The sequence below is a fragment of the Chiloscyllium punctatum genome, chromosome 39 (assembly GCF_047496795.1).
Source record: "Chiloscyllium punctatum isolate Juve2018m chromosome 39, sChiPun1.3, whole genome shotgun sequence".
NCBI classification, from domain to species: Eukaryota; Metazoa; Chordata; class Chondrichthyes; order Orectolobiformes; family Hemiscylliidae; genus Chiloscyllium; species Chiloscyllium punctatum.
The window spans coordinates 52,349,501-52,637,858 of NC_092777.1; the positions used below are offsets into that span (position 1 = coordinate 52,349,501).

The window sequence follows — 288,358 nt, forward strand, 5'->3', positions numbered from 1 at the left end:
GAGATGTGGAGAAACAGATTGGGAAACAGATTTTGGAAAGGTGCAGAAGCCACAGGGTCGTAGTCATGGGCGACTTCAACTTCCCAAATATTGATTGGAAGCTCTTTAGATCAAGTAGATTGGATGGGGCGGTGTTTGTGCAGTGTGTCCAGGAAGCTTTTCTAACGCAGTATGTAGAGTGTCCAACCAGAGGGGAGGCCATATTGGATTTGGTACTCGGTAATGAACCGGGACAAGTGGTGGGCTTGTTAGTGGGTGAACATTTTGGTGATGGTGACCACAATTCTGTGACTTTCACCTTGGTTATGGAGAGAGATAGGTGCGCACAACAAGGTAGATTTTACAATTGGGGGAAGGGAAATTACGATGCTGTAAGACAGGATTTGAGGAGCATACGTTGGGAGCATAGGCTGTCAGGGAAGGATGTGGTGGAAATGTGGAACTTTTTCAAGGAGCAGATACGACGTGTCCTTGATATGTATGTACCTATCAGGCAGGAAAGAAATGGTCGTGTGAGGGAGCCTTGGTTGACGAGGGAGGTTGAATGTCTTGTAAAGAGGAAGAAGGAGGCTTACATAAGGTTGAGGAAACAGGGTTCAGACAGAGCAGTGGAGGGATACACGATAGCCAGAAGGGACCTGAAGAAAGGGATTAGGAGAGCTAAGAGAGGGCATGAAAAATCCTTGGCGGATAGGATCAAGGATAACCCCAAGGCATTTTATGCGTATGTGAGAAACCTGAGAATGACGAGAACGAGGGTAGGTCCGATCAAGGACAGTAGTGGGAGACTGTGTATTGAGTCGGAAGAGATAGGAGAGGTCTTGAACAAGTACTTCTCTTCAGTATTTACGAACGAGAGGGACCGTATTGTTGAAGAGGAGAGTGTGAAACTGACTGTTAAGCTAGAAGAGATACCTTTTAGGAAGGAAGATGTGTTGGACATTTTGAACAACTTGAGGATAGACAAGTCCCCCGGGCCTGACGGGATATATCCTAGGATTATGTGGGAAGCAAGAGAGGAAATTGCAGTACAGTTGGCAATGATCTTCTCGTCTTCACTGGCAACGGGGGTGGTACCAGGGGACTGGAGAGTAGCGAATGTTGTGCCCCTGTTCAAAAAAGGGAATAGGGATAACCCCGGGAATTACAGGCCAGTTAGTCTTACTTCTGTGGTAGGCAAAGTAATGGAAAGGGTACTGAGGGATAGGATTTACGAGTATCTGGAAAGATACTGCTTGATTAGGGACAGCCAGCACGGATTTGTGAAGGGTAGGTCTTGCCTTACAAGTCTTATTGATTTCTTCGAGGAGGTGACCAAGCATGTGGATGAGGGTAGAGCAGTGGATGTAGTGTACATGGATTTTAGTAAGGCATTTGATAAGGTTCCCCATGGTAGGCTTATGCGGAAAGTCAGGAGGCATGGGATAGAGGGAAATTTGGCCAATTGGATAGAAAACTGGCTAACCGGTCGAAGGCAGAGAGTGGTGGTAGATGGTAAATATTCAGCCTGGAGCCCAGTTACAAGTGGAGTTCCGCAGGGTTCAGTTCTGGGTCCTTTGCTGTTTGTAATTTTTATTAATGACTTAGATGAGGGAGTCGAAGGGTGGGTCAGTAAATTTGCAGATGATACGAAGATAGGTGGAGTTGTGGACAGTGAGGAGGGCATTTGTCGTTTGCAAAGGGACTTAGATATGATGCAGAGCTAGGCTGAGGAGTGGCAGATGGAGTTCAACCCTGCCAAGTGTGAGGTTGTCCATTTTGGAAGAACAAATAAGAATGCGGAATACAGGGTTAATGGTAGGGTTCTTAGTCAGGTGGAAGAACAGAGGGATCTTGGGGTCTATGTACATAGATCTTTGAAGGTTGCCACTCAGGTGGATAGAGTTTGTAAGAAGGCCTATGGAGTATTATCGTTCATTAGCAGAGGGATTGAATTCAAGAGTCGTGAAGTGATGTTGCAGCTGTACAGGACTTTGGTTAGGCCACATTTGGAGTACTGTGTGCAGTTCTGGTCGCCTCACTTTAGGAAAGATGTGGAAGCTTTGGAGAGGGTGCAGAGAAGATTTACCAGGATGTTGCCTGGAATGGAGAGTAGGTCGTACGAGGATAGGTTGAGAGTTCTCGGCCTTTTCTCGTTGGAACGGCGAAGGATGAGGGGTGACTTGATAGAGGTTTATTAGATGATCAGAGGAATAGATAGAGTAGACAGTCAGAAACTTTTTCCCCGGGTACAACAGAGTGTTACAAGGGGACATAAATTTAAGGTGAAGGGTGGAAGGTATAGGGGAGATGTCAGGGGTGGGTTCTTTACCCAGAGAGTGGTGGGGGCATGGAATGCGCTGCCCATGGGAGTGGTAGAGTCAGAATCATTGGCGACTTTTAAGCGGCATTTGGATAGGTACATGGATGGGTGCTTAATCTAGGTTAGAAGTTCGGCACAACATCGTGGGCCGAAGGGCCTGTTCTGTGCTGTATTGTTCTATGTTCTATGTTCTATGTTCTATTGCTGTTATTTGATTTGATTTATTATTGTCACATGTGGGCGGCACGGTGGCACAGTGGTTAGCACTACTGCTTCACAGCGCCAGAGACCAGAGTTCAATTCCCGCCTTAGGCGACTGTCTGTGTGGAGTTTGCACATTCTCCCCGTGTCTGCGTGGGTTTCCTCCGGGTGCTCCGGTTTCCTCCTACTGTTCAAAAATGCGCAGGTTAGGTGAATTGGCCATGCTAAATTGCCTGTAGTGTTAGGTAAAGGGGTAAATGTAGGGGAATGGTTCTGGGTGGCGGGTCGGTTTGGACTTGTTGGGCCGAAGGGCCTGTTTCCACACTGTAAGTAATCTAATGTACCTTGGTACAGTGAAAGGTTTTGTTTTGCATGAAGTACTATAAGGTAATTGAACCGAGCAAGGAATACAAAGTTGCCGCTGCAGAGAAGGTGCAGAAAAAGCTAGATCAACATTAGATTTGAAATTTAAGTGGTCTCTTCAGAAGTCTAATAACAGCGAGGAAGAAATTGTTCTTGAACCTGCTGGTACATGCATTTAAGCTTTTGTGTTAATTTACATTATTCCTGTTTCTAAAAAACAGAACATTGATAACCCAGGTTCCCCTTGCTGACTGATGATGATCTACCAGTGAGATTTATAAAGAAACATGATCTACTTCCCCATTCAGAAAGTTTCAGGGAATTTTTGCCAAAATTGGAGGGGGCCTGATATAATCTTTGCCACAAGGAGGTGGAATTTTCCTCAAATAAATTAAATAGTTAAAGATAAACACTTTTTCAGCAGAAATGTTATGGTTAGTAATATAGATGGAGAGTTGCATCTATAATGGATGTCTTGAAACTTAGCATCAGTCCTAATTAGTGAAGACCTTAAAACAGATTGTAATCTAATCACTGGAATGAATTGATGGCATTCATCTCAGCATTTACTTGGTAGCAGAGTTCAGTTTTTTTTGGTCGAGATTATCAAAAAGACAAGCAATCCCAGTCAATACAAAGTATAGGAATGCTTTTCCCTTCAGTAACATTTCATTGTGGTCTCAGGTATCTTAACTGCTGGAAACTCTTTGACAACCTTTTATTTCTGTAACACAAGTACATTTTACATATTTTTCTAATTCCTGTGAAATTGTGCAGGAGCGTCTCAAAACTGAAATGCTGTGGATGTGGTGGAAAGGGGAAAGAGAGCAGATCAAAGGCAAGAAATAGCAGATGGTTCAAATCTGAATTACCATTACAACTATTTGGGGTAAATTATTTTGTTCTGCCTGGTTCTCTGTCAGGGCAATTCTTTGCAGTTCACACACTAACAAAAACCAGTTGTCAGAGTAGCTCATTACCATGTACAGCCTGTGAGTTCAAAACTGCAAACAATGGAGTCTAAGATATTATTTTCCTGACCTCCAATTCCGATTCCATGATTCCTGAGACAGAAGACCCTGTATACAACCCGGGTTCTGACTGCAGTTACTAATACCAATTGTTGCTGGTGGTTGGTTGATTAGAAAGTTTATACTACATTTCAAATTCAAATTATTGAGTAGAAATATTCCAACTCTGTAAAACTGTACACTCCCAGCCTGTGACTTGCTGCCCTTTGAAATTAATTGTTAAATATTCCCTTCTTTCACTAAAATGAAATTCTCAATATTGAAAATTTTCGACACAAAGTTTGAACAGTTAAGACCAGAATCTCGCTTGTAAAGAGCAAGAGGCCTATTTGCATATATTTGTTCTCATCTCACATAAGTACACTTTGCTATTCTCTCGTGTGGCAGAGAGAAACGAGGCAGCGAAAATTCCTGATTTCAGAGTCAAAGCAGGTTCCTGGTATCATGCTGTTTTGGTTCTCCAGGCCTCCATCATGACCAGCATGTCCCAATATCTCAGAGTATTCCCATGGGTAGTGCCCACTCTCAACATTCATCCATAAAGGTATCAGACATGTACCGGCCTCACCACATCTCTGACTCACTTGGAAAGTAGTTCTGTACTCCAGTGCTGCACAGTGTCAAATCTGTGCATTGCAATGCCACTGCCATGTCACTTTGTACACAGGAACAGGCCCCCATCTCAAACAATGAAGCAGGGTGCACTTCAGGGGTCTTTGGTAGTTCCCTTAGCCAAGATTGCATTTCCCGCCTGTGACACATGGTCTCAGTAGGATTGAGAATTTCATTTTGGTGAAGGAAGGGAATACTTAACAATTAATTTCAAAGGGTAGCAAGTCACAGGCTGCAAGTGTACAGTTTTACAGAGTTGGAATATTTCTACTCAATAGTTTGAATTCAAAAAGTAGGATAAACTTTCCACTCAACCAACCCACCAGCAACAATTGGTATTTGTAACTGCAGTCAGTAACAAATAAATAAACATACATGGCTTTTTCGAACAAGCTGACTGCTTCAAACTAATTTATCTTTCTTAAAGTAGTCAATAATTTATTCTTTTTAAAAATCTAAATATTTTTAAATTGTCCCAAATACAGAAATAAAACAAATTGGCCTTAACTTTCTTTTGGGTGGTGGGGGGTTGGGGGGGGGGGGGCAGGGGGGGAGGGGAGGAGATGGGGAGGTGGTGGTGTAGAATGTGGGGCAGCATGGTGGTTCAGTGGTTAGCACTGCTACCTCATTGCACCAGGGACCCAAGTTCAATTCCCGCCTCGGGTGACTGCCTGCCTGGAGTTTGCACATTCTCCCCGTGTCTGCGTGGGTTTCCTTCGGGTGCTCTGGTTTTGTCTATAATGTTAGTTGAAGATGGGAATGTGTCTGGGTGGGTTGCTCTTCAGAGGATCAGTGTGGACGAGTTGGACCAAAGGGTCTGTTTCCATGCTGTACATCTCTATGATTCTATGACTCTATCTTGCTTTCAGAAATCTCAGCAGTGTCCAGAAGCCAGTGAGAAAAAAATTATTCATCTATCTATACACTGAGAATTATGCATACTTTTAAGTTCTGCTTACACGGAAAATGTCACAGAAAAAGTGCAAAATATCTATCAACTCATTTCCCCAAAAATACTGGGAGGTACAAATACAGTAACTGCAGTGTAACAGCATGGTCTGAAGCGTTTAGGTCTGCTGTAATGTTCCCAAACAAATACAAATGTAACATGATTTAAATTTGGTCAGAGTTTGCTTCCTTCTGGTTATTTGTATTTACTAATCCCACTTTCTGAAATTCAGTATTAGTAATTTATGGAGAATTATTACTGAATATTAGTTAGAAAATATACGTATTTTGAAACCTACAACAATTTTTCAGCACCTGATAGGTTAAAAGAGTATGCAAATCTTTTTGAATAACATATTTTACATTTTCAAGAGGAAATGTTGCAATAGGCATTTATTCATCAATTTTACTTTCATATCAAGACGCGATTATTATATCATTGTGCTAACATTATCATTAGAATATTGGAACAAGTCACTATTGCACTGTCTCAAATATCTCTCTGGATTCACATTTGAAATAATGAACGTGACAAACAGTCCCTATAGAGCACAGCAAAGCTTAATGTAACAAATAAATTGTACATTTTGTGCCAGAATAAAATGTTCTGGCTGCACTCACCTGGTCTGCATTGAACATCCTAAACCTCTCATCACACTTTCCTCTGAAGATCACTTCAGGGTCATCACCAGCATTTACTTTGAATGGTTTATTTTATTCATGTCTCAGATAGTCAAGTGTCTTGATCCCTGTTTGTACAGCCCTGAAACTAGAACACAGCTGAGAAGCTGTTATGAGCTGGAGGTTCTGCACAGAGCACATTCTGCAAATCCAGTCATGTTTTTCCACGGTTGAATCAGGACAAAGTATAACCTGGTGTAATTTTACATTTAAACAGCACATTCTTTGGAAAGAAGTACTTTGTCTCAGAGGATGCACTTATACTAAAACTGCAGGGACTGTTCTAAAGTGTTACGGCATGCGTCGAATCTGCAGTCACATTGTGAACGGACGCTGAACCAGGGAAGTAAATCTCGTGCAGTTTTCTTTCAGGATCACTGAATATAATTTCCCTAAATAAAACTGAAACTGGCACATGTAAAAACCAAGCATTCAGCGTTGATGCACAAGCTTCCAAGCTTCTGGGAGATATTCTTGTAGATTTTTATCTCTATGCATATCAATGCCAAGGCCAGCACTTGTTGGTTATTTCTAGTCATGTTTTCACCTTTGAGAAAATTGTATTGAGCCACCTTCTTGAACCAGTGCGGTCCATGTGGTATAGGTTGGCTCTTTCCCCCAGTGCGGTTAGAGATGGAGGTTCCTTGTAGTTCCAAGTTGGAATGGCATGTGACTTGGAGGGGACTGTGCAGTTTTCTCCCTTGCATCTGGTTGCGGGTTTGGACGAGCTTCAGTAAGATGCTGCGGCACACCTTGTAAAAGTGCAGACACTGCTGCCACATTGATAAGCTTTTGCTTATGGAATCGGGGACTTAATTGCAGCCATTAGCAAGGTTACTCACTCACCCACCCATTCTCCTTCACTATTTCACAGGCATTGCTCAGAATTAGCATGCTCACATGAGCACATCACTGGTGGCATTCAATACCTACCACCTTGAACAAATACTCCCACCAAATAGACTGAGTAATGAAAGAAAAATCCTACAGGTGGTGGAAGGCTGTAATAAAGACAGAAAATGCTGGAGAAACTAAGCAGGGCTGGCAGCTTCAGTGGAGAGAGAAACAGAGTTAATATTTTAAGTTCAATATGACCGTTCTCCAGAACTAGTCATGTCAGACTTGAAATGTTAACTTTAGAGTGGGAAGAGATAGTGTCAAATATAAATGTTGGCATGGAGCAGTTAGGCCTGTTTCGGTGTTGTAAATTCTATTTAATTATACTTAAACAGGCAAGAGTGAGCAAGGGTGCCAGACTTTAATTCCATAAAATGTGAGCTAATATCCTGTGGACTACTAGCTGTTGCAGTCGGTGATGGAAGGCTGCATTAGTTTGTATGAACTTGCTCTCGACTCTGTCTTTCCTTAATCATGAAGACACTTTACAAATGCTCAAAAACGGCAATTTGAAAGAATTGCTTTTCCTGTTGCCTTTCCATATCCACTCCACACCCCTCCCCATGTCTCTCTTCTGTACAGTTAACCGTGGAACATGTTGTGGTACAAACACCACAATTTATTGTAGGTTAACCATGGTTTCAGAGTACAACTGCTTTGATGGAAAGAATGCAAGTGCCTACGTGAGCAAGGCCTCGCAAAACCTAGTTTATGTGCAAAGTAGCAAATTATTTTCAAAGCACTTTCTAATTTACCTGCATTTTTCAAATAGCCTTGCGGCCAATTATGCAATTGGGGCCACCACATTTGTTGTGCCAAATGCCTTAAACGGTCGTCAAATTAAAGTCTTCTGGTATTTGCCTTTTAAGAAGAAATGAAAACGGAGTAAAATCCAAAGCCCATGTGTGTGTGTGGGCCTCACAGACAACACGTGCAGTAGCTTGTCGACTGAGAAAATCAGCGCTTGGTTCAAATTGGACATTTTAGAAAAAGGACGTCCATTGGCTGTTTCGAGCTTACTGTTACAAAAGCTGCCTGAGATATAATCAGAATGCAGCGCCAAGTTTATTAATCTGATTAAACCAACCTACAATAACAGCTGAAACCTGCTGCCTGCCAACATTTTTGAAAGTTTTATCCTGGGCAAATACATGTGTTTATCTAGGTTCAGGACATCACAGCAGAGGACAATCAAACGTTTTCCACTTTGAGTTTAATTATAATGATTGTGTTTAACAATTCAGGATCCCTTCATGATGCCAAAGTTATTCACTGTAAATACAGTCCCACCTGCCTTTGCATTGCTGGTGCGCTCCTTCATCAATCTCTCCGCTGCACTCAAATTTGTGTGCAGCACCAGATTTTCAGACTGAATGGTTCAATGCAGAGTGCACTCTGTAAGCATTCGAAGAGCTCACCCAAGCAGGCGTTAGGCCCAAAGCGTCTGAGAATTGAAGGTCCAACCACCTAGTGTAGGCCCAATTCCATTACTGGATAGCGATGATGTGCACTGTGCACCAATCACACTGTGGTCAGTTTTCTCAGGTGAATGGCAGGCAAACCAACATGCTTTTAAGAGACTGCTACAGGAATGTCAGCGAGATTGGTAGGCCACAAAATTTTCACTCAACTCAACATGGAGCCAGGCCCTTTGCATCATTCCCACACCTCCTTCTCACATGCCACTGCCAGCATCCAAAAATGTATTGGGGGTTCAGTGGTGGCAACACTTCAGCAGGCTTCATCTACTTAGCAAAAAAAAACCCAAAGAACTTGGATGCTGGAAGTCAGAAACTAAAACAGAAATTGCTGGAGAAACTCAGCAGGTTAGGTAGCATCAATGGAGAGAATGCAGAGTTAACATTTTAGGTCCAGAAACCCTTCTTCAGAATGTCCTCAGTTCTAAAAATGGATTTCTGGACCCGAAATATTAATGCTGTATTCTCTGCACAGATGCTGCCAATCATAGGGTTATAGAGCTGTACAGCATTGAAATAGACCCTTCGGTCCAATTTGTCCATATTCTAAATCAATCTCGTCCCATTCGCTAGCATTTGGCCCACATCCCTCAAAACTTATCCCATTCGTACAGAATCCTGCTGAGTTTTTCCAGCAATATTGGTTTTTCGTTTCATCTACACAACTGTTACAATTAGCAGTCCCTCTCACCAATGGCTGCAATGTCCACTTGCTAATCAGATCCTCAGGGATTGCTGACACAGAATCCTCCCATAAATCAATTTCTAGACCTTTATCATTGAATACAGACTAAAAGTATTGAATCCCTTCTAATTGGTCTTTCAGCTTTGTGTAAAGTATCGAGCACAATGATTCTCCGAGATTTCAAGTTTCAATAAACTGCTTTGAGCTTCCTCTTTGTTTCTTCTGTATTGTGAATTGTAACAGTATTAATTGATTAAACTACACAGCCTGTGTGGGTCACAGAACAACTCTTCAAGAGGGTTCAAAACCAATTTCAGAAGAAATCCAGAACCATTTACGGAACTGTTAGCACAGAACAGGTCATTCAGAATCACAGGAACAGGGGTAAGCCATTCAGCTCATTGGGTCTACTCCATTATGATCATGGCTGATGCAACATTTCAATACCTTATATCCACAAAATCTCCAGAATCCTTTTATGAGGATTAGTGATCTATTCTTATCTATATGCTCCACACTAGCATCCTCTCGCCTTACTTCATTTTAGTCAAGCAGCATTTCCTTCTATTCCTTTCTCCAACATGTATTTACCGAGCTTCCCTCTAGCTACATAGAGAGTCATACAGCCTTAGACATGTACAGCACGGAAACAGATACATGCACCATCCTGTGTGTGAAAATGTTGCCCCTTAGGTCCCTTTTAAATTTTTCCCCCCCTCACCCTCTAGTTCTGGATGCCCCCACCCCAGGGACCTTGTTTATTTACCCTCTCCATGCCCCTCATGATTTTATAAATCTCTGTACGGTCACCTCTCAGCCTCCGACACTCCAGAGAACACAGCCCCAGCCTATTCAGCCTCTCCCCAAACCCTCCAACCACGGCAACACCCTTATAAATCTTTACTGAACCTTTCAAGTTTCACAACATCTTTCATACAGGAGGGAGACCAGAATTGCGCACATCCACAATGTATTCATTCAACAGCCCCACATGTGGCAAGTTGTACATTCGAACCACTGTCAGGGAAAGAATAATTCTTAAATAAGTCCATCTTTTTCTCTAACGTCTGTGTGCCTGGAAATTGATTGCCTGGATCCAGTTAATAATGTATTAATCAACTGAGCAGGCAGCGTATTGGTATCAAACACTGATTGGGAAAATCGGCCAAGTTTCTGCTGCAGAGTACTGGGCCACATAGAAGTAATGACCCAGATCTTCTGAAATGGATCAAAATCTCTATTTCTGATTCAAATCAAATAAGAAGTTGCCTTTTTCCTCAATTTTCTTGGGATGGACACCCAATGCAGGATTCTTCCCGAGAGACAACGTGCAGCCAACGACACAAATCAGATTGCAGTGAATCTGTGCCGATGACACCATCCACCTCCTCTCTATTTTTATGATTTGGAGATGCCGGTGTTGGACTGGGGTGTACAAAGTTAAAAATCACACAACACCAGGTTATAGTCCAACAGGTTTATTTGGAAGCACTGGCTTTTGGAGTGCTGCTCCTTCCTCAGATGGTTGTGGAGTAGAAGATCATAAGACACAGAATTTACAGCAAAAATTCACAGTGTGATATAACTGAAATTATATATTGGAAAGACCTGGATTGTTTGATAAGTCTCTCATCTTTTAGAATGACCACGTTAGTTTCAGTTCTTTCATATGTAAATCGCAAAATTTTATTTAAGAGTTACATTCTCAAGTGAACTTTAACAATGTCATATCGGCCCAGATAATGCATTGAAGGTGTGAGGTGCCCTGTGTGAGACTGTCTGTGCCACAATGGTCAGACTGATTCTAATCTAAAAAACGGATTTACAGAATCTTACATGGATTCATGCAGTTATTACGCAAAATAAAAATGTAATTCTGCGAGTACAACCACCTGATGAAGGAGCAGCGCTCCGAAAGCTAGTGCTTCCAAATAAACCCTTTGGACTATAACCTGGTGTTAGGTGATTTTTAACTCTCTATTTTTGTGACAAAAGATGCTAGATTACCATAAGGAAATGTAATGTGAAGGTTTCAAAGCCATTTAGACATACAACCAAGAGTTGGTAATTCCGTAACAGAAATGGGATAGAGTAGCAGATAGGTTTTTTTTGGGTGGGGAGGTTGGTGAAGGGTTTATTGTTCCAGGCAGGTCAGAGGCCTGCCTGGATAGGGGTGGATAGCCCAACTCAGAAAGGAATGTGAAGATGGTGGTGGTGATCCCATGGATATGCTGCCCTTTTCCTTCCAGGTAGTAGAGTTCACGGCTTCAGAAGGTGCTAGCAGAGGATGCTGGGTGAGTTCCTACCATCTTGTAGATGGTCAGACTGCTGCCACTGTACATCAGTTATGGAAGGAGTGATCGTTGAAGGTGGTGGACAGGGTACTAATCAACCAGCAGTCTTAACCGGGAGGTGTTGATGAACACTGTCACATCGCACTAATCCAGACAAGTGGAGACTATGCCCTGTGGGCAGTCTTTGAGGAGATAGGTGGGGAGTTGCTCACTGCAGAATGGTTAGCCTCTGACCTGCCCTTGTACCCATAGTATTCACATGGCTCATCCAGATGAATGTCTGGTTATTATATTCTCCAAGCTGTTGATGGTATGGGATTCAGCAATGGCAGTGCTATTGAACTCAAGGAGAGATGGTTAGATCTTTTCTTTTGGGAGATTGTGGCACACAAGGGCCAAGGACGATATTATTTGCCACTCGCCAGCTTAAGGTTGACAGTTGCCCAGGTCTTGTTCCAAGCTGCTTCAGTAACTGAGTCGTCGCAAATGTGCAATTATCAGCAAGCTTCCCAACTTCTGTAGTTACAATGGAGAGACAACCATTCATAAAGGCTGCTGAAGAGGAGGATCCTAGGAGCTCCTTAGGTAGTCTCCTACAGGGATGTCTTAGGATTAGGTTACATGAATTCCCAAAATAACCATCTTCCTTTGTGCTAGGCGGTAATCCAACGAGAGTCATAGGGTAGGATGATTGAAGGGGTTAGGGCACCAGGTGGGAGATCAGCGAGGGGTAGAGTGTAAGATAAAGGGATGAGGATTAGGGTGACGAGTGATGGAAAAACTGGGATTGAATTTGGGTAAGTACAGTGACAGGCAAGAGGGGAGGGTAAATCCGGTGTTCAGAAAGTCAGAGGTGGGGTGACGGGGAGGGGTGTTGTTTGGCTATCAAGGAAATGTGCTGAAAATGTGTTGCTGGAAAAGCGCAGCAGGTCAGACAGCATCCAAGGAACAGGAGAATCGACGTTTCGGGCATTAGCCCTTCTTCAGGAAATATTACATGTTCGGGAGGATTCCGTTTTGCAGTTACCCCTCTAATGTTTTATGGGCAACTATCCAGGTAATGGAAACCCACTGAAGACTCTCTGACTCTAACTCAATGTTGGAGAGTTTATCAAAGGGTCCCAGATGTGGTTTAAACATCCCTAGAATTACTGTTCATTCATGGCATTGTGATTTCTGATGGGTCTCGAATGCAGATCTTTCAGGATATACCTGGTCTCTGAATATTTGCAGCTCTGGTCGATTGTTAGTGGATTGAAAGGTTATGATTGTCATCACAAGCACATACAACGTTACTCAAATTAAAGTGTCAACCACTTTTCATTGTGCACTGACTGATTTTTCAAAAAGCTGAAAGCATGTACAAAATTCTTCAGTCTCTTCTCTGTTGTGATTTTTTTGCATGTGCCAAGAACTGCTAGAAATAAGACACTTCCCTAGCAAATGGCGTATGAAATCTTTCCATCCTGCGATCACAACATGGGATACTTGGGTACACATTCTGAGAAATAACTCCCACCTATATTTTTCGACAGAGATTTTAGCATGTTTATGTGAAAGATGTTGACATATCCACTAAAATGAACAGAAAATAATGTCAGGAACAATATGATGAGAACATAACTTTAAGATCAATATTTTAACTTGATGTAATAATCAATTCTTCTTCATGTAGATCAAGTGTCAATGCATTGTATTCATTCAGTTAATTACATTAAGAAATAAAAATCCAACATGATGGTGCATTGTGGAAAAATACCTCTTTATTGAGTTAAATCAGTATAATTGCACACAATTAGAATGAGCAACCTGAATATATATTTGTTTTCTAAAATCAGTAATAATTCTTTACAAACATCTTACAGCAACAGTAGGATATGATGAACAAACAGCCACTGAGCAGGGTCTTGGGCAGCTGCTCAAAGGTCAATGAGTAGAAACCTGCAGCATAGTGAGCCTGGGTAAAAGGTTAGAAACCAGCATCACATCAGGATGAGTAGACTAAGAGAAGGCTCTGTCGATTTTCAGATTGCAAGAAGTAATCATTTCATTGCCTATTTAAGTACTGGAAAGGTCACTGAGAAACGTACATCTGTGCTGATCTCAAAATTGACTTACAAAACACCAGAAAAATTATGACCTTTTAAAAGATCCTCAGTAATGGATTATTAACAGTCCTACCATCACTTTTAGGAAATTCCATTTCAAATAAGTCATCTTGAAGGGAAATTTCAGATCTTGTTTTTTTATTATTATTGAACAATAAGTTAAGCAGACTAATTTAATTTCTTGATACTATCTTTTGCTTTTATTAGTCTATTAAGTTTCTCAGAAGGCTTTTGGCTGACCATATAAAAACATATTTTATCAAATTGCCATTTATTTTACTGAAGGTCTTTGAAATTATTTTGTGCTGGTATTTTCACTGGTCATCGCTCCCAAACACAGAACGTCACAATTTCAGTCTGTGCTAGTGTATAAAGCAGGGTACAGAGGTTTACAAAAGGTATTTAGGAAAAGAACAGGTCTAATGAACTCCATGGACAACAATTTAACCGGCAAGACTCTTTTTGCTCTTGCAGCACCATCTTCTGGCAGTTTTGAAGCAGATTTTGTTTAGTGTTCATTACTTTTAGGTGATTTTGCAAATACTAGAGGGTCAAGATTCAGCTTTGGGAACAGATTGCACTGGCTGGCTTGCAGTTCATGTCTTTTCTGACATCTATTTGCATTTTCTCAAAGACAGTATCTTCTGTCAACCACAGCAATCAATTAGTCCAATAGAACAAAACAGACAACGTTTTCCAAAATTAGAAGAAACGTTGGTGAGAGGGTGATCTGGTCCACTTTTACAACGACAGCTGAAAAAAGGTTTACCAGAAAAATTATGAATTTTTCCACTGAGTTTTTAATCTTGAGTTGCCCAATTCACGTCACTAAAAATGACTAAACAAACTATACTGAACCATTTGCTAGTTTTGCTGGCATACACTGAATTTTTAATAAGTTAAATGCTATTAACATGCAAAACCATTCTGAAGAAAATTAGCTGAATTTAAGACTTTCTTTGAAATGCTTCAAATCGGCAAACATTCATTATCCTCGTTATTTCAGTCTAAGGACATAACTCAGTTTTGCAGGCAAGACCAACTTTGAGTCAATGTTAAGGATCATAGCAATTTAACTTATATTTGACATAACAAATGCTTTAAATTCCTCTATATTTTTGATTTAACCTGGGTTGTGTTGATTAAGTTAATGCAGGTTTTTGGGAAATACACTTCACTGTTGACACAGTTCTTGTTAATGCGTAATTCACTCACAGATTGCATCATAATGGCATGGAAATTTCCTGAATCACACCGATATGGAGATTCACACTTTTTTTGCTGGTTTCTGTTCCTACCTTGCTGATGGAATCTGATGCAAATTTCCTGCTGGGTTTGATCATCCAGGCAGCAATGCAAAAACCAGCAGGAACAAGTGCAAGGTAACAGCATTGGTGGGGGTAACAGCAAGTGGGAGCTGAATTCTGCCAGCAAGTGTCACTTTCCCAGCCTCCTGTCACAATTGCTCATGTTTTTGTATTATTAGACGTAAGACCATTCACAGTCCTCTGAAGACTTGGTGAAAAGTTAGGGCTTTCCAAACAATTTTGATACACTGAAACTGGAAGTATGTTGGTCAAATGTTGTCCATATCTCAGTAATTAATAGTTCAATAACAAAAGTGGAGAAAACCACAAAAAGCTGTGTCAGGTGACATACATTTTTTGCCTAGATTTGTGCTAACACATATGTTTTGGGAACTCATCTTTACTGACTTTTCGTATGGAAAGACGGGTTTTCTCATTGAGTTACAGCTTCTCTGGACAGATCTTAGGAGCATTGCTAGTGGTCGAGGAAATTTGCTGCACCACTACTCCAGCGTACAACTCATGGAAAACAATTGCACACAAATCTACTCAAGAAAAGTCATCACAATACTATTCTTATGTTACAGCGATGGGGAAACACTCCAGGAAAATTCGAGGTCAATGTGTCCTCTTGTTCAAACTGCTTGGAGTTAAGAGAACAGTCGGTCTAAACTTACAGATGAACTCAAGTGGTATTTTATCTTAACAATAGAAAAGCAATTCATCAGAAAACTACCGTACACTGTCTCTGGCAATATTTGTATAGGAAGTGCCTTTCTCTTTTCGAACTGAAACCAGAGGTGCTGCACTTGGTGAATGAAGTCAATGATCAGTTCGAATACCTTGCTACCACTTGGCACTATTCCTATTATTTAAGGAGGGTAAAAGATACATTAAATGTACCTTTAAAGATCTCTACCAAAAGCTAGGATGAGCACTGTAGCAAAGGTCTAGAAGATCTCTCACCTGGACAGACAGTTCAACATGTCCACAAGTTGGACTGTGAATCTACTATGTATGACCCATGGAAAAATCTGGTCAGCATTTCTCCCCTTTCACCTGTTGTCAACCTGAGGAAATCTCTAATTTCCTCTCCAGAATAAACCCCGATACAAAAGAGGGCAAACTGGATGCAAGGTTGTCTCAGACGACGTCTTCACAAACAGAATGCTGAATCTTAGCAAAAGGTTTGTACTCTGGCTCAGATATAAAGCAGCTAAGTGCTGTAGAAAAATATAGGAATTGCTGATTTTTATTTTTAAAATAGTACGCTTCCTGAGCATCTTTAATTTTAGTTTACTCTGAGGTGTGAGACGCCAAACTCTCTTTATAAAACATAAAAATTATTTTTTAATACCTTACATATTCAAGGGACACTTTTTAAAAAATAAATTGGACAACATGTTTTAATTGATTTGAATTGACTGCCAAAACAAAAGGGAATTTCATAAATCCAATTTGATCATTGTTTTCCTACACAGATGATGTGGGGAATTGTTAATGACGGACAAGGTATTGGTTCTGTTTTTGAAATTTCCAGCCATCTACATAAAACTTTGGGCTTTGGTTGATTAGCATCATGCAGAATTATGTGCCTGTTTTAACATAAAGAAATAGCTGAACATTGTAGGATGTGTCTTTGAAACTCCTTACCAGAAGTTCTATTTTGTTTATCATCACAAAAAGATTTCCTTTTGTCAATGTAAAACAAGATGGGACTGGGGACAGATGAGCTGGTTCATAGTTCACTATGCTGCAGTCCTTTCCAACATATCCTGCAAGTCACAGCAAGCCCATTGTACCTTCAAGTCATAAACAGGCACTCAAATGATATCTCATTTCAATATCAACTTCAAGCTAAAGTTATTTGCATACAAGTCCAAACAGTATATTCGCATATTGCATGCTCATCCCTTTGAGTATACAGAGGTAAATAGCACATCCAGAACACAGCTTAAACATTAACAATGTCTTAGACACCAGTAGAACATACTCGAAGGGGAATGCTCAAAAAAAAACCCATGGCTGCCTTTGTTTTTTGGTTTGCTTACATTTCAAGACTTGATCTTCACTTTTTAAAACATTCTGATATAGTACCTGATGACATGGTTGACAAGTGGTATTTCTATGGTGATCAACAAGGATTATACCCAATGCCAACAACTGTAAAGTTGACAAAATAGTTGAATACAAGTTTAAAAGTTAAATACAAAGTCAGGCTGAGGACTCAACCATGAGCAATCAATGACATTTTAGATCTACTGCCAAAAAAGACAGAGGACTGCAGAACTTCTTCATATTGTGGTAATGCAATTAGAAAGTTACTTTTGACTCAATGAATGAATTTGATTAGCCCTCCTGCATCAGGCAACTGCGCAATTTAAATATGCCCAGTTCTAGCGGCAAATTGTTCAAAACTGCAAAGAGCTGCCTATCGTTTGTATCACCAGACAGCAGAAGCTGTCAAATTAACCACATACACGGAAAGATCAGACTGACTGAAGAATAGTGGCACATTCAAGTAGCATATGACTAGTGTTCTCGTTGCAATTCAAAAATCAACAAGCACAAGGGCAATTATACAGAAAAAGCGTATCAGAAAATCCAACATACAATTAATCACTGCTGCATTGTACAGGAGTATGTATAAATGATAAAAGTACACTTCTCAAACCATAATCTGGGTTTGATGTGGAAAAGATTCAACAGTCAATTTCTCTCAACACTTGACTCAACACTAATCTGCCATGGGGAACAAGGCCATCAAAAGACGGGAATCTGTTCAAATTGTACAATTCAAATTCATGACTACTTTGTCCTTGTACATACTGACAGAGGTTATGTTTTCAATTGCATATTTTTGGCAGGAGTTGGGGGGGTGGTTGCAGTGAAGTTAGGCTGTAAAGAAAGCCACTGTTTACAAGAAAATCTCTTTATAAGTGGCCAAAATATTTCGCACAAAGAAGTAATAATTAAAGGGCCTGAAGTTAAAATGACACAGAGGTGCAGCGGAAAAAAAGACAAAGCAAGAAAATATTCACTTGTTGAACAAATATAAATTCAGTTTTTTTCCACATTTAAATTAATAGTGCAGGTTAAAAAAAAGGGGGCGGGGGGATGTCACCATTGGTCCTGAGGATCAAACAGCTGCTTACTCATTAGACATTGAGGCAGCTCATGTGAGTTTAATCTGAGAGTCACCACACCTCAGGATGAAAAGGTGGACCTTGATGGTCCCCTCAGCCAGTGCAGGCAATGAACCCGCACTGTTGGTATCACTCCACTTTGCAAACCAGCTGTCCAGCCAACTGAGCTAACTGACCTCCTACAGCAGTGCAGAGGATCACAGAATGAAAGGTTGATACATAGACACTAAAAGAAGTCATGAGCATCTATTACAGTGTAGCCTCTGTGAGCCCAAATTCTCAGCCTTGAACATGGGACGTAAGTTTTAACTCAAATAAATAGCCCATCAAATGCGGTGTTTCTCTTTGAAATATCAACTTCAACAGGTTAGTAATGATGGGTCTCACAACCCATGCAAGGCTCAAGAAATCTTTTCTTTGAAAAAAAATACAGCTTGATTGTTCCACGTATTAAAAGGTTGAATAAACAAAAATTTTTTGAGTGTTCCCCCATTAAAGCTGCAGTGTCTCTCTGTTTGTCTGCAGGGTACATTTCAAATGTTAATGAATATCAAACCTACACACACTTCATTTTAACATTCCTTAAGATACATACACAATGGAGTTTTTAAATTAGCATTAACACAGTGTTGCATCCACTTACTCAAACCACTGATAAAGGAGAAACATGATATGCACTGTTAAATTAACACTATTTATGCCAAGCTTATTAAACATCCAAGGTGACAAAATTGGCATTGGTTGTACAGTATAGGTTAGAATACATCATAAAAATAGAATAGAAATGAATGCTTGCCTTACAACTCAAATAGTTTCAGTTTCAACAAGGACTCTTAAATTTATATGTTGTAAAGGAGGCAATTGGCACACTATCTTTCAATGTGACTGACCAAAGCAGAGCATTACTGTGTAAGAGATCAGATTCAAAGAAACACATGGCTTCCCTCATTTATCATTCGGCAGATGGCTCTCTTGGCCACTAGCTCTAAGGTATTAATGTTCGAAGCTCTTGTGGTGTATTTGGTCTACAAGAAACGTGATCTCCCCATCTCTCAGGGACGGGGGTGTGGTGGTGGGAGGTTGAAAGCAGACAAACCCCTTCACAGAAAGTAACCACACTAAATAATAAACTGCTCTGAGCTGTACAGCTCCTCAAGACCTCATCAAGGAGTGACAATACCAGCGAAGACCTCCAGAGGAGAAAGCATCGTGACTACTATTATGCTATTACGGTGAGGAGGCAAGAATTATTCTGCTTTTATGTCTTGTGATCTTGTCAGGCCACAGCGTAGCTGATATTATCAGCTCGGGCCAAGCGAAAAATGAGGACTTCAATGAGAGATTGTATAAGAGTGGCTGGAGCCTTACGGAGTTGATCAACAGAGAGAAGCAGTAACAGTCAGTCCCCAATAAAAATAAATAATCAGTTTATTATAAATAACATTATATATCATTGCACTGCCCTTTACCATCAGACTCTGCTGCAAGTGGCAATTCAGTTTTCAAGAAGTGAGTAGATCCCTAGATTCCTCACATGGACCCCTCTAGGAAGTGAACTGCATTCCAAATGCTTGATCAGTGATTTAAAAAACAGATCTCAGCTCGGAGTCTGCTCTCGAATCACTTCAGATGTTAAAAGTATTACTTCCATCCTCTTGATCGCTTGTAAATAAATAGTTTTACAACCTTTTATTTACCTCCCCAGTGTAGTGCTCAGGAATAACCTCTCACAGAGGTCTACTATATTAAATGTTTCAGGCTGCTCTACAACGGTCACGGTCTTAAAGCCAATTCGTTCCCTTCTCCCCTCATGCTGCCCTCTCCCACCCTCATTGTGATTCTGGTGGGAGGTGGGAGGACAGGCGAGGAGAATGGTTCACCATTTCGATCACAGCAGCACGCATAATATGAAAGCTCAGTGAAAAGAAACATTCATATTCCTCTCTTCCGCTCCAAGGTAAGAGGCTTCTCCTGTTCTGGCTGACTGAGAAGGGGCAAAACAGCGAAAGAATCCCCTCACCCAACAAACTAACTGCAGGAGCAATTATCAACTAGCCTCTTGTGAGGGGCAGGGCAAAACAGAGCAGAAACAAAATTCAACCAGAAGTGGATATTTTCACATTGGAGCTTCACGTTCAGCAGAACCCAACTGTTCATTGGCTACCAATATCCCATAACTTAACAGTAAATGATAATAACTCCTTGGAAAGACAGGTCACCATTGGAAAGGAATAAAGCACCTTTACTTTCTCATTTCCACTTCCCCTGCTCAATGCACATCCTCCAGATGTCAAATAAATCAAGCTAAATTTTACACCAATGATAAATAAGTGAACTCAAACAAGTTGTGCAGTACATTTACCTACATGTACATTGAAAAGGACAAGCTTATTTAACACTATAAACATGCACACCCGCACACTCAAACCAAAATGTTTAGGAAACAAGATCCATAGAGGGCTGCTAAGTTCTGCCTGGTTTTCAACTCACTTGCAAATTGTAAAGCAGTTTAAGCATCTAGAACTGCTTTTCACCTTAATCATCCCAAACCCACATATTTAATAATAAATCTAAACTCATGAGGCTGATGAGATTAAAATGCAATCACAGTAACTAATGGCGTATGACTAAACATACCCCTTCAACAAACTGCAAAGCAAAGGGTCACTCAAAAGAGCTTGTACTATTAACGTGGTTAAACCTTAGATAGGTTTTAGCAGCACAGAGAAAGTTCTACCAACTTGCACAACATTGTCCAAACAAACACCTACAGGTTGAAAAAAAAATTAATGGCTCAATGACCCAGAGCTAAAGTTAGCACTGATTCGATGGTGCAAGAAGGCTGGAGACTGTGTGTGTGTGTGTGTGTGTGTGTGTGTGTGTTTGGGAGGGGGGTGGGGGGTGGGAAATGTGTTCAGCGTGATGTCCCAGTGACTGATACACTGTCACATTCTTCAATGCACTTACCCTTCCTGCAGTTTTGGATTCTTCAGCACATTTCTCATATCACAAATATAGTTTACAAACTCAACTTGCCCAGTGAACCAGTCACCTGGTTTGTAACTTAATTGATTTGATGAAGATCATAGGTCGATCATTGCTGACCTTCAATTTGAAAACATTAGCTCTCAAAGTCAAAGTATGAAACAAGACAGAAATACCACTTTAGGGTCTTTAAATCAACTCAACATTTAACTAGTTGTAATAGTTTCATTTACCATCACACATCCAACCACTAATATAGGGAAAAACACTGCACACTCTAGAAGATATCTTGAGAATGTCAACCAAGAACAAAAATATTAGCCACATCAGTTTTGGGATCTTCATGAGAAATTAGGGTGAGGTGGAAAAATTGGAGCAAAGAGATGATTGAACATCAGAAATAGCACCCCTGGATTCAAGAGAAATTTACTGATCCATGTGGTTAGTCAGCGGAGATTCAGGTTCTTTAGGAAATAAAGTGTGGATCATCCCACAATCTACACAAGCCACAGTTCATATATGTGCACGGTAGCCCAAGAGTAGACTGGTACTCTCATCTGTTTAGGCATGCAATCAATAGGGAACTTTACAATTTCAGGGAAATTTTGGAATCTGAGTGGAATGCAGAGTTTTTCTCTCTCTTTGAATTCAGTCAGGCGCAATAGATGTTCTTGTTTTGACTGAAGACATATAAATGAGATTAGACCTGAGGTGCAGAGCTAACCTGAATCAGCTGTATGAGCGTTCAGTTTTCTGCAAAGAATACAGAGCCCTATTTAAATATTAACTCTTACTATTCCTCTCTAGCAAATTTAGGCAAATGTAAAATGCCACTTAGACACTTGCTGTGGATGTAAGTTAACACACTCGGTTTAAAATTGCCAGCACCTAGCAAAATTTTAGCCCTGTTCCTTTGTCACTCTAATTAAAACAAAATGTCACATTAGTATGACATACACAAAGGCTGAAGTATAAGGAATAATGAAATGGTTAACCAACTCTTCAAAGGCACCAGGACTGAAGTGCACACCACAAGGTAGTTGAGGATTTTACTCTAGTTAGTCAAAGTGGGGCAAAATACCAAAGGGAAACTATTGAAAAGTGAAGCTACCTCTTCAAAAAAGAAGTTATATTTCTCCCACTGCCTCTCAAAATAAAATCCAAAGTTGCAGGAGGAGATGCAGCACCTTCAGAGGGCTTTTAAGGATTCCCCAAGACAAGAATATCTTCTGAGGTTAACATGTCTCCAAACTGTTCGGAGAACAGCAGCAAACAATTGGGGATTTTGGAATTTCAAGCTGCTCTATCCAAAACATTCAAGCGCTGCTGCATATTGCCATTTTCAAACTTAAACAGCTTTTGATGAACCGAATCAATGCAAGAGACAAATGCTCATATTTCTTGGGCACTAAAATATTCGATAAAACTGACACAAGAGCAGTTATGAGGGACTGTTAACATGGTTCAGAACAATATTTCCTTCCAGCTCCTGCATCAGGAAATAGTGGAACAGAAATGGCACCCAGAATTGCTCCAACAATGGACTTTGATTTCAAATGCAAAATCATTGAGATGCCATCTATATGTCACACAGCTAATTCTGTGCTTCCCAGTGTCAAGTGAGACTGCAACAGTTCTCCTTAGCGTCAATAACAAGGTTTCAATACAGGATTCATGATCAATAGCCTATTAGTGTTGGGATAACACCACTGCTAAAATGCACCCCATTCTGGTATGAAAAACCAAAAGTTAGAAAAATGAGCTTTGATAGCACCTCACAAAAGTGATGCACTCCACCTCAGCGGACGAGAAGTATTCCTGACTTACTAAAGGGTGGAAGACAGCAATCTGTGGACAACCTAGACAGTAAATACTGCCGTTTGACTGGTGAGAGTAACAGTGGTTGTGGAACCCCAGTTGAATTGATCGAGTGAGGATGGAAGAAAAATTAGTGACAAGGAACATAATCTTAGGAGAGGAGTTTAGAAGCTGTAATATTAGAATATTTGATTTTCCAATAAGGAGACACGTCAGGATCACAGTTACTTGAAACAAACATTCAGACTTGGAATTTCCCTATTGAATGTGTTCTACATGTCATACCATTCATTGGGAAGAACAGATCACTCTCTTATCACAAAGGATTGGCTACTATTGGCACGGATGGCAATACCCAAGTTAGCGGACGTCAGGAATTAATTGAGTAGTTGCTGACTAAAATATTTCTTTTCTACACAGTCCAAGACAGCTGCAAAGGCATTGACACCATTATAACCAGTAAAAGGAAGGGTAGCTGAGTTTTAAGGAACTAATCTTTCCTGTAAGGTTTGTACTATATGGGCCAGAAATTCACAACATTCAGTTTCTCACCCTTTCTCTTTAAAAGCAAAAGCAATTCAAAAATATCTTGATTTTCAAAATAACTAAATTATGGGTTTATTAAAATCTACTTCAGCCTTTAGGTGACCTGTACAAGTTTTATGTAAAAATACAATCTTCATCCTAACCACTTAATAAAATACTACTCGCAAAAATTAGTTGGATGTGCACACTATACAATATTAGGCTGGATAAACTAACATCTGAACTTTTCTTTTAAAAATAAATTACATTTTATAGGGATATCACTTTTTGTTAGTGCAGGATTTAGCACTGTTGGTGAAAATACAAAAAAGATTCAGATAGATGTTGACTGCATGGAACTAGTCTGTCCGGAGAACAATTCATGGGGGTGGATCATTACCTCTGTGTGTCCAGAGTTACTCTTATGGAAGTGAGCATATATTTACACATCACATTATTTATACACAAACAAAAGTCACACCATACGTAGGCAAAGGAAGGGGTAGACGTGTTAAGCCAAAAGCTGGCTCCACCATAGCACCTCCCATTTAAACTGGTTGCCTTCACCCCCATTGGTTTGCCTGCAATCACGCAATTTTCAGTGCACCTATTTAAAAATACACGCACACACACTTGCACACACAATGCAGCCTTGCATCAAAATTCTACAACTTCAGAAGCTAACGTGGCCTTTAAGAGACCAAAGTCTGAGGCAATGCAAGTCTTCATCACAGTCACACAGTGAAGGCTTTGCAGATAATTAATTATGAGTACATAACCCACTATTCACTTAAATTAAAAAAAAAACAAATTATTAAAAAAAAACCTACTCCCAATTATTGGTTTTTGCAAGTCAGTCGAAAATTATTGACAAAGGTTTTTCAAAGGACTCCACAGTACCACTCAGACATCGAGAGGAGCAGATACTGGGCTCTCTCTTTTCAGCTGCACAAGTTTACTAAAGATTTCCCCCCCACCCCGTTCTTGCCAATGGCCAGAGTTACTCTGAAAACTCTTGATATATTTTCCAAGATCAACACTGACAGAAAATATCCTGTGACTTCATCCCAAAGCAGAACGTGTAGATGGACCAATGGCAGAAGCAGTTGTATTGTACGGGAATCTTTCAATCTCCCAAAATAAGCTTCACAAACGATGCCACATCCGTGTCTTTGGATTCATGCAGTGTGAAGAAGGGATGTTGCTGGAGAGAACAAATAAACACAAGAGTTAGAGCTCAAAGAATGGCTTTGTTTTTATTTTTAATTATAAGTGTTCAAAGAAATGATTTTTACCTGAATTTATAGTTCCCAAAGACCTAAAGATGTCTGCTAATACATTCAGTCACGGCACTGAGCATAAAAGTTTAGTCTGACAATCCAACACACAGTACTGAGTGAGTGTTGCACTACTGGAGATTCTGTTTTCTGGATGAGATATTAAAAAGGGTACAGAAAAGTTGTACAAGAATGTTGCCAGGGTTGGAGGGTTTGAACTACAGGGAGTGTCTGAATAGGCTGGGGCTGTTTTCCCTGGAGTGTCAGAGTCTGAGGGGGGACCTTATAGAAGTTTATAAAATCATGAGAGGCATGGATAGGGTGAATATCAAAAGGTCTTTTTCACAGGATAGGGGAGTCTAAAACTAGAGGTCATAGGTTTAAGGTCAGAGAGGAAGGATATAAAAGGGACCTAAGCGGCAACCTTTTCACATAGAGGATGGTGCGTGTATGGAATGTTCTGCCAGAGGAAGTGGAAGAGGCTGGTACAATTACAACATTTAAAAGGCATCTGGATGGGTATATCAATAGGAAGGGTTTAGAGGGATATGGGCCAAATATTGGCAAATAGGACTGTATTAACTTAGGATATTTGGTCGGCATGGAAAAGTTGGACAGAAGGGTCTATTTCCATGCTATACAGCTCTATGACTCTATGATCAAAAGGTCTGTTGCTGTGCTGGACAACTTTATAACTCTATATTAAATCAGGACCAAGTCTGTCTCATCAGATGGTTTTAGAAGTTTACATGCCTGAAGAGCTGGAGAGTTATTCCTGGTGTCCCAGCCAACGTTTATCTCTCAATCAACATCAGTTAAATGGACCATCTGCTCAGTGTCACATAATTGTTTGTGTGGAATTGGTACACATAGGTCAGCTGTATTCTTTACAATAACAACAGCAATCACGCTTCTGAAGTACTTATTAGCTATAAAGTGCTTTAGACCCATCATGTGGCCAAAAAGATGTTACATAAATGCAAGTCACTCTTCTTAATAAGTGCTGTGCAATCAAATAAAAGACAAATGCTTTCACTTTGAATGGTGTTTTATACAAAAAGTATATCCTCTCTTTCAGGGCTAATATTCCTTCCTTCCAAGTACTTATCCAATTCACATACCAACATCTCAACTAACATGGGAGAATGTAACTTCTAGCTTGACAGCTGAACAAACATAACTTTTCCTTCGTTACCTCACTCCACCTGTGTAAGTGCTAACAGAATCTTTCTAACTCTCTCTAACAATCTAGCATGTCTGATTCTTGTTCCCTACTTACCCTTTCAAATCCTTTCACAATTATGATCTTTCAGTTGGTCCCTCATAACAAGCTATGTTAAAGAAAAAACAATTTTTAAGCCTTTCCTTCATAGATTTCCCTGGGTATCATTCAAGTGAGCTGTCACGATACTAACTGCACCACACACCTCAGCCCTGCACAAAATATTCCAAGCTGTACTGGGTGGAGAAAGTCAGTCAGAGAAAAGGGGGAACTAATAACTGACAGTAACTAGCATGGGAGTAAATTATTTATAGTGGAAACACGTCCTCTACAAAATAATCACTAAAGTTACACATGGACAAATGGAAAACCAAATATAATCTCAGCATGTTATAAAAGTTCATAGGACTCTCTTTGTAGCGAAACGAACAATGCAGCAGATTTTTGAAAATATCTGAAGAGTTGAGTGCCCAATAACTAACCATAGGCTATGCGTGGAGAAGTTGTAATGACAGAAAAGGAGGTATCGCCACAATATAGTGAATATCCAAATCACACTCTAACTGTCCAGACAGAAATGAACTGCAGAAAACTTCAATTGTGCAGTTTGTTTTGCGTCTACACACACAATATTTTGATTTTTGGGGTATTGTTGGAAGGATTAATAACGGATTGAACCTTGCTATGAACAATCCTTCGGTGGTCAACAGGAGTGGGACTTGAACTCAGCATGGCTATCTCAAAGCCAAAGACTGTATCTGCTGGGCTATAACATCTCCTACAACATGAACAATAGAAAGCCTGAGTAAATATATAGATGCCCTAGGACTGTACTTTCAAATGACTAGGTCTACAGCATCCGACAGCAAGCTGACCAATCTCACTACTGGTGGAGGAATGGTGTGAGACAATGGAACAGCAAGATACAATGATCTACTCAAATGGTAGAACAGCCTCATAGGGCTGAATGGCCTTCTCCAGTTTCAATAACTTACAAAATGGAATACAGTTTAAGCTAAAGAAACATTAATGAGATCCATGAAGCAGACAGACGCTTACCAATTTCCAATGCCCTCAATATCTGATCACTATTATCTGTTTAAAATCTGATGAGTTTTCAAAGCAATCTCATTGGATTTCACAAGATTTAAGCATGGCAGCAGATACATATCAACTGGCCCCTGTGCTATGTGTGCAAATTTTCCCATCTCTTTTCATCCAATCCTACTTTTCGGTTTCTTTTCCCACTTTATGTACCAACTTGCCTTAATCCAACACTTCACCCAAACTACCTTCAATTGGGTACAAGGTTCCGCATACTAACCAATTGAGGTAAAAGGCTTAAAAGGGCAGAATTACACGTTCAGGGCAATAATGCAATATCCCTGTAGACATCAGAGGTAGGCACAGCGAGTAAACATGAGCCGATTCATTCTACTGCATTCATCACATACCAGAAAACAAAGGCATTTCTATTAGAAAGAGTACATGAAAACTAAAAATCTTTCGAAAAATATTTCATCTGAAAGAAATTATTCCAGACCCTTCATTGCCATTTCAGAGACTGTGCTGTCGCATCAGTAACAATTCAATCAAACCCCATCTTCATACTCACACTTCCATTAAGGACAATGTTACTTTCTAACACTATTCTAATAATGTGTCATAAAACTAAGAATAGATGGTGCCATATTTGTGACTTCCTCAGACAAGCCACATCATTTCACAACGCTGTAATCTTAATACGTTGCGAAACCACATTTCAATGATTTATGTGGTTTGTGAACTACAAGTATCAGAGAGCCAATACTTCCCGTTTTGCTTATTTGAAAGCCAAGATCATTTTTTCCATGACTACTAACCTTCATAAATGTATAAAATACTATGAGCCAGTTTGTTTACATAACATCTTTACCGTAGGGCTTAGTCTGCACTGATGGGAAACGTGCTCAGACACCAGCAGGTGTGAATTCATTTTTCCATTTTAAAAGATTCCACAGCCGATCCTTAAATCACTGCTAATTATTTTTAATTAGACTGTTCAGCCATGTTGTGACATAGTGTTGCATTTTGGTACAACAAAAAAGGCTAGGGGTCATACAATTTATTGTAGAATAGAGGGATCTAAGGGTACAGATACATAATTCTTTGAGGTTTACAGCAGATGACGAGGGTGATGACAAAGGTGTTCAGCACACTTGCCTTCATTGCTCTGTCCTTTGAGTAGAGGAGTTAGGAGGTCATGTTGAGGTTGTACAGGTCACACCCAAGCGCCATGGCAAAGGCCTCCAAGCCCTCAGTTTCGTCCTCTTCCACCGACCCAACCAGTACCCTTCCAACAACACACTCATTCGATTAACTGAACTGATCTTCACCCTCTACAATTTCTCCTTCGAATCCTCTCACTTGCTTCAAACCAAAGGGGTAGCCATGGGCACCCGCATGAGCCCCAGCTATGCCTGCTCTTTGTCGGGTATGTGGAACAGTCCATCTTCAAAGCTCTACTGGCTCCATTCCACACCTTTTCCTCCGCTCCATCGAAGACTGTATCAGAGCCACCTCATGCTCCCATGAGGAGGTAAAACAGTCCATCAACTTCACGAGCACCTTCCACCCTGGCCTGAAGTTCACCAGGACTGCCTTGGACACCTCCCTCCCCTTCCTGGACCTCTCAATCTCCATTTCCGGCAACCAACTCAACACGGACATCTACTTCAAACCTACTGACTCCCATAGCAACCTGGACTACACCTCCTCCCACCCTCCTCCTGTACTCCTTACTCCTAAGTCCTCCACCTCCACTGCATCTGCTCCCAGGATGATCATTTCCATCATAGAACATCCCAGATGTCTTCCTTCTTCGAGGACCGCAATTTATCCACGTGGTCAGCAATGCCCTCCAGCACATTTCCTCCATTTCGCACACCTCTGCCCTTGAACCCCACCCTCCAATTGCAAAAAGGACAGAAACACCCTGGTCTTCACCTTCCACCCCAATAAACTCCAGATACAGCGCATTATTCTCTGTCACTTCCACCACCTACAGCCAGACCCCACCACCAGAGATATATTTCCCTACCCAGCCCTTTCAGCATTCTGCAGAGACCATTCCCTTCATGACTCCGATGTTTAGATCCACACCTCCCACCAACCCACCCTCCACTTCCGGCACCTTCCCTTACCACCGCAGGAAGTGTAAAACCTGCACCCACACCTCCCCCCCCCTCACTTCCATCCAAGGCCCCAAAGGAAGCTTCCACATCCAGCAGAGATTTTCCTGCACATCCAAACATCTCATCTACTGTGTCCATTGCTCTTGATGCAGTCTCCTCTACATTGGGGAGACAGGACGCTAACTCGCGGAACGTTTCAGGGAACATCTCTGGGACACGTGCACTAAACAACCCCACCGCACTGTGGCTGAACATTTTAACTCCCCCACCCACTCCATCAAGGACATGCAAGTTCTGGGCTGCCTCCTCCACCAAATTCTAGCCTCACGACGCCTGGAGGGAGAACACTTCATCTTCTGCCTTGGGAGCCTCCAACCAAGCGGGATGAATGTCGATTTCACCAGTTGCCTCATCTTCCCTCCCCCCACATTATCCCAGATCTAACTTTACAACTCAGCACCGCCCTTTTGAATTGTCCTACCTGAATTGAATTGAATTTATTGTTACGTGTATCGAGGCACAGTGAAAAGTTTTGTCTTGCGAGCGATACAGGCAGATCACAGAGTTAAGTAGCATAGATAGTAATAATAGGTCAACAGTGGCAAAACTAAAACACAGGTACAAGGGAATGTTAAGTGTTTGTGAGTCCATTCAGTATTGTAACAACAATAGGGTAGAAACTGTTGTGAAACAGGCTGCTGCGTGTGTTCAGGCTTCTGTACATTCTCCCCGATGGTAGTGGTTGGAGAAAAACATTGCCAGGGTGTGATGGATCTTTGAGAATGCTGGTGGCCTTTCTTTGATAGCGGGCCTGGTAGGTAGATTCTATAATGGGAGGTTGGTCTTTGTGATTGTCCGGGCTGAGTTCACCACTCTCTGTAACCGTCTCTGATCTTGAATGGTACAGTTGCCATACAGATAGTGATACATCCAGTCAGAATGCTCTCAATGGCGCACCTATAAACAATGGCAAGGGTATTCGGCATCATGCCAAATTTCCTCAGCTGCCTGAGGAAGAAACAACGTTGTTGGGCTTTTGTAACCAGTACGTCCACATGAAGAGTCCGAGAAAGCTTGTTGTGGATGACCTCTCCCAGGAGCTTGACACTCTCCACTCATTCCACCTCTGTGCTGTTAATGTGTCGGGGAGGCATGAGTAACACTCAGTCTAAAGTCAATAATGAGTTCCTCGGTTTAGCTGGCAATGAGATCTAGGTTGTTCTCAGTGCACAATTTTTCCAGGTCTTCCACCTCCCATCTGTAGCCTGATTCGTCGCCATCTGAGATTCATCCAACTATGGTGATGTCATTAGCAAACTTGTAAATGGCATTAGTCTGGTATTTGGCGACGCAGTCATGGGTATAGAGTGAGTACAGTAGGGGGCTGACTACACACCCCTAAGGGGCTCCAGTGCTGAGTGTTAGTGGGGATGAAATATTGTCCCCGATCTTCACTGATTGTGGCCTGTGGGCCAGGAAACTGAGGATCCAGTTGCAGGGAGTGAGGCTTAGTCTGAGATCACTAAGTTTAGTAATCAGTCTCGAGGGGCTAATAGTGTTGAAGGCTGAACTGTAGTCAATGAGTAGAATTCTTACGTAGCTGTTCTTGGTGTCAAGCTGTTCTAGGGAGGAGTGAAGGGCAAGTGATATGGCATCTGACGTGGATCTATTGGTCCAATAGGCAAATTGGAGTGGGTCAAGTATAGTTGGGAGGCTGGAGTTGATTAATGCCATGAGCAGCCTTTCAAAGCACTTCATGACCACTGAAGTTAGGGCCACTGGGTGGTAGTCATTGAGACTTAGGCACAGGGACGATGTTGGCCCTCTTGAAACAGGCAGCGACAGTGGCCTGCTGCAGGGAGAGGCTGAAGATCTCCCCAGTTAATCTGCCTATGCCCTGAGTGCACCGCCGGGTACTCCATTGCTTTCCTTGGATTCACACGAAGGAAAACTGATCTGACCTCTGATGCAGTGACTGTTGGGATACGTTCATCAGGACTTGTCTGAATAAGTGTTACCTCCCCACCGAAATTCTGCTCAAAGTGAGCACAGAAGGCGTGAGACGATCTGGGAGGGATAGGTCATCGTCTGCTATCCTGTACTGTGTCTTTTTAGAACCTGTGATGTCATTCAGTCCTTGCCATAGTCGCTGGGTGTCTGGGTCTCTAGTTTGGATCGGTATTGGTCCTTGGCTGTCTTAATGGCTCTGCGAAGGTCATACTTGGATTCCTTACATTTGAGTGGGTCTCCTGATATAAAGGCCTCACGCCTGGTTTTTAGCAGATTCTGTCCACCTACCTGTCTATCTTCCTTCCCACTTATCTGTTCCACCCTCCTCTCTGACCCATCACCATCACCCCCCACCTTCATCTATCTATCGCATTCCTAGCTACCTTCTCCCCAGTATCCCCCCTCCCATTTATCTCTCAGCCCCCTTGCCCTCACCACCCGCCTCCCACATTCCTGATGAAAAGCTTATGCTCAAAATGTCAATTCTCCTGCTCCACGGACGCTGTCTGACCTGCTGTGCTTTTCCAGCACTACACTTTTTGACTCTGACCTCCAGCATCTGAGCCCTCACTTTCTCCTACAACATTGGTGAGACCTCTTCTGGAATACTGTGTTCGGTTCCAGACACGCAGTTATAGGTGGGGAGGGTTCAGGACAGATTTACTAGGATGTTGCCGGTTTTGAAAGGTTTGAGTTGTAAAGGAAGGCTACATAGGTTGGGACTGTTTTTTCACTGCAGCATAGGAGGTTGACAGGCAGTCTGATAGAAGTTTATAAAATAACGAGGGGTATAGATGGGGTTAATGGTAGTTGTCTTTTCCCTAGGATGGGGGACTTCAAGTCTAGGGGCATACTTTTAAGATGAGAGGAGAGAGTTTTAAAAAAGACATAAAAGTCAATTTTTTTTTTACACAGAGGTTGGTTCGCGTGTGGAATGAACTTTCTGAAGAAATGATGGATGTGGGTACAATTACAATGTTTAAAAGACATTTGGATAGATACATGAATAAGAACAGTTTAGAGGGATATGGGCCAAGAGCAGGCAGGTGGGACTAGTTTAGTTTGGGATTATATTTGGCATGGACTTGTTGGACTGAAGAGTCTGTTTCCATGCTATATGACTCTATGACCTCTGGGATAGGTACATTTGAATGTGGACATTTTGAGTGAAAGATAGGGACACAGCCACTATACCACAAGATGGTCAAAGATGTTCCAATAAAGAAGGAATGCAGCATTGCTTTGCTGACTCAAATTATACCGTGATTCAACAAAACAATAACTTAGTAAGCGTATGAACCAGCATTGTTCTCAACAGGAACGGCACTGATGTTAATACTGAAATAAAAAGGTAAATTTGATGAGCCACTGCTCAACAGACATTAATTTTTGTACAGCAGCTTTAACCTACCGATGTATCCCTAGGTGTTTCACTAAACAAAATGCGACATTCAGCCAAATAAACTGACATTGGGATAGGTGCCCAAAAGCTTGGTCAAGGAGGCAGATATTAAACAGCATCTTAATGGAGGAGAAAACATGGGGGATGGGTGGAGGAAAACAGAAAAGAGAGGAACAGGAAAAAAAGAGAAATGGAAGATTGCAGAGATCTTAGAGGTTTACAGGGCTGGAGAAGTTTGCAAAGATAGACAGGGCGAAGGCTACAGATGGGTTTGAACACAAATATAAGAAATTAATATAGAGGCATTTTCAGACCTGTATCCATTACATATCTGTGCACCCAATGCGAGAAGTGAATGGTCAGCAGCTCTAAATCTCTCTCTATCATAAAGGCTTGTCTTCCTTTATAGCCTAAGTTAGAAATGACATACTTTGATTAGCCTCTCCTGTGATCTGTTCCACCTCAATGTTTAGGTCTTTGCCTTTCATGTGAATTTTGATGAAAAACAGACTCCTTTTCTACTGGACCAATTGTTGACTATGACTGGCTCAAGAAAGCTCGAGGCAGCGTGAGGGCATCCGGCACAGAGAGGGAGCAGTAAGCAGAGCTGTGAAAGCTTAATTCTTTGATTATCACACTCTGACATCTGAATATGTGAAATCAGTTCCCAAACTGAGACGGTGCAACCACCTGAATGCCATGTGTCTATTGCGAACAATAGCTATGGTCAGGGTTTCAGTTATTGTTGTAAGACTCAAGTAGAGTCATAGTCATAGAGTCGTACAGAACAGAAACAGACTCTGAAGTGAAACGTATTATGTAAAATGTTAACTTGAAGCTCATAGAAGTAAGCAGCATTAATAAGTAAAACGACATTGTAGCCCATTTCTGAAGAAAGGCTGCTATGAAGGTGAAGGCTTGCACTGTACCTTTAAGGGAAAGGTTTGCACTGAGAGCTTGCAGGCACCTGTCATGTGACTGACTAGCAGTCTCAGAGTGTACTGGAAATTTGAAAATACGTAACATTTGGCTGTGAATAAAATGCCTGAGTTTTAGTTGCAATTTTTATGCCAGTTTAAATTGAACCAGTTAATTATGATACTAAAACCTAATTGATTTTGAATTTATTGTTTTGCCAACATCAAACCAATGAGACGATCTGCTGCTAGGAATATAAAGAAGCAGACATTTTGACAGTTAGAGAGACCAACTTCCATTGACAGAGTAACTGTCAACAACACAGTCTGTAATAAAGATACCTTTTTCATATGAAGCATCTTTGCAGCAAAAGACTGAAGACGATCCAGGGAGAACTACAGAGGAAGACAGACATCGACGACGACAGCCGCTATGTGGTTTTGAAATTAAGTTGATGTAATTTTAATACAGGTTTTATCAGAACAGTATATTGTTATACAGTGGGTGGCAAATAACAAGCAGTTAAGAGAAAGGAGGGCTTGGAGTTGTGAATAGCTGTTGTTTAATGTTCACTTTTTGAGTTAAGACATAAACTGATGTCACTTTTCTTTACATAGCGGAATTTGGGAATTCTGTGTCACTCATACTTTAACAGATTACAAGGGGAGGTGAGCTTTTCTGGGTGTTACCCTTCTGCTAATTAACACATGGGTTCACTGCCATGCCGTAACAGTTTGTGAGCTCGTCCGGGATTTGGACAGGTTTAGACAGATGTAGTCTGAGATGTGAGCAGATTTGAATCTACTTGGGACACAAAAGATCCCAGCAGATTTAAACACTTGCCAATTAATGTCCGAGATCTTTAAATAAAATGTAGGTAAGATCATTTGTTAAGTTTGGTTACGTGTGGTTGGTTAAACAAAAAGTGAGAGAAATATAGCTCTTACGATTGCTAAAGAGGTTCTAGGGTTTGAAGATGATTCCCAAATTTGCCAAGAAAGTTAAGAAAGACAGAAGAAGGACTTTCTTTTAAAATTAGCACATAGATTAGAATTGGGTCTAACCAGGGACAAAAGAAAAGCTGAAGTTGTAAGGAAGTTAGTCAAGCACTTAGATATATCAGACAAATAGACAAAAAAACTGAAATTACAATTGAGGAAAATGGAGTTAGAAGATAAAGAAAGGGAAAGGGAAAGAGAGAGAGAAGAAAGACAAAAGAGAGAGACAGGAGAAAGAAAGAGACAGAAAGTTCTTAACTGAGCAAAGAGAGAGAAGAAAGTGCGAGGAAGAGAGAGAGAAAAGGAGAGAGAATTTGAACCTCAGAAGTTGGGACTTAGTCAGGAAAGTCAAGTTGACAGGATAGAGATAAAGAGATAAGATAGTTAAAACACTACCACATGTTCATGAGTAAGATGTCGAAGCCTTCTTTATTTCATCTGAAAAATTGGCTAGGCAGATTGAGTGGTCGGAGAACTTGTGGGTAATGCTACTTCAGACTAAGCTGGTAGGCAGAGCTCGTGAGGTATTTGCAACACTGTCAGATGCGGAGTCAAGAGATTATGTAAATGTCAAATAGGCTATTTTGAGTGCTTATAAATTGGTACCAGAAGCATACAGACAGCGGTTCAGAAACATAAAGTAGGAACCAGGCAGACTTCTGTTGAGTTTGAAAGAATTAAACACAGTAACTTTGATAGATGGGTGCAGTCCTTAAAAATAAATAAGACCACAAGGGTCTAAGAAAGATTATTCTGCTGGAGGAGTTTAGAAACTCATTTCCAGAGATGATAAGAATTCATGCGGATGAACAGAAAGTTCAAGAAGTGAGAAGATTGGCAAAGATGGTGGATAAATATGCATTGGTGCATAAGGCAAAGTTTAGCTTCCGGCAAGAATTTCATCGTGTGAGGGATAGAAATTGGCAGAGGGGAGATTCTACACTACAAAACAAAGAGTAGAGAACACTGGTAATTACTTACCACAGGTTAAAAAAGAAACCCAAGAGGGTGTTTTCACTGTAATGGAGTGGGACACAGAAAATTACAGTGCCGGTGGTTGAAGGAGGCCACTGGGAAAAGGTGTTTTCACTGCCAGAAGGTGGGATATGAAAAGACACAGTTCTGGTTGTTAAAGAAAGGCACTGTGGGAAAGGATGTGGTATAAGAAACTAAGCCAGTGGCATTAGTGAAAGTCATAAAGGAAACCCCAAGAAGAGCCGAGGAGCTGCAGTAGAGCGCACGGCCCAGGCCGGGGCTGGGTATGGAGTTCGTGCCTGATCTCTAGAAAGAATTCACCTCTGTGGGTAAAGTTTACTCAGAAGGAACAGGGAGACAAGGGAAAGAAGTTATAATTTTGAGAGATACAGGATCTAACCAATCTCTAATAGTAAGAAATGAACGTATTTGAATTCTTTCTGACCTGTTACCCGGGAGGGTGGTAGTTTGTGGGATAGATGGACAGAAATGTAGCATTCCCCTGTGTAAGTTCAGGTTGGAGTGCCAACTCAAGACTGGGGGAGTAACAGTGGGAGTGATTGACAGTGTCAGCTCCAGGAATACAGTGCATTCTTGGGAACGATTTAGCAGGATCCAAAGTGGGAGTGACATCCCTTGTTGTGGAGAAGCCAAAGGAAGACCAGGGAACTCAGGAGTTAAAAGAAAATTATCCTGGAATTTTTCCAGACTGTGTAGTAACAAGATCCCAATGTCATAACTCACAGCATAAAGCAAACATTAAAGAGAAAGATGTAGGGGTTGAGGTTCAGTTAGTAGACACCCAGTTTGACGTAATGGTGCAGGAACAACCTGAACAAGCAGAGGGTCAGGCAGACTTGCTTATTCCTGAAAGGCTAAGGGACTTACAACAAAAAGACGAGACAATAAAAGATATATTTGTGGATGCATACTCAGCAAAGGAGTTAGAGGATATTCCTGAAGGTTATTACCTTAAAAATAGAATCTTAAGACGAAAACGGAGACCACGGCAGGTTAGTGCAGAGGATACATGGGCAAAAGTGCACCAGATGGTGTTGCTGGGAGCATACAGACAGGAAGTGTTACGGGTAGCACTGAACTATCTGTAGGAGGTCACATAGGGGTACGAAAGACTCAGGCTAAGGCACAAAAGCATTACTATTGACCTGGAAAGGACAAGGATGTAGTTAACTTTTGCCGTACATGTCATACGTGCCAAAAGGTTGGGAAGCCTGGGGCAATAATAAAACTAGCACCTTTGTTGCCAATTCCCACATTTGAAGAACCGTTCCCAGGGGTTAAAACTGATTGTGTAGGTCCCCTCCATAAAACTAAAAGTGGGAACCAGTACTTGCTAACCATAATGGATTTGTCCACCAGATTTCCAGAGGCAATTCCATTATGGAGCATTAAAGCAATAAGGATGATAGAGGAGTTAGTAGTTTTCTTCACACGGTATGGGCTACCCAGAGAGATTCAGTCAGACCGAGAGTCTAATTTTACTGCCAGGCTGTTTAAGGAAGTCATGGATAGCTCAGGTATACAGCACTTTAAATCCAGTGCACATCATCCTGAATCCCAGGGAGATTTGGAAAGGTGGCATCAGACTCTGAAGACTATGTTGAGAGCATACTGCCAAGATTACCTGAATGATTGGGATAAAGGTACCCCATGTTTGTATTGTTTTCCATTAGAGATGCCCCAAACAAATCTACTCCGTTTACTCCCTTTGAGTTAATATTCGAATATTAACTCAGAGGCCCCTTGAAATCAATTAAAGAGAAATTGACAGGACCAAAGTCGGGGATATCACACTTAAATTATGTGTCAGAGGTGAGGGAGAGATTGAATCAGGTAGGTGAGTTAGTTAAACAACACATGAAGAGGGAACAGCAAAGTATGAAGCAGGTGACAGATAAAACCTGTGAGACTCGGATGTTTTCCCGTGGGGATGAAGTATTGTTACTAGTGGGAGAAGATCCCTTCAAAGCCAGGTTTAGTGGACCCTATCAAATTTAGTCAGGTAAACTATCTGGTAAAGATGCCGGATAGGAAAAAAACTGTATCTGGTATGTCATGTGAATATGTTGAAACCTTATTATAATAGAGAGAGGGAACTGGAGAAACAAGTGTTAGTTACTGCCCTGTAGAATGAGGAATCAAATACAGATGTCATGGAATTTGATGTGCCTCAAAATACATTAAATAATGAGGAAGTCCTTGAGGAGTGGGATAGGTTAGTAAACTATCTGTCAGGCACAAAGAACGCAGCTGAAAGCTTTGTTGCAGTAGTATGAGGACATATGCGGGAATAAGATGGGGACGACTAATGTTATTGTGCAGGAGATAGAAGTAGAACATAGAACATAGAACATAGAACAATACAGCGCAGTACAGGCCCTTCGGCCCTCGATGTTGCGCCGATCAAAGCCCACCTAACCTACACTAACCCACTATCCTCCATATACCTATCCAATGCCCGCTTAAATACCCATAAAGAGGGAGAGTCCATTACTGCTACTGGCAGGGCATTCCATGATCTTACGACTCGCTGAGTGAAGAACCTACCCCTAACATCAGTCCTATATCTACCCCCCCTTAATTTAAAGCTATGCCCCCTTGTAATAGCTGACTCCATACGTGGAAAAAGGTTCTCACTGTCAACCCTATCTAACCCCCTAATCATCTTGTACACCTCTATCAAATCACCCCTAAACCTTCTTTTCTCCAAAGAAAACAACCCCAAGTGCCTCAGCCTTTCCTCATAGGATCTTCCTACCATACCAGGCAACATCCTGGTAAACTTCCTCTGCACCCGTTCCAGTGCCTCCACATCCTTCCTATAGTATGGCGACCAAAACTGCACACAATATTCCAGAAGCGGCCGCACCAGAGTCTTATACAACTGCAGCATGACCTCAGGACTCCGGAACTCAATTCCTCTACCAATAAAAGCCAGTACGCCATATGCCTTCTTCACTGCACTATTTACCTGGGTGGCAACTTTCAGAGATCTGTGTACATGGACACCAAGATCCCTCTGCTCTTCCACACTACCAAGTAGTCTACCATTAGCCCAGTAATCCATCTTTTTATTACTCTTACCAAAGTGAATCACTTCACACTTAGCTACATTGAACTCCATTTGCCACCTTTCTGCCCAGCTCTGCAGCTTCTCTATATCCCGCTGTAACCTGCCATATCCTTCCTCACTGTCTACAACTCCTCCGACTTTCGTATCATCCGCAAACTTGCTCACCCAACCTTCTAACCCTTCCTCCAGGTCATTTATAAAAATGACAAACAGCAATGGTCCCAAAACAGATCCTTGCGGAACACCACTAGTGACGGCACTCCAAGATGAATCTTTGCCATCAACTACTACCCTCTGTCTTCTTCCAGAGAGCCAATTCCTAATCCAAACCTCCAACTCACCCTCAATGCCATATCTCTGTATTTTCTGCAGTAGCCTACCGTGGGGGACCTTATCAAACGCCTTACTAAAATCCATATATACCACATCTACCGCTTTCCCCTCATCTACCTCCTTCGTCACCTTCTCAAAGAATTCAATAAGGTTTGTGAGGCACGACCTGCCCTTCACAAAACCATGCTGACTATCCTTGATCACATCATTCTTATCCAGATGTGCATAAATCCTATCCCTTACAATTCTCTCTAAGACTTTGCCCACAACAGAAGTGAGACTCACTGGCCTATAGTTACTAGGATTATCCCTACTCCCCTTCTTGAACAAGGGAACCACGTTTGCTAGCCTCCAGTCCTCTGGCACTACTCCTGTAGACAAAGAGGACACAAAAATCAAGGCCAATGGCTCTGCAATCTCCTCCCTTGCTTCCCAGAGAATCCTAGGATAAATGCCATCAGGCCCAGGGGACTTATCTATTTTCACCCTTGCCAGAATTTCCAACACCTCTTCTCTACATATCTCAAAGCCATCCATTCTACTTATTCGTGCCTCAGTATTCATATCGACAACAATGTCCTGTTCCTGAGTGAATACTGACGAAAAGTATTCATTCAGCGCCTCCCCAATCTCTTCAGCCTCCACACGCAACTTCCCATTACTATCCTTGATTGGACCTATTCCTTCCCTAGTCATTCTTTTATTCCTAACATACCTATAGAAAGCCTTAGGGTTTTCCCTAATCCTACCAACTAAGGACCTTTCATGTCCCCTCCTTGCTGCTCTTAGCTCTCTCTTCAGGTCCTTCCGGGCTACCTTATAACTCTCAATCGCCCCTATTGAACCTTCACGCCTCATCTTTACAAAGGCCGCCCTCTTCCATTTAACAAGGGATTCCAACTCCTTATTAAACCACGGCTCCCTCACACGACCCTTTCCTCCCTGCCTGATAGGTACGTACTTATCAAGGACACTCAATAGTTGCTCCTTGAACAAGTTCCACATATCAATTACGCTCTTGCCTTGGAATCTACTTTTCCAATCCACACATCCTAAGTCATGCCTCAACGCATCATAATTTCCCTGCCCCCAGCTATAACTCTTGCCCTGTAGTACACACTTATCCCTCTCCATCACTAGAGTAAAAATCACCAAATTGTGGTCACTGTCCCCAAAGTGCTCACCTACCTCTAGTTCTAATACCTGGCCTGGTTCGTTACCCAGAACCAAATCCAGTATGGCCTCACCTCTTGTTGGCTTATCTACATATTGTGTCAGGAAACTCTCCTGCACACATTGCACAAACACTGACCCATCTAACGAACTTGAGCTATAGCTTTCCCAATCAATATCAGGAAAGTTAAAGTCTCCCATAACAATCACCCTATTACTGTCACTCTTCTCCTGAATCATCTTCGCAATCCTTTCTTCAACGATTCTAGGACTATTAGGAGGCCTGTAAAAGACTCCTAACAGGGTGACCTCACCTCTCCTATTCCTAACCTCAACCCAAACTACCTCAGATGGCAAATCTTCATCCATCTTCCTTTCCACCGCTGTAATACTATCTTTGACAAGCAAAGCCACACCCCCCCCTCTTTTACCCCCACCTCTGACCCTACTAAAACAAACCCCTATCAACTTAATCTTTTCAAAGCCAGACAGGTCCAGAAGGAAGTGGATGCGATGCTCAACAAAGGTATCATCCAAATGAGTCAGAGTAAGTGGAGTTCGCTGATTGTGTTAGTTCCCAAACCTGATGGGATTCAATGATTTTGTGTGGACTATTGGAACATCAGTGCCGTAAAAAGAAATCAGACTCAAACCCAATACCAAGATTGGAGGACTATGTAGAGAAAATTAGACAAGTCACTTACATCACAAAGCCGGACTTACTACGTGATTATTGGCAGATACCTTCATCAGAGAAAGCAAAAGAAACTTCTGTGTTTGAAACCCCAAATGGGCTATATCAATTTAAAGTGATATCCTTTGGAATGAAGAATGCACCAGCCATATTCCAAAGACTCAAACAGACTCAAAGCTGGGTTAACAAACTCTGCAGTCTATCTGGATGATGTAGCGATCTTTATTGAGTCCTGGAAAGATCACATGGTACAGTTGGTAGAGCTCTTTGAACAAATAAGAGAAGCAAAACCAGGAATAAAGAAAACAGAATCCGCGAAGGCAGAGATGTTCTTGGGACATAACATCGATCATGGGAGGTTGACCCCAAGGAATGCAAAGATGAAGGCTTTCGAGGAACGTCCACAACCAACCTCGAAGAAAAACGTGCTTCAATGTTTGGGACTAAGTGTAGTGGCACTGCTAATAGATTCATTGAAGAAGAATGCAAAATTTCATTGGACAGAACAATGCCAGAAGGCACTTGACAACTTAAGAACAGTATTAGCCACCATACCAGCTTTCACTCCACCAAATGTTTTGAAACCCTTCAACTTTGCAATTGATGCCAGTGACATAGGAGTTGCAGCTGCTCTGCTACAGGATGATAGTGATGGAATTGAATAGCCAGTTGGTTCCTTTTCAAAGAAACTCAACATCCACCAGGGAAAATACTAGACTATTGAAAAGAAATTCTAGAGGAACCTCCATTATCCAGATATCAATTATCCAAATTTTGGATTATCTGAACAAGATCTCAAGGTCATATAAAAACATTACCTCAAAAAGAGAAGTGAATTTGGTCTAGCTGTACGGAAGATGATGTGAAAGCACTGGCAAAAACAAAGAAACACAAGTACCTCAAGCAATAATGACTTTTGTTTTACATAGGAGTTAGTTACAAGGTCTTTTGCAAAAGTGCTTTATTCCTGTCACGGGCCGTTTATGCAAAAAATGGCAGAGAAAGTAAACATATGCATGAGGCAGTGTTTCTATCTTTCTATCGCAAAACTGAGTTCAACGGTAACTGACAAATGCTCTTATGGATTGTAGCAGCTGTTCGGTACCTTTTTTAATACTGGGATTTCATATATTTATGTGATTGTAAGGATTTAGTCATTCTCAGTTTATCCTGCAATTTGCAGAATGCAAAAATTAGTTTGTTTAAACAGCAGATTCATCAAAATTATAGATTTAAACAAACTCTCCGGTAGAGCACAGCGTTAGATCAGTATGGCTTTGCTTGTTTAAGGTCAAATCAATTATCCGAATAATCAACTATCCAAACAAAATATTGCCTGCCTAACTCGTTTGCATAATCGAGATTCCTCTGTGTTGAGTTTGGTACTGGCCTTAAAACATTTTACTGTTTATGTGACAAATAATGTGTCAGAGACAGTTGTGTACATGGATCACAATCCTCTTTCATTTGTGGAACAATTTAAAGACAGGAATATGAGACTATTTTGTTGGAGTCCTATGTTACAGACATTTAATTTACAAATTCTACACGTTGCGGATCGTAAGAATGTGATAGCAGATGTGTTATTGCGGATTTAACAGATAAAGTATACGTAAGGTGTGTGTGTGTGTGTGTGTGTGTGTGTGTGTACGCGCGCGCGCAGAAATTAATATGAATTAATGTCCTATTGTATTTCATTGTCGTGGGGTTAAGAATTAGAAAAAAAATGCAGCCATCTTTTCATTATGATGGTTCATTTTTTTCTTAAGGTAGGAGATCTTATGAAGGTGAAGGCATGTACTGCACCTTTAAGAGAGCGCGAAAGCTGTTTTGCACTGAAAGCTTGCAGGCATTTGTCATGGGACTGACTAGCAATCTCAGAGCGTACTGGAAATTTGAAAATATGTAACGTTTGGCTGTGAAACAAATACTTGAATCTTGGTTGCTATTTTCAAAACAATTCAAATTGAACCTGTTTAACTATGCCCCAGGATACTAAAAAGCGATTGATTTTGAAGTTATTGTTTTGTCAATATCAAACCAATGAAACAATCTGCTGCTGAGGGTATAAGGAAGCAGACATTTTGACAGTTAGACAGTTAGACCAACTGCCATTGCAGATTAACTGCCAGCAACACAGTGTCTATCAAAGATACCTTTTCCATAAAAAACATCTTTGCAGCAAAAGACCAGACATGACCCAGGAAGATCTACAACCAGAAGACGACAGACATCGACAACAACAGCTGCTATGTGGTTTTGAAATTAAGTTGATGTAATTTTAATACAGGTTTTATCAGAACAGTATATTGTTATAGTGTTGAAGATAGATAACAAAGAGTTAACAGAAAGGGGGGCTTAGAGTTATGAATAGCTGTTGTTTAATGTTCACTTTTAGAATTAAGGAATAAATTGATATTATTTTTCTTTACATAGAGGAATTTGGGAGTTCTCTGTCACACGTACTTTAACAGATTATGAGGTGAGGTGAGGTGAGCTTTTCTGGGTGTTTGGTTTAATTAACAGAAGGGTTCACTGCCATAGCATAACAAGGCTAAAACATGTCAATTTTCAGAAAGGTGATCCTACACACCAGAGAGATGCATGGTTCCAGATACAACTTTTTTAATGAATTGACTATTTCAGCTGACGAAGTCAATTGCTGCTGCAACTTTCAATTCAGGAATAGCTTCTGAAAGCACACTCTGCGTTTGTGTGTCCTATACGCTACTTGATCTGCTCAATATAGTTCACATAATGTGGTTCGGAAGCCACATCTTTGTACCTCCCACTGAATAACAATAGCAAATAGCCAGTCGTATCTCTATTCAATATAGGTGCCCATCTGGGATATGTTGCGATGGTTTAAGAGATGAGGATGGAACTGCAAATAATTATGCAGTTCCAGTTAAAGAACTTCCAGACTACTTGCTAAGAAATGTGGGTTAGAGGAATCCCACATTGCGAGATGAATTGCTCTGGTACTGTGTGTGGTAATTCTACCCTTCCTAAACAGCAGAGGGGACTCAGTGCACAAAAGAAATTTCAACGTGTGGAAATGATTTGTAGCAGCCCCCTTTATTCACTGGTTTAAAAACACAGACGCTAGACATTCCAAACCCATCACAACTATCAGCACTGATCCATCAGGGTTTGTGCAGGAACAGGATTGTGTTGTTCTATATCCCGCTCCACTGAAATAGAGGGAAAAAAAACCTACAGAACTGATTATTCTGAAATACCACAGATGGAAAAGTGTAATTGTCTAAACATTATGTTGTAGTTCCCAAATTGAAGTTCCCTTTTAAAATAACCAGTTATCTGGAAACACAATGTAGTCTTTGGGTTATTTCACATCTGGCTCCTTTGTAGGAAGCCCTTCCAACCTCTCAAGCTCGAATCCTGATCAACTGGCAGGTGAACAAGTTGGCAGCAAGGTCCAACATTACAGTGTTCCAACCCATGCTGGAGATCTCAGGCTGGCTGACCGCTGTACTTTCTCAATCCCTGCTGTAGCAAAGGGGGATAATGGCAAAAAAAAACCATGTGAAAGCAATTCCTTCAGATAAGAAGCTGCTTTCATTGACCACTCGCTAGGGGCTGGGCCCCTCATAACCTCAAAAGTTTCCAGAAATGTTTTCGCCGTTGCACTTCGAGATCACATGGCAACATATTTTGAAAACGATACACTTCCTCTGAGCACGGAGTGTTCTTTTTAAATAATAAAAGAAAGCATGCTTGTCATCACCTGGGACATCCACAACGATTTTTTTTATGGTTAAACGTCGATGCAGATTACAAACACGTGGAATGAAAAAAGCCACAGAACAACACCGCATTTAAAATGTAGCCTTCCTCTGCCATTTACCCCATGTCAATGTGGCTAGGATTTCCAAAATAAAAAGCAATAAAACCTGCTCTTGAAAGAGAAACTAATTAAGTGTTGAAGGTTAGGGAGTGATTGATGCTAATGGTGGAAATGATCAACACCCTCCAGACAGGCTCTTACAACTGCTACTTTAACCTGTTCATTTCAATACTCAGCCTGTTGCCTGGGATGTACTTTGCTGCTATCATTTCAACTCTAAAAGTGAGTAGCCTTTAAAAACACTATGCTGTAAACCACTCTGGGATGCCCGATATAAGCGCCAGCTCTTTCTATCCTAAACAATTTCTATTATTTGAAAACAAATTTATTAATAAGTTATCTAAGAGTTCAGACTCTAGTAAGGGGTCAATGTTACTAGAAACAGTAGCGTACAAAGTCTCATTTCCTCATAGTGTACAAGAAGCATTACTAAATATTCGGTGCGATCTTGGAAAAACCAGCAAGGACTTTAGTGTGGCAGAGTGAACATTTCTAAACTTGTGGGCTCAGTTCTAGTTCACCGATAGATAACAAGAACATTTGAGATTTAAATTTGTGAGAAACATCAGTTACAGGACAAATGTGAACTAGGAACACAGTACGCTGTGGAACAAACTGCATTTCTGTCATTCCCTCCTGACAAAGACAAATTATGATCGCTGCCTTGATTTGTTGTCTCTCTGTTTGGGACACTGAGTAAGTCCAGTGGCTGGGTTATTGAAGTTAGGAAACTGAAGACCCTCCTTTTCCAAATTCTCTCCTTTGAAAGAACAAAGTGAACAACATCAGACAAAGTTAAACTTCAAAAAGGCAATCAGCTGCCTAATATTGTGCAGGGTAAAGCATGGTCTACTGAGGAGGTGGCAAGTTGTTTAAGGTGTGAGTGATCACAGCAGAATGAGGGAAACCGAATATTTGAGAACCTAGAGGCTAAGCAATGGGATCTCTCTTCAACCAATGAGGTTTAAAGTTTCGGAAATTAATTGAGGAAAGAGGACGATTGAGGAGGAAGTTAATTCAATGTCAAATCAAACAATGAACCAGCAATGAGGAGAAGGAAAGATGGGGTTGCGTAAGAGAGATAAAAGGAGACAAAAAAGGAACCTTGGGGAAAAAAAAATTCAATATTTTTAAGTTAGAATGTTTCAGACTTGAACAAGCTTCCACACTTGTCATAATTCATTTTTAGTTACGAGGCAAGTGGCAGTTCTTACCACCCAGTTCTTAAAAGGGTATTTGTGTTTATAACAAACGGGCATAATTTTGAACTGAGTTTAATGGGCGAATGTAGTAAGTTCCTCAAAAATCAGAGTGCGTGTAGCTCCTAAGCTGCAATGGTATTTTTGTGGCAGTAAACGTAACTCAAAGCAATAACTTCTGGTCTTCATAGTTAACTGCAAATCAACACTCTACCCTGCTTGAGGTTGCTGTACAATTAACTCAAATAATACTGTCTCATTATTCTGATAGCAAATTCTGGCTCACAAAACTAAAAGTACTGGAAATATCCAATAAACTGCTTCTGTGGAATATAGAAGCTCTACAAAGTCCATGATGCTGAAAATGGCAAAACTGTAGTCACCTCACAAAGAGTTAATCCAGGCTGATTTGTAGACAGAGCAAAAGGAGCACTGTTGCAACCTTGCACAGAGGCTCCTGGCACTCAAAGGCAACTACTGATTTGTTATTGTCGCAAAATCGCTGTCACCTCATCTGCTTTATCACAACACCGTTGTCAATAGTTCATGTTCAAAGGAATAAAGATCAATGAGGCTCTCAAATTCCTCTTACTCACCCTCTTACCAATTCTGGGTACTGCCATTGCAATCAAATCATTGAGCTGTAGGCACAGCTGTCAAATTCAACCAAGCTTCAATTTAAGAAAGTGCTGCTTTTTAGTCAAAATCAAGCCTGAACCACTTTGTACAAACGACCCCAACAGGAACAAATCTTGTGAGGATGTGCTTTAAAAATACATACCTCTAACCAGCAACAGTATTCATGGCTTTGGTTTGCATTGCATATCTGGAATTGGTTTGGGATGGTACAGAAGGGAGGAAGCTATTTCATCCTTAATTGACAGAGCGCTACTGGTCACTACCAGAAATGAACCCAGGGCCCAGATGCAACAGGATGTAATAAACATTGCTATAGGCACATCAGAGAAAACTACAGGAAACATAATCACACTGTTGATGTTATCAAACCCATTCAACACCTTTTTTTATATACCATAGTTCAGACATCATTTTAACACAAATAGAGTATGGTACGGTGCAGTAGAGCACCAAAGAGCATGCCCCGGAGAGGACAGTCTATACCATGGTGATTAACAGGGTCTCTCTTTAGGGAGACTCAGGCTTATTGGCCAAGGACCCTGTCCATCAGGACAGTCAGTGTCCAAAGCAGCCAATCAGACATGTTGACCATTTCAATTGGCAGGCTCATCCAGGGGAGGTGATGGCCTAGTGATATTATCACCCAACTTAGTGATCCAGAGACCCAGGTAATGCTCTGGGAACACAGATTCGGATTCTGCCATGACAGACGGCGGACTTTGAATATAATAAAAGTCTGGAATTAAGAATTTAATGATGACCGTGAAACCAATGTCAATTGTCAGGAAAACCTCATCAGGTTCACTAACGAAACTGCTGTCCTTACCAGGTATGGGCTACATGTGACTCCAGACTCATAGTAATGTGGCTAGCTCTTAATTAGCCTTTTAGGGTTTGACAATAAATGCTGGACAGTGATGCCCTCATCACATGAATGAATTCCTTTAAAAAAAAATCAAATAATAGTGGCTATTGTTCTGAACTATAGCCATCACTGGCCAAGTAAGATGTGTCAGACCTCATGTCAGATTTTGAGATTGTTTGGTTGGACATGGCTAGAAGCTAACAGAGCACAAGGTGAGGTAATTGAAAGCATCAAGTACATCAGCTGTACCTTGGAAAAACCTTCTTGACCTGCTTGTTGTGTACAGTCTTGCTCTGAACCTATCTGACCTGACAGCCTGACCTCTGACCTCCCTCCTACTCTATGGTATCCCATGACAGCTGAGGTTTCCTTCACCTCCCCTGATCTTCTGGAATACCTACCTCTCAATGGTGTCTCAGGGATGATGGCGCCTTCATCCAGCTGCCTGCCCACCAACCCCAGCCCCACCTCCCAAACTAACCTTCTCCCTTTCACTTCCCAACAGTTCAAAGGTGGAACGAGTGGAGAGTGTGTCAAGCTCCTGGGAGTGGTCATCCACAACAAGCTTTCTTGGACTCTTCATGTGGACGCACTGGTTACAAAGGCTCAACAACGTCTCTCTTCCTCAGGTAGCTGAGAAAATTAGGCATGACGGTGATTACCCTTGCCAACTTTTATAGGTGCACCATCGTGAGCATTCTGTTTGATGTATTCCTACCTGCAATGGCAACTGTACCATTCAAGATCGGAGACGGTTACACAGAGTGGTGAACGTGACCTGGACAATCACAAAGGCCAACCTCCCATTTACAGAATCCATCAACCAGGCCTGCTGTCAAGGAAAAGCCGCCAGCATTCTCAGATCCACTCCACCCTGGCAATGCTTTTCTACAACCTCCACCATCGGGGAGAAGGTACAGAAGCCGGAATACATGCACCAGCCGGTTTCAAAACAGTTTCAACCCTGCTGTTGTTCGAATACAGAATGGACGCACAAACTCTTAGCATTTGCCTGTACCTGTGTTTTTATTTTGTTGCTGTTTACCTATTATTTATTAGTCTATGCTACTTAACTCTGTGATCTGCCTGTAGTGCACATAAGGCAAAGCTTTTCGCTGTGCACATGACAATAAGTTCAATTCCCAAACGATGCTTTCTGTGAGTGGCTGATGGCAAGTCTGAGAATGAAAGAGCACGAGTGAGTGGGGGTGGGGGGCATAAAGGGGGGAGGAATTCAGAGGGAAAGTGGAGGAAGGAGACAGATGGGGGAGGAGACAGGGGACAGTGACAGAGGTGGGCAAATAGACATAGTCGGGGGGAGTGGATGATGATGGACAGAAGAGGCTGAGAGTGAGATCGAGGGCAGACAACGATCTGTGGGTGTGGGAAGAGACCATGGAGGACGAGAAGAAACAGAGAGGGGAGTGTCAGGTGGGAGGAGGCATACGGAGGGAGAGACAGGAAGAACATGAAACAACATAGAGAGAGAGAGCAACAGACAGGGAAAAACACAAGCAGCCAGAAAGAGAAAGAGAGAGAGAGAGAGAGAGCGCAAGAGAACTTAGAGACAAACAAACAACACCCACCCACAGAGGTTGTTCACTGCCGATGTACAGACACACCCTACTCCTCTCTCCTCATAAATCAATCCATCTACAGTACTTTGTCATCCGACTGTATGTTCCATACTGGGCATTTGTAAGATTGTTTACTTTCAATTTAAAATCTGAAAATATTTGTCAATAAATGCAAAGTGCAATTTTAATGTTGACAAAGCAAAGACTTTTGGTTTTGATTTTAATGTCATGTGTACTCGAGTACAGGAACGCAGGAGTACAGTGCAAAGTATACGATGTTGCCACTCCCAATGCCATCTTAGATATAAAGGTACCCAGATACAAAATCTTAGGCACAAAGTAGAAAATTGCAGAAATATAACTAAAAATTTAACATTGCAGTCCTTAAGTGCTTAGCCATGCTGGGCTCACACTCCCCACAAGGATTTGATCTGCTCCATGTTGGGCTCAATCTCCACATGTTGGGCTTGATCACCATCACAATCTGGATATTGCTGTCCAGATACTGCACTGGGACACATTCAAAACTTGTATAGTTGTTTGTCTACAATGAACAACCAAGTTGCATGCATTTGTCAGACAAAGCAGTGGTTGTAAACTGTTTTGTATTGAAACCTGCAGTTTTGATGGGCTTTATAAATAATGGCACAGAGAACAAAATCCAAAATGTTTTGCTCAACACTTATAAAACAGTTTGACACAAAATGCCAATGGGTCTCAATTCTGTGCATTGAAGGATGTGAAGAGGGGGTGGCTTTAGAGGCTGGTGGAATAACAGGCTTGAAAATAGGTGAAACACCAGGGCACATGATTCCTCACCCCATAGCTGTCTCAATGCAAGTAAAATGGACTCCTGAAGTCAGTTTAGCATAGAATATTCTTCATTTCTGGAACAGTGTAGAACTGAATTAATTTTTCAATCATTAGTTTGGTTTAATTAAACGTTTAGTTAAAAGCAAAGTGTTAATACAGTCAATGAAAGACACTGGCGACACGGTCTTTTGTCTGTGAATACAAGTCTATGTATCATGTGGAGTGACACATCACTTCAGGTAAAAAAAAAACAAAGCTGGAGGCTTCCATTTGTATCAGGAGTCGCACACCAGGTTATAGTCCAACAGGCTTATTGAAATAACAAGCCACATGAATGCCACATGAAGGAGCAGTGCTCCGAAAACTTGTAACTTCAAATAAGCCTGTTGGACTATAAACTAGTATTATGTGACTTCTGACTTTGCCCACCCCAGTCAAACACCAGTATCCCCACACCATGGCTTTCATTTAGGACTCAAGCTAATAGAGTGCTGGAGAAAACTCATTTTACAATTGCTATAAACTGTAATGACCTTTGAAGTGAAACAGTTTTTTTTTTAGTTTGAAGGCATGGTTCCACGCTCCAAAATATCCAGTTAGCTTTGTCAAATGATTGATTTTAAAAAGAACTAGTAGCAGGCCTCTATATCAAAAATGTATGCACAAAACTTTGGAATTAGCTTCTGTAATTAGTGTTATAGTCACATAGTTATTTGACCTTTTATGTATATAAAATGAACTCCTGAACTCAGTTTAGCATAGAATATTCTCATTTCTGGAGTAGGGTAGGTCGGAGTTGATTTTTCAATTATTAGTTGAACATTGCTCGAATGCATCATGTGGTCTTACATGTGTATTTGTGTGACTTCAGTTTGAACACGCTGGTAGTCTCTACGCATTGATACTTATACAGACTCAACATAAAATTTTATGTCGGAACAGCTTGTACTCTTGCTATTTTTAGTTAACTCGATCCGGGCAGCATCAGTAAGTGCAGGCATTTCATTGCCAGCTTTAGGATTCTCAACTAACAGGGAAAAAAATAGAAAGAAAAGGATTTTGATTTTACATAAATGACATCCGAGAACCATTCTGTACACAGCAAGAAGTGATCTCGGGAGGATGACCATCAATCTTAAGAAACCAGATATAAAATGGATGTACAATGCCTCAGCAATGCAGGATTGACCATGTGCTCTACATGTGTTGGGAGATCAGAGTTCAGAAAGCCTCTGATCATGCTCAGGGTACTGGCTAGTCACCTTTGGTGGTTAAATGCACAGAAAGAAAAGACAGAAGAACAACAGAGCTTGAGACATGTCCAGTTAGCTAGCAGCCACAGGCTGGTGTTTCAATGTGAACCAAATGAACTACTGTCTTATTCTCATCATTCTTTTGTAATAAACTTAAATCTATTCAATAAAACTTGTGAAAACACACTTATAGCAGGAGTGGTTATGTAGCTAGTCAGCACCTTTAGATTGGCTCTTAAAATCTCAGTCTTAAATTGTAATTGACTTTGAGCTTACAATTAAAGTTACACTGAACACTCTAGAATCCAGTTCCAAAATGCCTTCAACTACTTTGATCCATACACCAGTTCCTTCAGACAAAAGACAGTGACGTTTTATAAACAGGAATACTTATTCTGTCTGTATGAACGTAGAAGCCTAAATGTTCGCCCATAATGCTCAATATTCAGGTGCAAATTGGCTCAAGGAACACCCAATATTGGGTCTCAGGCCTGATTCACATCAAACAGGTGTGCTGCTAAGATCCCAGACAGCTCATCAGTACAGAGGATCTTTGATTCCAGGTCCAATAGGTCTTGAGAGAGATGGTGGGGCCTGACCACTCCCTTCCCAACTCTACATCAAGGTTAACTATTATCAACAAACATTGCGGTGGCATCCATGAGCACCTTTAAGGCCAGTTCGAACATTTATTCCCAACAGATCAGCCAATTCAACGCGATAAAGGATTTCAGAACGTCTTACTATCATCAACCCAATTTGCTCACTAAATTCAAAACAATTCCCACATCACAACCAGTCTCTAGTTGGGAAATGCAATTTATGATTGATAAATTCGTCCTTACCATAAGTTCCGCATAGGTTGGTCTGTCTTTGGAATTTTTCTTTAAGCTGCAACAGATATACAAAAAGTCATCTTAGTCAAATATCATACGTATATCAAGTCCATTATTTGCTGTTCATGTGATTGGATTCTTCCAGGTTTACAGGGTATCAAATCATGACCAAATACAATGGGTGGCACTCAGGCTGCATGCTTCAGTGAGAACTTTCAGACCAGATGTTCATTTTAGGTAAAGATGCTGCTGATTTCTGCTCTTCATCACAGCTTTGGGTCAATACTTGGCAGGAGCAGTGACCACAGAGTCATGGGAGTATTACAGCACAGTCTGTGCTGGCTCTTTCAAAGGCAATCCAGTTAGTGTGACTCACCTGCCCTTTTCCCAAAAACCTCTGATCTTCTCTCTTAAGTATTTATTCTATTTCCTTTTGAAAGCTACAGTTAAAAGTGCTTCCATCACAGCCTATTAGGCAATGCACTCTGAATCCTAACCACTCAATGTGGTTGCCCTGGGTCTTTTGTCAATCATCTCAAATATGAACACTGTTGCCATCAGAAAGGGCTTCTCTTAATTTGCTCCATTTAAATTTACCCATGCATTTCTCCCCTTAATCTTCCTCGTTCCAAGGAAAAGAATTGTGGGTTCTCTAGTTTATTTAGGTACCTGTGATTGCTTATCCCTGGAACAATTCTAATAAGTTACCCCATACCTTTTTCCCAAAGCCTTCATTCTTTCCTAAATTGTAGTGCCCAGAATCAGACACAATATTGTACTACACTTGGAGCCAAAATGGTGCTTTACTTATGTTTAGCAAAACCACATGACTTCTGCACTCTATGACTTTATTTATAAATTCCAAAATGTTTTATTGAAAACCTTGTTAACCAGTCCTGTCAAAGATTTGATCAATACCAGCCCAAAAATTCTCTGTACGTTCATCCTTCTTAGAATTGTACCATTGATCTTCCAGTGGCTCTCCTCACAACTCTGAACAAAATATCTGTCATCTCATCTTTTTCTGTTTGAAGTTCACTTGCCCCATGTCAGCCCTCTCAGCAATCTGGTTATATCCTTTGCTCTTGTCTTCCAGACCATTTACTACCCTTTCCAGTGTAATGTCAACAGAGAAGATGAGATTCAATGTAGAACTCAGATGACACTGTTGACGTTGGAGGTGAACTACACTGACAATTGTCCTTCCCAGACTTGGGTATCCAGTCCCAAGACTTGGTATTCTCCACAGTACCTCATAACGAGGCTGTGAGTTTTAAACTGAATTCAGTAATTTTGTGTTTACAAAGTACAAGGCAGAATGACAATGGCACTGTAAATTACATTTCCGCTGTGTATGGGCTCAAATATGGCAAGTTAAACTCGTAAAGATATTCAATCTAAACTACAGAGCGGTGGAATGGACAAAGAAAGATTAAAGAAAAGAGACATGGGCGTTATACTCTTTTCACCGTACGTAGACAGTTTCAGGGAGAACTTTGTTTTATTCATTCATGGGAGGTAGGTGTCACTGGCTGGGCCGATACTATCCCTCACTGCCCTTGGGAAGGTGGTAGTGAACTGCTGCTGTAGGTAGATCCACAATGCCCTTAGGGAGGGAATTCCAGCATTTTGACCCACTGATAGTGAAGGAACAGCAATAGAAGGAACAGCAAGTCTGCATAGTGTGTGGTTCGGAAGGGGAATTTACAGATGATGGTGTTTCCGTGTACCTGCTGTCCTTGTCCTTCTGGATGGAAATAGTCATGGGTTTGAAAGGTGCTGTCTTGGTGAATTTCTGGAGAATGACAGCCAGACAGAACTGTACAAATAACGATAACAACCAGCACCATGGAATAATGCAAATAAAATATCTCATTTGAAGCACTTAAACAAAAGATTAGTCTGAGACTATGGTTATTTGGATGGAGGTTTCCTTTCTACCTCTGAGGACGATGGTTATGAAGTGTTCAACCAGCACAAGTCACTAAGAATGCAAACAAAATCTCCCTATTTCTTTTGCACCAATCACTCCTTCAGCAAGTACAATCTGTTCAATACAGGAATAATGGGAAGGGAAAATATTGCTTATGATCGTGTAAACAATGAAGAAAACACTTAAAAGGGAGAAATATTGAAAAATGATGTATTTGCAGTCAAGAGAAATGTTGCAAATCCACAAGGAAACTATATATTTATAATGTGAATAGCCTGGAAAGAAGGGGAATAGGACACGATAAAAGTTCTGTGAAATAGCTAAACTGTATTCCAACAAGAGAAAACTTAGTGATATTTTTTTCTCTGTCAGCTATTTGTGCACTCAGCAGTTATGCTGTTTTGCAGTAATACTGCCAACTGGACCAGAGTGAACGACAGAAGTTCACAAGTAATTAACTTTGGTTAGGATATTAATTTAGCTTAATCTGCCAGGCAGAAACTGATGGGATTGATTCACACCCTGCCCTATGTCATGCTTCATTGACTTTTGTCTGACTTCTGCCTGATAAAACTACAGAAGATTCTCATTAAACGGAGCAAAGTGGTAGGTTTGAAATTACAAATTATTATACTTGATGAAACCGATGCATTCCAATGCTGAACAACAGTTTCTCACCTCATCAGCCACATGGCACACTGCTTCGTGCATTGTCCTACATTTTATCACATTAATTGAGATTGCAACAGAGCACAGTAAATCCCAGGATACCTGTGAGTAATGTGTTGGCTCTGCAGTGGTTGAGTAGCTTTGAAGCAGACCTTCATTCACCAGAGAATTGTGATGTGCCAAGCAACAAAAATTGATTCCAATAGCAACAGCATCAGAAGGTCAATAACTGGTTCAGTGGCCCACAGACCCTGGCTGTGACTCAGGCCTGACAACAACACAAATAACCACTGGATAGCCGCTGAGAAAGCCAAATGCTGCAATCGATTGCATCTCCTCACGAAACAATCTACTTGGGCACATATTTCAAAGACATGATATAAGATACATTCAATGCCAAGAGTCGCTTTGAGTTACTGGAGAAATCTTAAGGCTCACAGCTCTGTAGTAAGTGGGTCATTGTATCTAAACTACAGCGAGTGCAACTTCCCTCTCTCTACACCTCCTGAAATGCACTCCCCCTGAACTCAAAGTGGATATCTATAATGGAACAAACTATAACTTGTGCGTCGGAACGCACGCAAATCACTGATTGATTACGTAGATGAGACGCATTCAGATAGTTACAATTCAATCCTCTTAAGGGCAGCCTACATTATGTCATTTGTGTTTGTCAAAGGTTATTCCTTCCAGAGAAGATATAAAAGGATTTAAGAAGTTATTTTGTACTGATTCTCTGAACTGCCTTTGAAATTGTGTTATCTTTTCTCCCCCAATTTGAATGTAAAATAAAACCCTCAAAACTTCTAAATGATGTTAGGTAAGAGCGTCACTGTGTTGGAACACCTGAAAGCCATTCTCAATCATTGCTGTCCAACAGCAGCCAACTAAATCAAGAGGACGTCTCATTTAATTGCAACTAGCAATCGCAGCAACCACTTATGGGTTTGTTATGGTGCATTTGTAGCATCCCAGTCTCCGAGCCAGGAGACCCAGGTTCAAGTCCCACTTGCTCCAGAGGTGTGTCACAACATCCCGGAACAGGTAATTTCAATAAATCGAGCTCACAGTAATCACTCCACACTGACAGAGCTGGAACCTATCTTTAATCCAGGAGTCTCTGATACTAAAGGCAATGAAGACGGCAACTCCATCATGGATCAGGGATTGAATATAGCATAGAAACAGAGGCACAAGTAAGCTAGTTAATGCCTTGAGTCTGTTCTGCTATTCCAAATTATGGCTGGTCATCCAAATCAATGCCATTTCCCTGTGTTAACCTAATACCCCTTGGTGTCATCATAATCTAAAAATCTCTCAATAGAAATTTATATCCTTTGATTCCTCGCTTCATTCCCAATTCCCTCTAAGCTGCCTGGCTACGCAGCTGCTCAGATGTACGTACTGGCATTCAGTTCCGGATGTCGCTTGCAGACAGTAGAGGTCTGCAAAGCAGCATGAAGGATTATGTGCAGCATAGCTCAACAACTGGGCTTCCTTAGCCCTCTGGGTTAGAGAATTCCAAAGATTCACCACCGTCTGAGTGAAAAAATCCCTCATCTCAGTCTGAATGGCCTGGACCTTATTCTGTGACTGTATACCCTAGGTGCAGGCCCCCACTTGCTCTATATCCTGGGGGAAGACATCCTTTCTGCATCTACCCTGTTGAAAGTTTTAAGAATGTTCTAAATTTCAGGGAATCACCTCTTATTTTTTAAGACAAGCTCAGTCACCTGAGTGCCGAATTTTGCTTGTTGTATTCTTTAGACCCAGTTTTTTTAAATAAAGGTTAGCTTTAGAGGGATGGCAGTGAAGGCAGTGCAATGTTCCTCCTGCAACATGTATGAGGTGAGGGATGCCATGGACATCCCTGCTGATTACACTTGCAGGAAGTGCACCCATCTCCAGCTCCTCCAAGACCGTGTTAGGGAACTGGAGCTGGAGTTGGATGAACTTCGGATCATTCGGGAGGCAGAGGGGGTCATAGATCGGAGCTATAGGGAAGTAGTAACTCCAAAGATGGCAGATAGATGGGTGACAGTGAGGGGGACTGGGAGGAAGCAGCCAGTGCAGGGACCCCCTGTGGTCGTTCCCCTCAAGAACAAGTATACCGTTTTGGATACTTGTGGGGGGGACGACTTACCAGGGGTAAGTAACGGGGCTCAGGCCTCTGGCACGGAGCCTGTCCCCGCTACTCAGAAGGGAAGGGTGGAGAAGAGCAGAGCAATAATAATTGGGGACTCGATAGTTCGGGGCACAGATAGGCGGTTTTGTGGGAACGAGAGAGACTCACGTTTGGTATGTTGCCTCCCAGGTGCAAGGGTACGTGATGTCTCTGATCGTGTTTTCCGGGTCCTTAAGGGGGAGGGGGAGCAGCCTGAAGTCGTGGTCCATATTGGCACCAATGACATAGGTAGGAGTGCTGAGGATGTTAGACAGGCTTTTAGGGAGCTAGGTTGGAAGCTCAGAGTTAGAACGAACAGAGTTGTTGTCTCTGGTTTGTTACCCGTGCCACGTGATAGAGAGTCGAGGAATAGGGAGAGAGAAGAGTTAAATGCGTGGCTACAGGGATGGTGCAGGAGGGAGGGATTTCGGTATTTGGATAACTGGGGTTCTTTCTGGGGAAGGTGGGACCTCTATAGACAGGATGGTCTGCACCTGAACCTGAGGGGCACCAGTATCCTTGGGGGGAGGTTTGCTAGTGCTCTTGGGGGGGGGTTTAAACTAACTCTGCAGGGGCATGGGAACCCAGACTGTAACTTTAGGGTGCAGGACCTGGAGTGTAGGGAGGGTAGGAATATGGTATCAATCTTAAAGGATCGTGCCTGTAAACAGAAGAGTGGCTTGAAGTGTGTATACTTTAATGCCAGAAGTATACGAAATAAGGTAGGTGAACTCGCAGCGTGGGTTGGTACCTGGGACTTCGATGTTGTGGCTATTACGGAGACATGGCTAGATCAGGGACAGGATTGGCTGTTGCAGGTTCCAGGGTTTAAATGTTTTAGTAGGGTCAGAGGTGGGGGTAAAAGAGGGGGGGGTGTGGCTTTGCTTGTCAAAGATAGTATTACAGCGGTGGAAAGGAAGATGGATGAAGATTTGCCATCTGAGGTAGTTTGGGTTGAGGTTAGGAATAGGAGAGGTGAGGTCACCCTGTTAGGAGTCTTTTACAGGCCTCCTAATAGTCCTAGAATCGTTGAAGAAAGGATTGCGAAGATGATTCAGGAGAAGAGTGACAGTAATAGGGTGATTGTTATGGGAGACTTTAACTTTCCTGATATTGATTGGGAAAGCTATAGCTCAAGTTCGTTAGATGGGTCAGTGTTTGTGCAATGTGTGCAGGAGAGTTTCCTGACACAATATGTAGATAAGCCAACAAGAGGTGAGGCCATACTGGATTTGGTTCTGGGTAACGAACCAGGCCAGGTATTAGAACTAGAGGTAGGTGAGCACTTTGGGGACAGTGACCACAATTCGGTGATTTTTACTCTCGTGATGGGGAGGGATAAGTGTGTACTACAGGGCAAGAGTTATAGCTGGGGGCAGGGAAATTATGATGCGTTGAGGCATGACTTAGGATGTGTGGATTGGAAAAGTAGATTCCAAGGCAAGAGCGTAATTGATATGTGGAACTTGTTCAAGGAGCAACTATTGAGTGTCCTTGATAAGTACGTACCTATCAGGCAGGGAGGAAAGGGTCGTGTGAAGGAGCCGTGGTTTAATAAGGAGTTGGAATCCCTTGTTAAATGGAAGAGGGCGGCCTTTGTAAAGATGAGGCGTGAAGGTTCAATAGGGGCGATTGAGAGTTATAAGGTAGCCCGGAAGGACCTGAAGAGAGAGCTAAGAGCAGCAAGGAGGGGACATGAAAGGTCCTTAGTTGGTAGGATTTGGGAAAACCCTAAGGCTTTCTATAGGTATGTTAGGAATAAAAGAATGACTAGGGAAGGAATAGGTCCAATCAAGGATAGTAATGGGAAGTTGCGTGTGGAGGCTGAAGAGATTGGGGAGGCGCTGAATGAATACTTTTCGTCAGTATTCACTCAGGAACAGGACATTGTTGTCGATATGAATACTGAGGCACGAATAAGTAGAATGGATGGCTTTGAGATATGTAGAGAAGAGGTGTTGGAAATTCTGGCAAGGGTGAAAATAGATAAGTCCCCTGGGCCTGATTGCATTTATCCTAGGATTCTCTGGGAAGCAAGGGAGGAGATTGCAGAGCCATTGGCCTTGATTTTTGTGTCCTCTTTGTCTACAGGAGTAGTGCCAGAGGACTGGAGGCTAGCAAACGTGGTTCCCTTGTTCAAGAAGGGGAGTAGGGATAATCCTAGTAACTATAGGCCAGTGAGTCTCACTTCTGTTGTGGGCAAAGTCTTAGAGAGAATTATAAGGGATAGGATTTATGCACATCTGGATAAGAATGATGTGATCAAGGATAGTCAGCATGGTTTTGTGAAGGGCAGGTCGTGCCTCACAAACCTTATTGAATTCTTTGAGAAGGTGACGAAGGAGGTAGATGAGGGGAAAGCGGTAGATGTAGTATATATGGATTTTAGTAAGGCGTTTGATAAGGTCCCCCATGGTAGGCTACTGCAGAAAATACAGAGATATGGCATTGAGGGTGAGTTGGAGGTTTGGATTAGGAATTGGCTCTCTGGAAGAAGACAGAGGGTAGTAGTTGATGGCAAAGATTCATCTTGGAGTGCCGTCACTAGTGGTGTTCCGCAAGGATCTGTTTTGGGACCATTGCTGTTTGTCATTTTTATAAATGACCTGGAGGAAGGGTTAGAAGGTTGGGTGAGCAAGTTTGCGGATGATACGAAAGTCGGAGGAGTTGTAGACAGTGAGGAAGGATATGGCAGGTTACAGCGGGATATAGAGAAGCTGCAGAGCTGGGCAGAAAGGTGGCAAATGGAGTTCAATGTAGCTAAGTGTGAAGTGATTCACTTTGGTAAGAGTAATAAAAAGATGGATTACTGGGCTAATGGTAGACTACTTGGTAGTGTGGAAGAGCAGAGGGATCTTGGTGTCCATGTACACAGATCTCTGAAAGTTGCCACCCAGGTAAATAGTGCAGTGAAGAAGGCATATGGCGTACTGGCTTTTATTGGTAGAGGAATTGAGTTCCGGAGTCCTGAGGTCATGCTGCAGTTGTATAAGACTCTGGTGCGGCCGCTTCTGGAATATTGTGTGCAGTTTTGGTCGCCATACTATAGGAAGGATGTGGAGGCACTGGAACGGGTGCAGAGGAAGTTTACCAGGATGTTGCCTGGTATGGTAGGAAGATCCTATGAGGAAAGGCTGAGGCACTTGGGGTTGTTTTCTTTGGAGAAAAGAAGGTTTAGGGGTGATTTGATAGAGGTGTACAAGATGATTAGGGGGTTAGATAGGGTTGACAGTGAGAACCTTTTTCCGCGTATGGAGTCAGCTATTACAAGGGGGCATAGCTTTAAATTAAGGGGGGGTAGATATAGGACTGATGTTAGGGGTAGGTTCTTCACTCAGCGAGTCGTAAGATCATGGAATGCCCTGCCAGTAGCAGTAGTGGACTCTCCCTCTTTATGGGTATTTAAGCGGGCATTGGATAGGTATATGGAGGATAGTGGGTTAGTGTAGGTTAGGTGGGCTTTGATCGGCGCAACATCGAGGGCCGAAGGGCCTGTACTGCGCTGTATTGTTCTATGTTCTATGTTCTATGTTCTATGTTCTATGTTCTATGTTCTCAATCTCTCCTCATGGAAATGTCCAGTCATCCCAAGAATTAGGCTGGCCAGCTTCCCTTGAGCCTTGACATGATCCATTTAGGAGCACAGAAACAGCAGGCCATTCAGCCCCTCCAGTCTAGCTGGAATTCAGTTAGACCTTGGCCAATCTGCATCTAAACACCATCTTATTTCCTGCCCAACTCTCAATATCGTTGACTGACATAATTGGGCTAACTTTTTTCGAAAATCTTTCATGAAGTGAAAAAGACAGTCCTGCTCGTTAGTGATAAGTGATAAAAGGGCTAAAAATCCAATGTACATTTACGTCCATGTTTGGACCTGACATTGAGCCTCTGAATTGAGTCCTAGCAGTGACCACAATCAGATTTGGGTCAGAGTCCATTATGTATCTGTTCAATTTACAGTCATGGAAGTTTTAAGACACTGGGTTCTCTTTTTGTTCACTTCCTCAAAGAAAGTTCCTCTGACAGCATTCGTAGTGAAAGCAAGACACTGAGGATGGCCTGAAACATTTTGGTAAGCACAGGATGTGCTTCACCACTGGAGGTATGATGAACAGCCGAAGGTTTGGAATTACTACTGCTCTGTAAGTAACAGCAAGTGAACAGAAAGCAAAATATTTCCTATGGACTTTCTAAACAGTAAAAACATATCCAAAAAGAGAAAAAAGTCAGAATGCAAGATTTCTTTAAAAAGTTAATCATCTTAAGCTCTAAAAGGGAATATTTGCTGAAGCCAATTTCCAGGATTTCTATGGGATGACTGTGACTGACTGACAGAGGAATGCTGAGATTCATACACAAAGATGCATGGACAGGCCTGCCATCCAGCCTGTGGCCAATCAAACAGCATACAAGAGACTGGTTCCAAGATCACAGATCCTAGCACAGAAATGGTGCAAATCTCCACACAGCCCTGAGGAACCACCAGGGAATGCTGCACTTGGTAGCCAATGACCTACCTTCCATCGGACAGCAGATGTACATGTATTCAGGCCTGCAGTGCAAGAGGTCAGGCAGGTTGTCAGCCAAGGTCATTGTGACTGCAGAGACCAGCCCAGAAAGGGGCCTGTCATAACAGTCCAGCCAACTGCTCTACAACTCAGTTAACTTGTAGAGGATTTGGCACAGCACCTTCAGAATAAATATTAAATGAGATCCGACACACTCTCTGATGAGTGCTGGTGGTTGTCTCCCAAAAAATCCATGTAACGGACCTATTACATCCCAAATCCAATGACTGGCTCCAATGCAGTCCTAGCTTCCGTACAGCTCTCATTATATCCACACTGTCCTCAAGTGTTAGGTAGCAGACATGAGTTATCAGTCAGGGGTACTATGGGCACTCAACATCCAGAAGCTACCCTCCTGGTCCTTTGTGAAGGTGCCAACAGATGGGTATAGCTGACTGCCGCACGAGGAATGTGTCCTGAATTCGCAGGATAGCAGGCATTCAACAAGAGTTTCTCCTAGTCATGGTCAAACTCCAAGTGCACGTTAAGGGAATGAAAGCCTTTTGTGTTAATGGAAATCCTGTTCACATGTAGGGCTCAAAGAATGACATATACACAGCAAAGTGGATCTGACACCATTGGAAATCCTGCCAGCCTGAAAATTCCCATACTGTCTCCTCCTGTGCTGTTCTGGTTAGTGAGGACATGAACAATGTCTCCTTTCCTTTCATGTAGAGCTCCTGTGGCTTCCCTAGTAAACTATGAGTCATTGCTGATGTTGTATTTTCCTGCATGCAATAATCCACTGATGTCAACTAAGGGTGAGAGTGACCATAACTACCTTTGAATCTCTGCCTGGGTTCAGCTGACAGGCTGCTTGCTAAATGTGTTGTAAGTGAGAACTTCATTACTGTTCCTTGCTAAAGTGAAGGGAGGAGAAGATCTGCCGAGGACACTGGATAGGTAGGACGATATCTTGATGACCATCTATGAACAACCCTCCTTGTCTTACCCTTGTATACTACTTCCCCCTTCTCAGTGAATACTCCATTTCCATTCCATTGAGCTCTGCACAACCTCAACGAGTAACAGTTCATTTTCAGACCAGATACTCTACAGCATCTGGATTCAACAACAAGTCCAACCATCATTAACTCTGCCTCCATTCAGTTTGGCTTTCCTTTGCTGGTTTACTTTCCCTTTCATTTCCTGTACTTTGCTTTCTATTGGCAGCCATTCAACATCCCACCATTCACACCCCCTCTACACTCACCTTTTGTTTTGTTATCTCATTACCACTCCCCTTGGCCTTGAGGCTGGTAACCTGTTGACATTTAGTCCCTCCACACAATCATGGCGCTTCCATTCTCATTCATTCCCTCCATCTTCCCTTTCACTTGCTCAAAACAATTACACTTTTGACCCTTCACAGTATAGCCAAGAGGTTATTGATCATGGAGCACTGGCCTGGATCTTTCTAGAAATTAGGGGAAAGTGAGATTGGCAGATTCTGGAGATCAGAATCGAGTGTGTGGTGCTGGAAAAGCACAGCAGGTCAGGCAGCATCCGAGGTGCAGGAGAATCAACATTTCGGGCATAAGCCCTTCATCAAGAATGAGGAAATCAGTCAAATGTCACCTTTCTAGAAATCAGCCAAACATCTGCTTTGCCAAGTTTAATGGGTTTTTTTAAATGTGCAAGGCTGAAAGAGATCGCCCACATCATCATCCCAAACTCACCTCATTGACTACGTACCAGCCCCTACACCGACCCACTCGCCAAATGCGAACTCATTTCTCCCATTTGTTGTAGGCGGCAATGCTGGCACATCCCAGGATTCCTGACACTGGCATCCTACTTAAAAGGTGTCGTGCACCTAGTCAAGCGCTGGCTTTTACTGCCCTGCGCAGTTTGCCCCAGACGTGGCAGGGAAGGGGAAGTTGGCTCCCTGCTTTATAGACATGGATCTGGAGGATGGGCTGGTTCAGAGAAAGGCCATTTGCTTCCCCCAGGACTGGCACTGGAAGCCACAGAAGCACTGCAGTGCAAGATGCCAGTGAACTCCAAAGTGCAGCATTGAATTGCAGATGTACATTCGAGGTGGATGGGAAATGTGGAGATGATGCAATGAGGCTGGATGTCAAGGTCCGTGGATGGAATATGGTCACTGCCCAGGGAGCATGCCCTGAGACACTGGCGTCTGGAATCCAAGATGGCGCTGGAGAGGGTGCAGAGGAGATTTTCTGAGATGTTACCTGGGCTGCAGAGTTTTACTTATGAAGAGAGATTGGACAGACTGGGACTGTTTTCTTTGGAGCAGAGGGAACGGAGGGGTGACATGACTGAAATGTATAAAGTATAAGAGGCATAATCATGGCGGACAAGAAGGAGCTTTACCCCTTGATGGATAGATGAACAAGCAGGAGCATTGATATAAGGGAAGGGGTAGGAGGTTTAGAGGGGATCAGAGACTTTATTTTCAGCCAGGTGATGGAAATTTGGAACGCACTTCCTGAAAAGATGGTAAAGGCAGAAACCCTCATAATATTGAAGTAGCATTTAATGTGCACTTGAGATGCCAAGATATTCAAGGGTATGGGCTGGAAAGTGGGATTAGAGTAATTAGGTGCTTGTTGTTGACCAGGACAAACGTGATGGTCCAAATAACCCTTTGTGCTTTAGACTTCTACAGCTCTAAGATGGAAGGCCAGTGGAGCCAGCAGCAAGTTGGGAGTTGCCAGGTAACCACACTGACTTTCCTGTTGGGAATTCACAGCACCTAGTTTCTAAGCGGCGATGGAAAAATGGGAATCTGCATATTAATGAGGGAAAGATTTAATAATGATGAGCAAAAATCTATGCAAATAGGCTTAGTTCTGCTCACTAACGGAAATTGGGACTTTTTAACTTTCAATGATGAGAAGGTCTTCACTGGACATCTCACCCAATTTCCCAAATTTCTCACCATGGCTTTCATTTCTTGCTCTGTAGATGCTGCCAGGTTTTGCTGGTCATTTCTGTCTGTATTTCAGCAGGTGCAGCATTTTGCTACCAATGTTAGGGGCTGGTTGATATTATGACCAATTGACAATTCATGTTTCTAATACACATGACACACCCATGCTAACGCCCTGGCAATCAGGACTTGCCACAATAGCAGTATCCAGTATTCATCATTCCCAGTCCAGGCCTGCCGTAAGCAATGTCATCCAACACTAAACTCCCAATTCCCTCCCTGGCCATGTCTTGTTTGCGTCATCTTGGCTTTTCTCTCAGCAGAGTGGGCCCATTTTCTCCTTTCACTCCTATCATTTACACTTATTTTACACCTCTATCACTCCTCCATCATCATTAGCATTTGCTTTGTCTTTTGCTGCTCGCCATCGGTTCCAACCTCTCCTCTTCCTCCCTATCCATTGTGTAAAAAGCAAAATTTTCCCTCTCCTTTCTATTCTGAAGAGTACATAGTATAGAGGAACCTCGATTATCCATTCAAGATGGGCAGGCAGTATTGCATTAGGATAATTGATATTCAGTAATCGAGGTTCCTCTATATTGAATTCAAAACACTAACTTTGCCACTCTCTACACAGATGCTGCCTGAATTGCTGGGTTTCTCCAGCACTATTTGTATTTCAGATTTCCAGCCTCCGCAATATTTTATTTTTATATAAATCTTTAGGCATTCTGCTGGCTCCAATTTACCGAGTTAAACAGACAAGCCATGATGGATTACCAATCTGGTACGTTCATTGGTCATAGCCCATCTCTGTAAAGATTTAAATGCCGTATGGATTTATAACGTTTCAGAGCCCACCTATAACACAGGCTGTCTGTCAAGACTTTCACCCTCAAACGGTCTTCAGAACACCCACCAGTGAAATGCATCTCTGACTCAGACCCACTCGTCGTTTGAGATTGCTGTGGAAAATGTGCTGCAAGAGGAATTTATTTTCAGAAACTATTTTTCCAGTCAAAGACGAAAGGATTATTTACTTTGAATTTGGTCCACTGGGAATAATCGAGGTTCACAATATCTTGATTTTTTTTTAAAAAGTTGTTAGATCAAATGAGCAGCTTGAAGCGCTGAAAGAATTTGGTTTTTATAACCTAATGACATTTTTTAAAAAAATATCAAAGCCTATTTTGGAATAGTTGATGAAGATTTGTTCATTTTGCGTACATGTTGCTCCATGTGATTAAACCATACACATGACCTTAGCTATTATGTGTAGGGGACTTTGAGCACTGCGGTTTGAAAGTGAGATAACGCTTTAAAAAAAAACATATTTTGCTTCCTCTTATTTATGGAGGGACATAAATCTCAGAAACATATCACTGCAGTCAGCTGAGCTCAAAAATGCAATTTTGAATTACTATCGAGTGTTGCTAGGCACCATCTCTTGTTGGCAGTCTGCTATCTAGCAAATCACGAGGTTTTACTTTGTTGCTCAACACAAGCTCTTCTTCTTCCAAGGATTTGAATGAATTTCCCAGTAGGTTAGTCAGGAGTTGATGAATAGCATGCAAGCAATGTCATTAGAGGTCACACTTTTATTTAATCGTTTAAGTCAGTCAATAAAGTGTCAGCAAAATTCCATGCACTGTTAAAACGCCAAAGCGGAAACTTTCAGAAAATGGTGCAGAAAATTGTCCATTCAGGTTTGAATATTCTCAACAGCTTCAAACATGGAGCAGGAAATTTTTTGTCACTCAATTCATGTCAGAATTAGGAGGGGCATAATACTGACAAAACCCAGGCTTTCCATTCTCGTCTGTTATGTTCAGCCAGGATATGGGTCTAATATCCTGATGCACCTGACTTCCTTTCAGAACATTGTATGCGAATTGCAAGCTGGACACTGGTATCCCCACTGCATCAGAACACCTTCTGGTTGAGTGTAAGCACACTGTAGGGGGGGGGAAAACACCCTGGCTATTCATCCTATCCATGCCTCTCATGATCTTGTAGAGATTTTAAAAAATCACCTTTCAACCTCTGATGCTCCAGGGAAAGAAGCCCCAGCCTATTTCCGATTTCTAGCATTTGCAGTGTTCATGTGCTGCATTTAATTATGAACGACTGACCCACCTCACCTTTGTGTGTTAAATATCAAAGCTAAGAAGGCTGAAAATCAATTTGTAATTGCTAACTTAGAGAGAAAAGGCATTATAAAATGTAACCAAAACATATTTACAGAAACCTGGAAACACTTCACCACGGAAGTCTATGACACCAATCTTGGTAAAAGGTCATCATTCTGAAATGTTAACTCAACTTCTCTTTACAGATGGATCCTAGCCAGTTAAACATTACCAACATTTTCTGTTTACATTACTACAGTTTCCAAGTCTCTGCAACCTGGCATTATCTGTGATCTATAGAAAGTGGGAGCATGAAAGGCTATTATGTCTCTAAGTGACAGCAAATGGAAGAGCTTATATATTGGGATGGGGAAGACTGAGTAAATAATAAAAACACCAAACTTTGAGTTTGCTACAATCATCAAGAAAAGTTCATTTCATTGAGTATGATAGGATTTTGGTTACATTTTATAATGCCTTTTCTCTCTAAGTTAGCAATTACAAATTGATTTTCAGCCTTCTTAGCTTTGATATTTAACACACAAAGGTGAGGTGGGTCAGTCGTTCATAATTAAATGCAGCATGTGAACACTGCAAATGCTAGAAATCGGAAATAGACTGGGGCTTCTTTCCCTGGAGCATCGGAGGTTGAAAGATGATTTTTTTAAACCTCTACAAGATCATGAGAGGCATGGATAGGATGAATAGCCAGGGTGTTCCCCCCCACAGTGTAGTGGAATCCAAATCTAGAAGGCGTAGGTTTAAGGTGAGAGGGAAAAGATTTAAAAGGGACCTGAGGGACAACATTTTCACACAAAGGGTGCTGCGTGTATGGAATGAACTGCCAGAGGAAATGGCAGAGGCTGGTACAATTACATTTAAAAGGCATCTGGATGGGTACAAGAATTGGAAGGGTTTAGAGGGACATGGGCCAAATACTGGCAAATGGGACTAGATTAGTTTAGCATATCTGGTCGGCATGGACGAGTTAAACCTCAGGTCTGTTTTCATGCTGTACATCTCTATGACTCAATAACACAAGATGCCTTCAGTTCGAGATCCTTTCTGCTATTCCTAGACCAGCATTAACCTATTGTATGAATTACTATCTCTGGGGAAATAGTGCAGGGTATAGTATCAAAGAAACACAATAAGTGCACACACACGACAATTCCAGTATGATTTCAAAGTCGTAAGAATTCTTTAAGATATATGTAGGGAGTCTGTTGACTCGAGTGCAGTGACAGACCAAATTTAGCAACACATCAGGGCTGCTTTTATGGTGAGCTTTCATTATCGTGGCTGCTTGTCTAAACATCTCTTTAGTTCCTCATCAGAAATTAGGGAGCAGTTTCTCAGAATCTATTTCTGCGAAAAAGCAGTTCATTCTTTTCAACACTGACGCCAAACTGAGGTTCTACTGCTACAACATCAGTTAAAAACTATGGACTAAATCTTATATTTTTTTGGTTAAGTAAAAATTGCGTCAAGTTTTTTTGACAGGATTTACATCACAAGACCAACAACAATCCTCGCTGTATATTACCAACTTGACTGATTAACCACTCATCTCATCAAGCCCCATCCCCAGGACAACCCGACCAGGATATCCTAAATTAACTGGATGCCCTTGGCACAGTTGCCAGCTTTAAAGAGTCAGTCTGGAATTACCCTGCATACTTTTGCCCCAGACATGGCCGACAGGGGAAAATTAGCACCATACTCCGAGGGCATTCGACCTCCTGGAAGGGATGAAGGGGAGGGAACTTTCTCTTTTTCCTCAGTGGAGGCACTGATACCAGGCTATGCCAGCCTGACCCAAGGTTCCTGTCCAGGTTAAAACAGTCTCAGCCAACTCCAACAAAAACAGAAATTTCTGGAGAATCTGGAGCATTTGTGAAACACGAACTCTGTTTTCCTTTCATAGATGCTGCCAGACCTGCTGCATTTCTCTAGTAATTTCTGGTTTTTCTTTCAGATTTCCAGCATCTTTGTTTTATTTCAATCATCTGGACTGCTGCCTCGTGAGGCATCAAGGAGGTCAATGTCCTTCCCTGCAGCACCAAGCTAAATGCCACCATCATCTCTGCAATTCTCATAGTCACTTATCTCTGCTACTGTACTGACCTCCCAAAAATACTCTCACTCTACCACTCCCATTGATGCCTGCAAAATCTACCCTCACTCGCTGTCACCAACCCCACCCAAATGGAGCGTGTCCTGACCTGTTGGCGCCCAGGGTCCAACAAGGAGATCTCTTGGTGCAAGTAGTGAACTGAAGCCACCAGGAATAGGAGGTGGCCATTTGGCCCCTCACACTTGCTGCATCATTCAATAGAATCATGGCTGATCCAATGTTCCTCACATCCACTTTCCTGCCATTTCCCTTGATATCCCTTCCTGATTGAGAATGTATCTCAGCCTTAAACACACACAAGGACTCTGCCCCAACAGCTCTCTGTGGCAAGGAGTTCCAAAGACACCCAATACTCAGAAGGAATTCCTCCTCAGCTCAATCTTAACTTGCCGCCTGTTTATTATGAGACGATACCCTCTATTCCTGGACTCCCCATGAAGGAAACATCCTCTCAGCATTATCCTGTCATGCCCTGTATGCTTCACTGAGATCACTTTTCATTCTTTTAAACTTGAGGGAGTAGAGTCACAAGCTGTTTAATCTTTGATCATGAACCAACCAGGGATCATCCAAGTAAACCTTTTCTGAATTGCCTCCAATGAAATATCTTTCATAAATAAGGGGACTGAAACTGCTCACAATATTCCAGACATGGTCTGACCAGCACTTTGTACAGATGCAAGTGACTTCCTTACTATTATACTCCAAACCCTTTGAAATAAAGGCCAACATTCCATTAGCCTTCATGATTACGTGCTGCAACTCTGTATTTTGTGTTTTTTGAGAACAAACACCCTCAAGTCCCTTTGTGCTGTAGTTTTCTGGAGCTTTTCTCCATTTAAGTAATATTCTGTTCTTTCATTCTCCAAGAGGAAAAGGGAAGCATACATAAGGTCTAGGCAGCTAAGAACAGAACGGGTCCTGGAGGAACATCAGAAGAGTAGGACAAGTCTTAAACGAAGAATCAAGTGGGCTAAAAGGGGTCATGAAACAGCTTAATTTCCTTAGAATTAAGAAGAATCCCAAAGCATTTTATTCTTATTTCAGAAGCAAGTGGGTAACTAGAGAAAGGATTGGTCCACTAAAGGATAATGAAGGAAGACTGTGTGTCAAACTTGAGAGAATGGGTGAGATTTTGAATGATTACTTTGCATCAGTGTTCACTGAGGAGAGGAACATGATGAATCTTGAGATTAGTGATAGAAGTTTGATTAGACTGGATCATGTTGATATAAGTAGGGAAGATGTGTTGGGTAAGCTAGAGGTTATTAAGATGGACAAATCCCCAGGTTGCTGAGGGAGGCGAGAGAGGAAATAGCTGGGGCCCTGACAGATATCTTTGTGGCATCCTTAAATACCGGTGAGGTACCAGAGGACTGGAAGGTTGCTCATGTTATCCCCCTGTATAAGAAGGGTAGTAGGGATATTTCGGGTAACTACAGACCAGTAGTTACGTCGGGGGTGGGAAAGTTGCTGGAGAGCGTTCAATTTATATTTCGAAAAGAATGGGATTATCAGTGATAGGCAACATCATTTTGTGCGGGGGAGATCGTACCTTCCCAACTTTATAAGTTCTTTGAGGAAGTGACCAAATTGATAGATGAAGGAAGGGCTGTTGATGTCATATACATTGACTTCAGTAAGGCATTTGATAAGGTTCCCCATGGTAGACTAATGGAGAAAGTGAAGTCACATGGTGTGCAGGATGTTCTAGCGAGGTGGATAAAGAACTGGTTGAGCAACAGGAGACAGACAGTAGTACTTGAAGGGAGTTTCTCGAAACGGAGAAAGGTGACCAGTGGTGGTCCACAGGGGTCAGTGTTGGGGCCACTGTTGTTCGTAATATACATAAATGATCTGGAAGAGGACACTGTTGGTATAATCAGCAAGTTTGCAAATGACACGAAAATTGGTGGAGAGGCAGAAAGCGTAAGGGATTGTCAGAGAATACAGGAGGATATAGATAGACCGGAGAATTGGGCGGAAAAGTGGCAGATAGATTTCAATCCAGTCAAATGTGAGGTGATGCATTTAGGCAAGACTAATTCTAGAGCGAATTATACAATGAACGGAAGAGCCTTGGGAAAAGTTGATGGGCAGAGAGATCTGGGAGTTCAGGTCCACTGTACCCTGAAGGTTGCTGCACAGGGGGATAGAGTGGTCAAGAAGGCATATCGTATGCTTGCCTTCACTGGACGGGGTATGGAGTATAAGAGCTGGCAAGTCATGTTAAAATTGTACAAGACATTGGTTCAGCTGCATTTAGAATACTGTGTACAGTTCTGGTCGCCACATTATTAAAAGGATGTGGACACTTTGGAGAGGGTGCTGAGAAGGGTTACGAGGATGTTGCCTGGTATGGAGGATGCTAGCTATGAAGAGAGGTTGAGTAGGTTAGGTTTATTTTCATTAGAAAAAAGAAGATTGAGGGGGGACCTGATTGAGGTTTACAAAATCATGAAGGGTATAGACAGGGTGGATAGACACAAGCTTTTTCCCAGGATGAAGGATTCAATAACGAGAGGTCATGCTTTCAAGGGTGAGAGGTGGAAACTTTAAGGGGGATACACGCGGCAAGTACTTCACACAGAGGGTGGTGGGCGTTTGGAACGTGTTGCCAGCAGAAGTGGTAGAGGCAGGCACAGTAGATTCATTTAAGATGCGTCTGGACAGATGCACGAGTAGGTGGGGAGCAGAGGGATACAGATGCTTCGGGATTGACTGACAGGTTTAGACAGTACATTTGGATTGGCTCAGGCTTCGAGGGCCGAAGGGCCTGTTCCTGGACTGTAAATTTTATTTGTTCTTTGTTTACAAAATGAACAATTTCACATTTCCTACTTGGGCTGGAAATGGTACTCCATTTGCCAACTTTTTGTCCACTTACTTAAGTTATCAATATCTTGACACAAAACTGTATGTGTCCCTCTTGCATCTTGCCTTTCATTTAATTTTATATTAAATCTGCAAATTTGGCTGCAGTACATTTGCTTCCTTCCTCCAAGTCATTAATACATTTGGTAAACAGTTGCAGTTCCAGCTCTGAACACAGTAGAATCCCACTAGTTACAGGTTACCAACCTGAAAAAGGTACCTTATCCCCATTTTCTGCTTCTTGCCTGTTAGCCAATCCTATATCAGGTCAAAATAGTCCCACCAAAGCCATGGGCTCTTATCTTACGACCTAACTTCCTTTGAGGTGCCTTGCTGAATGTCTGATTCCCATAATGAGCTTTCTCGAGATCTAGCCTGTTTGTTGAATTTGCTTTGATAAGAAGCAGAACATCTCTGGAGGTGAGTTGTGGCATTAATAAGGTATTTAACCATCAACAATGCCCCGTAATGAGCAACTCACCACTGCTTGGTGAGAAACTCACTGCACCACTTGTCAAAAGCATAAAGGATGGTCCTGATGGGTTTTGCCAGACTTTGCACCCAATTCTGACTCAAGATTCACCACAGTTCAATGTCACTCAAACCCCTGTAAGATTTTGCCCTACACCTCAAGTCATTCTCTCCCATTTTAAACGTCTACTCGAGAAAGGGTGTATTGGCACTTCAGGGGGTGCAGAGGAGTTTCACTAGGTTGATTCCAGAGTGGAGAGGGTTGTTTGAGGAGAAATTAAGCAGACTGGGACTATAATCATTGGAATTTGGAAGATTGGAAAGGGAGGATCTTACAAAAACATATAAAATTACAAGGGGAATAGATAGGATGGAAACACGGATGTTGTTTCCACTGGTGAGTGAAACTAGAAGGCGGGAGCTTTGCCTCAAAATGAGAAGCAGATTTAGGATTGAGTTGAGGAGGAACATCTTCACCTAAAGGGTTTGGAATCTGTAGAATTCCCTGCCCAGTGAAGCAGTTGAGGCTACTTCATTGAATGTTTTTAAAGCAACAATAGACAGACATTTGAACAGTAAAGAAGTTAAGGGTTATGGGGAACAGCCCAGTAAGTGGAGCAGAGTCCATGAAAAGATCAGCCATGATCTTACTGAATGGTGGAGCAGGTTCGAAGGGCCAGATGACCTACTCCTGCCCCTAGGTCTTCTGTCCTTATTAATTCCTCCCATGGTCATGATATTGAACATTGCTCTGACAATTTTGAATTCACAAAGGGCCATATTCATCCCTCTTTATCCTGCTTTCATTGGCTCAACAGGAAATATTTTGCTGGATGCTATTAAAGGTACTGGAAGGTTTATATTGGAAGGCCAATTGAGATAGAGTATTCCTACAATCCGATCAGGTCAGTCTCAGTACAGTTTCCTGGTATTTCCTGTGAACTGCGTGCTGTTCCGAAAATACAATTCGGTAAAAAGAAATGACATATGAAACCAAAACTAGTGACTAAGTTTACACAGGAAGCATTGCATCAATTCTTAAAAAGAAGCTCATGCAGGAATCTAGTGTCTAAAAACAGACAAACTTCCTGTTACTTCTGCCATTAAATCAAACCAGGACAGCTACTGATATGGTATTTTGAACTTTGTGTTGAGGAAGGATTTGGATTAGCAGAATTAGATATAGACAATCATGAATGAAAGGATTATACTTTCTGTTGCTAGCTTAAAAGGCACACTAAAAGTTGCTATTTTCAACTTTATACCAGAGATCAACTTGTCAAAATAGGCAGCTTGAATTTCATTAATGCATTATAACCCATACCTGAAATATACAAAATACATAATTCAATTAATCGTCAGAATGTCTCTGTGTCTTTCATATCTATATTTATATGCAAGTGTAAAGGGAGGTCTACAAAACAAATCCTCCTGAGAACTATGAGGTAACTTACCAAATTTGTTGCCCTTTTGGTAAAAATGAAAAATTCCATTAACCCCTCCGATATGAAAACAGCTACCTCCAACCACAACTGCAGAGAACACGTTACATTTTATATTATTAGGCTTCTCCCACGGGAAACAAGAATGCATCAGCACAGAATAAGGCCATTCAGTCCAACTAAGACTAACCCCAGTGCAATATATTTGCACCTACATCAAACCTTTACTCAGTTTTCCTTTAAAACATCCAACTGCTCTGCCAATACCAGCCAAACTCCTGGTCGTCAAGTAATTTCTCTTAAAAGCTTAAAGAGATTCAATACAAGCTGCTTGTCAGTCTATCTTACCCTGTGCTGAGCAGGTATGGTTTTAGAGGTACCATTTTTCCAGTCAGACATTAAACTGAGATGACATTGACCAACTGTGGTACCAAAGTGAATGCTAAATCCTCTCTGACGTCATTTGAAGGAGGAGCAAAGATTTATTTACTCCTGTTTCGGTCAATATTTCTTCCTGCATCAATTCTCAAACAGGAAGTAAGTGGCTACATTTGGCTATAATCAGTTCAAATGGGGGGCAATGGCATAGTGGAGTGTCATTGGACTAGTAATCCAGAACCTCAGGTTAATTTCCTGGGGACAACAGTTTGAATCCCAACCTGGGAACTGGTGGAATAGAATTCAATAAAAATCTGGGAATTAAATAAATGCTGATTTAGTGGCAACCATGTAGTCATTGTTACTGGTTGCGAAAAACCATCTAGTTCACTAATGTGCCTCAGGGAAGGAAGTCTGACATCCTTACCTGGTCTGGCCTACATTGACACACACAACACTGTGGGTGACTCCTAACTGGTCTTTGCCCAGTTAGGGAGCAATAGAAGGGGACTTGGCCAGTGACACTTACAGTCAATAAAATGCTTCATGGTGGAACAAAAGATAGGAAGCAAAGACAATCTCAGGGGTGCTGCAGAATGTTTTACAGTCAATTAAGTATTGTAATGCAGGAAACACGGCCGTAAATTTGGACAGAAAAAACAATGACTGCTAATGATTTATTTTTATGATGTTAGTTGAAAGGTTTCTTTGATTAGGATCCTGGGGAGAGCATGAGTGCCATTTCAAATAGTGCCGTCGGATTGTTTACATCCACTGTCATTTTGGATGGTTCCCCAGGATTAATGTTTCGTGCCACAACCATGGTGGACACAATACAAATCCAAGGTACTATAATCTGTAAACACTGGACCACTTCACAGAAGCTATGTATACCTCCCATGATAAGGTCAGAACAGGGTTGTTCACTGATGATCTGACAATGTTCAGTGCCATTCACAGCTCCTCAGATATTGAAGCAGCCTGTGTCTATATGGAGGAGGATATGAACAACATTCAGACTTATACTGATAATTGGCAATGTAGCATTCACATCACACAAGTGCCAGACAATGACCATCTCAAAACAGGAGAGAATCCAACAACATTACCATCACTGAAATTCCCACTGTCTGCATACGAAGTCTGCATTGGGTCTGCACTGACTCAAAACTGAACAGGACTAACTATTAAAATACTGTACCTACTGAGCAGGTCAGAGACTTGGAATTCTGAAACAAGTAACTTAGTTCCTGACTTCCCAAAGATGGTCTGTAAAGCGTAAATTAGGATGGAATACTCTCCACTTGCTTGAACGATGACAGCTCCAACAACACTCCAGAATAACGACACCAACACAGCAAAGCAGCCCAATGCACTTTGGAAGCAGCATCATCTACAAGGTGTGCCTCAACAACTCGCCAATGCTCCTTTGAAAATACCTTCCAAACCCACAACCTCTCCCACAGTGAAGGGCAAGGGCAAAAAAAGCAACAGAACACCATCACTTGCAACTTTCCCTCCAAATACACACTATCCCAGCTTGGTACTGCGTTACACAGTCTAAAGGCATCAGGATGGGTATGTGAATAGGAAGGGATAGAGGGAATTGGCCAAGTGTTGGCAAATGGGGACGAGATTTGGTTAAGTTATGTGGTCGAGCAAGGATGGGTTGGACCATTTTTCTCTTTCCTTGTTGTATATCTCTAATGACTCCATGCTATTCCTTCATGTTTGCAGGAGCAAATCCTGGAACTCCCTTGCTTCCAAACAATATGGTGAATGTCGCTACACCACATGGATGGCAACAGTTCAAAAAGCTGGCTCACCACAACCTTCTCAAGGGCAAAAAACGGCCAAGGCCACCAACAACATGTGGCAGGATAAAACCTTAATGGTTACTTCTGACGGTGAGTTAATTCTCATTTACTAGAATCTTGATGGCATTGCAAATGTATCTGCAATCAAATTGTTCCAACAGTTCTAAAATTGTAACGAACAATATACTGACTGTTTAGGTCTAAGACCAAAACAACTCTGTTTTTTAATGTCTAAAGAGTAGGAGCACCAAGAATTTCAAAACTCCAGGAATTTGAGAACAGAGGTGACATTTCCAGCTCACGAGTGTTCTTACCACTTGGCACTGAAGTCGACAAACTCTTTGGAGAATCTGTCAGTGGGAAGCTGGGGAGAAGGCTCTTCCACCACCTGTTTGAGCTGCTGGAAAGGGGTGCCCCATGAATCATACGGGAATCTCAAGATCGCCATCTCAATCTAAACAGAACACACATACGGGCAGCATTAATGTCCATGAGGAAAACTGGTGAGCACAAACGCCAATCTGCATGCTGCTATGGGCATTTTCAGGTAAAGTTACTCAGAAATAACAACATTTCAAGTGCTCGACAAACTAACAATATCTCAAGTACTAGACAGAGGGAAAGCGGTACTGTAATGAAAACATTCCTTACATGGTATTTCCACCACTAATTTTGCCGGGACAAAATCCTGAAGATCCCTACTTAACAACATTGTGGGGGCACCATCATTATGCTCAAGGAAGCAGCTCACCATTGCCTTGCTGAGACAAAGTAAGTGTGGGTGATAAATGACACCTTACCGAGTCACACAGAGCTGGCTGAAAATGTAGATTGCTTGCTCAACAGATCTGAACCAGTTTCTTGCTGAAATAGGTAGCGTGTTTGTGGATATTTTCATTGTATGCATGACCATGTTTTCAGTTAGTCAGTGGAGGTAGGTGTAAGGAAAGGCAAAGAGCTGGGTCTGCTGATTTCTGTCGTGCAAGGGTTTCAAACACCTTTCTGTCCACAAACATAAAACTCTTTCAGATATCGGTTTTAAATCAAATAGATTCCCAACAGAAAGTATGACTGGCTCATGTTCTTTCAAAAGGCGACTCCTCAAAGCCAATCCCCAAACATTTCCAAGCCCAGTTCAGTGACCCTTTGCAGATCGAAATCCATGGTATCTGTTGCCCATATACAACCAAGACCAGCAAGGGAGGTAGGCGTTACTAGGACACGGTGCACCCCATCAGAAGATTCTGAGCTTTAGACTGAGAGAAGACAGGAGTTACACTCTGTCTGTGCACTTTGAACAATCCCTTCAATGAACAGTACCTCAGGGGGTTTACATAAAAACAAAGCATTACAGATGCTGGACACATGAACTAAAAATAGAAAATGAGAGAGACTCAGCAGGTGTAGCAGCATCTGTGGAGAGAGAAAGGGAATTAATGTTTTGAGTCTGGGGTGACTCTTCGTCAAAACATATCTGACTCTAAACATTAACTCTGTTTCTCTCTTTACAGATTAGTCGAGTTTCTCCAGTTCTTGATTTTTTGATTTCTCAGGTTTACACAATTCTGTTAATTAACAGTTGCAGCATAAAGCACTCAAACATCAGAATTGTGAATAATCGACTATTTATCATCAGTTCCAAGCTAAATATTAGGAAATCATTACCAGGAAATTGCACCGAAAGTGCACATAATAAAATTGCTTGTTCAGTTACAGTTTCAACAGAATTCAATTGTATTATCTCGAGAGTAAACCCTTGAAGGAAACAACATAATTATGGTTTACACCGTCCAATTGTTCATGTCCTTTTCTTTACATAGAAAAAAAGTGATCCTTGATTTCTTCGAGTGGGAATGCATTGTTATTAATACGTCTAAAATGGTTTTATCATCAGTAAGAAATAACCTTATAAAGATGACCAATACACCAGAAAAGGTCTCGAAAAAAAAACATACTGAATCATTTCATGGCTTTGTTTATGTACACTTGTCACTTTCTTAATTCTACTTTTGGATCGGAGAAACCCTGCTCAAAATGCGAGTATTGTCTGTTTAAGAAAATAATTCAAAGGGCTAACTCAATCTTGCACAGTAGCAGAATCTTGTAATTCCAACTTGGGAATGTGGTCAGTTGAGTGGGTGAAAATTATTCAGACATCTTCACTGATGTGACAAATTGCAGAAAACAGGAACAAGGATTCTTTAGGAATAATTCATTTATTTTGAAATTTCACCGATTGTTTGCTGATAGAGCAGATTTGGCCAAATTGTGTTGACCTGTAACAGTACAGCAACTCCACACCCCAATGTTCTGTGTGGTCAATGGCCAGTGCCAGTTACCTCCACCAACACAGGCCGAAACAAAAAGGCTTTGAAAGCTCTGAAATGAAAAATACTTGCATTTTCTATTCTTTGATCTCGACAAAAAATGATGGAAAAGAAAGACTATGCAGCAATCCCCTATCAATGTCAAAATTATTAGAGAAAATGAACAATCTGAATAAGGCAGTTTTTTGAGTTTATGAAGAAGTGATGAAGAGGATTGATGAAGCAGTGGAGGATGGTGCTATCCGGACTTCAGTAAGGCGTTCAACATGGTTCCTCAAGGGAGACTGGTTAACAAAGTTATATCACTTGGAATACAGGAAGAACTAGCCATTTGGATACAGAACTGGCTCGAAGGTAGAAGACAGAGGGTGGTGGTGAAGGGTTGCTTTTCAGACTGGAGGCCTGTGACCAGCAGTGTGCCACAAGGATCAATGTTGGGTCCACTACCTTTTGTCATTTATATAAATGATTTGGATGTGAATATAGGAGGTGCAGTTAGTAAGTCTGCAGATGATACCAAAATTGGAGGTGTAGTGGACAACTAAGAAGGTTACCTCAGATTACCATAGGATCTTGATCAGACGGGTCAACGGACTGAGAAGTGGCAGATGGAGTTTAATTTAGATAAATGTGAGGTGCTGCATTTTGGGAAAGCAAACCTTAACAGGACTTATACACTTAATGGGACGGTCCTGGGGAGTGCTGCTGAACAAAGAGACCTTGGAGAGCTGGTTCATAGCTCCTTGAAAGTAGAGTTGCAGGTAGATAGGATAGTGAAGAAAGCATTGGCATGCTTGCCTTTATTGGTCAGGGCATTGATTTTAGGAGTTGGAAGGTCATGTTGTGGCTGCACAGGATAGTAGTTAGGTCACTTTTGGAATATTGCATGCAATTCTGGTATCCCTGCTATAAGAAGGATGTTGTGAAAATTGAAAGGGTTCAGAAAAGATTTACAAGGATGTTGCCAGGCTTGGAGGGTTTGAGATATTGAGAAAGGCTTGGGCTATTTTTCCCTGGAACATTGGAGGCTGAGGGGTGACCTTACAGAGGTTTATAAAATCATGAGGGGCCAAGGACTTTTTCCTGGGGTAGAGGAGTTCAGAACTACACAGCATAGGTTTAGGGGGAGAGGGAAAAGATTTCAAAGGGTCCTAAGGGGCAACCTTTTCACACAGAGGGTGGTGTGTGTATGGAATGAACTGCCAGAAGAAGTGGTGAAAGCTAGTTCAATTACAACATTTAGAAGGACTGCAAATTAATTTAGAAGGATATGGGCCAAATGCTGGCAAATGGAACTAGATCAGCGAGGATATCTGGTCAGCATGGACGAGTTGAACCAAAAGGACTGCTTCCATGTTGTACATCTCTATGACTCTATGGCAGCAAATAAATGTTCTTCAAACTGGCAACTCTAAATAAAATTTAAAAAACAATCCTTTTGGAGGATTCTGTAGTACTTGGCATTACTTCTCACTTCAGGTCATTGCACTGAGGTCAAACAATGCACGTTTCCATTTGTTTCTAAGGATGGCTTTATTTTAGCTGTTGGGAATTGCTCTCAATTTGGTCTCTTCTTTTGTAGGTCTGTACAGTATAGCTAAAAATAAACCAACAAGACAATAAATTCATATAGGTACTCAGACAATGACTTACTGTCACAGGATATAGTGATCAGTTGCACTCTTATTTAAATATCTAAAGAAACTACAAAACGTCAGTTCTGATGTTGAATCATTTCCAGGGTAAACACTTACCATGGTGATTCCCAGACTCCAGATGTCAGACTTGACACTGTAGCCCTTCTGATTCACCTCCGGGTTAATTCGCTCTGGCTGTAGGAGGAGGTAAGGTTTTACAGGTCAATAGTATAGTCACCTCCCAAAACTACAAGCAATATCCTGATCATAGAAGACAGAAATAACTGTCCGAGAACAAGTCTCCACACTATATCCTGTTATTAAAGAAAAAGGATGGTCGCATAGCCTAACGTCATTTCTTGGAAATCAGAAATCTCCTTATATCAAAGGGTTTCTATGAAATTCCATTATTGTTGTACAGATCAGAATTCCTGCAGGATTATATCAATACGTTCAGGTTTAAAAATAGAATTTTTAAAATAAAGAACTTTTTAAAAAATGCAATCGTCACTTCTGACAACTGGGAAACGTATTGCTCAAAGAAATTCCTTCCAAGCTTTTGGATGTCAGTTTCAGTGAGTAGAGCAGCTGGTATAGGTCAGGATCCCAACGATTTTGCCTCTGACGATGTGTCTCCTTTTGTAAGGGAAACAAAGCTCATGATAAGCTATTTAAATTTGAGTGTCCGGGCTGGAAACCCAGAGCTCTGCTCCTAATGACGAAGATCACGCACAAGTACGTATATTTGCAACTTTAAGAATGAACTGATATGAACTTTTGAAAATGTTGAGTGGCCACCACTCTAATATTCAGACAGCATCTCAGTGTGAGAGGCCTTAACACAAGCTGTAATTTGGAAACTAATGTAAATTCAGTGAGGTTTGGAAGGGACCTAAGGGGAATTTATTTTACCCGGAGGGTGGTGGTTATCAGGAACTTCCTGCCTGAAGAGGTTGGTAGATGCAAGAACCACTGTAAGATTTAAGATATATTTCAATGAATACCTCAAATGCCATAGTATACATGACCAGGAGCTGGGGAATGGGATTAAAGTAAACAGGTGCTTGAATACTGGCATAGACTCAATGGACCTGTATTGCATCACAGAATTGCTACACAGTGTGGAAGCCAGCCATTCAGCCCATTGTGTCCACACCAACCCTCTGAACAGCATCCCACAGAGACCCACCCCCCCTACCCTATTCCTGTAACCTTGCATTTCCCATGGCTAACCCACATAGCCTGGACATCTGAAGACATGGTGGGCAATTTAGCATGGCCAATCCACCTAACTTGCACATTTTTGGGCTGTGTGGGGGGGGTGACTGGAACATCAGGAAGAAACCCACGCAGACATGGGAAGAATGTTCAAAATCCACACAGACAGTCGGCTGAGGGTGAAATCGAACCTGGGTCCCTGGCGCTGTAAGATGGCAGTGCTAACCACTGAGCCACCATGTCACCCCATGGTGCTGGTAATGACTCCAAAACGGCCAGGCTTTACATTTCTGACTGAGGAAACACATTTTCCTACCGTCCCTGGACAGATCTGGTCCAGAGGGTTACTTGATTAAGTAACCAATCAGAATCACTCGGAAGGGTGTCCAACGACCTGGCTTAGAAAATTCACATGTGCAATGGCGAGCTATTGTAGCACAAGGTTTCATTTTAAAGGCTGGGATTTTAGATGGCTTCACCAATTGTGCTGGGAGGCCGGGCTGGGAGGGGGGAGATCCCTGGGCAGAGGAAAAGGTTGCTAGATTACAAAGGAATTTAAATAGCTAATTCTTACCATCAAAACAAATACATACGGTATGTCATGGACTACTCAACGGATAAATGGCCCACCTAGACTTCCCACATTTTTCAGAACAATGAGAACAAACAAGACCAATCCTTTGATCTCACAGTTTGGCACTCTGATCTGAACAAACATCCTTACGCTGATAATTATTAGAAGCACAAAGCATAGAAAGGTTATTTCAGCTTAGCCATATCATAAGCACAGGGACCATCAAATTCTTAAGGTAACTGACTACCTGAATCTTAGATGTTGCTAGGTTTATACAAATACATTGAAAACTTCAAATTCTGACATCAAACATACAAGCCAGCAGTTCACCCTCTCCCCAAAACAAACATTCCACCGGCCTATCCACACCGGACTACAGCTCTGAACCAAACTGGTCCCTGATTAGTTCTCTACATACCTCAAGTAAGGGGTTGTACTTACGGCCATGTATGGCTTGCAACCCGCATCCATGGTTTTAGCTACTGAATCTACGAGGTAGCCACTAATGCCAAAGTCACACATCTTAACCTGGCCTTGGACGTTAATCAGGACATTGGACGGCTTCACATCTGAAAGGAAATACAACCATTATGCAAATACCTTTGCCTGCTCAAACCAGACTGAGCCAGAGAGAAACACAAAGAGTTTCCAACAGAAATGGCCCCTTACTGAACCTCAAGCACAGTCTTCAGTGCAAACCTAAACGAGAGATATTTCAACAGCCTAATATTCACAGGTGAATTGCTTGCAACCTGCCAATAAGAACGGAATTTAAAACTGGATTGTTTAGGAACAAATCATAAACTGGTGTAAATCAGGTTGATTTTGCAGATGTGGGGTGTTGACTGAGAGGCCTCACCCATCAAGAGCACAAGTCAAAATTAAAAATGCTAGAGAAACTCAGGGGGTCTGGCAGCATCAGTGGCGAGAGAAACAGTGTTAACGTTTTAGATCTGAGATGATTCTTCTTTAGAAGCTCTCTCTCTCTTCACAGAGGAGAGGATATAGATTTTAAAGTAAGTAATAGAAGGATCAGACAGGAGATAAAGTAATTTCTTTCCACCCAGAGGTCTGGCATTTACAGCCAGAAAGGGTAGCAGAGGCAGAAACTCTCAACTCATTGACAAGTTGCTTGGATATGTACTTCAAGTGCTGGAAAGTGGGATTTGGTTGTGTGGCTCAGTTAACAGCCAGTGCAGACAAAGATGGGCAGAACGTCCTCCTACAGTGCTGTTTATTAGATTACTTGCAATTACTAGATTAGATTACTTAAAGTGTGGAAACAGGCCCTTCAGCCCAACAAGTCCACACCGACCCTCCGTAGATCAACCCACTCAGACTCATTCCCTTACATTTGCCACTTCATCTAACGCTACGGGCAATTTAGCATGGCCAACTCACCTAACCTGCACATTTTTGCACTGTGGGAGGAAACCGCAGCACCCGGAGGAAACCCATGCAGACACGGGGAGAATGTGCAAACTCCACACAGATTTCTCAGCCGGGAATTGAACCCGGGTCTCTGGCACTGTGAGGTAGCAGTGCTAAACACTGTGCCACCGTATCTGCCCACATTTTCAAAATATCTGAAGGTGAGGAATGGGCAGATTGTGGGGAAAGAGGGCGGGGGGGGTAGGATGTGAATTGTTTGCAACACTTGTATTAATCTTTACTGGAGAAAATTTAACACAAAATGCTTTGATGGTATAACGTGAAAGAAAAACACATTGGATTGGATGGCTGTGCGTTAAAAAGGCAATAAAGTTATATAACACCATGATTTGTAAAGAGCCAAAACTGGTACCCAGCTCTCCCAATGAAAGTGAAGCAACAGTAGCAATCACACTAAATCCTTTTAACTCCTCATCCACAAAGTTTAACTTGGACCCAATTTCCTTAAACTACTAGCACTTTGTTCTTGTGCTGTTACTTACTCAGGCAGAGTGTTCAGAGCAGTGCAATACTTAAAAGGATTATTATCTGGCACATACCCCTGTGAATCACAGACAGCTTGCTGTGAAGATGTTCCAAAGCCTTCACAATCTGCAAAACAAGCCCAGGACAAGTCAGTTACAAGAGAGATACGAGAATACCACTTATCTTTTGAACTGTGGAATACTGCTGATTGAATTCACTGTGCAGACAGAAGTAATTTATTACAAAGATGAAGGTGCCTGGAAGAATAAAATTAAGGTCAGTTTTACATTATTTACATTGGTGAAGAGAATGCTATATTGCCTCAGATTTAAATTCTAAGATGTACAGGATGCTAAAAGACATAATGTACTTACTCTATGAGAGCCGATTTATCAATGGTTCACTCTATAGTTTGCTGAAACTCAACATTTCGATCTTTACATATTAATTACTGAAATGTATCTGTGGGCACAAATGGAACGTGGCACAGAAGCTAACAATAGTAAAAACTAACTCACAGAAACTGCGATTTTTCCTAAGATATCTTCCGGGATAGTCATTCCTTTGTCGATCACTTGTTTATAGAACTTGTCCAGTGAAGTGTCCATTAGCTCCATGCAAATCCACACATCCCCCTGCAAGAGAAAGAAACAACGCTTCAAACGTTTCACACTAAGATTGTAGCAAACTAAAAGGAACTAAAATAAACAATACCGTCAATAAATTTTGGCATCTGCAAGATTGGAGTTAACCACAAATTAAACCTTAAGTGGAAGCTTGACTTTTTCAAGTCTTAACTGTTTCACATGGCTTTGCAATGGAAACTTGACTTTGTAAGGGTCTATCTTTGTATGGTAGAGGATGACGATCTGGCGATAGAATTCCTCCTCCACCCCATTTCTACAGGTTGCTTGACCATGGTATAACGCCACTCCCAGTTCAGTACAGCTTGTTTACATCATCCAACCTTAAAATGAGCCATTCAATGAAGAAAAGTCTTCATATAGCCTCAGAACAGAGTTACAAAGCAGAATTAGACCCCACTACAGTTAATCAATATGTTAGATTTGAAGGAGTGTCTCAAAGGAAGAAAGAGGGTCAGACAGTCAGTGTGATTATGGGAAGAAATTCCAGAGCTTAAGGGAAATTATTGAGCTGTAATCAAACCTGTTACGTGAGGATGACTACAATAAGTGTCTAAAAAACGCCCCAACAATAAAATGATTAATGATGGGGCATACAGTTGCAGTAAGTCTGAGAATTAACTAGGAGTCACTTGACTTAGGTTTTCAAGCACATGCCTAAAGTTTTAAAAAATCAAAAAACTTATTGGGGAATATGTAACTAATTTGGCATAAAAAATGGCAGAGGAGACTTCCCTGTTCATGTCCAAATAACGCAGAGCACAAGTCATCTTATCACTCGATTCGTCTGCTGCCAGGTTACATCAACAAACAGGACTACCAGGCTGGGCACCAACAATGGACATGTTTCAACAGTTCATCCTAAAAGACCCCAAGTCAGACACAGACAATGGATATGTGGTTAAGCAAAACTGTTCTTTCAGCAAACCAGTACAAAACTGGCCTCCACCAACACGGCAAATTTCTATGATTCTATGATACGAAGAAATATTAAAACTGCTGTCTTTGATTCTAGCTCAAGAACCAAGCAAGTATAAGTGAAATGAGAAGCTTAGGACTCAGGAGCTGTTGGAACTGAAAAGAATTAGAATATTCAGTGTTGTAAAATAAATACCTAGTGTAAGGTTCAAATAGAGGGAGGGAGATGGGTTGCTATTTAAACAGGCTCAAGCTTTGTGGCTTTCCCAATATTGCAACCGGAATTCAAGTTTCAACTGTGACTTCAACAGAGCTGATTCCGTTGCAATTATCAGGTTTCTATAACAGTCAGCACAGCGTTCAGCTGCAATTGTTATATTTCAGAGGAAATATTGTGTAAGTGCAATCCTTCAGCTTAGGTATTCATAAAACTGGAACCTCTCTCAATGACACCCAAACCCCTGGGGAGATGGTGATGCAGCAAGTCAGAGGCCCAATTTACTGCTCTAGCGACATGAGTTCAAATCCTACAGAATTATGGAAGAAATCTGGAATGATACAGTTTGTCTCAGTAATGGTGGTTATGACTACCACTATTGATTGTTGTCAATGCCCATCTGGTTTGTGGGCATGATTTAGGAAAGGAAATCTGACCTTACCTAGTCCAGCTTACACGTGATCCAGACCCACAGCAACGCAAGTCTGAATTGCCCTCTGAAATTGTTGAGTAAGCCATTCAGCTGAATCAGCTTCAGGTAACGATTACTGGTCACCAGCAATACCCGTATACCTTGACAAAACAAAATACAAATAACACAAGGCCAACAGAATTACCTCACGAAAAAGTGCTCCATAGAAGGTAACAGTGAAGGGACAGTCTACTGTACGCATCGAAATATCAAGGTCCATCAGCAACCGCTTCTGCTCTTGACTATTCACGGTGGCACGGATCCTCTGTAAAAGATATGATATTAGGGCATTACAAATTGGAGGGAAAATCTCAGGACTGTTAATTTTGGGATGGAATTGCAGTCGGTCAGAACCATCAGTCAAAGTCAATCAATCACAGAATTGTGCAGTGGCTCAGATGGTCAATTGAACGCTGCCATTGATTTTAAGACTGGATAGTTTCACACCAGCCACACAATCTATGCAAAAATAATTTAAGTCCTTCCTTCACATACATGTTTTCAGCAGTGAGCTGTATCCTCTACACCAGCTTGAAGTCTCTCTAGGGCAGCAAGTCTGATCCAACCAGACAATTACATTGAAGCCTCAAATTTCAGGGTGAGTGGAAAAAGCAGAAGAACGGGACAAATCATTACATCCTTCAGTGTCTCAGCACAGACATGACAGACTAATCAGCACTTTCTTAGACTCCATCATTCAAACATTTGGCTAAATTCACATTCACATTTAACATTTCATGCCAAAAGCCAGGGCACCATTCAATTGTCAATGGATTCAACCGCATAAACCAAGGGTGAAGTGTACTGACATAAACAGTTTTAAATAGATATGTAAAAACATACACGCACACACACAAAAGATATAATATCAACCATAAGATATAGAAACAGAATTAATCCACTTGGTTTAATGCTCCACCATTCCTTCATGGCTGATGTGTTTGTCAACCCCTTTCTCCTGCCTTCTCTCTGTATCCCTTGATCCACTTACCAATCAAGAATTTATCTATCCCTATCTTAATGACACTCTATTACATGATCTCAGAGTTCCACTGATTCACCATCCTCTGGCTGGTTCTTCCTTATCTCAGTTCTAAAAGGTCATCCCTTCACTCTGAGGCTGTGCCCTCGGGTCAGAGTCTCTCCTGTCAGTGGAAACATCTTCTCCACGTCCACATCTCAGTATTCTGTAAGTTTCAATCAGCTCCTCCTTCATCCTCCTAAACTCCACTGAGTACAGAGCCAGAGTCCTCAACCACTCCTTATACAAGAAGCCCTTCATCCCCAGCATGATTCTTATAAACCTCCTCTGGACCCCTTCCAATGCGAGTATGTCCTTGTTTAGATAAGGAGCCCAAAACTCTCTCAATATTCCAAAATCAGTCTGACTAGAGCCTTGTGCTGCAGAGGCTATATATCCCTGCTCTTGTTTTCTAGCCAATCTTGAAATGAATACTTACATTGCATTTGCCTTCCCAACTACCAACTGAACTTGCATATTCACTTTAAGAGAATCCCAAAGTAGGACTCTCAGGTCCCCTTTTGCTTTCAATTTCCAAAGTCTTTTCCCATTTAGAAAATAGCCTATGCCTAGTCTTACCACCTAAGTACATAACCTCACACTTTCCCACTTTGTATTCCATCTTCCATTTCTTTGCCCACTCTCCTAGTCTGTCCACTTCTTTCTGCAGCCTCCCCATTTCCTCAACACTACTTGTCCCTCTACCTATCTTTGTGTCATCTACAAACCTAGCAACAATGCCTTCACTTCCTCATCCAGATCATTAATGTATAACATGAATAATTGTGTTCCAACAGTGACCACTGTGGAACCCAAGTAGTCACTGGCTGCCATCCTGAAAAAGACCCCTTTATCCCCATTCTCTGCCTTCAGCCAATCCTCCATCTACACCACTACCTTGCCCATAACACCGTGCACTCTCATCTTCTTTAGCAGCCTCCTGTGCGGCATCTTTTCAAAGGCCTTCTGGAAATCCAAAGAAACCACATCGACTGGCTCTCCTTTGTCTAACTTAGTACTACTTCAAAGAATTTAACAGATTTGTCAGGCATGAGCTCTCCTTGACAACACTATGCTGACCCAGCTCTATTTTACCATGCACGTCCAAGAACTCCGCAATTTTATCCTTAATAATGGACTCTAAGATCTTACCAATGATTAATGTCAGGCTAACCAAAGTATAATTTCCTGTCTTCTACCTCCCTCCCTTCTTAAAACAGGAGTGTTAAATGAGTTATTTTCTAGTCCCGCGGGATCCTCACTGACTCTAGCGATTCCTGAAAGATCACCACCAATGACTCTACAATGTCCTCGGCTATCTCCTTTAGAATCCTGGGGTACAGCCCATCTGATCTGGGTGATTTATCCACCTCCAGACCTTTCAACTTCCCGACCACCTTCTCCTTTGACCCTTGACTCTCTTGCAGTTCTGATAAACTGTTGATGTGTTCCACTGTGAAAACAGATGCTAAGTACCTATTCAATTCCTCCGCCATTTCTTTCTTTCCCATTACTGTTTCTCCAGCCTCATTTTCCAGCAGTCCAATGTTCACTCTTGCCCCTCTCTCATCTTTCAGATATCTAAAAAAAAGTCTTTTAATCTTCTTTCATTTCTTTGGCTCACTTACTTTTGTCTTTCATCTTCGCCTCCAGCTTGTTTCTTTCACTTAATCTCTGCTGGTTTTTAAAGGCTTCCCAATCATACTCCCTCATTAGCCACGGTTACCTAATCCTCCCTTAGTATGTTTCTTCTTCCTTAGGATGAATTTCTGCTGTGGTTCTTGAATTACTTATAGAACCTTCAGCCAATGCTGCTGCTCCACCATCTTCCCTGCCAGGCTGCCCTTCCAATCAACTCCAACCAACTACTTCCTCATGTCTTTGTTCTTACTTTTACTCAATTGTAATACTGTTACATCTGATTCCAACTTCTCTCTCAAACTGCAGGGTGAATTCTATCATACAACTGTCACTGTCTCCTCGGGATTCCTTCACCTTCAAACTCCCTAATCAGGCCAGACCTCCAAATCCAGAATTTCCTGTTCCCTCATGGGCTCAACAATAAACTAATCCAAATAAAAACTACTTTGTAAACATGCCACAAATTCCTTTTCTTGAGATCCACTACCAACCAAATTTTCCCAGTTAATCTGCATAGTGAAGACCCCCGTGATTATTGTAACAGTGCCTTTCTTACGTGCTTTCTCTATCTCCTGATTTATTTTCTGCCCCACATCCTAACTACTGCAAGGAGCCCTGTACACCACTCCCATCAGGATCTTTTCTTCCTTTGAGGTTCCTCAATTCCACCCACACAGATTCTACACCTTCCGACTCTATATCACTTCTTGCCATCAGGTCAATTTCATTTCTTAATAACAAGGTAACCCAGCTGCCTGTCCTTTCAATAAGAATTGTATCCTTGTATTTTCATTCCCAACCCCGATCCCTTTGCAGCCACATCTCTGTAATACCGACAATATCACACCCATCAATTTCAATCGGTGCTCATTTACCTTGTTTTCTATACTGTGTGTATTTAAGTACAACCCTCTCAGTCCTGTGTTCACTGCCTCCCTTTTCATAGTTGTCCCGTTAGCTACTGCAGCTGAAGTTCGATCCTTGACCCGTTCAATACTCTGTCCCATTAAGTGTTCTGGAAACTTTAATAACCTCTCCTGAGCAACATCATCCCCCCCACCCCCTTTAAATGTTTCCATAATTTCCCATGCAAGTGAACCCACCCTCCTGTTATTTATTTTAAACCCCGAACTACAGCCCTAGTCATTCAATTAGCCAGAGCTATGGTCCTAGCATGATTCATCACCTGGCCCACTGGAACAGCTCCCTCCTTCCCCCAGTACTGGTGCCAATGTCCCATAAACTCGAACCCATTTACCCACACCAATCTCTCAGCTGTGCATTTATCTCTTTAATCTGGTTGACCTGTACCAATTTGCTCACCATTCGGAGATTACCACCTCTTTGGTTCTGCTTTTCAATTTAGCCATTAGCTGTTCATATTCCCTCAGTAAAACCTCTTTCCTTGTTCTGCCTACATCATTGCTACCTACACGGACCACGACAATGGGATCTTTACCTTCCCACTCCAAGTTCCTCTACAGCCCAGATGAGATATCCTGAGCCTTCAGGATTCTCAATTCCGTCCACAGAGAACAGGGTCTATTCCTCTTTTCCTCCCCCTCTTGAATGCCTCCCTGTACCATGGTGCTATGGTCAGTTTGCTCATCTTCTCTACAGCCCAAGCTCTTATCCCCACAGGGAGCACGGATTTCAAATCTGTCAGGCAAGGCCAAGGCCTGAGGTCCCTTCAGCTCTACTTCCTGAATCCATCTGCCTGCCCTTGCTCGTGGTCACACCCTCCTGCCCTTGACCACTGACTGAATTCAAAGTACTTAATCTCAGGGTACATAATCCATGTACTTAGTTTAAATATCATTTAAGACTATCAACGCATGTATGTCATATAAAAATACTTAATGCTTTTGACATTCAATCATGTCAAAATAGATTCCATTGTAAAAAGTGATATTTTTAAACAAATTTGTATTCAAGCTCAATATTCGATTAGAATCCCTACAGTGTGGAAACAGGCCCTTCAGCCCAACAAGTTCACACCGACCCTCCGAAAAGTAACCCACCCACACCCATTTCTCTCTGACTAATACACCTAACACTACGGGCAATTTAGCAATTCACCTGACCTCCACATCTTTGGACTGTGGGAGGAAACCAGAGTACCCGGAGGAAACCCACGCAGACACGGGGAGAATGTGCAAACTCCACACAGACAGTTGCCTGAGGCCGGAATCGGACCCGGATCCCTTGTGCTGTGAGGCAGCAGTGCCAACCACTGTGCCGCCCCTGTCTTTATAACTACACAGCTGATTCATTAACTCTGATGAATCCTACTTCATTCAGTAATTTATCAAGCCTCAAAATTATAAAAGTGAACGATGAATGTTTTCTTGCTGCGATTTCTCTTCATCCCCAATGCTGGAACCTAGTTACATATGTAAATAAGGCTGATGTTAGATTTGCCATTATCTGATTCATTAGTGAAGCAGATAGAAGGGCCCAAATGGTATCATGCGGTTTCTTTATTTTATCGCAAGGCCAGGTAATGGTGTGGCTCCTGGTGAGAGGGGAACATGGAGGGAGTGAGGGGTCACAGTGATAACTGCGACTTGGCTGATTGGAACAGTCACTGAAATAACTCACCAAGTCTCCCTTTATTTACATGTACATAATACATGACACTGACCCAGCGAGCCCAGAGCCAGCTCTCAGAGTGAACAGCACCCTGACACTCCTGTTTATATGTTTTTTTTTAATCCCTAAAGATATAAACATTTGTTCTCATAACCAGCTCCCAGTTAATGCCATATGGCAACTGTGTAACCACTCTGTGAATTTCCTCATCATTTAGAGGAATGAATGTGTTTTTGGCATAAGGCTATTTGAAAAATTAATGTGAACAGAAATAGTAAAAAGAATTTACCACAATCTCAGATTGTTCCAAAGTACTTTGTAATCAATGAGGAATTTTTTAAATGTATAGGCAATGTAAGAGATTTGGCAGCCACAACAATCTCCCACAAACAGCAATAATGACCAGATAATCTGTTTTTGAAATGTTAGTTGAGGGTTAAATGTTGTCAAGGACACTCCTGCTGCTTTATAATGGACAGTGAAATAACTGCCCAGAGTCCAATATCCCATCACCAAGGTTCCCCTTTATTTACACATGCACAGTACATGACACTGACCCAGCAAGCTCAAAGCCAGCTCTGAGTGAACAGAACCTCTGATACTCCTGTTTATATTGATCAGCCAGGACTACCTGATTGGGGCTGTTAACCTGGTCCAATCAGGGAACTCATTCTACAAGATCCACCTAGTTGACCTCACTCCAATCACTAGTCACCAGACTAATTGCTCTTATCTCCCTCATGTATGATCCACAGGTCCATGTGCTCAGCTAATAGCAATGGTAGCTACTTTCATTGCAATATGAAACTATACGGAACTGCAGGAAGGACATTTGAGGCATCCTCCTTACTTTCAGCTGATCGCTTCAGAATTCTTACTTCAGGAGTTATAAGGAGAGATTGTACAAATTAAGCCTGTTTTCTCTAGTATTTAGAAGACTATGGGAGTAATCTGACTGAAGTCTTCAACATGAAACATATTAACATGAAAAGACAGAGTTGATAAAGATACACTATTTTCACTGGTTGGGGATTCTAGAACGAGGGGTATAGTCTGAGAATTGAGGGTAGACTGTTCAGGAGCGATGGTTGGAAGCACCTCAATACAGAACGGGCAGTAGATGTTTGGAACTGTCTTCCACAAATGGTAGTTGATACTTGAGAGCTTTTTTTTTTGTTAAGCAAAAGAATTACGGGATATGGGCAGGTATATGGAGATAGGCCACAGATCAGCCATGGTCTTATTAAATGGCAAAACAGGCTTGAGGGGCAGAATGGCCAACTCCTGTTTCTATATTCCTACATCATTATATGGTGCTGAACTAGGAACAAATCGTCTATCAGCATGGGAACTGTACCTACTGCATTGTACATGCTGGTAACTCAGAATGATGATTTTTCTTTTATCAGCTTAATATTTGGTCTCTTTACAGTCAGATTATATGGTCCTGCTCCCCTGATATTAAACAAAATAGTATCTTATCCAGTCTTAGCATTATTCCAAAAATTAAAATCATATACCTTGTTTTATTGTAACGCTCTCTTTTGTCTTCACTCAATAATTCAATGACTGGCTATCAAACTCAAGTTTTATCCCAACTCAGTACATCTGTACCTTCCTAGAATCATCAAATCCCTACAGTGTGGAAACGGGCCATTTGAGTCCACACCGGACCTCCAAAGAGTATCCCACCCAGATCCACCTTATCCTCATAACTCTGCATTTCCCATGGCTAATCCACCGAGCCTGCACACAATTTAGCATGGTCAGTCCACCTAACCTGCACATCTTTGGACTGTGGGAGGAAATGGAAGCACCGAGAGGAAACCCACGGAGACACAGGGAGAATGTGCAAATTCCACACAGATAGACAGACAGTCATCAGAAGATGGAATCGAACCCGGACCCTGGTGCTGTGAGGCAGCAATGCTAACCACTCGGCCATCATGCCATATTTTGTTAACAACCCGCCAGCCTAAGACAGTCTCGATCAAAAAGCTGGATAGGGGAGGTGACACAACAAGCTGGGATTATTTTACCACTTGGTAAAAGACTACTGTGGAAAAATTTGATTAGTCTGACCCGGAGTCACTTTCAAGCTCACACACAAAGACATAGAAACATTCAGCCATTCCCATCTTTGCATTGAACTCCTGACCCCCAGTCAGTCATACCTGCAATGTGTCACATCACATTTTCTTCTGAGACAGCATGACTTTTTGGACTAAGAATCAGTTTTAAAGGCAATTGCAGCCCTTCATCAGCTTGCACTCCCAGAAGAATGTAGACATCAAGCATTGACATCGGGAGAAGCCAAGCTGAATGCTGTCAGGCAGTTTACTCTCTTAGTGGGTGTCACCTCGTTTAATGTCACCATTGATGAGGAAGTGGTTTTCAAAAGCAAATACAATAAAGCATTTGGCGGAGTCTGCAAATGAGTGTGGAACACCAACCAGGGTCAGTTGGCAAAGCGACAGACCTCACCAGCCTCTGCATGGCACTGAATCCTGGGTCGTGTACACTTTCTAGAGTGTCCACATCAGAGTTACCTCCACAGCAGTCTCAGGTTTCACTGATGGGACTGTATCACAAACACTGACATTGTGGACACACGCAATATCTTTTGAACAAAGCCAACCCTCCTGCAAAGCCATCTACACTGGGCAGATCACATTGTCCATGCCGATGGCCATCAACTAGCCAAGATTGTGTTGCACAGGGAATTAGTCATTGGCAAAACAGAAAGAGTACAAACATTTCCATACACTCCTGAAAGAACTGCCTCTCTCTGTGCCACATCAACCATCACCAGTGCCAGTGCCAACCATGTATCACAATGCCTGGAGATGCTGAGAGGAGAGGGCAGCAGGTACCTTTGAGACTGAGTGAAGCATAAAAGAGAAAAGGAGAGGGATGGATCCGATTGTCCCCAGCAGTGACTATGCCATCATCAGCAGCCACTGAGAAGCTGCCAATCATGAACAGGCCGAACTAGGCAGCAGCAGATCCGCACTCCACGTAAGCTTCCGGAAATCTTCATTCCAGAAGAGATGCCTAGTTGACGGATTGGCACTGGCTGCAGAAAAGCCAATCTCCACAGCAGAGGTCACTTCTCCAAGGTCAACCCACTGAACGCCTGTGACTATAATTAAACAATGTCTCTTACTAACTCTGATAAAAACATTGGTGTGTCTCTCAAACAAATCCAATTACAAACTAAGTTGGCAGAAAAATATGCTGAAATTTCTATGCGATGCGAGAATCCTTTGTTTCCACTTTTTCCAATTCAACACCTAGCATGTCATTCCCACCCACCAATACACAAACTATATTAATTCACCTCACTATGTAATATCATGAGGGACATAGATAATGTGAATAGCAAAGGTCTCTTCCCTAGGGTGGGGGAGTTCAAAACTGGGGGCCATATTTTTAAAGTGAGAGGAGAAAGATTTAAAAAGGGACCTGACGGGCAACATTTTCTTTTAAAAAAGAGGGTAGTACGTATGTGGAATAAAATGCCAGACTTAGTAGATGCAGGTACAGTTAGAATGTTTAAAAAGCATTTGGACAGGTGCATGAATAGGAAAGTTTAGAGGGATATGGGTCAAACACAGGAAAGTGGGGCTAGTTTAGTTTAAGAAATCTGGTCAGCATGGATGAGTTGGGCTGAAGGGTCTGTTTCCATGCTGTATGACTCTACCAGCAAATGTAACTGCCACTGTGAAAGGCTTTTGAAGTAACTTGTGTCGAAAACTTTAAATAATTTCTGAGCTGCACAAAGATGGCACTTTGCAAATTTAGCCTTCGTTGAAATCTCAGAGTATGTTGGTTGAACAGAGTGGTTAAACTAAAATTAAATGTTTTTAAAATATGAAAAAATATTGGATTACTACATAACATGGATTGAGATCCTCTGAGATATCAATTTAAAGGAACAAGATCAAGGATACCGATGACAGGTTGTATTAAACAGTTAAAAACCAACAACTTTAATGTGGTACAAATGGCATTATTTCGGCAAAGCATCAATAGTCCATTCTTAACGCTTGCCTCTGTCTTCATAAAAAAGTTCTCTGTTTTTGATTTGTTTTGCCTTTTATAAATCAGCTTTGAGCAGTTGGTTAGTTGTGAAATTCAGTTAATGTGGCCTCATGACTATGACAGTGACCAACTCAATTTGACAGAGGAATGCACAGTAAATATAGCTGGTGGAGAGGCCGAGGTTAGATCTCAGGCACAAGACTGAAAGCAGGAATCCTCACTGCTACACTTCACCTGCTTAGACTATTGCCACAACAGTGAAGTGGAGCAAGGTTAGAAAACATTGAGGTTTCATTAGAAACAGCCAACAAACGATCTTCTCCACATTTATTTTCACACATATCAGCACTGAAGTTGTTTGTACATCTGAATAAAATTAACCCAAGACTTCAGAGAAATTGTGCATAGTTTGCCTGCAGCATCAGCAGAGGTCTCCTCACTTCAATCAAAGCTTTTGAGTTTAAAGCTTTACAGACATTCTGTGTTGTATAGCCCTAGTTCTTTGGATGATTATCAACTATTTATCAAAATATAGAAATCATAAAGACCAAGATAAAACACATGAGTATTGTCCATATTAAAGGATGATTTCCTGAAGGACAAGAATTTGTTTCTAATTTGGAATTTAAATTCAGACTATTCAAACATTAAAATTATAATCACTGACTGTGCCCTTTAGTGCAGGTGAAGCTTCATGTACGCTTTCCCTGTGACCAACGAGAGTCCATCATCAGGGTCAAATGAGGGTCAGAAGCTCTTTACTTTAAAATATAAAGCAGCTGAATAAACCACATGTGGCTTTGGCGACAGCTAACCCCATCTGTCTGAAGCCAGTGAGAAAGTCCAGTGATGATGATAGATTGAAGAAGCTGGGGACTGTTCTCCTTGAGAAAGTGAGGACTGCAGACGATGGAGATCAGAATCAAAAAGTGTGGAGCTGGAAAAGCACAGCCGGTCAGGCAGCATCCGAGGAGCTGGAGAGTCGGTGTTTCGAGCATAAGCCCTTCATCAGGACGAGGTCCTACACCATAGTAATCCTGTGATTCGACGAATGCATCCTTCAGAGGATGGAGCAGAGTCAGCAAAGCAACATTCCTGACAAACAGCCTACGCTCAAAACATTGACTTGCCTGCTCCTCGGATGCGACCTGACAGGCCGAGCTTTTCCAGCACCACAACTTTTGAACTGTTCTCCTTGTACAGAGGAAGGCTGAGAGGAGATTTGATGGAGGTTTTCAAAATCAGGAGCCATCTGGGTGGAGTGGACAGGGAGAAACCATTCCTGCTCATTAAGGAAACAGGAAGAGGCATAGAGTTAAGGATGAGCAGGAGAAGGCGGTGTGAAGTGTGGAAGAACTTTTTCACACACAGAATGAGGGTATGAATGCATTGCCTGGATCTGTGATTATTTGGATAAAAATACCTACTCAGGGCATGGAGAAAAAAAGCAGGAGATGGGCACCAGGTACCGATGCCCATTTCAAGCACAGGTGTGATGGGCCAAATGGCCTCCTCCTACACCATAACAATTCCACGATTCTACGAATGCCTCCTTCAAAGGAATGGCCTGAGGATACCACTGAGTCAAAGCGACAGGAGAGTCAGGACGAGAATCTAGGAATCTGTCTACTGCCCCCACTGAGATATAAAAATTCAGCCACTTGGTTCGAAAAGCATGCAGATTCTGCAAAACGGACAAGTTTTGTGACAGCAGGACCAGCGGTGAGTCCTGTATAAGGAGATGACTCCATTTTCTTGAATTATGATGCAGTGTTCATTTTATAGCAATGATGTTTGATCAGATCCCATTGATACACCGCAGCTCGGCAGCACCAGATTTAGGTCCGAATTTAGGGAAGGCTTTTAAAGAAAATCAGACATTGCTGATCAAATTTTAATTTGATACATTCCTTTAATGTTTTTTTTTTCCATTCATAGGACATGGGCTTCACTGACTGGGCCAGCGTTTACTGCCGATTCACAATAGCCCTGGAGAAGGTCAGCTCCCCTCTTAAATGCCAGCAATGCTTGGTGGGTCAGGACACTTGGTGTCCTTAGGGAGGGAGTTGCTGGCTTCCACTTAATAATATTAGGACAGGGGCAGAGTAGGTAATGGAATGGGTTCCCCTTTGAGGCAAAGGCACCAACAATTCTCATAGGATTGGCCAGTCAGTGTTTGCTCAGGTGGAGCAGTAAAGTGTTGAATTGTGCTGGTGGAATAACACACCACAATAAAAGTAGGAGACATGAGGACAGCTGGTAAAAAGCTGAGCAAAGAGGCATTATTTTGAGGAACATCTTAAAAAGGAGGAAACAGACACAAAAGGATCTCTATTGGGGGCGGGCGGGTATGTGTTGGATTTTAAAAACTTGGAACCTCAGAAGATGGAAGTCACGGTCACCAAAGATGGAGACAAATTAAATGAGCGATGTGCCGAAAGCCAGGAGGAGGAGAAATGCAGCATTAGTGAAGGCTTATAGACCAGAGTTCCAGAGATACAGAGGGGCAGAGCCACAGAGGGATTCAAATTCACTGACAAACATTTTCAGTTGGCGGCATTGTTGGATCAAATACGTCAAGCTTTGACACACCCGGCAAATCAAAATTCAGGATAATCCTCATGTTTCTTTGCCCAAAAACTAACTAAGTGGTGGACTGGGCAGACAGCTAAATTAATATTCCACACGTCGGTGATCATTGTGTGAATCAAGCAAATTCACGCTGACTCCAGGTTAGACATACGGGTAAAAACCACAATCAAAACAAGCCATTCCAACCTGTATGTATGGTTAATGCTGGACCAAAGATAAAGGACATTAGAAAAACGACCATGTAACTGCATAACTTGCATAATTTCCACACAAACCAGCTGTCTTAAATTAGAAATGCAATCTCCAGCCTCCCTTCATTTGTAGTAAACTAATCACTTACCTTCGCCTTCTATAAATAATATTTTATGAGCTGCCTCTTGTAAGACAAAATTAAGGAATGGAATGTGAAAAATTGGTCTTGTGATTGCAACTACAGCAATAACATTTTACGAAAGGATACAGAGAAACAGAAAAGGGCACAAAAAAATCTCTGGAATGAAGTGTGGGGCTGATGAAAAACGAGATAGTAAATCAACTTCCCAATTAAAGAACAGAACTAGGTGTCAATTGGCATCTCGTGTAGCCACACCAATCAGTTCCACATCCTAAACAATGTTTGCATATGAGCAAATGTAACTGTAAAAATTACATTTAATGCTGCCATGTGTGCAAAGGATTGTTTACTGAATCAGATGAAAACAGCATTGTGCAAAAAGGTGTCACCTCAATTGTCTCGATCTCCACCCCCATGGAGAAGGCAGTGGATATTCCAATGTAGCTGGTTCACCTATCCACCTACATCTTCAACTGCCTGTAGTTACTATTGGACTTTTTCAGTTTAAATATGTGATAGGACAACACCATTGAATGGAAAATGATGGACCAACTGGCCCTTTCTCCCCCTTATTCCTTTCAGGAAGCACACAAAAGACTGTTTGTTCCATTAAAGTTTCAGCTGCTGGGAAACCATCAGTCTCTCCAACCTCCACTGCTCTTTCATATTCTACCTGGACCCTGACTGGGGGTACATTCTCGGTGTCACATGGGCCCCTATCCATGATGTTATTTACTCCATACCTCAAGAACCCGCTACACCAGCCAGTGACACAGACAGTACTCACCTCTATGGAGGGCACGGGAAAGTTGGCCATAACAAAAATGGCTGAACAGTTGCTGGAGCCCATGACATAGATAAGACTATCACACAGTGGTCCTAAGTTGCCTCCCTTCCTTTCAGTGAATGACTTGATACTTCCAGAGAGCTGGCTTTACCTTGACAGCCATTAGTGTACCACTGGGTGTGTGCCGCATCTTCTCGACGACCCCGTACGCACCGCGGCCCAGCTCCGATAACGGCTCCAGGTCATCGGCTTTCACTTCGAAATTCTACAGAAAATGGAGACAGGGTTTCATGGTCCGATTAAACCAAGCAGAGCAGGCAGAACAAACAGTGCACCCCATCGTCAACAAGTGACACTTTACTCAACGATATTTACCAGCGCATTATTCAGGCAGACAGAATTACCACCAATGAAGATTAGGAGATTAGAATCCCCACAGCGTAGAAACAGACCATTTGGCCCAACAAGTACACACTGACCTTCCAAAGAGTAACCAACCCAGACCCATTCCCCTACCTTCTTACTCTATATTTACCCCTGACTAATGCACCACACCTACGCATCCCTGAACACTATGGGCAATTTAGCATGGCCAATTCACCTGACCTGCACATCCTTTTAAAACTGTGGGAGGAAACCGGAAGAAATCCAGACAGACACGAGGAGAATGTGCAAACTCCACACAGACAGTCGCCAGAGGCTGGAATCAAACCCAAGTCCCTGGCACTGGGAGGCAGCAGTGCTAATCACTTGAGCCTCCGTGCCACCCCAGACGATAATGTATCACAGCAATTGTCATCGCCGGCAGAGGAGACCCCATCACTGTTTAAAGGACAGGACTAAAGGTAAAGTCACCACAGTCCAACTGGACTACAGGGCTGCTTTCCCATGAGGGAGAGGTGACTGCTGTAAATGGAGGGTTAATCCGGTGTTTCGATTGGAGCAATGTGTGAAGGTCAGAGCAGGTACCCAGTCATTACAGTTTGCTGCTCATTCCCCCAGACTGCCAGCATTTCAGGCCTGCACCAGGACATGGCTGCTCACATCCCAATTCCACAGGCCTTAGCATCTTAGACCTACCAGCCTCTACGGCACATCCACCTGGAGCACACTTCAGCAATCCAATGTTGTACTAAAGAGTGCACTGGCACCTCTCGTTACAGTGGTGCAAATCGGAGCAAGCAGCCAGTTCACAGACTAGACCAGAGTGTACCTCTAAGCTGTCTTTGTGTTCTCTCAGTTCACCCCTAACTAGATATAACACCATCACCTTGCTGTGCCTTTGTCCCCTCAACTGCTGAAGGCTGCCATTATTGCCAGGAATATGTTTTTTTTAACCCAGCACAGATAGCCTGGCAGCTCGTCATGACAGGCAACGGGCAGCAATTAGATTGGGCTCGTTTCTCTGCAGCACATTCCAGCCTCAATGTGAAACCACGTGCCAGCAGTTTACACAACAAACAGACTGCAAGTGTTACTGGGTGGCTCAGGGAAGTCCAGGGGAGCAGCCATTAGTCAGGACCTCAGCAAATAAGTCACAGGCAGCCTCCGATATCAGACCAGAGAGTAGGATATGGTCATTTGACTGCTAGGGGTGGGCTGTGGGATCAGCGTCAGGATCCCCACCTCGACGGGGGTGAGGTGCTGAATGTCAGGAAGCCCGCCACCCATCTTGGCTCTCTCTCTGTCCCATCTGGTCTGCTGTCTCCAGGAGTGAGAGAAGGGGAGGGATTGACTGAGGTGAAAGTGGTTGCCTCTGCAGTTAGTGCCAATGTAGGTGGCATGAGTGTCTTGAGGTGTGAATAGGCAGCATCGGGTTACGGAGGGTGGGTGAGTGGGGGAAGGTGAGCGAGGGCACGCCTTGCGGGGGATAATGACAGTGGTACAGCATGAGCAGTGGTGGGTGCAGTAGCAGTGACAAAGTGAGAGTGGGGCAGCAGAGATAGTGAGTGTGGGCAACAGAGAGAAGATCATGGCACTTTGTGGGCGGCACGGTGGCACAGTGGTTAGCACTGCTGTCTCACAGAGACCCGGGTTCAATTCCCGCCTCAGGCGACTGACGGTGTGGAGTTTGCACGTTCTCCCTGTGTCTGTGTGGGTTTCCTCCAGGTGCTCCGGTTTCCTCCCATAGTCCAAAGATGTGCAGGTTAGGTGAATTGGCCATGCTAAATTGCCCATAGTGTTAGGTAAAGGGTAAATGTAGGGGTAATGGTGGGTTGCACTTCGGCGGGTCGATGTGGACTTGTTGGGCCGAAGGGCCTGTTTCCACACTGTAAGGTAATGTAATGTAATCTAATCTAATCTAATTATCCTGGCAGGGTCCATACTGACCTGGGTACCAACCTTAGACCAGTCTAACAGGGTTTTGAAGAAGATTTCACAGCATTTTGATTTTATAAAGAAAGTAATGAGCTGTTTCCATTTCTTTATGGTAATTGGTCATTTTCTTTGCAATGGATTCACTCAAGATTATCCTTACCTGTCTGATAATTTCAGGAGAGCTGAGGCAAACTAAAACAAAACATTCCAGGTGACTTACTGAAGCCTCAGTTCCAACCAGCGAGAGTAATTGAGGTGTCTCTTTGCGGTAACAAAAGGGGTGTTGTTGTTTTTAATGAGAGGGTTTACCGGGACATCGAGGACGACAGTTAATTCACCTCCCCACAGGAGGCTAGATAACCAACACAAACAGATGGAACCAGTGACTGGATGTCTCTCTGCTGCGTGCCAATACACTGTGTGAAGGTGTTGTAATAAATCTTCCCAGCTGGAGTGAATGTTAGAAGCCTGGGAGGCAAGATTCCCAGAGAACCATTGGATAGAACGCCAGGCCGCCGCAAGGAGAATGTGGTTTTGGACTGTATCATCCAAGACAGTGTCAGGCAGCTCAGCTTTCCACACCTTCAGCTCATCTCCACGACATGTATTCAATGGTGACTCCATCGAGATCTCTCTCAGTGTCAGTAACCCAGCCACGCGTGGACATCCTCCTACTTTTCCAGCATGGGTTTCAGACAGTACCATGTAGCTTGTCCACTTGTTATTGTCTGAAACGGGGCCAAAGGCAAAAACATCTTCCTGAGGCTTCATTTGTTTTAAATGTCACCACAGGCCTGAATTTATTGCCCAAATACAACACAAACGTAATATTCCCATTCTTACCTTGAAGCTATTTAAGATTAAAAGAATTCCAACACTCAACTTCAGCAACTGCTTCCTAAGTACTGTATACAGAGGAACCTTGATTATCCGAGTACCAATAATCTGAATATCGGATTATCCGAAGGAGAGCTCGAGGTCCCCACAGAAACATTACATCAAAGACGTGTTTCCAACAGTGATCGCGTCTTTTGTTCACAGTGATTAAACAGGCACCGTCTCCAAATGACTAACCTCCCGCCCTCTCTCTTTCCTCACACTTTCCCTGGAGTTCTACACAGGGATGCACCCTAAATCCCTCCCTTCCGCAGATAATCTCTCCAACATTGTTCTGTACAGGGCAAAGGTGGAACCTGTCAAAAAAAGTTGCAGTAAAAAGTTGTGTGTGTGTGTGCGCACGAGCTATTTGGAGACTTACCCAAAAGGCATCAGCAGCAGTGTCATTGCTGGTGTCCAGTCGGGCTGCCCCAGAGAGGGGGGCAGAGTTGGACGGACGTTGGGGGTCGGGATTGGTGTTGGACAGGGTTAGAGGTGGGGGGGGAGCAGAGTTGGGGGGCCCGGGGGGGGTGGGGGAGGGGCAGTGTTGGTCTGGGTTGGGGGGGGCAGGGGTCCATGAGGCAGAGGTGGATAGGTTGGGGGGGCGGGGGACAGTGTTGGACGGGGTTGGTGGGTGGGTGGCGGAGTTGGGGGGGTTGGGGGACAGGGGGCGGAGTTGGATAGGTTGGGGGCAGAGTTGGATGGGGTTCGGGGGGGCAGAGGGAAGGGGCAGGGGCTTGCGCAATGTGCTGCTGCAGTGTCCTGAACCAGGAGCAGACGTTAAAAACTCCGAGCCCCTGAGGAAAGGCATTTAAATCGATTAACCATATAATCGATTATTTGAACGAAATAGTGCCCGCCAATCTCATTCGGATAATCGAGGTTCCCCTGTAATCAAAATATAATTTCAGGTTCACTGCTGAAGTGATGAGGAAACTACCTTTCAGATTCAGAGTCTGTTTACGGCTTTTATATTTATATACTGCTACTGCCCCCTAGAGGCCAGCACAACCTACTGACAGTGGAACATTACTGTAGATTATCACACACACACATAGCAGTAATAGCACAGTACCCTTTGCATGATGGTGGTCATGGCCCACATCAACTCCAGTCTCCCAGCCCTGCCTCGATCTCCTGTAATTTGCTTACCGATGGAACATCTGGACAACAAGCACACCTACATCTGACTCCTGTCACTGAGTACAGCTCCGCCTTCAAAACAATTATCCCATCCAGACTGATCTCAAAACTCCATGACCTTGGTCTCGGCTCCACCCTCGACAAGTGGATCCTCAGCTTTCTGACCCACAGACCACAATCAGCGAAGGTAGGTAATTGCACCTCCTCCACCATAACACAGCACTGGAGTCCTCCAAGGATGCGTCCATAGCCTCCTACTCTACTCCCTGCACACCCATGACTGTATTGCCAAATTCTAAGTGAATGCCATTAACAAGTTTGCTGATGACACCACCATAACAGGATGGATATCTAACAACGATGAGTCAAAATACAGAAGGGAGGTAGAGAGTTTGCAGCATGGTGCAATGAGGACAATCTCTTTCTCAACATGGGCAAAACTAAAGAACTGATCATTGAATTCAGGAAGAAAGGAGGAGGACATGCCTTCATCTACATCAACAGAGCAGTGTTTGAGAGGGTGGTGAGTGTCAACGTTCCTGGGTGTAACAATAACCAACGATCTGACCTGGATTTCCCATGTAGCTGCAATCGTGAAGAAGGCACAACAATATCTTTTCTTTCTCAGGTGGCTCAGGAAATTTGGCATGTTCATAAGAACCCTCACCAACTTCTATAGATGCACCATTGAAAGGATACTGTCCAGGTGCATAACAGTCTGGTGTAGCAACTGCTTTGTCCAGGAGCACAAGGAACTATAGAAGGTGGTGTGCACAGCCCCAGACCATCACAGAAATGAAACCTCCCATCCATGGACTCCATGTACATGGCTCGCTGCCTCAGAAAGGCTGCCAACATCATCAAAGACCCATCGCCCTGCTAATGCTCTCCTGCAATCTCTTCCATCAGGCAGAAAATACAGAAGCCAGAACATGTGCACCATCAGGTTCAGAAACAGCTTCCTCCCGGCTGTTATTGGACTAATGAATGGACTCTCCAGCCTCAAATAACACTGACCTTGCTAACAATGATCTCACCTTGCGCACGCCTGTTTACCTCTCAGTTATTTTACAACGTTCGATCTGTACATCTTTGATTACCATGACCTGCCAGTACTGCTCATTAAACAAAACTTTTCACTGTACTGCAGTACACATGAACATAAATCAATGTGTGAACAGTGCATTAATCTAGCATCAACTGTTAATTGCAAAAACAAAAATTTCCTAACCTCTACCATGTTTGAATGTCTCTGGATGTGTGATCTGAAGGCCATGGCTCATGCCTGTAACATCGCCTTCACTGTGAGGGATTATTCTGCCCATCATTACAGTGGGTTCCCTCTTTCTGTCACTGGTGTGAAACATACACAGCATATTCCTGAACTTAAAGCATCACGTGTGCTTTGTTTCCACATGCAAATTTAATTTTAAAAGTAATGGTAAATAGCATCTATTGGGCCAATAGATAAATGCTTTTGAAAAGCAGGAAGAGATGAATGGAGTGGTGCCTATTCTTTGCTGTCCGAGACAGGCATGTTTTACAATGGGAATATCATGCAGTGACGCAGCGCCCTCATGTGGGGAAAGCAAGCACAGCAATGAACGTACCCAAAGGAGGAATCAGACCAATTGCAGCATTGCTCCTTTATAGGTATTTCCAGAGGGCTGGATGTACCTTGCAGATTTTATAAAAATTAAAGAGAAAGCGTTGAGGAAACTCAAGCAAAAGATTAATGAGGCGTAGGTTCTGGTCAGGAATGGTCAAGCTCAGACCTCTACAAAACCAACTCCACCTTCAACAGGAAAACAGAAAGCACACCTTTTCCTTCGGAGGTAAACATGATAAAGGTACCTTCGCTCTAGGCCACAGAGAGTTGCTGTGCCTGGGACCAGGTTAAATCAGGAGAAAGTGAGGACTGCAGATGCTGGAGATCAGAGTCAAGAGTGTGGTGCTGGAAAAGCACAGCAGGTCAGGCAGCATCCGAGGAGCAGGAGAATCGACGTTTCGGGCAGAAGTCCTTCATCAGCAATGAGGTTTGTGGGCCGGGGGGGGGGGGTGCTGAGAGATAAATGGGAGGGGGGTGAGGTTTGGGGGAAGGTTGCTGAGAGTGCAATAGGTAAACAAAGGTGAGGGTGAAGGTGATAGGTCGGAGAGGAGGGTGGAGCGGAAAGGTGATGGACAGGTCAGGAGGGCAGTGCCGAGTTGGAGGCTTGGGATTGGATAATGTGGGGGGAGGGGAAATGAGGAAACTGGTGAAATCCACATTGATCCCGTGTGGTTGCAGGATCCCAAGGTGGAATATCAGCCACCCAGCTCCTGAAGGGAATGACTGGAACCCCAGCTTCTGCTGTAGTCTAACACTGAGTTTACAATGGCACTACACTGTGTCACCCTGCTGTTTTACACTGCTCATGTTTCAGTTTGCATGCTTCAGGTTTTTCATCGATTTTTAAAGTTTCCTCTGTGAAACTAGTGACATCAGTGCATTTGCAATCTGGAGACTTGAGACGGTCATTTCTGGTTTGCCTGGTGTAACGCTTATAGTTTCCTAACCAATCTGTTCGGAGATGTTATTACGCAACTCTGGAGCCAATGGGACTTCAACCTGGGCCTCTTGGCTCACAGGTGGGGACACTATCACCATACCACAAGAGCCTTTTCTCTGGGGATAAGTGAAGAATGTGGAGGAATTACCTCAAATGGTAGAACACTCATTTCACCTGAGGGGTAGTGGGGTTGATGCCCATATTCTCCACTTTGGTTTGGGAGTCAGTTAGCTCAGTTGACTGGGCAGCTTGTTTGTGATTCCAACAGAGTGAGTTTGATTCCTGCACTGGCTGAGGAGTGGTGACCCACAGGTTAACCCACCAACAATTGTGTATCTGTCTCTCTCTCTCTCTCTCTCTCTCTCTCTCTCTCTCTACCATGAGAGCAACACTCTGGGATTGCGGCAACTTTACCTTTAATTATTGATCATGCACAAGAAAATCTCAAGGCCACAATAATTTCAGATCCCTGGGTCTGGCTCCATTGGGTTCCAAGCAAGGTGTTCTCTTTTACCATCCTCTGTACGTAGCTATGTTCAATAAAGCCTACTGCTGTTCAGTCACAAGAGTATAGATCTTAACCATATCTGGCAATAATATCATCTTTCTTTACTTTAACCATGTGGTGAACAAGCATTGCAGCTAGAAAGAATTTTGCAAATGGACAATAACATTGCGATTAAATTGGAAGGAAGAGCAAATGTGCCTGCTCTTATTGGAAATACTGGATTTTGCAAGTTCGGGTAGAAAACCTGACAGGTGTTTGCCAGAATTTGACTTCTCAATATTTTGGATCATCTTGTTGAGACATATTAGAACACACATCTGGAGCAGGTGGGACTTGAACCTGCACCTTCTGGCCTGGAGGTGGAGACACCACCTCAAGACTTTCACAGCTTCTGGTGTTCATCCAATCATTTCTGAGATATTTTCTAGTGAACCTGTTCAGACATGATATGACACCCTTGTGGAGCAGGGGAGACTTGAACTAGGGCTGCCTGTCTCAAAAGGTAGGCACACTACCACTGTGCTGCAAGAGCCCTTTCAATCAAATGAAGACCTGAAAATACATAACAATCCCTTATTCTCAGACAATTAAGCAAGCACTTAAGAGCTTTTACTCTCAACAATTCTACCAACTCAAGGACAGAAGACTACAATATCAAAAATCAGCAGTGCCCTGTTAACTAAACAAGTCCAATCTGATAAAGTAGGGAGGAGGCTTGGATGCAGCATCAATACCTTTTAGACCGCTTAGGCTCTCTCATTGTAAAATTCCATGTTCTTTTATCTTTGTTGGAATAAACTAATCTTAAAAATTACATTTTGTCATGCGTGTCTCTTGTCTGAGTGTTTAAGCAAACATTTAACTTAGGGGCATCTGCCCTATGAGCCAGAGCATCTTGATGTCTACAAATTTACAGCTCTTTCATATGCTTCCTATAATGAATCATTACACAGCCTTGCACGAGAATGATCACAGACCAGATGACAAATGATGTCAAGTATACTGCTCATCTTAAATTTTATTTATGCTTTATTTGAAGCCAGAGTTTGAAATACAGTGAAGTGTCAGTGGAAGATTTTGGGAATGGGAGAAGACAATGAGTTTCAGATGGTGGACAGGAAACGGCAAGATGGGTTGCGTTGGTGAATGGGGGAATTGACAGGCCATCAGATTGCTCCTGCTAATTTTACTTGCATTTCATTGCTGAAACAGAAATTGCTTTTAACCAAATCACATTTAATGCTCCCCGTAAAAATAAATAACTTAGCCACTTTCATTTCACCAAGCAATGCAAACTGTTGGAATGCATCACCCCATGGCATTTTTTATTTGAAGGTAAAAGAAGCAGGGTAAGACAAGAACAGTGATGGAGTAAGACAGAGGAGGAGGATTTCAGAGAGATGGGGAGAGGGGATCAGAGAGGGGAAAGGAGTGAGAAAAGATACAGAAATGAGAGACAAAGAGCCCCCAAGAGTGTGCAGAAAAGAAAAAGAGGAGAAGAGAGATAAAACAGGCTGAGACAGCAGGATACTCCGGGGTGAAAGTCAAGTCATATCTGACCCCCATTTTCACATTAGTTCCACCAGCTCAGGGAGAGTTATCCAGCAGGGACTCAAGATCAGTTTTAGTTAAACCTAACTCCTTAGCTCAGCCCGTCACCACTCCATTCCCCAGTCATCGCTGATTGAGGCTGATCCTTTTTCTCTCTCTAGTTTTGCCTCTTAACCAAAAAACCTTTTTAATGAGCTTTGCTGCTGGGCATGTTTTAATGGTCATTTCTATTAATCACCCGTTTACACGATCAATGTATAGTTTTTGGGAACTGTTATGGGGACCCTTTCAGAAACTTGCTCACCAGACTTCCAAGGAAGAGAAAAATTGACATGTGCCTACGGCCCACCCATACCAAAGGGTTGGACAGCTCTGAATTAACTCATGACTTGACAATACTCCCACAGCGAGCTTCCAGATTGAAAAAAAACATTATTTTTCATAAAAAGGACTATTCGTTCACTTTGTACCTTTTTAAGGATTTGTTCTTTAAGCACTCCAACACAAAAAGGATGCTACAAAATTTGAGACAAAGCTTGGCTGTGAAACCACATCTCAAAATAATGGTTTCATGTCACATTCTTTCCACATGCTGTATTTCAATGCGAGGGAGTCATTAGGGGAGTAAATAGAATGACTCTTACCTTCTCACCTATAGCAATACAGGCCTTTGAATCCAGGTCTCTCGGTGGACTGCAGAGAGAAAACAGAGGGATTTCAGCTTACACAAGACTTCAGAGCAAACTCAGGAACTCATTACAACATGCGGGATACTGAGAAAACATGCTTCATATGGTTCAAGCCGCAAATGAAATGTCAAGCCAGATGGATTCCTCAGAGCCATAAAGGATCACCAGAGCCGAAACATTAACTCTGACTTCTCTTCACAGATGCTGCCAGACTTGCTGAGGTTTTCCAGCAGCTTCTGTTTTTGTTTCTGATTTCCAGCATCCGCAGTTCTTTCAATACAACATCAAGTCCACATTAAGGGTCCAGAAGAGATTCACAAAGAAGATCTTGCGAACAAGAGGCTGGATGAGAAAGCAGACTGGATAAGTTGAGATTCTTTTTGTTAGCATAAAATTGATGATCAGGGGAACGTACACTAAAGTATTCAGGATTTTAAGTTGTTAAGTTAACAAAAATCATTCCCATGGATTGGTAAGTCAATGCTGTGAGTATTTGAGTGAATTCTTGAATGCGTGATATTTTTGGAAAACACACCAAGGGGCTTCAGTGGAGCAGTGGGAGTGTTCCTATCGCTGAGGCAGGGGTTTTGGGTTTCAAATGTGTCATAACATCACTAAACAGATTGATTAGGAATACCTTAAAAACACACCATCACCCTGAGAAAGAATACAGAGGCTTGTGAAAATTTATCTTCCGTATGAGTTAAAACACAAAATGAACTTACAATAACAATGCTGAAAGCAGAGCCTGGATAGACTTAAAAAAGAAAAAAAAATTTGGAAAAGGGGCTGAGGCAGAGGCAAAGAGCGGGAGACCAAGACTAAGTGAATGAATACAGGAAGTTCTTCTATAACACGATGGGTGCGTTCTTGTACAATCCCGTGTTACAGAAAAATCGCGCTTTAGAAACAGCAATTAAAATGTTAGTGATGAAATTATTTTAAAAGTTCGTGCTTTAGAAACACTGTCCCCAATTCATCAATCGCATTACAGCTGATACACATTAACGAAACACGCGTTATACCAGAATGACCTGTATCTCTTTAAGATTCCTGACATCAACAGGATGGGCCAAATGGCCTACCCCTGCAATTCAAAGAAGTGATGCTATTTCTGCATTTGTTTGAAGAAGAAAAGTCTACAAATACAGTACATCGGCCATACGATAAATAGACAATAGACAATAGAAATAGATGCAGGAGTAGGCCATTCTGCCCTTCGAGCCTGCACCGCCATTCAATATGATCATGGCTGATCATTCCTAATCAGTATCCTGTTCCAGCCTTATCTCCATACCCCTTGACTCCACTATCTTTAAGAGCTCTATCCAATTCTTTCTTAAAAGAATCCAGAGACTGGGCCTCCACTGCCCTCTGGGGCAGAGCATTCCACACAGCCACCACTCTCTGGGTGAAGTAGTTTCTCCTCATCTCTGTCCTAAATGGTCTACCCCGTATTTTTAAGTTGTGTCCTCTGGTTCGGCACTCCCCCATCAACGGAAATATGTTCCCTCCTGCCAGAGTGTCCAGTCCTTTCATAAGCCTATACGTTTCAATCAGATCCCCTCTCAGTCTTCTAAACTGTGCATATTACAAATCTAAAGGCCAGGGCTAACCATTACTCGACAGGTCTGGCTGCGTAGCTACGTGTAATACTGACAATGCAACAGATTCCTGCTTTGGACTAACTGCACAACAGGACAAATCCTCAGCTAACAACTACATACCACTCCCACATCACTAGCAACTCCCCCGTCAACCTCCCACCCACTCCCCCATCCTCACCTCTCTTCCCCCTACCCCCCGCCCCCCTCGCCCCAGACAGCAGGGAAAACAAACTTCACCTTATATTCATGTACATAAACAATACGAAGCATATTTAAAACAGGAGCCTAGAATTGCTCTTTATTCCAGGAATATTTCTACACCCCATCCAAACAGATGTCAGTTTTCTGATTCACACCCCTCAGACAAAGCAAACACACAAGTCATTGTATTTCCACCTTATTTATCTCTGATTCGCCCCTTTAAAATCAGCTCCCAGCCCCCTGGCTGTGATTTGCATCCTGACCACAAAGCAAACACAAGAATAGCTCTGAAAGGAACATACATCAAAAGTTCTTGTGGTTGTCCTCTCCATGCACCTGACTGGAACTTTGATAATGTTCATGAATAATAACTTCTGTATCCTACAATACAACTTCTTACAAAATCAGAAAAATGCCTTTGGCCAGTGAAAGTTTGGAAATTTTTGTCCTAGGCCAGTGAGAACAAGGCACATTGACAGACGAGTATCACAATGCAGAAGGAGGTTCCAGAAATATCCCCACCTCAATAATGGGAGAAGATGCAGGTAATGGCCTAATGTTGTTATCACTGGATTATTAATTCATCAACCAGGGTTCAAAACTCCCCCTACGGCAGATGGTGGAATTTGAAATCAATAATAATCTGGAAAATAAGAGTTTAATGATGACAATGAAACTACTGAACAATTGTCAGGAAAAATCCATGTCCTTTAGGAAGGAAATCTGCCATCCTTATCCTGGTATGGAATACATGTGATTCCAGATCCATGGCAACGTGGTTGACTCTGAACATCCGCTTGGTAATTAGAGATAGGCAATAAATGTTGGGCCAGCTAGTGATGCACATATCCCATGAATGAATAAATAAAAGCTCAGCAGTACAAAAGACAAGGTTGAAGCATTTGCAACAATCTTCAGCCAGAAGTGCTGAGTGGACCATTCATCTCAGCCTCCTCTGAAGGTTCATAGCATCACAGATGTCAGTCTTCAGCCAATTCAATTTACCTGGAGAACAAATTCACCCAACGTGATACTAACAACTGGCTACAGGCCCTGGATGCTGCAAAGGCTATAGGCCCTGACAATGTTCAGTAATAGTAGTAGAGACTTGTGCTCTAAAACATGCCACACCTCACCCCAAGCCAAGCTGTTCCAGTACAGCTACAACAATGACATCTATCCGAAACTGTGGAACAATTTCTTGGGTGCATTCTGAGCATAAAAAAACATGATAAACACAAGCCAGCCAATTACCATCCAATAGCCTACTCCCAGTTGTTAAACTCAAGTGTTAAGCAGTGGTGCTGTGACTGGATTAATAATCTAGAATGCCAGACTGATGTTCTCAGAACATGGGTTCAATTTGCATCGTGGCAGATGGTAAAATTTATATTCAATGAAATTTGGATTTCAGAATCTAGCCTAATGGTGACCATGTAACCATTGTCATAAAACTCCAATAGGTTCACTAATTAGGGAAGGAAATCTGCTGTGCACACCTGGTCTAGCCGATGTGACTCCAGAGCTTAAAGGCCAAGCAACTGAAGATACGGATGCCATGATATTAAAAATCAAGAATTCCAGCATGAGAGGAATGAAGGAGATTACAGAGATATGGAAGGCCAAAGCCATGATAGGATTTGAAAATAAGGACGAGAATTTTGAAGTTGAGGCACTGTTTAAATGTAAGAAAACAAACACAGGCAACAGACAAATGGAACTTGGTGCAATACAAGATACCAAGGGTAATGTTGCTCGTAGCAAAGCCTGAAAGCAAGGTTAACAGAGCTACAAGAATCATATATTTACATACAACAGGATATCAGCTATTCCACTTGGCACAAAGTCACATTTAGCTCATGGAAATAAATTTTTAAACAATTGATCTCTCGATAATATCCATCTTTTAAAATGGTAAAATTTTCAAGGCATATTCCAATAAATGAAATATTATGTAATTATAATAAGAAAAAACAAAAATTAATTTCTAGTTAACTATGATGTTCATTCACACACATGTATCACACTGTACAGTATGTCCTTGCTTAAGGCTGTGGCTGTATTTCTGAACATCACAACTTGAAGTGAAACACTGTTTCCTATAGGAACCAATCTTACAATTGTAGTCCAATTCTGTTGGAATGTTCTTATAAAAGAGAAAAAATTAAAACATTGTTCACCCTTTAAGTAAATATTTTGCTTTGTTAAATTCCAAGTTATTAACTGAAATTTTTAAATCTTCTTTTAAAAGATAAGTGGCTCCTTCTCACCAGCAATCCTGCTTCCTGAGTATCCCACTTACGGATGCTCCTCGTCACTGCCAGCCCTATCCACTTCCTCACCCTCCGAGTTAGGCTGATCCCACCCTCCCCAACCTCACATTCCTCCCTTCTCCTGGACCTGCAATCCCATCAAGATCCAGAAGTTAGTAGTCTGTTGTTGTAAAAATGCAAGTCCCAATTTTTTCAAAGGTGTTGGGGTTTTGACAATCGCCCTTTTATTTAAAACAAGCTCCACCTTTGCCACTTCTCTGGACAGCAGCAGCAACTTTGAAAATCATTTCAGAAAAGGAACACCAATTGAAAAGACCTCGACCTTTCTGAACTCTGGAGACTCGCGCTTCCACGACTTCAGTTGGAATGGAATCTGGATCGTGAGTGGGAATGGGAGTCCAGGAAAGGGAAGCAACACCTGGGTGAATCACAGAGAAGGAAGAAGGTATGAGCCGAAGGTCAGGCAGGTAAGGACAGAGGCACCAGCCAAAGTCACCAGGACGCAGTGTTAGATCTCACAACAATCAACAGGAATACTTAACCAACTAACTTATCAGCATTAAAGTGAAACAATGTTCAATGGGTCAACTTTAAATGAAAACTTACTGAATTCTTTTGCAGAGTATCCACAGGAAATCAGAACACCTTTTGAGTGAATTTATTGAGTCTATTAATTGAATATCTTCAATAAGTACACTGTGGTTTCAGCAAATAAATGTTCACCTTATCTGGTACACCTCAAGTCACAGTTTCCCCTCCATTGAGAAGGTTAACACAGGATCAAGAGAACAGACTTGGGACAGAGACTGCGCATATCGTGAGTGAATGATAACTTTGATGGCTGCTTGCAGAGAGCACCTCTCAGTCATCTGAACTGCACTGAATGTAGCTTTGCTTGTTTTATCTTTTTAAAAGGAAGAACTTCATTGTTACAGGTTTCTAATTTTCAGTGAACCTCAGATAAATAGTAAACATCGTTTAGAATTATCTGGGTTTATTAATGTTTTTATGTTTCACACAGTCAAAGAGAATAAGCATTGTGCAACAGACTTCAAAGACTGAAACACACTGCCCTTTAATAGTGTATTTATCCATTCAGGACATCTCTTCAATCTCATCACTTGCAGATGAGACCAAAATTGGAGGTGAAGTGGACAGCAAAGAAGGTTACCTCACAGTATAACAGGATCTTTATCAAATGAGGCAATGGGCTGAGGAGTGGCAGATGGAGTTTAAATTAGATAAATGCAAGGTGCTGCATTTTGGGAAAACAAATCTTAGCAGGACATATACACTTAATGGTAAGGTCCGAGGGAGAGTTGCTGAACAAAGAGACCTTGGAGTGCAGGTTCATAGCTCCTTGAAAGTGGAGTTTCAGGTAGATAGGATAGTGAAGAAGGCGTTTGGTATGCTTTCCTCTATTGGTCAGGGCACTGAGTATAGGAGTTGGGAGGTCATTTGCAGCTGTACAGGATGTTGTTTCAGCTACTTTTGGAATTTTGTATACAATTCTGGTCTCCTTCCTATTGGAAGGATATTGTGAAACTTGCAAGGGTTCAGAAAAGATTTCGAAGGATGTTGCTAGAGTTGGAGAATTTGAATTATAGGGAGAGGCTGAATAGGCTGGGGCTATTTTCCCCGGAGTGTCAGAGGCTGAGGGGTGACCTCATAGAGGTTAATAAAATCATGCTGGGCATGGATAGGACAAATGGACAAAGTCTCTTCTCTGGTGTGGGGGAGTTCAGAACTAGAGGGCACAGGTTTATGGTGAGAAGGGAAAGATATAAAAAGGGACTTAAGGGGCAACATTTTCATGCAGAGGGTGGTATGTGTATGGAATGAGCTGCCAGAGGAAGTGGTGGAGGCTGGTACAATTGCAACATTTAAAAGGCATCTGGATGGGTACATGCATAGAAAGGGTTGAAAGGGATATGGGCTATGTGCTGGCAAATGGGACTAGATTAGGGTTAGGATGTCAGATCAGCATGGATGAGTTGGACCGAAGGGTCCGTTTCCGTGCTGTACACCTCAAAAGACTTCAGAAACAGCTCATGTGGCTTCCTTAAAAGGGAAACAAAGGATAATTTTCATTTATCACAGAATGTACTAAAATTGCTTTATATGCTTTGAAGTGGAATCACCTTTTCAGTTTAGTAACTTGATAATCAGCAAGAAATTAAAATAGTTCCATGGTCACTGAAGGGAAAGAGGAGATTGTGGGGAGAACAAGGAGGACCAGCTAAGGTTATAATAGGAGTAAACACAGCAGATGGAGATCCAATCAGATGAAAAGGGACGTGACAACACATTTGATCAAAGCAGTAAAGTAAGAATCTTAAAAACGGAGACAAGAGCACTGGGCTCAAAAATAAAACCAAAGTTCATTATGGGACACTGCGGCATGAAAAGAAAATGACATTTACTTTTAAAAGTCCTGCAAACTCTGTCACTGAGCAATTAAACATTCCCTTAAACAGCTGACAAGTACCAAAATACATTTGTAATCTGTAACTGAGAACAGACAGGTAATTCCATCAAACACAAATCTGCTCATAGAAGTAACAGCATCAAAGACAAGAAGAAGAAACCAAAATAGTTCAATTCTGAGAATGTTATATAATGTGAAAAATCAGACTTCCTGTCACTTCTTACGGTAGTGGTGTTTATGTGGTAATCAAAGCAAAAATACATATGCAGAACATTTGAAACTTGAAAGGGTTCAGAAAAGATTTACAAGGATGTTGCCAGGGTTGGAGGATTTGAGCTGTAGGGAGAGACTGAACAGGCTGGGGCTGTTTTCCCTGAAGCGTCGGAGGCTGAGGGGTGACATTATAGAGGTTTATAAACTCATGAGGGGCATGGAAAGGATAAATAGACAAAGTCTCTTCCCTGGGATGGGGGAGTCCAAAACTGGAGAGCATAGGTTTAGGGTGAGAGTGGAAAGATATAAAAAAGGACCTAAGGGGCAACTTTTTCCACGCAGAGGGTGATACAGGTATGGAATGAGCTGCCAGAGGAAATGGTGGAAGCTGAGACAATTACAACTTTTAAAAGGGATCTGGATGGGTATATGAATAAGAACGGTTTAGAGGGATATGGTCCAAGTGTTGGCAAATGGGACAAGATCAGATTAGGATATTTGGTCGGTATGGATGGATTGGACCGAAGGATCTGCTTCCGTGCTGTCCATCTCTATGACTGAAAGTAATACCCAACAGGATGTATGGATAATATTGTGTTGCTCTGAACAAACAGCGCATATCACACTGAACAATCCCACTATTCTAATTATTACAAAGTGGACTTTGAGGAGTTGGGTGGTCAGCATTTAGGAAGTGGCTATGGTTATTCCAAGATCATCATCAACAGGGTCTGCTGTACAGCCGTGAACTGGATCAAGGGTGAAGGTTCCATGACTGTCTCGACCCAGCAGGGGTACATGGTAACCAGGAGAGAGACAGTAAAACGCTAGTAGGATATCTCTTTCAAAAAAGGGAACTACAGAACCTCAGAAGCAGACAGTGCAGAAAAGCCCCTTCGGCCCATGAATGCTGCCCCGCCATCTGAGAAACACCTGATCTTCAACCTAATCCCAATTACTAGCACTTGGCCCATAGCCTTGAATGTTATGACGTGCCAAGTGCTCTTTATCTCATGCATTGCCAGTGACATCATCATCATTTAATCAAGTGTAACAAACAGATCTGTTTTTAAACACTCACAATCAACGTTCTGCAAAGTTAAAAGTTTGCATTCACCCTCGCCTTACCTTGTGCCACTATCATCTAGACAATAGCACCTCTCGTATCTTTTATTTAACAATAACAGATGAGACCCAAATCACAATTGCAATACAAATGCCCACTAGAGTTTGTGGAACTCAGATTCTTATGATCCTGTGAGTCATGTCTTTGTTTGTAAAATATTGTCCATGTTATTTCATACATTTTAAAGATATTTGTCATATCAAATCCTCATATGAACATCCCTTCAAATGCAGCAATGAAATTATTCTGGTATGATTCAGGTACTGAAATAGAAGCACGCAGTAATACAGGCAAAGCATTTCAACAAGAGGAGAAGGGAACGTAATTCACAACCTCAGCATCCTATTCAACTCCATGCTAAGGTTCTGTTTCAAACACTTTCCATTACAAATGCTTCCACCTGTTTAACATGACCTGTCTTTAGCCCAACAGCTTTCCATTGAAGTCTTCTGCCATTTGTCACCTTTAGCTTAATTTTCATAAACTTCAAATCCTCCAAAACCCTGCCTCTCTTGCCCTGTCTTTGCAGTACCATCCCAAGCCCCAGCACCATTTGTGTAAAATCCAAGTCCTTGTATTTAAATCCCTTCATAGCTGTGCACCTTCCTAACTCTTGCCTCCCTTGGTCCTCCCAGACTTGATCTACATTCCTGAAGGCCTTCATCTTGACTCTCAGCACTTCGTGATCTCCCCCATGTTACCCAAAACCCATCACTGAACCTGTGGCAGCTGCATATTCAGCTGCCTGGAACTCATACTCTGGAATTTCTTCCCTAAACAGCTCCAATTCTACAAATCTCTCCCCTTCTTCCAGACACTTCTTAAAAACCACCTCTTGAAGCAAGCCACCAGCCCGTTATTTCACATGTCCTTCTTTGTTTCAACATTAATACTTTTTTAAAAAATCTTCCCTCTTTGAACATATTATTCAATGTTAAAGATGTCAGATAACGTATCTGCCTTCAATCCCCAGGGACTTGAACCTTTGAATAGACTAGTCCTGTGGCTGTGCTGAGATTACTCCCTCATCAGCAAATACAAACCAAAACTCTCCTGTACGAGCAATAGCAACTCAATTCTACCTCATCTTCTCTCTCTCCACCCCTCCTCAAGGGCCTTTGTAATCAACCATCACCATCTCAACCCTAGCCCACACCCTACTGTTACCACAGGAAACGTTGATTCTGTGGAAGTTATTTCCTTCAGTTAGCAAATTGTTTTCTCAAAGAGAATGAAAAACAAGTTTTTCAGGGACAGTCAAATTTGCCAACATGTAATTGTTTTATTACATATATCATGCAACAATCCCAGCTCCAATTAATAAAGATAGCCATGGTTTCTCATTCTCATTCATACCACTAACAGTGAGCTGTCCTATTTCTGATCAAACTACCTTTTCAAAACATTATGCTAAACACTGGCCACCTGGCCAGCCCTTACACATGCTCTATGATTTTTAATGAAAAAAACTTCCACAATAATGGCTAGCATTGAATGATCCCAAGGTTCACAAAGTTGTGGCTACTTACGTGGGGCTGGCCTGCGGTTGCTCAAAAACTTCCTTCGATAACTTCAGTCCCCTGCTCTTTTTCTTACCTGTTAAAGGCATAAACCACAGAAAAAAGATGATGAACTGAGACCCAGTACCTTTCATAAGATTCAAACAGCTTCACAATATGCCATTGTGCCCTCCTGTTTTATGACTTTTACTCTGTGTTTTGCCGCAAAGAACGTGGTCATTCTGACCCACCGTGTCTGTGCCAACTCTTTGGAGGCCATATCCGATTACTCCCATTCCACTCCATCCATTCATTCATTTCCTAGAGCCTTACATTTCCTTTTTCTCTGGTTAACTATTTAGCTAGTTCTGTTTTGAAAGTTCCACCGCTCTTCATAAGACACAGTCTTGACATTAAAGACATCACAGCGATAGTCAAGGTCACAATGGTATTAGGGGAAATTAAGCATTTGGAATAAAATACATCAATGTCAACTGTAATGTAAGAATGACCTCCCAGTGATTAATCTTCAACAAATATTGAACAGAAATGACAACCGCCAATACGATGAAGGCAAAATACAGTGCATGTAGTCATGAACATAATTAACGCATTAGCAATTTTTAAGATTTGTAGCTCAGAATGATGATAAGTCTGTAGGTTAGCTCGCTGAACTGGAAGGTTTGTTTTCAGACGTTTTGTCACCATACTGGGTAACATCATCAGTGAGAGTCTCTGGTTGTAGTGCTGGTGGTATGTCCCGCCTCTCTATTTATAGGTCTTGGTTTCTTATGGTGAGTGATGCTGGAATAGGTATTAAAAGGAGCAGGTTTTATTACTACCTGTGGTTTTCTGATTAGCTGACATGTATGACACGCTGCCTTAGGAGGCAGCGATCATAATATGATAGAGTTCAGTCTGCAGTTTGAAAGAGAGAAGCCAAAATCGGATGTAATGGTGTTACAGTTAAATACAGGTAATTACAGGAGCATGAGAGACAAACTGACAAAAATCAACTGGAGTTAGAACCTCGCAGGAAAGATAATAGAGCAACAATGGGAGGAATTCTGGGTGCATTTGAAGACAGTACAGAGGTTCATCCCAAAGAAAGGAAAGATTATCTTGACTGGAGTGGGGGGGGACTTACTCAGCCATGGCTGACAAAGGAAGTCAGGAAATGTATCAAAGAAAAAGAGATAGCCTATAAAAAGTGACCAAGAACACTGGGAAATCAGAAGATTAGGAAAACTACAAAAACATACAGAGGATAAAAAGAAAGTAGTAAGGAAGAAGAGGATCAAATACGAAGGTAGACTAACCAGTAATTAGAATAACTAGTTATTCTAGTTAACTGGCTAACCAATATTAGAAATGATCGTAAATGTTTCTTTCAATACATAAGAAAGAAACGAGAGGTAAAAGCAGGCATTGGGCCGCTCCAAATTGACGCAGGAAGGGTAGTGCTGGGAGATAAGGAAAGAGCTGAAGAACTTATTAAATATTTTGTGTCAGTCTTCACAGGAGAAGACATGAGAAATAGAGTCATCGAGATGTACAGCACGGAAACAGACCCTTCAGTCTGACTCGTCCATGCTGACCAGATATCCCATACCAATCTAGTCCCACCTGCCTGCACCCGGCCCATATCCCTCCAAACCCTTCCTATTCATATACCCATCCAGATGCCTCTTAAATGTTGCAATTGTACCAGCCTCCATCACATCCTCTGGCAGCTCATTCCATTTACGTACCACCCTCTGCGTGAAAATGTTGCCCCTTAGGTCTCTTTTATATCATTCCCCTCTCACCCTAAACCTATGCCCTCTCGTTCTGGACTCCCCCACTCCAAGGAAAAGACTCGGTCTATTTATCTTATCCATGCCCCTCATCATTTTGTAAACCTCTATAAGGTCATCCTCAGTCTCCAACACTCTAGGGAAAACAGTCCTAGCCTACTCAGTCTCTCCCTATAGCTCAAATTCTCCAACCCTGGCAACATCCTTGTAAATCTTTTCTGAGTAATACCCCAACAATTAAGGAGAGTCAGGGGGCAGAGTGGAGTATGGTAGCCATTACAAAACAGAAAGTGCTAGGAAAGCTAAAAGGCCTAGAAGTTGATGAATCACCTGGCCTGATGGGTTTAATTCTAGAGTTCTGGGGAAATAGTGGAGGTGCTGACTGTGACCTTTCAAAAATCACTGGAGTCAGGGAACGTCCCGGATGATTGGATAAATCACTGTTGTAACCCCCTTGTTCAAGGAAGGATCAAGACAAAAGATGAAAAATTATAAGCCGATTAGCCTAGCTTCAGTTGTTGGTAAAATTCTAGAACCTGTCGCAAAGGATGAGATTTCAAAATTCTTGGAAGTGCAGGGTTGGATTAGAACAAGTCAGCATGGATGTAGTAAGGGGAGGTCATGCCTAACAAACCTGTTAGAATTCTTTGAAGAGGTAATAAGTAAGTTAGACCAGGAAAACGCAGTAGATGTTATCTACCTAGACTTTCAAAAGGCCATTGATAAGGTGCCTCAAGGGAGGTTGCTGAGTAAGGTGAGGGCCCATGATGTTCAAGATGAGCTACTGGCATGGATTGAGGATTGGCTGTCTGACAGAAGGCAGAGAGTTGGGATAACAAGTTCTTTTTTGGAATGGCAGCCGGTGACAAGTGGCGTCCCGCAGGGTTCAGTGTTGAGGCCGCAGCTGTTCACTTTATATAGTAATGACCTGAATGAAGGGATTGGGGGCATTCTGGTGAAGTTTGCCGATGATACGAGGTTAGGTGTACAGGTAGATAGTACTGAGGAGGTGGGGAGGCTACAGAAAGATTTAGACAGTTTATGAGAGTGGTCCAGGAAATGGCTGATGAAATTGTAACATGAGCAAGTGCGAGGTCTTTCACTTTGGAAAAAAGAACACAGGCATGACTATTTTCTAAACGGTGAGAAAATTAATATAGCCAAAGTCCAAAGGAATCTGGGAGTGCTAGTCCAGGATTCTCTAAAGGTTAACTTGCAGGTTGACTCCTTGATTAAGAGAGCGAATGTAATGTTGTCATTTATCTCAAGAGGGTTGGAATATAAAAGCAGTGATGTGCTTCTGAGACTTTAGTTGGGCCTCATTTAGAATACTATGTCCAATTTTGGGCCCCACACCTCAGGAAGGACATACTGGCACTGGAGCGTGTCCAGCAGAGATTCACACGGAGTGCAGATGAGGCCAGGACACTCAATGTCTTCAAGGCAGAGATTGATAAATTCTTGATCCCCCAAGGAATTAAGAACAATGGGGAGAGTGCAGGTAAGTGGAGTTGAAATGCCCATCAGCCATGATTAAATGGCATAATGAAGTTGATGGGCCAAAAGGCCTTCCACTCCCACGTCTTACGGTCTTAGAGTCTGGTAAAACTTAACGACATCTTTGTGTAGTCCAGGCCAGTAAAAATGTCTTTGTATTTTAGCCTGTGTTTTCCTCACCCCTAAATTACCTTCAAGTGGTAGCTCATGCGTCACTCACAGCACCTCCTTTCCATACCCTACTGGCAAGAACAATTTGATGACCCTCTGCCTATTTCTCATCTGCTTGAATGTGTGATGGTCTCCATTTCCTCATTAAGGCATCATTTGTTAAGTAATAACACACAAGAATGCATTCACTTTCCTTCTCTGCAATTGCTTTTTGATATAAATGTTTTAACTCCTCATCTTTCTACTGTAATTCAATCAGCTTAGCAGAGCTAAAGATTTTGCATGTTTACCTATTTGCTCCTTCTCTGTTCCACTGATCTGATCAAAGAGAGTTCCTGATAAAGCGATGTCAGCTTCCTTATCTGTGCCTTTTGATCTCTCCTGCTTCAACCTGTGCCTCTGTGATCTTGTGACCACACAATCAGGGAAAATTCTTGAATAAAGATTCATCATTTTTTCAGTGGCCCGCATTTCCACTAGAGTAGGCAGCACACCTACCGGTGAATCAGCTATATCATTTACAAGGACAAATTGTATTCCTGGAGCTGACAGTTTGTAAAGTACTCCCACCACAAATTCTCCACTCTTCTCTAGACTCTCTCGCCTCACTTTACATAATTGAGCACTTTTTGTCTCACCATGAATTCCTGTTACCAATACCTTTTCTGGCAATAGTCCCTCAGGAGTGCATATCTCCTCATCCTTCAGCATTACAGGCTGAGAGAATGCTGGTCCCTTAATATTGTAACCTCCTTACCTACGACTCCTGGCCTATGTGAATAAACTTTACCCTTGCATGTATTTTTTTTAAGCAGATCTGGCACTTCCTCCTTAATCAACCTCTGATCATCTTGTACATTCAGACAGTTGTCTAACTTCCCTTGTGCTTTTTGTTACTAGTCCAACAAAACTTCCAGGCTTGTCTGGTTTTCCTACATCTGGCTTTCTCCTAGCCCACCAACACTCAGATTTTGTGTGGCCCACTTTATTACAATGAAAACACTGGAGCTTTTTGACTTCTGTGTCCCCCTCAATGTTTCCTTTTTACCCTGTGATAAGTTATCCTTATGATCTTCACTGAGATCGATCTTTCCCTTTTCATGTGAGGATTTCTCTTTGCCCCAATTTCTATCCCTCATGGGCTGAAAGTGATTCTGGAAGCCAAACCGGAGTTTTATGGACCAGCTCATAATGATCAACGACTATAGATGCTAACCTTGCTGTTTTAACTCTTTGCTCTTCCACATGGTCTCAGTACTTCAGGCAGTGAATTTTTGAATTCCTCCAAAATAATTACCTCCCTAAGGGCATCATAGGTTTGCTCAATTTTTAAAGCTCTTAACCATCTATCAAAATTACTCTGATCCGTTAAAACTCAATGTAGGTTTGACCAGGATCCCTCCTTAGATTCCTGAAATGTTGCCAATAGCTTATACGCACTTAAAGTAGCTTTTTTCACCTCCTCATACTCCCCAGACACCACCTCTGATAGTGATGCAAATACCGCACTAGCCCTAACTGCAAATTTCGTTTGGATCAACCAAATCCACATTGCCACTGGCCACTGCATTTGTTTCGCCACCTTTTCAAATGAGATGAAAAAGGCTTCCACATCCTTCGCATCAAATTTAGGCAATGCTTGAACATACTTAAAACAGCTTCTCACTCGGCTTCTGACTACCAGGGGCTTGCTCGTTCTCAATCTCTTCCTCACTGAGCCTACCCTCAGCTGTTATCTCCAGCCTTTTAAGCTGACTTTCCTTTTTAAGTGTCAGTTTTTGAAGTTCAAAAGCTCTCTCTCTCTTTCTTTATCTCTGCTCTCTCTTTTTCCCTCTTCTCTGCTTTTAATCGTAACTCAAACTGTTTCATTTCTGCTGCCCTTTCCTTATCTCTCATCTCTAACTCACGCTGCTTCATTTGCAATTTAATTCTTGCCATCTCTATAGATTCTGATGGTTCCTCCAGCAAGTTTAAATGCTGACCTACTGCTGTAATTATCTCTCTTTTCCTCACAGAAGGAGGCAGTTCCAATTCTAGCTTCGCCGCTAATTCCTGCAACTTGGTCTTATACGTGTTTTGCAAAACTTCCAAAGTCACCGTATCCACTTCTAGAAAATGTTTGGTGACTGAAAGAGTCATTATCATCTCAAGTTTTGTCTACCTAACAAAACCAAACACCCAAAATAAAGACACTAGCACCTACTGTTTGCTGTTTAAAATCCCGCAAAGAGCCCCCAAACTGTTATGGACTAGGCCAGACCACTCAAAACATTCTTAAGCAGGCAGCACAGACCATAACTTTGCAATTTGTTTCGCTATGTGTACAGTGAAAATTATCTGGATTAAGCTAGCGAGGTTGTACACCACATTTAAAACTGACAAACGTTTACTCACAAAATTACACAATGAAACACAAAGAACAGAATAAAAAAACCCCTACAGAACTCAGGCTTCTTAAGTATGCTGTTCCAAATATACATAATAGTCCCAATAAGCAAACTCCTTCTAAACACCAGTATAAATGGAACACATGCTTATAGGTTGAAGTTGAAGGATAGAAAGAGAGAGCGCAAGTTTCCACAGAGTTCACTGTTGAACCCCAACCAGTTCAGGACTGAACTAAACTGCTCAGCTGTAGAGCTGACCACTCCCCTTTCATTATACAGGTCACTTCTAAAACATGACCAATTTGGCCTGAAGTCTTGTCTGTTTCCATATAAACAAAAGGCCTCTCAAAATCCTTTTCATCTCTGTACCGAATCAAATTGATCAGAGCCCGGCCTGGTGTATTACCCCTCTGAAAAAAGTCAAGGACCCAGAGTATCCTTGAGCCAAGGAGCAACTTTTGAAAAAAAAGGATGACTAGGACAGGCAAAACAAAGACATGCCTGAGAATTCTTAGAGGCATAACATTCTAACCAGAACTCCATCAGTAAACAGATCGACTTAGACTCCATCTACCTTCCTAGAAAAAAGGAACCAGAAATGACATCACCCACCTCAAGAAACCAAGATCAATAAATAGAGAGGTGGGACCAGAGCACCATCAGCTCTCACTTATGATGTTATGTAGTCATGGTGACGAAATGTCTGAAAACAAATCTTCCAGCTCAGCGAGCTAACTGACATACTTATAATTAGCATATCCAATCAATGCAGCAGCACATTAGCACCAATGCCCGCTTATGAATGGAAGTAACTGCACAGAGGTCAGTATCCCATCACCAAACCACCCTTTATTTACTTGTGCCCAGAACATTAGCTGTGGCGGGCCAGCTCGGAGTCAGTCCCATGAACTGAGGAAAATCTAAATCTGTTAGTATTGGATCAGGCAGTGCCTCCTGATTGACCCAGGTTAACAATCCCAATCAAGGATCTTGTCATCAACAAAGTCCACCTAGTTCCAATCACAAAGGTATATTTCAGGGGAAAGCAGGGATTGGGATAGGTTCTGCTAGCCATGCATTAACTAGGTAAAAACTATGACTGCAGATGCTGGAAACCAGATTCTAGATTAGAGTGGTGCTGGAAAAGCACAGCAGTTCAGGCAGCATCCGAGGAGCAGGAATAATGACGTTTCGGACGAAGGGCTTTCCCTACTCCTCGGATGCTGCCTGAACTGCTGTGCTTTTCCAGCACCACTCTAATCTAGCCATGCATTAAGAATGGCTAAATACCTGTTAATCAAGGCATACATCTGAAACTAGAGATCTTGTTGATTTTGGAGAAAATGAAAGGAGAACACGGTCTTTCTGTGAAGATAAATGATACAACTTGCCAGGGTGACTGCAGCAACAGCAATACAGGTAGACAATCCTTGATCCAAAAACTCTCAGGACCAGCTGTCTTTCGGATTTCAGAGTTTTTTGGATTTCAGAATTTCAGATTAAGGATTGCTTACCTGTACTTTGTGATCTGCAGTTCCAGCTGTTGTGTGTTGTCTCCAAATATTGACTTCATGCTTCAGTGAAAAAAAACTTTATACTTACCAAGTGATATATTTAAGATATCCAATATTTCAGAAAGTAAATTTAATTCTCCACATCACCTCACTTTACAATTCATGCTTTTATACAATTATGGACCAAACCAACAAAACATCATTAGCTCAGTCTTCAAGCTATTTCAAATTATTATTTTGACTTGAAGAAGTTATTAATGGTGCAACAGTGTTGCCTTAAAAAACACTCAATCGCTTAACCTTACAAACCAATTCATTTCCTTTCTTATTGTTTGTATGGCTTTGACCACACATCATAGTTTAAAGCAATAAGATAATGTGATTGAAACATTCTTGCATTTTTGCATCACAGTTGAAGCTCAAGAGCACTTCAAATAGTGCCTTTTTTAAAGAAATTAACTGCTGCCAGGCTCTCAAAATTATTTGAGAAAGTAGCAACCACCAACTGCTCGACTGTGACAGTTAAATAGAGTTGTTACAGTACAGAAGGAGGCCATTCAGCCCCTTGTGGCTGCACTGGCTCTCTGAGTGAGCATTATAGCTCAGTGCCATCTTCCTGCCTTTGACTTTAATTATTGAAATAATGTCCGCTTAAAAGCCTCAGGTGAACCTGCCTCCACCACATTTTCAGACTGTAACTCATCTGCAGAGTGAAAAAGAATATTCATTTGCTTCTTTCGCATTTTATCTTACAACCGTGCGCTCTTGTCCTTAATCCTTTTATGAAAGAGAATTGTTTCTCCACATCTACTCTGTCCAGCCCTGTCATGATTTTGAAAACTTCTATCAAATCTCCACTCCAAGGAAAAAAAAAAGAGTCCCATTGTCATAGAGTCATTAGGTTAGATTACTTACAGTGTGGAAACAGGCACTTCGGCCCAACAAGTCCACACCGACCCATTCCCCTACATTTACCCCTTAACCTATGGGCAATTTAGCATGGCCAATTCACCTAACCTGCACATTTTTGGACTGTAGGAGGAAACCAGAGCACCCGGAGGAAACCCACGCAGACACAGGGAGAATGTGCAAACTCCACACAGACAGTTGCCTAAGGTGGGAATTGAACCAGAGTCTCTGGCGCTGTGAGGCAGCAGTGCTAACCACTGTGAGATGTACAGGATGGAAACAGACCCTTCCGTCCAACTCGTCCATGTTGACCAGATATCCCAACCCAATCTATTCCCACCTGCCAGCACCCGGCCCATATCCCTCCAAACCTTTCCTATTCATATAGCCATCCAGATGCCTTTTAAATGTTGCAATTGTACTAGAATAGTTTTCTGCTGCATCCTGACCTCCATGATGAAGTCTCCTTTTCCCGTGAATCGAGGTTCTTCACTTCCTGACAGTGTGTGTGTATTTGTGCTGGCGCATGCAATATTTGGTGTGAGATAAGTATCGGCTTGCAGCACCATCATTGGTCAGTCTCCACTTTCTCCATTCAGCTTGCAGTAAGCTCACCCATTGTCGAGTAGGTTCAAAAGGAAGCCTCTTTACTATCAGGAGTTAGGACTTTGTTGTTTTTGACAGAAGAGGGATATCTGTTCTAGATCCTGTTATCTCTTATTATAGCAACAATATGTAAGAGTTATAAAAGAATCAACTAAATGAATTTAACTTTCCTGGATTACAAGCTAAACCACTGTAAACATAAGTTACTTGACACTAACTGTTTTTCTCTCTGCAGTATTTAAATATGAGGTTCAACAAACTAGCTTGATTCATTGGGACCATTTTCTACATTTTCCAGCATTTAAACTCCAATTACATCAGAGATACTTGAGTTTTAAGTGGTCTGTTAAGGAAGGGATAATCAAGGTTCCAGAGCTTTGTCTTATCCTAAATGCCTGTGAATACTGTCCAGCTTCATTCACAAGGACCGATCAGATGTTTAAGATACAAGCAGACAGGTAAATTGCATTCGCGTCTTCCAGTGAGCAATTTAAGAGGAAAAATGGTAGCGTGCAAACACTTCATATATCATTCAGCTTTCCCACCTTCAACACCGAGCCTGAGGAATAAGCTAGAGCAACCTCACTAACTTCATCACTTGGTCAAGCTATTAATTTAATACTCCAAGCTATCCTCATCACTGAAGACTTTCATTCTTGGAATCATTCTTGTAAATCTCTTCTACACGCTCCAATATGTTCACATCTTTCCTAAAGCACCTAGAACAGTACGGAATACTCTAACCGAGGTCAAATTAGTATCTTACACAAGTTCAGCAATAACTACGCACCTCTTGTATTCACTCTACTCTTGAACATCGGCTGGGAATGCATGCCTCTCGATGACTCGTTAAAATATCATTATCCCAGACCATATTCAGGTTTGTGAAATCCCCCATTAAAACGACTCCATGATATCTGCGTCTCTTTGTAACTTCTTTGGAGATTTGTTTCTCTGTATCTTTTCCATTAGTTGGTGGTCTACATTGACTCAATCACGTGGATACCAAACATAAGCTCATTTCTCCAGCCTGGAAGACCACCCACCCCATATCTCAAGGAATATCTGAAGTGATAGTTTGTTTGATTTCAAAACGATACTTTAATCTTTAAAAAGAAAAGCCTCATATACATATATTGTCACTAAAACACCTCGGTTTTACATATGGAAATCAAACAAACATTGGTGTTTGAATTTACTGATGGTTTCAGTAAACCCAAGCTATTTCTTACTTACATATCTTTGAGGCACCAGGAGGGTCCGATAATTGGACAGACCCTCATTGTACTTTGGCCGGTAGACCTTGGCTGGTGGTCTTTCCCACTGTGCGCCTTTGCTGCAGCTGTCCCAAGCTTTAGTACGTCCCTCAGCACTTGGAATGTACCAGTCTGCAACACTCAGTCAAAGCAAACTGTGTGCACTGGAAGACCAGCAAGTTTCAGGCTGACCAAGATAGCAGGTCAGCATGAACAGGTTGGACCGAAGGGTCTGTTTCCATGCTGTACACCTCTATGACTCTATAAGTGCCTGCAGACAGGTACCTTTACGACAGGTAGTACAGTGTTAACACACAGCACTGTGCTTTCTACATTTCACTTGTGCTTGCTCATAACCTCTGTGATTCTGTTTAGATACTGCAGAAGGAGCACAATTGGAGACTTTCCATGATTACAGCTTCACTAATATTATGCTCAAAAGGTTTAACTGGCTTCCACAATGACTTGCACAGATCTATGTGCATGTTTGAGAGAAATTATCCTAGATGGTAACAATCTTTGAGAAAAGTCTAATCTCAATCACAATTCTTAAATAATCCATTTGAGATTTAATGCTTCAGTATCCATACAATGAGCAGAAAAGGAATGGATCTGGAGGTATGTGCAAAGAGGAGGTATGTTCACAGTACACTCCATAGGTTCTTCATTGCTCATGTCTACAATGGTTTGAGCGATAGCCAGGAAGAATCCTCTATGTTCAATGGGAGTGGATTCCACCCTCGCTGCTCTTTACAAGGGATTCAATTAAGTCTGTACTCATTGAGGCTAGCTGGAATGTAGCTCAATCAATTTTACTTGACAAACAGACAAGAAGGCTGACACTACTTTAGTGATTCCATCTCACTTTCCAAGCATAGTTTGACAATCATTGCAGCTTTCCTCATCAAACAATTTGGAGAGGTCAAGAGATTTACTCAACGCTTCACATGTTGGAGACAGCAATGGTTCAAATGATAGCACTCCACCTCCAACGCAGAAACTTACAGGTTCAAACCCCACTTCTCAAAGTAGAACACAAAATCGAGACTAAAACTCCATTGCCATACCAAGGGAGTGCTGCACTGTTGGAGGTGCTATCTGTCAGAACAGAAATCAAAATGAGACCCTGTCTGCTATCTGTTTGTTGTGAAAGTTCCCTCGGCACTGTTTCAAGCAAGAGCAGAAAAGGTATTCCCATGTGCCCTTGCTTCTCAAACATGATGAGCATAAAAGGTAAAGTCACCATTGCCCGACTGAACCAAAGAGCTGCTCTCATTAGACAGAGAGAGCCAACTGGTGGTGTTTTAACTTGGAGGGTCACCATGGCTCAGGCAAAGGGAAGACATTGAGGAAAGTCCTTCATGATAACCTCAGCCAGTGCAGTAGCTGGCAGGATCGGTGAGGTCCAGCGAGGACAGATGGTGGTCACAGTATCAGTGGAGACGGGATGGCGTTGAAGAGTGGGCAACTTTCATTCCAGCAGCAGCAGTGTGGCAAACAGACCAGTGCCTGTCCGCCAGGCCCATGGTGGAGCACTTCACAAGAAGGATTGGAAAGTTGAAGAGTTTTTCTTTGTTTGTATATTTTGGTTTATTTCTCAATCTTTGACACTGACACCGGAGTGTGGTGACACTATACAACACATTCCACTATATTTTGCATCTAAGTAGACGTGACAGTAAAAATACATCAAGTACAGACCAACATTGGTCATCTCAGACACAAGATCACACACTGTCCTTTCCTGTAGCCACACACCCTCCAGAAACTGCTGGTCTCTGGTAACATCTTTGTTATGATTTAGATTTTGTTTTTACTCAGCCACGCAGACAGAGCAGCATTATGGATAGTGTGAAAAAGGATTATGAATGACTTTTAAATATAAATGAGATATTATTGCTTCTTCATGGTTAATACATAGCACAGTAGAACCAAATAGTCCCAGAGCTGAATGAGCACTAGCCTTTGCATTTGGGAAAGATCAATGCCAAATCATCACAAGGAAAAAGCTGATTAAAAAGGTGCAATATTGTACACTAATGAAAAAGCAGGCTACTGAAGCAGTCACTGACAATAAGGACACCTCGAGGATAGTTACTTTATATCCTCTGCATATTCACTTCTGCCTGGTTAAAACTTTCACCAATTTAATCATGAAATAAAATAAAATTGAGCTAATCAAAGTGGAGCACCACTGTATCACTAACCTCTAGGGGAAACAATCATTTTGTTTTAAAAGTGAGGCTTTGGGACTGTCGCAAAGCAGACAGATGTAACCAAATGCAGGGTAACTACCTTTTAAAATCTGTAGAAGAGGAGAGAATCTGTTTCAGTGTCACACAGAGTGGGTGGACTACTGTCTCAGTTAAGGAACAATACAATTCAAAAGAGTAAGAGACAGTTAAAAATCACACAACACCAGGTTATAGTCCAACAGGTAAATTTGGAAGCACTAGCTTTCAGAGCGCTGCTCCTTCGTCAGGTAGCTAGTGGTGCAGGATCATAAGACACAGAATTTATAGCACAAGATCATAGTGTCATGCAATTGATACGATATAATGAACAAACCTTGATCACTGTCAAGTCTTTCATCTTATAGAATGGGTTGCAGGTTTCGGTTCATGAATATGTAAATCCCAGAACTTCTTTCAAGTTTTTTATAAAACATTAAGTTATCTTAGGAATGTGACTTGAATGTTTTATAAAAAACCTGAAAGAAGTTCTGGGATTTACATATTCATGAACCGAAACCTGCAACCCATTCTATAAGATGAAAGACTTGACAGTGATCAAGGTTTGTTCATTATATCGTATCAGTTGCATGACACTAATGATCTTGTGCTATATATTCTGTGTCAAATGATCCTGCCTCACGAGCTACCTGACGAAGGAGCAGCGCTCTGAAAACTAGTGCTTCCAAATAAACCTGTTGGACTATAACCTGGTATTGTGTGATTTTTAAACTTTGTTCACCCCATGCCAACACTGGCAACTCTACATCACAGTGGAGATGCCAAAGTGAGAAAATTTGAAAGTATGCGCAAACTGACTTGTTCCCACACAACGTCTCAAAAGCCTGTCTTAGAATGCATCCAGAGGCCTGCAAAGAGTATCTGGTGAAACCAAACTCCACGAAAAGCTGCAATACAACAGAGAGAGAGAGAGAGATCAGCCAAGTTGTAGCAACACACCAAAAAGGAATACAGTGCCAAAATTAATCTGATCACGTGATCAAAAAGCTCCAAACACAGGTGAGAAATAGATAAGAGGAGGGAGAAAGGGACAGAATGAGACATGATTGAGATGGGACAAACTGAAGTGAAAGGAGATTGATGCAGTGCACGAACACTGGCACAGACCTGTTTGACTGTCTCTGTGCAATAAGACTGTACATAAATCTGAAAATAAACTCCAGCTCTCTGTAAGTGACGTTTCTATAAAACATACAGGGAGAGATCTCTGGCAGAATCTTAGAGTGGTCGGTGTGCCTGGGACTGTGGCAGATTCGGATGAGAAATGAAGGCTGTGTGCCAAGTGCTGAAAAACAGGATGAGGATAGTTAGATGGTTGTTTTTGACCAGGGCAGCTATGCTGAGCCAAAGAGCCATTTTTGTTGTTTAAGATCCCCATGACTCAAAGTCCATCGAAGCCAATCTCAAACAGACCCCACTGCATCTTTTATGTTGGACAGTGAAAGAGTTCAGAGGAAGTTTAACTCAACCCAAAATGTTAACTCTGATTTCTCTCCACAGATGCTGCCAAACCTGCTGGGCTTTTCCAGCAATTTCTGTTTTTGTTTCTGATTTTAGAATATGAAAGGATACTCTTCTATCCCTCAGAGGTGAGACCCAGAATGATCTTTAGAACCCTGCTGTAGACACCAACGAAAGATCACACAAACCGCTGAATCCCCTGCACCTAAAAGTGTAAACACTTGAAGAAATTTCCATTGCACCGTCACGATAACAACCATATCTGCGCTAACTGCTGTGATTCCAAGGACAGGAAGGGAACACACAAAGTCAGCCAACACTAAGTGAACAATTTGCTTTTATGTTCAACTTCATTCATTCACAGGTCAACCTGTTATTCAGCAATACTGACTGTAGTTTAGGGAACAATACACAGGACAGTATATGCAACTTTAGAACTGAAATCTGCATTTAGTAAAAAGGAATCCATTTAACAGCCAAAGCTCATGATACAGTGAACATGATGATTTCAAGAGAATGATTGGAGATCTCCAATATCCAAATTTAGTGGTGTTTCAGAGTAAAATTTATCTCAGTGGAGCACGTGGACTGTAATGGTTAAGTGAATAATGATAAGACTAGTTATCACGAGAAATCAAGAAATCTGTGGTGTGCCATGCTCTCCTCATTTGTTGTTCAATGACAAACAAAACCATAATTATAAGAAGCAGCAGTTGTTATCAGTGCTCCTAAGATTACACCAAGTAGTATTACAAACCTTTCAGCTGCTGTTTTGACATAATCACAACCCTTCCCCAAAAAAACCATTGATGAATTCAAAGAGTTATTTGCTCAAAAAGATTGTTAAATTCAAAATGTGTTCTGCGATGAAGAATCTGGTTCACGTAGTTCATAAAACTCGAGTGTAATAGTGATGTGAATGGATTTCCCTATTTGAAAACCGAAGTTCCGAATCAGCAACAAAAGCTTTCATGTTAAAAGCTTGGGACAGCCCATCCCAACCCACATCAATACGGCCCAAGCTGCTGTGCTGAGACAGCAGGTCCTAGACAGGTCAATACACGTGACAAAAGCTGCCTGCTCCTCTCAGAAGGATTACAGAAGTTGGGTCCCCATTCCTACCACCGAGAGAAGAGAATATTAGGAGAAAGGGTGGACCATTCAGCCTTTAAAGCCTGCTCCACTATTCTAAAGGCTTTAAGTGTTAACTATTACCTTATTTTTCTACTTATTCTATGAAGTAATGTTTAGCTTTTTAATTCCGTTTCTCTCACTACTTTGTACCTAAGTACCTTAGTACCTAAGATGGCACTTTTTGTGGCAACATTATACACTTTTCACTCTACTCCTGTACTCGAGTACACATGACAATAAAATCTAAATCTTTAATCTTTATAGGATTCTGCTAATTGTCCAAACTGTCCCCAGACCCTTTGATCCCTTTGCTCTGAAAAACGGTATCTATAACTTTCCTAAAAGCCTTCAATGTTTTTGCCTCAACAGTTTCCTGGGGAAGACAATTCCAGTGGCTCAACTCCCTGGATGGAGAAATTCCTCATCTCTATCCTAAAAAGCCTACCCCTAATCTTTAGGCTGTGACCCCCTAGTTCAGGACATCTAGCCTGCATCTGTGCTGTCTAATCCTGTTAGATTTTTAAAGGTTTTTATGCGATTCCCTCACATTGTTCTGAACACTCGCGAACATTGTCCCAACTGATCCAGCCTCTTCCTCTATGTCAAACCCACCATCCCAGGGTAAACCTGCACTCCCTCACTAGCTAGAAAACCCTCTCTCAGATAAGGAGGCCAAAACTGCACACAATACTCCAGCTGTGGTCTTTCCAATGCCTTGTACAATTGCAGCAAAGCATCCCTGCTCATGTACTTGAATCCCTGAAGGCCAATATTCCATTGGTCTTCTTCACCACCTTTACTTTCAGCGACGGGTGTCAATGTAAACCGAAGATTTTGTTGCACTACCCTCTTTCCCAATCTACTGCCATTCAGATAATAATCCGTCTGCGTGTTTTTGCTACCAATGTAGGTAACCTCATATTTATTCACATTAAAAAGGTAAAAACACTATAGTCCTGTCAGACCATGGACTGTTGTTTCATTACAGAGAGATAGTTAGTGATGCTTTAACCTGAGGGTCACCACACCTCAAGTGAGAGGAGAGGTTGGGAAGAAGAGTCCTTCATAGCATCCTCAGCCACTGTGAGAATTGAACCTACACTGTTGGCATCACTGTGCTTCACAAACCAGTGAACTAACTATACTACATCTGAGAGGTACTTGCCATTTTCTTAACTACCCCAAATTTCACTGAATGCTTCTCTGCATGTTCAGTGCAGCATACCCTCTCACCCATCTTTGTGCTATCTGCAAACTTGGAGAATGTGATGCTTCCAAAAACAGAAATAGGCTCGATCGTCATTTACGATCCAAGGATCAAGCTCAGCTCCAATGCTCTGTTGTAAATGGGTGTGGAAGGGTTAACATCGAAGACTGCCAGAAGCACCACCCACTATGATGATGCCAGATGGATTGAGCATCTCAAAGGCAGGAGACTTATCATGTGTGCCTCCTTAAAGTTATGGTAATAATATCCCTCCTTTCAATCTTTCTGCAGCAAGTTAGAAACATTCAGCAAACTATATTTGGCTGAATACAAGAGGCTCTTCTTTTTCATTCAGTCAACATAGCTTCGTGCGTGGGAAATCGTGTTTCACTAACTTAATCGGGTTTTTTCAGGGAGTAACAAAGAGGATCAATGAGGGTAGAGCAGTGGACATGATCGATATGGACTTTGGTAAGGTGTTCAACAAGGTTCCCCATGGGAAACTGGTTAGCAAGGTTAGACAGAGTCATAGTCACAGAGATGTACAACATGGAAACAGATCCTTCGGTCCAACCCGACAATGCAAACAAGATATCCTAACCCAATCTAGTCCCACCTGCCAGCACCTGGCCCATATCCCTCCAAACCCTTCCTATTCATATACCCATCCAATTGCCTTTTAAATGTTGCAATTGTACCAGCCTCCACCACTTCCTGTGGCAGTTCATTCCATACACGTACCACCCTCTGCATGAGAAGGTTGCCCCTTAGGTCTCTTTTATATCTTTCCCCTCTCACCCTAAACCTATCCCCTCTTGTTCTGGATTCCCCCACCCCAGAAAAAAAATATATTTTGTCTATTTATCCTATCCATGCCCCTCATAATTTTGTAAACCTCGAGAAGGTCACCCCTCAGCCTCTGACGCTCCAGGGAAAACAGCCCCAGCCTGTTCAGCCCCTCCCTTTAGCTCAAATCCTCCAACCCTGGCAACATCCTTTTACATCCTTTCTGAACCCTTTCAAGTTTCATAACATCTTTCTGATAGGAAGGAGACCAGAATTGCACACATGTTCCAACAGTGGCCTAACCAATGTCCCTTTTACAGCCGCAACATGATCTCCCAACTCCTGTACTCAATACTCTGGCCAATAAAAGAAAGCATACCAAATGCCTTCTTCACTATCCTATCTATCTGCGACTCCACTTTCAAGGAGCTGTGAACCTGCATTCCAAGGTCTCTTTGTCCAGCAACATTCCCTAGAACCTTACCATTAAATATATAAGTCCTGCTAAAACTTGCTTTCCCAAAATTAAACTCCATCTGCCACTTCTCAGCCCATTGGTCCATCTGGTCAAGATCCCATTGTAATCTGAGGTAACCTTCTTCACTGTCCACTACACCTCCAATTTTGGTGTCATCTGCAAACAGTAACCTCTTATGCTTGCATCTAAACCAATTATATAAATGACAAAAAGTAGAGCACCCAGCACTGATCCTTGTGGCACTCCACTGGTCACAGGCCTCCAGTCTGAAAAACAACCCTCCACCACCACCCTCTGTCTTCTACCTTTGAGCCAGTTCTGTATCCAAATGGCTAGTTCTCCCTGTATTCTGTGAGATCTAACCTTGCTAACCAGTCTCCCATGGGGAATCTTGTCGAACGCCTCACTAAAGTCCATAGAGATTTTATCTACTGCTCTGCCCTAATCAATCCTCTTTGTTACTTCTTCAAAAAACTCAATCAAGTTTGTGAGACATGACTTCCCACACACAAAGCCATATTGACTATCCTCAATCAGTCCTTGGCTTTCCAAATACATGTACATCCTGTCCTCAAGATTCCCACCAACAACTTGCCCACCACCAACGTCAGCTGAAAATGTGTTACTGGAAAAGCGCAGCAGGTCAGGCAGCATCCAAGGAGCGGGAGAATCGACGTTTCGGGAATGAGCCCTTCTTCGGACTCATGCCGGAAACGTCGATTCTCCTGCTCCTTGTATGCTGCCTGACCTGCTGCGCTTTTCCCACAACACATTTTCAGCTCTGATCTCCAGCACCTTCAGTCCTCACTTTCTCCACCAACGCCAGGCTCACTGGTCTATAGCTCCCTGGCTTGTCCTTACCATCCTTCTTAAACAGTGGTACCACGTCTAACAGAACAAACCATTTGGATACAGAACTGGCTCAAAGACAAAGGGTGGTGGAGGAGGGTTACTTTTCAGACTGGCGGGCTGTGACCAGTTGCATGCCACAAGGATCGATACTGGGTTCACTGCTTTATGTAATTTATATAAATGATTTGCATGTGAACATAAGAGGTATGATTAGTGGTTTGCAGATGACACCAAATTTAGAGGTAGAGTGGACAGTGAAGAAGGTTATCTCAGAGTACTATGGGACTTCAGTCAGATGGACCAATGGGTGGCAGATGGAGTTTAATTTAGATACGTGACATGCTGCATTTCAGAAAGGCAAACCAGGGCAGGACTTATACACTTAATGGTAAGGTTCTGGGGAGTGCTGCTGAAAAAAGAAACCTTGGAGTGCAGGTTCACAGCTCCTTGAAAATGGAGTCGCAGGTAGACAGGATAGTGAAGAAGGCATTTGGTATGCTTGCCATTATTGGTCAGTGCAGAGTATAGGAGTTGGGAGGTCATGTTATTGCTGTACAGGACATTGGTGAGGCCACTTTTGGAATATGGTGTGCAATTCTGGTCTCCCTGCTCTAGGGAAAACGTTGTGAAATTTGAAAGGGTTTAGGAAAGATTTCCAAGGATGTTGCCAGGGTTGGAGAATTTGAGCGATAGGGAGAGGCTGAAAAGGCTGGAGATGTTTTCCCTGGAACATCAGAGGCTGAAGGGTGACATTATAGAGGTTTACAAAATCATAAAGGATACGGATAGGGTGAATAGCCAAGATTTTTTTTCTGGGGTGAAGGAGGCCAGAATTAAAGAGCATAGGTTTAACGTGAGAGGGAAAAGATTTAAAATGGACCTTTCACACAGAGGGTGGTGCACGTGCCAGAGGAAGTGGTGGAGGCTGGTGCAATTACAGCATTTAAAAGGCATCTGGATGGGTTTGTGAATAGGAAGGGCTTAGAGGGATAAGGGCCATATGCTGGCAAATGGAGCTAGATTAATTTAGCATACCTGGTCAGCATGGATGAGTTGCACTGAAGGATCTGTTTCCATGCTGTACATCTCTATAACTCTAAACTGGAAGTGTGCTTTCTCTACCACAAAAGATCAAGTAAGTCCCATTGTTTCCTTCTCTTCAAAGGAGATGGTGGAAGCAGCCTTCATTCTGAGCAACAGCTCATAGAGCATAGTGAGTTGGCACACACATGCAACACTCTCCATGTTAACTATCTCTGAACTACCCAAACTCTGTGCCTAGGAATATTAACCAGACACATGTCAGCATGTTCAAGGGACAAGGGCTGGAAATAGGGAAACCATTGATTGGGCAAAATTTGAAAGTGAAAAAAACCTCATACTTACAGCAAAATAATATTACCCTCGCTTGGCTGTCTGCCGCCAGCTTTAGTATTGCTAAATTAGCTAACGATGCAAACTGTGGTTTAACACCTGTATATAGGCTTTGGAATATCTTGGAATATCATTCACTGGACACAATAGTCAGAAAATAGGGCCAGTTGTGTTGGAATTTAAAAATTCAGTTATTGCTTTTCTATGTCCTCTGGTGAGAGATTTCCACCACTGTTCATTCACTCTGGCAAAATCATGCATGATTTTGAAGACCTGACTTCCTCTTAATAGTCTCTACTTAACATTGTTGAAGACAACAAAGCTTTTGGAAGTTGTGTCTTTGACTATTTTTAAAAGCCTTGGGAGATAGGTTATTGCAAATAAAGGGGATGAAAGATATTTGTAAGCAGGGATGTGGATTTAGAGGTTACAATCAGATCTTAGTGAATGGTGGAGCACGTTCAAGGAGTCAAGTGGTCTAATCACATTTATTAAAAAACTCCACTTCATTTGGCCTCCAATTTACCTACTGTATCTTCATATTAACTTTTCAAGATTCATATCACTGGACACCCAGATGCCACTGTACCTCAGAGTTCTGTAATCTCTCTGCAATCTCTGAAAAGACTCTTGTAATACCATGGTGGCTCAGTGGTTAGCACTGCTGCCTCACAGTGCCAGGGACCCAGGTTCAATTCCTGTCTGTGTGGAGTTTGCACATTCTCCACTTGTCTGTGGGGGTTTCCTCCCACAATTCAAAGATGTGCAGGTCAGGTGAATTGGCCATGCTAAATTGCCCAGAGTGTTAAGTGCATTCTGGATTAGAGTGGTGCTGGAAGAGCACAGCAGTTCAGGCAGCATCCGAGGAGCAGTAAAATCGACATTTCGGGCAAAAGCCCTTCATCAGGAATACAGGCAGAGAGCCTGAAGGGTGGAGAGATAAATGAGAGGAAGGTGGGGGGGGGGGGAGAAAGTAGCATAGAGTACACTAAGTGAGTGGGGGAGGGGATGAAGGTGATAGGTCGGGGGCAGGAGCAGGGTGGAGTAGATAGGTGGAAAAGAAGATCGGCAAGTAGGACAAGTCATGGGGACAGTGCTGATCTGGAAGTTTGGAACTAGGGTGAGGTGGGGGAAGGGGAAATGAGGAAACTGTTGAAGTCCACATTGATGCCCTGGGGTTGAAGTGTTCTGAGGCGGAAGATGAGGCGTTCTTCCTCCAGGCATCTGGTGGTGAGGGAGCGGCGGTGGAGGCGGCCCAGGACTTCCATGTCCTCGGCAGAGTGGGAGGGGGAGTTGAAATGTTGGGCCACAGGGCGGTGTGGTTGATTGGTGCGGGTGTCCCGGAGATGTTCCCTAAAGCGCTCTGCTAGGACGCGCCCTGTCTCCCCAATGTAGAGGAGACCGCATCGGGAGCAACGGATACAATAAATGATATTAGTGGATGTGCAGGGAAAACTTTGATGGATGTGGAAGGCTCCGTGCATTGGTCAAGGGTAAATATAGGATACGGGGTGGATTACTCTTAGGGGGTCGGTCTGGACTTTTGGGCTGAAGGGCCTGTTTCCACAGTGTAGGGAATCTATCCATCTGACACCTGACAAAACATGCAGAACCTTGAAGTTCTATTTTATCAAGATGATCTACCAAGTTCATATCCACTTAACCACCAAGACAGCCAAATTCCACCTTGCAATATTTCCTATTTCCACTCTTGCCTTGGATCATTGGTTGTTAAAATCCACATCTGTGCCTTTTTTCTGTCTCTAGGATTGACTACAAAGCTTCTTTTTATTTGTAGTTCACAGACGATTTACTTATTTTGCCTTCTTTTTCATGCCAACATGCACATTAATATTAAAATCCCAGTGCAGTCTGTCAGGGAATCTTTCAGATTCCTGCATATCTGTGTGGCTGAGAGAGAATTTGGACTCCATTCTTGAAATCAGTCTTTAGTCTCCCATCTTGCACCCTTTGTATTCTTGAAGCTATCCAAAACTTTGATGCCTGCTGCCTGACTTGCACCAAAACTCAGTTACCAATCATCCTTATGCTCCTTAACTTATAGTGGCTCCCAGTGCAGCAGGATCTAAGTTTTGCAAACCTTATCTGGATTTTCAAATCCTTTTTCTCAACCCTATGTCGAAACTCCTCCAGCTATGCAACTACTTCTGCTCATTGAATTCAATTTTCATTCTCTGTTTTAAATGGCTTCATCATTGGAGATCGAGACTACAGTTAACTGTACCCAAGCTTTTGAATTTTTCACTGCACCACATTCTATGCCTCCCACCACAAGATGCTCCTCAAAACCTACGTCTTTCAATGCCCTAGTATCTCTATGTGGTTTTATGATGCTTTTGTAAAACACTATACGTTGAAAGGTGTGATATAAATTACTGACCCCAGGATAATTATTCAAACAGGTTTTTCTTTATCATCAAAACTTACCTTGTAATCTACAACAAAATGTTAGTTTTGTGTTTATCATCATGTTGTGTTTCACTATTGCTAATTTCTAGTTCAAGTTTCATGTATTTTTGAATATAAATTTCATTCTTGGAATATAACATCTGAGTTGTAGGAACAACAAAACATCAAATGAGCTTAAATTTACTAAACAGCGAGGAGCCATGATAGCTGGCCTACTTGGGGGAGCCGCATTCGACACAGATTTTGTTATTTTAGGACCTCGAACTAAATTATTTTAAAACCTTGGAATAAAACTCATTAACTCCACCAGATCAAAGAAGAAATTGTAAATGAGGAATAATTAACATAAAGATTGAGTCGAGAACAGCCCAGAGCTGGTTTGTCAACAAGAAGATGGTTGGAGATGAGGTAGGTTTCCTGGTTTCACTAAAGGTGGGCGCTGGAAAAAGTTTTAATTGCACTTTGGGGCTTGAATGGCTTGTGACACTTTGAGAGATGTTAGGCAACATGAATGACAGTTAGGCAGACCTGCACAGTAAAACATATACCCATTATTGATGATACATCAGGATTAAACTTAGCTTGATTCTTGTGAGGAGCAGAACCTGGAAGGTTGCCTTGCTTGAAACAAGTGAGACAATCCCCAATGGACCTCACCGCAAAGAAAAAAAACGAACTGAGTTGCATGGAAGCATTGGAAAAGTAACCAGCACAGGGGACTGATATCACCACAGTCAAGGGAGCATAAATGAAAGTTTTACCCCAGAGAATAGCTGGAACTCAGGAGACATTGTTAGGTAGCACGTCATTTCGCAGAGTTCTTGGGAGAAAGAAGAAGTAAAGCTGAGCACCTAACACACACAGTCTTAAACCATTTGTTAGATCCATACAGCTTGTTCTGTTAATTATTCCCTGTCCAAAAAGGTTTGTACTTTTCAAGTAACGAATCTTGTGGTGGTTGGTTGAAAGGAGATATTTGCATGTATTTTTAAACATTCATGGTCCTTCACTCAAATGTAACAATTTGTTTATTTATACATTAAGTGTTGCCTTGTGCATGAGCCATGAGTTAGATGGGAGTCACTACAGCTTTCTTCAATAAGTAAAAATATGAGTAACAGAAGTCTTTAAGCAGATGATCTAAACCAAACACTCATGCAGTATTTACGTCAGGAATTTGATGTTTAAGCTCATATTCTTAAAAATGAATTGCATATTTAGTGGTTTGATCATTGTGATTGCCTTATCTTCTTGTCTATGTTTAAACAAATATACAGATGTCCAGTACATTTATCTGTCAGTGCTCGTAAAGAGTTTTCAACTAAAACTGTGCTTGTGACTACCCCAGCATTCCCCTAGCCACACAGAGACTGGTCAGGAACTTCTGCTGGACAACATACATCAACAGCAATTACTTCAAATCAGCTAAAGCACAAAAATGTCACTCATGAATTTTTACAAACACATAGGATGTATGTAGTAAATCTGTAATGATGTAAACGTAAAGTCACCAGAGTCCCATTCCTTCATTATAGAAGACTTGTGGTGAGTTTGTGGGTCAGCAGGCCTCAGGTGAGGATTGGAACCTTCATGGTAGCCTCAGCTGCCGAGGGAATTGAACCCGTCTGTAGGCATCAGTCTGCACTGCAAACCAACCGTTCAACCAACTGAGCAAACCAACTTCAGTAAGCGAACATTTAATTATATATATAATTAATCACTTATAGGGATGGTGAGACAGAACATCTTCTGGAGCTGTACAGACACAATCCACAGTTCCAAGGAATCTGATGTGTCAGTTTGACATAACTTGATATGTAGTTAACCCTTTGGTCCACATCTACCAAGTTCTCTACAGCACCCTTTTTAACCATCAATATTTGGCGATAAATATTTAACTTTAGAGTCATAGTTACTCCCACTCCCCCAACTATCGGAAGTCTCTTGAGGTTCTAAACATTAATCTTGTTATGGACTAGGTCAGACATCCTCAAAACATTTTTAAGCAGGTAGCCCAGACCGTAACTTTGCTATTTGTTTTAGCTAAGTGCACAGTGGATGTTCTCTGAGTGAATTAGCTGGTTCGACAGCCAAGTTTTAAAACAAACAGAATTTCTTTACAAAATTATGCAATGAAACACAAAGAACAGAAAAGAGAATACCAGATAATTTATCTTAACTCGACTTTAATGATGCTGTTCCAACAATACTTGCAACAGTTCCAATACACACATCCCTTAGCACTAACAGTAATCATGACACAGCCAGCTTCCAGTTTGCAATGTCAGAGGGGCAAAAGGAGAGAGGAAGACCCCACTGCCTTTTCCAGACACTGCTGCCACTGAACTCACTTCAGTTCAGAACTTCATTAAAAAAAACTCTAATCAAAACGAAGGCTAGCTATACAGCTAGCTGGCCACTCCCCTTTAATTATACCAGTTTCTTTTAAGACATAGAAGTCTTAGGCTGAAGGTTATATCTGTTAAGGTAAACAAAAGGGCCAAGGTGAAACTTTCAAAACCAGCCTTTAACTTCTCTGAAAAAAACCTCAAGGGCATCATAACCTTGCAAAAAGAACCAGTATTGTGACAAACTGCAACAGCATTCCAAACATTATGGGAGGATACATAGGATATGTGTGTTTGCTTATTGTTGTCTGCAAAGAGGATGGAGTGGATAACAGTTTCTATTAAAGGGCAAACGTTTCCAAAACTTGATCAGAAATTACAAGTGCGTCATTGGTGACAAGGAAAGAGACCTCTGGACCTGGAACTGTAAGAAATTCCCACATTGTACTATGGTCTACAGGTTAGGCAGCAAATGGCTTACTGCTCGTTTTATTTATAAGTTTTTTTCAAGATTTCCATCATGAACAAGAGCTTGCTTCAACACAACTGTTCTATAAATTTAGACTAAAATTTCTGTTCCCTCTATCGAGTTTCTTTTCAAAGAGCATCACTTTTTAAGATGGTAGCAGAAAGTTTTCTTCAGCTAGTAGTTCAGAATATATTGGAGCTCCAACTGTTCTCATAAGAGGGAGACTGTCAATGTATCTTTTTGTTGTGTCAATGATGTAAGAACACTGATGTCCCTGCACAGGATTTCTTTTCTTAAAAGAGATCTTCAGCAATCTTCTCCTTTCACAGTTCGCAAGGTTGATTATACTTGTGACTGTCTTTAACTGGACTTATATGTCAGCAGTTTCACTGAAGGAATTAGAGTTTGAAATCTTGAACATTGATCTGTCTGAGCCTCTTTTGATCCTGAATTTTAAGCTTTGCAACAGCAGCCTGCATTTCTAGAAGCTCAATGGTTTGGCCCCCTAATTCTATGTCATCTTCTCTGGCTAGGTTTTTTTTTTAAATTCACTGCTTACCATTGTTGGAACTCACATTTTGTCCCCAAGAAGAACGTTGCTTTGCCTCAGTAGCATTTACTTGCCGAGAGGTGTTGACTGGAGTGGACTGTTTTAAAAATTTCCTTGTAGATTGAAAGTTCCTCTTGCTTCTTCAGCAAGCTATCTGCAAACCTGTGGTGCTAACCACTGAGACACTGTACCACCCTGTTTAGTTATGTTTAAAAAAGCCTGTTAGTCTTCACTTACAAGAGTGTACACACCAGTGATGGAAAATCTTGTGTTTTACCAAAGTCTTTAGACCATGGAGAAGATTTCAACCAGGCTACGTATTAGACTAACTGGTGCCAATGGTTTAACGGATAGCATGTTGCTTCAGGCCTTGACTGAAAAGCCAGATATGGATCAAGTTAGTGAATTGCTGTACACACAATCAATGCCATTCTAACCAGGTTATACACAACAGAAGAAACTGGAACATAAAGCAATGCAATGAAAGTCTTTGATTTACAATTCAGTTTAAAACAAAACCCAACTATAGACCAGACGAAGTTTAACATTCACAACTAGGAACCAGGAGATGATTTATACTATCCAGCAAATAATTGCCAGAATGGAACATGAAAGAAGAGATTATACAGGACTACTGTAGCGGGGTTACAGGGTGAAGCCCTATCAGAATGTTTGCAGTCTAAAGAAGAGCTTACATTACCACAAGCAGTGCAGCTCACCAGCCAGACTGAACTTTACTTGCAAAATACAGATCTTTCATTGGAGAGGAGAGATCATTTCCCCAGAGTCACGAATGGACTCTAATAGAAGGAGCCCAACACGTGTGGAAGACAGCAACCATAAGGGAATGAGGGTGCCACTCTTGTAGCTGGAAAGCTCCACATCAGAGCCAGCTTTGCTCAGCCATAGAGTACCACCACAGGTTTGCTGACACAGCAAGAGGAGCTTTCAAACCACAAGAAAAGTTTCAAAACAGTCCACTCCAGTCAGCAACTCTCCAAGAAGAAGATACTACTAAGATCAAAAGATCTCTTCTTGGGACAAAGTGGGAGTTCCAACAATAGCAAGCAGCAAATAAAAAGCTGGGCAGTGGGTCCTGACTTTCAGGGATCTCCTTTCTCTCGCAGTCTGTGAGAATGATATTCAATAATGGGCAGGATAATGCTCCCTTAAAGAAACAACACAAAACCAAAATCCACTACATGGGAAGAGCTAAAACCAGTCAAATTATGAGTCATTTCAAGGCAGCTGTTAGGCTCATTTTGCTTTGATGTTTCAGAAATCCTCTTAAAGTAATAACTAGGCATGATATGTCATGGCTAAATGAGAAAGTTTACGCTGAACTGAATGGAGAAGTGTGATGTACTCACAGCAAGAAAATAATGAATGTTCTGGAGTTGTAGTTCTGATTAACAATTTAAAATACGAGTGGCCTTCAAAAAAATAAGTCTCCCCAGACTGGACAAAGGAAAGAAAGTAGAGGCAGTCACCCATTTGTTATATACAAAAATGTCAAATTAATAATTCCAACAAAGAAAATATAAAGTATTTCTTTGAGTCTGTCTGTTCAAATTGCATTATCACGATTCCTTGCTTAAATGCAGAAATATTCTGACTTTATCCTATTATCACAAACAACATTACAAGTTTAAAAAGTAAACAGTAGTTCTTTTGGCTCCTAAAGAACATAATAGAAGTAGTAATACTATATTCAACGTACTAACACAATATATATTCTCGTCACGAATAGCTCTAAAACAATACAGATGACAACCTATCATAGTAACATACCAATTCAAAACTAGATCTAAATCCTACTCTTAGTACAACAAATCACAAGAAGTCATGTATTAAAAGTCATGGAACAACAAACTTGCTGAACTCTTAGGGTGTGAGTAATAACCATTGCGCTGCTAATCAGTTTCTGTTTATTTAGTGAAGGCTAATGCCCATTAAATGCCACACTTGGGAAGAGCTTTAACACAGTAAGTGTGTGAACATGCCACAATTTAAAAACCATTCTTCAAAATGAGCTAAACCATGTGATTTTGTTTTATTACATTTGTTTAATCTAAAATAGCAATTTTGTCAACTAACCACTACATCATATTTAAAATGAAACATGAAAAAGAGTGAGTTCATCATCTCAATTTCAACAATGCATACATGTTAAGAAATTTGAAGCCTTTTCCTCTCAAAGTAGATCCAGCAGGAAATGATGGGGCTTGTTACACAAAGATAATGACAATCCTGTCTGTCACAGACAGACTCAAAGAAATGCTGTTACTGAATGAACCAGCACAGCACTGGCCATATTTTGACAACAGATAAACATTATCAACAGAAAGTCATGCATTGATTGATAGCTATCCTAGCTTATAACTAGTTATTATGGTTTCTTTTGCTCCTTACATTTCAATTAATGTCCAATTACAGACTCCCTGCTATTCGTGGCTGATGGTGGCTACAGAGCGGATGCCTGTGAGAAATGCAGTTGGCAGATGAAAAAGGAACCACACTGCGGCCAGGATATATTTACAGTACATTGGGAAGAGAGCCTTCGATCTTACCTCTCACACATTTGCTATGACTTGATATCAGGAGGTGTGAATCACCAGTTATACATCTTACATAGTTGGCCTCCTGACAACCAACTGTTCACTCTCTGATTAGGAACCAGAGAACAATTCATTCAGCAGGATGTTTGCATTTTAGAACAGAAAACAGAACTTGAAAAAGTCCATCGCTGTCTAAAAACCCATCCCAGATACTGTTTATTCCTTACAAATTCAGAAGAAAATCAAAAGCAGAGATCAAAACAGATGCTGTTGCTGAAAAAGAAATCTGAAGACAGGAGAAAACAGAAGAGACAGAAAATCATTAACATGCCATCAGGCTCAATCTCAAGTCATCTGAACTTGTATTTGACAATTGACTCTGGGAGGCTTCATGTTTTGTGAGCACTTCACTGTATTAAGTTCCAGGATCAGAAAGGGCAAATGGGAAAGACCTGTGGTGTAGACAGGAATAAACAATAAAGGTGATATCAGGTTTTGCAGTCGTACAAGTACTCTTGGAAAAAGCTTAAATTATGAAAGCCCATACAATCACAGAGGATACGGAGCAATCATAAAAAATATTACCAGTGCTATTGTGATGTTTTCATTCTTTCAAAACTATTCAGCAAGAGACTACAAATGTAGCCTATGTATGCATATTCAATAAACACTAAGAAAGGCAACAAATGGGCAGTTCGTATCTCAGTTCACAGATGTACAAGAAACCTGGGGACAGGATGCCTTCTGGTGGCATTGTGGCCTTGAAAAGAAAATTGAGAACAAAAACAAAATCTGAAACATTTTGGGTTCAGTAATTGCTGGGTAATCTGAAACAAAGCTGCAATAAAATTTGCTAGCTTGCAGTAAACCAGTACGAACCATGTGGTCTAGACAACTGGAGACAGATCAGAATGGAATTGAATATCACTGTAATTTGACAAAATAAGCCACAGACATGGCTCCATCTGCCTACTACTATCCTGGTAGGTTTATGATTCATTCAATCTCTCTTTCCCACTTGCTCACGATGTTCTCAATTTCATTTTGCAACAATTGCAAACTCGGAAGTCTCAAAGCAAAGGCAGCAATTTTACTGAAATTCAATTCCTTATAAATGCCAAAACACAAATCTTTCTTGAAATCCACTTAAATTTTTAGCTACACATGACAGAATCTAGGGCTCCTTCAGTGAAATGTCATTTAAAAACAGAGAAAATGCAATCAGACTGTGAGAGCTCTTGTCTTGCAAAGCTTGTCATATCAGATCCCACTTCCAACATGAAATGGTCTCAGTGCTGCCCTCTAGCTGATGTAATGAAGGCTTGGCCCTTTGTGAGGATGATGTCTTGAAGTTCATTAACAACACTAATTATTTACATTAATCTAATTTCAGAGACTTATGCATGGTCTTTGTTCTATGCTTACTGATGTTACCTTACGTTACATATGCATAATGTCTGACTGAACACACTGACTCCATTGTACTGAGAACCCTACTCATGGTGAGGTGGGTACCTGAACACAGGAACATCATGTGTTGTGATGTCAAGTAACTGTCTTAAAAGGTACACTGCCCGTCTAATCTGGAATCTATGCACTACTCCCTCTGTGACTCCCTCGTCAGTCCACACCCCCCACCAACCCAACCTCCACTCCCGGCACCTTCCCCTGCAACTGCAAGAAATGCAAAACTTGCGCCCACACCTCCCCCCTTACCTCCCTCCAAGGCCCCAAGGGACACTTCCATATCCGCCACAAATTCACCTGCACCTCCACACACATCATCTATTGCATCCGCTGCACCCGATGTGGCCTCCTCTATATTGGGGAGACAGGCCGCCAACTTGCGGAACGTTTCAGAGAACACCTCTGGGACAGCCGGACCAACCAACCCAACCACCCCGTGGCTCAACACTTCAACTCCCCCTCCCACTCCACCACGGACATGCAGGTCCTTGGACTCCTCCATCGCCGCCTCATCTTCCGCCTGGGAACCCTCCAACCACAAGGGATGAACTCAGATTTCTCCAGTTTCCTCATTTCCCTTCCCCCCACCTTGTCTCAGTCAAATCCCTCAAACTCAGCACCGCCTTCCTAACCTGCAATCTTCTTCCTGACCTCTCCGCCTCCGCCCCCCCCCCTACTCTGGCCTATCACCCTCACCTTGACCTCCCTCCACCTATCGCATTCCCAACGCCCCTCCCCCAAGTCCCTCCTTCCTACCTTTTATCTTAGCCTGCTGGACACACTTTCCTCATTCCTGAAGAAGGGCTGATGCCCGAAACGTCGATTCTCCTGTTCCTTGGATGCTGCCTGACCTGCTGCGCTTTTCCAGCAACACATTTTCAGCTCTGATCTCCAGCATCTGCAGTCCTCACTTTCTCCTCAATCTATGCAATGTGACAACATATTCTCTTTTACCTTTAAAGGCAGAGGGATACTTTCCCTTTATCACATGCAAGGATGCACGTAGACACAAAGGCCTAGATCTTCCAATAGCCAAATGCCTGTTTCTGCAGAATGGATGGGAGTTGAGTGTGTAGATTCTGTGGAATCCCCAACAGAACAGACTCTGAGGGAATAACCCAGGAAATTGAAGATTCTACAGGGCAATTTCCCTAGCCCGGAAAATATCTTTTAAACAATTCACAGGGATCAGCTACAGTTAAGTAAACTCAGGAAACATTACAGACAAAAACAGAAATGGTTGGAAAAGCTCCACTGATCTGGAAATATCTGTGGAGAGAATTGAGTTAACGTTTCAGGTCAACTGACCCTTCCTCAGAATAATGTTTAACGTGATCCCCCAACCTACCATTAACACTCCCAGAGAGCCCAATACGCCAGACTCTGACCCAGCTGGGGCAGAAAATAAATCAGGAGATAGAAAAGGTGCATAAGAAAGGCACGATTACAATAATCATGGGGGAACCTCAATAATAGGCAGGTGGATTGGGAAACATCAGATTGGTAGCAGAGCCCAAGGGAAGGAATTCATGGAATGTCTACAAGACTTTTTTTTTGGAGCAGCTTGTGGTACAGCCCACTAGGGGCAATTCTGGACTTGGTGTGGAGCCAGACTTGACCTTCAAATGAAGGAAATCTTAGGGAGCAGTGTCCATAATATGACAGAATTCACCCTGCAGTTTGAGGAGAAGAAGCTGGAATCAGATTCAACGGCATTACTATTGAGTAATGATAACAACAAAGGCATGAGGAAGGAGCTAGCTGTAGTTGATTGGAAGGGCAGCCTGGCAGGGAAGATGGTGGAGCAGCATTGGCTGAAGGTTCGGGGGGTAATTCAAGAACCACAGCAGAAACGCATCCCAAGGAAGAAGAAACATACTAAGGGGAGGAGTAAGCAACCATGGCTAATGAGGAAATTCAGGGACAGCATTCAAGCAAAAGAAAAAGCATACAGTGTGGTTCAGATTAGTTGGAAGCCAAAGGATTGGAATCCTTTAAAAGCCAGCAGAGGATGAGCAAAAAAGTAATAAAGGGGGAAAAGATGAAATACGAGGGAGCTAGCTAGTAATCTAAAAGAAGATTGCAAGTGTTTTTTCTCGATATATATGAGGTAGGAGACAGGGAAGAGTGGGCCACTGGAAAATGAGGCGGGAGATGTCGGACAGGTTGCTCTGCCATACGAATGTTTCGTTAATGCAAATTTGCTGTAACACCATTAACAAACTGGGGACACTGTTTCTAAAGCGTGAACTTTGAAAATGCGTTGGCTGCAATGTGATTACAGTGCCAACACTTTAAACATGATCTCTAAGGCGTGACTTTTCTATAATGCAGGGTTGCACAAGAATGCGACCATCACATTACAGAAGAACTACCTGAAATGGGAAACAAAGAAATGGTGGAAGAATTAAATAGATACTTGGCATCAATCTTCACAATGGAAGACCCAGTAGCATACAGGACTTTATTTATTCACAGGTTGAGGCCATTACTGGCTAGGCCAACATTTGTTGCCCATCCCAGAGGGCAACATTTTTGGGATCACTATTGTGAACCTCCTCTGGATCTCCTCCAAGGGCAGCACATCCTTCCTTAAATACATGGCCCACAACTGCTCATAATATTCCAAATGCAATCTGATCAGAGCCTTATACAGTCTCAGCATTCCATCCCTGTTTTCGCACTCCAGCCCTCTTAAAATGAATGCTAACATTGTATTTGCCTTCCTAAATGCCAACTGAACCTGCATAAAAGAATCCTGAACTAGGACTCTTAAGTTGCTTTGAAAAATAGGAGGCTTTTGCCAGTGGATGTTATTCATGTAAAAAAAAAGAGCACTGGCAAGATTTTGTTTCCTTGGCAAGAATATAATGGAGAAATCTAAAAATGACCCAGAGAAAGCTCAGTAAAGTTCCTTGCCATTATCATTCAAGAAATTAGGTTTCAGTGAACCAGCAATTGGCATGACCAAGATAATGGACATAATCTGAACCATTCTATCATCCCAAACCTGGAAAGGACAGATTGCGTGGCAAACAATATGCGAATGCAGCACAACAGAAAGTAGTTAGCAATTCAAAAAACAAATCGCATGATCAAGATAAAACAAGGATTTCTGCAAAGGTCATTCTAATTTCCTCAAAGTCAGTGAAGTGTATGTGATGACAGCAATTCTATTCTTGATTAAAGCAATGACCAATTGTAATTAAACTCCTAATGAAGCAAGTTGCTAGATACTGACAGTGGTCTCAATGTAATCAGAGGTAGCCTTTGTTGATTGAATTAACAATCTAAAACTGAGGTCCGAGTAAGTTAGTTTATTTGATTTATTGTTGTCACATGTACTGAGATACAGTGAAAATTGTTGTTTTGCATGATATACAGACAGATCAGACCATATGAAGTGCATCAGGGTAGCAGAACAGAATGCATAATAGCGTGTGACAGTCACAGAGAAGATGAAAAATAGAGAGACAGAGAGATCAGCATTAACATTTGAGAGGTCCATTCAAAAGTCTGATAACAGCAGGGAAGAAGCTGTTCTTGAATCTATTCATACATGTATTCACACTTTTATATCATCTTGTACCCAATGGAAGATAGTAGAAGTGTGTATAACTAGGGTGGGAGGAGTCTTTGATTATATTGATTGCTTTCCTGAGGCACTGAGAAGTATAGATGGAGTCCATGGATGGAAGGCTGCTTTGTAGGATGAACCGGGCTGTGTTCGCAACTCTCTGTAGTTTCTTACAGTGTTGGGAAGAGCAGTTGCCATACCGCAGCATGATGCATCCAGACAGGATGCTTTCTATAAAAATTGATAGGAATCTTTGTGGAATTGCCAAATTTCCTTAGCCTACTGAGGAAGTAGAGGTATTGTTGTGCTTTCTTGACCATCGCATCAACGTGAGTGGACCGGGACAGATTGCTGGTGATCGCCACTCCCAGGAACCTGACCCTTTTTCAACCATCTCCACCTCAGCACCAATGATGGAGACAGGAGAATGCCCTCTACTCCGCTTCCTGAAGTCAATGACCAATTCCCTCGTTTTGCTGATGTTGAGGGACATTATTATCCTTACATCATGCCTCTAAGCACTCTTACCTGTATTTTGGCTCAGCATTGTTTGAGATCCAATTTACAACAGTGATATCATCAGCAAACTTGTAAGTGGAGATGGAGCTGAATTTAGCCACACAATTGAGAGTGTATAGAGTGCATAGTAGGGGGCTGAGTACACAGCTTTGTGAGGCACCGGTGTTGAGATGATCATGGAAGAGGTGTTGTCACCTGCTTTCACAGATTGTGGTGTACAGATCCTCAACTTTCTGACCCAGTTACAGAGGGGGTATGCCAAGACCTAGGTCTCGGAGTTTAGAGATGGGTTTGTTTGGAATCACGATGTGAGAGAAAGTGAGGACTGCAGATGCTGGAGATCAGACTCAAAACGTGTTGCGCTGGAAAAGCACAGCAGATCAGGCAACATCCGAGGAGCAGGAGAGTCAATGCTTCAGACACAAGCCCCACATTATGCCCTGAAACGTCGACTCTCCTGCTCCTTGGATGTTGCCTGACCTTCTGTGCTTTTCCAGCGCCACACTTTGAGCGGAATTATGGTGTTGAAGGTGAAGCAGTAGTCAAGACATAGGATTCTGACATAGGTATCCTTGTTATCCACATGTTCCAGGGATGAGTGCAGGGCCAGAAAGATGGTATTTGCTGTGGACCTGTTGCACTAGTAGACGAATTGCAAGGTGTCAAGTCAATCTGGGAGACTGGAGTTGATGAGAGCCATGGCTAACTTCTTAAAGAACTTCACAATTATGGAGATCAGAGTCAACAGTGTCATTGTTGGGCAGTAGTCATTCAGGCACGCTCATGTTCTTTCTTTGGCACTGGGATGATGGTGGTCTTTTTGAAGCCGGGACTTCAGATCATAGTAGGGAGAGGTTAAAATTGTAGACTGTTTGTACAGATGAAAGGAGTCATGAAAGGAGGAAGAATCGCTGTGAATATTCAGACAGACTTAATAGCTAAAATAGCCAAGAACAGCTTCCTCTGGAGAGTAATTGCACCGAGTATCATTGTCATTTTATGGCACACATTTTATGGGATCTTTTCAGTCTATTTATATTTTATTACAAAGATGTACTTTTTGACTAATGCATGACCCAATTTCTCTTTAAACTGAGTCTTGTAGTCAGAAGTCTGGCAGAGACAATTCCCTGGCTATGCCGAGTTAGCCTATGGGAGGGGGACTAATCGTTAGGGTGAAAATGGTAAAGCATGCAGCTCTACCTGTGGGCTTAGTGTCCCTGGGTTTGGAAAAGCCAAATTCCTGCTCCTATCTGTCCAGTCCCAGAGCTGAAAGCATGTCAGCAAGAACAGAATAGAACTCACTTTCCAGATTCACAGTGAAGGATGCTGTAACAGGTCACATGATCCAGCAGGAAACAAAGCTTTTAAAAACATTGATATAAGAAAAATATGAAGTACGGTTTGAGACAAAAAGCCAAGTATGATGGCAGTCACGTGACTTTAAATGAAAGATTATTATAATTCCATCTACCCCACCCCAACCTCCCCACATCAGTTGATGGCAATAATGGACATCAGATTCCAGTACGATTGTGGATCGCTAGATCATATGTTGAATCTTTGCTGCTGGTTACAGTGGCAGTTAATTCCTGAAATATATTCACACAAGGCTGAAAATGTTCTTTAACAACAGAACATAACATTACGACAAGTAAAAAGCTCTTATCATAAACATGAAAACAAAGTTTCAACCCATTTCCCAACAGCTCTGTAACAGAGATTTGATGCCAAAGAAATATCATTCTTAGATCAGATTTTTAATATCCTTACTTAATTGATGCTTTCCAATTTTCTTCCCCTTGCACTGTTGATTTTTTTTTATTTACAATTCTTTCTGCATCTGTTAGCATGAATATTTCACAGTTCTGAAGATCTAATATTTTCAATTCTAACTATTCGAAGATTTCTCGATAAACTCTCCAGGCTTGGAAGCTCCACAGACTAGAACACTCTTGGTGAGCTAGCCGGTTCCTCAGAACAGAACTAAGGGATAAAAAAGGTTAGGTGAAAGTGAGGCCTGCAGATGCTGGAGATCAGAGTCAGAGTCAAGGTTAGAGTGGTACTGGAAAAGCACAGCAGGTCAGGCAGCATCCGAGGAGCAGGAAAATCGATGAAGGGCTTTTGCCCGAAACATCAATTTTCCTGCTCCTCGGATGCTACCTGACCTGCTATGCTTTTCCAGCACCACTCTAATCTGGATAGAAAAGGTTGCTCACCCATTAAGAGAAAAACTGTTCTGTGAACTGAACTCCCAGTTTCTGAAATCAACACTTTAAACCTTCTAAAATCAAACTAAACTAACTGCCTTAATGTGCTCAGTCGATCTGCAAGAAACCCAATAGGAAAAACATTTTATCAATAGTTGGTTAAATAACACTATATTAACACTACAGGGTTCTCTCAGGCATTCTAATGCAACCACCTGTTTTCTGAACTATTCAGGTCACTGTTCCAAATCAACCTTCCATTATTTTAAAAAAAAAGGACTTCTCATAATCAACCTGAATCAGCCTCTATTTCAAAATCCAATGCAAAAATATGACATATAATTTACACTTTCTATCACAGGTTACATTGGACAAGTTCAAATGAGGACATTCAAGTTTCAGCTTTTTAACATTTTAGGCCTGCATGACTGGGAACAGTTACAATACCCAAAAAAAACCTGAAAATAGTAGTGTTACCTCAACATGAACCTAGAACCACCAACACACTTGGCTGATTTGGTAAGCATACAAATCGAGAAATAAATGAATGCACATATTATTAAACTCAATGTTATGAGCTTCCAAATATTTCACTGTTTAATATTCCAAATACTAGACACAGTGTTTAAATCAATTCAATAATGAGCATCAAGTGGGTGGTGGAGTGGTCATATCACTGGATTCATACTCCTGACCCACAGGCTAATGTCCAGGGGAACATAGCTTTGAATGTGAATTCAAGAAAAAAGATAAAATGAAAAGCTAGCCTAATGGAAACCACATAATGAGTCAAATGTTGTAGAAATCCATCTAGTTCATTAATGCCCTTCGAGAAGGAAATCTGCTATCCTGACACACATATAACTTCAAACCCACCACAATACCATTGTTTATCTCCAGATAAGAGTCAATGAACAATTCCGTTCAATTTTTGAAAATGTTACTCAAAATGTAAAGTTCATTTAACTTTACAAAGGATGAGTTCCAGATTTAATTCTGACACATTCAAATCTGTACTTTAAAAGTCAATCGCAAAAACTGATTTATATAGAAATTGTAATTGAACTGCTGTGATTAAGATGTTGTAGCATCAATTTATTGGACGTATTTCAGATTATTCAGGTTTCAAAGACACAGGTTCACATAATTTCACAAAAATTCAAGTTATTGTTTCAAATTGAGGGAGGGTGAAGAAAACAAAGTCAGGCAATGCTATTTTAGGATGAGGATGATAATCACACAGGTCACCTGAACCAGTGAGGCAGACAGACAAATACAACATGACTCAAAAAGGAACTACACAAATTTCTGTCAGCAAACAAAGTTCAGGATGGCTAGATTTTATACGAAACTGAATGAAAAGGCTGGCTGGGCTAATGGACTTTCTTTTTAATAATGGACGAAAAGTGTTACTGATTTGACGGTCAGAAAATGTTAGTATGAGATAATCTGGTCTCTAGTTTAAAACATGCTAAATGTTACAGTATTGTCACTGTGATTCTAATCAACACCATTACGTTTGTGATATTGTGCACATTGCCATCATTTCATTTCCACTTGTACAGGGAAACATTAGCCCACTTGTAATCATTTTATTTTAAATCTTAACAGTGTGCATTATACTTGTATTCAGTTTTAAATTGGACTGAACCAGTTGAAAAGTTTTGCTGTGTTGTCTTATAGTGTCAATTTTTAAACAAGTAGTAAGGCCCAAATTTTCTATTCAAAAATACAACCTGGACAGTACAGCACTTAGTAGGAATATTCTTTAAAATAAGACCACACAATCATTGCAGGACATTAGGAAAGAGAACAGCAACATTGTGGTGGGTCAGAGTGCTGCAATTATATAGTCTATGTATTCATTTTGCATTCTAAATATTCAATTTGACCACTTCTCCTTGCCTATGTTGAAGATATCTGCTTTTAAGTCATATGCAGGTGGTCTCCAGATTGCTAACGGGTTCCATCCATAAATACATTCCTAAGCCAACTTGTACGCAAGTGTAACACCATAAAATAAAATGATACATGTTTGCAGGTCAGATCATGAAAATTAAACTGAACACACCCCTGCATGGGAAGCTATGCTTTAAGGACAAGCGTTCATAACTCAGCTGCTTGTAAATCGGGGACCACCTGTACAGTGTTGATATTCTGGATGTAGGTTTGCTCGCTGAGCTGGAAGATTCATTTTCTGACGTTTCATCACCCTATAAGTAATATCTTCAGTGAGCCTCTGAATGAAGCACTGGTGGTGTATCCCACTTTCTATTTATATGTTTGAGTTTCCGAGAGTTGGTGATGTCATTTCCTATGGTGGCAGTTTCCTATTGTAATGTCATTTCCTGTTCTTTTCTCAGGGGTGGTAAATGGGATCCAAGTCAATGTGTTTGTTGATAGAGTTCCAGTTGGAATGCCATGCTTCTAGGAATTTTCGTGCGTCTCTCTGTTTGGCTTGTCCTAGAATGGATGTGTTGTCCCAGTCGAAGTGGTGTCCTTGCTCATCTGTATGTAAGGATACTAGTGAGAGTGTCCTGGTGGCTAGCTTTCTACTTGTTTGTCCAATGTAGTGTTTGTTATAGTTCTTGCAAGGTATTTTGTAAATGACATTAGTTTTGCTTGTAGTCTGTATAGGGTCTTTCAAATTTATTAGCTGCTGTTTTAGTGTGTTGGTAGGATTGTGGGCAACTACGCCAATGAACACAGTCCGCCCATTTCTGAGCAACAAACCCAACAATCAGACAAAACACGTCCAGAAACCTGGGCCACTCACTCCTACATCAAAGACATCCCGGAAATGACTGCCAGACTACTCAGACCCCATTGGATACAGAATTGGCTCAAAGGTAGAAGACAGAGGGTGGTGGTGGTGGAGGGTTGTTTTTCAGATTGGAGGCCTGTAACCAGTGGAGTGCCACAAGGATTGGTGCTGGGTCCTCTACTTTTCATAATTTATATTAATGATTTGGATGTGAGCATAACAGCTACAGTTAGCAAGTTTGCAGATGACACCAAAATTGGAGGTGCAGTGGACAGCGAAGAAGGTTACCTCAGATTACAACAGGATCTTGATCAGATAGGCCAATGGGCTGAGGAGTGGCAGATGGTATTTAATTTAGATAAATGTGAGGTGCTGCATATTAGGAAAGAAATCTTAGCAGGACTTATACACTTAATGGTAATGGTAAGGTCCCAGGGAGTGTTGCTGAACAAAGAGATCTTGGAGTGGAAATTCATAGCTCCTTGAAAGTAGAGTCGTAGGTAGATAGGATTTCGAAGAAGGCGTTTGGCATGCTTTCCTCTCTTGGTCAGAGCACTGAGTAAAATAGTTGGGAGGTCATGTTGCGGATGTACAAGACATTGGTTTGGCCACTTTTGGAATATTGTGTGCAATTCTGGTCTCCTTCCTATTGGAAAGATGTTGAGAAACTTGAAAGGGTTCAGAAAAGATTTACAAGGATATTGCCAGGGTTGGAGGATTTGAGAAGTTGAATAGGCTAGGGCTGTTTTCCCTGGAGCGTCGGAGGATGAGGGGTAACCTTATAGAGATTTATAAAATCATGAGGGACATAGATAGGGTAAATAGACGAAGTCTTTCTTCCCTGGGGTTGGGGAATCCAGAACTAAAGGGCATAAGTTTAGGTGAGAGGGGAAAGATATAAAAGAGACCTAAGGGGCAACTTTTTCACACAGAGGGTGGTACGTGTATGGAATGAGCTGCCAGAAGAAGTGGTTGCGGCTAGTACAATTGCAACATTTAAAAGGCATCTGGATGGGTATATGAATAGGAAGGGTTTGTAGGGATATGGGCCGGGTGCTGGCAGGTGGAACTAGATTGGATTGGGATATCTGGTCAGCATGGACGGGTTGGACCGAAGGGTCTGTTTCCATGCTGTACATCTCTATGAAAATGGTATCCTTGTTCACTGTCAATTGTATTCAGGCGTCATGCATCAGCCAAATAAACAGCAGCAGGAAATTAAACCAAAATAAACCAAAGAACTGTGTATGCTGAGAATCAAGAACAAAAATCAGAAATTGCTGGCGAAACTGAGCAGGTCAGGCAGCATCTGTGGAGAGAAAGTGGAGTTAACGTTTCAGGTCTACTGACTTTTCTCCAGCTCCAACCGGAAACGTTAACTCCACTTTCTCTCCACAGATGCTGCTTGACCTCCTCAGTTTCTCCAGCAATTTCTGATTTTGTGGCAGGAAATTAAAGCTTGGAGCTTCTGGAAGTATGAACCTAAACAAAGTATTTCTAAATGTTCTGAACGTAGAGGAACTAGAAAACATATCGACCACTAAATGGGATTGTTTCATGTATAATCCAAGAGTCTAAATATCAAAAGGTAAAAATGAACACCTCTAGTTTACTGAGAATTTGAAACTGAAACTTAAAAGAGATGTCCAAAAATAGTGGGATTTTCATTGGATTAATTTTGATTATATTAACTAGTTTGTGTTACCCAACATAGCAGACAGGACCGCCTGATTTTGAGCAAGCTCAGTTACTAACAAGTCTTAAAACTTTCTGGCTATTAGTCCAATGCTAAGCAATCTCAACTTTCCAAAGTCTTCATTATCATGACCACATGCACAGGCTTGATGCGACTTGATCGTTAAAAACTTACTTAATTTGTTTAAAAAGCCATGTTAAGACCTTCAAACATAAACCGGTGTTTAAATAAGAGGACTGAAAGGAGTACAGTACTAGCATCTGAAGGAGCTATAACATGATAACAGCTACAACCACCCACTGCCTGCACCATTAAGTTGCATGTTCCCTCACCATGGATACACACAACACGGCCTCTTATTGACAGCTCATTTCAATAAGATTTGCCTGAAGGATTTTAGTTCTCATCTCAACCTTTATAGAAATAAAGTCCAACTTATGAAATTTTCCAATATTTCAATCATTGTATTCAGTACAATTATAAATTATGAAACAAAAAATTTTACTGGGAGAATACTCCTTCAAGTGCTACTACAGAGGGCAGAAAAGAGCCAATGACCTAGAAGTACATGACAAATAGATTTCAGCTTTAGCTCTTTTTGGTGTAAAAATTGCCTCATATGCACAGAAAAGAAATTAAATAATCGTTTCCAGGAACTCATTATTAGGACCCCTTCAAATATAGTGTGACAAAAATTATAATTAACACAAGCTGTTTGTAGTTATTTTACATTAGATCTGAAGTACAAATATCCTCAGTGGTTTTACTAATTGAGAAAACCAAATTAGTGTCAATCATCACTTTCCTTAACTAAATATAATTTAATAAGCCATTCATTTTCCTAATGCTGCAGTCTTTGGCTAAAATATAAGGTTAATGTGGCATAGAAATAAAAATGTTATTCATGTTAATTGGAATTTTTAGTAAAACCTAGAATTATTCAACCATGTTTAAATGTATTCTGTTTCCTCACTATATTATGTTACAAACTCATTTCCATCAGCTACTTCACTGAAGTGCACAACACCTGGATCCATTTCCCACTGGGGGTACGCATCAGGCTCAAAGATGTCACTTAAATAAAGGAAAAATACAGTTGACGCTGAAAACCTGAAGAGTCAGACCAGACTTGAAACATGAACTCTGTGTCTGTGCGTGTCTCTTTCTCCCTCATAGATGCCACCAGACCTGCTGAGTTTCTCCAGCCTTTTCTATGTTTAGAGTCATAGAATTGTACAGCATGGAAACAGACCCTTCAGTCCAACTTATTCATGCCAACCAGATATCCGAATTTAGTCCCATTTATCAGCATTTGGCCCATATCCCGCTGAACCCTTCCTATTCACATACCCATCCAGATGCCTTTTAAATGTTGTAATTGTACCAGCCTCCACCACTACCTATGGCAGCTCATTCCATACACACACCATCCTCTGCATGAAAACGTTGCCCCTTAGGACTCTTTTAAATCTTTCCCTTCTCACCTTAAACCTATGTCCTCTAGGTTTGGACTCTCCCACCCCAGGGAAAAAAATCTTGACTATTCCCCTATCCATGCCCCTCATGATTGTATAAACCGCTATATGGTCACCCCTCAACCCCCGACAATCCTGGGAAAATATCCCCAGCCTATTCAGCCTCTCCCTACAGCTCACACCTTCCAATTCCTTTTGTGTCAATGATGTCACTACAAATTACATGATTGGAAAATGCAACCACCTAAATTGCCCAATTCAAACAAAACTATTAAAACTAAAAACTTACTCGTCAAATTTAATTCCTCAACCATGATCATCAAAACCAATTATCTGATCATTTATCCCGCTGTTGTCACAGGAACTTGCTGTGCAAAACTGGCTGAACTGTTTGCCTACCTGAACAACACTGACTACACTCCGGCATTGTCTAGTTGGCTGTGTCATGGATTAGGGTATCCTGTGGATGTGAAAAACACAGGTGCAAATAGATAGGACAGAGGTCGTGTTATAAATTTCACGATCGTTTTAATAAACAATTTAATATCTTAGATAGTTCTGAAAATGTTGTCATTCCTGATGATCATAAACATTTCCCAGTATTGATAATTCCGTCTTTAAGTCTAGGACATGGTGTTGAGTCTACTCCAATTGGGATAGGACTGCCTACTTCGAATGATCCAAAGTCATAGACTGTCAACACAATAGGCTCAGTCACGTAGTAATAAATGGAATCCAAAAGGGAATTGAAGTAAAAATAAAAAGAGGCGGGGGACATAATCCATACTAAAGTACGTAAAACAGTAACAAGGAAATATGTCGTCGTCATCATCCTTTCCATGGGTTCACATAATTCAATGGACTTGAAGCAAAAGTCCCATAAATGCCGAAGCTGATAAAATCTGGCACTGAACTTCAATTGAAAGATAATGCACAAGTTGCCAACGAAGACGATCAGACTATGACCGTCTGGACATGGGCTAAATACGACATTGCTTGTGTAAAAGGTGCTGTACCCCACCTCTCACTTGGACTTTTATGCGAACATTTCAAGTAAAAACAATAGAACCTTGTTCACTCCCCTCACTAACATCCTAAGCACAAATGAATAAAGAGGTGGTGGGATTTGTTTATGGATGCGGGTAATTATTCAAAGCGAGCGCTCCTTCCAAAGCTGACTTGTGGCTAAAAGGTTTCTTTTTTCCAAAATAAAAGAGTCACTGAAAGGTGTCCAGGGGCTGCGATTCTGAATGGGCCACCAACAGAGTTCCAGCGCTAGCCATGGAGGGGGGTTGTGTCATTGAATTGCTGGCGGCGACAGATGCCTCCAGCCTTTGTGAGTTGCAGGCGATAAATGGTCAATTCACACAGACATATGACAATTTTTCCATGTTTGAGAGAGCCGAACTCTAATATTAGAATCTTGTTTTTTTTTAATGTGATTGTTTCTCTACAACATCCATGCTAGAGTGTTGCAAGTGACGAATAATCACTAATATTAATGCAATCGATAAAGAGATACTTCTCGCCTAGTTTAGAATTCGATATGCAAATATATTATTGATAGCGTTATATATTTCAACTGAAACGTAAGTGTTGGTCGATATTTTTGCAAATTAGGAAATTACTTTAATTGCAATTTTGTGTTTGACTCATGCATTTCGACTTTTTGTTTCGACGGGCTGCATGTTTGTAAGAAGTTAATACATTTAAATCGTGTTTAAAAGAAACGCTTTCAATGCAAATTACAGTGGCGTGCAGTTTCTCATGGATTCAACGCATTTAAACGCTGACCCCCCTTTACGTAATATATTAGCACCTCGATCTGTTTGCAAAAAAGCACCCTGAGCTAAGTAATCGGAATGCAAATACGTCAGTGACCAGCTGAACAGCAAAACCCAGCCTTAGGATCCTCTGTCTGCAAAATGCAAATTCAGTGTGTTCAGCTAAAACAGGAAATGCAATCAGCTCTGCAAGCCTTGAAACTTAGCACTGACATTGCAAAGCTCAAGGTGCACCAATGCATTTTGCATTAAGCACAGGTCTTTTTGCATTCTACCCAAATATCTCTCCATATATCTGTGCAAACCTTACCTCCTTTTGACAGCGACATTTTTTTCTTTTTTTTCCCCCTGCTGGGAGGGGAGGGGGAGGGGATCACAAAAGACTTTGCCTTTTCAGCTTTGCAACAAAGATGCAAAAGCTTGCTGCTTCCCAATTTTCATCCACCTGGGAATCCTGAGCGATTTTTTTGCAGCTGCGAGCTATGCAGAGGGAATGGCCGTTTGCATAACTCGGAAGCAAGCTGCAAGCAGCGGAAGATTTGCAAATGCAAAAAGCTGTTCGGTAATTACGGAGCTGCAGCTACATGATCGGCCGGAGCTGAGTTCACCAGCTCCAAACTTCTCAGCGTGTCATCACGTTCTTCCTGCTGGAGAAGAAAGCATTGTGGGAATTGTAGTCTACGTTTTGAAGGAACTTTATTTCAAACCGGGGAAGAATCTTTCATGCAATATACTTGGAGCTGTTGCACGTTACTTTGCAAAATGTTCTTTAATTTAAAAAAATGCACCGGTTAACATTTCAATATAGTATTGTTGCCTGGGAATGCAGGAGATGCCAAACACAATCCAGTCCAGAGTTCAGACCTCAGCCCAGAGGCATAAGGAGTTCATAAATGTCAACTGTACTCATTTCAATTGCTATGTTATTTCAATCCCGTGCGTTTTGTTACTTTGCACAGACACTTGTGCAGGGTTTGGTTTCGTACCGTGCAGTTCGGGACAGGGTGCCCAGGCCGGTACATGTTGCTGTTTACTCGTTTATTATTTCAGTGGCAGTGTATCAGTACGTTGAATACTGTGTTTCTTTGTTGCACTGCTTAATATTGCATTTTACATGGAAAAGTGCATTTAAGAAAAATAAACAACCATTGCAAATTCTCCGATGTGGTGTCAGGGACTCTTGTTAAACAGAGCTTGACACAAGAAAACGCTTGATAGATCAATTTATTTTGCAAGATCTGAAGGGTGAGGCAGAAATGAGCCATTTTTCTGTGAATTTAATGTGCTATGTTATCTGGTCTGCTGGCGATGTAATTCCAATCCATTGCAAAAATGAATTTTTGGAATCATCCGTGCAGCAAGGGTTAAAATATGCGATTATTCTCATTTTGCTGTTGCGTGTTTGTTTTTCCAACATAGCTGAAAACCTGAAAACTGGTTGTAGCTAATATTCAGCCTGGCCAGCATGTTAGCTATTTGTCCCCATTTACAGATTGCATTTAAAAAGCAAAATTCCAAAGGACCAGTAAAGAAGAAAACAGCACAACCTAAGTTGTTGCCATGACAATGGTCTAGTTAAATCAAAGCCAATATTAGAGCTTTTACACACACTGCAGCTTTTCAACCACCAGAAGAGTGAAACTAAAATGATCTTCAATAAATCTCCAATATGGTGCTTGTGTAGTGACATAATAGCTGAATAATAACCACAATTAAACACATTCACTGACTTGCCTACTTTATAAGCAAAATTAAGATTGGAAAAGAACTCTTGTCATAGCATACCATTTTATTCCATTAAGATTTTTATTAAACTAGTCCACTTAGTGGTACAAATGTATTTTAATTATGTCATTAAGATAAAATTTTATTTGAGGGATTATTTGAGAGTTTTCCACTGATTGGTCTGATACACGAAGTTCTCAACAAATCTGTTCACGATTCTGAAATTAGAGGGTCTGTTCTGAATTTCACACGGCGTCCAGGAACCACGCTGGGAAACTGAGGTGTGAGAAAGAAGGGGAACCCTTTTGAACCAATATATTATTCTCACTAAATGTTTAATTACTGTAATTATTAAATGTGTTAGTAGTGTCAAATAATGGACAACGCTAGATCAATCTTCACTTGCATAATTTAGCAATTTATTTAATATGGGTAGGTACAGTAGCTCTGAAATATCCCCAGTTATTCATAGTCACAGTATTAGCAGACCTTGTACCTGACTCGAGGTGAGATTTATGCAGCATCTCAGAAAATCTTATTTTCCCAATTAAATTTAATACCGAAAACTGTACTAATGCTTACCTACACTGATTTATTATCATATTTCCATGCGCACAGGAAAATAAAGTTACAAGTGAATTGCTCCACTTCAATGCAACTACTTACTATCTAAAGAGGCTGTGAGCTATCACCACACAGTGGTGTCACACTGCTATAGCTGAGAAATAAAACAATTTTTCAACAAACCTCAGCAAAAAATTCTCTTGCAAGAGTATTCATTTTGGGAACGTTTACATAAGTACAGCCATTGCAAAGTAAAACACAATCACGCTACTAAACCTGGACTGCGGAAAATGAAAGGCTATTGAATTCTGTTCCCAGTTGAAATGTTATCTAAAAAAAATTAAAGTGCTGTCATTTAGTTGGATTTAATTCGATAGCTTTTTTTCCTGTATTCGAAATGTAATTCAACATGGGCAACTCGTGACAGTAACCACAAAAAATGTCGAAGGCTGTGTTTGCAGAAATATCCTCAGGAAATCACAATCTGAAAATGCCACATAGTCATTCAGAAATAAAAGGTCCACTCCCAGATTTACAAAGTGTGGTAACTTTTCATTTGTTTCTCCATTTGGCTATTTTTGAATGTTTTTCAGGACAGACCACTGGCAGTGTACTGTGTGACAGCATTGGGTGATGAGACTGCGGTCACATTTTTCACCCAGAAGGTAGTAGGGACCTGAGCCTGAGGCACATCAGCTCACCTCTGAGAGGGTTGGTAGAGGCAGAAACTCTCAAGAAATGTTTTGTAAAATACTCAGCAAATATGTGTGATATGCCTTTAAGGAACATGCTCACGATAAAACCAGTGTATCATGGGTCATGACCTAACAGTATAACGCACTGGGCCAGATTGAGAGATCTGCTGGGAGGCTGGGCTGCTGAAGACCTCTTGTCATGCATTGGTAGTGTTCCTACCTCTGAGGCAGAAGGTTTGAGTTCATCTCACCTGCTCCAGAGGTGTGTCGTAACATTTCTGAACAGGCTGATTTGAAAATATTGATGAGAAGATTTATACGGCCTTTGTCAGGATTTGGAACTGTTCTGTGGGCTCTTATGGTGCAGTGATAGTGTCCCTGGCTCTGGACAAAGAGGCCTAGCTTCAAGTCCCATTTGATCTAGAAATCTGAATTGATACTTTTGAACCGATTAATTAAAAATAACTATAATTCTCACAGTCTTGATCTTACTGAGCTCTGGACCCTTGCAGCATGACATGTTGAGGGAAGCATGCCACAGTACCTCCCAAGTTGCTTAGGTTGAGTTCAAACACACAAATATGTGTGATTGTGCTATACATATGCAAGTGCCAGCATCTGAAGTAAAAATGCATTGCGTTCCTCAGCACTGTATGACCAACATCTCATATTTATGACCTTGGAGCTAACATAAGTGTGATAGGCATAGATTAGCTGTCACTCCATAGACTCACATCATGGACATCTACTTGAAGAGCCATGACCTGCAAGGCTGAGTGTCTCATACAGGAAGATGGGAATCAGCTAGGTAGCTCTTGCCTGACCAGCACAAACATGATGGTCTAAATGGCCCTCTCCTGTGCCATGCGATTTTGGGAGTCCTTGTTGACTATGTGCCCCACACTTCTTCATCACTATAAACAGAGGCAAGTTCGGGAAAGGTGGAAAATGAAGGGCTTTTGCCCGAAACGTCAATTTCCTTCTCCTCGGATGCTGCCTGACCTGCTGTGCTTTTCCAGCACCACTCTAATCTTGACTCTGATCTCCAGCATCTGCAGTCCTCATTTTCGCCTTGGAAATTTAAGCAGGTGAGTCATGACCTTATTGAATAGTGCAGCCTGCTGATTAAGGCTACATAACTTACTCTGTATTGTCCTCCATTAACTCATATTGTAGACATAGAAGGCGGTCATTAGCTCAAAACACTGTTCTATCTGCAAGAAAGAAACGCAGCAAGTGCAGACATGAATTTTAGTTTAACACAATGCAGATAAAGCTGGATTTTGTTCTATTCAGTTTATTCTTTCAATGAGTAACTTAATATTTCTGATCTTGGATACTGTGGTTGACTGGTATGTGACTGTTCAGTAGGTTTGGGCCTGCATCAGAAAAGGTGGGGGAATGTGTAAGGATCAGGTCACAAAGTGGTAAAACCAAGAACAGCGTTTGGAGAACTGGCAGTGATTGTTTTTGTCAGCCCCTCACCTGCTGGGAATACTTCTCAAAAAACAGAAGGTCATGGGGACCAAAAGGGAACAGTAGCAACAGCATTGTTGCCAAGCAGCAGTATTGGCAACTTAAAATTTTTGCTGAAGAAATTTGTTTACAGTGAAGTAATAAAGAAGAACAACATTTTGCCTACTCAAAACAAACTGCATAGAAGAGAAACCAATACTGTCAAGCCACTCCATGTAAAACAGATGTGTTTAGGAAGGAAAACATATACCAGAGAAATATTAGCAAGTATAAATGAATAATTTTTTACTGTGAAGTAATTTAAGCAATAATGGGAAATAAAAGAACACAAAAATGGGAAATGGAATGAATAAATTGGTAAAGGCTGGTATAGAAGTACAGATAGAGTCATAGACATGTACAGCATGGAAGCATACCCTTCGGTCCAATCCGTCCATGCCGACCAGATATCCCAACCTAATGTAATCCCACCTGCCAGCACCTGGCCCATATCCCTCCAAACCCTTCCTATTCATATACCCATCCAAATGCCTCTTAAATGTTGCAATTGTACCAGCCTCCACTACTTCCTCTGGCAGCTCATTTCTTACACATACCACCCTCTGCGTGAAAAAGTTGCCCCTTAGGTCTCTTTTATATCTTTCCCCTCTCACCCTAAACCTATGCCCTTTAGTTCTGGACTCCCCCACCCCAGGGAAAAGACTTTGTCTATTTATCCTATCCATGCCCCTCATAATTTTGTAAACCTCTATAAGGTCACCCTTCAGCCTCCGACCCTCCAGGGAAAACAGCCTCAGCCTATTCAACCTCTCCCTATAGCTCAAATCCTCCAACCCTGGCAACATCCTTGTCAATTTTTTCTGAACCCTTTCAAGTTTCACAACATCTTTCCAATAGGAAGGAGACCAGAATTGCATGCAATATTCCAACAGTGGCCTAACCACTGTCCTGTACAGCCACAACATGACCTTCCAACTCCTGTACTCAATACTCTGACCAGTAAAGGAAAGCATACCAAACGCCTTCTTCACTATCCTATCTACCTGCGACTCCACTTTCAAGGAGCTATGAACCTGCACTCCAAGGTCTCTTTGTTCAGCAACATTCCCTAGGACCTTACCATTAAGTGTATAAGTCCTGCTAAGATTTGCTTTCCCGAAATGCAGTTCTTCAATTCAGTTCTGTTATATACATAAATATAGTACAATCACAAACACTTGTCTATCTGGACTCAAGCTACGTAACACAGATGTACTTCCCTCAACATGTCACGCTGCAAAAGAACAAAGCTCAGTAAGAGAGAGAGACCAAAATTATCTGACGAAGCTATAAACCAGATTTAATTCAAAGCAATGCCATTAAATAATCCTCTTTCATTGTCAAAACAACACATGATACGTTTGAGTAACCCAGAAAATGGTTTAAATAGAGACAGCACGATGGCTCAGTGATTAGTACTGCTGCCTCACAGGACCAGGAACCCAGGTTTGATTGCAGCCTTGAGTGACTATCTGTGTGGAGTTTGCACATTCTCCCTGTGTCTGCGTGGGTTTCCTCCAGCTGCTCTGGTTTCCTCCCGCAATCCAAAGACGTGCAGGTTAGGTGAATTGGCTGTGCTAAATTGCCCATAATGTTCAGGGATGTGTAGGCTAGGTGCATTAGTCAGGGGTAAATATCGGGTAGGGGGATGGATCTGGGTGGGTTACTCTTCAGAGGGTTGGTGTGGACTTGTTGGGCTGAAGGGCCTGATTCCACACTGTAGGGATTCTAATTCTAATTCTAATCCCACCATGGCAAATGATGAAATTTGAGTTGAATTAATCAATCTGGAATTGTAAGCTACTAAAATAGTGACCATACAATTGTGAAAATCCTAATGCCCTGTAGAAAAGAAACATCTGCCATTCTCATTGGTCTGGTCTGCTTGTGACTCCAGTCCCGCAGCAATGTGGTTGACTCTTAAGTGGTCTAGTCAGTCAATCAGTTGTATCTGATAGCTACCAAGTCTGACAAAAGGAATGAGACCAGACAGATCATCTGGCATTGACCAAGGCACCAGAATTGACAATGCCACACACCATATTGTCGACCCTTCAAAATCTTCTTCACCAAAATCTCGGGACTTGTGCCAAGATTGGGAGTGGTGTTTCACAAACTTGTCAAAAAAACAGTCTGACAGAGCCATTCTCATGGAATCATAGCTCACAGTATTCCAGTCATCACCATCACTGCAGCACAGGTGACAGCACAGAATTATATGGTCAGAAAGAGTTGCCCTGGGAGTCTTTGACATAGACTTTGGATAAAATGAAGTTGCATGGCATCAGGTCAAACATAGGCAAGGAAACTATTGATTGATTATCATGTACTATCCTCCCTCACTGATGACTCAATGTTCCTCCATGTTGAACACTGATGAGAAGAAACACTGAGGGTGGAAAAAGTACAGATGTACTCTGGATGAAGGACTTCAATGGCCACTAGTGCTGTTCTTGTTATGCCCTCCTGCACTGTTCAATGAACTAGGATTAATCCCCTGAAATGATGGTAAAGGCAAAGTGCAATATTCTGACCACTGCTGCTGACGAAGCAGGCTGAGTCCTCAAAGACATAGCTGCCACACTGAACCTGAAGGTGGTAAGGGGATAGACAAGAGAGAAAAATATACATGACCTCATCTTCTCCAGTCTAACTGTTGTTGATGCATTCATCCATGGCATAAGTTGCAGTGAGCACTGAACAGTCATTGTGAAGACAAAGTCCTACGATCATATTGAGGTTACACTTTATTGTATGGCCCTACCATTGTGCTGAATGGGAGAAATTTCAAACAGAGTTAACAACTCAAGACTGGCCATCCACGAGCCATAATGGACCATGAACAGCAGCACAATAATATTCAACCACCATCTGTAACCTCATGGCATATCCCCCACTTAACCATTACCATTAATTCAGAAGGTCAATCCTTATTAAATGAAGAATTGAGGGCATACAAGGAGCAGCACCAGGCATACCTAAAAATGAGACATCAACCCGGTAAAGCTACAATGCAGGACTACTTGCATACCAAGCAAAGCAAGCAGCAAGTCTAAGTGAACCCACAACAAAAAGATTTGATTTCATCTCTGCAGTCCTGCCACATCCAAATATGGTAGATAACTAATTCAATGTAGAAAGAGGCTCCATAATTATCCCCATCATCAGTAATGGGGGAAGACAAGCACATCAGTCCAAAAGATAAGCATGAAGCATCTACAAGCATCTTCTGCCAGCAATGACAAGTAGATAATCCATCTCCTGAAGATCCCAGCATTGTAGATGCAAGCCTTTGGCCAATTTGATTCATTCTACATATATTAACAAACAGCTGAAAGCATGAGATATTGCAAAGGCAACGGAACCAGATAACATTCTAATAACAGTTCTAAAGATTTGTGCTCCATTCCTAGCTATGTCCCGAGACAAATGTTCCAGTACAGTTAGAATATTTCCACCTACTCAGCAATGTGGAACATTGAATGTGATATACCTGGGCACAAAAAAAAGTAAATATCATTCAGCCAATTGTTGTAACATTGGTCTACTCTCAATCATCCACAACACAATGAAAGATTTGGTTAATGGCATTATCAAAGAACACTTCCTCAACAATAACCTGCTTACAAATTCTCAATTTGGGTTTCATGAGGCCCACTCAGCTTCTGACCTCATTACTTGGCCCAAACATGGAGAAAAGAGCAAAGCAGGAGGGGAAATGAGGATGCTTGCTTTTGATTTCAAGGTAGCATTTAACTAAGTGCACCATGAGGTGGACTTAACAAAATCAGAGTTGAGGGAATTGGGGGAGAAACCTCTCCATTGATTGGAGTTATTTCTAGCACAAGCAAAGATTGTTGGAGATCAGTCGTCTCAGCTCCTGGACACAACTAGAGGAGGAGTTCTTCAAGATAGAATCCTAGGCCCAGCCATCTTCAGCTGCTTTGTCAATGCCCATTCCCTCATCATAAGATCAGAGTTGGGGATGTTTTCTGATTGCATAATGTTCAGTTTCTCAAGATACTAAAACAGTCCATTCCCAAATAGACCAAGTCCTGAACAATATTCTGTACGAGATTGATAAATAGCAATAAACATTCACATCAATCAAGTTCCACGACTTGACCATCTCCAACAGGACAGAACCTAGCCATCACTGCTAGGCATTCAATGGTATTATCACCAATGAATTCCCCAACTATCAACATTTTGGAGTTTACCATTGACTAGCAACATAACTACTGTGGCTACAAGACAAATCAGAGGCTGGGAATTCTGTGACAAGTAAATCACCTCCATTAGGCAAGAACTTTCAAAAGCTGATTGAGGGCAGATGTTCGCAGGTAAAGGGACGGCTGGAAAATGGGAAACCTTCAGAAATGAGATGACGAGAATCGAGAGAAAGTATATTCTTGTTATGGTGAACGGAAAGGCTGGTAGGTATAGGGAATGCTGGATGACTAAAGAAATTGAGGGTTTGCTTAAGAAAAAGAAGGAAGCATATGTAAGGTATAGACAGGATAAATCGAGTGAATCCTTAGAAGAGTATAAAGGCAGTAGGAGTATACTTAAGAGGGAAATCAGGAGGGCAAAAAGGAGACATTAAATATCTTTGGCAAATAGAGTTAAGGAGAATCCAAAGGGTTTTTACAAATACGTTAAGGACAAAAGGATAACTAGGGACAGAATAGGGCCCCTCAAAGATCATCAAGGCGGCCTTTGTGTGGAGCCGCAGAAAATGGGGGAGATACTAAACGAGTATTTTGCATCAGTATTTACCATAGAAAAGGATATGGAAGATATAGACTGTAGAGAAATAGATGGTGTCATCTTGCAAAATGTCCATATTACAGAGGAGGGGGTGCTGGATGTCTTGAAATGCATAAAAGTGAATAAATTCCCAGGACCTGATCAGGTGTACCCGAGAATTCTGTGGGAAGCTAAAGAATTGATTGCTGGGCCTCTTGCTAAGATATTTGTATCATCGATAGTCACAGGTGAGGTGCCGGAAGACTGGAGGTTGGCTAATGTGGTGCCACTGTTTAAGAAGGGCGGTAAAGACAAGCCAGGGAACTATAGACCAGTGAGCCTGACGTCAGTTGTGGGCAAATTGTTGGAGGGAATCCTGAGGTTAAGGATGTATATGTATTTGGAAAGGCAGGGATTGATTAGGGACAGTCAACATGGCTTTGTGCATGGGAAATCATGTCTCACAAACTTGATTGAAGTTTTTGAAGAAGAGGATTGATGAGGGCCAAGCGGTAGATATGGACTTCAGTAAGGCATTCAACAAGGTTCCCCATGGGAGACTGATTAGCAAGGTTAGATTTCACAGAATACAGGGAGAACTAACCATTTTGATACAGAATTGGCTCAAAGGTAGAAGACAGAGGGTGGTGGTGGAGGGTTGTTTTTCAGACTGGAGGCCTGTGACCAGTGGAGTGCCACAAGGATCGGCACTGGGCCCTCTACTTTTTGTCATTCACATAAATGATTTGGATGCGAGCATAAGAGGTCCAGTTAGTAAGTTTGCAGATGACACCAAAATTGGAGGTGTAGTGGATAACGAAGAGGGTTACCTCAGATTACAACAGGATCTTGATCAGATGGGCCAATAGGCCGAGAATTGGCAGATGTAGTTTAATTCAGATAAATGCGAGGTGCTGCATTTTGGGAAAGCAAATCTTAGCAGGACTTATACACTTCATGATAAGGTCCTAGGGAATGTTGCTGAATGTTGGAATGCAGGTTCATAGCTCCTTGAAAGTGGAGTCGCAAGTAGATAGGAAAGTCAAGAAGGCATTTGGTATTCTTTCTTTTATTGGTCAGAGTATTGAGTACAGGAGTTGGGAGGTCATGTTGCAGCTGTGCAGGACACTGGTTAGGCCAATGTTGGAGTATTGCGTACAATTCTGGTCTCCTTCCTATCGGAAAGATGTTGTGAAACTTTAAAGGATTCAGAAAAGGTTTACAAGGATGTTGCCAGGATTGGAGGATTTGAGCTATAGGGAGAGGCTGAATAGGCTGGGGCTATTTTCCCTGGAGCGTCGGAGGCTAAGGGGTGACCTTATAGAGGATTACAAAATTATGAGGTGCATAGATAGGGTAAATAGACAAAGTCTTTTCCTTGGGGTGGAGGAGTCCAGAACGAGAGGGCATGGATTTAGGGTGAGAGGGGAAAGATATAAAAGGGACCTAAAGGGCAACATTTTCACGGAAGGTGGTATGTGTATGGAATGAGCTGCCAGAGGAAGTGGTGGAGGCTGGTACAATTGCAACATTTAAGAGGCATTTGGATGGTATATGAATAGGAAGTGTTTGGAGGGAACTGGGCCGGGTGCTGGCAGGTGGGACTAGATTGGGTTACGATATCTCGTCGGCATGGATGGGTTGGACCAAAGGGTTTGTTTCCATGCTGTACATCTCTCTGACTCTATGACTTCCAAAAGCTTATTCAACAACCAAAGTGCATCAGCCAGGACTGTGATGAAATACTATTCATTTGTCTGCATGAATACAGCTCTAACAGCACTCAAGAAGCTTGACACAATCCAGGAAATAACAGCCCATTTAATTGGCCCCTATCTACCACCTTCAACATTTATTCCCTCATCACTGACACAAAGTGGCAGTATATACCATCTCCAAGATACATTGCAGTAACTCACCCAACTCCTCGACAGTATCTTCCATCACAACCTGTGTGAGACTAATGGCACCTAGAAGGGTAAGGGTATCAGGTGCATGAGAGCCCCATCACCATTACAAGTTCCCCTCCAACCACATAACAGTTTGATTTGGAAATATATTGTTGTTCCTTCATTGTCACTAGCTCCTGGAATTTCCTTCCTGACAGGACTTTACACAGCACCCATTTTCTGCTCTTCACTACCTTCTCAAGGGCAATTAGGAATGGATAATAAATGCTGGTCCAGCCAGCAATGCCCACAATCCACGAATGAATTTAAAACATATTAAGGCAGTAATCTTGGGGGGGGGGGAAGATAAGAAAGGGGGAATCATGCACTATATTCAGAGAAGCACAAGAGGGAGACATTTTTCATTTTTGTACAGCAAGATTAACTTTATAAAGGCAAATGCTAGGTATTAGTTTGCATTGAGATGGCACCTGATGCAAATGTTAAAGAAGAGGCTTAAACTTCCTGCACGTGACAAATATAAATTTGAATTTTTTTTATAAATGGAAAACATTCTCGATTGATCAACTGAGAGATTTTTGGACATAGCAGCACCAGACTCAGAACATTAACTGTTTTTCGGTTTACAGATGCTGCCAGCCCTGATGAGTTTCTCCAGCACATTTTGCTTCAGATTTCAAGGATCTATGGCTCTTTGATTTTTTTGGAACTTGATTTGTTTTTCCTTCTCTTCATGTCACAACCAAGTGAGGAGGGGAAACGATCTCCCTTTTTAAAACCTTTCTTGAGTCACAATACATTTATTTTCGTACATGGCTTTGGTACCTCTATCGAACTGCAGTTAACGGAATTAAACCAAAGTGCCAATTCTAAGCATTGTTTTTGAGGGAGAGGATTTGTTACTGTAAATAAAAAAATTGAAGTGCAACATTCAACACACACCAACATGACAATAATGAATGCAAAATACTGCAAGTTTGGCAGGTCTGAAATAAAAACAGAAAGCTGAAGATTCTCAGATCTGGCAGTATCGGTGGAGAGCAGAGTTAATGTTTTGAGTCCCGTGACTCTTCTTCAGAACTGAACAGGGCTTCACAGCATTTGAGCAAGAGATTGACTACTTAGTGTATTGTCCGTACTATCATTGAGAAGGAGAAATGGAAAATGGAACCACAGAAATGGTGGAAGAGAAAGATTTTACTTAGATTTGCCGGCACAGTGAATGAAGAGGTAGGGGTAAGGAATAGTTAATAGATATACTCAGGGTTGCCAATGATAGAATCAGAGTGGAGAGTGCGGTGCTGGAAAAAGCATAGGAGGAAGGTCAGGTAGCATTCAAGGAGAAAGGAGAATCAACATTTCAGGCAAGAGCCTTTCATCAATAATGATAGTATCAGGATGAGAGGCGTATTGCTAGAAGCACATATGATAGGCAGGAAATCAGTGAATTAGTATGTCACAGGAAAGAGACAACATTATACCTAAGTGTACCTCATATTCTAAAGACAGTAAAGGAGATTAGTGATAGAAGGCATCAGAAAGTATGGGCGTTGATATGGGCTGCGATATTTTGAATGAATATTGATTCAGGGAAATATGCAAAGAATATATTCAAGAAATAAAGCCCCCAGAAGATGGTGAGGTTTTGTCATAAAGGGATAGGGACAAATAAGCCATCAACTTACAACAAACTTTAGTCAGTACCTTCGAAACCATGACCTCGACTACCTGGAAGATTCACCACCACCTGAAATTCCCCTCTAAGCAAGACCCGATCCTGACTTGATTGTAATTTTATTGCTTTCCTTCCTTATCAGAGTCAAAATCCTGGAAATCCCTCCCTCCCTCACAGAACCACAGAGGTATGTACACCACCATTCTCCCCCATAGGCTGCGGTGGTTCAAGGCAGCAACTCACTACCATCTTAAGGGCAACTAGGGACAGGCAATAAAAATTGGCTAATCCTGTGACTCCCATACCCTGTGGAAAATAAAGTGAAAATGTGATCTTAATAAGAGGTGCGCAATAAGAAAATGAAGTTTAAGTCGAATAGTCGTCCAAAATTCTTTGAGTGCCTTGCAATGCCAACTAGAAAGTGAAAGTCAGCAACAAGTAGATTTTATGTGGGATTCCAAAAGAATAAGTTGAGGTGTGCCTGGAGGGCATTTTCACTCATTTAGATCGGAACATCAGTTTAGCAGTTGAAGATTATAGCATTAACCTCTGGATTGATGAAAGAGGCAAGGAGATGAAGCTAGATATCATTAATATGTCAAAATACAAGCAACGCAACACTAATTTGGAACAGTTGACAAAGAATAGCTGTCGTACTTGTTGAAAGGACAGAAGTTCCAACTAATATGTAAAAAAGATGAAAGATTGCACAGTTTTTATTACAACAAATGATCAAAATTTACATAAAGGCTTTTATATTAATACTAAAGAAAGGAAGATTCCTTTTTGTACATATCACAAAATGCATTCTCTGTAGAATTACAGTCTTTCATAGATATGTCATAGTAACTTCCAATGAGTTCTTGCTTTCTTGTTTCACTGAGTTCTAACTTTGAGTGACTGTCTCCAGGCACTTCACTCAGTTTTTGGAGTTTCCCCAAATGCACTCAGTGGAAAAGCCCAGCCTGATTCTTCCACGCACACCAAGATACACGTTCCAGTCATCTTGACTAAAAGATGCCTTCCTCCCGGATCTAGCTTGGGCAGCTTGCAAAGAACCTGCAGGCTCTCTGTTGGAGCACACCATCTGCTTTTCCTTTCCTCTCTTTCTCACCTGGAGCCAGCAAATTTATTTACTGTTCGCACGACTGCATTTGCCTTTCGTTGCCAGTTGTGATAACGTCACGCCTTGGTCAGCAACAACCTTGACTTGGCCAAGCATGTTGTCAGGCTGGATTTGGAAGAGTCATTTGACTCCCTTAACTTTAACCTAAATTTAAAGAGATTAACCTCACAATTGCAACAGCAATTGAAGCTGATGAAGAGCTTATTAATAGATTTCTTGCAGAGCAATGCAATAACTGAGACCGTGGAGAAGCAGAATCAGTAATGGAAAGTTAAACAAGTTTATACACAACTTTGGCTGAATTTCCCTTTTTCAAATCTGTGGGTGAGGAATCACCTGATGTTGCCAAACCTTTGTAATTGGAACAACTAAGTCAATTTTTATTTCCTTTAGACTTGAGTTAGCATACTTTGTGAACAATCAACACATCTTCCTCAATTCAGAGCAATTGTATAATGTTTCATATCAATAATAAAATTTGAGAAAAATCACAAAATGTTAGCCTAATCCCAAGGATATTCATGTGATCACGAACAAATTTAGTAGTAATTCCTAGCCGAATGTGTCTTGAAATATAGATGATCTATTCTACAGATAGGGTTAACAGATCAAAGGTATTAGTGGATCATTCAAACTCAAAAACATGATGGTTCTCTCGATACAAGGTTCCAGCTGCTGATTACAAACCTCTCCTCTATTTCTTTAAAGGTGACAAAGAAAAGTCACAGTGTCATTAAAACAAATGTTTTAAACGAGTTGAATTCACACCTAGACAGCTGCTGTCACTACTCCCAGACTGTTAAGTGTTAACTGTCACACTCAGCAAACAGAAATTCAAACTGAGCTATTTTTAAAAATGTTAAGTTCAAAAATTAAAAACAATACTCCAAATGAACATAGACTCCTAAAAGTTAGTATTGTCAAAAATCTTTCAATGCTATTCCCAGCAGATGACATTAATCACAAGATCATGTTTTATTTGCTGATAATAACTGTATTACCCTTCCATCACTTGTGTTGGCATATTGCCTGACATCAATGTATTGATAAATTTGAATTTTCTCCAGTTGATCAATGGGAAAACTGTAGTCCCCTTTAAAGACCATGCTTATATTGGGCAGTTTGAGCAAATTTATTTTTGTTCCATAGAGAGCAGAGTGTTCCTGTCCAGATTTTCCATACTGTATTTCGAAGATGTTCTGTTCTTAATGAAAGATGTGTAATCAGGATCTCCATAAGAACACTAATGAATAAAGTTTACAAAATTGCTGTGCGTGCAGATTAAGTACCTTTCTGAATTTAATACGTTAGAGAATTTCAGACTAGCCCCAGGCTCCTGAGATGAGGCATGCATTGTGACCACACTCCCCCAAAGCTAGGTATAGACAAATTTCGGTATTTTCCAAGCAACCTGTTCACGGATGTTATCACTGACCTCTGGAGTAGTAGGACATGAACCTGGGCTTCCTGGCTCAAATGTTAAGATACTGTCACTGTACCAAGAGAGCCCTTAGAGACAAACATATACTATTCATGCTTCAAGTATCGCCCACGCTACTCCTTACCCATATCTGTTATTGTGCAAAAAGATAATAGATTGTCATTTAATAAGAAAGCCATATTTGATAATTATTGAGATCAAAACATAAATTTTTAATGGTACATTTTAATGACCATAATAAATAACAAAGGCTTTAGCTTCTGAGTGACAGCTTGATAGCACTATTTGAATTACTTCTGGCCAATAACACAGCTGTTCCCATACAGGGAAAAATTACAGACTGGTATTTGTTTAGGTTCAAACTAAAATCTCCACTGACTCAAGAAAATCAATTCTACATTTGAATTTAATGCCACTCAAGGTTCACATTTATCCAACAGACTCAGTTACCAGAAAAGGTCAAAAAGGTTACTTATGATCCAGAAACAAAATTTACCAAGGGCTGAAATGTGTTTTATTGGCTTTGTCTAAGTTGATTTTTTTTTTGAGAGGGATTTCCACCACAAAGAAAAGCAAGTTTTCTCACTAAGTTTTTACCTTGCCCTATTGCTACGGGTCTGCCCATATTGTATTCCTTGTGGTATATTGGACCAGAATTGTACAAGCTGTTCTCAGAACAACTCACCAGTATATCCAGAATTCACCAGCATGTTGTATACATGCTATCTTTAAAAGGCTGCTGTGCAACCAGATCTGCAGCATCAGTCTAGAACTACTCAGCTTGCTCAACCACTCTCATTAAGCAGCACCTTAAGCAAGATATTGCAGGCATTAATCATTCACTCAGGACACCTCTCCACCTGGACCCAGCTGTCACCCACTTTCATCCCCCGCTTCCAGTAAGGCAGAAAGAACCAAGGTTGGTGGTGGCTGCTCGACATTCAGATCCTCACCCTATGTGAAGAGAATCGTGACTGACTGCTGTGAGTGGCTAACTGACTATTTCCAAGCCCCTGAATTGGAATCAAAGGCTGCCCTTGACTTCGTGCACCAGAGTCTTCTGAATGAAGGTTATTCCCATTCGTTTGACTGAGGCTTGCTGACAGCTGTGTGCCGGCAAGACAGAAATGTTGTGTACAAAAGTAGGCCGAGTGACTAAACACTATGACAGTGAGCAAATATCCCAGAGGTGCAGCCTGGTCCAGTCTATGAGCTGGCAAATATGGACATGCTGCAATGAAGTGCGGAAGCATTCTGTGTAGATCAGAGATGTGCCAGGAGGGTCAGAGGCTGGCAGATATCAGATGCCAAAGTCATTAAATGGGGATGTGTGGCTACTGTCCATGGATCATGCCAGAGGATGGTGGTGTCTAATGTGGAGCCCCTTGAGAGAAAGCAACAAGCTGAATTTGCCAGGTACTTGCTCTGGTTTCCATGTCAAATGTTTTCAATGTCTAGTTTATCTGATAAGATAGAAAGCTGTACACTAATGAGGCAGATTGTGGTGTTAAAGAAGTGGTTAACAGACTTCAATCACCAATTGGCAAATGATCACTGCTTCCCATGAACCTTGCCACTCCATTTGTGAAAAGCAAAAAAGATGGGGCCACATGTTCCAGACAAGAAATATTCTTTGCTGGACTTCATCCGACTCCGCCACAAATCTCACCATACAGCACATCACACAGACCCACACAAGATTAGGCCAAGTTTCAGATATTTGAATAATGGCTGAAAATACACACACATGTTTGGTACCAAATGAGGAACACACATCAATAAGTACATTATCCCTGATTATATCTTGAGTTACATTTAATAATAGCTAAAAATCAAAGTTAGGAAAACTCCTCAATGTTACATATCTTAAAACTAAACATCGGTAGAATACACTAAAAGCTTCTATCTCAAAATACAGCAGATATCAATGTCAAACCTTAATGCCATAATCAGAAAAGGCTTTAGTACCACTGAAAGTAAATTATCTTTCAAACAAGATTTCAATTACAATTTTACAGCAAGTTCTTAAAAGGAAACATCTGGAACATTGGTCTGTCCATCAAAAAGGGACACTAACCTCAAGTGCTAAAATATTTGCAAATATGAAATACCAGTGAAACATAGGGATTAGGGAAAATTACTAACTGCTGCACTTGTACGTGCAACTTCACTTGGGAGACAGAGTGTTTTACCTCTTGCTCCGCTAACAATGTTGCTTTGAACATACTATTGTCAATAAAAATCATATAGAGCAATATTCTATCCATTTATAAAAGTGATAACAAAATAAACAATGCTTTGAACTAGCTGAAGGAACTAGTCAGCAAATATTAGTGTTGACTGCAATTTTCTATCATTTGTAAAGAAGGCAGTGTGTTTGAGTTTGGAATTAAGTTTTAAACTGGAACATTAAAAACGTCTCAAGATTTTGCAAAAAAGGAGAAAATCTTTCGCTGAGCTTCATTTTATTTGCAGCTATGCCTTATTAATGGAAGATGTAAACATTCAGAAATATCGTTCGCATTCAATCAAAATAGGACCACATACTCCGTAGTACTAATGACATAGATATTTGTTTTTTGACACTGACAAAAGTTGCACGTTGAAAGAGAGAATGGCTGCATGTATGAACAGCTGAAGAATTCATTCATTAAATGCTACTCCTATACTCCAGAGACATGCTCATATTACCAACCTGGTTAACCAATTCAATGTCATTATGAATTCATCCATATTTCATGTCAATAAAGATCCAAGTTAACATTCTGTGAGGCATATGATACTGATGTATTTTCTCCAAAAAAAATCCCAATAATGGCAACTGATGATAAGTTAAAGCAACTGTCCATGGTTAGAAATACATTAGTATTTCTGAAATACAAATAATATTTACATTAGATGGTAGATGAAATTTTTATATTTATTAATTTGTATCATCACATTTAGCGCATTACTTCTAGTTTTAATAACAGGCATCATCACTTTGTCATACTTGAAAGCCACCCTAGTTTAAAGAGGGATGATGAATACGTCGATGAGACATCATCATCTGGAAAAGCTGCCAATTGTCGGAATAAGGAGCCGGGCCCCTGACTTGCATCTTCTATGACAGACGAGGGAAGAATCTGTATCATAAAAGACAGAGGTTTCAGCAGTATAATCTTTACTGTTCAACATGCACATTATAGCAACATAGCAGAGCTGTTAGGTTATTTGCAGCTAAGCAACAATGTAGTTATAATAATTATACATTTATAAATCCATGAAGAACATCATGGTCTCCTTATCAAATCAAGTAGCTCAATTAGCAACTGCATGAATATTCAACCTTCCACCCTCACTCCTCAGTCGCCAAGAACCAAAGAAAATATTCAGCATTTTCAATGTACTCCCTTTCTACCCTTGCAGAAAGGATGCAGACTCATCTCAGAGCATGTTATCTGTAAACTACAAATGATTTGTTTCAAGTTCAAATGGCTTGTATGTTTCAAAACTCATTATCCTACGCACACTTCCCTTTGTGAATCAGAAGATTAAGTCATGTAATGTCACTAATTTGCAAATCAGAAGTTGATTTGTCACGATTCAGTACCATCATTTTTGGAGTAATATAAATCATGGAAATAAACAGATGACATCAATAAGACAGTTCCTTCTATTAATTGCAACAAAATGATATCATTTCCAGAACACGAGAGTGAAAGACTTCAAGTACTAATAACTTCAGATTAATTCTGGTCAGCTACACAGCTGTTCAACCGGCAGAGCAAGCTAGATCTCTGGGACCAGTTTTGGCTCCAACTAAAATTTCCATTGGCTCAGGGTACTGAACAGAGAATAGCTCATCTTTAGAGCCAAACTCTTTCCTATGTTGGGATTTATTGTCACTCAACAAGTTCAAATTAATTTCCCCAACATCCTCTCCTTCCTAGCAAGTCCGCAAAAAGTGAGACACACAGAATTTGTAACAGTAATAGCCACATAATGTGCTCCCTTTTTCAACAGTGCAAGAGTAACTTATCGGGGTATGCCACACTGGAAACAAATTTGAAGTAATCTGTTGTGACAAAAATCATTCAATTAATCAAAATTGCGACTGTGTTAGTTAACAGTTCACATCATAAACACATTCTACTTGTCTTGTGTGCATCATGAGTTCAGTAGTAAGAATAACAACAAGTTAATAGGGCACTCAATAGAGTGTAATAGTTACCTACGCTGCATTAACTAACTAGCATTATATTAATTACACAGCATTTTCATGAGGCTATTCCCTGCCTGGTTGATGCATTGGAATTAGACGAAGAAAATCTTTTAAACAAACGAGTTCCATCTCATCAAGGATGAGTCAGGCCAATCCACAGAAAACATGATCTAGAACCTTTGTTCGCATTTTAACAACTGTAACAAATTCCATTATAGCAGTTGAGACAAGCCATAACATTATAAAGCAAGCAACATTTTCATTTTAAAAAATTAACAGATCCTTTAATAAATTCCAGGATATGAATCAGAGTGAATACCAAATTTTGTTTAAATCTGTCCCTCTTTTTGAGATATGCTATCTACAGGCATACTAGGTGAAAAGAGTACCTCCACCCAACTTCAGTAGCAGATATAATTAGGAATGCACAATATTGAGAGAGCTCATTCTCATCTCAGAGAACTGATAGCATTAAGAAGATCTGAACTTAGTATAGCCCTTACCAAGGTTCACTGGATTGATTGCAGGGATAAAGCCATATGAAGAGAGAGCGAGCGCACATGCCTAAACTGTTCATTCAAGTTCAGAAGAATAAGGGGAGATCGAATTGAGACATAAAAATTCCAAAGGGAATGATTAAGGAGATGTAGAAAGAGGGATAATCTAGAGAAAGAGGCTATAGCTTCAGGCTAAAGGACCGTAGATTTAAAATAAAGATGAGAAGAAATTACTTCTCTCAAAAGCGTTGTGAATCTCTGAAATTCTCGACTCCAGAACGTGGAAGATTCCAGTTCATTGAGTAAATTTAAGAAGGATGTAGTCAACTTTTTAATTAATATTGGATTGAAGGGTTATGAAGCGCAGGTAGGTAAGTGCAGTTGAGGCAGAGGTAAGATTAGCCATGATCATATTAAATGGCAGAGCAACCCACAGGGAGTGAATCGCCTACTCAGCTCCTAGTTTTTATGTTCTCGTCTAATATCTTCCCATTGCACAGCCAACAGCTGAATGGATTTCCCCACGAACAACATGCTTTGATAGAATGGTTTTGCGTGATATCAATACGGATTCTTGTTTCTTTTCAGTTTGAAATCACTTTCATACCTCTCGCATGCACTGAAACAAACTTGGCAAAATAGCAGCCAACAGAAACTTTTAAAAGAACAAATACACTCCAGTACATATTTTCCACAGGTGTAAATTAAACGAATTAATTTAGATCAGAAACATCTAGGCTGTACAGTGAAGATCATACTAGGGAAATATTTTACACCAGAATGTTCAACTGAATGTCAACTTTATGATAAAAGCAGTAGTTTTGTGGTTCGTGAAATATGATTTTTGGCACTCAATACCAGATGTTTCTTTGTTTTTATATTCAATGCTGCATAAGAGACGTGCAATTTGTAAACTAGTTGCAAATTCACTCCTCAAAAGGATTTAGCACACTCAATCACAGACAAATATTAAAGTCTCAATGCCTTCAAGAGAAAGAAAAAAAAATGGCTCCTTGCACCGAGCCTAATTCTATGAAACATATGAGTAATCAATTGATGACAACAAGTTAACCTTGCAGTATCAGTTAATTATTCACAAATTCAGCTAAAGAGCTCAATTGATACACACTAAAATTGTACTAAACAAGTAGCAGAGAAACATCACCAAGGTTACATTATTATAGTCAGGCAACTACAACACCAGTGCATTTAAATTTAGCAGAACATAGCCTTCAGTTTGTCCAAAAATGAAAAAGCCTCTTAAAGCTCAATTTATGATACCTTTATTGTGCTCATAGCTAACTGTCAGATTGAATGGTATTTTCTTGGATTTATTACGCATGGCAGAATAATTAGATTGCATTTAAATCCATGGTACTTGTGTTTCTCAACTCTAAATTGTGTTCGTGGAATCGAATAATAAGCTAAGACAAAATATTTATATGTTTTTGTCCAATTTGGTGTAGCCTCGGATTTAATTTTGGAGGTTTTTGTCAATCACAATATCTGCACAGTTAATCGAGGATTAAAAGAGATCCATAAAGTCAGGCTCTGTGACAGTTTTCTACATTAGGAAATATTGGGATCAGCTTTCTCCAACTTACCCAAACATATTGTGGAAACCAAGATAAATAAAAATGATATAGAGATAAGAGTTTTCAGGTTAGGAAATGACTAGAATTTTTTTAGAAATGATAGAAGAAGAAAAAATATAAAAAGTGAAAATTAGGTGAAAGAACAAATAGCAGGCAGAACCTGTTTCAAAACAACATTTAACAGTTTAAATAAGCAATTCAGGATTATTGCTATAGCAAGGGAATTAGTCCTGTTACTTGAAATATTACGTTCACTTCTTGTTAAGGTTTTAGCTGAAAACTCAATGTTCGTCTATTAAAGAAACAGGAATCTCTGGATTTAAAATTATTGAAACTTATACTTTGGTTGACTGGAAGAAATTAGATTTCTTAGTTAATTTCCAAGAAAGATTAATTCAAAGTATGATATAGTTTTGATTTAGCAAATTTACTCTGAACAGGCTTTTATTTTTATAGCTTCATACTAATGCTATGCAATCACTCACCACAAATACACTGCCATTGATTGTTACCTGATCATAATACTGACTACTGTATAGTTACTGAAGCTGCAATGCAAAGCCAAGTACACTGCACACAGGATAATTAAATACCCAATGAAGCTTCAAGAAGGTTGCAGCTGTGACAGCTCAACATGTCAACTGAAACTGAATTTACAAAAAGGGCGTTAAATTAAAGAACATTCACTTTACAAAGTGTAATTTTTACTTAACTGTCTTATTTGTAAGGCTATGTAGTGTAGGATGAACAACAAAAATAAATACATAACAATTTAGTAATCAAAATTGTCCACTTCTTAAGCTGAACAAGAAGTTTGCATCCATTAATATGACACACTTTACCAATAAACCAGTGTCTGGTATGTACAGAAAATGGTTTGTCACTTTTTCTGAATATTAATTTAAACTATGGCTTTAAGACGTTATTTTGTCCTTTTTTTTAAATTCAAGAGAGGTTTTAAGACAGAGGTCATGAGCACTGGAGTAAACAGCTTGTGAGACATTGGGGTTTTTAAAAAGTTGGAACAATACCAGTCTGAATGGGTGCAGTCACACACTCTCAGTTTTAGTTTTTAGCAGTTGCTGGTTGGGTTTTGAAAGAAGCAGAAGCTATTTTTGCCCTCTCTCAGTTACAGCCAAAAGCTGGGATTTCCACGAGAGACAATCTGTTTTCTGAATTTGCCTTTTGTAAAGGATGTGTCTATATTGAATTAAATAATTAGTAATAGCTACTACTTCCATTATTCTGTTAAATTTTCCCCTAGCATTAAGTTATTCCAATTCTTTCTTTCTTCTGTTGTGTTTTAACTATAGTGGATGAAGTGTGTTCTGCTTTAAATCTAGTAGTTTGACCAATCCAATTGCTTCTGGAACACAATATTTTACATTTACCATTAGATAAGAAAACATAAGGATCAAGGCTATCTTCTAAATATATTTTGAAGGGGTTTGTTATCGCCCATAACAATATGGTCAGGCAGCATCATAAACCGTGACATTTCCTCATACCAATGGGCAAATCAAAATCTCTTTGCCTTACTTACTACCAAATCAACACTGACATTACGACAGTTGTTGACAGTACAGTTTCACATATCTAGTATCTCCAATCAGCAATCTGTCATTTGATGCTGAAGACAATACACGCTTTGCCAAAGCTTCAGGTCAGAAAGCTCAGATAGAGAAGAGGACCCTGGGAAATGGAGGTGAGCAAATCCTGCACCTTCTTGGCCAAACTGTCTGTATCTGCAAACAATCTGGCAGAGTCTGCCTTGGCAAAATGCAGCTCCTGAGCTCCACACCAGGCCATGGTTAAAGAAGTTAAACATCAGGGAGCAAACCATCATCCTCCAAGATGGAAGAATGCTAAGAATTTATCAGAATAACAGCTAGTTACCCTTTTGGTGAAAAGCAGGTCAAGCTACTAAACACAAACAAACCTCAAAGAGGCATTCAAACATATATTTTAGAAAAGTGAGGACGTAGAATAATACTTTGAACCACAAGTCTATATGTACATTTATAAATAACATATAATATCAAAAGAAACAAAATTAAAAACTGACCTGATTCTTAGCTTCATTTCCCTGAACAGCTGATTTAGGCTTCCGTGAACTTGCCATACTAAGTGGTAACAAGCCAAATCTGAAAACAAAGATTTACAGTATTGAAATCTGTGTTACAGATTAGTTAACCTCTACAGATGATTATTATCAGAGCAAGTGAGAAAATTAATATGCATTAACTTAACCAAATTGCTGGCATGCCCAATGAGTTTGCTGTCAAAGCAGGAAGAGGTTTTTTTTTTGTTTCAGCTATATATTTCACTTTTACCAAAGTCAGTTGGAAGCAGGCACATAGGGAATAGAATTTCTCAACAAAACCACAATGTAAACTAGAAACCCGGTAGTCTATGTGTACAAGCAGCATTCTTCATCAAACGTTCATGTTGTTATCCTACTGGATCACTTAAAAAAAAAAGGAGCACTTTTCTCATGTGTCAGGACAATTTAATTTGAGAACTTCAGTTTACACCATAAATGATCAATATGATGCCTGTGTAGTGCTGAAAAATAATTTTAAAAATCAAGCAAAATTGAGTTAGACAAAGATCTTGCATTTATGTGGCACGTTTAACAATGCAAAATATCCCAAAGCATTTGACAGATGTGTTATCAAACAAAGTCTAATCAGCAATCCTTCAGGGCAGAGGTCTTCTAACTTCCAAATTGTTCAACTATTACTGTCAAAGTAAATTGATACTCTTATATAGAGCAATATAGTTTCACCTTTTAGCCATGTGGATAGAAAGCAGACCAATCATATAAAATATTAAGCTTAAACTTTATTCCAATTCTCAGCAGAGAACATCCACAAGAAACCACGCTGCACAAATGCAGTGACAATTCATTTACCTGATCTGACTAGAAGCCAGTGGTAAGATGTTATGAGGCTCATGGGAATTAAATGGTGCACTTCTATTGGTGTATTGTTTCTCTGTGCCGGTTAATAACCCAAACAACACCTAAAGAACAGAAAAATGTCTATTTACACAGTACATTTCCACATCAATATAATAGCTTCATGTCAGGCATGCAACGTCACTGAGAAATTTTGATGCATCAGAACACTGCTTTGGGAAGTTTTATATTTCAAAGCCTGACATGGTTGCAGAACTCGGGTATTCAATTCTGGGAAAACACTTCTAGCCAATAAAAGATTTTCTGCAATTAGGGATCTAAGAGGACCCTTAATATACTGAAGAACAAGTAGCCAACTTCAATCAGTGAGATGGGGGTGATGCAGAAGAAAGATGTGATATACAGTAGTATAATCAACAACTATGTTTGAGAGTCATACGACATGGAAACAGACCCTTTGGTCCAATTTGTCCACACCAACTAGGTTTCCTAAACTGAACTCGTCCCACTTACCTACATTTGCCCATATCCCTCTAAAATCTTTCCTATTTGACCCTCCTCTCTGACCTATCACCTCCATCCCCATCCCCATCCCCACCCCCATTCACCTATTGTACTCTCTGCTACTTTCTCCCCACCCCCACCCCCAACCCCCTCTCATTTATCTCTCCACTCTGCAGGCACCTATTCCTGATGATGGGCTTTTGTCCGAAATGTTGATTTTCCTGCTCCTCGGATGTTGCCTGACCTGCTATGCTTTTCCAGCATCACTCTAATCTAGACTTTGGTTTCCAGCATCTGCAGTCCTTGTTTTTACCTATTTATATAGCTGTCCAAGTGTCTTTTAAATGTTGTATTTGCACGTGTCTCTACCACTTCCGCTGGCAACTCATTCCATAAACACACAACCTTCTATGAAAACAGCCCCTCAGGTCCCTTTCAAACATTTCCCCTCTCACCATGAACCTATGCTCTCTAGTTTTGACCTCCCCTAACCTCGGCTATTTACCTTTTCTATGCTTCCCATGATTGTACAAATCTCCACAAGGTGACCCCTCAGGTTTCTACACTGCAGGGAAAAAAGTCCCAGCCTTGTCCAGAGTCTCTCTCAGAAAAGGAACAGTGGTAGAGTATAAATAATAACATTGCAAAATTTCAATCAGGCAGTGTTAAATATAGTGCAAAACTTGAAGAAGCTAAATGAGCAATTACAATAGCCTTTCCACTTATAATAGCAGCCAAGTATATTTCCTGGTAAAATATGTATTTTAATTCTACTTTCTATACTGTAACTCAGAAGGGAAACAAAAGCATGTAACTCCATTTCTTTATTATACAGACGACTTTGTGGTTTTGGGACCAATCAAATATAAACTACGGCACTGGCATAACAATGAATTCATCCTTCCTCACATACATTCACCCAATCAATTTAATTAAGAAGTTGATCCAATAGTCCAGCCAAGGTTCAAATTTGAAAAAGACAAGACAAATTTATTCTGAACTGGCTACTCTCTACTTACTGAGGTTCTTTGCGAAAGTTTGTTCAGATTGTTGTTAAGGTGTGGAGTGAAAACGTCCAAATCAAATGGATCAATATAGCTTTCCAACGTGTCTGTCACTTTCTGAACCCTGATTCAGAAAATAAAGAATAATATCAACTTTAATACTTGAATTCCCCAATATCACAAGTACATAAAGATAAGAATATTAAATAGAATAACTTTGCTGCTTAAAAAGAGATTCAGTACCTTGGGTCCTGCTGGGTCCTACTGCTTTTTACCTCTTCATTTCTGGAAGTTAAAATTGAACCAAGATACCGAAGATCAAAAAGCAGCTGCAGAGCTCTATTCTGGGTTAAAGGGAATGCAGAATCACTCTGAAACAGAACACAAATTGAAGAGGAGCAAAACATGAGTGCTATATTTAGCAAATACATTCCAAGAAAGTTAGTTCAATAATGCTTCATTTATGATGTTTATGATTAGAAAGAAAAGAGAGTATTTCTCCTTCCTATCGGAAAGATGTTGTGAAACTTGAAAGGGTTCAGAAAAGATTTACAAGGATGTTGCCAGGGTTGGAGGATTTGAGCTATAGGGAGAGGCTGAACAGAATAGGGCTGTTTTCCCTATCGGAGCATCGGAGGTTGAGGGGTGACCTTATAGAGATTTACAATATCACGAGGGACGTGGATAGGATAAACAGACAGACAGTCTTTTCCTTGGGGTCGGGGAGTCCAGAACTAGAGGACATAGGTTTAGGGTGAGAGGGGAAAGATATAAAAGAAACCTACGGGGCAACTTTTTCATACAGAGGGGGTACGCGTGTGGAATGAGCTGCCAGAGGAAGTGGTAGAGGCTGGTACAATTGCAACATTTAAAAGGCAACTGGATGGGTATATGAATAGGAAAGGTTTGGAGGGAAATGGGCCAGGGTGCTGGCAGGTGGGACTAGATTGGGTTGGGATATCTGGTCAGCATGGATGGGTTGCACTGAAGGGTCTGTTTCCATGCTGTACATCTCTATGACTCTAAGTTCTGATCTTTAACTACAGTGCATTTACTACAAACTCTATAAATCTTCAGTGAAAATGGCAGAGTTCCAATGATTCCCTAAAATTTATAACACACATCAGAGCTGTTCAAAGTTACTACCTTGGATCTATGGTGATAGGGCAGCTTTTTTAAAAAAAAAACAAACAGTTTAACACACTAATCAGAAAGGCAGCCACCAATTCTGGCCAGTGAAAAAAAAAGGCAAAGCAACAAACCTGATCCACAGGAGCAAGAAGCTCCTATAGCAAGCCCCGTACTCTCACGATACAGCGGTAAGGCTGAGGAGTCTGGACAACTGACACGTGATAAGAGAAAATGCTCACAACCAGCATTTGTTTTGCATCCCTAACATCACGTGACAAGATAAAGCACCCCTTTCTACGGCAAAAAGCTGACAAGCATATTAGATTAATCAAGGAAAGAAGATTCTTAGTGGCTTGATCATGAGCACAGGATGGAAAATGTTCACATTCCAAGTTTATGCTATTGGAGAATTAGTCTGTACCAAATGACTAATATGACACCCAAAGCTCCAATTCAAGGATGCTATCAAAAAAGACACAAAAGCCTTCAGTATTAAATAGAGTAAAGCAAATGTAAATCTCAAACTGACAACCAATACAAATGGTGAACCAGCTGTGGGTAGAACTTTGCCACTACCACAAAATGTGGTTACAGATGGTCCAAAGCAGTCACCAGCCTTGTACCAGAGCAGATCATCCGATGCTACACGCAAAGGACAATTCCACATGCTGTGCTGGCAGCAGACTTTCTATTTTCAGGACTGGTTGGCTCACTCATTTAAAGAAATGTAGTAGAGAATCTCATTTAAAAGTTTTAAGGTTGTATACCTGTCACCTCTCATAGGTAGAAGGATGCCCATTTTTCTCCAAATGAAAGATATCAAACAACAATTTATTTATTATTTGAGTATTGCAATTTTGTCAGAGGTCATTAGCCTACCCACTTGAACAAAAAATAATGTGAAACAACCAAGACCTGAAAGAGAAGTTTAAGGCAATAATAAAAAAGCCTCAAATTTCTCTCTTGATCCATATCCTGCCAATGTTGTCAATGACCCATGTACAACACATTATTGACTTTAGGATCATCTAAATACCCAGAGATCCAATAGTATTTGGAGTAAGTAAGTGAGTCAGTGCTGCCAAAGTAAACAGGATCTGCAGGTGTAAGCAGGAACTAGCAATTTTGAAATAGCATTCACCTTACTGTAAATCAAACAAAAAAACAATTATTTGGGGTTGTAAAAAGGTTCACAAAAGTATGTTGCATTTTATAAGTCATTTTCTTGACTAAAGAAACAGATGGAAAGGCAAAGTAACTAACTGAGACAAGTGCTGTGGGGAAAGGCACAAACTTATTGCCTAAATACATAACGATTGCAGTAGCCTCCTAAAATACTGAAGGAGGAGCCAATCAAACGATTCAATCTACTTTTGCATTTCAGTGCAAACTTACTTTGACATTTCTCTTTCTTAATGAAGAACATTAATTGACTCTCTGGTCTGAGGAAATGTAGAGTCTGTATTGTGTATAAAAATTAGTCAGTTACTACTTTTAGGAATAAACGCCAAGTTTTGTACTTTCATAGCAATAGGTCTTGAGAATCAAAACCTCACTGCAATATCTAGTAACCACCCCCACATCCCTTCAATACACTTTTGAGCATGATTCATACATTTTGAGTGGACTGGACACAGGTTTAGAGAAAAAGAAGCACAACATCAGTAGAGAGCTTAAGATATTCTGATTGTGTCAGGATTATATACCTTATCATAAAAATTGGAGATTAGTAGGGCGGGTGTTGTGATTGTAACAAGGTCAGCCAGATGGTCCTCACAGAAGAATCCTCTGACTGGGGCTGTTAATCTGGAGTGTTAGAGGTTCTGTTCACTCTGACAGCTGGCTCTGAAGGAGGCGGATCAGTGTGAAGGACTCTCCCTGTCTAAGTAAACGGTGACTTGGTGACAGTATACTGGCCGCTGTGGAGTTATTTCAGATGACATTTAAAGTATCATAAGTATAATCTTTTGTTGCAGTAAATTACTGAATATTTCTCTTCAGAGTTGCTCCCACGCCACTGATCTGACTTTACCAAAAATAATACCAGTAGAAAAATGGTCAACATTACAAATGCTTACTTTTGAATTTAAATGACACAATAAAGACAATGATTAGTTGTGTGGATGCATGATCAGCAAAGTAAAATTAGCCTGTTTTTAAATATATTTTCATGAGATGTGGATGTTGCTAACAAGGAGACTGGCCCTCCCTAACTGTCCATGAACTGGGTAGCTTGTTAATTAATTTCAGAGGGCAGCTACTAGTTAACTGTGTGCTAGCCACAGTGGTCAGACTGGGTTAGGATAGCAGATTTCCATCTCTAAAGGACATGCATGCATCAGATTTTTTTTAGAAAGGATAACTTAACTGATGATTTTTAAAGATTATTTCCACTCTAAATCTTATTAATTGAATTTAAAATTCCACCAATTTGAAAAGGTGGAATTTCAACCCATATCTCCGAGCATTAATCTGAGCCTCTGTGATAAATAGTTTTGTTTATCTAAAGGATTACAGAGACATTGGTAACTAATCAAATATAAAACAAACTGCAAGTTAAGGTGAGAATGGATATCACCATTGTGAACATAATCGGTGTTGAGCAAGAATGGCTACACAATTCAACCCCTGGGCAATAACGACAGAAAGAAAATATACTCCACTATCATACTGAAATTAAAGCTACTGTGTAGTTTTTTCAATTAAAGAATGAGGATTTGACTGTTTCCTATACCAAAGGGAAGGCACCCCAATTCTTCATGTTTACTCACAGAATCACTCGTGTCAAAACAGGCCATTCCACCCATTAAGTCCACAGTGACCCCACTGAAGAGCATCCCACCCAGCCCTCTATCCTATCCGTGTAAACCTGCATTTCCCATGCTGATCTGTCTAACCTACACATCCCTGGACACTATGGGGCAATTTAGGCAAATGCACCTAACCTGCATATCTTTGGACTGTGGGAGGAAATCCATGCAGACACAGGGAGAATGTGCAAACTCCACAGTTGGCCAGGGGTGACTCAAACTGATCTGAATAAAAAGCAAAGGATGGACAAAAAAGGAATTACAGACAACAGCACATATTGGAGTTCAAAAAGTTAGCAATTACAAATCTCAATGAAGTGCATTTTACCTCTTAGGATTTTGCCCAAATACTCTGTAGGTCGCACTGCAGTTAAAATATGAAATACAGCAATACCAACAATGGCCTGTGAAGTTTTTTTTTGAAAAAGTACGCACCTTATCTAATTTTGCAGAACATAACGTTTCATAACCAGTAAGGACCTCATGCAAACAAGTCTTCAGCAACTCCTGAAGCGTGATCTTAGGAAGAGCATGACCTCCAACTCTGTTTACTTCTTGGCATAACTCAAAAAGCAGCGACTGTACATACCAAGATGGCTGTCAAACAAAAACCAAAGGCACAAAGCTAATTAAGTGTCAGAATAATAATTGGCTGTTCTTGAAAAATTCAATTATTGAACATAATCAACATCCCATGTGGTATAATAATTATTGGCAAAGTGAACCTGCTAACCAAAAATGTTCACTTCTCACCTCTCAGCACATTTATTTAAAATAGAATGCAAGGAAATAACATTTAGATATAGTTCGCAATTTTACACAAAAAACAAACTGCAAAGAACTGTCGTTTTGACAGATCATTTAGAATAAACTTTCCAAATAAGCTTTCAGAAAACAATTACTTGGAACAGTTTTATCATTGAGGAAAGTGGCTCAGAGAAGTTACTTAGGTTGTTTGGAGGAAGTGAAGTTAATTTGAACAACAGTAGTCTGATCTGAGGTGTCTTAACAATACTGTCATATCAGTTATAACTAATTCAGTTTCTTTAGATAACACTTGCAACAGCTGAAATTTTCATTAAAAGCTCAGCAGCACTTATGAAGTACTTGGAAACATAGACACAAATGTCAGAATAAATCACAATTCTTTGATATAATCTGATTTTTAAAAATGGTGTTCCAATAGAGAGATTGAGTGGTACTGTAGCTTAAAGACACTGATCTTTACTTCCAGCAGCTGGAGGCAAATCCACCAAGACTGAATTGCTGTTTATGCCAACCTGAATACAAATCAGTTGGAGCAGTGCAACTGGAGGCAAGAGCTCAGTAAATAAAAAATGAAATATACATATAGGCAAAACAAAGGTAAATCACTTAATGTAGACAATTATGGAATCTTGCACGTAGAAAGGAAAAATACAATGTGCATATCTCACAAATAAATATGGATGAAATTCATCTCGCAAATAGGTATAGATGAAGTGGAAATGAACTAGGAATCTGAACAGACTTGACGTTAACTATGTCCTATTAACACTGAACAGTCAACAAAGCCAAAAGAATGGTGAGGTATAGAGCCAGAATACAGATTGAATTTTGAACATGCATCCAGATTAGGAGTCAAGTAATCATAAAACATGGATAAGATTGTTAAGGATATGGCTAAAAATCAAGCCAGATTACTACTTTAGTTTAATCCATGGCTGCCAAATCAAAGTAAACTAACCACATCAAGATCCATCAATTTCAAGGGAGTTCATTTTCTCAATGGCAGCTTAGATCACCAAAGGTACCTTCAAGCAGTTAACAACTGGGAAGTCAGCATGGAATAAGCAGTCACATTTAAACACCAATATTCTTTCAGAAAGAAAAAGGGGGGGGGGGGGCAGTTAAAATACATTGACAATCCATCACTTTTAATTTACATTTTCAAATATAGTGAAGTAAATGATTGGATTAAGGTCAGATTTTTAAAAACTGAAAATTTTCAATAATGTAGCGTTAAAAGTTATTACGAAGGAATGTAACAAGTATAAAATCAGCTTTTCTCCAAAACAATGAGTTTATAACCATAATTATGAACTGGTTAATACATTAAAAACCCAGTTAGATTCGATTTAATGAAGTTTATATTTTTTCCATAGGTTTTTATGTCAACATCATTAAAGTGGAGTCAATTCATTGTCTTGGGATTGCAAACCAGAGCAACCTCAACTGCACACTGTAAAGAATAACAACCTTTAAACTGTATTCATCTGTGGATATATCCTGTGTTATAAAGGCCTCCTCACATGTGGGGACATGATTAACCTTTCTATACAGACCTGAACATTCAAAAGTTGGTGAATGAATTAGAAGACCAAGCATTCACATGCCCTTATTTTCTTTTCCAACTCTGATGACTTGAAAAAAAAATCACAATGGAACTGATCAAGTCTCACAGAAGGAAGATAGAAAATAAAACAGGCTGAATGGAACTGTTGTCCATCAGCAAGGAATGTTTTCAAGCAAGGTTTAAAAAAAATCATGTCATGTATCCTAAAATAACTCCTATTTATCATCCATCTTCTTCATATCAAGGCCCTATTTGCACCCAGCATTGGAATCAGCAAAAGATGCCTAGTTAAATGTAATGCCCAATTCATAATCAGATTGAAATGTCAATCTTACTGTAATAATTATCTATACAATTTTACATTTCAGTCCTGCATGGTATATAGTTAGGATTTATGTTCATCTATGGTACTGATAGATTAGATTACAGACATCTGTGGTTTCACATTACTTTGAGCACGACTTTTATTGCCTCAGAAATAGCCCAGCAAATTCCAGCACCAGTCAAGCAACAGTTGTACTTTACTATAAATAACAGAAGGGATCATTATGTGAACTAATGAATATTCCATGCTTCATGCAGTTTTCTGCAATTATTCCAAACTCAGCCCTAATCACCATCCAAAATAAAGAAAGAGTGTGTGTCATTGGTTAAAATTCTCTCGACTTTACAAAGATGAATGTTTTATTCCAATATTATTGAGTTGAGTCAAAGGACAATGGATGACGAAGATCGGAAACAACAGTATTGGAAAGTGGAGAACCTCTGAGCCCACTGTGGCAACAAACTCAAGTAATTTTGAAATTGGGAGGGAAGGGACGAAAAGGAAGGAAGGAAGGAAGGAAGGGGAGGGAAGGAGGGAGGAAGGAAGGAAGATGGGAGAGAAAGAAAGGAAGATGGGATAGAAAAAGAGAGCAAACAAATTAATTTCGAGCCACAAGAGAAGTCAACATTTACAAACTAACATCTCAATCTTACTGCTAAAGCTATCAGAAAAATTAAATGGAGGCTTCATCAAAATAAAAGCAAGAATCAGAACATGCAACTTTTAAGGAAGACCGTAAGTAGCTACAAGTCTGCTGTGTTTTAAATGTAGAAAAAAAAATATGATCTAAAAAGACTTCCAATACAGAAAAATAAAAAAATTATACAAACCTGTACAGGAAGACGAATTTTGGATGTAACACTATTTCCAGCTTCTGTTTCCTCCTGAATTTCTATTTCATCCCAGTTGGTGGCTGTAGATAAAATGGGTCCAGCTGTATGAGAGAGCAACGTTCGAGTGAAACGGTAAACAAGAGCCTTAAAGAAAGAAATCAAATTTAAGTGGTTATAAAAAGAACAAGAAAACCAGGAAAGACAGTGTCTCATTGTTACATCAACCTTAAAGTAAACTGGTGTTTGTGCATTTTGATTGTTACATTTGATACAATGATTGTAAAACGCAACATAAATTACATGCCCATAATTCTAGAATTTCACCATTTAAAAACGAGTTAATTCTACAATCTTCACACTTCTCAATGTATTCCTCATCCAATAACAGAATACCACTTTCATAAAACCAAACACCTGTATTTAAAACCCTCCCATTTAGTGTATGTGGCCTTCAGTTATTATAAACATTTACAGCCAAGCCACTAACACCTCTCAAGTCAGTTTATTTCATAAACGTTGCTCAGGCTGAACTATAATTAATCAACACTCCTATATGTCAGAACTTTTCGGTACAATAATTCTCCTGCATGATTATTAAGCCCTGCTGATCATTTTATATTAAGTAAAGACTGTAGAAAACGGATGACACCGGATGTAGCACATTACAGGTAGTTCTTCAATAACGCAATGGTTGCATTCTTGAAAAAAAATCACACTTTAGAAACAGTGCTTAAAGCCTTGGCGATGTAATCGCATTATAGCCAACATGTTTTAAAAGTTCATGCTTTAGAAACAGTGTCCTCAATTCATCATTTGCGTTAACAAAACGAGGGTCATAGCAGCATGACCTGCAATTGCAAGACCACACTGATTCTAAACCAATCACTCAGCAGAACTTCTCCTTTTCTTACTCCACATTCACAAATGAAAGCAAAGTTTCACTTGAGTGATACTATCATTGCTCTCAGAAGTGCTTAGTTTTCAAACCTCAATAAATTATTCAATTATTTGACAGTCTTGAAAGTTGCGAGTTAACATTATGATTCTCAAAAGGCACCTAATTATACTACCTTTTTCATTATGATACAAGACGTCAATTTCAGTAACCTAAAAGAAAATAGGATTAAACTTTATCATTTGAATAGGATTCCTTCATGTAAAGCTTAATTTTATTATCAGTGTAAATGTTGATGGGTATATTATTTGAACAAATCACATTATGAAGGTGTTTGGAAGTTTTGAATTCTCATATTCCTGTTAAAATTATCTTTTATATTGCAACATGATTTTCATAAATAAGATGGAAGATACAACAAAAGGAATGCATGCAGCTGCCAGCCCGTAAGGCGGAAACCTTCCTCCTTTTGCTTTTCCTCTCGAGCAGCATTCAATTACAGAGATTCCTCAGCAATGGGAAGTGACTGGATCAGTGTTTGAGGGCTTTTTTAAAATAAAAATCCTCCCAAAGGCAATCACTGGTTCATCTATATAGTGAAGCCACGAACTTCACAATTGATTTATAATGTTATAAAAGCCAAATGAAGTCAGCAGCAACAAAGCCACCATATTTCTAATATAGATCCATCACAGCAAGACAGTCACAGATCTGTTACCATGGGCAATAAAATACACTTTCTGCTGTGAGGAGTAATTGCCCAGACAGACTCCAGAAAGAATTAACAGTATCTCTTCCTCCAAGGAGGTAACAAGTACAAAAGATTAGGTACTCGTGGAATTGAACAAAAACCACCAATATATATGTTTATTTAAAATCAGACTAAAGAAATTGCCCATTTTTGTCTGAGATTTGCACAACCATAAATTTAACAGAATGGTTTATAGATTTTTTTAAAAATGCACGATATGCGATCCATTCCTCCAGTTAACATCTAATTGCCAACTTTTAGAACACAGAACAGTACAGGCCCTTTGGCCCTCAATGTTGGGCTGGCCTTTTAATCCTATTCTAAGATCAGACTAACTTACACACCCTTCACATGTCTATCTTACATGTGCCTCTCCAATCGTTGCTTAAAGTCCCAAATGTATCTGACTCTACTCCCACTGCTGGCAGTGCATTCCACACACCCACCACTCTGTGTAAAGCACCTACCTCTGACATCTCCCCTAAACCTGCCTCCAATCATCCTAAAATGATGCACCCTTGTGATAGACATTTCTTCCATGGGAGAAAGTCTCTGGCTATCCATTCTATCTATGCCTCTCAACATCTTCTACACCTCTATCAAGTCACCTCTCATTCTTCTTCACTCCAATGAAAAAAGCCCTAACTCCCTCAACCTTTCTTCATTATACATGCCCTCCAGTCCAGGTAGCATCCTGGTAAATCTCCTCTGCACCCTCTCTAAAGCTTCCACAACTTTCCTACAATGAGGCAATCAGAACTGAACACAATATTCCAAGTGTGGTCTAACCTGGGCTCTGTAGAACTTTTGACTCAATCTCCAATCTGAGGCTTCCATTGCATCTACTTTTCTGGGTCCACTTGATTCAAAATCACCAACTGAAGCCTGGGCTGAAGGAAGGAGGAAACAGTATCAAAGGGACACATTCTATCAAAAGGACAGGTAGATGGGCAGAGGTGCTGGGGTTGCCTTGTTGGTAAGAAATGAAATTAAATCAACAGAAAGAAGTGTTATAGAGTCAGGAGGTGCAGAATCTGTGGGTAGAGTTCAGGAACCCAAAGGGAGAGAAGAACCTCATGGGAGTTGTTTACAAGCCTCCCAGCAAGAGGATGGGTGAAGAAAATAAAATCCAGAGATAGTAAAAGGCAACAAAGGCATGATTAAAATAATCACAGGGATGTCAATATGCAGGTGGACTGGGAAAATCAGGTTGATAGCAGGTCGCAAGGAAAGGAATTTGTGGAATGCCTACAAGATGTATTTTTGGAGTACCTTGTGGTATAGCCCACGAGGGAACAAGTCATTTAAGATTTGGCAATATGCAACGAGTCTGACCTGATTAGGGAGCTTACAGTGAAAGAACCCCATGGGGTCAGTGACCGTCATATGATTGATTTAAACCTACAGTTTGACAGGGAGAAACTGGAATCAAATGTAATGGTATTACATTTGAATAAAAGGTAACAAAGACGTGAGGAAGGAGCTGGCCGGAGTTCATTGGAAGGGGTGCCTAGCAAGGAAGACGGTGGAGCAGCAATGGCTGGAGGTTCTGGGGATGCACAGCAGAAGTTCATCCCAAGGAAGATGAAATATACTAAAGGGAGGATAAGGTATTCATGGCTGACAAGGAAAGTCAGGGACAGCATAAAAACAAAAGAAAAAGCATACAACATAGTGAAGATTAGTGGCAAGTCAGAAGATTAGGAAGCCATTAAAAACCAGCACAGGATAACTAAAAAAAAACACCAATAATGAGGGAGAAAATAAAGTATGATAACAAGCTAGCTTGTAATATAGAGAAAGGTTATGAGGGTTTATTTTTTAGACATCTGAAAGGTAAGAGAGGCCTGGGTGGACACTGGACAACTGTAAACAAGGCTACAGAAATAATAAGAGGGAACAAAGAAATGGCAAAGGACACAAATAGGCACTTTGCATCAGTTTTCACAGCAGCATACCAGAACTTCAAGAGAGTTGGGGGCAGAGCCAAGTGTAGTGGCCATCATTAAGGAGAATGGGCTGGGGAAGGTGAGAGGGTTGAATGTGGACAAATCACTCAGATCAGACATAATATCAGACATAATACTCCCAGACTTCTGAAGGAGATAGCAGAGGATTGTAGAGGGTACTCGTGGTGGATTTTCAGGATTCACTAGTGACATGGAGAATTGGAGAGGACTGAAAGATGGCTAACTTAACAGCCCTGTTTAAGGAGGGAGGAAGGCAAAAGACAGGGTATTATAGACTGGGTTGCCTAACCTCGATCATTGGTAAGATTTGACAGTCCATCATGAAGGACGGTATTATGGAGTAGACACCTGACAAATCTGTTAGAATTCTTTACGAAGGTAACAAGCATGTTAGAAAAAGGAGAGCCAGTGGACATGATCTATTTGGATTTGCAGAAGGCCTCTGCCAAGGTGCTGAACAAGAGGTTGCTAAAAAAAGAGCCCATGGTATGAGTGGCAAAGTACTGGCATAGATAGAGGATAAAAACAATAACTGCAGATGCTGGAAACCAAATACTGGATTCATGGTGCTGGAAGAGCTTTATTCCTGATGAATGGCTTTTGCCTGAAAACGTCGATTTCGCTGCTCGTTGGATGCTGCCTGAACTGCTGTGCTCTTCCAGCACCACTAATCCAATAGATAGAGGATTGGCTAGTACTGGAAAAAGGCAGAGTTGGGATAAAGGGATCTTTTTCAGGATGGCACACAGTGACGAGTGGAGTTCCACAGGAGTTTGTGTTGGAAGCACAACTATTCATGCTGGACATTAATGATCTGGATGAAGGATTTGAGGGCATTGTTGCTAAGCTTGCAGATGACACAAAGATAGGTAGATGGAAAGGGAGTGTTGAGAAAGTGGGGAGGCTGCAGAAGGACTTGGACAGAGTGGACAAACTAGTGACAGATGGAATACAATGTGACAAAAGGTAAGACTATGCACTTTGACAGTGGAAGTATATGCTATTTTCTAAATGGCAAAAGTTTTCAGATTTCTGAACCACAAAGGGACTTAGGGGTCCTCACTCAGGATTCTCTCAAGGTAAACACACAGTTCAATTGGATGTTCGGAAGGCAAATGCAATATTAGCATTCATTTCAAGAGGGCTAGAGTACAACAGCAGAAACGAAATGCTGAAGCTACATATGGCTCTGGTCAGACCACATTAGGAATACTGCAAGCAGTTTTGGGCCCCGTACCTTAAGAAGGATGTGCTGGCCTTGGCCAGTGTCCAGGGAAGGTTTATAAGAATGATCCTGGGGATGAAGAGCTTGTCGTATGAGGAGCAGTTGAGGATGTTGGATCTGTACTCAATGACATTTAAAAGGATGAGGGAGGGGATCTGATTGGAACTTTCAGAATGAGAGGCCTGAATAGAGTGGACTTGGAGAAATATTTCCAGTAGTATGAGAAACTAGAACCCGGAGGGCACAACTGCACAGTGAAGGGACAATCCTTTAGAACTGAGACAAGGAAGAATTTCTTCAGCTAGACAGTAGTTAACCTATGGTGCTCACTGCTGCAGAGGATTGTGGAGGCCAAGTCATCGAGTGTATTTAAGACAAAGATCAATAGGTTCTTAATTAGTCAGGAGATCAAGGGTTACACGGAGAAGGCAGGAGAACGAGGTTGAGAAAGCTATCAAACACGATTGAAGGATGGAGTAGATTTGATGGGCTGAATAGCCTAATTCTGCTCCTACATCTTATTGTCTTAACTAAACAATGCAGCCCCAGAGAAGTGGTGCAACAAATGATAGAAACCTCCTAGAGTGCAGAGCTGCAACCACTTCTTTATCCCAACTTTAACTGAGTCCTGCAACCAACTCAAAAGTGGAGCTAGCCCAGAAAGACACAAAGGACAAGGCGATTGAATATCAGTAGCACAGGACTAAACTGGAGTGAGAGGGGAGAATCAGAGCACTGCACAAGTAAAGCAACTGTTGACCAGAGTACACACACTGCCTTTCTGCGCCAGTCTTTCTAAACTTTAGTTACCTTTTTGAGCAAAAATTTGAAAATCTCAATTCAAAGAACTATTTTATTAAAAGGATTCCTATGGTATAAAAGCAAAAACACTATCAAAAAAAAGGTTAAAGTAGTCACTTACCTTTGATAGGGTAACATTCCAAATCCTGTAAGCACTCGTGCTCTGTTGCAAAAGCTGATCCTTTACTTCCTGCCACTTGGCCTGTGCTGGTTTCACTTCTTGTACCTTACCCTTGCCCAGCTTCTTGACAGGACGGGGTTCACGTACAAGCAGATCATTACTACTTGACCTGCCCCTAATACACTGCTTTAAGTGAGGGCAGAGCTCCCCTATAGATTGACATAACCGTGCCATGAAAAGAACAGCATTGAGATTGCAATCATTCGGAGAGTATATGCAATTTTGTAATCTTTCTTCTGCAGTTTTAAGCTCCGCTTTCACACAGTCCAGGATATATTGTACGCAAGAAAGGCAATGTGCCCGTAGCATTTCTTCGACCTTAGCTGTATCAGCATACCTATCAAATGCTGAAATGTGTGGCTGTGAGGGTGAGTGGTCATTCAAATTGTCCTTAACGGTAGAAGAATCTGGTGGAAGGTACATGATTAAATCATCCAATTTAACTTTTAATTTGGAGTCAAGTGCAGAACAGAAACTTTGAACGCAAAGTGTGAGAGCTTGGGCCTTCATGGAGAGTCCACTCTTTACAAACTGGCTACGATTTGTGATGCTGACCCAGGCAGTGTCTGATAAAAGGTCATTACTGCTCTCTGACCAAAGAAATGCAGCAACATTATACTCAAACTCAATAGGTTTACTAGGAAGAGCACTGGAGTTCTTAACGTGAAGATCCTGCAGAGCTGAAACTAAGAGCTGCTTGGAACTGTTTGAGATGGATTCCAGACCTTCTTTTGTCAACGCCTATAAAAAAAGAAAAGGTTTCATTATATGTCTAGTAGAACCAAGATTGTCAATACCACCCACAACTGGTTTGTTAATACGCTTTATTTAAAAATAAAATTTAACAAACTAAGTTACAGTATTCCTCGATTTTGATCTCACTTGACACTCAGCATTTTTATAATAATTTTAAACAAACTTACACATTTAAGCCTTACATGAATACCAAACCAAAGAAGGATGATAATGCAGCAGCTACCTAAAGCTTGATAAAGATGTAGGTTTCACAAGTGATCTTCACAGAAGACAGAAAGTTAAAGAGACAAAGAATTTAAACAGATTTCCAGGTTATGGGACTTAGATGTGGCAGACACAGGTACTGCTGACAAGACAATGGCAGGGGGTTCATAAAACAGCAGTTCCTGAAGAAGAGCAGCTGAGAAAGACAGAGGTTGGAGGAGAGTTTCAACATTAAAGGAGGGGGGAAAAAAAAAAGTGATTGGGTGGTGTCAGCCCATGCATGAAAGTTTAGCACAAAGAAAAGAATTTTAAATTTGAGCCTTGAAAGGACTGGAAGCCAATTTAGATTAGTGCAGACAGAGGTGAGGGAAGAGCAAGCCCTGGTACAAAAGATGCAATCAGCAGAGTTACAGATGAAGTAAATTTTATACAAGGGAAGGTATAATGAGTGGGTGGGAAAACTTTGCGATAGGAGGTTGGGGATTGGAAGGAAGAGGCTTGGCTGCATTCAGCAGTGGATGAATTGAAGCAGAAATGGTCAATGTTAGAGTGGTGGATGCACTTGTTCGTCATCACGAAGAAGATTCAAGACTGGAAGCACAGCCTAATCTCAAGTATGACACCAACGCTACAAACAATCTGGATCAGCCTAAGAAAGTGACATTGCAGAAATAAAGATAACGAGTGCTGCTCCCATTTTAAATACTAAGTAGGTTTGTTCACTAACTTCAGAACATTTGAAGAGTAGTCCCTTGATGATTTAGATACCTAACATCTCTTTGTTATGCTAAATAAGGCAGCACAGTGGCACTGTTGCCTCACAGCACCAGGGAGGATCGATGCAGACCTGAATGGCTGATCTGTACAGTCTTAAATCCACAGATCAAAACATACATTTATCCCATGCCAACAAAGCACGTGAGTGAGCTGGACAGTTAAAATACAGTATTATTACAAAATAGTAGCAGCCAGACATTCAGCCCACTGAGTCTGCATTGACATTCAATAGGATCATGACTGGCCCTCCACCTCAACGGCATACTCCCACTCTCCCCATACTCCGATACCTTTACTGGCTAGAAATCTTTTTTTTAAAATTCAATGACTTGGCCTTCAAAATCTTGTGGTAAAGAATTTCTCAGGCTCCTCTCTATGTAACACTGAATGGCATATCCAGTAACATGAGACAGCAATCCCTTGTTCTAGACCTGCTCAGACAGAGACTATCCAGCACTGACAAGATTTTATAAATTTTGATAAGATGCTCTCCCATTCTTCTGAATTTCAGTGAATACAGGCAGTCAATATAATTTCTGCTCAGACTCGATTTGAGAAAGAACCTAAACCCCTAAAAAGCACAATGATAGTTTGCATTTGATAGGAGACATCTTGAATATTACCTACCTGTAACCTGTCAAGGAACAGCTGCTGAAGGAAGTCATCCCAGAAGGAGAAAGGCTTCTCCAATAGCCGGTAGCACACAGTTTCCCAGTTCTGACTTATTGATTCACTAGTTAGAAGTTCCCACACTGCATCGCGAATTCCAGCAAGACCCTTCAGACTTTTCACATAGATCAGAAGGTTCCCAATTCCCATCTTTATATCATCCTTACACCTTTATACATTAATAAAAAAGTGAAAGTTTAGATCAGGCTTAGAAAGTTAATTGCACATAAATATTGTTAAACATAGCATATAGAACAAACATTTTGTTTCTAAAATCTACCTTCTGTATGCATGATCTTAATTTATGTAATTCCGTTAACAACTGGCATTTGAAACTGCAATACTGATATCCTCCACTCTGGTTTGCTGTTAAGTCTTTGTAATTTATAAATTTGCTTACCCACACAAAACATTTTGTACACCATTTCACCACAGTCAATGTTTATTTAAACGCTGTTTTTGTAGGAAAAAACCTTACAGAAAACAACAAAACATTGAAATGAATGTAACAAAACTAAGAAATTGAAGATATGCATGGCATATTTCTTGGACTATAAAATACATAATGCATGTGCATTGTCTGTAATGTTGGTTATTTGAGTGTGTTTGTATGTGGGTAGTCATTGTCATGGGGTTGGTTGGCTCAGTTTGAAGGACTACTGGTTTGCAACGTAGAGTAACTCTAGCATGCTGGTTTAATTGCCACACCCACTGAGGTTACTCTGAAAGTCTCACTTTTTCAAGCTCTCCTGAGGTGTGGCAACCCTCAGGTTAAATCATCACCACTCATCTGTCACTAAGTAGCCCTTTGGTTTAGAGCTATGGCAACTTTACTTACTTTCTCATCATTATGGCAATTTCATTTGTAATTTAATAAGGGCAAATGTAACAAATTTGATTTTTTTCAAGTTAATTCCAACATGTTTTTTTTAAGAAAGTACTGTTTTATTGTCCTTTATCTTCTTTAGAAGAACTTAACACCAGTGAATGGCAACATTTTTCTGCATTGACTACCATAATGCAAAAGCTTGATCAAAGATGGCTCTGTGCAGCAAAATTCTAAACTCCTTACCATTCCATTATCAACTTGTTTATATTTACATATAACACCAATGTCATAGAAATTTGTAATAATCAAAGTAAGGCTCTTATCCAAGGTGTGCTAAAGCAGATACCAAGAACCAGCTAAGCAGGTAATTAATTACCAGTGTCAGATTGTAATAAAGTGTATCTGTAAATAAAATTATCCAACCAACTATCATGCTGTGTACATTTCTCTCTTACAACAGCTTTAGTTTACATGAGTTTGATTCAATGGCAATACACTTCATAATATGTGTCAGGTGTCATCGGGTCAAGTTAGATAAAAGGACAATATTGTTAATTAGATTAGATTCCCTACAGTGTAGAAACAGGCCTTTCGGCCCAACATGTCCACACCGACTCTCCGAAGAATAACCCACCCCCCTCTGACTAATGCACTTAACACTATGGGTAATTCAGCATGGCCAATTCACCTGATCTGCACATCTTTTGATTGTGGGAGGAAACTGGAGCAACCCCATACAGACATGTGGAGAACTTACAAACTCCAGACAGACAGTTGCCCAAGGCTGGAATTGAACCTGGGTCCCTGGTGCTGTGAAGCAGTAGTACTAACCACTGAGCCACCGTGCCACCCAAATTATTGCTGGAAGGAAAAGACAATTGCTTGAAGTTACACAGATAGGTAACCAATCACCTTGTTTCAGCATAATGCTGCAAATTTAATATCTTGCTATTTTTTTTGTTTTGCGATTGACAAATATTATTGATTCTTCAGCAAATTTGACAATGTTATGCTTCTGGATTGAAGACTTTTATATTGTGTAATGGACGTTGAGGGGAGGAAAGTCTCAGTTTTCAATTTGAATGTACTCCATACATGTGTCATATCAATCCAGTGAAATGAACTAAACACCAATTTCCTTTCATAAATAAATGCAGTTCAATCTTGGATCATATTCAGAATCAAACAGTTTAACTCCACTTGGAGAAACTCGCACGTAAAAGGGGAAATGGGAATGAAGTAAATAGGAAAAAGTAAAAACATCCTAATAGCCTTACTTTCAGATTGAAAAAAAATCTACGTGCTCTCTAGATTTACTATTAATTTACTTTAAATGTTACATTTGTATATTAATTGTTTTTTCTAATCCTATTGGTTTTCTGCTCTTTAGTGTTCGATAACATGCAAATAATATTCACTAGCTTACATATTGATCCATTGCTGAAGTGTGTCTCTCAAGTAGTCATGATTTATTGGATGAGCAAGAGTCCGCAGGGATGGCTGAAAATCCACTATAGACGGTGGTAAGTATTTGAACCACATCTCGGATTTCATCTCTTCTTTCAACACAGTGATTCCTTTATCTATAAAAGTGAAAGACAAAGTTATGTCTTATTGCCTGTGAATACAACCAAAGATTCTCACCAATATTTCCAAATGCCCAGTGAAGCTTAGAGCAATGACTTTGATCTCAGAAAACTGCATTTAAGACGACTGCTCTCACACAGCAGTGACTTTTGATATGACAGAATCCAATGCTATTGCTGTGGTGCTTTTCTTAATAAATATTTTTATTGAAAACTTTAAAATCTTTTACAAAACATTTATGTAGCAAAAACACCATTAAACAGAAAAAAGATAGTACAACAAAGCCATAACACAGTACTATTGTTAATGAACTACCTACTATTCTACCAGAACAACCATATCAACTTGACTTAAACTAAACATATTAAATAAATACTAACTTAAACTAAGTTCAAATAACTTAAGATTAAATAATATCTCACTACTTTATTCTATCTCACTCATCACAACTTTGAGACTCCCGTCGCCAGGCACACCATCTATAGTACCCGTATTCTTTTACCACCCAGTCTCTTCCTCCGGAACCCATGGGCACCCATACTGATTCCCACAGCTATACCACTGCACTAATTAATATTGCTGATAAGACAGCTTCAATATAATTTACAAAGGGCTGCCATGTCTTGTAAAACGGTTCCGTTTGGTGGTGCACCGTATTGTTAGGTAGTCTTGGGGGAGATGCTCCATCACCAGCCTAAGCCACCCTGTAAGACCCGGTCCTTTTTCTGCCTTCCAATTCACTAGGATATTCTTCCTTGCACAATGGGTAAGAACATTACACAATCTCTTCCCGTGTTCCCCCAGAGGGGGCAAATCTGGAAACTCCATAAGAAGAATTAGCAGATCCACGTTAATTTCAATCCCCAGGATGTCCTTTAGCTCCCTTACTATAGCACTCCAGTATCTCTGGATCTTACAACGTAACCAGGAGTAGTGTGAGAGAGTGCCTATACGAGTTTGGGACACCACAGTGACACTCCTCTCTTGCGCCATGTGAGCCCTGTGTAAGACTTTCAATTGCATGGCCTGCGCTCTGTTACATACTGAGATTTTCCTTACATTCCCCCTGATGTCTTCCCATACCTCCAATGAAATATCCTCTCCTAACTCTCCACTCCATATCCTACACAGTCCTTCCATGACCCCCAGGGCGTAACCTTTCTGTAAATGATATGAAGTACTGAGTGAAACAGCACCCGTACACTGGAGCACTCTTTTTTTCCTTCACGTTTGATTTGTAACGCTGAACCAGGAGTGTGGTCTTCCTCTGAATATGATCCCCTATCTGAAAATATCGAAAAAGGTCCCTATTAGACAATCCATATTTCTGACTTAAGTAAATGACATCAGGACCTCCCCCTTGAATAAGTCTCCCAGACAGAGGATTATTGTCCCATGCCTTAAAGCCGGAGTCCTTTGCCCCAGGTTTAAACCCTTGGGCTCCCATTAAGTCTTCGACTAATTGCCCTCGTCTTGCCTCATTATCCTCCAGGCTTTCACCGTATTCAAAATAATTGGACTTTTACACTGCTGGGTCACGGATTTCATCTCGTCCATGACTAATAAGTTAAGTAAAAGACCTCTCAACTGCAGGCTTCATCATCAAGCCAAATCGACTCCAAAATACCCCGTACTCAGTCACCAACATATGTTAACAGGGCACTTATTTGGTATTTCTTCAAATCCGGAAGATCCACCCCTCCCTCACCCTACGAAAGCTGCAATTTAGTGAATTTAATTAGAGGACGCCTGTGGCACGAAATAAAGGATGCTAGCCAACCATGGAGCCTCGGTAACACGTGTCTCGGTAACAACAACAGGAGCATTTTCATGGGGTGTGGCAGTCAAAGGAAGAACATTCATTTTAATCAGGGTATTCGGCCCTGATTAACCGCTCCCACCGCTGCAAATCCTGTTTTATCCTCTCCAGTAGTTTTACACTGTTAGCTGAATACAGCTGGTGGAAGAAGGGGATAATAAAAATTCCCAGATGCAAAAAAACCTTTTGACGACCATCTAAACGGGAATTGCATTCCATCCTTCAGATTAGGCACCTCCACTAATCCCCCTACCGGCATGACTTCCGATTTTGTAAAATTGATCCTGTAACCCAAGAAACCACCATATGAATTAATTGTTTGAATCAGTCGAGGAACAGACTTCTCCTGATTGGTGTCCTTTTATTTTTGGCCATCGGCATATAGCTACTAATCCTACCTGTGATACTACTATTTCAGGATTCCCTCCTGATAGCTTTGGCTAACGATTCAATCGCCAAGATAAATAACAGCGGTGATAAAGGACACCCCAGTCGAGTATCTCTGCCAATATTAAAAGTTATTTTTGGCTTAATACCATTTGTAATGACTGCTGCCTTAGGATCATTATATAGTACTACTACTCATCTGGTAAAGGATCCCCCGCCCCCAAACCAAAGCTCTCGAGGATCTCAAATAGATACGGCCATTCTTTCCAATCAAACACCTTTTCTGTGTCTAGGGAGACCAAACCCGGAAACAATCTTGGCTGTCATACCTGTAACTGTGTTCAGTATTCTCCTGATATTGTTGAAGGAGCTGCGGCTCTCAACAAAACCCATCTGATCTCTTTTTATAATATGGGGCAGGACGATGTCCAACCTCATAGCTAGCATCTTGGATAGAATTTTAAAATCTACATTCAACAGCGAAATTGGTCTGTATGAAGCACATTGTTCGGGGTCATTCCCCTTCTTTAAAATGACGGAGGTATTAGCCTCCGTAAGAGAAGGCAGCAGACAATGCTGTGTATAACAATAGTAGAATAAGAAGTGGCTCCACTGACATGTGTACGAATTCAATTGGGAATCCACCTGACCCTGGTGCTTTGTCACCCCAGAGATGCCTTATTGCTTCCTGCATTTCCTGTACCATTAGAGGCGCATTCAAAAGCCTGTTCCGTATTTCTATTGGGGAGGTCCAGGTTTTCAAAAAAGGACTGCATTCCCATTGTACTGTGTTCAACCCCCTCCAACCGATATAACTCTGTAAAGTATTCCCTAATCCTAACTTTGATCTTCTTAAATTCACAGGTAATCGCACCAGCCTTCTCCCTAACAGATATAATAGATTGGGAAGCTTTTTTCCCTCCTAGTCAAATAAGCCAAATATCTACCAGGCTTATCTACAAATTCAAACAATCTTTGTTTGGCAAAGGAGACCTTTCTTTTCAGCCACTTGTGTGTGCAATGAGTCGAAAGCAGTTCAGAGAGCTGTGACCCTGCAGCTTAACCAATGACGGCCCATTATAATGTTTTCTCAGCTACCTTCAGCCGGGCCTCCAACATCCGTTGCTGCTCCTCCCTCTGCCTCTTTCTAATCGCCAAATATGAAACAATCTGGCTTCATAAATAAGCCTTCGTAGCCTCCCAAAATATTGCCGGAATACTAGGTGCACCTGAGTTGATATCCCACAAGATCCTGAACTCTCTTGTAATATACTCAACAAATTTGTTACCCCCCTAACAAAAATGGATCCACGTGCCAGTGATGTGCACCCATTCCACTACCCTCAATTTTAACATCTAAATACACTGGCATGATCCGAAACAGGTATATTCCCAATTTTGCATGCCAATGTTCTGTCCAAACCGTCAGTTGGCATAAAAAACATGTCAATTCATGTACGGAACTTGTGTGGGTTAGAATAGAACACGAAGTCTCTTCCATTAAGGTGGAGGTACCTCCACACATCCACTAGTCCCGACTCATCACGCATGTTCGCCAACTGTTTAGACTGCGTGGGTGTACCTGCCAGGCGCAGGTACCCTGTCAATCTCTGGATCTATTAGGCGATTAAAATCTTCTCCTATAATCGTACAGCGTACCCCAAAATTCATTAATTTAGCCACTGCAATTAGAAATTTAAGAGGGTGTGCCGAGAAAAAATATAAATTCAAAATTCCATACTCTTCTCCTTGTATTAGGGCTTTAAGAATGATAAACTGTCCATGTTCATCCTTAATCTGCTCCGTTACCTGGAAAGGGAGGTTCCTTCTTATCAGTACTCTACTCCTCTACTCTTAGAGCTGAAGGATGAGAAAAATACCGTCATAACGCTGGTGCTGCAGTTCCTTATCAGTTAGAGGGACATTGCCCTGCTGCATCTTTCCTTCCTAAGGTTTGATAAGATATTCTTTGGTTTAATAGGAGAATGGCTCCCCTTTATATTCCAGGTGCACCACCTGAACAAATCACTAGCCGTGGTGATCCAGGGCAGGCTGTTGTTTCCAGGAGGAAGGAGCTTATCTGAGGTGTGGCAAGCTACGAAGATATTAACTTTGAGATCAACTACAACTAAAAAAAAGCACTACAATTAACTGAACCAAACACCCAAATAACCCCAAGTTCGCTCGAGATCATTCCCCTCACTATCATCTTAACTCCCTCTAGCTGAGGCCGTGCCCTAGCCCCAGGCAATTCACAAATGAAGAACACCTGTTGTGGTTCTGTTCGCCGAGCTGGGAATTTGTCTTGCAAACGTTTCATCGCTTGTCTAGGTGACATCCTCAGTGCTTGGGTGCCTCCTGTGAAGCGCTTCTGTGCTGTTTTCTCCGGCATTTATAGTGGCCTGTCTCTGCCGCTTCCGGTTGTCAGTTCGAGCTGTCCGCTGTAGTGGTCGGTATATTGGGTCCAGGTCGATGTGTTTGTTGATAGATCCACCCCCAATACAAAATCAAAAAGACAGCAGTAATAAAAAAAGAGCCCTAGATAATACCCAACCAACCAATTTCTAAAATAATTCAAATTTTACATTTTTTACAACAAAACTGTACATAGAAAACCAATAACCACAAAAAAGGGAAGAGAGAAGTTGAACAAAAAAGGAGACAATAAAAAAAACCAATACCATTGTCTGCAACAATGTCCCCTCCTCTCCCACCCCGAATCAAGTCCTTCAATTCAAAGACTTCACAAAGCCTTTTCTGCAGAGTCAAAGTTATATATTGTCTCCCGATGGGCGAAACGCAACACGGCCGGGTAAGTCAAACAGCGTTGAATGTCAGGTCCCTTAAATTTTTCTTGACATCAAATGTCCTTCTCTTCTTAATTAGAACTGCTGAAAAGTCCTGAAAAAAGCATTATCTTTGAGCCTTTGTACATGAAAGCTTGTGAATTCCTTCCCAGTGTTCTTGCTGTTTCAATTATTAATTGCTTTTCTTTATAATACAGGAACGACACTAGACCATGCAGGGGCGTGGGTCCGGCCCGGACTTGTGCATTGCGATCCGATGGGCCCGCTCCACGCTTAACCAGGCCTGACTCCAACTCTAACTCCAGGAACTTCGGGAGCCACCCCTGCAAAAAGCTGATGAGGTCCTTGCCTTCCGGGAAACCCACGATCTGTAAGTTTTTCCTTTTATGTTTATTTTCCAGGTCATCAACTTGATCCTGAAGGACCCAAATCTAGTCTTTAACGTTCTGATTCTTCCTCGCAAGACCTCTGCTACGGTCTCAAATGCCGCAGTCCTCTCCTCCAGTGCCTCCATTCTTCAATCCAGCAGCTGGATTTCCTGTTCATGTTTTTTTAACATGGCAGATAGTGGCTCAACTGCTGCTTGAATCCACTCTAGAGTTTGGCAAACGCCTAGAGTAATTGCTATCCTGTTGGATCTAACGGGGCTGCTCTGGGAGTTTCAGCACTGGCTACAGACACCCCTGTACTCCTTTAGGCCCCTTTCCTTTATTCGACTTCATCCTGGCCTTATCCCACACGATTTCAGCAACTCCAAATAGTCAGCAAGTTTAAATTAAGACATTTTCCCCCCTTGGGGTAGTTGCTAAGGGGGGTGTGTGCGCGTGTGTGTATAAGCGTACACCTTGCCCGGGGGTATGGTACAGAGCTCAGCACAGCAGACCACTCAGACTGCTGCCATCTTGGATCTCAGTGTTTTTTTAAATGTAGCAAGATCACAATTTCAAATTATACTGCAGACACTTCTAAATTCTGATGTACTCATGAGCACAAAATCTGAAGTTTCCTCCCTTTGCTTCTAACCCTTGAATTCTAGTATCTCATGCAATCACTTTTTCATGTAAATTGACTCAGAAACAAGACAAGTGGATTACAAGAGGCACAATACCAGAGTGCAACCCATGTAAAGATGATTTTATTTTATTGGCATGCAGACTAAAAAATAAAGTAAAAGGTATTGTATTAAATCAAAAGAAACTTGGAAGTTGGTGCAGTCTTTAAAATGAGTTCACTGGAACTCATTGAGAGTTACACCAACAATGTTGCCTGATTCAAGCAGTTTCGGGTGTTGGGCAGTGGTGGTGGTGGTGGAAGAGAAGGAGGAGGAGGAGAGATGAGAAGAACACTAGATGCATCAGTTGTGTGCGTTCTTTCATATCGGGTAGTTTTTCCCCAGAGACAGTCCTTTGATGTTTTAATTGACTTATCATTGCACACTGAGCAACATGATTCATTCCTGGATAGTGGCTACAACCTGTACATGGACATTAGAGCAGAATCATCTAGCCTGCAAAGAGAAAATACCACAATCTTTCTCTCCCTTTCCTGTGTGGAGAAGTGACAGATAATCTCTCAGTAGCTGTTCTCACGCACCATTCCCCTGTAAGTGTTCTCTCTACAAATTGTCAATTGAAAGAAAGAAAAGGGGACAAGCTTTCTGAAAGAGGCAAATTCTCAAACAGTGCAAGACAGCATCAGTGTGCAAACAATCTCATCTCATTAAGAAATAACTGAGAACAGAAAGAAGCAAAAAACAATTCACGTGGTCCAAATTGGAGCTAGCAAACTTGTTCTCCTTGATTGTTTCCCACCCTTAATATTTGTCTTGTCTCTGAGAGTCTGCATGTCAGTGTTATTTTTAAAAAGTGGGAGAGTTTAACTTCTTAAGTTATGTGTTAGCATGTTGCTTTTCTGCCATTAGTTAAAAGCAGAGAATGAGAGATATGCCAAATGAGGCAACTCTGTGGTTTAATCAAATTTTCACATTTGGGACATTCCAGAATTGGTGAGCCTTGATTTCCAACACACTACTCCATTGAGTTGTGACACCTGTCTTAAGCAATGATCCACAGGCACACTTTTTCAAAAAGAGTGTTAGATTGTAATGAGGAGCTAAAATCAAATTCATATTTCTCTTTCCAAGGGCAAATAACACAACTCACTTTCATCCTCACATCTCCTACTCTGCCAAGATCAACTAATTCAGCTTAGAACATGATCCAGCTAGTATAATTCATTCGACTCAATGTTACATATACGTCTACTTCACTGGGAAAACATTCATACACATTATTTGGCCAGACAGCTAAACACATTGAGGGAAATTTCCATTAAAAGAAGCACTCTTCAATATTATTTAAACACGTAAAGAGTTGTCGTGTAGTATAAAGCCGAACAGCAAATGCTGCTCACCACTCTCAAACCAGAATTTATTTCATGTGTCATTAACTTATAATTTCAATTGACAAACAGTTGTCTTTTCATTAAGACAACAAAAATAAAAGTTCTGGAATAATTTTTGTGAACATTTTACAAGCTTTTAATAGCAGCCAACATCAATAAACCCATACATACCTGCTGGAGACTCACTTGTGATGGATGCCAAAGTTGTGAAGAGAAGGCCACAAGTCAGTTTGGTGTCTGGCACCTTTCCTTCAGTTGACGTATAAAACACTGCTTGAGCCTGATACAACGTGGTGGCTAACAGTTCAACCAGTGAGCATACCTGTGCCTTAATACCAGCACCTAAAGACATTGGAAAAAATTCACTTGGGCACATTTCAAAACATGAATTAGCTTTTGAATCCTTAAGAGTACCAGTGAGATACAACAGACTCCTCAATGCAATAGAATCAAATAGCTGGTTACTGGATAATTAATTTTCATTACAGGTTTCCATTTTAACTTTTATAAAGACTAGATTCAAGCACTTCCTCCTTTTTCTCCAGAATTAGATCTCAGCTTGGTGCTCACCATGGTGTGGTTGGTTAAGTAACTGCTGAATTGCTGATTTCCTAGCTAAAAGAAAATCAGCGAGAGCTTGACGCGGTGAACTATCTTCCAGCAGCATTATGGCACACAGAGCTTCTGCAATAGCTTGATCTGATATCGCTCGGCCCTTCAGGAGTGTTTTACTCTCTTGTAAAATAGATGCTCTGACAGGGGGGAAAAGAATCAAACATATTTAGAAACTTCACAACTTTTTTGTTAACTTCACAGATAATTAATGCCAGGCCTCAAGCAGATATTTCAACCTTCATAACTTGTTGAAAAAAAAAAATCAAGAGCTAATTCTCCCGATAAAGATAAAGAGCTGAATAATTAAGAGCAGTGAAAGGTAAATACCTGTGGTAAGCCTGGATTCAAATCCTACCTGCTCCAGAGGTGTGTCATAGCACATCTGAACAGGTTGCCACAAGAGCCCAAATACTCTAACCAGAGGTGGTGTCCCTACCTGAGCCAGGAGACCTGGGTTCAAACCCCACCAGCTCCAGAGGTGTATAATAACATGTCTGAACAGAATGATTAGAAAATATCTAACAATGAGAATGTAGGCTCTTGTGATACAGTAGGGAAGTGTCCCAAAGTCTGGGCCAAGAGGCCCCAGATTCAAGCCCCGTCTGCTCCAGATGTACTGTAACCTCTAAGAAAGTATCTAAGAATGAGAACATGCATGCTTCTGTTTATCCAAAAAACCTGATAAATTGTACATAAATAACTTAAATTCTGAGTAATTTATTGCATGATTTGGCATCAAAACAAATAGTTGTAGCTGTTAGCCCCAGTATAATTGTTGCATATAGACTGAGTATTTACAGTATAACTATATTCATGGCTTATTATATTTCTATTCAGGTGGTGGCGATGGTGTAATGATATTTCCAATGGACTAGTAACCCATAGCCCCATCTTAATAATATGGGGACATGGAATCAACATGGCAAATGATGAAATTTGATTTCAATTAATAATTCTCATATCACAAAAACTAGAATAATGGTAATCAGAAACTATTGTCTTTAAACTAATGTAATTCATTTATGTTCTTTCGGGAAGGAAAATCTGCTATCCTCACCTGATCTGGCCTACAGGTGACTTCAGAGCCACAATCACATGTTTGATTCTCTAGTGCCCTCTGAATCATTGAGCAAGTCACACTGTTTAAAGGCAATCATCAAATGGCAGTTTTGCCAGTAGCACGCACATTCCATGAAAGAAAAAAAGCCTGTGAAATCTTAAACAAAAATGTCAGAAGGCTAGGAAATGAGTGCAGCCACACCGATTATCAGCTACTGCTATGGAAACTTGGAGCAAACCTCAAGCATAGGCTAGTTCTTTAGAAAAATGTCTGGCACTTTCAATCAAGTGTTTTGAGGCTAGCTGGACCCAAAGAATTGAAAGAAAAAAAAACTTTGTGGACAATTATTCAGTGTATAGCTGAAAGGTTTTTTCTTCCACCCAACTATAAAATCCAGCAATAAATCAGATCATTTCCACCAAGATAAACAATTCTTTACTGAGGAACTGAGAACCACAGAGGAATAAACCAAAAAGTTGTACACTCTGCTGTAAAACATTATGCTAGTTCATTTTCTAATCAGAAGTAAAATCTTAGATCCAAGGTTGGCTAGGTTTCCCAACCTCCTGAAAGCACTCAAAGTATCTGGCATATCTGACTGACATCCATGCAGTCATCTGTTGATATCTTTACAAGTTTACCAAGCATGACGTTTGGCTGTAATACAAAAAGGAACAGTCCCAAACTGCTACCTCTGGCTGGTACCCCATCGATCACTCAGTAGAACCAATATAAAGTCAAATTTGAGCTCAGAATAGCTAGATCCTATCGCATGGAGAAAAGCACTACATCTTCTCAAACAGGTTACAGCTGGGCTCTGTCTTACAGTCTTGGTTTCTTGTAGAATTAGCAAATAAGCACAATGCTTCAGTAAATGTGGATGACCAAGGAGATGGAAAACCTTTGCTGACTTGTTAATGTAAAATTATGACAGTCAGCTGGAAAAGTGTCACATGACGGAGTAGTTGGTAATAACACCAAGAGGAACAAAATGGGTATAGGGCCTTTAGTATCCAAAGGTGATTGAAAATAATACAATACTACGTTCCGGAACAGTTGGAAGAGAAATATTACAAGTATATTTAGAAATTAGAAGCAGTGGAAAAATTAATGTTAAATAATAGTTGAGAACGATGATAACATTGCACACCTGTCCACAAAAGTACCTGCTCTTTTCAGTTGCAAATAATAAATGCTTGATAATGTTTGATAAGGAGTCTTAAATAAAATCATCTAAAATCACTCCAGCTGAAAAATGATGCTGTGACTTAAGTTACCCAAAGAAAAAGCTCAATATTTGAGACACTGAGTCACAGAGTTTTTACAGTAGGAAGAAAACCCTTTGGCTCATCATGTCCACACCAGACATTAGGCATCTATCTATTCTAATTTCATGTCTTAACAATTGGCCCAAAGCCTACTGTGTGATGCCATTTCAAGTATTTATTTAAATAGATTTAAACTTCTTAATGGTACATACCACTACCACTCTGTTAGGCAGAAAGTTCCACATACCCAATAACTTCTTGATTAAAAACAAATCCCCTCTAAACCTCCTGCTCCTTACCTTTAAAATATGGCCCCTGTTATTTACCCCTCGAAAGGGAAATATTTCACCCCATTTGCACCCCTCAGAACTTTGTATACCTCAACCAGGTACCCTCCTCAGCCTTCTCTGATCGAAGGAAAACAACCCGTCTATACTTTTCTCATAGGTGAATCACTTTTAAGGCCAAGGATCTCCTTTGCATGCTCTCACGTGCAATCATATCCTTCCTTTAGTGTAGCAACCAGAACTTTATTCCAGTTGTGGCCAAACTGTTTATATGTAGCTCCAACCAAACGTCTTTGCTCTTGTATTCAATACCTTTACTAATAAAAGTTAGGATACCAATGTTTTCTTAACTACCTGTCCTCTTGTGTTCCAAGGATCGATGGGCATGCACACCAAGATCCCTCTCATCCTTTGTACTTCAAAGGGTCTTATCATAAAACGTACATTGTCAAAAATGCATCATCTCACACCTTCCACAATTAAATCTCATTTGCCACTTTCATCTGACTAGCCCATCTATATCATCCAGTAATCGAAGGCTTTCCTCCTCGCCTTTCACCACAACATTAATTTTTACACACCATAAATGCAAGAGACCCTGCACTGGGCACAGACAGAAAAACACCCTTCAACTACCACCTTCTGCTTCCTTTCACTAAATCAATTTTAAATTCAATTACCAAAATCACCATGGACTCTTAGTTCCCAAACCAGCCTGCTTATGAAACCTTACTAACATCTACATTAATGGCTTAATGATTGCCACTGCAGCCTCACAGTGCCAGACACCCAGGTTCGATTTCAGCTCGGATGACTGTGAAATTTGCATATTCTCACCCTCTACGCGTAGATTTCTTCTGGGTTCTCTGATTTCCCCCCAGAGTCTAAAAGGTGTGCAGGTTAGGTCGACTGGCCATGCTAAATTTCCCTCTACTATACAGGATGTGAAGGTTAGGTGGATTAGCCACTGTAAATGTAGAGTTACAGGGAGAGAGTGGGAGGGACTGGGTCGGAGTGGTCAGTGTGGAATCCAAGAGCCAAAAAGCCTCTTTCTACAGAATAGAGATTCTATGGAACCATGTCAACGACAGTACTGTCAACTACACACCCAATCACTTTCTTGAAAAATTAAAATCACCCAAAACGACAAAACCATGATTTCCAACTGGAGATTAATTCGGTCTCTCAGAACTATTTTCCCCCCCAATAGCTCCCCTATCACTGATGTTAGACCCAGTGGTCTGGCCTTATTGTTTACTGGTTTATTTCTTCTTGAATAATGGTACTACTCCTGTGACCCGGGAGGATTCGAAAATTAATGGCCAAGCCCCTGAAATCTCCTTCCTTACCTCTCACAGCAGCCAAGCATACATCTCCACCAAACCCTTGGTAGCCCCCCCCCCTCCCCCCCGCCAAACTAGCTTGTTCAAGTCCTCAATTCCTGTACCTAAATCATCCTTCTCAACAATGTATACAGTACTCATTTAAAAAGTCAACTATGCCCCTGGCTCACCCAGCAGGTTGCCAATTTGATCCCTGATGGGCCCCACACTTTATCTTGTTATTCTCTTGCCCCTAACATACTTATAAAACACCTCTGGGTTTTCATTAATGTTACTCAACAGTATTTCATTCATGGGCCTTCTCCCTACTAATTTAGTTTTTAAGAAACCGCCCTGCACATTCTATATGCCTCAAGGGCATCCATTGTTCTGAGCCTGCAATATCTGTCAAAGGAAAAGTTTATGGCAAAGGGTCAGTTAGACTCGAAACGTCAGCTCTTTTCTCTCCTTACAGATGCTGCCAGACCTGCTGAGATTTTCCAGCATTTTCTCCTTTCGTTTCAGATTCCAGCATTCGCAGTAATTTGCTGTTATAAACCTTTTCTTCCTTATCTAATCCTGTACATCCCCTGACATCCAAGGTCCTCTGAAGTTATTGATCCCACCCTTCACCTTTATGGGAACACATTGATCCTGCAGTCTTACTATTACTTTACTGAATGACTTCCACTAACCTGATGTGGAATTTCCTTCAAATAGCTGCTCCCAATCCACTCTGACCGGGTGCTGTCTTAGCTGGCCTTCCCCAGTTCAGAACACTTCTGGTCCAGCTTTACCATTATCTCTAATTAGCTTAAATCTTATTAATTTCTGTGAAAATAACTGTAATGCACCCCCACTGACATATCTACCACTTGCCCAGCTTCATTACCAAAAAGTAGTTCAGCACACCCCCCCAAAAAAGTGTCATTACTCAAGAGATGTTTAACAATTGAAAATCAAACACTCTGAGATCATAACAAGAGCTCAATTACATCAGAGTTGCTTGTAGTTCTTCAATTTGTATTCACAAATACGTTCCAGACACAAAACTACATTTCCATTTCTCTACAAATTAAATGCTAGCAAATAATCACATCTCCTGTTTTATGAAAGCTTTGTTTATGCCAGGACTGAAACTCTGCCTCTTGATCAATGAAGTTCAAGCCCAGAGTTTCTCACTATTTCTCAATAAGATCATTGGAACTAAGTGTTCACCTGTGGGAAATGTTGGAATTGGAAAGCTTGCTGTCATACCTCTAAATATTTCCTTATCTTCTGTTATGTTATGCCATAATGACCTTTGAGGAGAAAGTGAGGTCTGCAGATGCTGGAGATCAGAGCTGAAAATGTGTTGCTGGAAAGGCGCAGCAGGTCAGGCAGCATCCAAGGAACAGGAGAATCGACGTTTCGGGCATGAGCCCTTCTTCAGGAATCAGCTTTTGTCATTTATCAAACCTGATTTTAAAATCATGATAATCTATAAAGGGAAACAATTTCACTCGTGTCGAGCCAAAATTGGAAACCATGTGTAAAGCTCAGCCACAAGCACTCTTACTCAAGTCACCAAAATTGATATTAAACAAATTGATACAGAAAAGTTTTTACTTGTGACTAACCTGAAATGACCTGCTGCTGCTACTTGTCGAACAAGGATGGGAAAGCGGGCCAGGACAGGACTGTAGTAGGAACCAGAGGAGTCCAACTGAAGGATACTATGAATGTGGCAACACAGCAGATACATTTGAGCAGCATGGAGATATTGTGATGATTCTAATGCACTCCAAATTTTTTCAGGCATATTTAGAAGGAGCTTGATCTGTGCTGCCATACTGTAGAATTTCTCCTGAGATTGTTGCTGTGCCTGAAGTAGAAATATAAAATCACTCTGTATTTTACATCACCAGTGCTCACACCTTAGTAACATTGTTTAAAGATCAAGTCAGACAGGATCATAAGACCTTTATCATTATAAATGTTGACTGATCTTTTTCTTATTCTTGCTTTTAACCAGATTTCATCCACCATCAGAACATCCCCTGCAATCACATTTCATCAAAGTTTGATACCCCTCATGTCTCAGGGTGCTATTGCTGCTCTCCATCCTTTCCCAGTCCTAGAGATATGCTGTCCACAACAGAACTAATTATGATGATGAAATCAGTTTTAATTTGCCAGAGTTTTCTCCAATTAAATACAATCAAATGGATGCTGGTCTTTGTACCTCCAGACATGACACATGCCTCTTTGGTCTGAAAGACATCCTTTCCACAAGATTTACTAAAGAACTCAAAAGTAAGCAATATTGATGACCTAATTCGTAAGCAAACTTCAAAATCATACAGAATACAATGCAAGATGGCTCCCTAACTAGATGTTTACTCCCAGGTCTCTCTCTTTTGCAATTTGGTTCTGTCAACACCCCCATTGTTGAAGTCGAGCATCTGACCCCATTATAATCGATCCCATAAAAAGTACATAATATGTTTCTGCACTTCTGCTGCAAGCTCATGCCACCTGGTTTTAAAACCATCATCCCTACCTCCACTGTTTCGAGACTCAAATGTTTCAAAACTTTCTTCGTTAGTTTTCCATTCAACCCATAAATTAACTTCAACCCAGCTACTGCATAGCCTTTCCAGGTTTAAATGCTTCCATGGCCTCACTACTTCCAATCTCTAATACTTTCTAGCTCTTCAGGCAACACCTCTTCCTTCGACGACAGGTCCACACACACGTTGATCTTCTGTCCAACCTTCTACTGGTGCCTACAACTTCAGTCCCTACCTAAGCAATACAATGGAAATCCCCTCATAAATCTTTCTATTTCTTTAGCAAAGCGTTTTCTTAACACTTTTAGTACAGAATCCATTTATTTAAAAATTACATTGCTTGAAATTTTCTACGTTAAAGAGGTGTCATATAAATACAAACTTGTGTACTGTCAACATTTTCCATTTCAAACATCATTTTTCTCTGCCAATAGCAGCTGCTCAAATCCACATCAATATTTGTGGGATCACTCAAATCAACTTCGTGAAACCTTTCAGGATGATTCAACACAAATTCAAATTCAGCTAAAGACTGCTATCTACATTCTAATTCACACTAACTCTCAAGCATTTATGTCAGCATTCTTTATATAAATAATCTAAATATTCCTGAACTCCACTCTCATTGATATGTCTTACTGACTTTCCAAAATATCACAGTTGGAGGGATTTGGGCCAGGTGTGGGCAGGTGGGACTAGTTTGGGGTGGGATGTGTGGTCGGCATGGACAGCTTGGAGGGAAGGGTCAGTTTCCATGCTGTACATCTCTATGACTCTATAAGAGTAAGACTGACAAACCTACAACAAAATTATTTTATTTTTGATCTCATGATCATTCTCCCACTCTATCTCCTATCCCTCAACTCCCCAAGCATCTAAAATTATACTATCAGCGCTCTGGGGTAGAGATTTCCAAAAATTCACAACCCCTTCGACTGAAGATATGACCTGTTGGCAGTCCAAAGCGATCGAGCCCTACTCCTGAAACTGTGTCCCCAAAGTATTGACTTCGAAAGCCTGAAACGAACTCTGCCTATCTCCTCTCAGTGATGCAGCTGGACCAGCAAAGCAGTTTGTCTTCACTTCAGATTTCACGCCTCCGCAGCGTTTTGCCTTTAGCTCTTAATTTCTGCAGCCAAGGGGTGAGGCAAGAGGGGAAAAGAGCCCGAGGGCCAAAACTCCAACGAGGGGGAACCAGCTGCTGGAAGGTGTTGGCACTGCTGCAGGGATAGCTTTTCCCCCTGTTGTGGAGGTGGTTCCTCTGGGTACTGTGCAGAGGCGAGGCACACACACACCTGACTGCGCTTGGCTGGGAGAGGAGGAGGTGCCCTGCCGGGCCCGGATGGTTTGATGCGGGTGCAGTACTCGTACATGTCCCGCACCGAGCTGACCACCTTCTCGGAGCACAGCCTCATGTCGGTGATGGTGTCGGCCGCCTCGATCAGGTCGCGGTACCTCTCGCCCACCATCTGGCGCAGCTCCTCCTTCTTGTGCTCGATCTCAGCGCGGACCCTCCGCTCCACCTGCCGGATCTCCTCGGTGCCGTAGCGCTCGAACAGGGAGCCGGGGTCCTGGATGTCGCTCACCCGCAGGTTCCTGGCGGACACCGCCATGGTACCTCCCTCACCCCTCCCAGGGGACAGTCAAGGTGGCACACTCCCTCCTACGCCAAGAGCCGTCGCCAGGCCCAAACCTAGGCCTGAAGCTGTCGAGCCTTCCGCTTGGAAAGCCTCGAGCCGCAGCTCTCCACCTCCAGAGCAGCGCTACCCGTAAACAGACGTGGCCCTCCCGGAGGGCAATACTGCGCAAGCGCCGGAGGGCGGCGAAAACCAGCGGCCACCCAGCGCATGCGCGTCAGTCCGGGAGCGCGGACGCATGCGTATTCGGATCAAGTGACGCAAACATGTATGGTCGAGGGGAGGGGTTGGCCTTGGCTCACTTTGGGGGAGAAGGAAAAACGGCATGGCCAGTTGGCTGGCGCATGCGTATTCGGCTGCGATCTGGTGGCGCCTGCGCTCTTCGCTGGCTGGGGAGGGGGGCGGGGTTGCTGTCTCCCGGCGGAAGTTCACAGGTGAGTGATCGCCTGGTGTGTCAGTTACCGTACCGGAATGCGGGAGCGAAGGGGTTGAAGCGACGAAGCCAGGTCGGTGAGTATCACTCAGCTTTGTCACCGCTTTCTCGATTCCCTCCCTTCTTCCTATAATCGGCGGGAAACAACAGGGTAAAGATTGGGGATCACGGCACCGACTCCCCTTTGCCCAGGCCGGCGTTGCCAAGGGCAATGGGAGTGAGGAGCACACGTCCCCCCAGGGCACCCAGGGCATGCCCTGCCAGTGGCACAGGGCTGCTGCATTAATCAGGAAGTTCAGCTGCAAATTAAAACTGTCCCTGCTTGCTGGGCTAAGTATGCGAAATCACAGGAATACGAGGTGATCTATCAAAGCTGGGGCAATGTGATAGTCGATTGTTTTTATATCCCTCAGTTCCTGCAAATTCGTGCCATGGAGCTGTACCCAATCTTATACTGCTTGACATAAACTTCCCACACATCCCCTATAACCTGCAGTCTTTATGCAATCCGTGTTCTTTGGCATTTATTGAGAGTAGGATTTCGTTTAGTTATTAAACCTGTGGGTTTTTTTTCAATTGAAAATTGCCATAGGTATGTCATCCAACTAGAATAGGATCCCTTTCTGTCAGGACTGTGGTGCAAGACTTGGGCATGTGTTTGCAAATTTAAAATCTTTCACATTGTGGTTCTGTCGTCATAGCTCCACAAGTTTACATATATTTAAATGTACATAAATTTACACCAAACAAAGATAAAATTAAAACTGATGATGACAATGATGCGTGGCTACTTAATTGATAAACTTCACTGGTTTATGGTTTTGGATTGTGAGTGCCACTGACAAAGTTTTTTTTTGCCAACCTCTTGTGGCCTGTGGGAGTGTTGGTGGCCGGTTTAGCCTGGTAATTATTGATTTACTTCACTGACAGCAGCCTTGGGCTGTCTGGAATGAGACTTGATAACTCTATTCCTTTTTGTATTCATCGTTCCCTACCCCTCCCACCCCAATCAGGCAGGTGCACACCAAATGTAGAATTAAAATTCAGTACTAATAAACTTTGACAGATCAAAATTGGCCCTAGGAGGGGGCACAAAACAAGCAGTCTTCAATTTCATTGCATGCTATGGAATGAATCGTTAGCACTGTATAATAGGTTGTCCATGGCTTTTATGATAGTGTCCCAACCTTTGGGTCAGATGTCAGAAGGCCTGAGTTCAAGATTCACCTGCTCTAGAGGTGTGTCATAACATGTCTGAACAGGTTGATTTAAAAATATCCATAACAGGCAGTCAGTCAAATATTCTTTGGTCTGCAATGCCAACCAAGATGAATTTGAACTCCAGCAGAAATATTGCTATGTTTGAACCAAAAAAAAGTGCTGGAAAAACTCAGGTCTGGCAGCATCTGTGGAGAGAAAGCAAACTTAATGTTTCAGGTCTAGTGACCCTCCTTTGATTGAGTTCTGATATTTGTTTCTAATTTCCAGCATCCACAGTTCCTTTTTTTAAATTGTTTAGTGTTTAACCAAACATATCTCTTTCTTGAAGGAGTTCTGCTCCTCTCTTCAACAGGGCTTCCGTTGTAATCTGTTTTGTTCACCATCATTCATATATTTAAATTTACTAAGCCAGCCTATCCCTTGACATTTTAATTAAGCTTGATAAGCAGCTCCGCCTGCTGTATGCAATGCAAAACATGAGTTTTAGATAGCTAAGAGAGGTTACACATTGCTCACTGATGTTTAAGTTGGTTCAGGACATGAATCGAAATCTGCAGCAGAGCAAAATGAAAAACTGATTGAGAGGATTGCATGAGTAGGCCATGATCATTATTTATGTCACTATTGTAAAATATTGTAACTTTGCGTCTATAAGGATCCTGAAATGTTAACATTTTTCAATAAAGCATATGGATACATTTAATTCCTACCTAATATAAAATGATTATGTTGATGAACAACTAATCCTGCCTTCCTCCATCCAGCTTTGGGGTAGATATAAATGCACATTAACAGTGATTGCCAATTTTCTTGCTAAGGTTTCATCAGTTTTTCTATTGCAGTTTAAATGTCTATTGATATCTGTTAGGAAAAAGGTGATTGTAATTCATTTTATAGGAGGGAATTAAAACAAGATTTTGATATGAATGTAATTTAATAGTGCTTAACCAATTGATTTATAGATATTTTCCAATCAACCTGCTTTGAGATGTTATTACGTACCTGTGGAGCAAGTGGAACTTGAACCCAGGCTTCCTGGCACAAAGGTAGGGACACTACCACTGTACCACTAAAGCCCCTCCACACGCTACGTTTAACAGTGCAGCACTCCCTCAATACTGCACTGGAATGTCTGCTTTGGTTTTTGTGTCTGGAGTAGGACTTCAATGTATCATTGAGTGATTCTGAGGCCAGAGTGCTACCAATAGAGACATAGCTGAGTTGAGGTCCTTAAAGCCTGACTTTGGGGGTAGGGGATGTGTATTATTGCCAAAGGGATTGCCAATTTTTCCATTCATTCACCTGCTTACCATTCCTTTCAAATTCTTTGTGTCCTCCACACAACTTGCATCTTTGTACTTTGGTAGGTTGGTCTCTTTAGATTGTCAATGCAAATTCTAAATAACCCAGTTTCCAGTACTGATTGCTTTTGCACCCGCTATTTGCAATTGGCCAGCTTGAAAATTGTCCAATTAGCCTGACTTCCTGTTTCCTGTTAGTTAACTGATTCTTAGCCCATACTAATATATCACCCCAACAGCATGAGCTCTTATGTTGAATAGTAACTTTCTGTGACACCACATTGAATACTTTTTGGAAGTCCAAGTGCCCACCTACTGCTTCCACTTTATTCATCCTACTTGTTGCATCCTGAAAGAACCTTGGTCAATTTTTCAAACACCGTCTCCTTTTCATAAAATGCATAGACTCAACTTGATTAGATTATAGTTTTTTTATATGTCCTACTATTTAATAAAAGATTCAAAAAATGGAACGATAGTCTATTGGACTATCGTATTTTTGCTTTCTGTCTCCATCCTTTCTTAAATAACAACATTATTTTCTATTTACCAAGCTACTGGGACCTTTCTAGGATCTAGGGACTTTTGGAAGATTGCAACCTAGGATTCCACTGTCTCTGCAGCTACTCCTTTTGAGATCCTAGCAACCCGATACTTTGGAACCTCGATGATCTGGCATTCGATTATCCAAATGTCGGATTACCTGACAAGATCGCAAGATCCCGATGCTTGGCTAAACTATGTTATTCGATTATCCTGAATTCAATTAACTGAACAAAATACTCTCTGTCCGTGTCCTTTGGATAATAGAGGTTCTGCTGTATTAGTTTGTCGAGTACGTTTTCTCCACTGAAAATTGTTTTAAGTTTCTCCCTTTTGTGCAGATATTCTGCTATTATTAGCACTCCCAACACACATTTGCAAAATGTTTGTTTAAATTCTCTGCTATTCCCTGTATTCCAATTTTAATTCCGTACACTCATCTGCTAAGCAATCAATGTTTACTTTAGCTACTCTCTTCCTTTTATGTACTTCTTATTGCTTGATTTATTTGATTCTTGATAATTTAATGCTAATCAATCTTTTCCTAGTTTACAATGTTTTTAGTTATAGTTTTGTGGAATGGCAACTGTGGAATGTAAAGAACTGGAGAAGTCCTCTGACAAGTATTTTTACAAACTTGTTCCTCCACAGTTAGCTATGAGAATTTATTGGTTGGATCCAACCAGAACAAATCTGATTTTTTGAGACCACTGATATAACCCATGACTTTATGCATATGTGCAAAGTCAGGCCCCAATTCAAAACTACTGACTTCCTTTGTTTTTTGTGAAGACTGGGAAATGGCTGCAGATATATGAACCTTTTACTCAAAGTGGACACCTTTGGCAGGTGACATACAAACAAATGGATAGAAACATCCGTTTTTGTATTTTTTTGCAATGCCACCTAAGTAATTGGGCAAATAGGAGATAGTGACTGCTGCAGAAAATTAGACGTGCAAAACAAACTGGGAGAATCCAGACTGAATAAGCAGGATGTTGGAAATTATTTTTCTTTCACAGAACGTGAGTTTCGCTGGTAAAGCCAGCATTTATTGTCCTTGAGAAGGTGGTATAGAGCTGCTACCATGAATTGCTCTGGTCCAAATATTAGGGAAGGAGTTCTAAAACTGTAACCCAGTGACAGTGCAGGAATTATAATGTATTTTAATATGATAATGTTACATGACTTGGAGGAGGATTTGCAGGTGATGGTGTGCCAGCAGACCTTATTTTTATCAGTTTTGGAGGTTTGGAAATTGCTGTCAAAAAAGCCTTGGCAAGATGTTGCACTATATCTTATAGATGTCATACATTGCTGCTAGATTTCATTGGTGATGGGTAGGATGCTAATCAAGCTGGAAGATTAGTCAGGTAAAAACAAGGACTGCAGATGCTGGAAACCATATTCTAGATTAGAGTGGTGCTGGAAAAGCACAGCAGTTCAGGCAACATCCGAAGAGCAGGAAAATTGATGTTTTGGGCAAAAGCCCTTCATCCGGAATGTCTATTCCTGATGAAGGGCTTTTGCCCGAAACATCGATTTTCCTGCTCCTCGGATGCTGCCTGAACTGCTGTGCTTTTCCAGCACCACTCTAATCTGGAAGATTAGTAAGTACTGCAAAACCTGCACATGATCCTAATCAGTCAGACAGTATAGGAGTGAACATTTACAAGAAAAATCTATTTGCAGGACAAAGTTAAAAGCACAACATCAGGTTATAGTCCAATTAGTTTATTTGGAGGCATTGTTTGCAGGAAATGGGGTTTGTCAACTTAGTTCCATCTAAGGAGGATGGTTGCTGCTGATGTTTAATGGGTCCTTACTGTAAAACTTTATTTTATGATTTACTAACAGTCACTTTAAAACAATCCATTGGTGAAACCCTTAGGTATATTTGAAAGGCTTGATGGAATGCTGCATTATGAAGTCTGTTCTTCACCACGTAATCATCCCATGAGACCTCTGTCATTGTTTTAATTTATCTGTAGCTAAGGACGACCAATAGGTTTCTTTTTTCCACAGTTAATCCCATGGTTAGAAGCCTGCAACATTTCATTGAGAAATTAATTAATTGCTTTGAAAATTGTATTCCGTAATTTAAGAATCTACAGTGAACTAAGTTACTTTGTGAATGCTTAGCCTTTTTATATCAATTTAGTGGAGACATCAGTCCATTGGAAATAAAGTGTTAATGCTTCTCATGATAGTGTGTCTTCTGTTGGAATATTATACAGTTACACTAGTCTTAGTGACTTTCAGGCTATGGTTTCAGTAATGCTTTTTCTCCAGAGTGCTCACTGTCAACCAGTAATATCAAGCAACCATATTGCAAGCTTTTGGTTCAAATAAGGACCCTCAATTGATGACTTTTTAAAAAAAGTCTGAATTGGTGTGCAGAAACTGTTGATGCTGGAAATCTGAAATAAGCACAGAAAATAATATGTAGAGGGAGAAAGAGAGTTAATATTTCAGTGAAACATCATGGAAACGAAGCATTAACTCTGTTCCTGTCTCCTATGCAGATGCTGCGTAATCTTGAGTTTTTTCTAGCATTTTCTGTTTCTATTTGATAAGGCTTACTTTGCTTTTATTTTACTAGATAATACTAGCAGAATGGTGACAGTGCAGCACCTAAAGATGAAATTAGCTGTAATTTTCTTTCCTACATGTTGTATAATCGAACCAATAGTGTAACCAGTAAATGAATCATTCATTAGCTGGTTTTCTCTGAATAAATATATTTTAGTAAATATGTACAACTGTAAATTCTAAAATTCAGTTGACATAAAGATGTATCTGTACAATATAGCATATAAAATGCCTTGTGAACAGAAACAGTTAGTGAAAATTTGCTTATATGCACTTTGCAAAGTAAGTTTCTGATCAAAGTTAAGGTAGAGGGAGAAGCATAGACCTTACAACTAAAGCATTTATTTGAGAAAAGGAATAACATAAATGTAAAGCAAGCTTCAGCTGCTGAAACTGAAATCCTGCAGGAGTACTGAATAATGGGCTCTTTTATTACTTGTTTTTGGGTAAATGTGGTGTTTGAGAAATCTGTGTCTTACTTGTAGGCAGATGCAGTCTGCTGAAGTGCGTTTTTCAATAAGTTGATACCCCTCTGGCAAACAGCCACATATGGGTTCAATCTGTAGTTAGCTTGTTTAGATCTCAAGGCACTGCTTGTCTAAGCTGTATGTGCCTCCGATTCTCAAGTCCCTTTAGGTTTTAGAAACTGGTGTCTTGAGTTTATCAGGAACACATCATCTTAAATACCGTTTTTCCTATATTAATCCTCTGATGCCAAGACTAATCAATCTAAGTTGAGTCATGATACTTATCTATTGTGGCCCTGAACAGCCATACATAATAATTATTGTAATATTTCCTTTAATTGCGAATTTATGTAAAACTATCATAAAACTAATTTATCCTAAATAAAATGGTGGAGCTTTGGTGAGGTTCTCTTGGGTCTCTAATCCTTAAAGTTGTTTCATGTTTCTAATTACACCATAAATAGTTAGAAAACAGAACAAGACTCTGATAAGCTTGGCTTGTAAAAGAATGGAAACTTGACACCAGCTCAAAAAGGCAAAGGCTTTTCTGTATGCCAGATTTAAACCCTTTGTGATTGCGAGATAAAATTAAATATTGCTAAGCAATATTTTGATTAAATTATACAATCATTGAATACCATATTTTTACATTAAAGTAGTTGAACATATTTTAGTGTTGTCTTCATTGTAAATGCTGGTTAGGGTTATAAATTACTCCATGTTCTACAGAACTTTTCCTAAATTTACATGTATTATGGAAACATTTTGAAGTATACTAGGATCTCAGTGTGCTAACACAGGATCACAAAGAATACATTGTGAAAAAGTAACAGCATAGCAAGTTTTACATGAATTGAAGTTGCAGTGATTAAATATTGTTAGTAATCATCAGTTTTCAGAGTGAGGACCAAAGTTAGTTGTCATGGTAATTTTGTTAGACAATTCTGATTTTTGAACAGCAGCACCATACCAGTGCCCTTTGACCTCAACATTTTCCATTCCCTGTTCTTCAGCCCCCAAGCAGAAGTAGAAAGTATATGTCCAGGAATTCTAAAACATCTTTGAAAATTTTGATATCCTTGTTGTTCAAAACAATGGAGCACATTAATATTTCCTAATGTAGCCTACAATGAGATCCGTAACTTTAATCACACTTGGAAAAGGTTAAATGGCAAATTAAAGTTATTGCAGGGACCCCACCCAGTGGAATATGAACTGTATTTACATAGGCATGTTGAAGAAGCAGCTGGACAAGTTTGATTGGTTCTACTCATTGTGCAATTGATGACCTATGTCCTGTTCACGGAAACTTGCGTCAACTGTCGCAATCTTTTTTTTTAAGGCTGATTTGAGTATTGTAATTAGATTAAAGTAATGCCTTTGATAAGTAGTGACAGTCAATACTGCTCCTTTGGGTCAAAGTGGCAATAGGTACAATCAATAATGAAGGGGACAAAGAGTTGGGTGGATGCACAATGGTCCAGATTCTAAAGAATGTTGAATGGGTGTGAGATGTTTGTAGAGCTCCAGGAAGTGATTGAGAGAGGTGGGGCTTGGTCAAATTTAAACACAAGAATGAGAATATTAAGTTTAAGGTACTGCAGGCGAGGAAGTCACTGCGCTGGATTGATAGGAAAAAATCTCTAGTTTAATTTACTGACATGAATGTGGATCCAGAAGAGATCTTGCAGAATATTACAAATCACCCAACACCAGTCCAACTCCGGCATCTCCAAATCATTGCACAATATTGAATGAATTTAAGGAATATTTCAAAGAAACAAGTAGACTTTGTAAGTGACAAAGAATGTCTTGAATACAAACCTCCATCAGGTTTCATTGCAAAACTCAGTTTTGGATCTGAAACCTAATAACTTTTTGTCTGAGTGACTGAGCTTCAATTGGTTATTTCCACAAGTTATGTAAGCTTAAAGTTTCCAATAGTCCAGTGCATGAAAACTTCAAAGATAAATAAGACCATTTACCTAATTATGGAAATGAAAATAGGGCATCGTTATGATCATTTGAGAATAAATTACTACTTCAAAGAATTCTGTTTATACTTGCAAGGAACAGAAATATATCCTTAGTTCTCCACGAATCCACATTTATATGTAAACAGTCGAAGAAGTAGAAATAGGACAAAATAACTGAAAGCCATTGCACAACATTTATAAATATGATGGCAACATCTCCATATATAGATGAGCCCATAGGATGGAATCTGTTACACCATTTGGGGAAATTGAATGCTCAGAAGGAAACAAAAGCAACCAACCATATCTCAACAGCAACCAGGAGGTAAATGAAGTTGGTCTGATTAGAATGAAATAAGCAACAGAAAGAATTACAATCATTAGCTTGAGATCTCCATTTTGAATATTACTGAAACAGGCTAGTTAATTGTTATGAAAAAGTCTCATTTAATATGGAAACGTTAAGAAATCTAAGTGGGTCGGCACCAGTGAATGCTGATCAATGCAATGACTACCCATCTTTAACCCATTTCTAAATGACACCGATCATGGTTCAAAACAAAAGTGGATATAATAGCACCCTGTGACATGGGCCTCAGAGCAATCGATTTTGACATAACCTGGGACACAATTATGTCAGAAACCGGGATCCAAGTTTGGATTTTACAACTATAAATTAGTTTGGGTGAGTAGGTAATTGAGGTAATTGGATTTGAGTGGCCAAATTGTCAACATTTAAGTATAAAGCAATGCGTCACTATTTAATGAAATAATACTTCACGTTTAGCGCAAGTATACATCAATTAAGCTGAGATGAAATAAGTATGATCCCAAATGGGTGACAAGCAAATCAAAAATGAAATAGTGGAAAAAGTCACCTCTACAAACCCTTGAGTGAAAAATGCGAAGAGACACACTGGAATGAATATAAAAAATGTAGAAATGTATTAAAAACTTTATCATAAGAATTAAGACACTGAAAAAACACACAACTGTAAATGTAGAATGAAACAGTAAAAGCTGACAGTTCCACAGTAGCAAGAATGGAAGTAAAAGTTCTAAAAGATGCAATTTGACTTGAATCTGGTAAGTAACTGATAATGAGTATTCTGAATGGACTGCTTTCTCAAGTATTCATTGGAGATGCTATGAATAACAGTTTGCTGAAAAGAGTGTGTCTCAACATACACATTGTATATCTTTACATGGAATTTAAATGAAAATATTGAGACAAGCATGAAAATTTAGAATATACTGATAATCATTATGATGAACTCAGTTACCACTAGGAAAGTGCTAGTAGATTATAATCAGGCTATCACAATGGCCATATTCAAAAAAAGTGACAAAACAAATGCACGTAACCTAATAATTTTCCATGCAAAATAACTGAAACATTTTGCAGGAATGATTTTGGAGATTATTGAATGCAATATTCAGGATTATCCAAACAACAACTTAGTAAACAGCTGTCCCAACTGACTAGATTTCATTTAATGACAACTCAGGGACTGAGGAAGTATTGCTGAAGAAAGGGATGAAGGTGTGTAGTTACTTGGAAGTGAGTTACAGGTAGATGAGGTGGTGAAGAAAGCTTGCCTTCGTTCGTCAGAACATTGAGTATAACAAGATTAGAGTGGTGCTGGAAAGGCACAGCAATTGAGGCATCATATTGCAGCTGTTCAGGACATTGGGCCACTTTTAGATTACTGCGTACAATTCTGGTCACCCTTCTATAGGAAGGATGTTGATAAATTTGAGAGGGTGCAGAAAAGATTGATAAGAATGTTGCTGGGACTGGAGGGTTTGAGTTATAGGAAGATGCTGAATATGCTGACGCTTTTTACCTGGAGCAACTGAGATTGAGGGGTGTCCTTATCGAGGTTTATAACATCACAAGGATGTGGATAGGGTGTAAAGACAAGGCCTTTTTCCTCAGGTGGGAGAGTCCAAAACTAGATGGTATAGGTTTACAGTGAGAGGGGAAGGATTTTAAAAAGGATCTGAGGGGAAACATTGTCGTGCAGAGGGTGGTGTGTGTATGGAATGAACTATCAGAGGAAGTTGTGGAGGTGGGTACAATTCCAACATTTAAAAGATAGCTGGATGGGTGCATAAACAGGAAGGGTTTAGAAGGATATGGGCCAAATACTGGCAAATGGGACCAGATCATATGTCTAGTCGACGCAGACAATTTGGACCAATGGATCGTTTCCATGCTGTATGATCCAAGACACTATGAATTCCAGTTCACTGCAGTAAACTATACATGTATAATAAAAGTACCTAAAATAACTTAATATTTTTTTCTCTACATCTTTAAATTTAAAACTCTAGGTACTCAGGGCAAAATTGGTTATGAGTAGAAGATGAGAGGAAAGAACTGATCAGTGGGCTAATGTCATAAAGGGTTCAGAGCGAAGTAATGTCCTCTGCCTGCCCCAGAGTTCAGTTTCATGACCACTATCATTTATATGTGAAATGTACACAAAGGGGTGATGACAGTGATGCTATTGTCATTGAAAAGTAATCCATTGTCCTGAAGACTCCTATTCAAATTTTTTAAAAATCTAGTCTTAAATGATGTGCATGAAATAATTGATTATCGTAAAAACCCATCTGGTTCATTTATGTCCTTTTAGGGAAGGAAAATTTTAGTTGTATCAATCGCTAATAAGTCTCAACAAAGGAATGAAATCAGACAGATTGCCTGGCACCAACTAAGGCACCAGAAATGACTATGCAAACTAAGCCCTGTAATGTCCTCCTTGGCAACATCAGGGGCTGGTACCAAAATTGGCAACTCGCCACAGATTAGTCTAGCAACAACCTTATATAGTCAAACTCAGGGAATCATAGCTTTATACTCAATGCCCCAGATAACCCCATCACCATCCCCAGATATGTCCTGCCCCACTGGCCAGACAAAAGGTGACACTGTGTGATCATTTGGAAAGGAGCAATCATAGAGTCATAGAGATGTACAGCACGGAAACAGACCCTTCGGTCCAACTCATCCACGCCAACCAGATATCCCAAACGAATCTAGTCCCACCTGCCAGCACCCAGCCCGTATCCCTCCAAACCCTTCCTCTATTCATATACCTATCCAGATGCCTCTTAAATGTTGCAATTGTACCAGCCTCCACCACTTCCTCTGGCAGCTCATTTCATACACTCTGGAAAAATTGCCCAGTAGGTCTCTTTTATCTTTCCCCTCTCACCCTAAACCTATGCCCTCTAGTTCTGGACTCCCCCCATCCCAGGGAAAAGACTTTGTCTATTTATCCTATCCATGCCCCTCATAATTTTGTAAACCTCTATAAGGTCACCCCTCAGCCTCTGATGCTCCAGGGAAAACAGCCCTAACCTATTCAACCTCTCATGACATCTCAAATCCTCTGACCCTGGCAACATTCTTGCAAATTCTTTCTGAACCCTTTCAAGTTTCATAACATCTTTCTGATAGGAGGAGACCAGAATTGCACACAGTATTCCAACAGTGGCCTAACCAATGTCCTGCACAGCTGCAACATGACCTCCCAACTCCTTTACTCAATACTCTGACCAATAAAGGAAAGCATACCAAGTGCCTTCTTCACTATCCTATCTACCTGCGACTCCACTTTGAAGGAGCTATGAACCTGCACTCCAAGGTCTCTTTGTTCAGCAACACTCCCTAGGACCTTACCTTAGCAGGACTTATACACTTAATGGATTGCTTTCCCAAAATGCAGCACCTCACATTTATCTGAATTAAAGTCCATCTGCCACTTCTCAACCCATTGGCCCATCTGATCAAGATCCTGTTGTGATCTGAGGTAACCTTCGCTGTCCATTACACCTCCAACCTGGGAGTTCTCAACATTAACTCTAGACCCCATCACATTTCATGGCACTAGGTCAAGCAAAGGAAAGGAAACATCCTGCTGATTATCATTGACTATCTCCCCTCTGGTTGGTCAGGGTGCAGATTGTTCTCTTAAGTCAGTGACTTCAATGTCCATCACCAAGAACGATATGGCAGTACTACTATTGATACAGCTCATCGATACCTTGAGCTGACTGCGAGACCTGGTCTGTGGCAGCTGGCAAAAGACCCAACAAGGGGAAAGGACAGTTAACTTCAACCTTCCATGTCAGTATCAGTAAGAGTGACCACCACACAATAACTGTGGAGGTAAAGTCCCATCTTCACACAGAGGATATGAGGCATCATGTTAATGTAGCCTCAAAACTGTGCATCTGAGATGTTCCTCAGGGCAGTATCCTTGGCCCAAATATCTTCAAATGGCCCATCAATGGCCTTCTCTCTTCCATAAGGTCAGAAGTAGGGATGTTTGTGGATGATTGCACAATGTTCACTATTCATGACTGAAATACAGCAAGACCTTGATAATATCCAGTCTTGGACAGTCAATGGCAAACAACTCTCACGCCACTCAATTGCCAGGCAATGACCAAGTCCAACAAGAGAAAATCTCACTTTCACCCCTTGACATTCAATGACATCACTATTGATGAGTCCCTCATAATCAACATTCTGGAGTTAACATTGACCAGAGCACTGGTTAGCACTACTGCGTCACAGCACCAGGGACCCGGGTTTGATTCCAGCCTTGGGTGAATGTGTTTGAGTTTGCACGTTGTCAGCATAGATTTCTGCCAGGTGTTCCAGTTTCCTCCCACAGTACAAATTGTGCAAGTTAGGGAGATTGGCCATGCTAAATTGCCCCATGGTGTCCAGGGATGTGCAGATTAACGATGGTGAAATACAGAGTTATGGGGAGGTGAGTCTGGGTGGGATGCTCTTTGGGGGATCAATACAGACTCTATGAGCTTGTTTTTGCACTGTAAGGATTCTATGAGAAACTGAACCGGACTGACCATATAAATGCTATGGCTACAAGAGCAGGTCAGAGACTGGAAATCCTGTGGTAACTCCTCTCCTGATGCCTATCCACCATCTACAAGGCACATGTCAGGAGTATGAAGGCACTAGTCAGGAATGTGATGGATAATCCCCACTTGGCTGAATGAGTGCAGCTCCAACAACATTCAAGAAGCTTGACATCATCAAGGACAAAACAGACAATTTGGTTGGCACCACATCCACTCCCTCCACCACTAATGTTTAGTAGTAGTAGTGTTATCATTTACAGATACACTACAGAATTTCAACACCTTAGATAGCACCTTCCAAACCCATGACCACTGCCCTTTAGAAGGTTACGGTCAACAGATTAATCAGAATACCATTACCTCTGTACTCCCCTCCAAGCTACACTCCATCACTGTTCCTTCAGTGTCACTTAAACTAAGTGCTGGGATTCTCTCCTTAAATATCAAAAATGACTTCAGCATTTCAAGAAGACAGCTCATCAGCACCTTCTCAAGGGCAGCAAGAGGTAGGCAATAAATGCTGACCAGGCAGCAATGCCCACATTGCATAAAATCAACATAAATTGTGCAAACCACTGAAGTGATGCATTCAATTTTATTTTTGTTGTGCTAAATCAATTACCGTGGGAGAAGGAATAAGCGGAACAAAACAGAAGAGTGTTAAGCTAACCTTATCAATCAAACGTTTGAGAAAATTTGGGAAAGATGAGAGCTAAAACTCAAGACAACTTTTCCATTTAAGTAGTTATTTTGGGCTTTGCTTCTGTTTCAAAAAAACTTTGAAGCTTTTTAGGTTATTTGTAAGTCACTGAAGAGTTGCTTCTCTTTGGGTAAACATTATGTTTTGTTGTTGACTTGCTTTAAGTGGTAAAGATCTGCACTTTGTGGTGTTGAGTCATGCTAATTATTGTACAAGTAGTATATTAACATTGCAGTCACAATAATTATCAAATCAAAGTCAGCTGTTTTTGCTTGATACCATACATGTGAAGAAATGATATAGAATTATCACCTTTTATAGCCATTATGCAAAAATTCTTTGTTTTTTAATTGTCCTTCAAATTATGTGATTAAGAAGCTTTTCTGAATTTTGCTAAACCGTATTTTTCCTTCATATAGGTTTCTGCTTCTGCTCTAGCTTCATGTCGGTATACCTATATGGTTTATCCAATGGAAATGATTCTATGAACTCCCTTCACATATCCATTGGTGGTCTTCCAGTTATAGCGTCCATGACAAATTCAAGAGATTCACGTTTTCACCTGAAATGGAAGACTATACTCGCAGCAATCATAGTTCTTTTCATATTCTACATGCTGTATTTTCACAAAGGTTCCCCAAATAGCCCTTATCCACGAAATACCCACAACTGGCCGATTGATAATTTTCCAAAGGACAGATACAATGACACGTACCCACTTTCACCCCCACAGAAGACCCTGGAAGGCATCCGATACCGTATTGGGCTGATTGCTGACCTGGACACTAACTCAAAGAACGAATTGAACAGTGACACTTGGTTTAGTTACTTAAAGAAAGGATACTTGATATTATCAAACAGTGGTGACAAAGTAACTCTCGAATGGGACAAAAATGAATCCATTCTCAAAACACATTTGTCAGAAAAAGGACGTGGCATGGAATTGTCGGAACTCATAGCATTTAATGGAAAGCTTTACACTGTGGATGATAGGACAGGTGTCGTATATGATATTGATGGTGATAAGGCAGTCCCTTGGGTAATTCTATCAGATGGAGATGGAACTGTTGAGAAAGGTACCAAAGTAATTTATTCTATCATTAATTTGCACAAATAATTTCTGCTAGTCTTATGGATTGTTATACTTTGTCAATTGCTATGAATCTCACTTAACATGGAGTCTTAACAAACATATTGAGATATGATGGTGGAGAAATGAAGAACTTATTGCTGTACTATTTAACATAGATTTTTATTTCCTGTGTGTTAAACTAAAATTATTTACAGTTTTGTTCCTTCTGAGAGGATGGGAAGATGATCTGGTCCCAGTTTATTGACATTGCTGATACAACTAGCCCTGGACTTTGAAATGTTACCATGAGTGTATGGAGGTGCTTTTTTTTTACTCTCATACTCTGGTTGTCTCCTAGAATTACTTCCACAACATATTAAAGTTGTGTACATACCATTGGGACCAGAATTATTTCTTATACGAACATGAAAATAATATGGAGGAAAGAGGAGTTATTCCTCCTTGGGTATTTTAATATACCACTGTTAGAGGCAGATTGGTTAAAAATATTGAAAGAAAATCGGCAGTTGTGTGACAATAATACTGTGGGAACAGTGGTGGGAGCTTCAAGGATTGCAGAACTCCACAGCTGCTTCAAGCAGATAACATGAGTGTATCTTCAAACTCAGGATACCACCCCTGGATAATTGAAGTTATATTTTTAATTAAATTCTGTTTTACTGAATTATATCAGTACAGCCATGTGTATATCTTGAACAAAAACAGAATATTCACAAGTCGGCCTTACTTCCACTCCTATGTCTTATGGTCTTAAGTCAATCAGAATCTATAAAGCAAAGGAGTTAGCTGATGCTTCAGATGTATACTCTTAATCCAGAACATTACTTGTGGAGTACCTTTGCTATGATTCTACATTTGTTCTGCTATTCCTTAAGGTTTCAAAGCTGAATGGTTGGCAGTAAAAGACGAGCACCTTTATGTGGGTGGACTCGGTAAGGAATGGACTACCACCACAGGAGAGGTAGTCAATGAAAATCCAGAATGGGTGAAAGTTATTGGTTACAAAGGTGATGTAAATCATGAAAATTGGGTGTCTCACTACAATGCACTCCGCACAGCTGCTGGAATTAAAGCCCCAGGTAAGAAACATCTGAAGTAAGAAAAATGAATAACTGCTTTTACATGAGGAAAATTTCTATTATCGATTAAATATCCATTTCTTCTTTCTCTATGTGTAAATATTTGGTCCCTAATCAGCCCTACTCTACCCCTTTTACCACCATTTTACTATTTGTGTCTGTTGAAGACTTTGGGATTCCCCGTTCCATTAGCTGCCATTCTTTTTCTGTATTTACTCTGTGTTTCTTATTTGCTTTTTCAATTGCCTTCTCAGAACTTTGTATTCAGTCTGGGTCAGTTGTATTTTTTTACCCGACAGCTGTCATTAGCACATTTTTTTCCTCAGCTTAATTTTTATCTCCTCTTCATCCAGGGAGCACTGGATTAGGTTGCTTTGCCTTACCATTTGAGGAAATGTAGTTGGAATAGAATCACAGAGATGTACAGCATGGAAACATCCTGCGGTCCAACTCGTCCATGCCAACCAGATATCCCAACCCAATCTAGTCCCTGAACTATCTCTGAAGATACCTCATCGTTCACTGACAATTTTCCTAGCAACCTTTGATTCCAGTCTCTGCAGTCCAGCTCCATTTTGGCTCCATTGAAATCATCTCCTCCCCCTGTAAATACTTCCATATGCTGGATTGTTTAACTTTATGATATAATGATTAGTATTCACTAAATGTTCCTTTTTTTAAAGCTTCCTTTAAAACCTAGTATTATTCCAAGGCTCACAAAGTCTGGAGGAAAAGTAAGTGTAAAAATGTGATGATTTATTGTTCACATCTTTATTTTCCAAAATATCTGAGTTGCGTTCATTTTTTTTGTAATATTGTCAAACTTTTATTTCACCACATTGATAGAAATTTTCACTGGAGCCCTCGAGATTATAACTTTCATCTTTAGATCTCTGGCATCCTAGGTTGCCAGGGCTAGTGGTTTCCATCACATCAATTTGTTTTGTTTGATGAACTATTAGTCAATCCTATCACTAACAACACATTACCTCTCTTTGATTGTACTTCAGAATCAGATTATGATTTTCGCAAATTATAACATTCAGTGCAGTTTGTTTTGATGAGTAAAGCCATTGGCATTACTTGCCTTGGAATTATTGTCACATATACTTTGAAAACTAAATGCTTTGGCTTTACTGTTTCATACTGAAATGTGCAATTTAGAGTTGTAAGATACAATGCTCCTGGAACTGGTTAATACAGTTAACAGAACAGGGTAACCAACTCGTAACTGTATCAATTAGTTGATTGACCTCTTTGAAATTACACCAGTGAACTGAATAAGCGAAAATAATTTGTTTTGCTGATTACTACGTTACTTTAAATAGCTTCAACTATTGCATTTAAGAGCCAACAACTAATACTGGTGGTGGTTATCACCTTTCATTTGGTTATCACCTATCATGTTGTCAAATGCAGCTTGTCAATGCTATTCATTTGTGATCATGTTGTATATTCATCAGGGAAGGGTATGCGACAGGAGCAGATTAACACCACAGTTTTAATTTAATCTATCAAAATTGTAGCTTCAGACCACCTCCCAACTATACTTGATGCTGCCTTTGTCACCAGCATTACATATCTACAGCATTCCAAATGGACACTATTGATTAGAATTACAATGTAATTTATGCTTTTTTTCCTTTGGCTAACCAAGATTTGAAAATGGAATTCTTGGTAGTTTTGTTATTTTTGGGCTATTATCACATATCTGAAGTCACGAGGGTGCTTTTAAAAAACTGGTTGCTTTATAACATGATACCTTTGCTTTTTAAGAGTTCCATGTGCCATCCTATTAATAAGAGAAACATTTTTATTTACCATGTCAAGTACAGTTCAGCAAGTTCTTTATGGGAGTCATGGAGACGTATAGCATGGAAACAGACTCTTTGGTCCAACTCATCCATGCCACCCACACGTTCCAATTTGACCTAGTCCCATTTGCCAGCAATTGGCCATATCCCTCTCAACCATTCCTATTCATGTTCCCATCCAGATTACTTTTAAATGTTGTAATTGTACTAACCTCTACCACTTTTTCTGGCAGCTCATTCCATACACTCGCCATATTCTGTGTGAATATGCTGCCCTTTAAGTCCCTTTTAAATCTTTCCCCTCTCACATTAAATCCATGTTCTCTCTAGTTTTGGACTGCCTTACCCTGGGGAAAATCCTTACCTTGTCACCCTTTCCATTCCTCTCTTGATTTTATAAACTTCCATAAGGCCATCCTTCAGCTTTTGATGCACCAGGGAAAAGAATCCCAGGCTATTCAGCCTCTCTTCTAGCTCAAACACTCCAATGTCGGGAACATCCTTATAAATCTTTTCTGATTTCTTTCAAGTTTCACAACATGCTTCCTGTGGCAGGGAGATTGCTTGAATATAATTAAGTATTTGTGATTATGGAGATGCCGGTGTTGGACTGGGGTATACAAAGGTAAAAATCACACAACACCAGGTTATAGTCCAACAGGTTTAATTGGAAGCACTAGCTTTCGGAGCGCTGTTCCTTCATCAGCATCGCTCCGAAAGCTAGTGCTTCCAATTAAACCTGTTGGACTATAACCTGGTGTTGTGTGATTTTTAACTAAGTATTTTTGATATGAATTACCATGTCTCAAAATTAAACCTTTGTGTTATTACTTAGGATACCTCATTCATGAATCTGCGGCCTGGAGTGATCGACTGCAGCGCTGGTTCTTCCTGCCACGGCGAGCAAGCAGTGAGCGATACAATGAGAAAGACGATGAGCACAAAGGAACAAATCTCATTATTAAATGTACTCAAGATTTTAAAGAGATCTTGGTGAGCAAGATTGGAGTGGTTAATCCGACTCATGGATTCTCTTCCTTTAAGTTTATTCCAGATACAGACGATCAAATCATTGTGTCGCTGAAATCTGAGGAAGATAATGGGAAAATAGCAACTTATATAATGGCTTTTACTTTAGACGGACGCTTTCTTTTAGAGGAAACAAAAGTCGGGGATATAAAATACGAAGGGATAGAATTTATATAAGTCATGTCACGGTCAATGCACAGACCTGAATTAAAGTACTACTGTTTTCAAGAATTTTTAGAAGGGCAGATTCCCAAATTGGTATATCACTTAGAATGGTTCTTGGTTGCCATTAATCTGAAGTAGTGTTTTTTTTTGTAATACCCTCTTCTATGTTTACATGTCAAAAACTGAATACAAGGTATTGCAAGAATCGCACTTTCCTCTGCTTTTTTCTTCAGACAACTAATTTTGCTGGAATTGCTGAACATTTACTTGGGATGCTGATTCATGCTTATGTGGTGTAAAGTCTGCAATCAATCAAGAAAATGTGCATGTCCTTTTGTTTTAAAATTAAATCAATACTGGTTCAGTTTGTGAACTTGTTGGCTTTGTAATTACTGAATTTGCATAGCTTAGAACTTGACAGTGTTGGAATCTGGCCATCTCACAGTGATAGGATATTCAAGTCATTACCAGAAAAGAATTTTTCGACATCACTGATTTTTTAAAAAAGATATCCCAAACTCGACTGGCACAAGTGGTCTTTAAGCAGCAATTAATTGTGCTGTGTGCGTGAGTAGTCCTTCCTCAGAGGTGCAATTGTAGAGCTTTGTTTTGAGGGAACAGACAATTGCCAAGGACTGTAGTGTGTAATTCCTGCTGGGTTGCTCTGGTTTTTCTGGCTCAATTCACTAAAAATTGGATAAACTTGTGCAAAGGATTGCTGAACTCCAAGCAAAAGTTGCATTCAGCATGAATTGAATTTCCATGACTTTTCCCTGACTAAAGTAAATCACATTGGAAGCCATCCCTGACCACAAAGCTGGTATAAGTCCAGGATCAAATTAATCACAGTGACAAGTTTCTGTGAACTGTGTCCATTTTCAGCCCTATGAGGAAGCCGTATAAAACATTTATTTTCTCGGCACGGGGTAGTAATGTACATGATTATAAAAAGATTTTAAAGATTAAATTGTTAATTTTCTAGAGTGTGCCAATGAAGCTGGTATATGGATCTGATTAGGTTTTTTAAGCCATTTTCATCTACTACAAAAATGTTATTTACAGATGGTGAAGTAAAAATGTATTTAAAATGCTTTTTTGTGATGAGGACATTTTCAATCATGTTCATCAAACTGCACTAGGTTACTACTCAAATATATAAAGGATTTGTTTAAAATGCAAGGTTATATTTTTGATTTTGCAACAAAGGAGTGGGCACTTGAACCTAACTTCACTTTGGAAAATAATGTAATTTTGAGTGAAATTTGCATCTGGATTATTGATTATACACACAGTGTAAACCATATCCATATGGAATCTTCTTTTGCATATCTTTTGGGGAAAGATTAATCACCATGGGGCAGAAAAAGGCATATAGAAACTAGATTTTTAAAACAATTCTGATGTCTCGTATCATCTGCAGGTTGTTCCAGTGCTTAATTAGAAGTAGAGGAAGAAGAATGTACTAAGGACAATAAAATAAGCATTTAGTCATGGCACCTGATTTGAGAAAATGCAGCATTTTGATCAGTCTGACTATCAATTGTAGTGAACCTCAGTAAAAAATATTAGAGAATCCCCAAGTTATCTTGCACCAATGCAATGACATCACTCAAATGTATAGACAATACCTCTGAAAATTATGGATATCTAAAACCTTCAACAGAACTGCAAGGGCTTCAAGATTTTGTACATTGTACATTGTACAACCAGGAAGCTTGCAAAGGAATTTGCCTTTGTAACTCCTTGTCCCATAATCCAAAATTTACATGGAGATGTTGGAGATTAGTTTTGGTCTAGTTAAGTAATTACACCAGAGATCTGATCTGTAGTGTACCAGTTCCGTTCACGAGAAACAAGATCGAATCTTACTTCTATATCTTAACTTCCATATCTTTTTAAATTTACTTTCCTGCTCCATTTTCATTTTCATCTTTGTGATCTGGATAATGTTTTTTGTCACATGAAATTAAATCTTATGTCATTTTAATTTTGTAAATAATTTATTTTAAAATACTTATTAATTATAGAGTTGTAGAAATATACAGCATGGAAACAGACCCTTCGATCCAACTCATCCATGCCGACCAGATATCCCAACCTAATCTAGTCCCATTTGCCAGCACCTGGCCCATATCCCTTTAGACCCTTCCTATTCATATACCCATCCAGATTCCTTTTAAATGTTGTAATTGTACCAGCCTCCACCACTTCCTCTGGCAGCTCATTCCAGACACGCATCACCCTCTGGGTGAAAAAGTTGCCCCTTAGGTCCCTTTAATATCTTTTCCCTTTCACCCTAAACCTATGCTCTCTAGTTCTGGACTCCCCCACCCCAGGGAAAAGACTTTGTCTATTTATCCTACCAATGCCCCTCATGATTTTATAAGCCTTGATGAGGTCACCCCTCAGCCTTCGATGCTCCAGGGAAAACAGCCCCAGCCTGTTCAGCCTCCCCCTATAGCTCCAATCCTCCAACCCTGGCAACATCCTTGTAAACCTTTTTTGAACCCTTTCAAGTTTCACAACATCCTTCCGATAGGAAGGAGACCAGAATTGCATGCAATGTTCCAACAGTGGCCGAACCAATATCCTGTACAGGATATGACTTCCCAACTCTGCTACTCAATGCTCTGACCAATAAAGGAAAGCATACCAAACGCTGCCTTCACTATCCTATCTACCTGCAACTCTGTGCTGCTGTGGCTTAGTTGGTTAAAACACCTCCCTGGTAAGCAGGAGATCCTTAGTTCTGTTCCCTGTGACACCTGTCTCTGTCAGGCTCGTTATTTGAACTTCTCAAGGAGCGATGAACCTGCGCTCCAAGGTCTCTTTGTTCAGCAACACTCCCTAGGACCTTACCATTAAGTGGATAAGTCCTGCTAAGATTTGCTTTCCCAAAATGCAGCACCTCGCATTTATCTAAATTAAACTCCATCTGCCACTCCTCAGCCCATTGGCCCATCTGATCAAGATCCTGTTGTAATCTGAGGTAATCTTCTTTGCTGTCCGCTACACCTCCAAATTTGGTGTATTCTGCATACTTATTAACTACACCTCCTATGTTCACATCCAAATCATTTATGTAAATGATGAAAAGTAGTGACCCAGCACTGATCCTTGTGGCATTCCACTGGTCACAGGCCTCCAATCAGAAAAACTACTCTCCACCACCACCCTCTGTCTTCTACCTTTGAGCCAGTTCTGTATCCAAATGGCTAGTTCTTCCTGTATTCCATGAGATCTAACCTTGCCAACCAGTATTCCATGGGGAACCTTGTCAAATGCCTTAATGAAGTCCATATATTGTTGCTTTTCTTGATTTAGTTTGAATACACTGTAATTACGGGCAGACTAAGCAACTTCTGTTGTCTGGGTTATTCCTTTTTACAGTCTTTCATGTACTTGTAGAGAACCGATAAGATATACTGGTTGGTGTGTTTGTCTTTTGCAAGTATCATATGGTGTTAGAAGCTTGAACATTCATCTACTGTACTGAGCATAGTTATGCCAGAATCTTACAGAACACAAAGGTCATTCAGTCATTATTCCTCTGCCAGCCTATCAACAGAACTATTATTCTCTTTAACCATAGCCCGATATAGTTATTTGCTTCTGATTGATGCAGCAGCTTCTGATCTGAAATGCACAAAAAAAACCTCATCTTTCTTTTGTATATTGTAACCACACACTACTGACTAATCTAAAATGTTTCTCCTTCCTTACTGGAAACAATGATAATTTTGAACACCTCTCTTAAAACTCCCTTTGAAAGAGAAAATACTAAAAATACAGATGCTAGAAATCCCAAATTAAAATTCAAAAGTAGTGCTCTTCTTAATCTCCTTTATTCTAAGGATAACTATTCCAGATTTGGAATGATTCTGTTTATTATAGAATCACCTTCTAAAATGAGCATGGTACTATTAGTGACTATGGTGCTAGACTAGTTGTCCAGCTGCATGACCTACACAGAATCCTGCTCACAATTTCTGAGTCCTATAAGGGCTGGTGGTTAGACTGCTTGCTACAACTGGGTAGAGATTTAACTATCTATGATTCCCCGTTATAACGGGGTAGCAAGCAGCCTAACCAACAGCCCTTACAGGACTGCTCAGAAAATGTTCTCCTGGATGAACAAAAACAAAATTAAAAAGTTGTCAGCCTTTCGAAGGAACTCGTCTACCCTGCCAGGCTCTGACATGGCAGCCAGCCTGTTTTAGTGCGAGCTAATTTCCCATGCTCCCTGAGGGGTGCTATCAGCTGGTCACTGCAGAGTGCACACTGTGCCTTTCCTTTTAAATGGCTTGTGCTTCCTCCTGACAAGAACAATAGCCATGCTGCACTTATAGTTAAGATTATTCTTCATGATTCAACTAAACATCCCTTTGGGCATCAAAAAGTACCTGTCCTGATTCAGTTTGTAAAATGTACAGTTTTGTAGTGTTGTCAGAGCAAACCCCTAATAATAACAGCTCATCTATACCTTTTTAAAGGAATGAAATGTCCCATGACATTTCACAAAAACGTTACAAAGTACAATATCCAGCCATTAGCAGAAAATTTTAAATCAGATGACCAAAGTGCTCAGTCAAAGAGAGAGGCTTTATAGTGTGACTTAAGAAAACTGAGGCAGCAACGCAGAGAGGTGGAGGGAGTGAAATCCAGAGTTTGGGGCCCATGCATTGTTGCCCTTAATAGCAGAAGAGCATCTAGCATGTGCTCATCCATCTGACAATATATCCACAGCCAAGAATTAACTTTTTGTTTGAGATTTATATGTGTCAAAATTTGCTCTCTTAAGACTGCTACATAATCCAGCATGAGAGTACCAATTACTGACCAAATCAAAATTTGTTAACAGCAGGATTACAGCCTAGGACTGACCTAACAATGATGCTGCTCCTGCCAAAGCTTCCAAGGATTGTCATATTACCTAAATTATAAGGATATATACATGCTATCATAACACTGTGAAAGTTTGTCCGAGTGGGTAGTATTCTAAATTAGAAACCCCCACTGCTCCAGCATTAAAACCCAGGTTACCTCAATTCTGGGGCCTCATTTAAATTCCACTGGCTCATCCAGGTGGATAGTCAGCACAGAGCAGACAAGATCTGTCTGGAAGGAACTTGGTGACTCATGACAATTTGGATGATTTTGAGACCCATTATTATCCGATTGCCAGCTATGGTCATAACGAATATGGTTAAAGTCAGCCCTGTTTTTGCAGTGGTTTCGTCAGGGATTTGGATTCTGATTTTTCAGAATCCATATATATTACAATAATTTAATCGTAATGCTTGTCATTAAACAGGTTATACCTGTTAATGATATCAATGTAATATTAGAAAAGTTCATCTGTACTGTTCCTTGTGAGTTCTAACTCAGTACGTCATTGGTAGATCTATTGCATTGTGTTGTCTTGGTGACCAGCAGAAAACCCATACTCAAAACCTCTCCGAAGTGTCTGATTGTGTCATTGCATATTGCTGTACTTTTCTCTACTGAGGTGTGTTTACAGTAACTCATTAAGGATGCAGTAAATTTGACAATAGCATTAAATGGGCAATGAAGAATTTTGACCCATTTTACACCCAGCTATATTTTCTTCTCTGTTTCTTTTGATAGCTTTCAATAGCTTTCTCTGTTGACTTTTGGATAAATAAAACTTATGAAGACAGCACTTGCTATTTATGACAGTCATATGCATTCTTGATTACTTTTCTGTACAGACAGGCAGAACAAGTTCAATTTGATCTTGTTGAATCAAGTTAAGACTTAAGCAATCAAAAGTCAATTTAATAACAGATTGTTTCTAAACAATCACTTGAATACGTGTTTTCGAACAGCAAACAACCTTTGCCTGTGGGAACTTATGGAGAAAGACCAGTAACCTATACACAGGCTCTCTACAGTGTGGAAACAGGCCCTTCATCCCAACGAGCCCACACTAGCCTTCCAAAGTGCATCCCACCCAGACCCATCCTCCTTCCCTGTAACTCGGCATTTCCCATGGCTAACACACCTAACCTACAAAATCCTTGAACATTACGGGCAATCTAACATGGCCAATATACCTAAGTTGCACATCTTTGGGCTGTGGGAAGAAACTGGAGCACGCACACAACTGGAAACCCACACAGACACAGGGAGAAGGTGCAAACTCAACACAGTCATCTGAGGGTGGAATCAAACCCAGGTCCCTAACACTGTGAGGCAGCAGTGCTAGCCATTGAGTCACCATGCCACATTATACTAGGAACTGAGGCCTGAAGACTTCTTGCACAGTGTCACGGGTAAGATTCGTTCAGAGGTTCTGGGTTCCAGTGTTTAAGGACAAAATTCCAGACTGACATTTCAGTGCATTGCAGAATAAGTGCTGTCCTTTTGCAGATACTGTCTTTTGGGTGATCCTTTAAAGCAAAGTTGAAAGCAGCTATCTGTTCTGGAGGATATAAATGAATCCGTGGCACAATGTGAAAGGAAGTTGTAGCTGATTTCTTAGCCAAATTTATCCTTCAATTAAAGTCACAAAAAATAGATCACAATATTACACTCTTTTCTGTGGGAATGTGTGTAAACTGGCTGTTACATTTCCTACATGATTGAGACATCCAGCCAGTAATCGTAAGTGACATGAATAAGTCTATGTTTCCTTGTATAATTTTTGTCTTAAGTATCTTGACTCAACTGAATTTTCTTTGCTGTTTTGCACCTATCTCTTTATGCATCACACTGTCATTTTGGCTGAATATTAAGATCCCAACCAATCAGTTATGTAATTAATTCCACTTGTTAGATTTTTGGAAATTAAGTTTTTTGGTTAGAGTATCTCTGCTTAATTTTTAATGGAATTATATTAACAGCTGTCGGTAACTTTGGTATCACCATTCAAGACCCAATTAGGCAGTAGGATTGAACAAATTGGGTGCACGAACATGGGTACCTTAACATTCAGTATGTTAGGTAAAGCTTATGCAGTGTTCATAAGTGCATTTTGGTGTATTTTATGTTGGACATGATTGCAGAATTTTCTCAAACTTGTGTTAATTGCAGAAACTGTTTCTATTAAATGGCATTTTTCATGTGTTAAAACAGCTCAAATTCATAAATGGATTATTTTTACTTATGAAATCAGCTCTTTTGATGTTTATAATTGCCCTGAAGTACAAGATCGGAACCAAGATGTTTGGAATTGTCACAGTCAGTATAGTACTATGTTCTCAAGCTGTGTTAAACTTTGATTCGCTGCTTCCACGTGGGATGTATCTGTAAGTCAGGTGCCAGCTCCATTGGTCAGGTTCCGTATCAAAAGGCTAACTTCAAATACCAGTAAAATCTTACACTGTCTTCATATTTTTGATACTGGCTCTAAATCTGTCCATTCCCTTTAATGACAGTCAATAAAATGTGAACAATATAATATTAATAAATAATTTGTGTATTAAGTGTGCATTTGTTTTGAGTTTATACTATTTCATTAAAGATGATTAACAAAATCCTAAATTGGCTTCATGAAATTGGACTTTTTCCCTCCATCGAAGTGGCAGGGAAGGTGACAGGTAAGGCAAATAATTGAGCAGCTGACACTAGGAAGATTCCTGACACGTGAGGAATTAAGTTCTGAGTGGGTAGGCCCATGACCTACTTCCTAACCTTCTATCAATTCAGGATCTTTCACATGTCGATTAGTGACCACATCAGAGCCTTGGCAAAAGCACCAGCCCAATTAACTTTGTTGCCAACAGGTGAGAAAAGTGGTAACCTTCCCTAGTTTTAAATGAGAGAGGGCAGGTTGGTTTGATTTTCCTAAATCGGAGGGGAGCCCATTGCAAGCCACATTCCTGTTTAGGCCTGTCTCTTTGGCCTTCAGTGCAGTTCTGCCGTCTCTAATCGGCGAGTAGTTTCAAGCAACGCAGCAGTTAGGCAAGACATTGCTGTACCAAGGACTGATTGGCTACGAAGCCTTTCAGGTAAGCATTCTGGTGCCTGATTAGCAATTGATTTGCCAGGCTTTCACACTAGTAGGGTGGAGGTGACCTTTTCCTAAAGATGTCCACCCCTACACCAGATTCAGAACGGCACAACAGACTCAATGGGCTGAATGGCTTACTTTTACTCCCATGTCTTATGAACATTCTGGCCATTATGTTCAAATATTGCCACTTTCACTTCCGTGCAAGAGAACACTGGCCAAATTGTCTTGCCATTCGAGATTCTTGCAAATTTGAAAGAACAGCAAATCAATAGAATATATAAATTGGCCCAATATATAACAGGCTGCACATCAGTTTAAAAAAAGCACAAGCTGCTAGATTCTTGTGGCAAATTGGTAGTGCCCTGAGTTCTGAGCCAGGAAACCCATGTTCAAGATCCATCTGCCTCGAATGTGTGTCATAAAACATGTTGATTAAAATACTGTAACAGGCTGGTGCTTCTCTAAGAACCTGGTATATGCTGCTGATGTGGGCTTGTTTCATCCCCAGACAGTCTCTGATGAACTGACCAAACCTTGAGCCCTGTTTCTATGGTTTTTATGTCGCAATTCATACACAAAGTACTCAAGCAATGTACCAGCCCTTTCTGAATGCAAATTATAGACTTGAACCTGACTGACAATTCCCTCAAATCAATTTTGATACACATTGTCAAAATAACAGAATTGATTATCAGGGGTGCACTTGAGGATGTCTAGAACAATAACAATCTATTGGAAAATCCTGCCTGTCTCATCTCAATGACTTTGGGTTGATAAACACTAACATTGACAAAGAAACCCAACTGTTTGAGTGTGTGTCAACACAATCTACAGCCATAATCAACAATACAAACAGAATATTAGCTTACAAAGCATGTACAGAATATAAATCAAAAGAAATGCAGATTGAATTGCGGTCATCTGAACTAAGTAGCTCACACCTTGAGAATCGTGCCCAATTCTAGTTAGTAAGGATAAAAGACAAATGCTCAAGTGCTGAGGTTGTGTGGAAAAGAGACATACCCAAATATGAAACAAAAGTCAGAGTTATGAGGAAGCAAAGTTGGATTTTAGTCCAAATTCAACAGATCTTTCAGTGAATTCAGGCTTTGGAAATGGTATATCCAGTAGATTTTCAAATTTCAGGGGATATAGGTTCTCAACTTCAGATATTAGATCTTGTAAGATCTATTTCACTCTCATGAATGATTACATGTAAACAAAGGCGTTTGACAAGGTTCCCCATGGGAAGCTGATCAGCAAGGTTAGATCTCATGGAATACAGGGAGAACTAGCCATTTGGATACAGAACTGGCTCAAAGGTAGAAGACAGCGGATGGTGGTGGAGGGTTGTTTTTCAGACTGGAGGCCTGTGACCAGTGGAGTACCACAAGGATCAGTGCTGGGCCCTCTACTTTTTGTCATTTACATAAATGATTTGGATGTGAATATAGGAGGTACAGTTAATAAGTTTGCAGATGACACCAAAATTGGAAGTGTAGTGGACAGCGAAGAAGCTTACCTCAGATTACAACAGGATCTTGATCAGATGGACCAATGGGCTAAGAAGTAGCAGATGGAGTTTAACTTGGATAAATGTGAGGTTCTGCATTTTGGGAAAGCAAATCTTAGCAGGACTTATATACTTAATGGTAAGGTCCTAGGGAGTGTTTCTGAACAAAGAGACCTTGGAGTGCAGGTTCATAGCTCCTTGAAAGTGGAGTCGCAGGTAAATAGGATAGGGAAGAAGTTGTTTGTGTATGCTTTCCTTTATTGGTCAGAGTAATGAGTACAGGAGTTGGGAGGTCATGTTGCGGCCTTACAGGACATTGGTTAGGCCACTGTTGGAATATTGCATGCAATTCTGGTCTCCTTCCTATCGGAAAGATGTTGTGAAACTTGAAAGGGTTCAGAAAAGATTTACAAGGATGTTGCCAGGGTTGGAGGATCTGAGCTACAGGGAGAATCTGAACAGGCTGGGGCTGTTTTCCCTGGAGTGTCGGAGGCTGAGGGGTGACCTTATGAGGGGCATGGATAGGATAGATTTTTTTTAGATTAGATTACATTACAGAGTGGAAACAGGCCCTTCGGCCCAACAAGTCCACACCGCCCCGCCGAAGCGAAACCCACCCATACCCCTACATCTACCCCTTACCTAACACTATGGGTGATTTAGCATGGCCAATTCACCTGATCTGCACGTCTTTGGACTGTGGGAGGAAACCGGAGCACCCGGAGGAAACCCACGCAGACACGGGGAGAACGTGCAAACTCCACACAGTCAGTCGCCTGAGGCGGGAATTGAACCCGGGTCTCTGGCGCTGTGAGGCAGCAGTGCTAACCACTGTGCCACCGTGCCGCTCACAGATAAATAGGCAAAGTCTTTTCCCCGGGATCGGGGAGTCCAGAACTAGAGGGCATTGGTTTAGTGTGAGAGGGGAAAGATATAAAAGAGACCTAAGGGGCAACTTTTTCACGCAGAGGATGATACGTGTATGGAATGAGCTGCCAGAGGATGTGGTGGAGACTGGTACAATTGCAACATTTAAGAGGCATTTGGATGGGTATATGAATAGGAAGGGTTTGGAGGGATATGGGCCGGGTGCTGGCAGGTGGGACTAGATTGGGTTGGGATATCTGGTCAGCATGGACGGGTTGGACCGAAAGGTCTGTTTCCATGCTGTACATCTCTATGACTCTTTGATTAGCCTACATCTTAGAATGTCACACAATTTTGTAGATTGCAAGATGCCTCAGGCTTTTAATCTCCCACTTAAAAATTGACTGGAATATTGGAGTGTATCAAACCAAATCATACATTAGTGACACAACCATCCTGCCGTTCATTGGCTCTCATGAAACTATCACTTGAGAAATATATACATACTTTTGGACAATGTAATTGACACATAAGAATACCAGATTTTCTCGTTTCAACCTATTTTCTGACACACCAGATGCATTATGAGAATTTTGACTACATGTTCAAAAATCTTAAGTTTTAAATTGAGATGTTTACCATTACACAAAATTGCTATTTACTTTGAACTGTAATTTTACAATACTTCTTACAGTTCCTGTGATGCTGCATCTCGATTTGCTCTCTTCCTCAGTATCATTATGTTTCCTCTGTGGTTCATGTTTTAGAGCAATCAGATGACCTGGCACTTGCTTTCACAAAGTTCTTCATGTTGATCTTGAATATTTTGTTTTAAACGTTACTACATTAGAGGTGAGTCTGTTGTTATGAGTCCATTTTTAATCATTTGAAACTCTATGGAACTAATGTTTTCGGAGCTGCATTTCTTTATATATTAGTAAGTGCTCTAATTATGTGATCTCCTGCCTGAAATTTGTTGTTATAAATGTGTTTCATTTTATCACTAAAGTCTATACACAGTTAAGTGCAGATATACACGTGGTAAGAACTCTTAATTTTCATCCATACTCTAATTGTGTTGTTCTTAGGGAATCAAGGAATTGAATTGAGTTGAGTTGAATGAAAGTTAAAAGCTTTGTCTTGTGAGCATTACAGGCAGATCACAGAGTTAAGTAGCATAGATAAGTAAACACAGTGCTGACCATGGAATCCGAACGTCCTATTGTTCGAACAAATTGGAGTCCAAACAATTATTTTGAGGAAATTTTGCCCTAAAATCCGAACACATTTTCAGAATCCGAACACCACGTACTGTTCAGGTCGCACATTGTTTGTTCAGTTTGTCCCGGGAAGTAGTCATGAAAGCATCTCTCATGTGTCCATCACTAGTTTCCCTCGTGTTTTCACCTTGATTTGTGCTGTGTTTTTTAATTATCACCCTTGTGCATTCACTACGGCACCCAAGAAGAGCAGTGAAGCAAATAAGAGTAACAGAAAGTCTGTGAGAACGACAATTGAGTTGAAGAAAGAACTTATTGCTAAGCATTTACTCATCTTATTTTACCTTAACCATGTGTATTTGCAGTTAAAAGTGTCTTGAAAATGTTTTTTTTTGCCTCCAGAAATGGATTAATTCACTTTCCATTATTTCTTATGGGGAAAATAGTTTCGGAATCCGAACTTTTTGCAATCGGAACAGCCTCCTGGAATGAATTAAAGTCGGATTCCGAGGCACCACTGTAATAGGTAAACAGTGGCAAAAACAAAAACACAGGTACAGGCGAATGTTTAAGAGTTTGTGAGTCCATTCACTATTCCAACAATAGCAGGGTAGAAACTGTTATTAAACCGGCTGGTGCATGTGTTCAGACTTCTGTATCTTCTCCTTGATAGTAGAGTTTGTAGAAAACAGTGCCAGGGTGGGATGGATCTTTGAGAATGCTGGCGGCCTTTCCTTGACAGCAGGCCTGGTAGATGGATTCTATAGATGGGAGGTTGGCCTTTGTGATTGTCCAGGCTGAGTTCCCCATTCTCTGTAACTGTCTCCGATCTTGAATGGTACAGTTGCCATACCAGATAGTGATGCATCCAGACAGAATGCTCTCGATGGCGCACCAATAAAAGTTGGCAAGGGTATTTGCTGTCATGCCAAATTTACTCAGCTGCCTGTGGAAGAAGAGACGTTGTTAGGCCTTCATAACCAGCGCATCCACATGAAGAGTCCAAGAAAGCTTGTTGTGGATGACCACTCCCAGGAGCGTGATACTCTCCACTCGTTCCACTCTGTGCATAGGAGGGAATGAGTAACATCCCGCCGAAAGTCAATAATGAGTTCCTTGGTTTTGCCGGCATTGACGGCTAAGTTGTTCTCATTACACCACTTTTCCAGGTCTTCCACTTCTCATCTGTAATCTGTTTCATCATCTTCTGGTGGTGTCATCAGCGAGCTTGTAAATGGCATTAGTCTGGAATTTGGGGAGGCAGTTATGGAACCTTTTTCAGAGTTGTTTTCTCCAAGCTCGTCTATTCCCATGCTCTTGGGCTAATATCATTTTTTTGGTCTTCTGTAAATTTCAGTTTATCAAAATTTTGTACCTATATCCAATGCTACTTCAATTTCCATTAAATCATCTCACTGTTATTTCTGTCAAACACTAGCTCTCAATCTCAATATTTCAAATTTAAATTTATCATCCTTCTTTAAATGCTGCTAACTAACCTTTTATATATTTCCCCTTCTGCTCGCTCCACTAGGCTTTTAGCTGTCCAGGCCTCAATCTCTGGAATTTCTTGCCTAAAACCTTTGGGAAAATTGATCTCTTTAATCAAATTTTAGTCACCCTTTTGAATGTGTTATTCTTTTTCCTGTCATGCAATTTTCTCTGATCATGTATATATAAAACACTTGCATTACATTACTACGTTAAAAGCAACTGACATGTTTTTGCAGGAGTCGTTCTCGGAGTAGGAGTGTCAATCTTGTACTTTCTTACGTGGAGCAAAATGATTGGTTTTCAATGAACACAATCATCTTGCTCTGGTTATGACTCCAGGGAGTGCAGAGTTTACCCAGGTTTTACAAGGGTTTCAAGATGCCCCATATGTTCAACTACTTAATATAAAAGCCATCACGCTCATCTTACCTTTGTCATTCAGCTGTTTTGTCCATGTTTGCTGATGATTGACAGTAGGTCAATGGGATGTTAGTTGACCAGATTGGATTTTATTCTGCTTTCTGTTGGCAAGATGTGTGTGAGCAGTTTTCCATCTTGTCACCTGATGTCACTTTATACAATAACAGAACAGCCTACATGCTGCCAATTTCAGATTACATCGTCACATTTCAGTCAGGATGTTATCTGAGTCCTGTAAGTTTTGCTTACCAAGTGCACAAGATAGTTTCTTGATATCACGTAGTGTGAGTTGTACTGGTGGCACAGTGGCACAGTGATTAGCACGGCTGCCTCACAGTGCCAGAGACCTGGGTTCAATTCCTGCCTCAGGCGACTCTCTGTGTGGAGTTTGCACATTCTCCCTCCGGGTGCTCCGGTTTCCTCCCACAATCCAAAAATGTGCAGGTTAGGTGAATTGGCCATGCTGAATTGCCCATAGTGTTAGGTGAAGGGGTAAATGTAGGGGAATAGGTCTGGGTGGGTTGCGGGTCGGTGTGGACTTGTTGGGCTGAAGGGCCTGTTTCCACACTGTAAGTAATCTAATCTAAAGACTGACATCTGTGATGCTTAGGACCTCTAAAGGAATCCAGAAATAGATTGTCCAACTGGCACCTCTGGGTGAATATGGTTTCAAACACTCCAGTGTTACTTTTTATTGTTGTTAGGGATGTGTATGCTGATGGAGCCTCCTCCTCCTCTCCCAATACCATGTATAACTAGACACAGCCATTAAAATGGTCAACATAATCCATCTGTGCATGCATAATGGTCGCACCCTGGCTTACAACACTGGTGTGAGTTGTCCTTTGTTTTCAATATAGGTAGGTGAGAATCAAAAGAAAATCGAAAAGATTCTATATCATTTGCCACCTTCGCTTCTGCCTCTTATTATTGGGAAGATTAATGCTAAGAATTTGCACAGTTTGTGTGCCTGTACCAGTTTACATGAGTACAAGTGAATACTACATATTGCTGGAGATCTGAAATAAAAACAGAAAGTGCCGGGGATACTCCACGAATTTGGCAACATCTGCAGGTGAGAGACAAAGTTAATGTTTAACTCCAATGTGATTGTTCTCCTTTGGTTTACATCTGGGTTCTACATTCTGATGTAGCCTGACAGAAAATAGTATGAATATGCCATCTGCCTTTTCACTGAAAACAATTTATGAATACAGCAAAGCTTGAAATATCTAAATGTACAGATTCTGCTACAAACGCGTATTTCCATTTAACAGGTGGATATTTTCGTCTTCCTATGGTGCTCCCATCTAGCAGTGCCATTGACTGGGAAGCACCCTTTACAAAACTTGCCACTGGCCATGCTCTTCCACACTCCTCACTGAACCATTATTGGTTGCCTGGCTGGATAGTAATGGTAGAATGAGGGCTCTGCCAGGTCATGAGGTTACAACTGAGGTGGAATACATCAACCAACAGGTTCCATGGACACCCAATTTGAAGTGCTAAAATTCTGTTTCTGAACCTCTCTCAGTTAGTACAGTGGTATGGCCACAGAACACAATGGAGCACGCCTCAGTGTGAACACAGAATTAAACTTAAAACAATTCTGGGATAAAAAGCGAGCCTAGAGGTGACCATGTGTCCATTATCAATTATCTTATAAAGCCATCTGGTTCACTAATGTCCAGTAAGGAAGGAAATCTGCCATTGTTATCAGGTCTGATGCATGTGACCAGATCCACACTGTGGTTAGCTCTAACTGCCTTCTGGGTAATTAAGGAGGCATATTAATCGCTGGCCCAACCAGTAACACCCCTATTTTGTGAATGAAAAAGGAAATGTTCTTAATGAGGTTTATGTTCTGGTCTCTCCTATTAAAATATAATCGGATGCATCAGCAACGGAATGATGAATTTGTTCCCTGACTACGTGCCATAAATCCTAATCTTCCAGAACTCTGTTAGCTTAATCATCTTATTGATGGATACTGAAATATCCCCCATTCAGAGCGTATTCTGTGACAACGCTACCCTCAATGCTTCTTCCAAAGGAGTACAGATTAATGACACAAGTGTAAACTTCAAAACTTTAATAACTGTTCAGGGATTGAAAAATCAGCAAGAACTCTTTCCAGAATAAATTGTTTCCTGAGGTGAAAGGGAAGAGGAAAAACAGATATAAAAGGAATTAAAAACAATATGTTTATTAACTATCCCTGGAAAGAAAACGCCAAAGCAGTATAAACAAGCTGCTTCCTGGGAGAGGGGTAATAACTCTGCTTGATAACCTGTTGCTTTGTGACAACGAGCAATTAAGATTGCCTGCAGAAGGAATGTGCAGAGGTAAAGGGGTTAATTGCAGGAAAGGTTGTGTTTTTAGACAGCAGTCAATGCTGAATGTAACAAGGAACAGGAAGGCTACTCCTGATAAGAAGGCAAGCTCCAGACTTGATGACTCCAGAAATATAATCCATATTGTGGATGAACTGATCTAAAAGATCATCAATCATGTCACATCAAATACTTCACAAGATGGAAAATCTTATAAGAATTCCACTTCAGGATTCTGTCTGTCCAGAACTCCAGAGAAGAACAGGGTGCAAGGATCAAACCCTGGATTTCCAAAGACAGACACTGTTGGCTGGAAGTGTCACTAAATTCCACCATTAATCAAGTAATAACTAAGTTGAGTTGTGAGATTTGACTTGTTCACTTGAGGGGTTTAATTTGGGTTGCTACAGACAATCACGTTTAAGTACTTAATTCAGTATTTAATTGTCTGTGAGATTTCTTAATAAGTTGCTGAATTAAAGATAACTTGTGCTAATTTACACACCACAAGTATGTGCACTCTGTATTCAGCTGTGAAAAATTCAATAAGGGTAAATGTCTTGGTGAAATCTGAAAGTGCTGGAGAAAGTCTCTGTGAAGAGAGAAACAGGGTTAAGGACTCAATTATACCTTCCCTGGAAATGGCAAGGAAGATGGCCCCAGAGAGAGATACTGGCTCCCTTGCTGCCACCTCAGAATGAAGTGTCAGTCAAGAGGATCCATGAGTGAACATCTTCACTCAGCAGTGCTTAAAGCCTTCATGTGGTCACTTAATGGTCACTGAAATGCCTCAACTTGCCATCAGTCCAATTACACACTCTCCCAGGCAAGTAAAGTATGGCTGCTGGGTTGTGGAGTCTCCATCTGTGCCAGTCAAGGGCAAAGGTGTGGGCAAAAGGGTGCTCACTAAGGCCACTCTTTGTCCTTGCCTCTAACCACTGGACCACCTGTCCCATCCCCAGCCAATCATCCCCATAGCCCACAAGACCCTAAAGAAAACCTCTTACTGTATTGCAAGTTAAGCCCTAAAGCCTGTGCCTCCAACAACAACCTCATAGTCCTTGAAGCTGCCAGCCTCTGCCAGGCATTTCCCCACCTTCAGAATCAAGGCTCATGGTTTGAGAAGCTCATCGGTCAGCTCTTAAGCAGCTGATTGGACCTAGATGCAACTTTCTCCATTGGTCAGGGTAGGGAGTCAGTCCCCTGATAAACCTGACCACATACTTAATGCAATGAGCATAAATCTCAGCCAACATTTTGAGTCCAATCCGACTGAGACGTCATATTGGATTGGAAATGTTAACTCAGTTTTTCTCTCCCCAGATATTGCCAGGCCCTACTGAGTTCCTCCAGCACTTGCTACATTTTTCATTCAGACATGCACCATTCACAGGAATTTGCTTCTGATTTAGATTTCTAGATCATTTCTTTTTGTTTGGAAGCCATTAAATATTGTTGCATAAGGTAATGGACATGACAGAGTTAATCTGAGCGGAATTCAAGCTCCACCCACGCTGACATACAACACATGATGATGGATCTTTAGACAGCTCAAGTTGACAGAATTGCAGTATGGTCAATGTTCTCATTGAGACCCATGTATCTTACCTACTTCTTGTTAAAAATAGTTAAAATGCCTACGGAATGTATTAAATTGCAGTGTGTTACCTTGTATGAGCGTACCTTCTGATGAGACGTACAAGTATGGTTCATACTTTATGCCAAATTGCTACAAACCTCCGGGCTGTCACAGGACAAAGAACTGTGGCAGCTGTCAACCCCAATCACAAATGATTGGTGCCCAGGATTTCTAATATTGTAACAAATGATCATAAGTCTTTTGCATGCATAGGATACTTAAATTCCTCAATCCAGAAGAAAAAAGTAGTTTCAATACAAGGATTACAGTTGTAGGAAATGTGATTTTCTTAAATTACCAAAGCAAATTCTCAACCACCTTCACTTCATTGTTTTGGCACCAGATGGCTCTACATTCCGTGTACTGTAAAATGAACCTAGTATAGTGTCTGATTTCTCAGAAACAGTTTGCATGCACAGGGAGTGTATTTATTTCAGGAAGTAGTTTTTGTTACAGCAACTAAAGATGATACATTAGCACCTGCTATTTTGCCGTCCTAAAGTGCACATGTTAAGTTTTTATTCCCACATGAGATTGATAATCACAGAACCTATTTTACAGCACAGAAATCAGGCACACTTCTGGGCAACTTGAAAAGTGCTCCATTTGCAAAATGAGATAGTGTGGAGTTTCAGCAAATATACATGTGCTCCATTTTTATTCAGAAGGTTGGATTCCAATATTTCTTTCTAAGAAACCTTTCAAAGATTGAATTTTGCGCATTTGCAAACTTACATTGAAGTGTTAAACAAAGAAAAATATTACAATTGGTTTTGCAAAATATCAGGTAAAACTGGGCTCCAAGTCAAAGAGGGCAGTCCCTAAGACTTGGCAGTAAGTTTTGAGAAGAGTTTAACAAAGGAAGACAGAATTGGAGAGATGGAGGTAAATATGTGCAGGGATGAGCAGTCAGTTCTTCTATAGCATGCCAATTGTGTTCTTGTGCAACCCTGTGTTGTAGGAAAATTACAGTTTAGAAACAGCACTTCAAGTGTTGGCACTGTAATCACATTTCAGCTAACACACATTTTAAAAGTTTATGTTTTAGAAACAGCATCCCGAGATCGTTAGTCACGTTATAGCGAATTTGCATTGATGAAATGCGCATTATAGCAGAACAACCTGTATAATGAATAAATTAATATCACTCACTTTGCACTTCAAGCTGAAATTAATCCCCACTATCATATTTATGGATATTTCTCTAATATTACTCATCCCTGAAATAACTCCATGTATCCTGTTACCAAGTCACCCTTCATTTACATGTGCATAGTACATGACACTGACGCAGCTAGCTCAGAGCCAGCTTTTTTTTTACGCAGGACCCCAGGGCAGGGTCTAGGCTGCAGTACACAGTTGCAAGGCAGACCCTAAGAAACTGCAACTCCACAGAAGTACGTATCCCTTCACCAAGTCATCCTTTGTTTATATGTGCAAAGTATAAGACACTGACCCAGCTAGCTCAGAGCTGGCTCCTAGAGTTAGCAGAATCCCTGCCATCTGTCAGGCAGGACTCCCTAATTGGACCAGGTTAACAGCCCCAATCAGGGAACTCAAATTTTATGAGGTCCACATGGCTGACCTTGTTCCAAATACTACAGTCACCATTCAGGGCATATGCCATCTCACTGCTTCACAACCAACATCAGAGACAACACAACAATAATATGAACAATAATAAGATGAAAATACATCAAGTAGTATAATGCCCATCTTGTGAAAATTCTAACAAAGCAGTACAACTTGCTGAAGGGCCAAAACAATTCCCAGTTTGAACTGCAGATGGCATCAGTTTCAAATGTGTGCTTGTCAAAAAAGCACACAAATGCATTTAGCATATTATAAATTACACATTGCATGGATTTTTAAACATTTATAAGTAATGTTGATCACTGAAAATTAAAAATGTTTAAATTCATCGAAATGGCAAAACGGTTTATTTTCAATTAATCCCATTCTTTATTTATGGGAGTGGTAGCATGATGGCAACATTGTAAGACAAATAATCCAGAATCTCAGGCTCATGTTCTGGGAACATGGGTTCAAATCACACTACAGTAGCTGGTGGAATTTAAAGTTAGTTCATAAATTGGGAATATTAAAGGCAATCGCAGTGATAATGACCATGAAACTATCATTGATTTTCAAGAAAACCCATCTTGGTCACTAATGTCCTTTAGGGATGTGAATCTGCCATCCATATCTTGTGCTGCATATGTGACACCAGATCCACAGTAATGTGATTGACTCTTAAATGCCTTCTGAATTAGCCAAGCACACCACTCATTTCAAGGGCAATGTGCAATCAGAAACAAATGCTGGCTGTGCCAATGATAACCATAGCCTACAAAAGAGTACGGTACAAAAAAAAATTAATTTTAAATTTCTATTCCAATCACCAACCTTGAAGAAGCTAAGGGAGGTGACTTATTTTGTAAAAGTGAAATTATGAAACAAATTGAGTGGTTCTTTATTGCAAGATCCACATCACGTTAGAAGAATGGAAATAATTCTATTGAATGACTAAAGTCAAATTTTCAGAATATAAATCTGGAGATTATAATTCTCAGGTTATTTCATAATTATTTCATCCCACATTTGTTCCGTCTTGCATTTTTGCTGCTTCATTCGGATTTTCACGAGAGGCTTTATACTACTTTTGAGTTGATGTATTTTACCTCAATGCTGTTCATATTATTGTCCTGTTGAATCTGAATGTTCAATGAATCAAACCCAAGTACTTTGAATTAAAATCTATTGTTCCATTGTTTGAATCCTAGTTTTGGTTAACATTTAAATTTGGATAACTCCTTGACAAATTTCAATGATATTCAGCTGAAGCTCTTGATAAAGTGTACTTTGCACTCTGACGCTTAATCTCTAGAGGATGAAAGAAATTGACGAAAGATTCTACCCCATCCACAAAGCCCACTCCTGCCACAGACAACAGAGTTGCATTAAGAACAAACCTCAGTAATATTGTAAATAAAACTTGTTTCATCCTGCTGGTGAGCTGAAGATACAATGTAAGGGTGATAAACCCTTTAAAAATGTTAAAAGTGGAAATTATAAATATGAACAAATGTATGTGGAATAGATTCAAATTCATCTGAATGAGCATGCACACATTGAATTAGTAATATATCGCAACAACGTGGAAGGAAAATATCTTCAGAAAGTTACATCAGAAAAAGGAAGGAACAAAGAACCAAAAGTGTACTGGTCCGAGAAGCCAGAGGTTGATGGTTCAAAACCATCCTCTGCTGTTCTTGGGTGAGGGGTTGCAATTAGTGACTTGACTAACCTAGTGGTATTTTTATTGGAATTTTAATCCAGAGACCCAAGTAAAGTTCTGGGGACCCCAATTCGAATCTCACCGTCGCAGATAGTGGAATATGAGCACAAGATTAAAAAATCTGGAATTGCGAATTTAATGATGACCATGAAACCATTGCCAACTGTTGGTTCACTAAAGTCCTTTATGGAAGGAAATTGCTGTCCTTTCCTGACCTGACCGACATGTAACTTCAGGCCTACAACAATACGTGGTTGCCTCTTAGCTTCCCTCTGAAATGGTTGTACCATCTGCTAGAAGGGAAAGAAGAAATGTAACTAGACAGAGTATCTGGCATCGACCTGTCACATACAGGCCTGTTTACCCTGCAATGTCTTGCTTACAAATATCTTGGAGCTAGTCCCAAAACTGACAGAGTCATACTCATGGAATCATATCTTATTTACGCAGACACGACCACCACTATCCCTAGATGTGTCCTACTGGCAGCACAACTGACTGAAGGACGAGGCTCCACTAATACCACCATCCTCAATGATAGAAGAGCCCAGCACCGCAACAGTCTTCAGAAAGAAGTGATGAGTAAATGATCCGTCTTGGCCTCCTCCAGAGATCCTCAGTCATCAGCCAATTCAATTCACTCCACATGATACCAAGATTGAAGGCACTGGATATTGACTCTGGGCTCTGACAACATTCCAAAAACAATACTGAAGACTTGTTCTCCAAAACGTGCTGCTCCCATAGCCAAGCTGTTCCAGTACATTTATAATATTGGCATCTACCTGACAATGTGGAAAATTATCCAATTATGACCTCGACACAAAAAGCAGAACAAATCCAACCCAGCCAATTACCACCCTATCAGTCTACTCTCAATCATCAATAAAATGCTGGAAGGTGACATCAACAGTGCTATCAAGTAGCACCTGGTCAGCAATAACCTGCTCAGTTACACTCAGTTTGTGTTCTGCCAGGGCCACTAAGCTCCTGATCTCATTAAGCCTTGGTTCAAAGATGGACAGAAGAGCTGAATTTCATAGATGAGTTGACAGTGACAGACCATGGCATTGAGGTCATATTTGACCAAGTGTGGCATCAAGGAATCCTGCCAAAACTGGAGACAATGGGGTAAGTTTTCCACTGGTTGGTGTCATGCCTGGCACACGGGAAGATGGTTGTGGTTGTTGGAGGTCAGTCATCTCAGCTCCAGGATATCTCTATGGGAGTTCGTCAGGGGAGTATCCTTGGCCCAAGCATCTTCAGTTGTTTTACAATTGACATTCCCTCCATTATATGGTCAGAAGTGGAGATGGTTGATGACTATTGTACGATGTTCAGCACCATTTGTGATTCCTCATATTCTGAAGCAGTCCATGTCCAAATTCAGCAGGGCTTGGATAGTACTGGATTAGTGGTGCTGGAAGAGCACAGCAGTTCATGCTGCCTGAACTGCTGTGCTCTTCCAGCACCACTAATCCAGTATTTGGTTTTCAGCATCTGCAGTCATTGTTTTTACCTAGGGCTTGGATAGTATGCAGGCCTGGGCTGAAATGTGGCAAATATGGTAAGAAATAGTCGTGCCATACAAATGTCAGGCAATGACTATTTCCAACAAGAGAGAATATAACCATCATTCCTTGACATTCAATGGCAAACCCACATTATCATCCTCTGAGGATTACCATTGACCAGAAACTGAACTGGATTTGTCCCATAAATACAGTAGCTACAGAACTAGGGCAGAGTCTAGGAATTTTGCAGTAAATACTTCACTTCCTGACTCCCCAAAGTCTCTCCATCATCACACGCAATAGCAGCAGTATGTAACATCTGCAAGATGCACAGCAGAGTTGCATCAAGACACCTTAGACAACATCTTGAAAACCCATGACTACTTCCATCTCGAGGGATAAGTGCAGCAAATACAGGGGAACACCATCACCTGCAAGATCCCCTCCAAACCGCTCACCATCCTGACTCGGAAATATGTCATTATCCCTTCACTGTCACTGGGTCAAACTCAAACTCCGTCTTCAACAGCATTGTGGGTCTACCCACAGCACATGGTCTGCAGCAGTTCAAGCAAACAGCTCATCACCACTTTCTGAAAGACAACGAGGAATGGACAAGGAATGCTGGCCCAGTAAGCAGTACTCATGTGCCATGAATGCATTTTTAAAAATGTATTTAATTTCTGAAAAGACATCAGCTCTTTATGAAACTATATTATGAGGCTGTTGATTCACTATTTAGAAATATGAATGTTATGTTTTTACCTATTTGGTTTAATAAATTACAAGTCCTGTTTATACTGTGCATTCTCCTCAGGATAATACTTCTTTCCTATCATGAAGTTTTCAGCAAAGTTTTTTTCATTGGCTGTTGTTTTACTTTAAACTAATTAATTGAGGAAATGTAAAAACCCAAATGGTGAGAACACTAGCTGGAAAATTGCCAAACAGAAGTTGCTAAAGTCTGCTCAAAACAACCAGTCCTGAATGACCAACTGGACAAACACTGCAATCAAAGTCAAAGGCAAAACTATCAAATCTGTCAAATTCCATCCATGTATTAAAGAGGATAGACGCATTGCCTTCCTGGCATTGGAAGCAATCCAGAGAGGGTTCACTTGGCTGATACCAGGTATAGACAGACTGTCTCATGAGGAGATGTTGAGTAGATTGAGTTTGTAATACGTTGGATTGTAGAGGAATGTGAAGTAACGTTGTTGAAAAATACAAAATTCTTTGGGGACTTGACAGGGTATATGCTTGATGGTTGTTTCCCCTTGTGGGAGCATCGAGGACCAGAGGGCATAATCTCAAAATATGGGATTGCACATTTCGGACAGAGATGAGGAGGATTTTTTTTTCTCACATGGTAGACAATCTGTCAAGCTCTTTCCCACAGAGGGCTGTTGAGGCTTGGTCATTAAATATAATCAAAACTAAGATGGAAGATTTTTAATCATAGGGGAATCAGGAGTTATAGTGATAAGGCAAGTAAGTCGATTACAGGGTTTTAAAATTAGTGTGAATTGATTGAACGGCAGAGCAGATTTAACAACCTGAATTGCTTACTTCTGCTCTTCCAGATATCATCCAAGTCCTCGGTATAGGATCAATTAGATCATATTGTGGGTGTCTTACAGTACCAGTAGTATTTCCATTCCACTTGGACACTGTATTTTGACATTCCCTTATGGCAAAGGTAAAGTTGTCAAAATCCTAGTGAGCATAGGCCGAGAGTCTCATTAGAGAGGGACGACTGGTGGTGGTTTACCCTTGGGCAAGGGGAGACATTGAGATGGTAGGACCTTCATAGTTACATCAGCTGGTACAGAAATTGAACCCACACTGCTAGCATCACTCTGGATCACAAATCAGATATCCAGCCAATTCAGGAAACCAACTCTCTATGTGGCCCTAAGGTTGCCTTATAGCACCTATAAATGTAAGTATGCTTCCTCCATGCAGAAGTATCAGACAGTTGCCACACAATGGGTGGAAATAACAAATTTTTCAGGAAACCCAGATGGTTCATCCTGTCATAAAAATAAAAGAAAAATAGTATAGGTGCTGGAAACCTGAAATAGAAACTAAAACTTCTTTTTATTTCAGCTCATCAAAAACACCAGTTGTTTTTTATTCTGAAATCAGACAGAAATTTCAACAAAATTCTTGCCTCCTTTGCTCCCAATCTGTTGAAAAGACAACCTTGTAATTTCAAGGGTAAGCACTTTAACACAATTAAATATTTCCTTCGAACATGATCAAATTTACCTCAAAAGTTGTTATCATTGTAGTTCTATTTGTGTTTTTATTTGATGAAATCAAAGACTCTCTCAAGTCTGGCATTGAATTTGAAATTTTGACCACATTCTCTCATGGAGATAACACAATCTAAGAAAACACAATATTGTTCATTGTACAGTAACAGCATTCTGTCAAAGAAATAGAGACCTGAGTCATTTTTATTCACTCATAGGACATATATATTGCATTTATAGTCCATCATAGTTGCCCTTGAGAAGGTAATGGTGAGCTGCTTTCTTGAACCGATACAGTCTAACTGCTGTTGGTTGACCCACAATGCTCTTAAGGAGGAAACTCCAGGATTTTGACCCAGTGACACTGAAGGAACAGAGATATATTTCTAAGTCAGGACAGTGAGTGGCTTGGAGGGGAACTTGCAGATGATGGTCTCCCCATGGATCTGCTGCCCATGCTCTTTTTAATGGATGTGGCGGTACTGCTGTTGGACAAGGTCAAATGTCACTTGATACCAGGTTATAGTCCACTTGATGAAGGAGCAGCACTCTGAAAGCTAGTGCTTTCAAATAAGCCCATTGGACTATATATAGCCTGGTGTTGTATGATTTTTGACCTTCTAAATGGGAGTAGTCATGGAGTTAGAGGTTGCTATCTTAGGATCTGTGGCGAATTTCTGCCTTGCATTTTGCAGACAGTACACACCGCTGTTACTGAACGTCTGTGGTGGAGGGTGTGGATGCTTGTGAATGTGATACCAATCAAGCAGGCTGCTTTGTCCTGGCTGGTGTCAAGCTTCTTGAATGTTGTTGGTGGTGCACCCATCACACTCCTGACTTGCGTCTTGCAAATGGTGGACAGGCTTTGGGGAGTTACCCGCCACAATATTCCGAGCCTCTCACCTGCTCTTGCAGCTACTGTATTTATGTGGTAAATCCAGTTGAGCAAGTCAATGGTAAGCCCCAAGAATGTTGACAGTGGGGATTCAGTGATGGTAATGCCATTCGTAACTGGAAGTAACTCACATACTGGAAAAAGAGTTTATGGTTTAAGTCAAGCAAAGGTTTTTTTTTAAGTCATGGAGTTATAGAGCACAGAATGAGGCCATTCATCCATTGATCCTGTGCTTCTTGGAAAAAAGCATTTAATTATTCCCATTTTTCTGCTCTTTCCCCAAAGCCCCATAACTGTTTCTCGTTACAAATATTTGTCTAATTCCCCTTCTGAAAGTTACTATTAAGTCTGCTTTCAAATCACAACCTACCCTAAAGTCTCGGAAATATAACACTAGTTTGTGTAATCCTCCTTGTAATTTAACCCATGGAATCCATTGGGTTATGGTGCCAGATGTGAGTGGTCAACATTCATGGAACTGAAAGAGAAAGGAGGAAAGACTAAGACACGTGAACTTGGAGCAGGATTAAGTCTATAAGCTAGAAAACTAACAAAGATAAAAAAAAACAAATGGGCGTAACTGTTACAGCTCCGAAACTCAGCTGACCAAGAGAAAATCTGTATGAGAATGCATATTTCAACAGAATAAAGCAGCTGGCCTAAATTGCTGAGCCAGCCAGTCAACATGTGATGGACTAACTAGAACCATGTGTCATCTGAACTTTACAACAATGCTCTCATTAACTATTGAGCATGCTATATTGCTTATATTTCTCTTGGTTGGGCTACATGAGCTGCACTCTATGAATTTGTTAAAACCGCATATGTTTTGCTTTTCATTAAATGGCATTCTGTTTTTCATCATCATCTCTCAACAGACCCCATTATACCCAGAAACTATTCAGACATCATGAGTTTCCTGAGTTATTCAGAACACTGAACAGATTAGGCACAGCTCTCAACAGCTTGTGTCATTGAGCAATTTTAATATCACCAGCAACAACTTGTATCTATACGGCACTTAATATGTAATGAAACTCTCCAAAGTATATCAGAGGAGTGTTACAAAACACATATTGACACAAAGCTTCAGGAGCTATTGGAGCAGATGACTAAAAGCTTCGTCAAAGAGGAAGGTTGTAAGGGTATTTAAGGAGAATTTTGGGGTGGAGAAATCTAGACAGGGAATCCCACAGGTAGCTGAAGGCTATGTCAACAATTCTGGAGTGAATAAAGTTAGGGATGCACAAAAGGCTAAAATTTAAGGAACACAGATATCTCAGAGTTCTGGGACAATAGCAGGTTACAGATAAAGGGAGGGATGAGGCCATGGACGGACCTGAAAAGTAAGGATGACAATTTCAAAAAGTCGAAGTGTTGCTTAGCTGGGACACAATGGAAGTCAGTAAGTACAGGTGATGGGGTAAAAGAACTTGCAGCAGTTTAGGATATAGACAACAAAGATTCAGATGCTCTGAGGCTTATGAAAGGTAGACTGTAAAAGGCCAGTCATGAGTGCATTGAAATAATCAAGTTCAAATATAACAAAGGCAGCAGATAAGCTGATGTAGAAAGGAAGTAGTTTGACGTTACAGAGGCGCGTGTAGGTGATCTTAGAAATGGTGTGGATGTGTGGTCAGAAATTCATTTTAATATCAAATACGACACCAAGGTTGTGAACAGTGTGGTTCAGCCTCAGATATTTGGCACTGAGAGTACTGAAGTTGGCAACGAGGGAATAGAATAGTGGGAAACTGAAGATAATTATTTTAAACTCACCAATAAAGTCACAGAGTCACAGAGCTGTACAGCTTGGAAACAGACCCTTCAATCCAGATCATCCATGCTGACCAGCTATCCGAAATGAATCTACTCCCATTTGCCAGAATTTGTTCCATATCCCTCTAAACCTTTCCTTGTCATATACCCATCCAGATGCCTTTTAACTGTTGTCGTTGTACCAGTTCCACCACTTCCTCTGGCAGCTCATTCTATTCATGCATCACCTTCTGTGTGAAAATGTTGCTCCTTAGATCCCTTTTAAATCTTTCCCTTCTCATCTTAAACTTATGCCCTCCAGTTTTGGACTCCACTCCCCTGGGAAAAAAAGACCTTGATTATTCACCTTACCCATGTCCTGTATGATTTTATAAACCTCTATAAAATCACCCCTTAGCCTCCAATGCTCCAGGGAAAATAGCCACAGCCTATTCAGCATCCCCCCAAAGCTCAAACCTTCCAATCCTGGCAACATCCTTATAAATCTTTTCTGAATCCTTTCAAGTTTCACTACATCCTTCCTATAGCAGGGAAACCATAATTGAACACCATATTCCAAAAGTGGCCTAACCAATGTCCTGTACAGCTGCAACATGACCTCCTAACTCCTATACACAATGCACTGACCAACAAAGGCAAGCGTACCAAATGCCTTCTTCGCTATCCTGTCGACCTACGATCTACTTTCAGGGAGCTATGAATCTGCACGCCATGATCTCTTTGTTCAGCAATACTCCCGAGGACTTTACCAGTAATATTTAGTTAAAGGAAGTTTCTATTCATCCAGTAGGGTTGTCAGATATGCAACTTGACAAGTTAGTGACACTGGAGGAGTTGAAGGAGGTGATAGTAAGATAAAGCCGGAGGTCATGAAAGTGTATATGGAAGCTATCATGCTGTAATTGAATGATATCACAGAGCAGAAGAACATAGATAAGAACCAGGAGGGGGCTAAAGATGGGGATTTGGCAACATCAGATGAAACAGTGTGGGAGTGAGATGAAAAGCTGGTTTTCTTTTTGTTTTGCATGATTCCATGCACAGATGCAATTTAAAAGTCATTTCAAATTTCATTTGCAAACAGCGCACTTGCAACTTGAAGTACAATTAAATTTTAAATATCACTGCTAAGGTAAAGAAAGAAGCAAACAAAAGATCTCCAGAGCTGTTTGAAAACTAAAGTCATTGTGAGGTCAATTTATTTCCAACTCACTCATACTTGGTCAAACAGCATATGTCAGTATCTCATGAAAATAGCCAGAACTTATGTCCTGGACCAACTGATAAGATAGTTCACCCACACAATGAACAGTACATCCCACTGTCCACTGCAAAAGATTGAATGATACATTGTGAGATGCCATAAACAAGAATGTGACAATGAGCAGATAATCTGACATGTTTAACGTGTTGGTTGAAGAGTATAATTTCCAATGAAATCAAGAAGGAGATTGGCTTTTTCTTCATCAGAAAGTGGCATGGACCTTTTGCATCCACTTGGGCAGATGTGGTAGTGGTTTAACCTGGAGGAACGAGCTGAGACTTTGCACTTTTCCAAAAGGATTAAGGGAACCAGAGGGATTACCCTTCTAACCACTTCCCATCTCTGCTTTACTGAGCAGAATGGCAATCTAGCAGTATTCATATTTCATCCTCGGACAGATACTGACACAGTTAACATGGCTGGACTGTTGCTGGAGTAAAAATAGTAATTACGTCAATTGTCAGTGGTGGATCCAATTAGGTGAGGCAAGCTGTGACTTTTGAAGATTAGTGTGTCATAATCTATTCAAATTATAATTTATGTTTAGGGCAGACCTTAATCCCAAATCCCCACATTGCAAAGGAGAATGTCAGCAGCATTTAATATATTAATTTAAGATATTATTTATGAAAGGAAGAAATCTTGATCACTCAAAAATAATTGTTAAATTGAAAGAAATTTGAGAGGGATTCTCAACAAAGAAATTCAACAAGCACAGCATTTTATAATTTAACTAACTTAGTTTAAGGAAGAATACAAGCAAGTAGCCAATGGGCTGAGAAGTGGCAGATGGAGTTGATAGAACAAAGAACATAGAAGAATACAGCGCAGTACAGGCCCTTTGGCCCTCGATGTTGCGCCGACCCAAGCCCACCTAACCTACACTCGCCCACTATCCTCCATATGCCTATCCAATGCCCGTTTAAATACCCATAAAGAGGGAGAGTCCACCACTGCTACTGGCAGGGCATTCCATGAACTCACGACTCGCTGAGTAAAGAATCTACCCCTAACATCTGTCCTATACCTACCACCCCTTAATTTAAAGCTATGCCCCCTCGTAATAGCTGACTCCATACGTGGAAAAAGGTTCTCATGGTCAACCCTATCTAAACCCCTAATCATCTTGTACACCTCTATCAAGTCACCCCTAAACCTTCTTTTCTCCAATTAAAACAGCCCCAAGTGCCTCAGCCTTTCCTCATACGATCTTCCTACCATACCAGGCAACATCCTGGTAAACCTCCTCTGCACCCGTTCCAGTGCCTCCACATCCTTCCTATAGTATGGTGACCAAAACTGCACACAATACTCCAGATGCGGCCGCACCAGAGTCTTATACAACTGCAACATGACCTCAGGACTCCGGAACTCAATTCCTCTACCAATAAAAGCCAGTACACCATATGCCTTCTTCACCGCACTATTTACCTGGGTGGCAACTTTCAGAGATCTGTGTACATGGACACCAAGATCCCTCTGCTCTTCCACACTACCAAGTAGTCTACCATTAGCCCAGTAATCCATCTTTTTATTACTCTTACCAAAGTGAATCACTTCACACTTAGCTACATTGAACTCCATTTGCCACCTTTCTGCCCAGCTCTGCAGCTTATCTATATCCCGCTGTAACCTGACACATCCTTTCTCACTGTCAACAACTCCACCGACTTTCATATCATCCACAAACTTGCTCACCCAACTTTCTAGCCCCTCCTCCAGGTCATTTATAAAAATGACAAACAGCAATGGTCCCAAAACAGATCCTTGCGGAACACCGCTAGTAACTGCACTCCAAGATGAACCTTTACCATCAACTACTACCCTCTGTCTTCTTCCAGCCAGCCAATTCCTAATCCAAACCTCCAACTCACCCTCAATGCCATACCTCCGTATTTTTTGCAGTAGCCTACCATGGGGAACCTTATCAAACGCCTTACTAAAATCCATATACACCACATCTACCGCTTTCCCCTCATCCACCTCCTTAGTCACTTTCTCGAAGAATTCAATAAGGTTTGTGAGGCATGACCTGCCCTTCACAAAACCATGCTGACTATCCTTGATCACATTATTCCTATCCAGATGTTCATAAATCCTATCCCTTACAATTCTCTCTAAGACTTTGCCCACAACAGAAGTGAGACTCACCGGCCTATAGTTACTAGGGTTATCCCTACTCCCCTTCTTGAACAAGGGAACCACATTTGCTATCCTCCAGTCTTCTGGCACTATTCCTGGAGACAACAAGGACATAAAAATCAAGGCCAATGGCTCTGCAATCTCCTCCCTTGCTTCCCAGAGAATCCGAGGATAAATGCCATCAGGCCCAGGGGACTTATCTATTTTCACCCTTTCCAGAATTTCCAACACCTCTTCCCTACATACCTCAAAGCCGTCCATTCTAATTACTTGTGACTCAGTATTCACATGGGCATCAATGTCCTGTTCCTGAGTGAATACTGATGAAAAGTATTCTTTTATTCCTGACATACCTATAGAAAGCCTTAGGGTTTTCCCTAATCCTACCAACTAAGGACTTTTCATGTCCCCTCCTTGCTGCTCTTAGTTCTCTCTTCAGATCCTTTCTGGCTACCTTATAACTCTCAATTGCCCCAATTGAACCTTCACGCCTCATCTTTACATAGGCCGCCCTCTTCCCTTTAACAAGGGATTCCAATTCCTTATTAAACCATGGCTCCCTCACACGACCATTTCCTCCCTGCCTGACAGGTACATACTTATCAAGGACACTCAATAGTTGCTCCTTGAACAAGCTCCACATATCAATTACGCCCTTGCCTTGAAGCCTGCTTTTCCAAGCCACGCATCCTAAGTCGTGCCTCACCGCATCATAATTTCCCTGCCCCCAGCTATAACTCTTGCCCTGTAATGCACACTTATCCCTCTCCATCACTAGAGTAAAAGTCATCGAATTGTGGTCACTGTCCCCAAAGTGCTCACCTACCTCTAATTCTAACACCTGGCCTGGTTCGTTACCCAGAACCAAATCCAGTATGGCCTCACCTCTTGTTGGCCTGTCTACATATAGTGTCAGGAAACCCTCCTGCACACATTGGACAAACACTGACCCATCTAATGAACTCAAGCTATAGCTTTCCCAATCAACATCAGGAAAGTTAAAGACCCCATAACAACCACCCTATTACTTTCACCCTTCTCCTGAATCATCCTCGCAATCCTTTCTTCCACATTTCTAGGACTATTAGGAGGCCTGTAAAAAACTCCTAACAGGGTGACCTCACCTTTCCTATTTCTAACCTCAGCCCAAACTACCTCAGATGGCGAGTCTTTATCCATCGTCCTTTCCACTGTTGTAATACTATCTTTGACAAGCAATGCCACACCTCCCCCTCTTTTACCCCCACCTCTGACCCTACTAAAACATTTAAACCCTGGAACCTGCAACAGCCAATCCTGTCCCTGTTCTACCCATGTCTCTGTAATAGCCACAACATCGAAATCCCAGGTACCAACCCACGCTGCAAGTTCACCTACCTTATTTTGTATACTTCTTGCATTGAAGTATACACACTTCAAGCCACTTTACTGTTTACAGGCACCCTCCTTTGAATTGATGCCATGTTCCTAACCTCCCTACACTCCAGGTCCTGCACCCTAAAGCTACAGTCTAGGTTCCCATGCCCCTGCAGAGTTAGTTTAAATCCCCCCCCAAGAGCACTAGCAAACCTCCCGCCAAGGATACTGGTGCCCCTCAGGTTCAGGTGTAGACCATCCTGTTTATAGAGGTCCCACCTTCCCCAGAAAGAACCCCAGTTATCCAGATACCGGAATCCCTCCCTTCTGCACCATCCCTGTAGCCACGCATTTAACTGTTCTCTCTCCCTTTTCCTCGACTCTCTATCACGTGGCACGGGTAACAAACCAGAGACAACAACTCTGTTTGTTCTAACTCTGAGCTTCCAACCTAGCTCCCTGAAAGCCTGCCTAACATCCTCAGCCCTCCTCCTACCTATGTCGTTGGTGCCAATGTGGACCACAACTTCGGGCTGCTCCCCCTCCCCCTTAAGGACCCAGAAAACATGATCAGAGACATCACGTACCCTTGCACCTGGGAGGCAACATACCAAACGTAAGTCTCTCTCGCCCCCACAAAACCACCTATCTGTGCCCCGACCTATTGAGTCCCCAATTACTATTGCTCTGCTCTTCTCCACCCTTCCGTTCTGAGCAACGGGGACAGGCTCCGTGCCAGAGGCCTGAGCCCCATTGCTTACCCCTGGTAAGTCATCCCCCCCGCAAGTATCCAAAATGGTATACTTGTTCTTGAGGGGAACGGCCGCAGGGGGTCCCTGCACTGGCTGCCTCCTCCCAGTCCCCCTCACTGTCACCCATCTGTCTGCAATCTTTGGAGTTACTACTTCCCTAAAGCTCCAATCTATGACCCCCTCTGCCTCCCGAATGACCCTAAGTTCATCCAACTTCAGCTCCAGTTCCCTAACACGGTCTTGGAGGAGCTGGAGATGGGTGCACTTCCCGCAAGTGTAATTAGCAGGGACGTCCATGGCATCCCTCACCTCAAACATGTTGCAAGAGGAACATTGCACTGCCTTCACTGCCATCCCTCTAAAAGTAACCTTTAAAAAAAACTGGGTCTAAACAATCGAACAAGCAAAATGCAGCACTTACCTACTTACCACAAGGGGTCTTATTATTTAATTCAGATAAATGCGAGGTGTTGCATTTTGGGAAAGCAAATCTTAGCAGGACTTATACACTTAAAGGTAAGGTATGAGGGAGTGTTGCTGAACACAGAGACCTTGGAGTGAAGGTTCACAGCTCCTTGAAAGTGGAGTCGCAGGTAGACAGGATAATGAAGAAGGTGTTTGGCATGCTTTCCTTTATTGGTCAGAGTATTGAGTACAGGAGTTGGGAGGTCATGTTGCGGCTGTACAGGACATTGGTTTAGCCACTGTTGAAATATTGCATGCAGTTCTGGTCTCCTTCCTATCAGAAAGATGTTGTGAAACTTGAAAGGTTTCAGAAAAGATTTTTTTTAATTACATTACATTACAGTGTGGAAACAGGCCCTTCGGCCCAACAAGTCCACACCGACCCGCCGAAGCGTAACCCACCCATACCCCTACATTTACCCCTTACCTAACACTACGGCAATTTAGCATGCCAATTCACCTGACCTGCATATCTTTGGACTTTGGGAGGAAACCGGAGCACCCGGAGGAAACCCACGCAGACACGGGGAGAATGTGCAAACTCCACACAGTCAATCGCCTGAGGCGGGAATTGAACCCGGGTCTCTGCCGCTGTGAGGCAGCAGTGCTAACCACTGTGCCACCTTGCCGCCCAAAAGATTAGATTTTATTATAGTGTGGAAACAGACAAGTCCACACCGACCCACAACCCACCCATACATTTACCCCTTACCTAACACTACAGGCAATTTAGCATGGCCAATTCACCTGACCTGCACATCTTTGGACTGTGATAGGAAACCCACACAGACACGGGGAGAACGTGCAAACTCCACACAGTTGCCTGAGGCGGGTCTCCAGCGCTGTGAGGCAGCAGTGCTAACCACTGTGCCACCATGCCACCCACCATGCTACCAGGGTTGGAAGATTTGAGCTATAGGGAGAGGCTGAACAGGCTGGGGCTGTTTTTCCTGGAGCGTTGGAGGCTGAGAGGTGACCTTATAGAGGTTTACAAAATTATGAGGGTCATGGATAGGGTAAGTAGTCAAAGTATTTTCCCTGGGGTCGGGGAGTCCAGAACTAGAGGGCATAGGTTTAGGGTGAGAGGGGAAAGATATAAAAGAGACCTAAGGGGCAACTTTTTCACACAGAGGGTGGTACATGTATGGAATGAGCTACCAGAGGAAATAGTGGAGGCTGGTACAATTACAACATTTAAAAGGCATTTGGATGGGTTTATGAATAGGAAGAGTTTGGAGGGATCTGGGCTGGGTGCTGGCAGGTGGGACTAGATTTGGTTGGGATATCTGGTCGGCATGGACAGGTTGGACCGAAGGCTCTGTTTTCATGCTGTACATCTCTCTGAGTCTATGACTCTAAGTCTCATGTCTGGTGCAAGATAGCAGGGTCCAGAAATGCAAGAATGAAATTCTACATATTCAGAGAACAAATATACTGAATACCACAGGGACAAAGTGAAATGTTCTATTCTATGGAAGATTCAAAAGATGCATAGGAGACAGAAAACAGAAAGGTTCCATCATTCAGGGCATAAGGGATCAGCTCAGTAAATAAAAAATGTTTTAAATGGGCAAGATGTGGAGATGCCAGTGTTGGATTGGGGTGGACAAAATTAGAAGTCGCATGACAGCCGATTATACTTCAACAGGTTTATTTGAAATTACAAGCTTTTGAAGTGACTTCAACTGACAAAGGGGCAGCGCTCCGAAAGCTTGTAATTTCAAATAAACATGTTGGATTATGTCATGTGACTTTGACCATGGACAAAGATAGGTATTAGCAAATTAGTTGAGGATAGTAAGATGAGGGGTATATAGGTTAGTCTGGTGTAAGAGTAGGATAAAAGACCGGCACAACATTGAGGGCCGAAGGGTCTGTACTGTGCTGCACTGTTCTATGTTCACTATGTTCTAATATGAAAGAAATACAATTGTTAATGATTAAAATATGATATAATCTCACATTACCTTGGCCTATTTTTTTTTCTATTTCTGTGTTAAAACATTTCAGATCTCCTTAGATATTCCACTGAGGCTGTTGGCTACTCCTCTAAGCAAACCCCTCATCCTTTGCTCAGGAAGTTGACTGGATTTCCAACATCCAATCATGTCAGGCTATAATTTGAGATGACTATAACCATAGCATCTCCTTGTGATTTGAACTAGAAATTGCATCTTTTCTACATAACCCTCCAACCTTTTGACCGATAACATTATATGAGACGAGCACAGATATGAATCACTAAATACTTTTATTTTACCAGCTGCAAGTGAATGCACTCAGTAATACAATTAAATCTCACTCACTTCACTTCACTTCAAGCCTTGCTATGTAATTAAGAAAAATCATAAAAGATGCATCCTTTCCTTGAGTTAAGAGGCTGGCTAATGTTTACTTTGACTTGTCTCATACCAAAACTGACAATGCGACAGATGAACTTAGTCAGCACTTACAATAAGCTGGATGACCCTTCTTGCCTTTTGCTCAGCAGATTCCTTCCAGCTCGTTTAAAAATCCATCCAGTTAGAACAACCGTCTGCTTCTTCCTCATTGACTTGCCTTCCAAATCATTCCTGTACAAATACATTTCTGATTCTCTTTTGAAATAGACAACTGAATCTGCTTAGATCAGGCAGACTGGTTTTATGTAAGTGGGCAATCTGATTTTCCCTTCTGAAGAAGGGTTACTGGATGCAAAATGTCAATTCTGCTTTGTCTCCACTGCCAGACCTGCTGAGTTTCTCCAGCAATTTCTGTTGTCATCTCTGGGTTTCCTCAGTGTTTGTCCCAGATACTGCTTTAACATTCAAGTGGCAAAATGCAGAAGTATCCAAGATTATTGCACTTTTCAGGAGACATGGAATAATTGTGACTTGCTGGGCCATTTCAGAGGTCTGTTAAGAGTCAATGGCATTGCTGTGGAACTGGAGACAGGCAGAGTCCAGACTGGGTAAGAAAAGCAGATTTCCTTCCTTAAGGACATTACCAATCCACATAGGCTTTTACAACAATTGGTAACAGCTCTCACTTTGCCATGATTGAGATGAGTTTTACAACCCAGATTTTTATGAATTGGTTTTAAATTCCACCAGCTTCCAGAGTCGAATTCAGCCACATGATCATTAGCTTGGGATTCTGGGTCACTAGCCCAGTGACATTACGACTATCTACATCATCCCGCTTACTGTACACTGAGAATCTCTCCAATCCAAACCTAAAAGTAGATGTTATCGTGTAATGCCTTACAGAATACATTACAAATCTTGCCATAGCAATACATGCCCTCAATCCCTCAAGTCTGATCCATCATTAAGTAAGATCATGGTTGCTGTATACCTGTAGTGATTGGAACCAGGGCCAAGTGTATCTGATTGGCTATAAGATCTCTGATTGGACTCGTTAACCTGGGCCAGTCAGGGAGCCCTGGCTGACAGATATAAACAGAAGATTGAATGTTTTATTTCCCCCCGACTCTATTTTGATTTAGTCCCTGCCCTCCCCTTTCACTTTTTGATCACGCAGCATTGCCCTTTGAGAAGGGCATCGCTTGTCACTGGCCACTCGGGTGTTTTCTTTCTTCCTGGTGGTGGAAAATGAATAAAGTTTTATGCACTCATTGTTCATTGACTGTGTCCTACACCTACCAGGGAAAAATAAGCATTGCCACTGTTGGGCGGTAGTGCGTGGTGGGGGGGGGGGGTTAAAAAGAAACAAAGAGGAGAAGAAAACAAATAAGAGATGGAGTGCCATACATTCTGTTCACTCTGAGAACTGGAGAAAAAAAAACATAAATGGAAGATTCAGAGAGTCTCCTCAGTCTACAGACTGGCTCTGAGCTGACTGGTCAGAGCTTACGGACTGGGCACATATAAATAAAGGGTGACAGGATACCGGTCTCTATGCAGTTATTTCAGTGGCAAAGAAAGAAACCACTATGTGGCTGAAGAAAATTTGCTTCCAACATTCATCCTTGAGTTGGGGGAAACATTTATGGCACTGTGCCATTATTTGGGAAGCTTGACTCATCCAATCCTGCTGTCAGACTCCCAGTACGTGGAAAGAAAATGTTACTTTTTCTGGGAAAATGACAGTGGAGCAGATGAAAACCAACAAGCAATCCTTCATACTGCTTGTGGATCCACAGCATTTTTGGTTATCAGGAGCTTAATATTCTCTGAGGCACCAGCTAAAACATCAATAATTGATGCATTTAGTTAAGGAATTTTCCAACCCCAAACCTCCTCTAATTCTGAGACAATATCAGTTTTATTCAGCTGTTAACCGGAAGGTTAGTGGTTCAGAACCACACAAAGGCAGCTCCAGCAGAGTTACTGATGGGGAGAAGACTCCGCACCAGGTTAAACCTGATATTCCTGGACCTGGAGGGGAGGGTGAAACAGCAGCAGGAATGCCAATGCTGGCCAAAGGCCTACTGTAAGCAAGAGAGACAATTTTGAAGACATCAATACCGTAACTGTAGACCTGCTCTGATTTCAAAACCTTTAATGCCTTTGCCTAATAAAAAAAATCTATTATCATCAAACTTCAAATTTTTCAGTTGGCCTTTTTAAGATATTTTTGGAGGATGAAAGTTCCAGCTTCTCACTACCCTGTGTTAAGAGTTGCTTCCTGATATCACCCTGATTGAATTAACCTTAATTTTAAGCTTATACCCCTTTGACCTGGACCAGTTTAGGAGATGTGAAGTCAGGCTATGTCGGCAATGATTCTATAACAAATCAGTAGAAAACTTCACCAGTTTGGATTTTCCATAGACATGAATCTTTTAGCCAACATGTTTAGTTAAAAATAGAAGGATCACCGAGAACTGGAAATGATTCTGCAAAAGAGTGTTTGAACAGTTGTTCATGAACTTCAGTGCAAAGAAGACCAATTGCCAATTAACTACAACCTTATTTTATGATTCAGGCATAGACTAATGATCAGCCCCTCTATCTGTACCTACCTAAGCAATTCCTGTTAATCAATTGAAATGTTTCAAGTTGATCAGTCATAGAGTCAGAGAGATGTACAGCATAGAAACAGACCCTTCGGTCAACTTGTCCATGCCGACCAGATATCCCAACTCAAGTTAGTCCCATCTGCCAGCACTTGGCCCATATCCCTCCAAACCCTTCCTATTCATATACCCATCCAGATGCCTTTTAAATGTTGCACCATTTCCTCTGGCAGCTCATTCCATACACGTATCACCCTCTGCGTGAAAAAGTTGCCCCTTAGGTCTCTTTTATATCTTTCCCCTCTCACCATAAACCTATGCCCTCTAATTCTGGACTCCCCAACCCAGGGAAAAGACTTTGTTTATTTATCCTATCCATGCCTCTCATGATTTTGTAAACCTCAGCCTCCGACGCTCCAGGGAAAACAGCCCCAGCTTGTTCAACCTCTTACTATAGCTCAAATTCCCCAACTCTGGCATCATCCTTGTAAATCTTTTCTGAACCCTTTCAAGTTTCACAACATCATCCCGATAGGAAGGAGACCAGAATTGCATGCAATATTCCAACGGTGGCCTAATCAATGTCCTCTACAGACGCAACATGATATCCCAACTCCTGAACTCAACACTCTAACCAATAAAGGAAAGCACACTAAACGTTTTCTTCACTATCCTATCTACCTGTGACTCCACTTTCAAGGAGCTATGAACCTGCACTCCAAGGCCTCTTTGTTCAGAAACACTCCCTAGGACCTTACCATTAAGTATATAAGTCCTGCTAAGATTTGCTTTCCCAAAATGCAGAACCTCGCATTTATCCAAGTTAAACTCCATCTGCTACTTCTTAGCCCATTGGTCCATCTGATCAAGATCCTGTTGTAATCTGAGGTAAGCTTCTTCGCTGTCCACTACACTTCCAATTTTGGTGTCATCTGCAAACTTACTAACTGTATCTCTTATATTCACATCCAAATCATTTATGTAAATGTTGAAAAGTAGTGGACCCAGCACCGATCCTTGTGGCATTCCACTGGTCACTGGCCTCCAGTCTGAAAAACAACCCTCCATCACCACCCGCTGTCTTTTACATTTGAGCCAGTTCTGTATCCAAATGGCTAGTTGTCCCTGTATTCCATAAGATCTAACCTTGCCAACCTGTCTCCCAAGAGGAATCTTGTCAGACACCTTACCGAAGTCCTGTTCTATAAGCCTAGTCTGTACAATCAAAGTCAATTAGCACACTAAAGACCTGGTATCATTTCAAAGATTTTGTACTGGAACTCCATCTTATCTCAGGTGCAGTCCACTGAACAGGGATCTAACCACTCTCTTCCACTCCAACATCCTTAAGATAAAATGACACATCGCTCATAGTTCAACAATAACCATCCAAATTAGCAAAAGCTATACACTAGGGCAGCACAGTTCTTAAGTGAGACAGTTATATGGTTAATTTTTAATTTTACAATCTACTGAAAATGTTACAGGATGTTGTTACTTACATATGTGAGTTCTGTAAGAACTTACTTGATGTTTCATTGCCAGTTTACAAACATATAAGCAACCAAATCAAAATAAACCATTTCAAGTGAGTCAGCTGAAAGAACAGTGGACATTGAGAATAACCCCTTCTTAAAGTTTGGAAAACGTTTGTGCAAATGAGCTATGATAACTTCAGTTTGGCAGAATACTTTGTAAAGATCACATAGTTGGACTGGGTGCCACAGGGACTTTTTTTTTCCCCTATTGCAGTAACTGTTCTTTTGCCCAGCTTATTGGCTAGTAGCTCTGAGCTTTTAATGCTCACTGTTTTTCTGCAGACCTAATTGTTTCTGTTACAATAAAGTAGTTCCAGCATTGATGAACATAATGCAGTCTGACACAAAGCAATTACTCTAACCCTGCACAATCCACCCTCCCCCCCCCTCCTCCAATCCCTGTAATAAGTTGCAGCTGTAGATAATACTGTTCACTGTGTTGACAATTTTAGTTCCTTTTACGGTTGAAATCAGGCTTTTGCTGCTGGCTTGTCGAAGCCAAAACAAGCAGAATTTTTTTTAATGGACATTAATAGGACAAAATCCTAAGTGTAGAATGGAAATAAATGACTAGGTAAAAAATAAGAAACTTGCTAATGCCAAGAAAATGCAAGTCATCTTGCAGAGTGTGTATACAGTATATTACAAGACATTTTTAATAAAGCTATGAATCAGTTTATTCTGATATAATTGTGCAATCTGTAAATCAATGCAAAATCAGGCATTTCTAAAAATGCATTCTTTTTTTATTGCAAGTGAAGTTAACCCATTATTTCTTCTTCTTAACCATGTAACTGGCTCACACTGAGTGTTTATTCACATCAAGAAATTATTACCTCGGAAAACAGTAGTGTTCAGTTAAATTGCACTATGGAGCTATGACAGAAAATGTATTAGAAATTAGATGAAACTTTTGCATTGATATTCACTTGTCACAGGAAACTACATGTTTATAACGATGTGATCTTGACCCAGTTATGGTGCACCTTTCAAGACGTCTAGCTGATTCGTTTTGGGTCGTTCCACCTTTCCAACATTCGCCCCACTCTTTCCTCCCTTTTACTCGTCCACTCTCCTCCTCTTCTTCCTCCTCCTTTCCCCATCCTCCCTGTCACTGGATTTACTTCACTCACCTCACTGTGCATTTGATTCAACAACTCAGAACAGGCATAGAGTGGAGATGCCGTTGACGTTGGCTTCAGTGAAGAAGAAATATGTGATATTAAATGCCCAGAACAAAACTTGTAATGAGGCATTGGTTAGAAAAATATTCAAAAGATTGATGATCGTGAAGGTATAATGTTTTTAGATTGCAAGTACTATGTTCCAATGACAAAGAGTATAAAATAACTGTAGATTCTGTACAATAACTTTGTCATCCTGGTAATTCTTCCACTGCTCCTCAACGGGTTTTTGACACTGTTGACCAACAGATTGCCACATAACTGGATATATTGTTGGCAGAGTGATGTACTGTGACTGAGGGTAGCAATACCTCCCAGCCTCCTGCTTGAATATCTCAAATGCAACTTAAAATCTTCTTTGTGCACCTAGTACAGATAGATAACCATAAATATGTTCAAAGCTCAAGCATCAAAAGACTGGAACAGTTTGCATTAATTAATTTCTGGCCCTCAGATTTTGTTCGACAAATCTTTGTGACAAATGAAAATCAATTTAGTTCAATATGCTGCAGTCTTAAGCCATCTGCAGTTCAACCTGATTTGTTTCCTCAAAGTTGAATCTCCTTTGTAAGGTTGGGAACAAAACTTGTTTGGAAACCTGAACTTATCAGTACCCAGTCAGTTCAGCATGCTTGGGTAAATTTGAATTTGTTTACAGTCATAAGATGGAAACTTGGAGCTGAATCAAGTTTTCACTTAGTCAGTGAGCTGGATTAGAGAGTAAGAGTGTTAGCAGCTCAAATTTCATTTGGATTCTATGGTACTTGGCTGGATTTGGATCAAACTGAACTAAGCCACAGAGCCAAGGCCATTCCTTCATTTCTTTCTCCCATTTTTCATGGTTGATTAAATTAATTGTCCAATTTCAGTCATCTACTTTAAGTCCTTTTGTGATATTATTCTTTCTCATATAAATGGAGTAAATATAGAGTGAATAAATATTAAAATCTTTTAAAAATGTCATCATTCATTAAACATGAATGAAATGAGAAAACTTGAAACATCATGAAATCTTCAAGTCTTGCTGTTTTGAAGATTGAGGGAATCATTTTCTGGCTTCTGCTGTGTTGAACTTTAGGAACTTCAACCAAATACAGAAAACCGGAAGGTTCCATTCAGTGAGAAAATAAGACGAGAAAAACTGGCTGCACTTTTCATGAGAACAAAGAAAGATGAGAAAGAATCTGATGAGGTATTCCAAATTATGAGGAGTTTTGTCAAACACATCAGGAAAACTTATTTTCTTTTGGTCGCTGAGTCAGTAAGATGAAAGCATAAATTTAGGACCACTGCCAACAGAGCAAAGGGTATGGTTAAGAGAATTTTTTATTTATTCAGAAAGTGGTTAGGTCATGGAAAGCCAGGAGAGAAATAGCAGAATCAAAATAGATGTCAAACGATAATTGGATTAATATTTGGAAAAGATGCAGTAATTTAAAGGGTATAGGAAAAGGGAAGGGAATTGTGATTAAGTCAATGGCTCTCTCTGAGAGCTGTACAGGTGCAATGGGTCAAACATTTCCTTCAGTGTTATTGAAGTCTGAGGGCAGAATCTTTCCATTTTCAGATTAAGTGTTTTGTCTAGTGAGGTTCATGGTACCCTGTCCACCCTGTCGACAAACAACTTTTCTCACACAGCCTTCTGCTCTTCAGCTCATTTAGTATGAAACTGTGGTCTCTCGTGCAGCAGCTAAGACAGACACCTCGACCCCTGCCAGGGCTTCCTGTCATTCCTGAGACTGACACCATATATAACGCTCAGCTGCACCCCACTTCAGACACTGCACGACAAAAACAGCCCCTTATTCTGTGGTGCTCTGTGGCACTTGCAGTGAAAACTCACTTCCACTTTGCAGACAGTGGCAGTGCGGTGGCACAGTGTTTAGCATTGCTGCCTCACAGCGCCAAGGACCCGGGTTCGATTCCGGTCTTGGGTGACTGTCTGTGTGGAGTTTGCACATTGTCCCTGTGGCTGATTGGATTTCTTCTGGGCATGGTGGTTTCCTTCCACAGTCCAAAGATGTGTAGGTTAGGTGGATTGGCCATGCTAAATTGCCCATAGTGTTTAGGGATGTGCACGTTAGGTGGATCCTTCATGGGAAATGCAATTAGAGGGTAGGAGCTGGCTCTGGGTAGGATGGTCTTCAGAGAGATGGAGTGGTCTTGATGGGCTGAATGGCCTGCTTTCACACTGTAGGGATTCAATGAAATGGCTCTGGAAGTCTTTGTGGATGAGGTGGGAGAGAGAATAGTGCTCCCTTTTCCATCTGACTCTGCAGGAGGCCACAGTCCAAGCAGGGACCCAAACAGTAACCAGAATGAAGTGGGATGCCCAGCAGTGGCAGTGATCAATGATCTTCTGCACTCAGCCCATGGTAGGAGCCATCATTTTCTCTCTGCTCCTTCACCCTCATAGGGTCCCTCACGCCCTCTAACTTTGCCACTGCACACTCATCTCACCAAAGATCATGAGCACATTCTCTCTTACACCTGCATGATGATCTGTATGTCCTTGCTTATAATGATCTGCCTGTACTGCTTGCAAACAAAACTTTTCACTGGACTTAGGAACATGTAAAAATAAATCAAATCAATCAATCATTGAAGTCCATTCAATAGGTCTTACACATCTCAACCACCCAAACTACAAACCTTTTTTTGCCCTCTGCACTTCCTACCCACTAATAGTTCTTCCATCCACTTGCATCACATGCACTCCCTCTCTTTGCTTCATTGCAGGAAGAATAGGGAGGACGGTGGCATAACAACAATATCACTGAACTTGTAATCCAGCGGCCTGGACTATAATGTTCTGGGAATGCAAATTCATATCCCACTGTGGCTGCTAGTGGAATTTAAGTTCAATCTATAAAACCTGGAATTGAAAAGCTAGTCGAAGTAATGGTGACCATGATGACGATCATTGATTGTTGTAAAAAGCCCAAGTAGGAAATATGCTGTTTTTAACTGGTCGAGCCTATCCGTAACTCCAGATCAACAGCAATGTAAATGACCTCTTAACTGTGCTCTGAAATGGCCCCAGTAAGCCATCTATTTCACAAGCAGTTAGGAATGAGCAATGATTGCTGACCAAGACTGTGGTGGCCATTTCCCATGAAAGACAAAGCAAAGCCAGGTTGAGAGAAGCACAACAGTGGTCAGGGTAAAGCAGCCATTACTCTTCACCTTTTACAGGGACAAATTGCTAGAATTAGTCAGAAAACAGAGAGGCTCCTGTCAAAATGGGAGGCCTCAATGGCCAATAATCCCAATAAGCTTAATTTTACTGTACTGCGCTGCCCTCACATTAACACCAGTGCAAACTCATTCTTAACCCAGACAATCTTTTATCCCTCTGAGACAACTCATTTCTTCTCTTCTCATTAGGCAAGCACCTGTAGCACTCAGTGAACCTCCACGAAGAAGAAGTCAGTGCCATTAGCTCCATCTCCATCTCCACCCACACTTCTGAGGAAGGAGACACTAAACCCTCTAAGGGTGCACCAGCAAAACTTTTCACGCGCACCTTCCACCAGCTCAGAGGCTTCCAGCTGAGTGGGGTCTGGATCTAGATCATACTTGGGAGCACTGTCGTCCAGTACACGCACATGATCGGGTGGTTGTGGAAGAAATGCCCCAGTATCTGGCATCTGACGATGCAGTGGAGAGCCATGTTCAACACATTCAGAGACTGCTTGATAGGTGCATGGTCCTACAATCAGTTGCTGTAGCCATAGTTGCTCATCATCAAAGGCAAGGTGAGAAGTGTACGAGGGATCCCAACCTCATTTGAGGTGTTCCTGGGACAAGGGAGAATCCCTCCTCCCAGAGCTCCCAGCCCCTCCTCTCTGAGGTCCCACTCTTTTACCTAGAATTGCTGCCTTTTACTTATGTTATTCCTTCAGCGACCCAGTAAATGAATCCCATGCCGTACTTTCAGTTGATAATTGCCAAAGGATTCCATGGGTTGCCCCTGAATAGCCCCCTGGGAATCTTTAGCGAACTCCCAGGACCAACCATGCCCGAATCTCTGAACTGCAAGGACTCAGGCCCCCACCCCCCTGATTGGACCAAGCACCTAAATGAGCATGTTCAATTCTCTGGAGTGCAACTGGACAAGAGGAGAACTGGAAGTGGCAGGAAAAGAAGATGAGTTGGAATATTAATGCAAATACAAAGTTTTTTTGGAATTTTCTCATTGTTTTAGGGACAGGACTTCAGTGTTGAGTGATGGTACTGTTTTCTGAGTGAGTAGGTTGTGACTTCAAGCTCCATTCCAGAGGTTTGAGCATATACCAGGTTGACCCTCTAATTGTATCACAGACCCTCTAATTGATCTCAATCATAGAATCCCTATAGTATGGAAGCAGGCCATTCAACCCATCGAGTTCACACCAATCCTTCAAAGAGCAGCTCATGCCAGACCCAGCCCACTACCCTATCCCTACATTTCATTGACCAATCCACCTAACCTGCACACCTTTGGACTGTGGTAGGAAACTGGAGCACCCAAAGGAAGCCCATGCAGATGTGGGGGGAATATGCAAATTCCACAGCAACAGTCATGTGGGAGTGGAATTGAGCCGGAGTCTCTGGTGCTGTAAGGCAGCACTGCTAACCACTGAGCCATCATGCCGCCCCAGTAGAACAAATCTTTTCAGTAAAGAATCTTCTTTACATGACATCACCTTTCTGAACTTTGATCCATTGTCTTATCCTTTTGGTTGATATCCCATGGTCTATCCACATCTCAAACATAGACGTTGTCTTCTTGATACTAATAACAAATCCTGAGTTATTGAATCCGTCACATGCCTCATGAATCATATCTCACAGTAAACTCACAGTATTTTGCTACAGTTCTTTTAAATTAACATCAGTTGTTGGCAATGCTGCATTGACATCTGACTGCTGTGTTTACACCAGTAAACTGAATTGTTTGAGTCAATCTGATCTTAATCCTATCTCACACCACCATCCAGTCATGATGATGTAAATTTTGGCTAGCCAGTTAAAACGCAAAAAAAAAGTACACATTTAACTTTCACATGAGTTAGCACAGCTGGGAGTTTGTCATGATACAATTCCAAAGAAGCCTACACTCCAGTCTCAAAGTAAGAGTCCTGTTTTCCACTGTCAAAAATTGCATTGTTCTATAAAAAGCAACATTGCCATAAGCCGATTTGAATGTCAAAAAAGCCTCCCATGTAAATCAAATACATTAATTAATAACTGCAAAACTCTTAATCTACTTCCTCCATATGTATTGATCCTGATTAAAGGTTTCAATTCACCAGAATTAATAAATTTTTGGTAGTTCATAGTCATCATTCTAGGAGAGAAGAAATCATCAATCCCATGTCTTGGGTCAAATCTATTAATTTTAATCATATTTTAATGATGTATTCAAGCAAAATAAACTATTTACGTTAAAAATTTTGATTACTGTGTTATGTTAAATGCTCTGACTCACGTTATATACATTCCCTCCATCATCATTCACATTGACAGCAATATGTACCAGGAGAAAGTGAACTCTGCAGATGCTGGATATTAGAGTCGAGAGTGTGGTGCTGGAAAAGCACAGCTGGTCAGGCAGCAGCCGAGAAACAGGAGCGTCGACATTTCGGGCAAAAGCCCTTCATCAGGCTTATAAAGTGCTTATGTCCAAAACGTCGACTCTCCTGCTCCTCAGATGCTGCCTGACCAGCTATGCTTTTCCAGCACCACACTCTTGAGCAGTGTGTACCATTCACAAGACACACTGCAACAATTCAACAAGGTTTTTTTTCAGATTTGCCTTTGAAATCAATGGTTTTACTACCAAGGGGGACAAGGGATATAGGCCCTTGACTACGCTATGCCCTTCAAGTCACATCACACCCTGACTTGAAATAAATATATTGCCATTCCTTCATTGCCTCTGGGCCAAATTCTCTAATCCCCCTACATGCCAACATTTTCAGAATAAATTCACAACCAGGGCTACCCTAATCAAAAAGTTCCTCCCACACCTTGGAAGATTGAGCAATAAATTCATAGTTTACCAATAATGCTCATATCCTAAGACCTTAATGAAGAATTGAAACAAAATTAGCGTGGAAGTGAAGTAACTCACTGAGGCCGGTATCTCGTCACCAAGTTACCCTTTATTTAAATTTGCGCAGTACACGAGCTCTGACCAGTTAGCTCAGGGCCAGTCCCTAGAGTGAGGAGAATCTCTGAGACTCCCATTCCCATCTAGTCCTTGTATCCCCTAATTCTTGAGAATTCTGTCAGTCTCAACCTAAAGATTCAATACCCTTTGCATGAAGAAGCTTTTCCTCTTAGTCCATAATGACAGATATCCTGAGGAAAGGTTGGGCATGCTAGGCTTGTATCTAGTGGAGTTTAGAAGACTAAGAGGTTGTTTGATTGAAACACTTAAGATCCAGAAAGGTGATCCCAGGCTGGATATGGAGTGGAACACTCCTCTTATGGTGTAACCTTGAATTAGAGGTCACTCGTCAAAAAAAAGCCCAGTGTGTCCAATCTTTCCTCAAAAGGACACCTGTCACTTCAGATATTAGACCAGTAAATCGCCTCTTCACCATTTCCAATGCATTTGTCTAAAAATAAGGGAGTGCTCATTTAAGACAGAGTTAGGGAGTAATATTTTCTCCCACAGGGTCATACATCTTTAGAACTCTCAGTCTCAATAGATGGTGAAGGTTGAATCATTGAATATTTTTAAGGCAGAAGTGGATAGCAAGGCGTTTGGGTTAATGGGGGTGTTATGAAGGCGTTGGTGAACTATATCATTTAAGAGAGTTAAAAGCTAGCAGTCACAGCATTAAGCATTCTCAATAAGACACAATGTAACATGTGCTCCAGCTACTGGAGTAGCTGGTTGCCTGGAAACAACAAATTTGAATTAGGCCAATCTGTTTAAATAATACCCTGGAAAATACCAAATTCCAATCAAGTTTGAATTGTGTATATTGACATTCTTAAAGGCCAATGACACAATCCAATGCTCTGGGGTATAAGACAGGGAATGCATTTAATCGTTGAGAGGAGAACTGCCAAGCTACCAGCATGTAAAAGACTGCCTGGAAAATAGGTCTCTTAGAAATACATTGATCAGTAACCTGTGAAGCAGAAATCCCTAGGAAGAAGAAAAGAAAACACAGGAAGATCCAAATTGAGG

At 41.1% G+C, this 288,358-nt stretch overlaps 3 protein-coding genes across 11 annotated transcripts; 1 reads left to right on the top strand and 2 right to left on the bottom strand.

Moving 5' to 3' along the window:
• Positions 1–13,235: 13,235 nt before the first annotated feature.
• Positions 13,236–161,258, bottom strand: LOC140464052 (dual specificity mitogen-activated protein kinase kinase 6). Of its 2 annotated transcripts, XM_072558698.1 has the most exons (13): positions 160,936–161,258; positions 159,241–159,301; positions 117,129–117,195; positions 107,707–107,755; positions 98,268–98,381; positions 85,251–85,370; positions 83,373–83,489; positions 82,929–82,980; positions 81,379–81,506; positions 79,263–79,340; positions 75,496–75,635; positions 51,710–51,755; positions 13,236–24,585 (listed from the first exon to the last, which is right to left on the bottom strand). In XM_072558698.1, the coding sequence occupies exons 2-13, from the start codon at positions 159,266–159,268 to the stop codon at positions 24,508–24,510; spliced, it is 1,017 nt and encodes a 338-aa protein (XP_072414799.1). In that variant the 5' UTR covers positions 159,269–159,301; positions 160,936–161,258; the 3' UTR covers positions 13,236–24,507. The 2 variants fall into 2 exon arrangements, with proteins under 2 accessions (XP_072414799.1, XP_072414801.1); XM_072558700.1 differs by lacking the exon at positions 159,241–159,301 and having other exon boundaries at positions 117,129–117,190; positions 160,931–161,257.
• Positions 161,259–177,822: 16,564 nt separating this feature from the next.
• Positions 177,823–221,108, bottom strand: cog1 (component of oligomeric golgi complex 1). 5 transcript variants are annotated; one of them, XM_072558703.1, is made up of 16 exons: positions 220,644–221,106; positions 218,416–218,660; positions 212,815–212,996; positions 212,416–212,586; positions 204,668–204,824; positions 202,371–202,581; positions 199,947–200,747; positions 194,181–194,327; positions 191,126–191,287; positions 190,826–190,915; positions 186,993–187,120; positions 186,765–186,873; positions 185,236–185,345; positions 184,387–184,465; positions 182,915–182,968; positions 179,049–179,150 (listed from the first exon to the last, which is right to left on the bottom strand). In XM_072558703.1, the coding sequence occupies exons 1-15, from the start codon at positions 220,959–220,961 to the stop codon at positions 182,951–182,953; spliced, it is 2,928 nt and encodes a 975-aa protein (XP_072414804.1). In that variant the 5' UTR covers positions 220,962–221,106; the 3' UTR covers positions 179,049–179,150; positions 182,915–182,950. The 5 variants fall into 5 exon arrangements, with proteins under 5 accessions (XP_072414802.1, XP_072414803.1, XP_072414804.1 ...); XM_072558701.1 differs by lacking the exon at positions 182,915–182,968 and having other exon boundaries at positions 177,823–179,150; positions 220,644–221,105; XM_072558702.1 differs by lacking the exons at positions 182,915–182,968; positions 190,826–190,915 and having other exon boundaries at positions 177,823–179,150; positions 220,644–221,105.
• A 31-nt stretch (positions 221,109–221,139) lies between these two features.
• On the top strand, positions 221,140–247,748 carry LOC140464054 (soluble calcium-activated nucleotidase 1-like). Of its 4 annotated transcripts, none has more exons than XM_072558707.1 (5): positions 221,378–221,495; positions 223,602–223,685; positions 235,540–236,196; positions 237,089–237,292; positions 239,942–247,748. In XM_072558707.1, exons 3-5 carry the CDS (start codon positions 235,563–235,565, stop codon positions 240,310–240,312), a joined length of 1,209 nt encoding a protein of 402 aa, XP_072414808.1. In that variant the 5' UTR covers positions 221,378–221,495; positions 223,602–223,685; positions 235,540–235,562; the 3' UTR covers positions 240,313–247,748. The 4 variants fall into 4 exon arrangements, with proteins under 4 accessions (XP_072414807.1, XP_072414808.1, XP_072414809.1 ...); XM_072558708.1 differs by having other exon boundaries at positions 221,391–221,491; XM_072558706.1 differs by lacking the exon at positions 223,602–223,685 and having other exon boundaries at positions 221,140–221,495.
• Positions 247,749–288,358: the final 40,610 nt, after the last annotated feature.

Excerpts from the sequence above, each read along its gene's own strand:
- LOC140464052 (XM_072558698.1), bottom strand. The coding sequence starts at position 159,268 with ATGCCGGAGTGTAGTCAGTGTTGTTCAG. Across the intron at positions 98,382-107,706 it reads GTATTGCTATAGGTGAGAAG|AATTTCGAAGTGAAAGCCGA; the intron begins GTAAGAGTCATT and ends CATTTTCTGTAG. Across the intron at positions 51,756-75,495 it reads GTCGACTTCAGTGCCAAGTG|CTTAAAGAAAAATTCCAAAG; the intron begins GTAAGAACACTC and ends TATCTGTTGCAG.
- cog1 (XM_072558701.1), bottom strand. The coding sequence starts at position 220,961 with ATGGCGGTGTCCGCCAGGAACCTGCGGGTGAGCGACATCCAGGACCCC. Across the intron at positions 212,997-218,415 it reads GCAGCAGCAGGTCATTTCAG|AGCATCTATTTTACAAGAGA; the intron begins GTTAGTCACAAG and ends CCCCCCTGTCAG. Across the intron at positions 186,874-186,992 it reads AGGACCCAGCAGGACCCAAG|GGTTCAGAAAGTGACAGACA; the intron begins GTACTGAATCTC and ends TTTCTGAATCAG.
- LOC140464054 (XM_072558706.1), top strand. The coding sequence starts at position 221,252 with ATGTATGGTCGAGGGGAGGGGTTGGCCTTGGCTCACTTTGGGGGAGAA. Across the intron at positions 221,496-235,539 it reads GAAGCGACGAAGCCAGGTCG|GTTTCTGCTTCTGCTCTAGC; the intron begins GTGAGTATCACT and ends TCCTTCATATAG. Across the intron at positions 237,293-239,941 it reads TGCTGGAATTAAAGCCCCAG|GATACCTCATTCATGAATCT; the intron begins GTAAGAAACATC and ends GTTATTACTTAG.